Genomic DNA, 243,392 nt, shown 5'->3' with positions numbered 1-243,392 from the left:
GTTAAACAATCTGTCCTAAGTCTAAGATTAAGCAACAATATTTTCTAACTCCCATCCTTCCTATTGGCTGTGCCTCACTGTAATGAACCCAAATCAATAAAGATCAAGGGGAGGGGAGGGGGGATAGTTGAGGATAGGAAAGGTAGCAGAATACAACAGTCACTAATATGGCATTATGTAAAAATGTGGATGTATAACTGATGTGATTCTGCAATCTGTATTTGGGGTAAAAATGGGAGTTCATAACCCACTTGAATCTAATGTATGAATTATGATATGTCAAGAGATCTGTAATGTTTTGAACAACCAATAAATAATAAATAAATAAATAAAATAAAGATCAAGTATTGAATGCATTTGATAAAATTTTGTCTTGCTTCTAAAGATATATAATAACTTTCTGGTTTTGGAATCAAATGAAAGGAAACTCAGGCTACTAGTATCTTCTTTAGATTTTGTTCTTTCTCCTTAAAAAGAAAAGTAGCTTCAATATACAGCTGAATTGGATAAGAATGAGGTTTAAGCAACTAGAAATAAATATTCTCACACACACACTCTCCACACACACACACACCCAGGCCAATCATAAGTAGTTACTTCTGTGCAAATCTAGTTAACTAGGTTAAAGATATGCTATCTAGAAATATAATAGGGAAAATAAAAAGAAGAAAAGGGAAGGAAAAAAGGTATGAGGATGGGAGAGAAGGAGAAAAGATAACCCTTCTCAGCAGAATGCAGAACACTTTAGTTTAGAGGGTTTGGTGCAGCTGCTCTCATAAACCCATGAAGAATGGAGCCAATTGTCCATTAAAGATTTACCAGCCATTCCTAATCTTCATTGTGCAAAGAGTGCATTGGAGATTTCTCTGTATTATTGGTGAGGAGTACTCCTTGTTTCAAAGTCATTTATAGCCACTGAGGAATCTGAACTATAAGAAATGGACTGTTGGTTATATAACCAAAAATCTACATATGATTACTGGCTTTGTTATCTCAAAAGTTGTCCCAAAGCTCTTGAACAGACCTTGAATTTGGGCAAAAAAAAAATATTTTGAGAAAGTATCTAAAAAGTTAGATAAACAATCTCTTAAAAGGAGGTCAGCTCCCTAACATTTGGACACTATAAAGAATGTTTACTTGGGAATTGTAACCTTTTGGTCTTAACCCACTTTGCAAACTTTAAGAGGTTTACAAAGATGCAGCTAATCCTAAAACAATATTTTCATTCTTCTGGGATAACTAACAAAGTCTAGAAAACATCAGAAATACTCAGAAATGTCAAAATAGCACGTTTCAAAATAGTTCAACTATGAATGTGAATCACCATATAAAAAATCACCATATAAAAAATTACATTAACTACTTATCTGCATTGTGTGCCTGATATGCCAAGTACAGTACCTAATAACACAAAAGGATGAGGACAGAGCATCTAGTCTTGACAGGAATCCAGAAGCGGGTCTCATCTAACACTTCAAAGAAGAGTATCACTTAACCAAACAAGGTGGAGCACTTGGCAACTTCTTGGGTGATCATGCTATCGTAGGGTGTCCTTAGAGACCTGGAATTATTCTTGCAGAGTCTCTCAGAAGAGGTTTCATCCTCTTGTCCCCACTCTCATCCAGGAGTAGTTTGAAGGAGAGTGGAAAAGAGAAAAGAATGCTTGCATAATTTGGGGAATCCCAAAAAAAGAGAAAACATACACTCCACTTCTCTTCTGGAATTCTCGGAAACAGCATCTGATTCATTCAATCAGCCAATGGATAGATCTTCATAGAAACCCTGCTGTATGCCAGGTAGACCCTTACAGGGTTGAGTTTTTCTTCCTTACCACAACAACAAGGCAGCAATAGAGCCAAATGACTTCATGAGATGTCATGTAACAGAGGACCCAAGACCCAGTCTCCAGCACCTCCATGTTCAGGACACTGAGGCTATCTCTGAAAGAGGGGAGACTGAGAGTAAGAGCAAAGACAAAGAACAAGTGTCCCTGTATGGGCCTTGTGGTCACAGTGGAGAGCAGGGCAGTGGGAAGCAGCATGAGGACCAAAGGGAGAACTGTAAGCTCAGGAGAGACCAGGGCAGTCAGGTAAAGATCAAGGACAGATTCTCTCTTCTCTTCATTACTGCGGTGACATGTGAAAACCTCACAGCTTAGATTAACTCCAGGAAAAAGGAGAAAAACTATGACTTGATGGAACTTAGAACAGAAAGAAAACTCAGAATTGACTTAGACTGTGTTGTTTATAGCCATGGAATAAGAGTACCTCTGAATGTACATTTAGTTGAACTATATAAAATAAAGTTATATTTTGTACATAACCAAGATACTTGAAAATATCACAACCTGTATCCAAGCTGTGTGTTTTACAAGAATCTGAATGTACCTGAATGTAGCAGCCTCCAGAACAACCACCCATTATGATGTTTCCATTGTTGAAACTCTTTAGTCTTCAGCATCATTTTATAAACCATGTAAGAAAATCAGTTCCATGAATTTGTGTTGAGTCTCAATTTTTATTACAAATTGTGAAAAGAAGGAAGGAGAAAAGAAGAGATAAAGGAAAGGAGGAGGGAAGGAAGTTAAGAAGGGAGGGAGAGAGGGAAGAAGGGAGGGAAAACAGTGGGGGCTGCATGACCCAGTCTTGTGCCTTCAAGAAGTTGCTTTCTATTGATTACCTCGTACTTACCGTAACTGAAGTCATATCTGCAAAGGTCTCAGTTTGGATGTAGCATTTGTGAAGGAGGGAAGAAGGAAGGGAGGAGTGAATGGCAGGATTCACTTAAATCATGGCTTTATCCACCAAACTTGGCACTTGCTGACTTCTGGCAATTTCTGAAATTCAACAAATGTTCATTAGCTCTGAATATATTAAAAGAATAAGGCCATCCCCCCAAATGGTTTAAGTATTGGCTACTGTGTTATAATACATGTATTGTCAAGGTGACTATTTTGAATGAAAACACCCATTTGGATGCATTAGTATATTTGTGGGAAACAATAAACAACTCAAAAGACAGCCACATTACTTTGCAGTCATGTGTATTTAGGGCAGTGACAAACACCTCATCTCTAACTGAACAGTCGTTTCCCTGGGAGTCCCATGCTATCTATCACTGCCTCTGTCTCCTCAGTGCCTTATATTTCTCCACAGTTTGGAAAGAACCTTTTCCAAGGAGCCACAGCATTGGCCTGTCATGCAAGAAAAAAGGAGAGCTTAAGAGAGCCTGGGTCATGCAGCCCCCACTGTGTCTCCAGCAGGTATCTTTGCATTTTTACAAGCATTACTCTTAATCTCATTTTTCATTCCCATCTTACAACTTTATGCCTTTCTATTGATCTTAGTTCTGCTGCTTAGAGACACCAATGAGAAATGCTGAGAACATCCAATAAATAAAAAATATCCATCCACCCTGTACGTGATTCCTCTTTAGAAAATTGTGCAAGTAAAATAGTATTTCTGCTCCCTGTTAGTTCTTAAGACCAAAAGTCTATGCCCTGCATGTGGAATTAACTCCAGAGGATGGGTGGAGTGTATTCTAAATTTTAAATTTCAATCCTGATTCTGAGGCCCATTATTGTCCCAGAGAAGTTGCTTTCTATAATTATTATTTTATACATACTGCCATTGAAGTCACATCTGTAAAAATCTCAGCTTAGATTGTGGCATTTGTGATTTTTCCTGAATGAGAAATGCCTTTATTTGCATAACTTCTGTTTTTTAAAAGTTATTTTAATGAGAAAAAAAACCCTCTGCAGTTCTTGTTTTGCTGGCTTGAACTTAGCCACAGATTTTAATATATTGGTAAATATTTTATTCAGATGATCCTTTGTTTAAAAAATACACAAAGACAACCTGGGAGATGAATTTTTATCAAACAAGTGAACTAACTCAGGGATCAAAATTCTGCCTTTCATCTCTACTATGGAAAATTGGGGTAAGTACCACCAAGTAGCATGGAAAGAATTCTGACCCAGTCTTCATGGGACTGTGGGTTCTGGTATTTGATTCCTGAGCTACGTGGATTTAATTTGAATTCTCCAATTTTTCCCTCATTCTACTATCTGTGAAAATGAAGGAGCTAATACTTTATCTTCACTAAAACCAGTTTTAGTGAAGTTTCCTGAATGAGGTATAAAGATATATTTTCACAAGGATTTGTTTCCATTTCATGACAACTTTAGCTGTCTCTTTTCCCTCATTTCCAAGTTGCTAAAGAACAATTTTAATATATATTCTGACCATTGGTAGTAGAATACAGAGTAGATGCTGAGAGGTTGTACTGAGAAACTGTCTTCAACCCTTTCAAATTCAGATTGATTAAAAAAAAGACTAACTTGATATAAAGAAAAAGGAAATTTATTGGATCATACCATTGAAAAGTTTTATTATGGACTAAATTTTACCCACCCCCATGTATATAATATTCTCCCTTCTCCAGAGTTTTACTTTACATGGTTTCAGTTATCCACAGTCAATCATGTTCCAAAATAGTGAATAGAAAAATCACAGAAATAAACAATTCATAAATTTTAAATCAGGTGCTGTATGAGCAGTGTGATAAAATTTTGGACCATCCCACTGTGTCCTTACCAGGACAGGATTCATCCTTTTGTCCGAAGTGTCCTCACTCTATATGCTACCTGTCTGTCGGTCACTAGCCGTACAGATGGACAGTTGTAATGTCTCCATGATTATCTTTAAATGCCCTTTTTTACTTAAAAATGGCTCAAAGCACAAAAGTATTGAAGCTGGCAATTATGATATATGAAAAGAAATCAGAGTTCTTTCTTTAGGTGAAAAGGTAGAAGTTCTCAACTTGAGGAAACAAAAAGAAGTCATCTGCTAAGGTTACTAACAAAGTCTTCTGTCTGTAAAATGGTGAAGAAGGAAAAAAATATATGCTAGTTTTGTTGACTTACCTCCAACTGCAAAGAATAGTACATAATAAGTGCTTAATTAAGATTTCAAAAAGCATTAAATTGCAGGATTCAGTGCTATTCGTGGCTTCAGGGTTTCTGGAACCCTAGGGATAAGGAAAAACTACTCTATGTTGAATCCTTAACCCTCATTACCTAAAAACATGACTATTTTGGAGTTGGGGCATTTAGAAAGACAAAGTTCAAGGAGTCCTAATCCAGTCTGACTGATATCCCTAAGAAGAGCAAATTTGGCCACACAAAGAGACACTGGGGTCCTGCATGCATAGAGGAAGGAGAAAGCAAGAGGTTGGTTACCTGCAAGCCAAGGAAAGAGGTCTCAGAGGAAACCAATCCTTGCCAGCACCTAGATCTTGGACTTCCAGCCTCCAAAACTGTGAAAATATTAATTTCCATTGTTTAAGCCATCTAGTCTGTGGTATGTTGTTATCCTAGCAAACTCTTAGAAATTCTTTGCATAGCTGGCTACATAGTTCCAAAAACCATTAATGGTCCTAAAACATAAGTTTTAATTTCCCAGTACTATTGTCTCTTTCTGATTTGTAATGGTGATTTTGTTGTTTTTTTGTTTTGGTTTGATTTTGGTTTTGTGTCTGTTTCTGCTATTTAAGTGATTCTAAGTAAAGAAAAATTAAAATTTTAAATTACTAGCATGAATTTTACCATTCATCTCTGTGTCACGTACTGCCAGTTTTTAAATGCAAAAATAAAGAGCACTTGGGCTGGGTTGTGGCTCAGTGGTAGAGTGCTCACCTAGCATGCCTGAGGCACTGGGTTCAATCCTTAGCACCACACAAATATAAAAATAAAGATATTGTGTCCACCTAAAAATAAAAAATAAGAATAAACAAATAATAAGAGCACTTAACTCACATACAGAACACCAAAATCACACAATTCATATTTCATAACTTATACCCACATGTGTACATGTGTATTATTCTTCCCTGAGCAGTGGGAATCCTACAAAAACTAATTCAACTGTTTTTATTTCACTTCTTTTTTTTCCACATTTTTTTACTGCTGCATTTATTTTACTTCTTGATGTGTGCACACTCTACCAATGTTCTATCCTAGATTTTTTGATGAGTAAGAAAAGATTAAAAGGAACTGCAACTGTGGTTATCCTTTCTTTCTCCGTCCTTCTATATCATCATTTTTAGTGAAAATAGTTGACAAATGGGAAATAACAAAAGAAAGGATCTGAACATGTTCTTTAGTCATTTGTGTTTCCTAGAACATCATTACTTCCTGCATTAGAAGTAAATTCTAATTCAAAAGGAAAATTGGCTCTCCTATATCAGCACCCTGTTTACTCACTTGTAGACATAACAAGCTTACCTTGTACTCACTTCAAGTCTCACTAAATCTGGACACACTGTAGGACTCACTGGAGTTCTGTGTTTATGGTTCATCATGAACGCTATTTGCAAGAAATGTCAGGCATGCAGATTACACACTCTCCTCTGTTCAAATGCCTGCTCCATTTTCCTATTGGATTTCACTTCCAACCAGCAATAGCAGAATATTAAACCAAGGACAGGGTCCTTCTGCTCATTGGGCCTTGCACAACTACACAGTAGGTATGTCCCTGAAGTCAGTCCTGATGATGGAAATCTCATGAAAACATCAAAATCCAATGCCTCTTCTCTACATCTACTCTCCTCCATGTTTTACTCAAAATCAGACTCTTGTTTTATGATCAACAGATAGCTGCATAAAAGAAGCTAGGTACAACTTCTTTTCTCAGAAGTTCCAGTAATTGTCTCAGTACATGTCATTGATTCTAATGGGTCACATGCATGTTTCCAAAACAATCACTGCAGTCAAAGCAATATGATTCTTTAGTTACCCAGGACCCTATCCTACTGCCCATCCCTTATGAAGCTGGAGACAGAAACAACTCAATGAAACAAAACATGTGAGGATAAGGCTGGACTAGAGTCCTTAGCAGAGGAAAATTGGACTAGAGCTGCCACAAGTAGGGTAAATGGATGCCAAGGAACAAAAATAAAATAAATTTTGGAGACCATTACAGAGGACCTGATCTGAAATGTCAGGGTAGGAGACTTAGTATAACTAAGAAATTGTACTTAATTTTGAAGCTGGAAAAGTCCTAGAACTCATGTTGACTGTTATTCCATTCTAAGGTAGATCCACCAGGCAATGTGGGTGTAGGGTTACACCTTAAGCTCCTAGGGTAGGTATAAAATTGCTGCTCCAAGATATTCCACTTGAATGCTTCTTGGGGCATTTCTCCTGCAGTCTAGCTACCATCATCCCAAATTTACCATCAAATTTTCCTGTCGTACCCTCTAAATCATTTCTATTTCTAACGTTTTATATAGGAGTGGCTTCCAAACATTGCAGTACCCAGCACTGCAAGTGGTTTCTTTCTATTCTATTCAGATTTCCCAGGAGATTTCCCCTTTAACTGTGTAATTTTTAGGATACCATCTTGGCGTCAGGAATAATTATCAGAAGGAGGTTGAAGGGAGCATTACAGGTGTGAGAACTGAAAACGGGGGGGGGGGTGTCACATTTACATTATACAACATGTTGGTCCAGTTCTTCCTTGGACCTTTTATTATGAGATTTTTTTCCCTACTCAGCTCTCACCCAGGATGCTTCACAATTTCTCACAGGGAAGCCTTCCTCATTCCAGATGGAGCACATCATTGTTGTGTTAGTTCCCCGCCCTCCCCAACACACACACTTTCGAAAAAGTCACTCAAGAAGAACCCACTAGCACAGCTGTAGCATGTACCTACAATGAGACCCTAAATCATAAGGATTCTGCTTCCCAGGTCTCCCAAAATCACTCAAGCACCATCATCACCAGCTATTCTTGAAAGAGGTTGCTCAGTATCTTGACTGTTCTAGTTATTGTTACTCTGCTAGAACATTTTGGATTTTTTTTTTTTTTTGTATTCTGAAGCCCTCAGTTTTCTAATGCCACATTAGAGTTGCCTCATTCTGTGCTCCACTCTGCCACACCAATACCAAAGCAGAGTAGCCAAGAACTCTCAGGTCTTCTGGAGGTATTAGTGTAAACAGGAAAATAGAAAAACTGGACACTACTGTGTATTCAACTTTCTCTTAACCACCCACAGGTGGTTAAGAGCGGGCTGTGTCTAGCCCTCTCTAAGAATTCCTTCCCTGGACAAATAATACATAGAGTTTGCAGGGCTCTTGTGTTAATAGTCTCCTGGTAGGTGACCTCACTGGCTTGGTTTTGCCAAAATAAGAAAGGCATTCAGTTGTCTGGGGGTGACAGCAGCTTACACTCAAGCTTGGAACTCATAAGCAGTAATTAAGTGTGGTGATGAATTTGTCCAGGGTAAGATCTGAGCTTCAGATCTCATTCAGGATTGAGGAACTTCCAGGTTACAGATCACAGAAATGTCACTCTCCTTCTCACAGACACTTCTTTCATAGAATGTTGTTTTGGACCGAACTTAGTCCTCTTGAACATCGCGGAGTTCAGAAACATCTTTGGGAACTTAAATGTTATCTAGTTCAATCTCTTCCCTTTGGCATGTGGAGGATCTTTTCTTCCTTTTTTCTCTCTCTCTCTCTCTCTCTCTCTCTCTCTCTCTCTCTCTCTCTCTCTCTCTCTCCCCCTTCCCTCTCCCTCACCCTCTCCCTCTCTCTCTTCTTTCTTTTTTCTAGTTCAAAACTAGAACTAGAATCCAGATGATTCTTTTCTCTTCTTATGGAAAAATCCAAAGAACAAGCAAGAGTATAAAGATTACTGCCACTCTTATAACTTGGCATCTGACACATTTTTCCTGGATTATTAAAAATTTACCCTCATATAACCCAAACCACTTTTTATTCTGTACTCCCAAAAAAAAGAGATTAGAGAGAAACTGTCAAAATCCAGTGAACTTTGAATGGCATCTATTCACTGGGTCTATACAACAAAGCCAGAGTCTTGCCAATGCACATCTTATTTTCTATGGCAGGTATGATTTTCTCTCTCACTGCCACACTGTTTCACCCACAAGCTAGGATATAACTCTAGAAAGCTAATGAACTCACATCTCTTTAAATTTCATAGCTCTCTCTGATGTTGGCCTCACCTTCAATGTAGTTCTCTAGAGGTATAGAAGGACTTTCACAGAAGAGAAAACAATAAAGATTTAGGTCACTTTAATAATGGAGAAACTGAAGAAAAGTTAAGTGAGAGTCACACAAAGACACTCCAGGGACATGACTGGGATGCATGTGATCTTGTCCCCAGGCTACCAGACAGACCTATATATTATTCAAAGAATAATTTTGCTGGCCCTATGATCTCTATTATTGTTAGGTAGAGATTAGATACCCCTTGAGAGAAGAGTGTGTGTGTGTGTGTGTGTGTATTTGGCACGTGGCATTTAGCTCAAAGAAATATTTGGCTGATTATTTGTAACAAATAATAATGCTTCCTGAAAACTAACTTACTAATGTCATTAAATTCTCCTTCTTCATTTGTGTGACTAAATGAGGACCTGTGAGACTAGTCCCATAGGTCACCACCATGAGTGATTTAGTTATCAGCGTTTCTACTTAAGCTGCCTACCTGGATCTCAATTAGTGCTAATTATTATAGAGACTCCATTGCCCAAGTGAGAAAATGTCTCCCCTGATAAAGTCTATGCTACAGGAAAAGAAATTTTAAATTGGATGCTTTTAAATCAAGCATACAAATTTTAAGTGAACCTAATATCTGACCTACAAGGGGGATAAGTGGTATGACTCCACATGGTAGGAGGGTATCCCATGGAACCAAGTCATAAAGACCCATAGAGAGTTTGGCAGGAGTGTCCTCTCCACAAATCAACATTAGGAGCCTAAAGTCCACACAATTGCTAAAGAACAGCCCAGAAAGAAAGGAATGAATGCCCATCTCCTTTGGCCCCAGCTCTGCTACCTCTCCCCAGGAAGTTCCCAGCTTCCCTAGAACTCTACCTGGACTTCTGCTGTTACAAACATCTAGACAACAAGGGGACATGGAAAAGCATTCTGGGTAGAGGAAATTGAGCTTATTATTAGAACTAGAAAACTAATTTCAATGGCATTGTTTTTCTTCCCAGTGGGCAATATTATTTCCATTGGCAGTTATTGCTCTAAGGCAGAGTTTCTCGAATTCGACCCTGTTGACATTCAGACTAGAAAATTCTTTGTTGTAGATGGCTGCCCTGTGCATTATGGAATGTTTTGTGGCATTCCTGACCTCTACCAGGTAGATGCCATTAGCACCACCTACTTGTGATCACCAAAAATATTTCAAGACATTGCCAACTTCTCCCACAGGAGGCTGGAACAAACTGCACTTGGCTGAACACTACTCATCTGAGGGGGTCATAGAAAATAGATTCAAGAGAAAGCCCCAAATAAGCTCAGAATTTCTAATCTTTTGAGATCTCTGTACTCTTCCAGAATTTGATGGGAAAAAATTTTCACCTGGGATCTGCTAATGTAACTTCAATATCTATAGACAAATATTTACCTCAAAGATCCTCTGAAGCCAAAGAGTGAGTGCTGGAGGGCAGTGGTGGGGGGGCATTGGTTCTTTTACATAGATGCTAAAAAATTTCATACTGGCTTTCCAAATAACTAAAGGAAACACAAAACCTAAAACAAAATCTGAAAATGTAGAAGTTCAAATACAGACAAGTTTATAAGATAGAGATATCTTAAAATAATTGAGTCTATCTACAAAAATGGGCTGGCACAATTTAAGGGCTCACAAGCTCTACATTTTTTTTTCCTTCTACTCTGAGTGGCTCTATCCCAGTGCCTTGTATTCTAGTATCACCTGTGTCATCATCCTTCCCAAAAAAGCACTGAACTAAAAATGAGAGTAGACATATCTCACCTTTATCTAGTACTAAAACAGGCACCATTCTGAGCACTTTTGCTTATAATCATTTATTTAATTTTTACAACATCACTAAGGAATAAGTACTGTTATTATTTCCATTTTATAGATGAGGAAACACAGGCACTCAGAGATTAACTTTGCCCAAGCCACACAGCTAATAAGTGGCAAAGCCAAGAGTCAGACTTCCAAAGTCCATATTCTTGGTCCCTCTAATTTTCCAACCATGTGGTGATTCACAGGCCAAATGGACAATGAGTGGTCATTATCCAATGATGAAATAAAATGTTCATGCATTTCCCAACATGTGTGACTATAACAGTCAATACTACAGGCATTTAGCTGACTTTGTTTCCTCCACGCCTCCCTCTACCCTCAATTTTCCTGCCCTTTATCACTTTTCCTCCTGAATGAGGAAGGTAAAGCTTTGTTTCTTCATAGCATCCTGATTGATTTCCTCTATGAATCAAAATGACTCCCATATCATTGACCAATATTTCTCAAAGTTTGGTCCAAGAATCATCTGAGTATGAATCACCAGTAATATCTGTAAAAATATAGATTTTTTCCAACACAAAGAAATGATAAATATCTGAGGTGATAGTTACACCATTGCCCTGATCTAATCATTAAACCTTGTATACATGTATTGAAATGGCACAACATAGATATGTGCCAGTACTACATGTCAATTAAAAATAAAAATGTTTTTAAAAATATAGATATTTGGGTCCTATTTTTTGATCCACTGATTCAAAATATCTAGGAGGGAGACCCAAATTTCTATGCTTTAAATGAGCTTCTTGAGTGACTCCAGAACACACAAAAGTTTGAGTTCAGTTTAGACTTCTGTGATTGGTAACTCAGCTGTTTAGAACTAATTAGGTTTACAGTTCAATTCTCAGACAGAAGGGCCAACTTCACTTGGCAGTTTCACTCCTACCCTTCTCCTTATTTGTTCAGTTATCTTCCAAACTATGAACAGCGAGACAACATGGGGACATAGGGAGACAGTCTGGACAAATAAAGTCAGGCTTATTACCCAAATGGGAAAGTGAAGTTCAACTGCATCATTTTTATTCCCAATAGGAATTTTTTTCCCCACTGACATTATTAAAAGTGCTTGACTTACAATCAATATATAGGACTGGTTTCTAAAAATGGGAAACATCTGTGAGACCTTACCCCAGTTCTTGATAAATTCAAATCGATGCCTTAGGTCCACAGATCTTAAAAGGCAGCAGAGACTATAATTTGCTACATACAGTCTCTTGCATGGTTGCACTGTGGGCATTCTTTTTACAAAATATGGTCAATAAAAGCTTTCATATACCAATTTACAAAGAGTTATACCTTGGCCATGGGCTCCAATTACATGACTTCTTCATCCACCCTACCCCTGAACTACCAAACCTCCAGCAGTTAGAATCAACCAAGCCAATGCTAATATGAGCCTTTGAATCTTACTGATAGTCATTCTAAACAGACAGCATCTGACTTAACTTTTATTTAAGCTGCCAATGCCAGAAGTACTACTGGGTTTTTATTTATTTACTTACTTATGTAACAGAATATAGAGACATGGATCCTATTGTAAAGAATGCATAACCAAAAAGCGAAGTCAGCCTCTTCCTTTGAGAAATACTAATTAGTAGCCCGGTAGTTGGTGCTTAGGAGTGAGGAAGCACGCTCTCCCAGTAGATGAGCTCCAATACTGTTTTCCCAGCAGGAACTGTGTGCAGGGACTGCTCCTTAGTTACAAGCAAGTTTTATTGTTTTCCCTAAATGGAAATAAAATAGTCGAGTGGTAGAATGGAATTAGAGGAATGAGACTTCATTCAGGAGGCTGATCAGAACTATTCAGGAAGGGAAAACCCCAGTTTTCCATATTCTCTGAAGAACAAATGACAAAATCTACTGCACTGTGTCCTCTCAATTTGACTTCTGCCCTGAAATGTGATTGATGGCACAAAGGCTCTTTGCTTTGACTTTTCACGGTGCTCTGCTCTCATGCTTCTCATCAGTAAAGAAATTCACTTTATTTGCACTTCCTTTGTTTCTCTATAAATTCTAAGAATTAATTATCTAGAGTGCTATTCTTTTGAGAAGACTCCACTTTCCTAATCTTTGGGGCTTTCTTAAGTAAGGCATTTACTAGCTGTGTATAATTCTCCCTTTTGGACATTTGAAAAGTGGAGGCTGACATAGTTAAACAATTTTTACTAACACTTAGTAGATAATGAAATACATTATAAGTAATACTAAATCCTCCCATTTAACTAGATCAAAAATCTTTTGAAGGGACTGCCGTTGTAGCAAAGTGGTAGAGCACTTGCCTACCATGTGTGGGGCATTGGGTTTGATCCTCAGCACCACATTAAAAAAAAAAAAAAGGTATTGTGTCCATCTACAACTTTAAAAAAAAAAAATCTTTTGAAGATTGAAAATCCTTTCTAATTTTTGAGTTTCTCCCAAATTCTTAAAAAAAATGGCATTTTTTTTCTCTGTAACCACCAGGTCCTAGGCTTTTTCATATATAAAATAGCATATATATGCTTCTCAACAAATTTGAGGAAAGTTGTATTATCCCATTTTGCAGACAAGGGCCTGAGGTTCAGAGACACAAAGTATGCTTGTTCCATCATTACTTAATAGAAGTAAGGCTTAAATCTTAGTTTCCTGACTCTAAGTCTATAAGTCCAGTGTTCTGTCCTGTGTTGCAAAATTACCTTCTTAGGTATAACTGCTGAGAACAAATGAGTTGTCTAAATTCAGACCTTTTTTCATGCTAAAGAATGCCATATATTTTATATCCCATACTTCCATGAGACAATTTTCCACATATTTTACAAGGTTTCCCTTGTCATCTTCCCACATTCTCACCCTTCCCAATGCATACTTGTTTCATTCCAGTAATTCTAATAGCAATGTACTCAGACTTACTTCCTTCTTAGAGCACTTTAGAAAAACAGCGCTGGAGAGATTCATGAAAGTAAAGATGCAATGACACAGAGTGGCAGAACCCAAAGAATTCCTCCCACCAAACTCGGTCTCTTAAATCACCCATTTCTAATCCCTCCTGCTATTACCAGGGGCAGTGATGCTGCCACACGCACCCAGAACTCTTGTAGGATCTTTCCGAAGGTTCCCTGCAAATGCATTGTTTTTATAACTGCCAGTTAAGTGATACCTCAGCTGCATTTGAGGAAGAGTGGGGACATCCAGTGGCCATGTAGGTTGATAACAACTGAATTATCAATACAAAGATGTGTTAGGATTTTGATACAGACTTTTGTGTTGAAAAGGTCTTAAAAGGTTTCTGGATCCAATTTTGTAAATTATTGCAACAGTGATCCTTTGGTAGCCAACATATTTGTGTCCTGTTGTCCAGTGTATTTCCCCAAATAATTCTATTTGTAAACACCTCAGTCATGCATGGTCCACTGCTCAAAATGATGCACTGTATTAAAGCAAAGTACATAATAATTTTAACTTCCTCCCCACAAAAAAATCTAAACATAACTAAAAAATAGACTGTTGGCTCAATCTATTTACATAGGTAAACTTCTACACCAACATTTAAAAGGAGTCATCCTGATAGCAGTATAAAGAAAAACAAAGATATTGAAAAGCCAAGAAGTCTCAATGACTGGCTAGTGCAATTTGGATATGGAAATATTTGAGTAACGAAAGAACACACATGTTTTTAAGCCTCCCTTGAATGAAATTATTGAAAGTTGTTTGGTAGTGCTGTGAAATGAGATGAAATAGTATGCAAATGTTCTTCACCTAGAATGTACTTTGTTATGATTACAATTTTTCTTCCCATCACATGGAAAATTTTTAGGGCAGATAAATGTAAAGGACAACCTAAACAGATTAAAGGCGAGGGGACTCCAAAAATACAACCTTTGGAACACTCATTGGTGTATCTGCTCTCCAAGCCACTTAACCCAGGGGCAGCCACCTTCTAACAAGTGATAAATACATGCATCTGGCTTTGAAGCTTTCTCCCGAGGGGCCCATCCACTTGCTTTTCACAATCCTTTTTGCAGAACCTGTGGGCCCTTCTCCAACCTTCTTTAACCTTTCCACCAATCATCAAATCTTAACAGTAGTGTCCAATCCAGGACCTTGCTCCCAATGACTTGTTCTTAATCAGAAAGAAAATTGATGAGACTTTTGAAATTAAAGGGTAAAGGACAGATGCTGATTCAGTGTTACTGCTCCAGAGGAATTTTCCCCTAATAGATAACAACACCTTACCATGTAAAAATAACTTGCAATCTTGGAATTTCAGGCATAATGGCAGGTGTTCAAGCTGTTAGAGTTTTGCAAATCCCATCTCAGCTATAAATAAAACCAATCCCAATTCTTATCCATTAAATGTAATTAGAAGAAATAAAATCCCACATTCTGGCACCTACCTAAATCCCTAGATTTTTGCTTGAGAACAATATTTTGAGGTGCACATATCATATCCAACAGTGTTGTCATTACTCACCTTGAATAACACAAAGCTTGCACAGACAGCTCATCAGCTAACCATTCTTATGGAATATATTTCTTTTTGGAGGTCTGCCAACTCTGTTTTGCAGTAACAAATGTTTTATTTTCATGTTGCTTTGCAAAGACTGAGGATCACTCTGACTCTCCCACTCACTGACCATCTGACCTCATGTTAGTCAATGCACATTTTGTGCTTGACTTTCTCATTTGGAAACAAGCCAATTACACCATCTATAAGGGCCTACCATTATAAATAGTCTCTTATCTCTTTTCCTTGTTTGCAATTGATCTATCTGAACAGCATATGACTGTACAAAAGTCATCTAATAAATTGAGATCTTCTTTCTTTCCCCCGCCCCCCCAAAAAAACTCATGGAAGTTTCACTTGGGAAATTATATACCAACATTTAGGCTACATATTTGTAGCACAGAAATACCTCAAGGCACATACCCCATAAAGTCCCCAAGTACCATATCATACCTCCTATTTTCTGTGACATACAGAGAAGGGGAGTATGAGAACCAGGAATCCTGCATCCTCGCTTCCTACTAAACAATAACTATAGTTATTTCTGAAGAAAGTGGGAAAAGAAATGAGTGGTAATACTGTTCGTGCCATAGTTTTCAATAGTTTGCCATAATAAGCATTTGAAAATCTGTCTTCTTCCTTTTCTACCAATCCAGGATGGGAGGCAGATCAGCAATGAGGAATATCACAAGAATCTGCTTTCCCTTTCTTAAGAAGAGCCATTCCATTTCTTGCCTGAAGTTTAACTTGATTATGCATTCATTAAAGAGGAGTGATGGCGATGATTAAACAAAAACATCTTTAAAATGCAGAGTTCATTTCAGCCCATTTGGTTTTGTTACACACAAATTGGATTTGCATTGCATCCTGCACAGCAGGTACTCCACTTGAAATCAAAGACAGATGCTTTTATGGGATTAAAAAGAAAACCTAGGGGGAGGGGGAAAGGGCTAGAGATTGAGATATTTTGCATTTCGGTAATAATGGCTCCAAAATGAAATAGTGATCATATTGCTGCTTTATCCATATAAGTGTTTGGGCTATAATTAAAAGGAAACAAGAACCCCCATCATAATTTGAATAATTGTCAAAGAAGAACATTTAATTTGCAGGGGGAAAAATTATTTTTCCCATAAATGTCTAATAATACCTTAGCATATTTGAAATTTAATCATAAGTGGCTTAGAATTAAACCATTTGAATTATTACTGAAACATTTCAAGTGGTGACATTAAATGCTTTGTTTGAAATTAGCCATTAATTCAAAAGTCTTCTCTAGAGCTGCTGTGAGAATTTAACTCCTTGTCTGTAAACAGAAGTCCCTGGTTCTCACACTATATAATTAATCTTCATACCTCTAGAACATTCATTTGGCTGGCTATTTTCTCTGCTATCTTTGGTTAAATTACTCTGGACACTACAGTTTTATAATTAATATCATCATCTATTTTAAAATTTTTGCACCTTTGTTAACTTATTGTATGTCTGCTGGGAACACTGTCTAAATAAAACAAATGGGTGAGAAGTGACAGAGGCCAATTTTGACTCCCCTTTTCATTATTTTCAAGAAGTTTATACACTGAATATGGTTCTTCTCTTACAGGGTCTTGCAGTGTCTGAGAAGGTTATATTAACATTTCTCATCTATTTGATGATTGCGTCTAATGGTAGATGGTAACACTGGTGGCCCCAGTTATTGGCCTCCCAGTATCTATGCTCTTCACAACAAGAGCCTGCAGGGCATCCCCAAAAGAAGTGGGAATTTAGGCTTGACTTGTGACTTGCTTTGGTCAGTGGAGTTTGATGAAAAGGATGATGTGCAGATTTTAAGCCTAACCTCTGGAGGCCTTGTACATTCAACTCCTCTTGAATTTTTGACTGCAATGAGAACATGTCCAGGCTAGTCTGATGACAAATGAAGGTAGGTCGCCCAGTCACACCACAATATCCTACCTTCCCACAGAAGCAAGGCTGTCCAGCCAAGGTTCCATGACCATAACTCAGTCCAGAAGAACTGCTTGGCTGATCCCAACACACAACAAACCATTAATTCCGGAGGTGCTTTGTTACATGGAAATGTATAATAATATATACTTGGGCCGGATATTTTTAAGTAGTACATGATTTGGACTTTAAATGAATATGATTTCCAGAGCTCGGCACAGTGCTATGTCATAATATATATTCAGTAAATACATATTGATGTAGTTTATTGGGTAGATATTTATCTACCTATTTAAGACTATTATTCAATATTGCCTAATAATCTCCCAAAGAACATTACTGGGCCCTCAAACTTTAGTATAATTCTTAAAGAAAGAAAAAAAAAAGAACACTGTGTCCTACTCTTTTCTCACATCAAAAAGAATATCTCACATGAAAGGTGACCCAGGAACATGGATGAAGGACTTTTTGGAAAGAAAAGTCAACTCATCTTCAATTCTTTTAACTGGCCTGGAAAATTCAGGTGAAATTATACCCAGATACACCATTTCAAAATATGCATGGAAAATAATTCTACAATCAATATTCAATATCGCCTTCCAATGATTTCTAAGAAGAAGTGTTTCTCAACACACTGAAACATAAAAATGGGTGAAATTAGAGACTGTCTTGAACAACCCCTCACTCACACACAGAAATCTCTACCTCAATGCCTCTGAAAGGTAAAAATTATAATAAGTAGCTAACACTGAATATACTCTTACTAATTCTTAGGTTGCTCTAGATATCATCTATACATCAATTCTTCATAAAAAAAAAAAGACCTTGAGGTAAATACCAGTTCTAAAGGTTTGGGAAATTAACTCACAGAGTTTAAGCAGCATATCCAAAGTCATGTAGCAAGAAAATGGCAGAGAGAGAATTCAAACTCTCCAGAATCTAACCTAACTATGGTATGATTTCTCATGATTAACAATTAAAGCCATTTATTGAAGAAGTGAGCTACCCTTTGGTGAGGTGGGTTCTCTTCCTTCCTCAGAAATACTCCTGCAAAGGTGAGACATCTGAAAACCTATATGATTCAAGCCCAAAGATCTCACATTGTAATTTCTACCCAGTGGGTTTTTCTCCAGTCTTTAGAACTGCAAAGCAAAATTTTGTTCTGACTTAAATAGATAGAACTTCAAAACATTGACCTTTCCCTTTTCATCCATTCTTCATCTAACATGATCTTCTTGTTCTTCACTAACCTGAGGAGATTTCTACAGCCTCCTAGCTATTTATCTTACCATCCCAGTGCAGAAACTAGCCATCTTTTCAGTCGAAGCTAGCATCTGGTTTTTACTTGTGGCTAGCTGGTTGATTGATTAGATTATTTTAAATAAGAAAAAGTAAATCAGAAAACTTATATCAAACTTTGAATTACAAAAATGACAAATCTTTTTCAAGCTACCCTATATACACAGTTTTATATTTATTTTCTTCACCTCAGTGTGAGGACCCAGTGCATGCCTGGGAGGGCACATAAGTAAGCTTCATGACCAGATTCAAAGCATTTTTATATAAACCATTTCAGTAAATGGTGCAAATCCTCATATTTCCAGATGGGTTGTTTTTCACATTGGTTCAGAATCTTCCAGGTGTCCAGCATTGTTTCTCATGATGACCCTTCCCAGGTCTACATCCTCAAGTCATGATACTTATACTCTTATATGCATCTGACAGCCCCGGCCACAGTGAAGCTTTCTCCCAGATTCTTCATAAGGAGGCATCTGAAGGACCAGCAAGACTTTCTCTTACTAATATTGACCAATTTTCATTTGAGAAGCTTAAATGATTATTATTCTAGCCAAATTTCTGCTTCTTCATTTGTGTTTTTTTATTTTGTTTTTTTAACAACAACTTTGTCTACAAATTACTGTAGTACTTAATAATCATGTTTACATGCCCATACTTAATTCATTTATATTTCATTTCATGTCTTATATTTTATTCTTATATTTCATATACACAATTTTAGATACTGGTGATCTATCAAATTAGCCCAATATATTTTCAAGTTTGTATTTTTTTAAAGTTGGAATTTAAGAGTTTTTTGAATTTTAGGAAGTCTGACCAAAATTTAATTGCTGAGGCTACATACTTCCATATATCCTACCACTAAACTCAAAGTTTTCTGATGCCAAAAATAACAGTGCATAAAATGTACTGAACTTGTACTATGTGCAAGATACTTGACAAGGAATACATGCATATATATTCCTAGCAAATATTTTGGAAAGATTTTTACTTAGGTGGTAATTACATAATGCATTTGCTTTTCAAACCTCATCAAACTCTACACACGAATACATTTTATCATTTAAAATTAGACCACAGGGCTGGAGTTATAGCTCAGTGGTAAAGCACTTGCCTAGCATTTGTGAGGCACTGGGTTCAATTCTCAGCACCTCATATAAATAAATAAAATAAATGTCATTGACAACTAAAAAAACATTTTCTAAAATAAAATTAGACCTCAATATAGTTAACTGTTGCTGTGAAAACTTCATATGCACATGGACACACGTGCATAATATGTACATATATTGCATTTTAGTTGCTCCACGTCCTCCCCAGCTCTGGATATTGTCAGTTTTTTTTTTAATCTGAATTATTCTAATGAGTTTGAAATAGAATTTAATTTTTGTTAGAATTTGAATTTCCTGAATGACTAATGATGTTAAGAATCTTTTCATGTGTTTATCAACCTGTCTTCTTGTTTTTAAGTATCTGTTCAAATTTTTACTCACTTTGGGAGGTGGTTTGTCTTCTTATTCTTATTAAGTTGTAGGATTCATTAATCTAGTTGTAGGATTCAGGTTCTTTATTAGATATCACAAATACATTTCATCAGTGTATTACTTTATTTTTGTTTACTCAATGGTACTGTAAAAAGGCAGAAGGTTTTAATTTTGATGCAGTTTAATTTATCAACTATTTCTTTTATGTTCAGTACTTTTGTGTCCTAAAAACCTTTTTATACACCAACATTAAAAATTTTTCCCATCTTCTCTTCAGTTTTATAAGTTGTCTTTAGGTATATGATCCATCTCCAGCTTATTTTAATATATGTTGTATCATAGGGTTGAGATTAATATTTTTCCCATTCGACCAGGTCTTTCAATGCCATTTTTTAAAAGGACTATTCTTCTCCCATTGAGTAATCTTGCCACCTTTGTCAAAAATCAAAGGAGAATTTATGTCTGGGGGATGTCTCTTCCATTCCTCTACCTATATGTCTATCTTTATGGCAATATTACACTGTATTGATTACTATGACAGTATATGTATTGATTACCATGGTAGGTGAGGTGGTTTAAGTTTTCTATATGCATTTCTCTTTTTCAAAATTGTTTTTGTCTTTTCCAAATCCTTTGTGTCTCTCTTATAACTTTTAGAATCACCTTGTCATTTTCTATAAAAATCACACTTGCACTAAGATTTTCATTGACACTGGACTGTCTCCCTAAATCAAATTGTAAAGAGTACTTTTAACCATATCTAGTCTTCCAGTTTATGAATATGATATGTTTTCCACAGACTTCCTTAAGTCTTCCTTAATTTCTTTTATCAATGCTTGTTAGTTTTCAATATATAAGACTTATGTATGTCAATAAGCTTATGTTTTTGTCTGTATTTGAGAAATTATTAACTACATTTTTCAAATGAGAAAACAACAACATTAGAAAAGTTACATAATTCTTCCAAAGGCATGAAGTCCACCAATGATAGGACCAGGATATGAATCCTGAAGTGACTGAATCCAAAAACCATGTTTTTAAAATGATTCAAACCATCAATTCTTAGAGCAAAGATACAGAGAACTGAACCAAGTAGGAAGTTTTTACAAATGGCACATGCACATTGTCCTTCTAGATATTCTGATACCTTACGGGAGGGAGAATGAGTGACTCAGATAGTTCGAGAAATTTCCAAGTTATGTCTATTATGTCCTGCTGGTTGAGAATCAGTGGGTGGAAATTTTTTGTGGTCACAAACCTTAACAGCATGATCGATTTCAGCTGGCCACTCTTAGAAGCCCTTGCTTGCTACTCTCTAAAGAGACCAGACCAGGAGAGAAAGAGTTTAGAGTGCCAAAGAGCGTCAGACAGATCTTTAGCAGCATCCATGATACCCCTTATCATAGGAGCAGCTTTCATTCACACTTTGGTCTCAACTACGCTTCTATCCTACAAATCAGCTTAGAGTCTAATTGCTGAAGATGACACTTACGCAGATGAATTAAGAATATAAATCATGTTTTAAAGTCCAGCATATATTTAGCATTTTTTCATTCATTCATTCCACTCCAACTTACTTTGTTCTCCCTTCTGTCACCCCTTCCTTCAATAAACTGAATCAAATATTGAAGTCTTAAGAATGAAGAAACATTGATATATCAAGAACTATGTAATGTTTTGAACAGCCAACAATAAAAAATTAAAAAAATAAAAAAATAAAAAATAAAAAATACTTGAGAGCTCAAAAAAAAGAGTTAAATTACTATTTTCCAAGAATATGAAATATGTTAATCCATAATTTATTTGTTCTTAATAATTATAATATTAATTTTTATTTTAAAAATATGAAAACTAAAATTAAAGAATGTTGCATTGAATATAATGATTAAGTATGTTATTTAATGTTGATAATAAAAATTTGTTGCTATTAAAAAAAAAAGAATGAAGAAACAAACAAGAAGGGGGAAAAAATGAAGAAACATATTACAGATTGAAAGTGTCTCATGCTACATTTCTGGAGAAGAGGATCACAGTCCTGCAAAACAGGTCCACAAGGGGGCATGCTCAGATACGCCCCTGCCTGCATAGGCCTGCCATGCTGTGCTAGTTGTGCTAGTTTTCTGGATATGGAAATGAGACAGGCTCAGCAGTGAAAGCTCTCTGTGTGTAACAATCTGTATAAGAGTGGGAAGGAGAGCTAACAGCTCATGATAAAGATATTTGAATAGAAAGAAATTTTATTAGATATAACAATATTAACAATGGCTAAAATGTATTTATCCAGTCTACTTGGTACATACAGCTATTTGAGCTGTCTAGAATGAAAAGGGAGAATAAGACTGTATTTACTCCTTTTGAGTTTTCACTTCATAATGGAGGAAATATACATATGTAAAAACAATCCAAAGCATCCTATAAAAAAATACTGTTAGCTGCTGGGAACAATTTTTTCCCTTAGTCCATACTGCATGACTCCCCAGTATCCTGGCTTTTAGAGGATAAAGAGGTAGGCATCTCACATGGAACAGCAGTAGATCTGAATTCCCAGGAGCTGAGTCAATTGACTTAAAATATGGCCTTAGACAAGTCACCAGATGCATCTGAATATGTCCTTTTATTTGTAAAATGAAGTGAGAATAAGTGCTCTACAAGTTTTTCATGAGTTTTTACAGAGATAATGGATCTTGTTTGCTAAACTGTCAACACATAGTTGTTCGTGGTGGTGGCAGTATGATATAACCCATGTCATCAGCCCACTGCTTATGAATCCCACCTCATTTCAATTATTTCTGTCTTCACATATTTTTAGCAGCATCCATGATACCCTTTATCATAAAAACCATCCAATTCTTAACTCCCACTCATGGAAGTTCTAAATGTCAGAATGCCAGAACCAGAATTCAGATGCTTGAGTGGTGATTGCTGGGACTATTAATTGCCCACAGAGCAAGCTTTCCTTGCTGCAGTCAGATTTAGAATGCTGGACCCTCAGTAACAACCTCATGGGATCTGAGCTACCTCCAAGTCAGAGCACTTCCAGTCCCCCCAAGTAGGTTCATCTATGGAGAGTCTTCTGTCTTGGCTTTTGATTCTTATCGCTGAAGCAATTTCCTCCAAGGTAACTGGCATCCTGCCAAGACTAACATTCTTGATTTATCCGTTCTGGAACGAATATACTGCTGTGCTACTAAACAGTCCACTTCCCTCTAAAACATGCTACTATATTGTAGAATATTGGAATCTTATTTGTAATAATGACTAACAAGTAAGTAGTACTTTAGAAATCATTTTCACATTCACCCTTACAACCACCTCATAAAGCAAATATTATTTTATCCTTGAGATAAGGAAAATGAGACTGGAAAAAAGTTAAGTGAATTTTCTAGTATCATACTAGTATACCCAAGCTAATACTTAAAACCAGGGTTTCTGATATCAGGACCTATGATCTTATCATGCCCGAACTTCTATTTTGTGAAAGAATCCTTTATTTGACAATTTGATCAAAACATGAGTTTAAACATTCATTCAGGGGACAGACAGTGAGTATCTATATGCTACCAGAAACTTTGCCCTCAAAGATGTTCACAGACTAGCAAGAATACAGTCCTGTAAACACAGGAGCAATGTCATTTATCTTTTAATTTCCAACACTTGAGAGTATCTGGCACAGAACATATTTGTTGAGTGAATGAATGTTAAATGAATGAATATATTAAAATCAAAATTACCTTTTAAGGCAATGCTAAAGCAATGAGAAATTACTCTGGAAAATACAAGGTGTTGCATATATTTTATGCATTAAAACCATACTTGATTTTAGGTGAAATTTTAATTTCAATTATAAGGCCACAGTAAGTTGTTGAATAATCTTAATAATGTCCTTTCTTTATCCTATTTCACATTATCTCCTTCTAATCAACCTATCATCAATAGGAAGACTATTTTAAGTTCTTTCTTCAAAAGTTCTTTAATCCTCTAACCTGATCGAAATCACTTCAGCAAATTCACCAACACCCTGATTCTGTCATTGCCAAAATTCCCATATGGAAAGAGAAGAGCCTTCTTGGAAGACTTGGCACAAATCTCATTTTATTGCAATTATCCGCTGACTTCTCTTTTTCCCTCCTCAAATCAATGCCAATTGATAATTTACCTACTAAAAGTTTTCAAGACCTCAAAATACAACTCACAATTTCCTCTCTAAAAGATAAACCCCAAATAAAGTTCCTAATTATATTTATCATAATATTTAATGATGCTTTCACTGTTTGATTCTATTTCCTTAATACATGTCTTTCACTGAAGTCCTAAATCAACACATAAAATCCTAAGATGAATACTTGGTTTTGGAAAATACTCACAAGCTAATTTGACAGAACAGTTTTGAATTAGAAGATCCTCTGCTTTTGGTTGATACACAGGCTAATCCATTTCATTTTAAAAGGTCACTCTATTCAACCATTGCTGAATTGTTAGCTAAAAACTGTATTGTGAGGCTAAGAATTCCATGAAGCACTTTCAAATGAAAGTCATGGGCCTTCTACTGATTTTTTACATAACATGAAGTAGCTTCTTTTAGTTTAAGAAAACATCTAAAGATTACATAACATCACTCTTTTAATAACAGATGGTCATTGCCTCAAATTTATTTTTTTATGTATTAAATTTGCTTATCATTTTATGTGACATTTAGGTACACACATTTTGTTAGGATTTGGTCACCACCAATTCCTCAGAGAAGTAGCCATGTTTGGAAGCTTTATATCTGCCCCAAGCAGATATTAGAGTGTATGCTACGTATTAGCAGTGCTAGACAATTGAATTTGCCTCAAGTTTGAGGGGGACAAGACCAGAAACTGTATTTGATTCTCAAAACTAAGCTAAATAAGAGTAGGTGGCAGAGCTGGGGTTGTAGCTCAATGGTATTGTGCTTGCCCGGCATGTGTGAGGGTTTAATTTTCAACACCACATAAAAATAAATAAATAACGTAAAGGTATTATGTACACTTATAACTAAAAAATTTTTTAATTATGAAAGTGTCAAGCATATTTTTTAAAAAAGAGTAGGTGGCAAATGTCAATTGACACTTGGAACTAAATATTATATAAATAGGATAGGAAGTAACATACATTATTTAATTATGTACTATATATGCACAAAATTAAATATTTCTTTAAACAAATTCTAAAGCTCATCTTTTCAATTTATTACCTCTAAAAGTCTTATTTTTTCCAAAAAGTAATTCCAGGCTTTGATGTTCAGAAAGTTAATTTTAACAGTAAATACAATCAAAGAGGAAAAGTTTCACAAACAAGTTAAGCAAAATTTAGAGGAAGAATGTTCTGTCAAAAGAAATCCAACCACATTGGCAATAGCTCTGTGACAGTGGTTACTCCCGATAGCCTACTAGTAGTCAAAGGCAGAGTTGCTGGAAAATGACTGACACATTTCATCAAAGCCTCGACTCAGCTGCCTTAGCCAACTGTCGTGGGTAAATGACTTAATCTTTGCTAAACTTTCATGCAGGAAAAGCAGAATAGTTGAAATGTACCCACAGATAGACCTGAAACTCTAATGAGATCATTTGACATTCTGATTGATATGAAATCTACATTGTGTTTTGACTTGCCTGCCACCATTGATATGGTGTATTCCCAGTTTGAAAGGTTCAAAAGTGATAATTATTTTACAATATACCCTAACTATAACTGAGAATGTAGAAATGTGGAAATGAATGAGTTAATTGCGAGTTATTTGTTACAAGGTAAATTTTTAATCACTTTTTTGTACTTTTTTTTCCTTTAGGAAAGTAATTGGTTAAGAGGACAGAGGGACATAAATATTTTATGTGATCTCCTAAAAATAAGAGTTGTGTGGGTTCTTTCATGAATGTATATTTATATGCCTTCAGTTGAGAGAATTTATTCATGAATGTGGAAATGCAAGATAATACCACTTGCAACATCTGCCCAAATCAATTGTGGAGAAGCCACTGCCACCCTAAGACACCCATAACTGTCTTACTAGGCTTTCAGACGGGTTGTATTTTATGGTAAACCACACTTCCCAAAAGTGTCAGTGTGGCTGTGATTTTTTTCTGCTTAATGCCCATCTTTTCTACAAGCCCATATAGCCTTTGTGAACAGGAGTAGGAATCAGAATGAATTCAGGGAGCTTCCACTGTGTTGTGCTGGTAAGTCAAGTAAATCCTGTAATATTTGCATATGAGGTGGGCAGAGAGTCCAGCATGTGCATTCCTATGCATTGCTCCATTTCCACCACAGCTTGAAAAACAGAGACAGCTATTACCAGGAGAACTAATAGTGAAATGTTTGGCCTCTGTCATCAACAGCTTCTTCACCAGGGAAAATCAGCCTAAGCTTGTTGGTCACCAAGGTGCTGAGGCTCTTGATCAAAGGCGACAACTCCCAACCTGTACTCTGCCACTCATTGTTTTCCCTTTGTCCTCCCTTCCACCTCTTAAGAAGACATCAGTCCACCCAATCTGTTTATGATTCTTTACAATTAACTGTACACATTGGGTCATTAAATATCTCTCTCTCTCTCTCTCTCTCTCTCTCTCTCTCTCTCATAGTCTTAAGAAATGATTTTCTTTTAACTAGGAAATTTTATCTTGCAGCAATCAGAGCTCAAATACAGACACGTACAAGTTTCAGTCAAAATTCTTAATATGTAGCATTTGAATTACTTCTAAATTTGGCAAAATGCCTTACTTTCTCCAAATTCATAAGACAGATGAGACACAGAAGTGAGATAAATGATGGCATCCTGCTATTTCAAATGCCATATTGATATAGTCATTATTTGTGCCAATAAGGCTCACTGTCATCTAATTTTAATCTGTTTCTCTGTTAATTATGCTTAATATTTTTCTTTCCTCTCTTTTGATATCTCATGTTCTTCATTTTGTATAGCCTAAGTTTGTGAACTGACTCTTCCAAATAATCTACTGAGGACCTATAATGTGAAAAGCACTGTACTTTTTCTCTTGGCTGGAGTTTGGGCAGCATGAAGATATAAACCAGGTATACCTGGTACATAATATGGGCTCAATAAAATGTGTGAAGGAAGAAAAGGAAGAATAAAATACAGCAGCAGAAGAGGGAGGAAAGACAGAAGGAGTCTAATGATTTTGTTCCATGTAAGAAAATGTATATTCCTTCCCTCCTTTCTACTGCAATTTCTTCAAAGAAGATGTTATTAAATGATATTTACCTGTGTGTTTATTGTCTTTCTCCTTAGCTAAAATGAAAGGTAAAAATGTGTTCATCTTGCTTGTAACTGTAAAAAAAAAAAAGTGTTTTGCTTGGGAACCAGAACATGTCAAATGTTGAATTACAAAGAAGTGCGTGAGTGGATGGAGGAGGTGGGTGGATGGGTGGATGGATGGATGAAGAGTATATTCTCTAAACTCGAGGGTGAGAACACTTTTCCCCTGTTCACACTGACCCCACCAGCTTCCTCTTAGAATCCTTCCTCTCTGTAATGGGGAGGGCACCCATTCTCAGGGTCCCTTGCTTACCCAGTCACCAATAGCCACGTGAAAAGAAATTGGATGCTGAACTTGTCCCTATTCCGTAAGGAATTTCCCAGTAAAGTCCGGGCCAGAAGTGTTTGCTTTTGGTTGACCTTCCCCTGGTGCATTAGACACATGATTCATATTCTACCTTCTTAACCCTGCTTCTCCATTTGTCCTTCAAGTCAATGTAGGTCTTTCTTTTATATTTCATTCTTCTCCACTTTGTTCCCTGAAGTTCTCTTACACCTTCCTGACTCAATGATTCCTCAGCTACTTTTCTGCAGTCCTCTCTCTCTCTTATTTACTACTTTATTATATGCCCTCTATTTTCCATACACATTTGACTTGCCGCAAACAGTAATCTATTTCCTCTGGGAAAAGTTTTGTTGCCTCAGAGAGCACACTGCTAAAATAATGGAAGGTTCATACTTGATTATTTGTATTTAATTATAGTTCAGATACTCATGAAAAATTCTTTACTGCTCCTTGCAATTAGGTGTAGTGATTAGGAAACCTTGTATATCACTCTCCAGTTATCCTTTAAAAGCCCTTCTCTATTTGATGGTGGTGTAATTGGCTCTTAATTTTATATTGCATAGGTAGATTAAAAAGAGGCAGCTTACCCTTGAGAGATCTGGATGAGTAGGTTAAAATGGTAAATTTTATGTTATGTCTATCTTACTGCAATAAAACAAAAATAGTTTCAGGAAGAAAAAAAGCAGATAAAGGAAGACCATCCTACCTGTTACCCCAGATGACTCTGGGGGTCTTCTACCGACTAGTAAATAAACAGCTCAAAACCAAACTTGTGCTAATTGCTTTAGAAATGTTGCTGACTCTGTAAATTCATTAATTACTGCCCTACATGTAGTCCAATTGTGAAGAATCACTATTATTATTATTTATTTTTTCACTTAAATAAGATCCCATACCTTCCTGAAAACTGTCATTTTGTAAAAATGTTGCCGTAGGGCGGGCCCCTACTAAGAAATAGAAGATGTGCAATTCACACATCCATGTGAAATGCAAGTGTCTGTGAACTCTGACAGGCTATAATTACTGGCAGGCAGAGCTGACTGTCAGTTACTAGTATGATTGTAGTGGGGTAAAACGCTTCCCGCCTGAGATATCTTCTTCCTGGCCTCCAGCTGATACCTAAAATTCCCCTATTAGACAGTTATATGTTTGAGTCAAAGGTTCTCAAGAGGGTGAGAGGAAGGAGAGATGGAGGCCATGAATATGAGTATCTTATGTAATTTGGAAAACATAGTTAATACATTGTTTTATCAAACAAATTAATGGAATTAAACCTCTTATTTCTGGAAAATAAAGTGGAGAAGCACGAAAGATGCTTGAGTTTTGTACTGCTTAATAATCATAGTTGGGCTGGGGGTGTAGCTCAGTGGTGGAGCACTTGCCTAATGCATGTGAAGCACTGGGTTCAATTCTCAGCACTACATATAAAGAAATTAAATGAAGATCCAACATGGCGGCAGGCGCGGAGAGATCAAGTCTCTGACCTCTCCAGCTGTGCGGGCATAGGGAATCGTAAATTGTCTAAATGCTGTTTGCTCAGGATCACTAGGCAATGCTGAGCTGATGTGGATCTGGGGCGAACAGTCTGGGCCCCTCAGAACACACACACCGAGCCCGGATCGGCTGTATTCAAACTCTGGTTCGCCTGCTTCTGGTGACTCAGCACTAACGATCCCCCTGAAATAACTGGTCAGCCCGTCTGAACTTACAGAGGTAAAAGCCAACCGAGCCTTCATAGGCAGTGGCCACAGGATTGAAATAGGGCTTGGGAGAGACAGTCAGGACCCACCCATTGCATTGGTCACCCGGCAAAGGGAACGAACAGTCACCATTTGCACGGGATACCACCATGGCAGAGAACTGACGTCACCAGAACACGGCAGAGGAGATAACTTCATTGAAACCAGCACGACAGGTGTGTAATCCCCTAGCCATCTCTCTCCACACAGCGGGGGAAACCTTAAGGGCCCCTCCCAGCTCTCCTGTGAGCGCGATAGCCAGACCGAGGGAATCAGGAGTGGCGCGGGACTTGCGGCGCGGAACTCCCGGCTACCGATCCCACCAGTGCTGACAACTGAGGTCTCTTGCACCAGCTACCGGGGGCGTGGCTACCGGAGGGCAAGCAAATTCGCTGGGGGTTCTCAGCCCCAAGCTCTACAAACTCAGGGTCTGAGGGAGGCAAACAGGGAAAGTGTGCCCAGGCGTTCATGAAAACAGGGCTCCCAGGAGCAGCAGACCTGGTGTGTAGCCAGTATTGTGGTGAGCATCACAGGTGAGTGGGGCCTGGCTTGAGGAAACACAAGAGAAGGCCCTAGGCACTCAGGATTGGAGACCCGCCCAGTCTGGGACAAAAAGCTGCTGCACAGTGAATGGTTCCCACCTACTGAGAGGAGAAGCTTGGCCCAGTGGGCACATCTCCACCTACTGGAAGAGAAGTTAATCGAACTCTATGACTGCATTTATTATTATTTTTTTTTCTTTTTCTTTCATTTTCATTTTTTTGTTGGTGTTGTTGTTCTTTAACTTTTTTAAATGTTTTTAATTTTTTTTAATTTTTTTATTTTATTATTATTTTTTCAATTTTAATTTTCATTTTTTTATTATCATTATTATTTTTTAAAAATTTTTTTTCTTTCTTTCTTTATTTTCTATTTTTTTTCTTTTGTCTTTTCATTTCTTTTCAATTTTCTTATTCCCCCTTCCTTGAATTCTACCTGCCTACTCTCATATTCTTTAGTGACTTCTTCCTTTCCCTTCTAATATCTTTCCTCCCAAGCATCAAATAAATTTATAAGAGTAAACAGTAACTCAGCAGTCAAACAGAACAAGAAGTAACATGAGCACCATAAAAAAGCAAGGAAGAAAAGGAGTACAAACAATGAAGGACAGCCTAAATATTCAGGAGGATCTAGAGTCAGCAGAAAAATGGTCATATAAAGATCTCAAGGAATACCTTAGACAGATGGAATGGAACCTTAAAGAGGATACGAGACAGCAAATCCAAACAGTGAAAGAACACATTGAAAATGAATTACATAAACAGATAAAAGAAGAAGTTAAGCTTCTTTATCAGGAGATAGAGATTATAAAAAAAATCAAACAATAATTCTAGAAATGAAGGAAATGATAAACCAAATAAAAAACTCAATTGAGAGTATCACTAACAGAGTGGAGCAAGTAGAAGCCAGAACATCAGATAAAGAAGACAAAATATATCATCTTGAAAAGAGTCTAGCCAACTCAGAAAGGCTGGTAAAAAATCACGAGAAAAACATCCAAGGGATATGGGATAACATAAAAAAACCAAACTTACGAGTCATCGGGATAGAGGAAGGTACAGAGATTCAAACCAAGGGAATGAGTAACCTGCTGAATGAAATAATTACAGAAAACTTTCCAGAAATAAAAAAGGAAACGGATATACAAATTGTAGATGCATACAGGACACCGAGCACACAAAATCACAGTAGACCAACACTAAGACACATTGTTATGAAGATATCCAATATACAGAACAAAGAGAAAATATTAAAAGCTACAAAAGGAGGCAGATTACATTCAGGGGTAAACCAATAAGGTTAACAATGGATTTTTCATCACAGACGCTGAAAGCGAGAAGATCATGGAACAACGTATTTCAAACACTGAAAGACAATGGATGCCAACCAAGAATTCTGTATCCAGCAAAATTAAGCTTCAGGTACGACAACGAAATAAAAATCTTTCATGATAAACAAAAGCTAAAAGAATTTGCAGCCAGAAAACCAGCATTGCAAAGCATCTTGAGCAAAACACTACACAAGGAAGAAATGAAAAACAATAACCAAAACCATCAGTGGGAAGTGCCTCTGTAAAGACAGAGGGCGGGAGGGAAGCTAATCATGGAGAAACAAACTAAATTAAAAAAAAAGAAGAAGATAAATAATCAAACATGGCTGGAAGTACAAACAATATGTCAATAGTAACTCTAAACGTTAATGGCTTAAACTCTCCAATAAAGCCACATAGGCTGGTAACATGGATTAAAAAAACAAATCCAACAATATGCTGCCTCCAGCAGACACATCTGATTGGAAAAGACATACACAGGCTGAAGGTGAAAGGTTGGGAAAAAATATACCACGCACACGGTCCTCGTAAGCAAGCAGGGGTGGCCATCCTCATATTGAATAAAATCAACTTCAAGACTAAGTTAATCAAAAGGGATAAGGAAGGACATTATATACTGTTAAAAGGAACCATTCACCAACAAGACATAACAATTATCAATATTTATGCACCAAATAATGGTGCTGCGACGTTCATAAAACAAATTCTCCTCAAGTTCAAGAATCAAATAGACCACAACACAATAATTATGGGTGACTTCAACACACCTCTCTCACCATTGGACAGATCCTCCAAACAAAAGTTGAATAAAGAAACTATAGAACTCAATATCACAATCAATAACCGAGACTTAACTGACATATATAGAATATATCAAACATCATCAAGTGGATATACTTTTTTCTCAGCAGCACATGGATCCTTCTCAACAATAGACCATATATTAGGCCATAGGGCAACCCTCAGTAAATATCAAGGGGTGGAGATAATACCATGCATTTTATCTGATCATAATGGAATGAAACTGGAAATCAATGATAAAAGAAGGAAGGAAAAATCCTACATCACATGGAAAATGAACAATATGTTACTGAATGATCAATGGGTTACAGAAGACATAAAGGAGGAAATCAAAAAATTCTTAAAGATAAATGAAAATACAGACACAACATTTCAGAATCTATGGGACACAATGAAAGCAGTTTTAAGAGGGAAATTCATCGCCTGGAGGTCATTCCTCAAAAAAAGGAAAAACCAACAAATAAATGAGCTCACACTTCATCTCAAAGCCCTAGAAAAGGAAGAGCAAAACAACAGCAAATGTAGCAGAAGGCAAGAAATAATTAAAATCAGAGCGGAAATCAACGAAATTGAAACAAAAGAAACTATCGAAAAAATTAACAAAACTAAAAGTTGGTTCTTCAAAAAAATAAATAAGATCGACAGACCCTTAGCCATGCTAACGAAGAGAAGAAGAGAGAGAACTCAAATTACTAACATACGGGATGAAAAAGGCAATATCACAACAGATGCTACAGAAATACAGAAGACAATTAGAAATTATTTTGAAAACCTATATTCCAATAAACTAGAAGATAGTGAAGACATCGATAAATTTCTTAAGTCATATGATTTGCCCAGACTGAGTCAGGAGGATACTCACAACTTAAACAGACCTATATCAATGGATGAAATAGAAGAAGAAATCAAAAGACTACCAACCAAGAAAAGCCCAGGACCGGATGGGTATACAGCAGAGTTTTACAAAACCTTTAAAGAAGAATTAATACCAATACTTTTCAAGTTATTTCAGGAAATAGAAAAAGAGGGAGCTCTGCCAAATTCATTCTATGAGGCCAACATCACCCTGATTCCGAAACCAGACAAAGACACCTCAAAGAAAGAAAACTACAGACCAATATCTCTGATGAACCTAGATGCAAAAATCCTCAATAAAATTATGGCAAATCGGATACAAAGGCACATCAAAAACATTGTGCACCATGATCAAGTAGGATTCATCCCTGGGATGCAAGGATGGTTCAATATACGGAAATCAATAAATGTTATTCACCACATCAATAGACTTAAAGATAAGAACCATATGATCATCTCGATAGACGCAGAAAAAGCATTCGACAAAGTACAGCATCCCTTTATGTTCAAAACATTAGAAAAACTAGGGATAACAGGAACTTACCTCAACATAGTAAAAGCTATCTATGCTAAGCCTCAGGCTAGCATCATTCTGAATGGAGAAAAATTGAAGGCATTCCCTCTAAAATCTGGAACAAGACAGGGATGCCCTCTATCACCACTTCTATTCAATATAGTTCTCAAAACACTGGCCAGAGCAATTAGACAGACGAAAGAAATTAAAGGCATCAAAATAGGAAAAGAAGAACTTAAATTATCACTATTTGCAGTGACATGATTCTATATCTGGCAGACCCAAAAGGGTCTACAAAGAAACTATTAGAGCTAATAAATGAATTCAGCAAAGTGGCAGGATATAAAATCAACATGCATAAATCAAAGGCATTTCTGTATATCAGCGACAAAAGTTCTGAAACAGAAATGAGGACAACCACTCCATTCACAATATCCTCAAAAAAAATAAAATACTTGGGAATCAACCTAACAAAAGAGGTGAAAGATTTATGCAATGAAAACTACAGAACCCTAAAAAGAGAAGTAGAAGAAGATCTTAGAAGATGGAAAAATATACCCTGTTCATGGATAGGCAGAACTAACATCATCAAAATGGCGATATTACCAAAAGTTCTCTATAGGTTTAATGCAATGCCAATCAAAATCCCAACGGCATTTCTTGTAGAAATAGAGAAAGCAATCATGAAATTCATATGGAAAAATAAAAGACCCAGAATAGCAAAAGCAATTCTAAGCAGGAAGTGTGAATCAGGCGGTATAGCAATACCAGATTTCAAACTATATTACAGAGCAATAGTAACAAAAACAGCATGGTACTGGTACCAAAACAGGGGGGTGGACCAATGGTACAGAATAGAGGACACAGAGACTAATCCACAAAGCTACAACTATCTTATATTTGATAAAGGAGCTAAAAGCATGCAATGGAGGAAGGATAGCATGTTCAACAAATGGTGCTGGGAAAACTGGAAATCCATATGCAACAAAATGAAACTGAATCCCTTTCTCTCACCATGCACAAAATTTAATTCAAAATGGATCAAGGAGCTTGATATCAAATCAGAGACACGCCGTCTGATAGAAGAAAAAGTTGGCTACGATCTACATACTGTGGGGTCGGGCTCCAAATTCCTCAATAGGACACCCATAGCACAAAAGTTAATAACTAGAATCAACGAATGGGACTTACTCAAACTAAAAAGTTTTTTCTCAGCAAAAGAAACAATAAGAGAGGTAAATAGGGAGCCTACATCATGGGAACAAATCTTTACTCCTCACACTTCAGATAGAGCCCTAATATCCAGAGTATACAAAGAACTCAAAAAATTAGACAATAAGATAACAAATAACCCAATCAACAAATGGGCCAAGGACCTGAACAGACACTTCTCAGAGGAGGACATACAATCAATCAACAAGTACATGAAAAAATGCTCACCATCTCTAGCTGTCAGAGAAATGCAAATCAAAACCACCCTAAGATACCATCTCACTCCAGTAAGATTGGCAGCCATTATGAAGTCAAACAACAACAAGTGCTGGCGAGGATGTGGGGAAAAGGGTACTCTTGTACATTGCTGGTGGGACTGCAAACTGGTGCGGCCAATATGGAAAGCAGTATGGAGATTCCTGGGAAAGCTGGGAATGGAACCACCATTTGACCCAGCTATTGCCCTTCTGGGACTATTCCTTGAAGACCTTAAAAGAGCGTAGTACAGGGATACTGCCACATCAATGTTCATAGCAGCACAATTCACAATTGCTAGACTGTGGAACCAATCCAGATGCTCTTCAATAGATGAATGGATAAAAAAAATGTGGCATTTATACACCATGGAGTATTACGCAGCACTAAAAAATGACAAAATCATGGAATTTGCAGGGAAATGGATGGCACTAGAGCAGATTATGCTTAGTGAAGCTAGCCAATCCCTAAAAAGCAAATACCAAATGTCTTCTTTGATATAATGAGAGCAACTAAGAACAGAGCAGGGAGGAAGAGCAGGAAGAAAAGATTAACATTAAACAGAGACATGAGGTGGGAGGGAAAGGGAGAGAAAAGGGAAATTGCATGGTAATGGAGGGAGACCCTCATTGTTATACAAAATTACATATAAGAGGTTGTGAGGGGAATGGGAAAATAAACAAGGAGAGAAATGAATTATAGTAGATGGGGTAGAGAGAGAAGATGGGAGGGGAGGGGAGGGGGGATGGTAGAGGATAGGAAAGGTAGCAGAATACAACAGTTACTAATAGGGCATTATGTAAAAATGTGGATGTGTAACCGATGTGATTCTGCAATCTGTATTTGGGGTAAAATTGGGAGTTCATAACCAACTTGAATCTAATGTATGAAATATGATATGTCAAGAGCTTTGTAATGTTTTGAACAACCAATAAAAAAAATTGTAAAAGGATTATGTTGGAGCGGGCTTTTTTATATTGGAGAAATAATAAAAAGATCTTTGGTATACCCCCACCTTTGTATAAGATGGGGACAATAACAGCACTAATCCACTGAGCTGTGGCATGGCTTATATAAATTTTGCACACAAAATGCTTGAGAAATGCCTGAGATGTAGCAAGCATTTGGTAAAAGTCATGTTATTATCACTTAAGCCTGGAGCTTTGCTTTCCAATATGGCTGTAAATGGCTAATGAGTTCCTAAAATGTGGCTAGTCAGAACTGAAATGTTATATAGGTATAGTATGCACACTAGACTTTGAGACAATATAAAAATGTATATAAATAATAATTGACATATCACATTAATAAAAAAAAGAAATTAAATGAAGGTCTATCAACAACTAAAATAATAATAATAACAAACATAGCTTAGGGGAAATTTTGCTTTCTCCATGGTTTTTATAATAAAAGAAAATGCCTTAATGAGAATTAGTTTGTTTGCTTACTTTCTTCACCAGAATCAGTCTGGAAGACCTTTTTGATGATTTTTAACAGTGGCAGAGTAATCAGATTTTTTTCATGCCTGGAGCCCTCCAAACTTATCTTGGATCCCACTGGGTCCTTTAGTGGATTCCAGAGCATTGACCAACAGGTGTGCAAGTCGTACTGCCACTACAAGGTGGCCCTGAATTCTACTTCTGTTAACTGCTTCTCACCTCCTTTTTCTCCCCCCACCCATTCTTATCCAGATTAGATTACAATATTCATTATAAAAATCACTATCTAGTTCCACTTTTCACAGTCCTCTCTGCATACCTTGTGTTCACTAGTTGTATCAGATATTAAGTTTTTGTCTTTCAAATCCAAACACATCCTTCTACGTCCTGCTTTGAAATACTGGAGCTGTATTCCAGAGAAATTCCTCTAGGTCAGGTGTGCCCATAGAGAGGATTAGAGAATGACCACAAGGCTATAAGGGTAGGAAGAGACTTTCTTCTTTTGGTGTTGTACTTACAACTTTGCCCAAAGTGCCTTGGGATACAGGCATGTAGCCTCTCTCTGCAGTTGCCACCTTTGTGTGAAGTTCTCTTTTACCATCTAGAGTAGCTAGCCATCTTTCATCTAGGTACTGTTGTTTATGTTAAATGTTCCCTGTCCTAGTTACCAGCCTGGTTCCTATCTTTGAATGAGTCACCTGGTTAACCTAAATGTGGGTTAAGCCAACACTGTCTTCTCTCCACCTCTTCAAAGCTAACGAGGCTGGATAAAATTGTTCAGTTCTGCCTGCCTCACCCTAAACCCATTATCATGGATATCAAGCGGCAACACCACACTTATTTACCACATTCACTCCCCCTTCTTCTAGACCACAATTCCATATCTTCTCATCTCTCCTCAACCCTCCAACAACCCTCTCCTGGTCCTCACTCTGAACTGAACTGATCACCCTGCATCCTACACCACTGGTAAGTAGATGTCCTCAGAGGAGAATGCCCACTTGCTTCACTGTCGTGTCTGTCAACTCACTTGTTTAGACCCATTTATGCTTTCCTCACTGGAATGAATGAGCTGCAGCCTTCCCTATAAGATGAAGATCCTCACTAAGCACTAGATCTCACCTCTAGGGGACTTTCTAACAACTCTTCCCCTTATAGAACATAATTTCCTCTCTACTGGATTTTTTCCCATAAATATAAGGCTTGTTTTAATATCTCACAGTAGAGACCCTCTCCAGTTCCCATAGTCTCCCTCAAGTCACTACTCATTCCTATACTCCTCTTTCTATGCAAATTATTCTAAAAAGTGTTCATGTTAGGTCTTTACTTCTTCATCTTCCATCATCTCTTCAATTCACTCCAGTTTAATAAAACCACTAGATCAAGGGCACCTTGGTCTCAGCATTGCTGCTTGGTTGTCAGTTTCAAGTACAATCAACATAATCGGCCATTTCATCCTTCCTAAAACATTCTTCTCTTTATATTCAGAGAAACTATCTCTCTGCTTTCCCTTTACATCCCTGGGCACCCTTTTTCAATCTTTTTTGTTGGTCTCTCCTCATCTCCTTGACCTCTAAGCAATGAAGTGCAGTAAGCCTCAACTCTTCTAGATAGTTCAACCAGATGTATGGCTTTAAATATCAACTACACACAGAACTTGACATCTATAATAATATTCTTGAACTTTAAATTCATATATTTATCTCTTTTTATGACCTGTTTACTTTACTTAGATGTCTAATCAACCCAACACTTGATTTTTCCAATCCTACTTTTCTTACAATCTTGCCATCTTAGTACCTGTCTCTACTCAGGTGCACCAGCCAAAAATCTTAGAGTTATCTTCTCTCATGGCCAAATCTAATCCATCAGCAAATTCCTCTTCTTGGCTTTCAAAATATTTCAAACTCCAGCTCCTTCTCAATATTTTTACTACAAAGATCTGATCATCATCTTGATCATCACAGTAACCTCTTAGCAGGTCTCCCTAATTCTATCCTACCCCCCCACCCCAATACAACTCAGGAGGATTACAAGTTCAAGGCAAATTTCAGCAACTTAGTGAGATCCTGTCTCAAAAAAAAAAAAACTATAGGATATGTAGTTCAGTGGTAAAGTGCCCATGAGTTTAATCCCCAATATTTAAAAAAAGAAAAGAAAAAAGAAAAATTAAGAGTTTACAAAAGCTTTGCCAGGGAATACTATCTAAAATCTTAGACGTGGATGGTCTCCTACAAAGAAAGCATGACAAGAAGACCACTAAAAGTCTTAAGAAACTCAAATGTTTACTAATATTAGTGACAAAATAATGGTATTCATTGTGTCTGAAAATATCTTTATAGGAGCTTCACATTTACTTAGATCCAACTCTGGCTCTGAAACCTTGATTAATTCCCTCCACAGACAACCTCCCAGTAAGCTGATATCAGATTGTTAACTTTTATGCTAGCTACAAAACAAAAAAGAAAGTCATGTTACAAGAAACAATCAAGTTTCACAGATGTATTTCTTTGTAGGTCAGAATGCCATTTCCCAGAGGTGAACTTTCTCTTCTCCAAGAGGATGGAAAGAGAGGTGACTGTCCTCCAGTTGCTTTCATGAGGCATAGAGCACAAGGTCTTCCACTGAAAGCTCAGTGTGCTAATTCCTATTCCAACTGGATCTGTGTTTAGTCTTTGGAAGGAGTCTGCATGTTTGCTTAGTAAACCTACAGAATTATGGACCAGACTTTTTGTCTTTTGGCCATGCACCATTGTGTTACCAGCTTTCTGCCATTGTAACAAGATAACTGAGACAATAAACTTGTAAGAAAGAAAGGTTTATTTTGGCTTATTGTTTCAGAGGTTTCAGTTGATGGTTTATTGGTCCCTTGCTCTGGGCCTTCAGTGAAGCAGTACACCATGGAGGAAACATGTGGCAGAGGAGTCCTGTTCCTCATGGTGACCAGGAAGCAGAGAGGGAGACAAGAAGGAGTCAAGATCCCAATACCTCTGTCAGTGACATACCCCCAATAATCACACTTCCTTCTACTAGACCCCACCTCCTAAAGGTTCCTCCCAATAGTGCCACTGGCTAGAACCAAGCCTTAAACACATGGGCCTTTGGGCGATATTTCCAGTCCAAACTATGGCAACCCTCCACTGCCATGGTATCGGGGCCTCTCTTATTTTCTTTGTTCACCCACCCTTCTCCACTCTCCTACCATGGAACTCTGGAGTAGTTGGATACCACCTCCAGCTCCAGAAATGAGCATATGACTCAGAATTACATAAGAAGAAAATTTCATCCTTCTGGTCACAGTGATTCATTCACTATCACAGTGACAATTAATCCCCCAAACCATGCCTTAACAATTTAGGAGTGGTGTTCTACTTCCCTATAAGACATGAGCCTTAGAGAATGTGGGGCTATGGCTACAAGCTCCCTACTTGCCTCCAAAAAGAGCAGTGAATGAAACCAGTGAAGGTAGCAAAGTGAAGAGATGAAGACAGAATTGGTCCTGGTTGCATCATTTTAACTTCTAGAACAAGACCCAATGAAAGGTAGTTCTAGCTTGACATTTTGCAAGTTCCCAAATTCATGATTTTTTTTTTAATGCCAAAGCAATTAGAGTTGTATTTCTGTCATTTGCCAAAGAGCCTAACTAATACAGAGAAGATTGTCTGGGTTGAGATAGTCTTATGAAGAACATCCCAGAACACAAATGCCAATGAACTGTGGGAAGACAAAAACCCCTGCAACCTGTCCTCAGCTCCCTGTGTGTCATGGCTACCCAGGAACTCTGAATCTGGTTATGTTTCTTTGGGGAAAGTTGGTAGACAAATTTCATTTTATCGTTTTCAAAGGAAATTGGTACTTTTAAATCTTTTCCCATCTAGTAAAGGTAATGTTTGTCTAGGTCTCACAATCCCAAGAAGTACATAATCAGGGTTTCCCTGGAGATTGCTAGACACTTTGAATCAGTTTGTCCAGTTCAGTCCTGCTCCTTAGAATAAGTTTTAGCTACAAGTAATGCCACTGCCATTCCAAGTCCTATGTTTATTTAAGTAAACCTAATAAACTTGTCCCCAAGGTTTCTGTTCTTCTGCTTGGGGGTTTGACTAGTGTCATAAACCAATTTGTCAATGATCTGGGGCCAAAGTACTCTAATCTCAATATTTTCCTCCTTCAGCCTCTTCCCATTTCAGCAGAATCTTAATGAAATATGTTGATCAAATAAGCTTTTAAAATAATTCTTTTTACGCGGGTTAGTGAATAGCCGGGTCAGCTGAAATTGTACACAGCAAACTACTATAAGAGGTAACATTTTTTGTTGATTATTTGTTTTGGGTTTTTTTGGTTTTGTTTTCATTTTTTTGAAGGAAGTAGGAGCTGGCACTGCCTACATAAACCTTGTTCTTTTCATCCTCTGACAAGGATTCCCAAAGGAAGATCCTGTGGGACACTATCTGTCCCAGCATGAATATAAACAAAAGCCCTTTCTGCTTTTGAAGTTTATCACTTTTAAAATATTGCTATTATGATGATAAGCCCTTTTGAGATTGGCCTTTTTTTTTAAGGATATTCAGATAGCGTTCAAATGGGAAACAAAACAAAGTCACCTTTGAATTTCTTTTTTTGTGAAGTGTACTTCACTGAAAACTTAACATCTCATTACCATGGAGAGAAGAGACCAACCTGGTGGGCTGGCACTTAGCTCCAAAGTCTGGTATGTCTGGGCTGACTCCCATGAGCTTCCTGAAGCCATCTTCCAGACTTCAGCATGATGTGAGCCACAGTCCTGGGATACGTCCTGTGCTTCCTCATCCACTTCTCTCTAGAAAAAAAAAATAGATATTATAGCTCAGCCTGCAGAGAAAAAAATGTTCATTTTATCTCTTAACCCATGTGGCCAGTTTGGAACTAAAAGATAACACTTTTAGCTGGAGTGTGATGGTCAGTTTTAAGTGTGAATTTGACTGGATTAAGGAATACCTAGAGAACTGGTAAAGTCCTTTCTTATAGGTGTGTCCATGGGCATGTTTACAGAGGAGATTGGCAAGTGAGTTGGAGATTGAGTGGGGAAGATCTGCCCTCACTATGTCTGGGCACCATCGAATCGGGTATGGGCCAGTAAGAATAAAAAAAGGAAAGAAAAATTCTCTCACTCTTTCTCTCCCTCTCCCCCACCCCACCCATCTCTCTTGGAGCTAGGACATTATTGTCCTCCTGATCTGGACATCAGAACCCCAGGCTCTCTGACCTTGGCATTTCAGGACCCCCAGCAGCCCCTTGGCTTCTCAGGTCTTTAGCCTTGTACTGAGAATACCCCCATCAGTTTCCCTGGTTCTGAGACTTTGGGAATGGGACTAAGCCACATCCCAGAGTATCCAGCTTTCAGACGGACTATTGTGAGACTTTCCAGCCTGCATAACCACATGAGTCAATTACCCTGATTAATTCCCTCCCATCTATCCATCTATCTATCTATTTATCTGCCCATCTAGCCCTTGACATTTACTATTGGTTTACTCTCTGGAGAATCTTAATACATACAGTTGGTAGAGAAGGAATTTCATGTTGCTCTTGAAATATAAGTGAAATAATCCTAGATTTTTCCTAGAAAGAGAAATTCAGCAGAATCAAATAGTCTTTTTACTCAAGAAATAGTTGTTGGAGACTTTCAGTGATAGAGGTATTCTTAAGCTCTTGTCCTCAAGGAAGACCATATAGAATTTCATTATTAACTGAATATTATTTGCCATTATAAAGGCTATTTGGATCTTGATGTAAAAGAAATTGTTTTGTCCCATTCTGTATAGCTCAGATACATCTTTTCATGTAAGTTATGAATGCCAGTAGCAAAAGATCTGAATAGACAATTCACAGAAGAAAAATTGAACAAGCAAAAAAAAATTAAAAACCATATGAGAAAGATGTTCATCCTCATAACTAATTTAAAAATCCAACTTTAAATATCCGTGAAATATAACCTAATTTTGTCTTCACAGTAGAAAGTCTAAATCCTTCCTAATGCCTTTGGAGTTCTTCAGCATCACTTACAATTCTTTCTAAATCTTACTCCACTTTGGGTCCATGAGTTCAGCACACGGATGGAGCATCTTACCATTTCTTTTCGCAAGCCATGTGCCACAATGTAGAACATATCCTTTTCTTGGTATTCATGGATAAAATAGACTTACTCAAGGCTGAAGGTAACAAGAAGGTTGTGAGCTACTATTTCCCCAAGTCCTATTTCCTTAGAGACTGGTCCTCCCTGTCATAATACCTCTCTCTCTCTCAGACATATCTTCACCACCACCATCTCCCCCCCACCAGTCTCCCACCTGTGTCAAAACTCAACTCTGTTATTTGATGCTACAGTTTCTACCCTCTAAATGGCCCAAGGAATCCTGAGTCTCTGATATTTCCCCCTGAATAATACATCTCTATTCTGTGTTCCACCTCCAGAAAAACTGAACTGACAGAAACTGAAATTTCCTGTTCTGCTGTTGTATCAACTCCAAAAATCCCCAAAATAAAAATAGAATAGATATTTGTTTTCTCATTATTTTAAATTATCCTACCTCCTTAAAAAGCAAAGTCTGGTGCAATCATTTCTTTGTGTTAAGTAACATTTTTTTCTCCTTTATACTGTTAGCTAAGAGTTTCACAATAATAATAATAATGCTCATTGCCAGTAAGGGTAGAGTGAGACACTCACATTCACACATTGCTACCAGGAGTGAAAACTGGTAAGAATCTGTTGGAAAGAAATATAAAAGTAGCATTAAAATCAAGATATTTTAAAGTACCCACACTTTTGGGCCTAGTAATTCTACTTTTACAAATTTTAAAGTAGGAAACAAGTTATGAATTAAGTTTTTCATATGAGGATGTTCCTATTACAATAAGGAATTAAAAGACCAATGATAAGAGAAAAATAGAACAAATCGTGGTCTATTCACACAACTTGCAACCATTAGAAATTATTAAAAAAATTGTAAAGCATGCAAAAAATGTGTTGCTTTAAGCTCTCTCAAGTCATGATTAACTGATGATGAATTTATATCTGAATTTCCCAAAGTTCTAGCATAATGCCTGCCATGTAATAAATATACAGTAAATATGTGTGGAATGATGAATGTATGAATGATCTAAGAAGTGAAATTTTGGCTTTGAAGAATGAATTCCCTTATTTTTCCTGTAATATTTCATGGTTCTATATGATCTCTTCTCTTTCAGAGTATACAATTTAGATGATAAGACAAGATAAGCATGTATAGATAGCCTCTGTGAACAAAACAAGGCACTTAATAATGAATCACAGAGTGATGTTCATTGTATGGGGAAAGGAGAAACCTTAAATGTTCTGATAAGAACTCATAAACCCATCTCCACTGCTTGTATAAACAGACCCAAGGATTTTAGTTACTACAGGTCAGCAGTTATACAGTATAGTATTCATAATCAGAGGACAGCATGTCTTTCCAAAATGCCAATAAACATCTTCCACCCACATTCTCAGTCTCTCCAATAGTTTGAGGAAACTAACAGGTAAAATAATCCATGAAGAACTAGGACTTACACCTGCAAGTCTACACTTTTTGTTTTTTTGTTTGTTTGGTTGGTTTTTGTTGTTCAGCTGTTCATTTTGAAATCAAGTTTCACAGAAAGCAAAGTCTTTGTAAAATTTCCTGCTTAAATATCTTCAAAATAACACATTCAGTGAAGAAAAAAATTTCATTAGTGAAAGCTGCCCATTACAAGGTAGAGATGAACTAAAAGACAGATACTGTGTATCTATTTATGTACTATGGCCCATTGGAGGGTCATAAACCATAATGATACTTAATAATTTTGCACACACCCCCTAAGAAAAAATTTTTGCTCCCTTGGTGGCAATATTTCCCCTATTGAGAATGAATGGTCTGCACTATTCTGCACAGGAGAGGAGACAATTTGGAGTAAAATGTTCTTAAAGTAGGGTTATCTTTGTACATAAGATTCACAGCATATACAAAAGGCATCACTGTGTTCTCTTAAACATTTGATTCAAATTCTTCTCTAATTGTGCTTATTTCTTTGGATCTTTGGTGGTGGAGAGGAGAAATTAAAATATAAAATGAAACAAAACTTCGGTAACAGAAAAACAACAAATGATTAGAGATAAAATTCAACATTCAGTCTAGTCCTCCTGCCATTCCTTTGATAGATTGCTATTGGCAATTCTATACATGGTGGCTTGCATCTCTCTCTTGGCCCCCCTCCCCACTCTCTCTCAATCATTCATTCTGCATATAACATATACAGCCACATATCTATATCACTGAGAAAGGATCAATCATTTTTTCCCTATGCTGCTGAGACATACAATATTTATCACAGGTTATAGAAAAGAAGAAAAGAAAATCTAAGCGTATTCCCTTCAGCTGTATTTCTGTTGTGGAACCAGGAGAATCCCCGTCCTCCTCGGTTCTGCCTGGTTGTCAGCTCTGTCCTGCCCAATTGGTAGAGCAACAAGGCTAATACAGTTAGGTACCCACTGGCCATTGTGAAGAAAAACAGACCTGGTTATTGGTGATCTTTCTCACTGTATTAAACACAACTCCCATTAGGCAAACTCCCTTCCATTTCTTTAAACCTCTCCATACCTTGTAAATCAAATATTTATCAACTGAGAACCTCTTTCTAGCTGTCTGATGTTTCAGCTCTGACAAAGTTGGCCACTAGCCAGTGGTGAAGAAACCTGTGAAAGGAAATCAGCCACAAGAAAAAGAAAACTCTATTTCATTTTTATTTCACAGGAACAAACTGCCAACAAACCTTCTCCCCTTCCCACCTCTCCTTTTTTTTTTTTTTAACTTGCCCTTGTGAAAAGACTTGCATGAAGTGAGCAGGCCTGGTCACTGGTTTAATCAACAAATATTTACTGGACAGTCATTGGTTGGGTCCATATGTCTTCAGGCCCTTGCAATCCATATTAAAAGTTGTTGAACTGCTTTTAAGAGCCGTTGTGACTAATGTGCGCCTCAGAGTAGGATGTGCACAAAACACTGTGCTCTATAAAGGCGAACCGGGAGTAGCTGGACAAGCCTTGAGCTCAAGAAGAGCACATGGGGCTGTTTATGGAAACCTTGCTGAAGGGGACAAGCCTTGAACCCCGACTTCAAGCAGGAGAAGGAATCCATATGGTGAGTGGGTGGAGGGAGGTGACAAATCTACAGGAAGGCTCAGCTGGCATATTTCCAGGAACACTGATGACTCCAACAGAATTAAAAACTATGTAGATAGAACACATTTAAAACAAGTTAGAACTATTTTCATAACTGTTCTGTAACCAAATATGCAGACAATAGCCTAAAGTAACACTAATGATTAGCTGTAAAATATCTTCAGTCAAGAAAATGAAGTATTACACATAATGTTGCAGCTTCTGTAGTAACTGGCTTATTGGTTTCCATTAAAAAAAAAAGCAGAATCATATGGGGTAAAAATGGGAGCTCATAACCCACTTGAATCAAATTGTGAAATATGATATATCAAGAACTATGTAATGTTTTGAACAGCCAACAATAAAAAATTAAAAAAAATAAAATAAAAAAAAAGCAGTCAACACATAACACAAATTTGGTTACCCTGGACCAACTTCATCCTCTACTTTGTTCTAATCTCTGACACACAACAGAACAACAAATGAGAATTTTGAAACATACACACATCCAGGACCTACGGGTGGAGTTTTGGATTCAGTGGATCAGGTGGTAAATATAGGGCATCAATGTTTTTCCAAAATGCTACAGGTGACCCTAACTTGCGCTACAGTTACAAACAGCACAGTGTCCTATTGCAGCCAAGTCTTCAAAATAACTGGCATCAGCTTATTACATAAGCGTGTCTAGCTAGTGTTTAGAAAAATGGTTCTTTAGCCCACCATATGTTTTCCATTTTCAGAATCTATATTTCCATTGTGGAAATTTAAAAAAAAAAAAAGACTAGTGACCACTCCACTTCCAGATCCTACAGCTAAATAATTTTTGCATGATTGTATTCGCCCCTTCCACATAACAGAAACCAAGAAATCTATGTGGACTCAGGGTGCAAAACTACTTGCAAAAGCCTAATAGCATCAGGTGCAGTGGCACATCCTTGTAATCCCAGCAACTCAGGAAGCTAAGGCAAGAGAATCCTGAGTTCAAAACCAGCTTCAGCAAAAGTGAGGTGCTAAGCAACTCAGTGAGACCTTGTCTCTAAACAAAATACAAAATAGGGCTGGGGGTGTGGCTCAGTGGTCAAGCGCCCCTGAGTTCAATCCCCAGTAAACACCCCACTTCCCAGGGGGAAAAAAAAGCCTAATGGCAGTCACAAGATCAGGTATTGGGGCAAACAATGGTGCTGGTTTGTATTAGGGTTGTGTGTGTGTGTGTGCAAAACAAAACAAGAAAACAGAGAAGTTGAAGTTGTGTTCCCAGTCCTCATATGAAGGGTCTACACAGTATCAAGCATCTTGCTGGGCCACAGGGGACATAATGGAAAGCAACATAACACCAACCTCATCTTCATGAATTTCATAGTATAGCAGAAAAAGCAGAAAGTGAACAAGTAATAATGCAACACACTGTGACTGGTGTGGTTAGTTCTGGGAAGAAAATCAAAAAAAAGCACCGTGATAAGGAAAGGACAAAGATGCTTTCCAGAAAGGAAAGCAGAAGAGGTCTCTTTAAAGTCATGACATCTAACATTTAAGATTTCTGCTAAGACCTGAAAGGTAAGAGGTTGATGGCCATATAAAGAACAAGGAGAAAGACATTTCAAGCCTGGGAGAAAACTCACCTGGAAAGAACCTAATGATCCTAGGCCATCTGTGAGATATGAAATGAGGCTACATGGCTTCAAATTATACTTCCTGCTCTAAAATTCTACAAAGAACAAACCCAAGTAATAAGTGAGTAAGAAGGTAAATGAATAGCATTAAGCAGAGCATTTTATCCCAGTTTGATAGACATACTAAAGTCAAAGATGGAAAAATACTGTTTGTCTAATTCCAGTTCTACCCAATTAGTTTAATGACCCAGAAATAAGGTAACTCCACTCTTATATTAGTATAGCCTGCAACTTCTACTCAGAGTTCATCTATCTGGCATTTCTTAAAAACATCACTTTAAAGGGAAAAGCTTAATGGACAAAAATACATGAATAGGTAATGTAAAAAGAAGACAGGAATCAATTATTCTCATTAGTCAAGAACACAGAATAAGAACTAATGGCTTTTAAGCTGTATTCAGAAAAACTCGGGTTAAATAGAGCAGAACCTCACTAAGTCCCACTTCCGTCATTTCCAAGCCCTATAATTTCCAGAAAGAAAACTGGTAGTCACAGTCAGATTTAAATAAGCATTTTCTGGCACAAAGCAGGTGGGGAGCTCTTGTGAACTGGGTTCCAGTGCTCCTTGATATAGGCTGCAAGGATGTTGGCTATGCCAAGTTCCATAGAATAAAACAAGCCCAGCAAAAGAGTCCTTCATCAAAATTAATCAGCAAAATTCAAATGTGGTTATGGCAGTCTTCATCTTCTGTTCTTATAGAACTTTCCCTTTCAATTGAGCTCTTACTCTCAAAAAGCAATAAATCATCAGGGGAGGGGGTGGTCTCCACATAGCAGTATGAATTAAACATCAGACATCGAAGTATCCCCTTTCCACCAGGAAGAATAAGGGTTGTTTCATAACACTTTCTATTATATTTATTTTAAACTGATGCATGTATCACACAGAAATATGAAAATTGTCCTACAATAGGATCTTTTGTATATGCAAAATACAAAGAAAAGCACTACTTAAAAGCACTACTTAAACAAACAAAAAGCAAACAATGTCATTTCTGTTTTAACATTTAAGGTGCTGACCATTTGTCCTCTTGAGCTTAGAAAGCTGATGCCTGTCACTGGGCAGGAGTTATTCAACACTGAATTCATGAGTCTTAAACAGTCTACCACATATGGATGGACTGCAAACCCACCTCGTTACCTTAGCAATTTCTGGTCCAAGTCTGAAATGTACCTGTGTCAACGTGGAAGAACTGCTGTGTGATAGGCAGTGTCTTGTCAAAATAAATTTTAAAAAATGCCAAAGAAAGAGTCCAGCAATTTGCTGGATGAGAAAAGGAAGCGCATAGGATAACATAAAGTAGATAATGCCAAATAAATAGTGCTAGTAACACTGGCCAGCGTTCACTGAGCACTCACTCTATGTCGGGCATTTTGGGAAGACATTATAACTTCTTTCAATCGTCACAACAAACCTCAAGGGAGGCATTGTTACTATTACTGTTTTCAAAACCAGGAAACAGAGACTCACAAAGATTAAGTGACTTCTCCAATTTCAAACAGTGATGGAATTGGGATCTAACCCAGACAGTATCTCCAGGAAGCCCAGTATTTTAACTAATACACTATAGCGAATTATATATGTTATATATTATATAACAATGTAATCCAGTTTATTAATGTGTAAGATAATTTCTGTGATACTAGTTTATGATTATCTGCTTATTCCTAATTTATAAGCTTAAGATTCCCATATGTATAGGATTCCAGTTTCTTGCAAACTGAAAAAGGCCTTCCCCTTCTTTCAGGATGATCTGGCAGGAAGGTTTGTCGTCCTGAGGTAGAAGGCTCATTTGACACGAAGAGGAAAAAAAAAAAAAAAAACACCTGTTTTGATCAGCTTTTTTGCTGCTGTGACTAAAAAACTGACTAGAACAATTTTAGGGAAGAAAAGTTTATTTGAGAGCTCATGGTTTCAGAGGTCTTAGTCCATAGAAGACTAGCTCCATTCCTTGGGGCTTGAAGTGAGGCAGAGCATCATGGCAGAAGAGTGTGGCGGAGGGATGCAGCTCACATGATGATCAGGAAGCAGAGAGAAAGACTCCACTCACCAGATACAAAATATATACCCCATAGCCACACCCCCAGTGAACCACTTCCTCCAGCTACACCACACCTTCCTCCCGTTACCACTTAGGTTAAGGCTAAAACTCAATCATTTTTCTTCCAAACCTTCTTGCATTTTCTCACTCATGAGATGTGGGGGACACCACATCTAAACATAACACCACCTCTTTCAGTCCGAGAGATTATGAAAAGAAGATGGAAGACAGAGGTAGAAAAGGAAGACAGAGATCAGAATCCTTCATTATTATTTTCTTCCCCTTCCCTCTGCTCAGGCCAACATGGAAATAGAGTTGGATTCAGGAAAAGTTGCAGAAACCCACAGTCATAAGGAGAAGAGCCTAAAAGATGAGAGGTTTTCACTCTGCCTCCTATTAATGACTCTGGAGTGGGGTGGTTTTATGCATCATCTCTTATCTAGAAGAGGCTACAGTAATGTAATCTGACTGGCTTATCACCTTCCGCAGAGGAAGCCAGATTTAGTTCTCCTGAAAGCCCTCAGTTCCTGACAGCAGGACACAATTGAGAAATTTTAGTGGAATTTCCCACATGTTCCCAAAGGAACATTAGGCTATTCATTGAGAATTGACCAAGCAGAGAAGGAATGGACCATGGGTGAGGCAGCACAACAGCAGTGAACACTATTAGAACAAAGGACGAGGGCAAGTTGCACTTCAGCAATCAGCCCTAGGAACAACTTAGAACAACCGCCCCTCAGCAGAGACCAGCAGAAAGCAGTGACCCGTGGCCAGGTAAGCCATACCCTCCCTCATATACCTTGATGCCATCTTTAACAAAACATCGTCGCTCGTGGTTTGAATCATGTCCCCTCCCCACAAAATATGTTGAAATCCTAGTCCACAGTACCTCAGAATGTGACCTTAATCATAGACATAAGTAGTTAAGATGGCATCATGTTAGAGTGGGTTCCTTACCTATAGTGCCTGGTAGTCTCATAAGAAGAGGATTGCATGAAGACACTGGAGGAATGCACACTGTGACAAAGGCATATTTTAGAATTACGCAGCTGCAAACCAAGGACTGCCAAAGACTGCTAGCAAACCACCAAGTTCCTAGAAGCTAGGAAGAAGCAAGAAAGGACTCACTGGGCAAGGTGGCACATGCCTGTAATCCCAGCAACTCAGAAGGCTGAGGCAGGAGGATCTCGAGTTCAAAGCCCACCTCAGCAATGGCAAGGCGCCAAGCAACTCAATGAAACCCTATCTCTAAATAAAATACAAAATAGGGCTGGTGATGTGGCTCAGTGGTCAAGTAGCCCTGAGTTCAATCCCCAGTCCCCCTGCCCAAAAAAAGGAAGGACTCACTGGAAGTTTCAGATGGAGCAGGACCCTACCAGAAACTTAACCGCAGACTTGTAGCCTCCAATACTGAGACAATGAATTTCTCTGTTTTAAGCCACTCAGTCTGTGGTACATTGTTAAAGAGGCCTTTAAAAACAAAGACAGTGGGCATGGGGTTAGAATTCCAGAAGACTGAACATTTTACTGGAGTCATCCACACAGATTCCAATTAACATAAAGAGACTATGTACACATTATAGACAAAACTGCTTTTCCCCCTGCCACTATCCAGTAGGTAGAAGCTTGCAAAAGTCAGTTTATCTTGAAAAACTTAAAATATACATTTTCCTTTCACAACTAACTATAGTTTGAGTTTACTGGGGACCTCATATTGTTGTGGTCATTAAAATTATTGGGAGTTTGCCCATAAAGAAATAAGAAGAGGGGCACAGTGGAACATGCCTATAATTCCAGTTACTCAGATGAGTCAGGAGGATCACAAGTTCAAGGCCAGCTTGGGTCTTATCTGGTAAATCTGCATAGTGCCAGAGGAATCAGGAAGATTTCCTACCTAGCAAGTCAGGGTACCTGGGGAGGCTTGAAAGTACCATATGGGTGACAGAGTGGACTAGTTGCCTAGGTGTATTATAACAAAACACCACACCTAGATGGCTTAGACCAACAGAAACACATGTTCTCAGTTTAGAACAGAAGTCCAAAACCAAGGTGTTGGCAGAACCATGTTCCCTCTGAAGACTTGTGACCTTCTTTCCTGTGTCTTTTCTGTATCTTCTTTTCTCTCTCTCTCTGCATATAAATTTAAGGCCCACTCTAATCTAATACAACCTCATCTTAACTTGGTTACATTTTCAAAGTCCGTATTTCAAAACAAGATTGCATTCACAGGCATCAGGATTAGGAGTTTAACATATTTTTTGCCAGGAGAGACACAACTTAACCTACAATGTGGGATAATGGATGTACAGAGCATTTTAACTTGAGAGACAACATCAAGGATCACATGTTCCCCTTCACAGACCTCCCTTGACCAAGCCTTAGCACCATGCAAGCTCCTTAAATCAACCTCTGGAAGAAGGAGGTTAAGCCTTAAATTGACTGACATTTATTGTCAATAATATTGGGATAATGGTACCCCAAAATACAAACTGAGCCATAGCATAGTTATATATTTATAGTTATATAATTGTATGAGAAGGGCACACAAAGTATTTTGGAAGCACAACAAAGAGCAGAGATATCAGACTGAGGGGCCAGGAGATATTTAACAGAAGTAGTAACCTTGAGCTAACTCCTTGAAGAAGGGGGGAAATTAAATGATTCAACTCTGTGGATTTCACATCTGTAGATCCAACCAACTGCAGGTGAAAAATATTCAGAAAAGAAATATATCTGTACTGAACATCTATAGAGACATTTTTCTTATTATTATTTCCTAGATAATACAGTGTATCAACCCTTTACATAACATTTACATTGTATTACGTATTGTAAGTAATCTAGAGATGATTTAAAGTATACTGGAAAATGTGGGTAGGTTAGATGCAAAGACTACATACACCAATGTATATAAGGGAACCGGTATCTATTAGGGGCCTTAGAACCACTCCCTCTCAGATCCCAGAAAGAACTGTACATAGCAACAAGGGATAAGAAAGATACAAAGGACTTCCATTCAAGCAGAGAGAAAAACATGGGTTTTGGAAGAAGTAAGAAAGAGAGTCCAAGGCATAGAAATTCTTTTAGTATGACTTATGTAAGAGCAGTTGAAGGATGGTAGAAGGAGATTGGGCTAGTTGGTAGGCTCAAAGCAGATCTTGCATATTTCAGAGGATGGCTTCTGCAGCTAAGTGCAGGAGAGTGTGAGAAAGGCACTACTGAAGACACAGCAGTTAAGAGGTTGGTGAAATAAATCTCACTGAGTCACCGAAGACTTGAAGGAAGGCAACAGAGGACAAGCTGAAAATGAGACATATTTAACCAGAGGGAGAAAGCAAATGTCATCCCCAGGTTTCTCAGCTAGATGACAGAGAGCAACATCTTCCAAAAAAATTTGACCATAATCGACACTAAGGAATATTTTACATGAAGATCCTATGTACACACATGCACACCCCACACAGATACACACGCACACACCTACATGTAAGTGAGATTAAAGTTTCATTTAAAAAAAAATTCAGCCTTACTACGTGCAAGGCACTCTGATAATTTTCTATTCTACTTTTGTTTTTAAATAGTGGTCACAGCCCATTACATTGGTTTTACAACTCATTAATGGGTCACATTTTAGAAAGCACTTAGGAAAACACTTACTGAGGAGATGATGATGCTGTCCCAAGAGAATTAAATGCAGAAAGAGAAGTTGCAGGGAAAAAGGGACAATGAAGAATTGAGTTTTAAACACATTACTTCTCAATTGTGGTGTGACTAACACTTATCCAGCTGCTTTTCTTCGGGCTATTCTGTGACCAAAACATCAAGGTTCTTGCTGTGGTTTACGCTTGAGTGTGAAACCCAAAGTCTCACACATGGGAAGCTCTGTCCCCTGCATGGCAGTGTTGAAGTAATGGAAACTTTAAGAGGCCTCGTGGTAGGTACCTGGGTCATGGGGACACCTCTCTGGAAGGGATTAATGCTGGTCTCATAGAGTGAGTTCTCTGAAGAGCAGATTATTAGAAAGTGAGGCCACTGCTTGTGCTTAGCCTTTCTGCACATGGCCAGTTTCTTTTCTGCTTCTCCATGATGCTGTGTTGCCACCAGGAGACCTGACACGTGCTGTTTGAACCCATCAACAGCCATCAACACTGTAAGCCAAATTAACCTCTTTTAAAGCACCTAGCTTCCGGTACTTTGTTATAGGAACACAAACAGACAGTGGCAGTGCCCTCTTACTCCTAGAGCAACCTTTCTGAGGAGGTCTCTGAAGAGAGCCACGCTGGATTCAAGACAGGCCCCACCCTACTTCTCTTGAAGTACCACTTTGCTCTGTGACGCTGTTGCCCAGCAAGAGGAGAAATCATTTTCCCTGAACCTATATCTGTTTAAATAGTGTTTGACAGAAAGAAGACAACACATTTGCTGAACAAATTTAAAAATTAATAAATGAACTCAAGGAAGGCTATGTTCCCTCACATCTTGGATTTTTTTTTTTTTTTTAGTATAGAATCTTAAATTCCATACTAAAGTTTTTACGGGGTGGATGAAGCATGTACGGAAAAAGTCAAGTAAATATTAGTTATTTCTGGAGTATATTTCTACTGTTAGTTTCATAAATTTCTGTTAAATACAAAGGGGTACTCTGAATATTCTGCAGCTCAAACTTCACACACACAACTTTCCCCTCATTTTAAGCATGAAATTTCTACCTCTCACATTCTTCCACACACTGGTCCCCTGTACAAACAAATCTTTGTGTAATCTTGAACTCTGAAAGATTCCTTGTTTTGTGCTCACCCACCACTTATTGGACCATCTATTTCAAAGTTCAATTTGTGAAGATGTTTCTCAACATGGTTTAGACTGCCAGAGGTTTTCTTTTCAACCTCAGTTGGGTAACATGTATCCTGGTGGTAATTTTCTTTTTCTGACTGTCTTTTGCTATCAATGCCACAGAGCTTTGTATCTGGTCAACACCCCTACCCAAAATTTATTTCCCACTGCATGCACCCCTGTCCCTGGGAAAAAAATTTTTTTAATAATATATCACTATGTCTAGATAAACCAAATCTCAACCTTCCGCCCATATCTCTCTTTTGAGTTTAAGGACTATCTCTAATTCTATCTGTTAGGTACCTCTGCTAATGGCTATCTAATAGTCAATATGTCCAAACAGAATTCATTGCTCATGCCCCTCCTTCAACTCATTCCTTACCTGACCCATTCCATCTTTTGCCTTCTTGATTTTAGTTAACAGGGAGCAGGGGCCTTTTAAAGTTAGAGAGTCAAAGTGATTACTGCTTCAGATTATACTCTTGAACAGAAGCTCTTCATCTTCATACAAGAAGAGGAGATGTAGGAGATTTTAGTCTAGAGAGAGTGGGTCTTAGCAGATACTTTTAATAACAGACCAGGTAGAACAATATGCAAAAGCACCACATCATGCTTATTGGAAAAATTTCTTTGGACCAACAAATTCAGCTTGATCCCTCCTCATCTGTCCCTTATTTTTCCCCCTTGGCCTATGAATTCCAGCAGGCTAACAGAGTCAAGTTAAAGTCTGTCTCAGTTCTGGGAAAAAAAAAAAGAGTAAGATTTCACTGAACACTTCAAATCCCCATAGCCTGAACACAGGACTCTTTAAAATAGAGAGAGAGGAAGGAAGGAAGGAAGGAAGGAAGGAAGGAAGGAAGGAAGGAAGGAAGGAAGGAAGGAAGGAAGGAAGGAAGGAAGGAAGGAAGGATTTCATCAACTCAGAAAAAATCAGATCTATAATCCCAGTGTGTTCACCTAAAAAGCAGGTGCTCATTTTAAGTATCTGTGTTCTCCACAAAATACCTTCTAGGCAGCCACTCAAGGAAAGCTTTTGTGAGAATGTCACAGTCTGATTAGATAAGGCACATCTAGCCTGTTAATTGGTCTCTAGGCTTTATTCATCTATCTCTTATCACTAAACTTGCTGCTCCTCAGGAAACACAGAAAAACCCTCAACAGATGTGAGTAGCTTCATCAGGACTTTTGGCATACTGTCAGAGCCCAGGGGATCTGTAGAATACAAAAACTCTTGTTTCTGAGTATGGGCTTATGCATGATCTATTTAGTAAGGAAAAGAGCCTTTCTCTTTCCCCATCTAAAGATGCCACCTGGCTCAGGGAAATAGCAAGTAATTGTTAAGTTATTACTACTTGATCTGAAAACAGTAAGTTAATATCACATACCCAGCAGTCTTTGGAATGGGTAAAGAAAGTACCAGATAAACGGTTTAACTTTCTAACATGTAAAATGCCTGATGCTGTGGTTGACACATTATAGGTGTTTAATGAAGGTCTTGTTCTTTCCCTCGGTCTTTCCCCTTCTTTCTCTCATCCTGTCCTTTATTTTTTTCCATTTCTCCACTCCTACCTTCTCGGATGTGACTACAAGACATAGAATAGGCAGAAGAGCATCTTAGGAGCATGATTACTTTACGTTAGCTCAACAAGTGAGATGAAAAATCCCATTCAAGACACCATTACTTCCAACTTCTTTCAAAGGGGTATTGGAAAGCTAAAGGTATGGACATGGTTTTCTGGTTAAGTAGAGTTTAGTGCATACTGTAGGAGAAAATCGTTGTGGATCTCATGTTGGTGCCACTCTGAAAATCTGAACACTCCAAAATTTCTGTTTTTCCTTCCGTAGATGGTTAAGAGGAATGATGAAATGCTAAATGAAGACTGAGCAAAATTTGAAGGGAAAATGTATATGTCTCAGCCTTCCTTGGACAGGGCCCCTTGCCTGATCTCTAGAATCCCACCCTACACTCTTTCCTCTTCAGAAAATGACAACGACCCTTTCTTCATTCTTCTTGAAACTATTGGTGTTTGTCTTCTTACACTGTCTTGAGTCAGTATGAAGTTTTGGTGATTCAACAGGGTTATAATTGGTCTTTACCACCTTTGGGGCCTTAGGAATATGGGAAAACGGCTGTCTCCATTTTATGAACAGATAAAATAAAGTTCAGTAATACAAACTGTGGACTTTAGATAATAACAATGTATCCAAGTTAATACATCAATTGTAACAAATATCCCATTAATGCAAGATGTTAACAACAAGGGATGTCAGGTAGGAGGATATGGGAAATCTATTCTTTTGTTCAATTTTTCTGCCAACCTAAACTGCTCTAAATAATAAAACCTAGTCATTAATTAAAAAAAAGAAAAATAAGTTCACTACTTTTCCAAGATCATATGGCCCCAAAGTAAAAATAATGCAAGGCAGCCTTCCTATTGGCCTTCTTGAGCTGGCGACATGAGACAGGCTCTGGTAGGAAGTGTCTCTGTTGAACCACAGGGAATGAGCAAGACAATTCCAAGATGAATCTTCTTCTCTCTTGACATCTGGACCTTCCTACTAACATATGCAGCATTCTTACAGTGAACCTTAAAAATTAAATGAATACTCAAAGTAGGCTAGCCTTTGATTTGAGTTGGGTTCTTGGACTTGTTTCTCCAAAATGTCTTCTCAGCCTTTCCCTGAGGCTGCTCATGCTCAGACTCTACTACTTGAACACAGTAATAGACTAGATAAAATAATTTCAGCAGCTATTCAAAATGAAATAACTTACACATACCAATCACAATCATTTGGTGGTTGACCTCTAACAAACTCACAAATACTGATGCACAAATTTCTTTAATATGGGAGATTTTAAATTATTCAAAAATGATTACCAGTTGCTGAAATGCAGGTTGTTGCCATTTGCAACCTTGGAGCTAAGGGAACATGAGGAACCTCTATCCATACATAAATTGCATTCCCCACATGGCTTCCTACCTGGTGATAGCAGGCTGTCACTCACAGCATGTGAGTTATAAATTGAAAGAAGGAAGGAATAAAGAAAGAGGGAAGGAAGGAAAGAAAGAAAGAAGGAAAGAAAGAAGGAAGGAAGGAAGGAAGGAAGGAAGGCAAAGCAGGAAGGAGGGAGGGAGGTATTTTAAGTCTTTATCTAAATACTCAGTATTGAATAAGTCATTTTGAGAACTAGACAGCAGAGTCAAATCGCCTTTTTGAGTCTTGAAGTAAATTATCAGCCCAGTACAGACCCAGGCTAAGACAGATATAGCATTTGACTTCATGGGTGACTATAATTTCTAGATTTTTGAAAGAGTGATTCCTGCTTAGTACATTCCAAAAAGGACATGAAGTTTCTTAAAGGCCCTATATAAATCAATTCACAATCATACTGAGGTAGTTTGACTGTGACTCCAAAATGTCTGAGTTTCATTTTCTCCCTGTTAAAGATGAAACCACTGACATTCATTTTTTATGGACATTTCCAGCTAAAGACTTTTTTTGGTAAGTTAAAATTTGAAGAGCATGAAAGAGAAATTATTCTGATTTATGATGACTTCCAATCAGGACCAATTAAGAGAAAATGAACCAGGGAAATTGGAGTGGGGAAGGGAAATAAGACCCTGCAAAGTGAGAGTATTTAAAGGGAAGTTTTCTTTCACTTGGGATCCCCAGGGTAGAATCAAGCAATGGCAGCTGCCAGAGTAGGCCCCTGAGCCCAGGACTCACCCACATCCAGCTTCTTCACCTATGAACTTGCTCTAAGAACATACACTGCCCTTTACTGAAAGTTTATAGCCAACAGAAATGCTTGTCCTTTATTGCAGTATTCAAGTATAACTGTAAAGTGAATTCTAATATTAACATATGCTTCACTTATTGCTGACTTGATTCTCAGCTAAATACTTTCTGGTTTCAAATTGAAAATCCAAGGCCTCAAGATTCACACAATTTTTTTAAATATTTATGTCATTATTGTCCGCACATCTGTGTACATGAGGCCTCTGTATTAGGTTGGTGCTGTAGCCATGGGGTTTATGGAGCAAACACGCGCTCGTGTGCACACACACACACACACACATTAAAGGCTGCATGTACATTACATTTGTGCCTCAGTCCCTCAGGAGCAGAGCTGGCAAAACACAACTGCAAACATCCACCCTCATGAGGAACACTGGGAAGACCCAGAGAAACACTCTCCAGGGCTTGTCCTATATCCCCCATACAACTTCACTTCATTGTAAAAGTTTGTGGGCTGTGCTCCTCCTGAATGGGCACTACTTTAGAGTAGGAAGATCTTGGGCAGAGGCCTTTAAGAGATGAGACAAATTAATTAACTTGTCAAAACTTTCTTCAGAGATAACATGAACACAATAGATTATTGCAAAGCCAAGTATTGCTTCCCAGTGATGCTGCATGTTTTCTTTCTTTTCCTTGTGTTTCAATTTGTGGTTCCAGAGCTACTCACAAATTAGTACAATATATGCAACCATGGCATATGGTAGCCAAAGATAGGATAATTCTTTGTTGGGGGTAACCTTGCAATCTTAAACTACTCATACAACACATCTATGTACGTGTGTGTGTGTGTGTGTGTCTTAAACTCTCAAATTTTACATTTAGAGTAGGATAATTCTTTATTGGGGGGAGTTTTGTCATGTGTATTATAAGATATGAAGCAGCATCCATTAGATGCTAGTAGAACCTCTCCCCTCATTTTCCTTTTTCCTACCACTTTTGACAACCAAAAATATCTCTAGACATTACCAAAGTTCCCCCAGGAGGCAAAATTCCTACTGGTCCACTGGTTGAGAACCATTAAACTAGACAATTAGGCATAACATTCACAAAGCAGCTTATTATTTCTTTGCACTCCCAACCTGATGGGTATTGAACACTAGAACCTTCAGCAATTTTATCTTTATAAAAATATTTAACAAGATTTAATTCAATATTTTAAAATAAATTTAAAATGTCATCTCTATTTAAATAACATTTAAAATTTACATTCATTATAATTTGTATTTTGCCTTTTGATTTTGATAGATTATTTTTAATAGTTAGGAAAAAACAACTAGTTGCAAACACATATAAAAAGATTTACTTTTATTTTTTGCATTTACTACATCCCTCCATTAGCTAACAGATTCTTTTCACTTCATGATTTCCCTTCACTGGCGCCAAGGCTGAAGTTGTTCTCATTGAAGCTTACTGTCAGCACTACCCAGACTTCCCAGGTGGTTTCACTGAGGGTGGGGAGCTGGACTCTGGAAGGCAGGGATATGAATGCAGTCACTAATGGGCAGAAATGTATCTCAGCCAGCACCATGGCCCAGGTACCAGGAGATGTCCCTAGCAAGAATGCACCAACCTTTCTCTGTCTTCCTCCAGGGTCTGGGCAGAGAAAACAACCTCTGTACTACTTCTGGATACAACAGGCATCTTATCACTGAACAAATGATGCTATAGTCAGAAGTTAGAGGGGGAGCCATTTCAAGTCATTCATTTGTGCGCCATAAAACTAAACGCTTCTATGATCTCAACGGCCATCATGATAAAACTGCAAACTCAATGGTAGAGGAAAGGAGTGCATTATATTGTGCAAAAAAAAAGTTCACAATCTTACAACCAATTAAACTCATGGCAGTTGAATAGTCTAACAATACTCACCAATGCACCTTTGAAGTTACCACTTCAGTACAATTTGTTTACAATTACCATGGTTATAAACGACCTTCCAAATCAGTTCCTGGGGAAACCTGACAAAGTTTTCTGGCAAGCATATACTAACCCAGCAGGGCAATTTCCAGGCTGCCCCAGAACACCACAGGAAGTCAATTTCCAAGTTACGACAAGTATCTGATCTATATATGCCTTTTATGTGAAATGTAAGCCGTCCTGGCCACACCAGACCACCTAATCTAAGGCTATTTACTGTAACTCTTGTCTCCCCCCATTATCAATTCTTTTAAAAAGGCAATTATTGACTTTTGATAAATTTGGGGAAAATCTTCCATTCTAAAACTAATAAACAAACCAAAAAATAAAAATCTGTTTCTAAAGGCTTGATATTACACAGAACGTATTTTCATGATGTCTATAATCTTCCATCTACTTCCCCTAAGGCCCAATTCCTATACTGTTTTGTTTATTTACTTGTTTAACAGCTATTCATATTTAGTGAATAATTATTATTTCTTTTTTATTGATTTTATTTTTTAAATACATGACAGCGGAATGCATTACAATTCTTATTACACATATAGAGCACAGTTTTTCACATCTTTGTATATAAAGTACGTTCACGCCAATTATTTCTAAGAACTTCCTCAAGCACTTTGTTTCAAGTAATTTTTCCTGCTCAGGTCAACCCTATTAAATTATTCTCATTTTACAGATAAGGAAACTAAAACTTGAAGGTGCTAAATAATTTTCCCACAGAAATCCCAGAAAATACAAAGACCTAGTATTGAAATTCAGGTCTGTCTAAACAGAGATCCGATGTCTTCATGCACCTTAACAAGTATGTAATATTGTAGCTGTGTGATTTACTGCTTTAATTAAAGTACACACACATATACACACACATACAATTACTGTATTTTGGGTACACCATGGATTGAATAAATTTTGAAAACTAGTCAAAGTAACTTTTGGCCATCCTTTCATTTTTAAAGTAAAATATATTGGTTATTTCATTTCAAAGTTAATATCTATTCATTAGAAAATTTTGAGAATGTGCACAAGAGAAAAGGGAAAAAAACAACCAAAGATGAACATTTTCTAATATTTTCTTAACTAGAAATTACAACATTTTGGTAAGAAAACATTCTGTTGTAATATATATTTTGAAGAGCTGATTTAAAAATATTTTTGACATAAAGATTAGCAGATTTAGTGATCAATCAGACATAGGTACAAATTCTCTATCACTTAAAAAACTATTTGGCCTCTTGAACCCAAGATTGCTTCTGTGTAAAATAAGAATAATAATTATTACTATCCCCACTGAGATATTATAAAAATTGAACAAGAAAAAATATAGAGAGAGTGCTTAGCAAATTCTTTGTGCTCAAGAGAAGATGGTAGCAGTGGACATGGTATGTGTATAGACATTTATATTTATATCTATCTCTGTCTTTTAATCTCTATAGCAAACCAAAAACCTATGGCTGGCATTTACAGTTAAAGATTTTTTTTTGTAAACCCAGAACATGAGCTGGTGAGAACAATCCACTAATAGCCCCAAGACCAGAGAGGTGCCTATGTCTGTGCAGGAGAAAAGGGAGACAAAGCATCGTTCTATGAACTTTCTTCCAGAACAGGCCTCCCTTTCAGGAAAAGTCCCTGCCCTGAGGAGAAGCTACTGGAGTGGAATTGAGATCTATCAGCATATCCCAATAGAGACAAAGGAAAGAAAAGCTGGAATTCAGGTAAGAGTGGAGGTAGAGAACAGAACTAGGAAGGTTTGGGAAACAACAGAAGAGGGAATTCTCCAAAACTACTTCAAACCAGCTTCTGACATCTCAGAGAACTGACTTCACCTAAAAATGAGCAACAAGAAAGTACTGACGTCAAATGCTCTGCAAAGTTGTTAGAAGATAAAAGAGAAGAAAGAGCAGAGTAACTTCACTATAGATAATAAAGCATATCAGAAAGAGACAGATCAAAACTGTAACTTATTTCAAAACGAGCTAAAAGACATTATGAAAATGATACAAAATGTAAAAGAACAGCATACCTCAGAATTAGGAAAAACTCATAAACCAGGTGACAGAACACGGGAAAGAATTATAAATAAATGAAAAAGTCACTTTGGAAATGAAGAGTAAACTAGAAGGAACACAAAAGCAAATAAGCCCAGAATATGTCTTAAGAGGATACAAGGTGAAATTGAGGAGACTTTTTAAAATCAAAAAAGAAATAAGAAGTATTAAAGAGAAACTGACAAAGAAAATGTGCACTACATAATATAAAGAATCCCCGAGGAAGAAGAAAATATAGAAAAGAGCAAATTCTAAAAACAACAAAGCGAAGATACTTTCCTGAATTTAAAAAGGAACTGAAACCATATACTAAAATATATCTGCGAAAATCAATTCAAAATGTCCAGCACCAAGGCATATGCTAACAAAAATTTTTGGAACATGTCAGAAACAAAAAGCAAATGACTTACAAAGGGAAAAAATAGGTTACTATGAGACTTTACAGCAGCCCTGCTCTATGACAGAAGAAAATAGAGTAACCTAATTAATATACTCAAGGAAAGAAATGTCTAAAGGAAATATAAAGTTTTTTTTTATCCAGTAAAACTGACTTTTAGATACAAAGAGCATAAACAAACAGTTATCAACATGCAAGAACTCAAAGAACATTATTCCTATGTGCCCCTCCTAGGGAATATACTAAAAATGAGCTTCAGAGAAACAAAGTCACTAGAGAGATATAGACACAAGGACTGATGACAAGAGCTAAATATATACAACATGCAGTTATTATAGAATAGAGATCAAACAAGCATTAACAGGAGAAAGTATAATATTAGTGGCTATATGCTTAGAAAATGTATAGCAGCTATAAAAACAAATGGGAGAATGAGGGAAGTATATGCAAAAAATGTAGTTATTTTTCACTAATGAATTGCTGGTGGTGTTAGTGTTGTTTGAATATATAACATCGGAATTGGGTAAATAAGTAATTAGGTGGTGTTCTGATTCTATCACTATATCCTTGAGAACTAAGATTTTGGTATTCAAGAAAGGAAATACAGCCGCAACACAAAAGTTAAAAACCCTGCGTTCCCAAATTTAAATTAGAACTACCAGGATGATCTCATTAAGTAATTTTGTCTACCAAAGACACCTAGAAACAATGACCGTCTCCAGCATACAGATAGATGGCCGTATTGAAACATCTGGGGGGAGGTTCTTCCCTCCAAAACCACCCAGGGATTCTTGGAGAAGTGACTATGACCACATCTGAGGCAAGAAATATACAAGATGAGCCTGCAAAGCCCTGGTCATGCCAACTAAGGAAAAAGTGATCAAAGGTGGTGTTAAAAGACCCAGAAGCCAACTACAGGACAATCGGGTTTTCACTGAGATGTCTGAAAGGGTGGGATGGGAATTGACATCCCTTCATCTTGCAAAAGGAAGCATACAGGAGTTTGGTTGACTGACTGGATCCAGTTGCCAATTTGTAGGGAATGCAGAAGTCAGAAAAAAGTGTTAATGAACAATCCAGACCATGGGAAACTATGGGTCAAGTCCCTTAAGTTCTTCAACAGATAATCTGTAAGGAAAAGAAAAGGAAGGAGGAAAATTGGAAGACGAAAAGAAATGTAAAAGATTTAAAATAGGCAAGACAAAATTACAGCCAGTAGGGAATACACATTTTTTTTTATTTTACTATTTTTTTAGTTATACATGATAGTAGAGTCCATTTTGATACAATTGTACAAGCATGGAACATATCTTATTCTAATTAGGCCCCCAGTCTTGTGGCTGTACACCATGGTGGGATTCACTGTGGTGTATTCATATATGTACATAGGAAAGTTATGTCGGATTCATTCCCGTCTTTCCTTTTCCTATTCTCCTACTTCCTTCCCTTTATCATCCTTTGTCTAGTCCACTGAACTTCTATTCTTCCCTTCCTCCACTCTACTATCAGTTAGTGTGATAGTCTCCAGATCTATCCATTTACCGGCAAATGTCATAAAGTCATTCTTCATTGTGGCTGAGTAATACTCCATTGAGGATACACATTTTTTTTTATGAAACTGTGAAAAAATTCCAGAAAGTGGTTATTATAAGTCAGGATAGAGGTTGCTCTAAGGGAAGGAGTGTTGAGTTTGGGATAAAGTATCAGGAGGAGCTTCTGCAATACTGAAAAATTCTATTTCTAAATCCAGGTAGTGGTTACCACAAATGTTAGTTAATTAATCTACATGATTCTGTGTGATTGACTGGATCTGCATTTTATTTTACAATAAAATTATCAAATGACTAGATAGATGCTAAATAAATATTAACCATACTTAAAAATTAAATTGAAAATATTTTCCAATATCACAACATCATAATAAGCAGCCATGGTAGAAAACAGGGATTCAAAATTAAGACATTCTAAGAAAATTTCAGGAAATACCTCTATTTGGCATTCATCTTGAGGACTGACTATAGTTGAAGATACAGAATGAAAAAGTTTTGTTTTGATACTTTCCTGGGTCCAAACAGACAGTTACCTATCCTATCAGAAATACAACTGTTCAAAGAAGGAAAGAATAAACTGTAAGTTCTATGGGAAAAAAATATCAAAAGGAATAGACTTTGGAACACTGGGTAAAGAAAATCAAAACTCTAGCAAAGTATTTTGGTATTAAAAAGTATGGACATGTAGCACTCAGCAGACATTCAGTGTAAAGGAGATGCATCTCTGTGTTAGAAAACAAAGTTTTATTTTAACTCTTGTAACCCAATCCAGTCATTTCTGATTCTCTGATGATCATTTTTAAATTCTGGAGATACATGGTTGCCTAGCCTTGAGTTTAAACCAAAGCACTAAGCCCAAATCTCTCTGAGATATTTTAGCTTTAGAGTGTCTCCTCTCTGTTTATAAATAATAGGTACATGGAATGTCTTGCCAGACACCCTAACAAGCCGTTCTGAAACATACCTGCATGTGTGGCATTTTTTTCAGAGTGCCTATGAGAACTAAGACCTGTGAGCAAGTGGAAGAAGACGGATCCTGGGGACAGAAGAATGGAACTCTGATGCAGGCAAAATATAGATCTCAAACAATCCCACAGAAGGCACTGGAGCTGAGATAGTTATTTCAAGTAGTTCCACCATGAGGCAAAGAGCATGGGACTCACTTACACACACTCCACCCTGCCCTCACTAGCCAGTCACATGTTTGGCCTGCTCTAGGGGAAGCACACCTCAAGCTAAGGAATTCTCCCTGAGGGCAATTCCCGGAGCCCCAGTCAGCTGAAAACTGTCGACTTCTGGCATTAACAGACATCATGGAATGAGGAGGGACTGCTCAGCTTGCCAAAGCATCCACTACTGAGAGCAATTCAACCATTCCACTTTTCAGTCAATCTATGCAGCAAGCTTACTTAGTCTCTGCAAGCTTGCATTTCACCTTGCCACTTCAGAGTCTTTTGAGTTCATGTTCTGAAGAAGAATTTTGCTTCAAAGTTTCAAAGATGTCTAGGAGTTTGGCCTTTAAAAGGTTTTCTACATATATTGAAATTCAATTTGAGTGAAAGCTTGCAACAGATTGCTAGTATCACAACATTCTTGTTCACTCATTCCACCAGTATTTACTAAATGCTTTCTAGGTCTGAGCACTAGAACCAAAGCAGTGGAAACATGGTGTTGAACAGATAGAATCCCTTTCTGCCTAAAGTTTACTGTCTTCTCTTATCATTCAATGTTGTTCAATTCTGCATAATGACATTCTGCCCATGTTCAGAGTCATCCGTTCACCTCCATTCTGGTGATGAATGCCATAGGAGATAATTATGCCATACTTGAAAAATCTATAATATATCAGCATTTTTCTGTGACATTTCTTCTCTGTGCTATGTGGCTTCATTAACTTGATATCTATTTGAGATTTTCGCCTAAAGAATTTAGCAGGGACTTTAGATAGCAATTCAAGACACTGTTCAGGATACCTTTGTAGTGTTGTGAGTTTATATAACACCTCCTGTTATGTTTTGGATGTGAGGTGTCCCCCAAAATCTCATGTGAGCAATGCATAAAGTGAAATGACTGGGAAATGAGAGCCTTAACCTAATCAGTGAATTAATCCCATGATAGGGATTAACTGAGTGGTAACTGAAGGCAGGTAGGGTGTGGCTAGGGGAGGTAGGTCATTGGGGGTGTGTCTTTGGAGTATATATTTTGTATCTGATGAGTCTCTCTCTCTCTCTCTCTCTCTCTCTCTCTCTCTCTCTCTCTCTCTCTCTCTCTCCCTCCCTCCCTCCCTCCTTCTTGGAGGCCATGTCCTGACCTGCATTCCTCTACCACTCCTCTGCCCTGATGCCCTGCCTCACATTGAACCCTGAGGAATGGAGCTGGCTGGCTGTGGACTGAGACCACTGAAATCATGAGCCCCCAAGTAAGCCCCCCTTTCATCACTTTTCCTCCTCTAAAATTGTTCTTGTCAGGTCTTTTAGTCAGAGTTGCCAAAAAGCTGACTGAAACACCACCTGTTTTTGTAATCATTTTGTGTCGTTTATTATTTTACATCAATAAATGGTCATGTGTTGGGGTTTGATTCTCCATGGGTTTTTCACATTTCTGCCTTTAGAGCCTAAACATGGCACTTGAACAAAGGAACATACTCCTCTCTTTAAAATGTTGCTTATTATCATTATTGCCATTCTCTAGCTCTCTTGTCATGATTTGCATGCTGGGGCTCATAGGCTATTAGGAATTCCTTCAGAGTAGGGTCCCATATGATATATACAATTTTTGTTACCAGCCATAATGCAGTCCCTTGGACTTAGGAGAGACAATCAATTAAGCATGCTAAACAAGTGTGTTAAGATTAATTAAACTTGAGGACATGTGCTGCTATATGATATATGCATGAAATTAAAAAATTGCCCTCGTTAATATTAAAGTAGCTGTTTTGCATTTCTATCAGAATTGAGTAGAAGTGAGTTCAAAATTTCAAAATTAAATTTGACTGGCTTCAAATAATTTTCCTGTAGTAACATCTAGTAATAACGAAAATGAGACCTGATATAAATTGTTTTCACCTTTCATGAGAGCAATCTGATAATATCTACAAAATTTGTATACACTTGAACACAAACATTCACATTTAAGAATTTATCCCTCCAAAAATTTTTAATGTACATATAAATATGTAGCTAAAATCATATTTCAGTTTTTCTTTTTGATAATTTTTATTTGTTTTAATTAGTTATACATGATAATATAATACATTTATTCACTTTGATATACATAGATGGGTATAATTTCTCATTTTTATGAGTGTACATGTTGCAGAACCATATTGGTCATGAAGTCACATATATACATACAGTAATAATGTCTGTTTCATTCTACTATTTTTCTATCTCCTTTTCCCTCCCCTCCCCTTTCATCACTTCCCTTTACCTAATCTAAGGTAATACTATTCTTCCCTAGTGCACCCCACCTTATTGTGAATTATCATCAGCATATTAGAGAAAACATTCAGCCTTTGGTTTTGTAGGATTGGCTTATTTTGCTTAGCGTGATATTCTCCAACTCCAACCATTTACAGGCAAATGCCATAATTTCTCTCTTCGTTAAAGCTGAGTAATATTCCATTGAGTATTTATGCCATATTTTCTTTATCCACTTATCAATTGAGGGACACCTACGTTGGTTCCATAGTCCAGCTATGCAAATTGAGCTGCTATAAACATTGATGTGGCTGCGCCACTATAGTATGCTGATTTTAAGTCCTTTGGGTATAAACCAAGGAGTGAGATAGCTGGATCAAATTGTGGTTCCATTCCAAATTTTCTAAGGAATCTCCATACAGCTTTCCACAGTGGTTGCACCAATTTTCAGTCCCACCAGCAATGTATGAGTATACCTTTTTCACCACATCCTCACCAACATTTATTGTTGCCTATATTCTTGATGACTGCCATTCTGACAGGAGTGAGATCAAAACTACTCTAGTAGTTTTGATTTGCATTTCTCTAATTGCTAGAGACGTTGAATGCTTTTTCATAAATTAATTGGTCAATTGTATTTCTTCCTCTGTGAAGTGTCTGTTCAGTTCCTTAGCCCATTTATTGACTACGTTATTTGGTTTTTTGGTGTCAAGTTTTTTGTGTTCTTTACATATCCTAGAGATTAATGCTTTATCAGAGGTGCATGTGGTAAAGATTTTCTCCTAATCTGTAGGTTCTCTCCTCACATTATTAATTGTTTCCTTTGCTGAGAGGAAGCTTTTTAATTTTAATCCATCCCATTTATTGATTCTGGATTTTACTTCTTGCACTTTCAGAGTCTTATCAAGGAAGTCAGATCCTAGGTTGATATGGTAAAGATTTGGGCCTATTTTTTCTTCTGTTAAGTGCAGGATCTCTGTTCTAGTGTCTAAGCCTTTGATCCACTTTGAATTGATTTTTGTGCAGAATGAGAGATAGAGGTATAATTTCATTTTGCTACACATGGATTTCAAGCTTTGCCAGCACCATTTGTTGAATAAGCTATCTTTTCTCCAGTGAATATTTTTGGCATCTTTGTCCAGTATGAGATAATCATATTTATGTGGGTTTGTCTCTGTATATTCTATTCTGTACATTTGTCTACAAGTCTATTTTGGTGCCAATATCATGCCATTTTTGCTACTATAGCTCTGTAGTATAGTTTAGGTCTGGTATTGTGATGCCTCCTGCTTCACTTTTCTTGCTAAGGCTTGCTTTAGCTATTCTGGGTCTCTTATTTTTCCAAATAAATTTCATGATTGCTTTTTATATTTCTATGAAGAATGTTATTGGGATTTTAATAGGAATTGCATTAAATCTGTATAACGCTTTTGGTAGTATGGCCATTTTGACAATATTAATTCTGCCTACCCAGGAGCATGGGAGATCTTTCCATTTTCTGAGGTTCTCTTCAATTTCTAGAGACAAATGACCTCCTACCTAAACTGAATGAGGAGGTCAAACATGATTTAAACAGATCAATTTCAAGTAATGAAATAGAAAATGCCATCAAAAGCCTACCAGCCAAGAAAAGCCCAAGACCAGATGGATTCTCCGCTGAGTTCTATAAGACTTTCAAAGACAAATTAACACCAATACTCCTCAAAGTATTCTATGAAATAGAAAAGGAGGGAACCCTTCCAAACTTATATTCTATGAGGCTATGATACCTATGATACCAAAACCAGACAAAGATACATCAAGGAAAGAAAACTTCAGACCAATATCCCTGATGAAATAGATGCAAAAATTCTCAATAAAATTCTGTAAAATCACATACAAAAACATATTAAAGCTTTTCTGCCCGCTCCCCCTACCCCCAAGCGCCACCGTGCTCACTCCGAGCTCCAGGCTCCTGCTAAGCTAGCGCTGCTGCCGTCTCAGTCTAGTCGCCATCATGATTATCTACCTGGACCTCATCAGCTACAATGAGATGTTCTCCGACATTTACAAGATCTGGGAGATCACAAACAGGCTCTGCCTGGAGGTGGAGGGCAAGATGGTCAGTAGGACCTAGGACCGAGGGTAACATTGATGACTTGCTCATTGGTGAAAATGCCTCCGCTGAAGGACACGAGGGTGAAGGTACTGAAAGCACCGTAATCTCTGGTGTTGATATTGTCATGAACCATCACTTGCAGGAAATCAGCTTCACAAAAGAAGCATACAAGAAGTACATCAAAGATTACATGAAATCAATCAAAGGCAAACTTGAGGAACAGAGACCAGAGAGAGTAAAACCTTTTATGACAGGGGCTGCAGAACAAGTCAAGCATATCCTAGCTAATTTCAAAAATTACCAGTTCTTTATTGGTGAAAACATGAATCCAGATGGCATGGTTGCTCTCCTGGACTACCGTGAGGATGGTGTGACCCCATATATTATTTTCTTTAAGGATGGTTTAGAAATGGAGAAATGTTAACAAACTTGGCAGTTACTTTGGACCTATCATCTGTCATCATAACTGGCTGCTGCTTGTCATCCACACAACACCAGGACTTAAGACAAATGGAATTGATGTCATCTTGAGCACATTTATTTTGACCGTGATTTATTTGGAATGGAGGCATTGTTTTTTAAGAAAACATGTCATGTAGGTTGTCTAAAAATAAAGTGCATTTAAACTAAAAAAAAAACATATTAAAAAGATAGCGCACCACAATCAAGTGGGATTCACCCCAAGGATGTAGGGTTGGTTCAACATATGGAAATCAATAAATGTAATTCATCATATTAATAGACTTAAAAACAAGAATCATATGATCATCTCAATAGATGCAGAAAAAGCATTTGACAAAATTCAGCATCCCTACATGTTCAAAACACTAGAAAAACTAGGGATAGTAGGAACATACCTTAACATTGTAAAAGCTATTTATGCTAAACCCAAGACCAACAGAATTCTGAATGGAGAAAAAATGAAAACATTCCCTCTAAAAACTGGAACAAGACAAGGATATCCTCTTTCACATCATCCTTGAAATTTTAGTCAGAGCAATTAGACAAAAGAAAGAAATTAAAGGGATACAAATAGGAAAAGAAGAACTCAAACTATCACTATTTGCTGATGACATGATTCTATATCTAGAAAATCCAAAAACTTCCACCAGAAAACTTCTAGAACTCATAAATGAATTTAGCAAAATAGCAGGATATAAAATCAACACCCACAATCAAATGCATTCTTATACATCAGTGATGAATCCACTGAAAGAGAAATTGGGGAAACGAGTCCATTCACAATAGCCTCAAAAAAAAGTACCTGGGAATCAATCTAATGAAAGAGGTGAAAGACCTCCACAATGAAAACTACAGAACATGAAAGAAAGAAATTGAAGAGTTTTTCTTTTTATTTCTGTGATGCTTCTTGGAAACTGGGTGGCCAGTATTATATTTAGTCAGTGTACTTCCTTTAGCTTAGGGAACACATTCTACAGAGGAAAACTGCTTCCAGGATCCCTAAATTTTCATTTTAAAAACTCAAAAAGAAATGAAATTTGACCCTTTAACAAAGATTGGAAATTTGTATGGCTTTTAGAAGTTATCAATGCATAGATATTTTAGGACTACACCTACATTTTTAGCAACTGCATAAATGAATACCTAAAGATATAATTTTGACCTGTGTTTTAATTTCCCACCCTAATTTCATCTTGCATCTGACATTTGTTCTCTTTGATAAGCAAGAGAAGTTTTATCAGATTTTGGAAGAAGGCACAGACCAATGTTCTATGATACTACTTTATCAGAGCAAGTTGACAGAAAAGTGAAGGTTAAGGTCCCTCAGGGAGCTGCTGAGCACACATGGGGGAGAGATTCTGATGATGGAGGAGAAGTGAATAAGCTGGGACCCCTGCTTACTAGACAAGGCAGGTGCAGTTGTGATTGCTTCAGCTCTTCCACCTGCAGTCTAACTGTAGAGAAGGGGAGTAGCAAAATCTCCTAAGAGCTCCTGGAACAATCCTCCTTTTCCTGCTGGTGAATTACAGAGCTGTCTCTAAATATCTTTGAACTTAAGTTAGGCTAAACTGTGCATAAATCCCTATCTCCGTGGCCATTTAACTCCAGGCCCAGTTGTACCAAGGATCACACTGATATTTTGCACCCAGGCCCTATAGTTAGGCGTGGCCACCATGGGAGGAAGGGTAGTATATAGATTTGGAGACATCAGCAGCGTACAGATTAAAAGGGATACACAAGGAGACCATCTTTAATCTCATTTAATAATTGCAAAATGATCTAAATTTGAAAATTGCTTTCTGTTGCAGAGAAGTAAAATTCTCTAAAGGATTTATATTAGAGCAGTGCTAATTAACCCCCAGAGCTAGTTGAGAGTGTTGTTTCATGCTGTTCCTGAGAAAGAACCTCTCTGGGGGCACCAACATTTTCTTTCCAGTCTCTGAGATTCCAAAGTTCTCTGGAGGTGGCCTATGCAGTTACTCTCTGGTTGCCACCCCAGGACAAAGTCCATAGAAAATTTCTCTGTATTCCTCTCCAGCAGCTTAGCACATAGCTCTGAAATGAATAGAAAGCAAGTGGAGGCAGAACAAGATTCAGGGGAAACAGTTCAGGAATTTCACAACTTGATAAAACTAAAGAATTATATGGACTCTGAATGGATCAGTATACATGTATGCATAACTTCAATTTCCCTTTTTTCTTTATCCCACGGGATAAGGGGAGAAGTTTCAATAGTTACAGAAGGTACAAAATTTCAAAGCCATAGCCTTGGGGACAAGTACCTACATTTCCCTTGTGTTTCACAATATTGAAGTAGAGAAGGCTACATGTAACTGTAGAAATATTAAACTACCCTTTCACTGAGGGCCTTTTTTTGGGAAGGAAAAAGAAGACAAAAATCCATTAGCATAGCTGTTTGGGGAAAAGAGAAGATAATTTGATGGAGCCCCAGGAAGACAAAAGATCAATGTATGCAACCAATATTATTTACAAGTGAGGAAAAGAGGAAGTAACTGTGGAGTTAAGTTTAAAAAGGTGAATAGGTACCCAAAAGAGAAAGGGCACTAGAGACATAAAAATAGGAAGAAAAAAGGCCAAAAGGGTAAATGAGCAAGCATAGGTCAGGAAAAACAGAGCATGGATATTGGTGAATAGGAATAGTTAGATGAGAATGAGGCTGGAGAGAGGAAGCAGGGCCAGGCCATGCAATGCCTTTTTACCACACTGAAGACTTTTTTCTTAATGTCTTAGGTGGATTCAAGGAACCACCACAACCATGTACTGAGATATAACTAGAAGTCACATGTGCTGCCATCAAGCTAGAGCCAGCCATTTCCTTGCAAGGAAGTATATGAAACAGTCTTCACTGTCCCAAACCCAGCATGGAGCCCAGAGCTTCCAGTCTGAACAATGACATTTACTCCCTATGTGCACAGGTTGTCTAATCGCCTTAAAACTTCCTATTACGGTTTGGGTATGAGATGTCCCTCCAAACCTCCTGTGTTAATGCAGGAATATTCAGAAGTAAGAAAGATTAGATTGTGAGAGCTGTTAACTCAGTCAGTCCATCCAAGTTTAAATGGACTGACTGGGTGGTAACTGTAGGCAGGTGGGGCATGGCTAGAGGAGGTGGGTCACTACAGGCATGTACTGGAAGGGTGCATCTGCTCTGTGGCCCCTTTCCCCACTTCTGTCTCTATTTCCTGACCCTACCATGAGCTGAGCAGATTTTCTCCACTGGGTCCTTCCACCATGATGAGTTGCCTCCCCTTGGTCCCAGAGCAATGGAATCATCCATCTTGAGAGTGAGATCTCCGAAACTGTGAGCCCCAAATAAACTTTTACTCCTCTAAATTGTTCTTGTCGGGTATTTTGGTGAGAGTGATGCAAAAACTGACTAAAACTTGGAGTGTTTTTATTTTTTTGTTGCTGTTGTTTTTAATTTTAAACAGGACCTCACATACACTAGGTAGGTCAGTACTCTACCACTGAGTGACATCCCCAGCACTTTGCTTATTTCTAATTTGAGACAGGTCTCACTAAATTACTGAGGTTGGCCTCAAACTGTGGCCTTCCTACTTTGGTTTCCCATATAGTTGGAATTACAGGAATGCACCACTGTTCTTACCATGTTTGCATCCTCTAAAGTAGGAATATTTAGATCTATTTCAGAGGGTTGTTGTAACAATTAATGAATTGTTAATGTAGGTGAAAACACATAACCCAGTGCCCAGAATATACATACTCAGTGAAAATTATTTTCTTTTCTCCCTTCTTCTATATTTTTATATACGACCATAATCCTACTGGAATGAAATTCTATCCCTTCCACCTATTCAAATCTGACTTGATTTGTTTATTCATTTATTCATTAGTCCACTTAATCAGTGATGGTTACTAAGTGCATGTCACATACCAGGAAGTGTGATAGGGGTTGAAGATGAATATGGCAGTGCCTATCCTACTGGAAAGGAGAAATAAATAAATACACAAAGGCAATGTAAAAATAATATGAAATCTTCCTTGACTGCTCCAGTTGTAAGTGATTAATCATCTCTCTGATTCTTTATGCTACTTTCATCACTTATGGCAAAATTACCTTGAAATGTAGTTAACTTTTCAAGTGGCTATAATTCATCTCCCGAACCGAGTGTAAGTTCCATCAGGCTGGGTACCATCTCTCATCATTTTTGCATTCTCCTCAGTGTCTTGATCATGTGAATTCAACAAATACCTGTTAAGGATTGTGACAAGATGGAGAAGCAGGACCTTATTTACTCACACAGTTAAACAGGCAAAGTCCTATCATTAATACACCAGCAGTCTGCTTCCTCCCCGCACCCATTATGGCTTATTATGGAATTACTGCCAAAAGAAGCAAGGCGCACATTGTAACACATTGTAAATTTGCATCCATAAAGCTCATGTGTCCTTTCCCTTTCCCTACTCCTAAACTTCAACCTTTCTCAATTCTACAGTCTCACCTGTACCCAACTTATATTCTGCAGATGGGTGACCAGGCTTTTTTTTTTCCTTTTTACAGGAAAGTAAAAGCATTGGAGGAACATTTCTCAAACTGTCTTCTGAATGTCACGATACACGCATTTGTATGTCTATCTTGCTTCTTCCCCATCTTTTTTTTTTGAAGTGTGTAATTAATATAACTTCTATGGATCTGATTTTCTTCTCATTCAGATAAATCCTATTTTTTCACTTATTCTTCCCTATTCCAGGCCCAACAATCAGTATTTTAAACCCTTTTTTTTTAATCAGCTACTTCCTCAGAACAAATAAGTATGTTCAAGATTGTCTAAATAATTAAAGATAAAGAAAGATAATGAAGGAAGGGGAGGAAGAAGAAAAAAAAATCTGTTATTGATTCAGTCTCCTCCACTAACTACCTTTTCTTTGCTTTCTATGCATAATGCAGCTTAGGCCTTTATTTTGTGTGTGTGTGTATGTGTGTGTGTTTGTGTATGTGTGTGTGGTGCTGGGGATTGAACCATGGCCTTGTGCATACCAGGCAAGCACTCTTATAAATCCCCAGCCCTGCAGGTGGCCTTTCTAACCACTTTCTCTAAAATTAAAAAAATGACTACAGTTTCCATGCAAAAGTCTTAGAAAACATGTTTCACAGGCATTTTTTATGTCTGCATTTTTCTTCATCATAATTTTAAAGGTGATTTTTTTTCATCATAGAACTGAATCATCAATTACTTAATACCTTAAGTTGAACATTAAGGTTGTTTCCAATTTCTTTTAAATCATTTTTTTTAAAAATGCCACGTTGAGTACCTATATATGTACTCTTTCGTGCCTTTCTCTGATACTGTCTTTAATAACCAAAGCTATTCTTGACCAGAGACCCCATTGTGGATAGGCTTAATATATTCACAGCTAACCTGCTTTGGAAGAGTTCACTCAACATCTATACCTCTTTCCCTGACATTTACTCTTCAGCTCCCTGAAGACTGGCTTCCATTCTCAGGGTGCTACTGAATCGATTTGCAGTGTCCTCCAGTGTCAGGTTTCTAGATTGGTCTCACCAATTCTTCTAAAACATGTGGCACCATCAACAATTCCTTCTTACCCCCATAACACTTTCTCTGCTTTTTTTTCCTATCATATTACCATCCCCTAGATTCATCCTGGTCTTTGTAGGCCTCCACCTTCCAAATCAGTTTTTTCCACATTGCTTGTGCCTCTTGTTAAAGTTTTTAAGCTATCCTTAACCTATTTTTTCAGTGGATTTTTGTCTTTGGTAATCTCATCAATGACATATTAAACACTTCAAAACAAATAACTCCTCTATCTACCTCTAGTCTAAACATGATTTCCTTTGTCCAGGCCACTACATTCAAACACCAGTGGACATTGCCTTCAAACTCTTTATTTCCAAAACCAAATTCATGATCTTCTCCCAAAACTTGTTCCTTTCCCTGCATTTTATACCTCAGCTATGATGACTCTATGATAGTACCTTGTTGTCCAGGCTAGAAATCTTAGTGCCATCTCTACTTCTAGTTATCCATCAAGTCCTAACCCTTTTTTCCTTAGAGTTCTTCTTCCCTCTGAGCTGTGAATGTCATAACTTGCACGATGTTAATTATGTAGCACTTTATGTAGCACTTTATGCTTTGAACTATGATTGGCTTTTCATACTTTCATACTTTCTATTTCTTTCTATAACCTATGATCCTATGATCTTTTAGTCTATGTCATGTCCACACTGGGAACTGGATTTCTATTCCCAGACCATAACACAAAAATCCTATTTGATAAGATGAAAGAGATAAATTACTTATTTGTTTTCATATTATAAAAATTTGTTGAATTGAATAAATGATTGAATGAATGATGGCATCATGCTCCTTGGACAAATTCTGAAGTAGGAAGTATATCTTTGGTCTCCACCTTCCTTTTCCACATCCCTTCTATTACTCCTTCCTCCAAAGTATTCAGGTCTTTCGTGTGGGTCCTTCTCTCTTGTTACATGAAGAAATGACCTAATTAAACACTTTCACTGTGCGATCTGTAACAGCTTTCCTAAAAATATTTTTCTGTTGAGGAGCCAATGGGAGAGCATAATTTAATCAAAACAAATGAGTGCCAAGTAAAAGGCATTATGGGATTTATCAAAGGATTTTGCAGCCATCTCATGTTGCCTGTGTATAGCAGAGATAGAATCCCTACATGATATAACAATAACTAAACTTATTTTGGTTTGAAAAAAGACTAGGGTAAATTCCAACTCCGTCATCGACTATATGGAAACCATGGTCTTAGCTCATCCTCTTATTTGCCCTCTCAGTAACATGGACTGTGTGTGCTAATCAGTGGAAAGGTGGCCACTCCCTGAGAGGTAAAAACAAGGCTGCATTCCACTGGACTAAAATGGCCCTTCTGATTTGGGCATGTCAATAAGCCATATATCTCAACCTCAGAAATTCTCATGTCCTTTATTCAATAGTTAAAAAGGAGAGGAAAAAGTTTCAGACACACCAAATCTACACACAGTTTTTACATTAAGTCATTAAAATCCCTCTTCAAAGCTTTGCAGGTACTTAAGTGGATTTAAAAGAAAAGCGAAGGACGGTTTGTATTTCAAGAATTACATAATTCTCAGACAGCTTAGTGCATGTTTTTTCTTTTCAAATTCCCAGTGGCCCCTGGCTTTATGTGGAGAATAATGTGCTCACAGTAATGCTGGTAGGCACAGCAGTCTCCCATTTTTTCAGGCCGCAGGACTCCTCATTACACACAGCTGGGATAATGTTCTACATTGACACACTGGGCTCTCCCCAAATATCACTACATTCATGCAAGACATTGTTTCACTGGTGAAGAAAGAAGAAATTTCAGAGTGGGATCAAGGCAGCAAGAGACTGGTCTTTTGAAGTGCTGTGACTTCATTTTATAAACTGGATATCTCAATCCAAAGATATTTTATACTGTAGATGCTGTATTTTTCATCCACTTTTTTAAAGAATCTGTTGAAATGTATTTTCTTTTATTTCTGTGAAGACATTAGCATGAAAAATTGAAGTGTCCTGGCAAAGAGTAATGCTTCTTTTCCCTGGCATCTACACTTGCCACTGTGGCTTTGTAGAAAGAAGTACCTGGCCAATGACATCTTGAAGACCCTCTTTCTGTCAACCAGTGAGATATGGTTTGAAGAGGGCCCGTATGCAATCCTGCTTGATCTCCCCCTCTGCTTTTCTTCTCAAAACTATCTCCTCCAAACATAGTACTTTGCTTATTAATCTGAGTAACTAACCTTTGTTATCCATTTCATCCAAAGAATTTAGATTTTTTCACCAGTATTCTTAACACTGTATTTCATAGGATTCTCTGCTAGGGCCTCACAAATGACAGAGATGTCCACTTCTAGCCAAAAAAAAAAAAAAAAGAAACAAGATTTACCCCTGGCTAAAATACCTAAAACAAAACAAAATTTAAAAAACAGAAAAACAAAACAATATATATGGAAAAAATGGTTTTTAGGAATTTGAACATCAGAAAATTAATAGCAATGCCACTGAAATTCAGGAGAAAAAAAAATTAGGTGAGCCTAATGAATGCCCTATCTTATTAACTGGAGAGAATTCCCAGTCTGTAGAACAGGAAAGGAAAAGCTTAGAGATGTACTCCTATAGAGGAAGCCGAGCTGGAAGTCTGACTAGATCAAGGCAGTTGGAATTCTGAGTGTACCAGAAAGAAGGCTTCAGAGAAAGCTCTGTGGGGCTCTTCATTGGGTCTCCCTAGAATGTAAAGGAAACATATTCCATCATATAATTCTGCCCACAAATAACACAATGATGAAATTAGCAGTCAAGAACACTGAAAAAGGTTTTAAGTTATAGTGGTTTTTAAAATGAAGACAAATGGTATAAAATAGAAACCCTATATGTCAGAGATTTTTTTTCTGCAATCTACCGTAACAAAATTTTGAAAACTTTTAAAACTCAGAAAAGTTGAAGGAATAATATAAAATAATTCATGTATTTTTAAACCTAAATTTACGAAGATTTACCTAGATTGTATTGGTTTACACTTGCTTAATCTATGTCTTTCTTGACAGAGAGATGATACATGGCTGAATCATTAGAGAATAAATTACAGATTTTTGATATGACATCCATTTTTAAATACTTCACCATCCATATCTTAAGAATAAAGCCATTTTTCTATATAATCATAATATTATCTATCATACCTAAGAAAATTAACAATATATCTGTTATTTGAATATTCAATCCATATTCAATTTTCTTCAATTATGCCCCAAATGACTTTTATACACTTTTTTTCATACAATATTCAAACTCATTCAATTTAGGACATTAACCCTACTTCTTTTTTTCTTCATGACATTTTCTTTCTGGGAAATGCCAACCAACTTGTCTTTTAGTATCTTTCACACTTTGTATTTGTCCACCTCTTTATGGTGGTACTTTACTTTTGCCTCTGTCACCTGTATTTCCTCTCTAGGTGTTAGGTCCAGAGGTTTGGTGAATTTCAGTCAAATATTTGGAACAAGAATTACTTCATAGGACACTCTGTCTGTACATCTGATCGATAAACTTTCATACCCATTCTTTTCATAAAACTTATTCTCCATTCTCCATGAACATTTCCAGCAGTGGTCCAGCAAGGATTCAAGCAGGAACCCTTCAGTATGATTGAGAAGGTTGACAGGAAACGAGGAAGAAAAGCTTGTCCAATGTACACCACATCAGTTGGCCACAGCACCATTTTCATTGAGGTCCCAGTTCTCTGAACCTCTTTTTTTTTTTTGGTTGGCTGCTATGGTCTGAATGTTTGTGACTCTCAAATGTTATGTTCTAATCCTAAGCCCCAAGGGATGGTCCTGGAAAGTGATTTAGGTCATGAGAGTGAAGCCCTTAGGAATGGGATCAGTACCTTCATTAAAGAGATCCCAGAGAACCCCACACACACCTCTTCCGTGTATCGGGTCACAGTGAGAAGTCATCTGTCTTTGAGAAAGTGGTCCCTCATAAACATTGACCCCCAGGGCCTTGATCTTGAACTTCCCAGGCTCCAGGACTGAGAAATAAATTTCCTTTTTTGATAAAACACCCAACAGAAGGTGTTTGGCTACAACAGTCAGAACAGACTACGACAATGACAACAGAATTTTAATTTTATGTAAGAAGGACAGTATACTTATTATTATTATTATTATTGAGAAAGAGATATCCAAGTCTGTTTTTACAGTCACCATTTATTAAACACAAGCATCTCCTAGTGTATTTCATGTCTATTGGCATTAAAAAAAAACAGAAAAGAGAAGTGAAATGAAATTAGAGAATCAAATGAGAGTCAATAACTGTGTCAGAGAGGTGGCTTTCAAACTTTGTAGACTACAAATTATAACCAAGTGTACCCATGTATATATAAAAAGAAATAAACATCTCATAAAACCATACTTGTCTTTACTATGTGTGAAGAAACTCAGATATTTTATATCCTAGTCTGTGTCATTTAAAAAAAAAAAAGAAAAGAATCTGTGTTTTAAGCATAAAATTTTCATAACTTCCAAAGGTTCATTACCTGAAGCTAGGAGATAAAATGATTTGTCTAGCTAGGCTAAGAGTATAGCAAGGAAATGAGAAGGAAATAAAGTAATAGTAATAGCATTCCTCAGTAGAGAATTATCTGCTATGTTTTAATTATTCAAACTGGTTTTTTCTTTCAGCTATAGCATCCTGTAAAGATCTATTGTAATAAAAAGACTGGAGCAGGAATTAGCACTTAACTACTTCCAGCTGGATGACCTTGAATGTGTCCTTTACACTCTTCAGGGATTGCATTCTTTCACTGTGAGGTAGGTATAATGCCAACAAGTTCACAGAGTTGTTGAGAGAACAGTTAGAAGAGAAAAGAAATGGAAGAGCCCTGGAAAAAGACAAGTGTTTTGTGGTTCCAGGCAGTGAGCTCTGCAGTGTTGTACAATGGGCCCTACTTACTGCAAGAAATTGAGGTATACCTAAGTGAGCTTTCTCAATCAGTTCAGAGTGCACCATCACCCTGAAAAACCATCACTTCTTGGAGAAGAGTTGGTTGGACAGTGAGACACAGTAGGCAAAAGAGACCACAGTCTGTATCTAAATCTCCTTGAGTAGCATCATCCTCAGTTATAGAAATGGTGGAAATTGTACAAATGCCCATCTCAGTTTATATGAATTTCCTACCAAGAAAATAGTAACTGAAGACCAGTAAAACGGTTTGAGCCTGTGCTGGTTTCTTCAACTACGTGGGTGCGTCTCGCTTATCATTTGTTTTAATTATTCCTGATGTGTTGCCTATCACATCACAAGCTTCTTCAAAGGGAAGGAATAAGCAGTTGTCATAACAACAAAGCTCTTCATTACCCTGGGAACCTTCGACAGCTTTATTTAAAATGAAGGAGAAAAAAGAACCCTAACCAATTAGCTTTATCAGTCTGATTCATGTTCTTCTTAAACTGATAACAGTGTTTCCTGAAGAACTTACAATTTGATGGGGAATGTGTCATGAATATTTATGCTAACATAAAACTCGGAGAAAAATTGGCAAGCTAATTATCACTTGGAAGGTGTTTCTGGTCAAATTCCTGCCCGGTGATCCATTTGATTTTTTAAAATGACTTTTATTAAGCAAATCAAAGAATTAGTGGGACTATTGCCAACATCTATCTATCCATTGGTACAAGAATGGCAATGAGACTTATTTAGATTTAAACTTTAAAGCCAACACTTCACCCTTCTCCTTTGATTTTCCTCAACTTTTCATTTGGTTAAACCGGAAATGTTCTTGCCTGCCTTCCACCCTTCCTTCTCTATTCAGAGATACAGCGGAAGTCCCTAGACAGTTTTAATTCTGCCATTCTCTGAAGAATTTAAAAAGCAGCTGTTTTCTTCTGGCTGCAGGAGATAAGACTGAAAAGTAATTATTGTCTTGGTCCCAAATCCCACAGGTGTTTTCATTCCTGCCCTGTGACCACAGGAAAAATAAATAGTAAGCCTGAGAAGGTCTTGTTGGGGGCACTCTTCAAGTTCAGACTTGAAGCCAAATGTTTGAATATTTCCTGTGAGTGAAAAACTGTGCCCGAGTCAGCAAACTCTAAAGAGCTAGATATTAAATATTTTCAATTTTTCAGGATATAAGCTCTCTGTTGAAACTACTTGACTCTTAATTGTCGAGTGAAGCAGCCATAGACAAGATGCAAACCAGTGGGCTTGGTCAGATTTGGTCTAGCCATATGTATGACACAAGGCAGAATTCGGTTTAGGAAAGGATTCAGTAATCCATAGATACAGCCATAGTTTGCTGACTCCAAAGGGTTCCCAAGAAACTAAACATCTCCCGCCAAGGAAAAAGTGCACAAGTTGTTTAAATAAACAATAACCCTAGAAAAGCATGTTCACAAAGGGCTTTCAAATATATTATTTCATTTAATCATAGATAGGGATTATTCTGAGATGTAGGCATTCTCATTTTCTGATCTTATACATAAGAAAATAAGACTTGAGGTGCTCAGGTATGGGACAGACCCAAGATGGCTAGATTTGGGCTCCCTCCCTGAGACTTCTGGACCACTATGATTTAGTGTGTAGTCAAGGTCATAAATACCTTGATTCAGCATATACACTCAAAGTAATAAATATCTGCTTATGAGCATGAGCTCACTTATGTACCTTGTTGGCACCAGGTCTTCTTTGTTTGGTTTGCACATAGAAAAAAAGCCTATTGGAAAGACTCAGGCACCTGCTGCTGCCTTCAAATAAAGCATGTCTGCAATCCCAACTGTACCTCACTACTTTTTTCAGCTGCTCCAATTCCAAACATTTTTCCCATGGTATTAACCCCTGTAGGACATCAGGTAACTTCCTTGCTCTTCAAGGTCAAACAGCTGGTTTCTTGATTACAGTTTAAATACTCTTTCTACCACACACCCAGCTGGCATGTAAAGAATACATTATTTATACAGATCAAACAGAAAGGGATGAGTGATAATTTCTACAGGAGTAGGGAGTACTCAATAGAGTGGGAGGAAAATCCATCAACACTCTCCAGCCCTATTGAAACCTCCATGGTATTAACTCAAGCATCAGTCCAAGCTGTGAATAACCCAAAAACAAACATACAAAAAATTCTGTGTCCTGAATTCCAGGATCATTTTAGAAATAAACCATATTAAGGTCTAGTTCACCACCTTCTCAAACTAAAACCAACAAGGACTTCAATAACTGTTTGAGATCAAAAAAGAAAATTCACCCAGAAACAGTTCACACTGAGCCAAATTCAAGAGTAGCTACACATCAAGCTTGGAACACACAGAGTTGACACATAGGAAAGTCTTCAGTTACCAAAGATTGTGCAGGCAGCTATTACTTAATTATGACAACTCTACACAGTCAGGATATTGCATTAAGGAAACAAATGCACCATCTGTTAAGGAACATGATTTAACAGATTTTTTTTTCACTAGACTTTAGCCCTGTAAATATTAACTCTGTATATTCAACTCAGATGAAAATCTCCATGAAAAATATTGCTATTGAGACATCTGCAAGTGATATCCTCCATATCCCATTCCATCCAATTATACAAGCATTCACTGAGTGACTCTTAAGTATCAGGTATAGTAAAACAATCTCTGCCTCCAGATAGTTTATATTTTTACAGTACAAATAAAACACCTAGAACAATTGAGTATGATACAGGCAGAATCTGGCTTAGAAAATGTATTCAATAAGCCATAGATACAGAAAATCAGATGTCTGCTTATGTTTATTTATTTACTTGTTTATTTTGTTCCTCTCCAGGCCTCTTATATAAAGTGCACTAATCCCATTCATGAGGGCCCCACTCTCTGGACCTAATTGGGCCCTACTCTCCCAGCCTAATTACCTCTGAAGGCCCCACCTCCCAATTCCATAACCTTGAGGTTTAGCATTTCAATATAGGAACTCAGGGGAAGACAAAAACATTTGGGCCACAGCAAAGAGATGACAATTTTCAGAAAGAGTGAATTGACAGGAAAAAAGAAGACAGCTGTCCTGGCCCAGGAATTTGAATGTATTAGGAGAGCTGGGTAGAAAATTGAACTAGAGCCCAAAGGTTTAATTGGTTTGTAGTTTGCCATAGAGGTTAAAACTAGAAGTCCAAGGACAATATTGAGCCTAAAAACTTTATTTTCTTTTTTGGTTTACACAGTTTTTTTGTTTTGGTTTGTTTTGGTTTGGTATATTTAAATCATGGGCTGGGGATGTGGCTCCATGGTAGAACACTTGCCTAGTATGTGCAAAGCCCTGGATTCGACCCTCAGCACCTAAAAAAAAATTACAATAAATCAATTTCAATCAGTTGACAGTATCCAAAAGTTAGAAGATAAAAAATGAAAGTTACATATTTGACTTCTCTTAAAGAATTGGAAGAGCTAGCAACCAGAGGTGCCGTTACTGCACATCAATTCTTAGGGCTATATAGCGACTAACACATAAACAGAGGGTAAGGGCTCCCATTTATCTGGTCTCCTTCAGACCCACTGTACCCATTTTGTTACCTACGTGGCCTCCATAGGCTTTGAGTTTGCAATAATTCTCTCAAAAGAAACACATAAGACATCTTCTAAGATAAGTTAATTTGAAAATTTGAAACAATTTCAATATGATTAGAAAAGTACTTAAAATTATCTATACTGTTTGCTTCACAAATAAGTGACTGGCTGTTAGGTTTATAAAGCCATGAATTAATGAAATAGGAAACGCAGATCGAATCACTTACACTGTGGAGAAAATAATTGAGTTGCCTATAAGCTTTAAGTTGTGAATTTGAGTCAGTAAACAATAGCAGGCAATGGAAATTTTTTGTGTAGAGGAGTGATAAACTGGAGTTAATTTGGCTTTTTCAAAAGATGTTAATTCTGACTAAAATAAATTTCAAATTTATATGCTTTGTTTCAGCAAGTAAACAGGTTATTTTATGAACTATGTTGGAACTAAATGTACTGTGAAGTACATTTATGTTTTGATTTATAACTTGGTTGACCTCAATTTGAATCATTTGTCTTATAATTTTTTTCAGTGCTCTTCATGAATTTCAAAATACTTCCCATAAACTCAAGCATAAATATATGTGGAACCACAATCATTAAAATACTTTAGTTTTATAAGTTGTGTGTTCGCTATAACTTTTTTAATACCACTTATAGGCAATTATTTCCAAATGGAAAATAATTCATGCTGAATATATTCCAAAGTCCATTTTTAAATAGAAAGCAATCATTTTTGAGACATATATATTCTAAAATTCTTTACATTTTCTGTTGAATTTTTTGAAGATCACTGTAAAATGCCAAAATGTCAATTGATCACAATAAAGAATTTAAAGTTATTTCTTTCATTGCATTTATAAATGTATAGTCAGCCTTTTTGAGCAAATAGTGTCTCTAACAAGGACTATTTTTATCCTATACTTAAAACATTAATGTTTTCTTCATATATTCATTTAAAAATTTTAGTAATTTATGGCTTATAATAGTTATTATTTTTTAACATAAACAAGGTAACTTGAAGCACCTTCCTGATGATAATTAAGTTAGTTCAAACTCTCACTGTTTCTAAGGTGTCACTGAGTGGACACATTCCATCCTTTAGCCATTTAAAAACAATTTTTTCCATCTATTACCTTTCCTCTCCTGAAGTTGTCAGTCACCTCTCCCCTTACAATGTTAGCATAGTTATAAAATAAAATTTCAAGCTCTGCACTTGGGCGATTGGCCAAAACACAAGTCCAGCAACAACTACTAGTTATCTTTTAGCTAAGGTTGTTTTTTAATTCTATTACCATTATATTGCCTCTAGAACCATCTGTTTATAGAACTATGGTCTCCTTGGCTTATTACAAATGAGCTTGAATTTCAGTGTCTGATAACTGCATATAGTTTTATTTCCTGGTTAGGGACTGCCTGGTGACACATTTTTAAATTATTTCTGCAAGGCAAAGAATTGTACTTAAGCCAACAAAGACTTGTCCCTCACAATAGAGCTACAAAGAAAACTGTAATTATTTTGATAATCATTTGGTATCTGTGAGAGATATCCACGTATATGCACCTATTTAGGTGGTGGCTGTGCCATTCAGACCTCATAAATCAATCTGGCAGGTCCTTATAATCACTTGTGCTTTTCATGTCTGAATCTTCATTTCCATGTGTATTATTCCAAAAGTGTCTTCACTAAGGAGATAGATTCAGACTTGCCTATAGTTTGATTTCTAATGTGATTTCTTTGCTTAGTTTAAAGTCATGTTGCCTTTTTTATCCCTGCACCCACTATAGTTACATGCTCACGTTAATTTGCCACCAGTGATCACCCCAATCATTTTGGCTTTGCTACTTTCCAAGTTTCCCCTTTTTTAAAAGTATCTGTATTTCATATTATATTTTCCCCTCCTCCCTCAACCTGATTCCCTAAGTCTATTTTACTGGTCTCCCTTCTATTTGTTTTCTTAATTGGTAAATTATAATTATATATAAAAGTGGGGTTCATTATGATATATCCATACATACAAATTGCATAATTTCATTCCCCAGTACCTCCCCTGTACCACCTTCTTCCCTGCCCATCGCCTATGCTCACCCAATATGATTTGGTGATGATTTTCAAGTTCCTCTAATAAATAATTGAGTCAAATTCCAAATATGTTATTGATAATGAGTTCCCCTTGTATAGTCATTTGTATCTCTAACTTATTCTTGATTGAGGTAGTAAGTTCATCTAACAACTTGGAATTAGGTAATATTTACATTGCAATATATAAAGTAAAGTTATCTCTTTGTGAAAGAAAAAAAACCCTAAATTATTCACAGCAGAAGTTGATAGTGTGATATGCTAGGTTGGTAAGGAATTGTATATCGTCAACTTTCATGTCTCACAACAGGGTCTTGTGTTGTCATTCAACTATTATATTTAGGTTTTAATGCTTTGTCTACTAAGATTCTAAATGCTTGAGAATATGGAGAAAGAGAGACAGATAGAGACAGAGACTGTATGTGTTACACCTCTTGAGATTTCCACAGCTTTTAGCACTATACAATAAACATACTAGGGTCTTTAAAATATTCAAAGAAGGAGAAAGGGGAGGGGAAATGGGGAAATTGCAATAGGAATAAGATTCCTTAAGGAACACGAGATGGTAAAAGCAGAGATCCAGGGCTTTCTGATCACCTCACCAACTTATTATCACTGAAGTTCCTGAAGTGAAGAGGAAGATAGTGGGAATGGTAATTCACTTATATGCTGTTTATGCTTTTTGGAAGAAAAAACATCAGTATTGAAAATTCTCATCTTTCAGAGACTGAGAATAAAGATGAAATATAAAGTACGGTCAGATAACTGTCATAGGATATTTAGCACATTTTTGACAGTCAGTACACAGCAGGAACTCAATACATGCTTGCAGGATCTTTTATTAGCAATATCTTACTATGTGCATGAACTTGATCATATGCCAGTCACAGTGTAAAGGGCTTTATATGGATTGCCCATTTTGAAAAACATTAAATTTATATAAATGGGTAATTGATTCATTTTACATATATATTTACTTAATACATATGACTCACCTTCTCAAATTCTTGCTACAGTTCTATGTGATAAGTACTGGCCTAATCCTCATCTGTACCTTTATACAAAGAAGAAACTTAGGCTAAAAATGACAAATAACTTAACCCAAGGTTTTTCTAATAGCTATCTGAATGGCTAGGTAGAGTTCAAACCCGGGCACTCCAATCCCAAAGCCTACACTTAGGAACTACTGCAGAACTCCAGGGCCCCTGATGCTTACATAATATGCCTTATTAAGACAAAATAATGCTCTTCTGTATGCAGATTCTGACCAATGCTAGGCGCCATGGTGTTAACTCTAATAGTTGTGTCTTAAATATAACAATAACCAGAAGAAGGATGTAGCTTTGAGATTTCCTTAAGAGGTTTCTGGAAAATTGAATTCCACACACAGAATGAGAGCAATATTCATCATCTTCTCATCATTTGGGGGGTCCCTGGGACAAATTCTTGCTCTTTTCAACTACAAATGTCCATGGTTGTCCTTAGGCACCCCACTGAAGGATTTCCCCTGGGACTTTTCCCGTCCAACATGTAGATGCTTGTTCTCCTCATGGAGTTCCTCTTGCCAATGACTGTCTCTTTAGCAGACAGAATCACAGTGTGGATTTTAGAGACCATACTCATTAGTGACAAGAGTGGTTTCACATTTGGAAAACATATTTCCCAGCATCTCGTGGCATAATGTCCTCTGTCGGTCTACATGTTCTATTGGAAGCAATTTCAGATTGTTTCATAGACAGTACTCACTGGGCTCCAAATCTACTTTGGGATCCACCGTTCACATCCTCAGATCCTTTTCCTGTGTTCCTGAGGGCTTTACTACTGGCCTGTGTCCGTTTCTTTGTTCCTTTTCTAATCTCTTGAGATTTTTCAGTACATGGTCCTGAGCAAAAATCAAGCCTTCAGTAAGCCCTCATAGCAGGCTGAGGCACATCACACTGTCAATCTCTGATGTGAATAATTCAGGGACTCTGAAGTGATTCTGTTCCTTTCATTCACATTGAGATCATCTTTCATTAATCTCTTGGGCGTTACAAAAAACTTGAAGTACTCCCAAAGCTTTATTCTGAAATGGGAGTGAGAATATTTGTGATCTGAACTGTGTGGGTTTTTTTTTTTTAAACAACTTTTATGTGCTAGAGAAATGTCAGTGAATGAGATAAGCAAAGGCTTTGCTCTCAAGGAATTTATATTCCATGACTTTGTCATTAGTTAATATTTATCGACTACATTTGATATGGAAAACATATGTTAGGTGTTCGGGAACAGCCAGTAAATAAGATCCCTCTGTCCCAATTGAATTCAGAACCAATTTAGAGATAGAAAAGATAGACAGATGGAGATCAAACCAACAGCTTTATTACTGTTAAAGCTGATTGGAGAATGTGGCTTTAGATCTGCCTTTATCGCTGAATTTAAAATACTTTTTTCCTTGTTCACGGGTGTAGTTTGACAGCTGCAGGCCATCCCCCCTAGAAACAGACCCCTTACCACATGGCAGAGGGCTGACAAGAATGCACGAATCCTGTGGACATGTTCACTAGGAGAAAGAAACGTCTAGGAAGGGCCTGAACATGTCCAGCTTGTTCAGTTTCTTCTCTTGAACAAATCAAATAGGTGACAGGAGGGGTTAGGAATATTATTCTAGCAGAAATACCATCATATGGAAACCAAGACCAGGGTGATTATGCAAATAATAAATGAATCTCTGAAAACAAATATAGTTGAATCAGGGAAAACTTATTTGTCCTTGGAACACTAAAGATTTACTGCAACTTGTGAAAACTCTCTGGGAGTCATGGGTCTACAGGCTAATTAACAGGGATTTTGAGAGTTTGTAACTTGCAATGGTTTCCGGAAATGGTCATAATGCTAATGGGGATTTTCATTATGGAAGCAAAAATTATAGGTGAGGCAAAGATAGGGAGATCAGGAGTTGTAAGCTTTCCATTCACATATGAATTAAAATAAACAGCATTTTAAAATACAGTCTATTATAAAAGTGAAGAGTGATTATAGCAGTAATTGGGGAAAATATTTTTAATGAAACATTACATATAGAGACAAGTTGTTCGAATAAGTCTATCCTTGAAAATTCAGTATCACCTTCTTGCAGATTTGGATTTATTAAGCTATTTTCCAATATAATATGAGAGGAAACAAATGGTTTTCAATCATAACAACTAGAGTAATCACCAGTAAGACCTCAGTAAGGTTGGATGATGACTCTCTCCCTCTGGAGACTGCTGCAAACATAAGAGTCAGTTCTATTCCAAAGCTGTTGCTTGTTCCTAAGAGATCAGGTCACACTGTTGAGTCCCCCAATTTATTTGAATCTGTTATTTTATTTCAAGTGCTAATTGTCTCTCACAACAAACAGAGACTCCTCTCAGCTGCAATTATTGGCATTACAATAGATAATCAACAGGAAAGCCTGAATGCAGAGCAGGAAGAGTTGCCTTGGTTACAAACCTGAGATGCTGCGGTATTTCAGTTTTAGCCATGTTTCTAAATTTCCTAAAATCCCCCAAGAGCAAAGTGTTGCGTTCTTTTATTTTCTTCTCTGTGGCCCATCCAAGTTAGTTTAAACCAACAGAGAGATCTGGTCTTATATGGATAGTTTTGTGAGGTCTTTACAATAAATAAGCCTGCAAGAGAGAGCTTTCATTTAGAACACGTGTATGCACATGTTCATGGACTTTTAGAACAATGAGAATGAATCAGTTGTTGTTTTGTGCTAGAATAGCACATTATTATATTCGATTTACCTATAATCATAGGGTACAGCCATTACTCCATATTATACTCTCATCTCCCTTTTCTTAAAAGCAAATGGAAAAAACAGTCACCTTATGACCCATATATATTTCAGTCCCCAAAATGGTATTTTTTCCTTCTTGAGTGCAGATTGAGTAGGCTAATGGGGCAGGCCAAAAGGTACAGAGCGATGCTGGTAATGGTTTTTTGTCATTATTGTTGTTGCTTCTTCGTCTACTGAGTAAATTTGGGCTTTAAAAATTAAGATGATTATTCAGATAATGATTTATTAATATAAACAGTTTTGAAAGCAGATAAGAAAATCCATACTGTTCTTCACAGAACATCTTACTCCTTATCACGCTGAATTTGTGACCAATATGATCTCTTCCTTCAGTCATTAATATTGGTTACAGATTTGCTTGTTTTACTCCCCAGACTACTGACATTTTACCTAATTCAGTGAAGGTAATCAGAATTTTAAATAACTGTCATTAATTAAGGGCTTCATACATTAACAAACACTGTATTAGAACTTCTAACAAATATTGTATCATCTACGATGTAATAACTACAATGTACAACAATCTCATGATGCAAGCATTATTATCCCTCCGAACAGATAAGGAAACTAAGGTTTATAATATGATTTGAAGGGATTTTTTTAATCCAGATGTTTTTACGAACAATGTAGAGGGGAGTTTAAGAACCATAACATCTGAATTCAAATCCTAGCTCTGCCTCTTAGAGCTGTGTGATTATTGGCAAGTTACTTAATGTCTCTCTGTCATAATTTCTATCTATAAAATGAGAGAAGTAGGATTACAGATAACTACATGGATTGAAACAGGTAAAACACTTAAAACAATGCCAGACCATAATCCAATGTTAATTCTTTAAACACTTGGAATATTGAATAATTTCCCAAAGTAATTGTGTTTTTACAATTATATTGCTATAGTTATTTCTTGTATCTATAAGTTTGATGTGTATTATGACTTTTTTTATATTTACTCACAGTTTCAACTAGCTTTAGGTTTTCTTTGTTAACATTGTTATCTAGAGGCATCAAATAGCACAGTAAAAGTTAAAGCTCTGCAAACTAAGACAAAAATACCTTCCTATTCTATCCACCTTCAAAATTTCATTCACATGCCTGTCCAGTTCCATTAGAATCTATCTCTCTAGGATTTCTTCTGTATCAAAAACAAGTTTTCAAGTTTTCCCATTAATAATAAGTGTGTTGATTAAGCTTTCAGATGGAGATCCATCCCTCTTTACTAATATTAGGGTGAAGATTTTGAAGAAAAAAAAAAGTTCTTCTTGGTCTGTTAGGTAAGAGCAACAGAAAGTAGAATATTAATTATGTGGTAACTGTAGACAGATTAACTGTGTAGTAACTGCAGGCAGGTAGGGGGTGGTCACTGGGGTGTGACTTTGGGGTTTATATTTTGCTCCTGGTAAGTGAAATTCTCTCTGTATTTCCTTATTACCCAGTCCTGTGATGCTTTCCTCAGTCACACCCTTTTACTCTGATGTTCTGCCTCACCTTGGGCCCAGAGCAATGGAGTTAGCTGTCTATGCACTGAGACTTCTGAAACCCTGAGCCCCAAATAAGCTCTTCCTCTTCTAAAGTTGTTTTTAAAATCAGGTCTTTTGGTGACAGTGGTAAAAAAATTGACTAATATAATCTCTCAGTTCATGCCAGCTGTGCCCCTCAAATGTGCTTAAGGAGAAGTGAACAGAAGAAGGAAAAGTGAAGAAGGCAGGAGATGCCCTCTAAAGGCATTCCACTCTACTTCTAAGAGTTGGAAATTAATATAGCACCAAGAATACTGAATCTCTTTGGCTGCCTTTTGAAATGCAAGTATTAAGAATCATGGATACCCATATCTTATAAAAATAAATGCTAACCTTTATGGCTTCACCTTGGATGATTTATTCAGCCTTACATTACTATTTTGCACTGTGTATGCTCAGCACCATTCCTACCTCAAAACTCTGAGTCTTACAAGAGTATGATCTGTAACTTCTTCTCCCTCCCTTTCCACATACTGATATCTTGCTGGGAAACTTCTTCTGCTGCATTTGGCTTGTTAACTTGGACTTCCAGACTCACTTCCAACTCTCTCTGCTACAGAGAGCTTGCCTCCCTCCAGCTTGTTCTGGGGGGGGTCTATAGTAGCCCACTTTTACCATGGCCATGATTCTTGCCTCCTGATATTCACACTCTGAATAAACTATGGGAAACTGTCAAATGTGTGACTTTTGAGACTAGGCTATAAAAGGAAATTAGTCTACCTTGTTCTTTCTTTAACAATCTACTCTGGGGGAAACCACCTGCCATTTACCATCCCTTTGGAGAGGTCAATGAGGAGGCCTTTTGCCAACAACTAGCATCAACTTGCCTGCTGTGTAAGTGCATCTTAGAAGCAAATTGTCCAGCTCCAGTTAAGTCTTCAGATGACAGAAGTCCTGGTTGACATCCTAACTAGAAGATTATGAGAGATCCCAAGCCAGATCATTCAGCTGAGCGGTTCCCGATTTTCTAACTCACAGAAACTGTGAAAGACAACAAATATTGTTGCAAGCTTCTATGTTGTGGAGTAATTTGGTAGGTAACAATAGATACAGGGTCTATTCTACATTTTCCCTAGTACTCTATATTTCTTTCCATCAAAATTATTCCAATTGTCTACTTACTCATCTCCTCCACCAGCATGAGATAATCTTAAGATCAGAAACACAGCGATGAAACTTTGAGTTCACAGAGCTTCAGAGATCTGGACAAGGACTATTCCTAATGGTTGGACATGATATGCACTTCTTCACATGTGCCTGCCCAGTGTGCTGGAGCAAATAGAGACTGAAGTCCAGTTGTCACCAAATAAGCCTTGGTGAGGGATGCTGCCTCTGGAAAAGAAAGACCTTTTTTTTTTTACTTTGCACAAAGGCACTTTTATTCATTAAATCTTGTCAAAGGGCCACCTTTCTAATGCATTCATTGTGTCAGTCAGGGTTCATGCAGGAGGCAAAATCCACACATAATTTTTTTTTTTTTTTTGGTATTAGTTCTTCTTTGTTTTTTTTTATTTTATTTTATTTTTTATTTTTTATTTTTTATTGTGGGTTGTTCAAAACATTACAAATTTCTTGACATATCATATTCCACACTTTGATTCAAGTGGGTTATGAACTCCCACCTTCACCCCATACACAGCTTGCAGAATCACATCGGTTACACATCCATTGATTTACAAATTGCCATACTAGTGTCTGTTGTGCTCTGCTGCCTTTCCCATCCTCCACCCTCCCCCCTCCCCATCTCTCCCCTCCCCTCCCCTCCTCTCTCTCTACCTCCTCCACTGTATAACCCTGAGGGTCTCCTTCCATTACCATGCAATTTCCCTTCACTCTCCCTTTCCCTCCCACCTCTCATCCCTGTTAAATGTTAATCTTCTTCTCCTGCTCTTCATCCCTACTCTGTTCTTAGTTACTCTCCTTATATCAAAGAAGACATTTGGTATTTATTTTTTAAGGATTGGCTAGCTTCACTTAGCATAATCTGCTCTAATGCCATCCATTTCCCTGTAAATTCTATGATTTTGTCATTTTTTAATGCAGAGTAATACTCCATTGTGTATAGATGCCACATTTTTTTTATCCATTCGTCTATTGAAGGGCATCTAGGTTGGTTCCACAGTCTTGCTATTGTGAACTGTGCTGCTATGAACATCGATGTAGCAGTGTCCCTGTAGCATGCTCTTTTTAGGTCTTTAGGGAATAGACCAAGAAGGGGAATAACTGGGTCAAATGGTGGCTCCATTCCCAGCTTTCCAAGAAATCTCCATACTGCTTTCCAAATTGGCTGCACCAATCTGCAGTCCCACCAGCAATGTACAAGAAAATCCACACATAATTTGAATAGGGAAAATGTAGTAGAAAAAATAGCTACAAGGGGGAGATAGAGGTAGTCGAGGGTCACCCAGTAAGGGAGAGGGAACTCCAGACACACGATACAGAGACATAGGAGAGAGCCACTACCCATAGGACGGAGGCAAAGTATCCAAATAAGAAGTAAGTCTATAAAAAGATCCCTGCTACCGCGCTGAGGAGAAATGATTGGGTCATGAGAGCTTTAACCCAATCAATGAATTAATCCCCTGACAGAATTAATTGAGTGGTAACTGAAAACAGGTAGAGTTGGGCATGTTGGCACATGCCTATAATCCCAGCAGTTTGGGAGACCAAGACAGGAAGATCATGAGTTCAAAGCCAGCCTCAGCAATAACAAGGTGCTAAGCAACTCAGTGAGACTCTGTCTCTAAATAAACTATAAAATAGGGCTGTGGATATGGCTCACTGGCCAAGTGCCCCTGAGTTCAATCCCCAGTACCGCCCCCTCACACAAAAAAAAAAGACAGGTAGAGTGTGTCTGGAGGAGGTGAGGCACTGAGGCCATTCTTTTGGGTATATATTTTGTATGTGGTAAAGGCAGTCTCTCTCTGCTTCCTGATCATTATATGAGTGGCTTTTCTCTGCCACACCCTTCTGCCATGATGTTCTGCCTTACCTTGAGCACTGAAGAATAGAGCCAGCTATCTATGGACTGAGACCTCTGAAACTGTGAGCTCTCAAATAAACTTTTCCTCCTCTACAATTGTTCTGGTCAGATTTTTTAGTCACAGCAGTGAAAAACCTGACTATAACAAATCATTTGGATATATAGATATAGATATAGATAGATATATAGATATATAACAAAAACTCACTCAAACATGGTTAATAAAAAATAAATAAAGGGTTTCAGCAGAAGATCAGAGGGATTTCCCACAAAACTCAATTGTAAGAAGTCCATCAAATCTGTAGCTAAGAATGGGGAGGAAAGCACCAACAACAGAGTTTGCTTTTTCCTTCTCTCCAAGGTTAACATGGTTCCTCATGCCCACTGATCTCTACTAGGATTCTTGTTTCTGTCAGCCTGCTAGCCTCTTTTTCCTGCTCAGGTACCTCTGTGCTACCCCAAACCTAAGATAAGTCCAGAAGCTTTGATTAACAAAAAGAAACGATGGGCCCAGTGCAGCCTATATATGATCCACCCTTAGATCCAATGACCTATATAGCCTGAGAAGAAAAGTCAGAGTCATAAAACACAAATGTGGGTCTGTAATGACTCAGCGTAGGGCTGGTAAGTGTGTGGGAGTTTGGGGGGCCTGAAGGTTTTAAAGGAAAACTAATCAAATTTTCCTGTACATCAATACTACAGAGAAGTAAATGCTACACTACTTCCCAAGGAAACTTAAGTAGGATGCTTGGTCTCCCAGTCCTCAATTTCCTCATCTGTGAAATGGCGATAGTAAGTTTGTGTGTGACTGTGAGGATTATATGATATAATTCACATGTCATACTTAGAATGCAATGCATTTTATTTATTAATTGTTGTTATTATCTGAGGTCTACTCCTAATACCTGAAGGTTTAAGAATACCTGAAGAGATTCAAGGCCAGTCAGCACACTTGCATAGTTTACTAAAGATTCTGCATTTCCCATATGAAAAATCTAGGGTTCCATTAATTTGGGGGTAAAATTACTTTCAACTTTTAGAGAAATATCATCATTTTAGGTCACTCACATCTCTTCTGTACCCTTTAGGCATAAATTTAAAAAAAAAAATCATGTGTGTGGTGGAAGACCAGTGGAAAGTTTTGGATTCCAAGGAGGAATAAATATACAAGAAAACACAAGCCTTGGACAGTGTCCTGAGGACAGCTGGCAAACTACTGCAGTGGAACTGGCTGATCAATTAGTCCCAGCAACCAATTTCACTGGCTTTTCCATTTAATTGACTGGTTGCTTGACCACTGCAGAAATGCCCTTGAATGCAGGCATTATTGAACAAAACAAAGTGCCCCATTAAAATAGACGCAATGAAAGAAATGAGGCTCTGCTGGGAACTAGATTTAAATAAACTTCCCCAGCTTGAATGGCAAGAGGCTTTCTTTTCAAGTCTTCATTATTTGGAGTTGTTTTGTGATTTCAGGGAGAGATATAATTTTGTCACCATTCTCTACTGCTTGAAACAACGCTTTCCTCCTTTTTCTAAGCTTTTGTTAGGGTCTTTGACAATTCCTCTAATTCTAGTCATTGCCTAAATCTTTATTCTTTCTCTGAAATCTGATATTAAACACTGTTTTAAGAATTTAGATGATTTCCTACTTTGTCCTATAAAAGGAGAAACTGCTTCTTTTTCTCTTGCTAGATTAGTACTTCTACCCCTCCACCTCCCTGAATTAACTTATCATTCACTTCGTACTGCCTTCTCCTTGTCAAAAAAAAAAAGGGGGGGTAAAAAGCTATGTATTTTTTTTTTGTCCCTTCTCTCTGTACTGTCACTTCAGATTCACAGTTGCTAAGTATTCCAGGAGCCCACCAGAGGGACTTTCTCATGGTGTGATTTGCAAACTTTGAAATAACACCCACCAGCAGAAGCACCATATGCTCTGGAGTTACACAGTAAACTGACAGGAGCATTTCATTTGTCATCTGAAATTCAGAAAATGTCAGCAATTTTCATACCCAGTGATTGCCTAAATGCCTCTCTGGTTAGAAAGAAGTAACATTTACTCTAAATGCACATGAAAATATGAAACTTTATATTGTGATCCTAGAGGAATAAAAATAGCAAAGCCAGTATTAAGATCTACACAACTCAGTGAGCATATGGACAGACAGATCAAGTTTCTAAACTTACTTATACCCTGTGTGTGCATATCTAGGTGAAAGGTTTTATCCATAACGTTTATGGCATTTGGACTATTCACATTTTGTAACATTGATGATTCGAACGTACCTTTTATGATAAAATATAATACCAATGAATATTTTAATTCATTAAAGGCAAATATAACATAAAACACAAGCTGTTTCCTTTGTGATTAAATTTTATCCAGCTGCACTAGCTACAACAGAGCCAAGAGAGAGAACTACTTGGCAATTCCTCCTAATTAAAGGATGTTAATTACTCCTAAATACTATACACTTTCTGTGTTATAAAGGTTCATCTGAATCAATGTTATTGTGGTACTAAAAAAATTAATAATGATTTCAAATCTAATGAGTACAGCCAAACTACCCATTAGTTCATCCTTTAAAATGATTTCACAATGAAATCTCTCAACTAGTATTGCAGGAAGACTGGAATGTTCACAGCCCAGCACATTTTGCACATCTTTATGTATTAATCACAGTACCTGACGGTGTTTCTTCTTCAAAACCAAATGCTGATGACATGATAGAAGCAGAAGCAGAGACTGGGAGGAAGAAGAATCAATGCAAGACCCTCGGAGCTTTCCTTCACCAAGTTCATGTCTGGCAGCGAGCTTCCCTGCAGTAGAGGATGCTGAGCTCTCCACTGCTGGAATGACCTGTAGATCATGATCCACAGGACAGTGAAACTCGCTGTTACGGGCCCCAGCTGTTTTCTCATCTGATGCAATAGTCCTTCAAGGTAAATACTAATGTTTCTTTTAGCATATGAAGACTTTGAGGCTCAGAAATGAAAGTAGCCAAGTTTTCCCAATGAAGGGGCAGAGCTGTACTTGGACCCAGTCTGAGACCTCAGCTCACAGATTCCTTCCACTAACCATGCTCTCTGTCACATAAAGGGAATTGTATAAAAACCTCATTTTGCTTTATGACCCAGTGTTCTTCCTTTCCTATCACTTGTGTACAAGTCCTACGGTATTTATTTCAGTTCCGACTCAAGAAGTGGTTTGTTGCCTTAGTCTGTTTGTGCTGTGCTGAAGCTTGGATGTAGTTTGTTTCCCAAGGGTTCAGGTGCTGGAGGCTTGTTCTCCAGTGTTCTGATGCTGAGGTGGTAAAATGTGTAAAAGGTGGGATGTAGTAGGAGATGGTTAGGTCTTGAGGGCACCATCCTCAGAGAGATTAATGATGGTCCCACAGGGCAAGTTCTCAGGAAGAGGACTATTTTAAAACGAGTTTACCCTACACCCTTCAGCACACAATTGGTTCCCTTTCTGCTTCTCTATCATGTTGTGATGCAGCCACGAGGCCCGCACCAGAGTACAAATAGATGGAGCCACTTAATCTTGGACTTTCAATCTCATATATTCTCTTAAATCAACACAAAATGGACTAATACATAGGACTATAACAAAATACTTAAAACTAGATAATTTATACATAATGAAAATGTATTTCTCACAGTTCTAGAGGCTGGAAAGTCCAAGATCAAGGAACTGGCAGATTCAGCATCTGGTAAGGGCTGGTTTTCTCTCCTTTAGAGAAAACTGCTTTGTTGCTGCATGCTACCTGGAGGAGTCACTTTCTGCCTCTGAGCCTCAATTTCTTCACCTACAAAATGAATAACAGCTTCTGGTTCTCTTAAGATTGTGTTGGTTATCAAATGAAATAATGTATTGGCAAAGTATTTAGAAAAATATAAACTGCAATACAAGGCACGGTGCATTAGTCAAATGCTACATGGAGAATGACTACAAAGGAAGAAAATTTGAACTTTCTATAACTCACATTTTAATGCTTATTTTTAGATAACTAAAATCAATCAAAATTTAGACAGTTGCATAACTGAGTTACTGTACTAAATAGTTATGAGTGTGAACTTTGGGTTCAGATAGACAGACCTGGGTTCAAATCCAGACTTTTGCAATTTCCATTTATTGGACTTAAGTTACCAAATCCATTTCTGAAAAATGAAAATTAAAGTAACTAATTCCTTTGTAGCCAGGGTGGCTTCATGTACATGCAACCTGTGTGTAGGTCACACAAAGCTGTGTTCAGAGGGCCCTGCACTTGGCTGGATGCTCTGTTGTCACTTTCACAATAATTTTTTTTGAACTTGTATTTTGTAAGTAAAGCCCTGCTGGGAGCCATTAGCCAAGTAGGTATGACAATTTCCTTGCCAGCGTACCCCATGTGGCTTAGTGGAAGGACTCGTGGAAATAGGACATTTTGCAGTGACATTGCGTGTAGGTGACCTTGCTCAAGGACCAAGGCGGATCCGGGTTTAGGGTGTTCCCGGTTTAGGACTATCCGGGTTTAGCGTGGTTCCAGGTTTAAGATTATTCCTGCTGGGAATAGGGCGTATCCTGCTGCCTGAGTTCCCCTTGAGTTCTCAAGGGATTCAGACAGTATTTGGGGGGAGACAGAAGCCCAGTGGGGGTAGATTTGGGCAGAGAACGTGGATTTCCCCAGAACGTGTGTAGACGGCTGGTGTGAGTTTGGGAATAAAGAGTTGCTGTTTGAATCTACAAGCTGTGTGGTGGCTCGTGATTTTGTGCCCAGCCAGACTGCGGCAAAGCCCAATGAGAGCCTGGAGCATGCACTGAGCAGAAGCAATAGCACAGGTAGCGAGTCTGCCTCAGTCCATTGCCACTGCATTACTGCAGAGCACTAGAGATGCCTCATGCCCACACAATTCCAGTGGACCTGACACAGATGGAAGGTCAGAGAGATTGAAAGCAAACACTAGGTGCATTACATCTATGACTAGTAGATGAGGCAAGGACTGACAGCCCAAGAGGCCACTCTTTCCCTTTGAATCAGAACTATTCAAAATAGAGAAAGAAGAGAATTGCATTCCAAGAAATATGAACAACTAAGGAAGCCTGTTAGATCCTCTCCTACTTTTCTGCTTCTTATGCTGAAAATGATGGCATTGAAGGAAAGGCAAAGACAGGGCAACACTTGGTTTCACTTCTTTTCTATCCTTCTTTACTCATCAGTAATCCAAAAGTAGAGAGCATGAACAGAATGTTCACATCTCACTAAGTCAAATGAAAACACTGAAGTTAGCTTTGCATGGCATTTGGAAAATGATGGCTACTGGGGTTCTAATTGTTCCTGAAGTTTTGTGCCATTAAGAATTTAAAACAGAAGCCACAGAAAAAAGGTTAAGAATGCAGGTTCTGGAGTCATCTGCCTATTTCTAGGTTAAAGTCCACTTTCTTGTTGTATCATCCTGGACAAGTCACTGAACTATGCTGGGCCTCATAAAATCACCGTAAAGTCATTTTAGGATTGTTGAAGAGAACTGGTGAGTCTGTGTACCTAGACTAAGGTCAAGAGAACATGTAGATGTCCATCCAATTTTTATAACTATGAATTTTGCTACTAATTTTTGTTGCTGGAATACAGGGAGAAGACATTAATGATCTGGAGGAATCAAGGGAGGCTTTACAGAGGAGGGCTTTACAATCGGGCTGCCCCTTCTGAACTTCACATTCATAAGTGAAGCAATTGGAAAGGGTGGGTCGGGGGAGTCAGGCTTGAAGAGGCCTGCACCATTAACTGACCTTAATGACCAAGCCAAACTCATCAGAGCCAACTCCAAACTTTCAAACAACTTTTGTAGAACTATTTAGGCTAGTGTGTTATACTCTTTACATGTTGACTTATGCTCTTAGGAAGACCATAAGAAAAAATAAAACTCCTTAAAAACACATAGTTGTCAGAAACAATCCAAGATTCCCCCACTGGAAGACTGCATAAGAGAACCTCTTAGCAGAATAAGATTGCTCCTAATGGTGCAGGCGCACACTGGAATCAATCAGCTCTGTGCAGCAGCTCTTGTCTGTTCATTTTATATAGTTGCCCAGTTTGACAAGAAATCCAGAGAAGGGCTGAGAAGTGTTGTCAGCATAAAGATGGGAGAGAGGTGATGTACTAGGCTAATAAAAGGACTCACAAAGGTCCCTGAAGTCATAAATCCTTCTTGCAGCTTTTAAAATCTGTTTCCTTTGTAGGATTGTATGATGGAGCGTTGACAGAGCGCCCTTTCTATCCTCTCCCTGCACGTCGGAAACCCCAAGCTAAGTGCATGGAGGGAAGACAAAATGAGATATAACTTCCTGCCTGCACGTGTCTCCTCTTCCCTCCATGAGGTTAGGTTCCAGCCTTGCCAGTGGAGAAAAGGGCCTTGCTGCCTGGGCCTCCCAATTCCTCCTGCCTGGCCTGACCTGCCCTCAGCGCCAATTCTGATGATTCCCTCCTTCCCACATGGGCTTGGAGAACTACCAGCTTCTCTTATTCATTCCTGTGAATCCTGGCACTAATCTTTAGCATTTTTGTTAGGTGAGTTGCTTTTGTTTTTAAATGAAATTCTTCAGGTAAATCCAACCTGAGAAGCATTGCAAATGATGCACCGGACTTTTTGACTTAAGCCGACACATAAACACTATCCAGAGATTCCACAAGTATGTCATCTTCCAGCATGAGGGATGACCATAGCCAAACAGTCGGCTTGCCTGTTTCTGTTTGGGGTAATCTATTCTCCCATGCTTGGGAAATATAAATTCATTTTTATATTAACCCAGGCAAAATGCAATTAGGAAATTAAATTGAAAATGCCAATATAAAAGTGCACTATCCCCAAAATAATACTAATGTATATTTATTATTGTCGTTTTTATTTAACCATACATTACTGATAAATGAATATTTCAAAGTTTTTGGAGACATATCAAACATGAGCACTCTCCCCTAATAAAGATATATAAAACTAAACCAAAAACACTTTTAAAAACACCAAAATTAGTTTTCCTTCAACCATCTATGCTTATTCCTAGTCTACCATCAATATCCCCAAATGTTTGTGTGGTTCACTGTGTGTCATTTTCCCCTCTTGGGAGATGAGTCCCATTGGCATGGGATGCAGAATGAAGTCATCAGGAAGCACAGGCCAGCTGACCTGCAGGTAGTGAGATCAAATATGAACCTTGGCTGCAGTTGGAAGCAGCATTCCCTCGTCCACAGCAAGTGATTCAATGCAGCACCTAGAGCCATAGGGTACTCCAGCCTCATGGCTTTGTAGCCACTATTTTATACTTTATTTTCCTTATAGAATTCAAATCTTCATGCCATTCGCCAGGTTTGGTACTAAATGTTTGGGCTATTTTGAAAAATTATTATTGCTCTTAGAAGATGATCATCAGACACCAAGTCACTAGCCATAGCTCATGGAGATGATGTGTGCAGTAGGTGTGTCCTAATATGTCTAGGGTGGGACCAGTTAAGAACTCTAGGTGTCAGGCTCAGGCTGCACCAAGATTTTTACCTAAAGTAGCCTGTAGTACATTGGGCAGAAGAAAATATCAGGATTATGGTCAATAAAAGAAGTAAAAATTGTGGGGTTAATTGTTGTCTGAATCATGAGAAGTTAGCAAGACATTAAGTAATAGATTCAAAAAACAGAAAATATGGGCTGGGGATGTACCTCAGTGGTAGATTCTTTGTCTAGCATGCGTGAGACCCTAGGAACAATTCCCAGTGCCAATGAAAAACGAAGGTGGGGCAGGGGATCAGGAATGGATACCAAAACACAGGGAGATAGAGTAAGTATTAGTGTTCTACAGCCAAGAAGGGTGACATAGTTTACAACAAGGTATCGCATGTTTTATAAAAACTAGAAGAGTTTGAGATTTTCCAAAACAATGAAAACTGTTTAAGCAGATGAAATGCAAATTATGCTGATTCTATCATTTACATGTTATATACATGTAACAAATGATCACACTGTACCCCATAAATGTATGTGATTATTATGCGTCAATAAAAATTTTTAAACTGGGGATGAGAATCAATTGGGTGGAGCTCTAGAGTAAGAAGAAACCAAGAATAAGGAGCCTAAGACTTAAGGGAATAAAATTGTGAGAGAATATTTGAAGCATCTTTTTTATGTAACTACAGAATCCTGAAGATATTCACGTGTTCCTAAGGCTCTGAAGGCAATTCCAAAGCAGCAATTCCAAAAATGTTTTTATCAGTGACAAAGTGACATTGAAGTAGGTGTATAACATCCCCAGATGCCTCCTTTGAGGGAAAAAAAAAAGTACCTATTTGGGTATGTGGATTCTGACATGTTTGTTAAACATCAGACATATTACTTTTGAGTGACTCTTTAAATATGCAATATGTTCAGATACAGGAAAAGCAAACCTGGAACACCGGTGTGTTTTATTTCTTTGTTGCTAGAGGTCTTATGCCTGCCTTTGTTGTTTTTCCCTCAAAACACAGACTGTTCTTTTTTGAAAATATTTATGTGTGCATGAGAGGATAGATTTTGTGCATTGTTCTCTCAAACTTGCTTTTTGCATTACTGCATTCTCACACATCTTTTTCTGTGGGCAGAATGACTCTGGTTTTCTTTATAACCATCGTGAACAAATCCACAGGGACTCTGCATAGCACAGATCATGAACACTTTCTTGTTCTGAAAGATTTGGGGGGAGCTATATTAACTTCACATCAGCAGATGAAGCTGCTTGACTTTATTTGAAACTTTTATTGCCCTATAAGGAGAGGTAACTTGGTTTTTTGCTAGGTTGGAGTCTGGCGACACGTCCAGTGACTGTGATACGAGTGACAGTCTGAATCTCGCTGGTTTACTCTGAGATGTGGGCTAAGTTGCTTCACCTTCTGGAATTTCAGTTTCTTCTCCCAGTGCTTCCTACCCACTTCACAAAGATGTTGTGAATATTAACTTCAAAGGGCTTAGAGCACTCCTGAAGAAAGACATGCTCCAAATACAAGGCATTAAGTAATCTGAAAGGCTCCACTTCATGATTATCATATAAATTATCAAGAGGATTTTACCTAGAAAGTAGTTACTTCATGTTAAATCCAACTAAATAATGGAAGAAAAAAATGCATGGAAGAGATAGAAACTAACACAATGTCCTAAGGTGTAGGTACAATTATACTTCAACCGGGTGGGAATAAAGTAAATCAATAAGCAAACTGCACCAAGTAGTTTCCACAGTTGATGTGGATTTTAAATTGTAACATCCCTATGTGATCATGGACATCAAGTTCAGCACAAAAGACTAGAAATGAGGGCAAATTGCTCAACATCCTGAGTCATCAAAGAAATGCAAATAAAATCAAAATGAGACAACGACATACCCAGTCAAATGGACAAAACTAAAAGACTGATATTCCCATTCTCTTGGGGAAGAGATGAAGTAATAAGAACACAGAAAAACTGCTGGTGGGAACGTGAAGTAGCATATCTACCTTGGGAGCTTCTTTTGAAGCTTAACAGAGCCCACCCAATGACTCCACAATTCCATTTTCAGGTGCTTACCCAAGAAAAATTTAAAGTGTGTTTTTGAAAAGGCTTATACAGGAATTTAGCTAGCCACTTTAGTCATAAAAATCCTGGACTGGAAGTAATCCAAATACCCATCCCCAAGTGAATGGATAAACCTCTTGATATACAATGCAATACTATTCAACAATAAAAAGGAGCAAATTCTTGATACAGCAACCATATGGATACATCTCATAGACATTGTCTTAAATGAAAGAAACTCAAGATAATAAATAGGTCAAAAGAAAATTTTTAAATATATCTGTAATTGTCCAACCTAAAGATAACTGTTGCTGGTGAAACTTCAGAAAGTAATCTCCCAGAGTTTTTTCTACACTGAAATACACAGGTAAGTACATTTTTTACTGAACAGGGCAAGGCTCATCATGTTATACCATGCCCATGCCTTTCTTCTAAGGCACTGTATCTTCATCTTCTTGTTGAGGAAAGTAGCTCCAAGTCCTTCCTTGTAAGTAGGTCCCCATTCTCTACACCATGTAACTCTGCTTCCTTAAATGTGACTGATAGTGTTGGGTAAAGGAGCCAACCAGACAACCCAGTCAAAGGCATGGTTCAAATGAAGAAAACAAATATTAACTTGCATGATCAGATTTTCTCTAAAGAATTTAAATTAGAAAGATAAAAAGAGAGCAATGCAGTTGGGAAAAGAACAAGTATTGGAAGATACAGAGCTAAGACAGATGGCAAATACCAGGAAGGGCAGAAACTGAATTCTGCTAAGAGCACAAGAGGAATGACCAACACTGCTGCCATGATGGCTTGGAGAGGCTCCGTGAATCCCAGCAGAACCATAGTTCCTTGCTTTCCTGTGAAGCCTGATTGCATGGCTTTGGTTGCTATTCTAGTCTTACCAGTTAGTAATAATAAAGTCCCACATTAGCCTGATTTCTGCTCTCTATAACCAGAAGAATACACTGTGATAGATTGATATAATCATTTTATAATCATACAGCATGTTCTTATTATTATAAGCAATTTTCCTATATTGAACATATTATAAACTTCTTCCCACATCTTAAAAATCACCTTTATATCTTCATTCTTGAGGTTAGTAGAAGTTCATTTTACTCACACACCACTATTTTACCAATGCCCTATTATTGTATTATTGTTAGGGATTCTTGGGGAAATTCCAAGAGGGCTTAAAAATTCTGGTCAACTAAGCATTTTTTTTCTTCTTTGGGGAAAAAATCTAATATTGTTAAGAGTCACCATACTGTTAACACCTTGAGGAATCTAAACATTTGCACTATTGGAAATGAGTCACACCTGTGAATCTTTTGATTAGACCCTATTAGTTTATAAACCATGTTACTTTGTAATTTTCAATGTGTCTTCATAAGTTTTGTGAAAACCTCATTTTTTATATCCCAAATATGGTAATAGGAAGATATAATTGAGTTTTATTGTAGACAATTTTGTCTCAGGAAGGGTATTCCAGTCAAATCTGCAGACTTCTCCATCCCTGCAGCCTCCTGGGTCCTTGAGAAAACAATACCAACTCTAGAAATCTGAACCTTTTGGACTTTAAATACTTTCATCTTGATGCAAATAGCCAGTGATAGAGTGGGTAAGTTTGGAGTATTATTTGGGTGCTGAATTTGATAAAGAATAAAGGGCACATGGATCCTTTGACCAGCCTGTTTCTTGAAATGCTGAATTCTCCATCTTATTATAATTAAAAATATCAAGTCACAGCCTGTCCCAGGCAGTGGAATGAATTCCACAATGAACAAAACTTAAAACATGGGCATTAAAGTTGTTTTCTTGTTTTTAATTATTATAAACACTATTATCATAATATTTATATATGATATTTGTATCTTTAACATCTGTCCAGCAATTTCCTTAGGATAAGTCCTAAATGTGCAAATCTTTAAGTCAGAGTATGCACTTCCAGTGCCTTGGTCCATGTTGCCAAAAGACCCTTCTTAAAGGCTGTTTCAATTCCTACTCCTGCAGTGGAACAGAGTAACACTCACTTTCCACACCATTGCCAACACCAGACACAGCCAGTCTCTCTGACTTTTGAAGAATTAAGTATCAATATGAATTTTGTTGATTCTATGAAGCCCCAAATGTCTCCCCACTGTCTATGCTAGCCATCCTCAAACTTTTTAGTATCAGGACCTCATAATAAGAGCTTTTGTTCATGCTGATTATATTTGCTAATATTTAATAAATGATTTCTTTGAATTGTATATGTTAGCATACATTAAAATATTAGTGTTAAGACAACTAACTTTTTTTAGAGAGAGAAAGACGATTTTTTTTAATATTTTAGTTTTTAGTTTTTGGTGGACACAACATCTTTATTTATTTATTTATTTATTTTAATGTGGTGCTGAGGATTGAACCCAGCACCCCGCGCATGCCAGGCAAGCGTGCTACCACTTGAGCCACATCCCAAGCCCAACAAATAAGTTTTTTAATGAAAGATACCTATTGAAAGAAAAAAGAACTACTAGTGAGGCATGTGGCATTGCATTATACCTTTAGTAACAGGCTTAAAAGAAGACATTCTGTTATGAAAGAAGCTGAAAGGTCTTATCTACTTCTGCATTCAATCTCCTATAATTGTGTAGCTTCTGGGCCCCCCTCATATACTCATCAGAGCAAGAATAAATTAATAATAATAATATCTTGGTATTATTTGGATATAGTTTTGGCTTTATGAATCTCTTGGAAAGTTACTGTATCCCCTAGAGGTGTCTGGACTTTAGGAACAATAAAATCCAAGAGTGACATATAATTCTTACACATGTCATATATAAATTCCTTCATGATTCAACCCTAAATCTTCCTCGGTTTTCTTCTCTGGCATATTTCTTCTTAAAGCCATTCTGAATTCTGATTCCTTCTGAAATACATTATGAATTTTCAGTTCTACATGCTTTTACACATATTATTCTGTCTTCCAAAAATGCCTGTCCTATAGAGATTGGGGCTTTAGGGGTTACCCAATAAAAAAATAAAAATAAAAACAACCTCCAACTTCTTAATAAACGGAGGCAGAACAAAAGAAACACACAGGGAGAGAACCCTGTATCATTCTAATTGCCTAAGAGTTGATTCTGAAGAATGGAGCTTACTGTATGGCAACAATGGGCTTCTTAATATTCTACCCCTAGATCTGCAGGCAGCACTAGACGTCCCAGATACAGTCGCCTACCCCACAATTACATTTTGATAATGGAGAAAGGGCTCATTCCTAAGGGGAGGAACAAGGAAAGACTGGAGCCACATACAAATACCCAGTTCCTCATCCTTCTAATCCCATATCCCAAACAAGGTAAAAGCATTCCATCTTTCTGGACAGGGAGGACTGAGAGAAAAAAAGAAACCAGGAGTGGTACACTAAGGACTTCTCTTCATAGAAAACAGGGAAGGGGATAAAGTCTATCTTCCATTCAACAATCTCCCACAGCCCAGCCCACATTCTCCACCTGCAAAATCTCTACTCATTCTCAAGCATCACCTCCTGCGTGAAACTTCACTTAACTTCCTAATGTAGTCTCCCCTCTGCCACATGGCATTGTTTTACATAAAATAAATTTCAGTGATATTAAGATATTTTATACAGGGTTCCAAGGATAAAAATACAAATAAGATGCTATATCTACCTTCAAAAAATAGGGGAAAAGATATCTGATAGCATCTCTGATACAGTTCCGAGTTTTTATTCCTGACATTTTTTTTCTTTCAACAAATTTTGAAGCACCATGCACACAGACATCCTTATTTCACTGCAAAATAACTTACACGTGTCATTGCATCATTTGAAATCTGTCTGCATCATTTGACCCTCACAAATCTATCCAACTTTTACCCTCGCCCTGAAATCTTTACAAATTACCCTCATTTCCTATCTAGATCTAGCCAGACCAATGCTATCTAATTATCCTCTAAACCTAAAAATGTGTGTTTTATTCTTCTTATTTTCCTCTTAGCTTATTCTTGGGGTGGATGCCTTTGTGTGTTTCATATTTATAGCTATAATAACAGAAAACTGTAGTGTCACAGTTCATCGTTTAAGGATTTGGAAATAACATGGGCTGAATCCCAGAACTTAAGACCACTGGTAAATATAATAGAGCCTCATATAGCATGTTTAACCTAATGGAGGGCACTGTTTTGTCCCTAAGCGGCTCATTACAGAGGTTCCACTGCACTGCTATTTCCCCCTATCTCTACAGCAGCCCACAAACTGCATGAGAACATGGTCACTGGCTAGATGGCTAGATTAAATGACTTTGGGGTGTATTCTTACCCACCTGAAATTCTTGAAAGGTTAGCATGAAGGCATCATTTTCCCAGAGTGTCTAGCCCACAGTCTGTGATATTTATTAAAAGCACAGGCACTGGAGCCAGAGCAGTTAATTGGCCTCAAATCCTGGCTCTGTGTAGCCTTAAGACAAATTACTAATTTCTCCGTGACTTCATCTATCAACGCATCTGTAAAATGATGATAACAATCATACCTATTTCATAGGCTTGTTGTAAGATCAAACATTTAATATAGATTAGGCATATAGCACAGTGCCCACCACATACTAAATGTACAATAAATTATCAATTACTACCTACCTAATATGGGTACAAGGAATTCTGAATCCACCATAACTTGAGATACACATTTAGTAGGCACAAAAGAAACACTGGAGACTGTTCTTAGGTTTGAGTTTAACAGACCTTATCCAAACCTTTTTAACACAGAGTCATCAAAACAAAAGGTTTTTCAAATTATAAAGGCAGTTAGTCTTTTTTGAAAACTAATTCTCAGCATAAATATTGAGTCTACCAACTGAAATCCTATTATAAGGCAATGTTTACATAATTCTATTATATTATATCCAAAAATATTCATATGCACTTTTAAAGCTCAAATCAAGCATTCATACAACTATAATCTCTCTTCCTTTGTAAAACCTTGCTCCAGGTGTGCCAAATGTTTGAATCAGTCTACCAGATACAGTGACTGCAGTTTAAAAGACATAATATAATAACATATTAAGTAGTTCCATAGTTTGGAAAGTGAAACTGACTTTCAACCATGGAATGGCTTATACAGTAAGTAAATTTGGCACATTAGCTCTCAAGTCATTTTAAAAGCATTAAAACAGATTTCAAAGATTCAATTATTTTTTGCTGCCACTCAAAACACGAAATAAACATCATTTAAAAAAAGATATGTGCTTTTTTTGTCTATCAAAACAAACAGCTTAATGAATAAAAATTGTTTTCCCAAACCCTTTTTCATACATTTGCAACTTATCCAGCAAGTTTCAGCATCCGAAATTAGAAAAGTCAGTGGAAAATGTACCATTTCTGTATCACAGCCCTAAAGTTAAAATATATCAAAGTTGAGCTGGTTATTTTATGAAAAATTACTATTGGAACTTAGGTCCCTAGCAATGTTGTATATGCTCTATCTGTATTTTGGACTGTATGCTTAACTTATGGACTGGTCTCATTTTATAAACATCTGTATTTATCCAAATCAATACTTATCTTGTAAATAAACAAGTAAAACTGGAGCATTCGTTCACTGTAAGGTGCTGCACAGGATATTATAATGGGCTCAGAGCTGGTTACAAGGTTACCCTTCAGAATTCCCACTCAAGGGACAAACCAAACATAAGACTGCCCCTATGCAAGTTCCAGGTATAGTGTGCTATCGTGATGAAGGAAGAAAACTCTGGCCAATCAGATCTCTGACCTATACCATCCCTGTTTCACTTGTTTGCCACCAGCCCCCATATCCTTAGTCTGCAATCTCCTAGTTTAAAGTCTGGATCCCTATATCCATCCCAGAATTATGTCTTTGCTGATGCACTGAGAGCCTTTTACTGACAGATTTCTCTCCACTTGATTCTTTGAGTCCCAGACTTGCAAAGCTACAGGTTAGAGATCCCTCTACTAGCACTGCTTTGTAATGCTGACACTACATAGCATAAACCCCTCCCCACACTGCTTCCTCCTGTTTCTGTAACCTGCCTGCCATAGAAAGAGACTCAGAAAAAGACAAAATGCAATAATTTTATTGTAAGAATGATGCACAGAAGGATAGAAACCAGTTGTTACAGTAAGTAAAAAAAGTGAGAAATGGCTTCTGATTTGAACCTTCTTTTCTGATGTTGCTTAGTGACGAATGAGCTTAAAGGGTGCCCAGTAGGTAGAACTGGAACAGAAAGCACATGTTCATGCATATAAAAAGATTAGTCTTGTATTGCTCAAATAAGTCTATTTTTAAACGTCTGATTTTCCACCTTTTTTGTAGAGAATAACTGGAATTTTAGCACAGTTTCTACATGCCAGGCGCTTCTCAGAATCAGTTTTATTTATTATTCCCCTCCACATTCCAGTGGGGAAGATGAATTTTATCTGAGGGTGAGATACTGAATAGTAACAGATGCCTCAGGCATTGCAGCTTCAGCCCCAATTTCTTAGCACTTTCGGTCTTAGAGTTGCTGTTGCTTCTACTATTTCAAAGTGAATTAGAATTTATATTCATTCCAAACATAACAATTCTTCCTATTCAAATGTAACACTTAATACAAATTCTAACTCCTTAGCTTCAGACCAAGGCAACAGATCAAAGTAGGTGGCACAAACCAGGAAGATGAACCTAGATCTTCTACGAATATTCATGGGCTGGCACCAGACATTGCTCACGACCCAGTCTGGCATCAAAAAGGAGGAGGAGAAGTAAAGTTAAAAGAAAAATCATATAGCAAACTATATTTGCCAGAAGCATCCTGTTGTTGAGAAAGGGCCAAAGAAAAGAATGGCATAGTGAGTAGCCCTAAAACCTGTTGATCACTAGTGGCTAGGGAGAATGAAGGCCCAAATAAAAAATAAATACTCATTTCTGTGTCATAAGGAACTTAAGTGTCTGCAAATAACATAAATTTCCACTAAGCATGGGTATGACATATCTCCATACAACTTTTTGTCTGTAGCAGGCCCAGAAAAAAACTGACTTCATTAAGAAATGAGCACCTATACAAAACTACTGTGAAAAAATAAGAAATAGATGAGAAAAAAATGGGGAAAAAAAGATTACTCACCAGGAAAGACATTTCCATGGAATAGATAAAAATTTGAACCAAAGTTATTGCCATCAATTTAAAAACAAACAAAAACCTAAACAAAACTACCTTATCTATAAAGCAAGAGTTTATATCAAATATACAAGGGCTCAGGGAAGATACTGTAAGACAATAGGAAATGAAACATGATTTGATAGAGCCCAGGACATAAACATTATATTGGCAGCAACCAGACTGTGGGGAGAAATATGGAAATAACAAGGATGACAGGAATGGAAAAGAGTGCAAAATGAAGTAGAAAAAAATAATTCAAAAGAACTGGATAAAATAATAGCTAGAAAGGACAGATAAAAAAGACTTTGTATTTAACAACCAGCATCCTGAAGAAGAGGTTAAAAAATCCTAAGAAAACAGGAAAAAGATCAAAGGTATACTTCAAAGTAACTTTTCAGAAAAATAAGTCATGAATCTATAGACTTCAGGGGGCATGCTGAAACCCAGGAAAAATTGACACAAAACATTCAACTTTGATTCATGTTTTAGTAACGTTACTGGAATTAAGAGAAAAATCAGTTATGAAATGAGGCACAAAGTTGAATGCTACTCTTCACAGCAAAGTTCAAAACTCAAAGACAATGGGATGAAATCCTTAGGGAAATAAAGGGTGTGATCTAAGAACTGTACAAAGCTAAATAGTCATTAAAGTGTAGGGACAAGAAACATTTTGAACTTGGAAAAACTGAGGGAATATAGTCCCGAAACCCTTCTTGAAGAAACCACTAGAGGCCAAACTCTGAAAATCAAAGAGATAAATGGGGAGAACAGGTCCTGAGTATTGACTCCACCTAACTTTAGGACTAAAAATAAACAAGTGTGGGGTTGGGGTTGTGGCTCAGTGGTAGAGTGCTTGCCTAGCATGTGTGATGCCCTGGGTTTGATTCTCAGCACCATGTACAAAAAAAATAAATAAATAAAATTCATCAACAACAAATAAAAATATTTTTAAAAAGAATAAACAAGTGTGGATATTATGGTCACAGAACAGAATTTAAATGTTACAATCTCCAACATTACAGAAATAACACAGAAAAGGTTTGGAGACAAAAAGGACAAGGTGTGGCTGGGTAGGCTGAATTTCTCATCTAGTAGAACAGAGAACAGAAAGATTATTAAAGCTAATAAACCATATGGTACAGCTGTAAGTGTACTTCAAAATCTAAATGATATGTCATAAAAATTATATAACCATTGAGTCAGATGAGTTTAGGTGGAAGAGGAGGGAAAGAATTAGAAAAAAAAAACAGTCATTACTCTTGGTAGAAAGTCAACAAACAGCTATCTAAACAGAACTTTTAAGTATTTAGTGGAAAAGCCACTAAATATTGCTGGTAGAGCATAAAGCTCCATAATACTTCTCTGCATCTATTTGTATGAGACCAAGAGGTGAGGGGAGACTTTGCAGAGGTCATCTTTGGAGACTAACTGAAAATGAAAATACAGCTAAAGGGCAGAGTCCTTTCCTACCAAAAAGTGTCAGCCTTCTCTCCAGCTCCACTTTGTTATATTGTAGTTGACAACTGTCATGATTCCTTGACCATCCAGCATCTTTTGAATAATATATGCTCTACCCAAGGCAGACTTGGTTTGTTTTCTTAGCTGACTGCTAGGACAGAAGGACATGACCAAGGCCCTACACTCAGACATACTGCCCAGGAATTTGATACCCAACAGAGCAATGTGAAGAATCCTCCTATCACTGCTGTGATAAATCCAACTTTCAAGGGTGACAAAGGCTCCAGTAACAAATGAGTCTTCACTGCTAAGTTTTAAGAGTGGTTTGCGCATGTTCAGAGCTGGCTGCACCTACGTCCAACTATCTGGTCTTCCCTGGATATCCTATAAAATACTCAACAAGCTTTGAAAAGTAAGTATCTTTTCTGCTTATCCTAAAAAGAGTTATGCTGTCTACAACTAAGAACTGAGCTTAACTATGTATAATACTGGCAGAGTACATACTGAAAAGACAAAAGACAATTTCAAACATTTACAGTGTTGAAAATGCCAAGGAACTAATATTTTCATTAGCTCTAGAGATTGTCTACTCAGAACCTTCAGACTAAGAAGCCAAGTATTTCTGACATGTCTTTTCCTAGAACATCTGACCCATTCCAGATCAAAGTTAAACCATGAGCTCTGTTAAAATAGGTCTTGATTTCAAGTACATTATTATACTTGAATCACCAAAAGTTAAAGTGTTCCAAAGTGGTAAAATCAAATACACTTGAATCTTACTATGTTGGTTAGCTGAAATCCTTTGGAGATTTTATGGATGATCTAAATTTGTCTAAGGCATTTATTCTAGGCTCCAATGCTTGCTTTTAAGCTCAAAGTGAAATCAAATTCATTGCCTACTGTGAAAGTATTATTAAGGGGTAATGTCATTTCCTTTACTCCTTTTCCTATTCTTGGTTAGGAAAAGCAGCAAAATATGCATATTTATCCTGGAGTTTCATGGTAAAGAAGTACTACAGATGGTGGGTTTTACTGCTTAATGAATGCATTATTCTAGAAAGTAGAACTGAGTAAAAGGCTTTCGTGTCCAGTGGTCCAAAAAGTGTGCCTCTTGGACAGCATTGACACTATTAGGGCACTTGGAAATAGATTCTCCAGCCCCAGCCAAACTACTGATTAGAAATTCTTCAGGCGGGACCCAGAATGTTGTTTTATAAAGTTCTCCCTTAATTCTAATGTATATTGAAGTTTGAGGACCACTTTCTTTGACAGAAAAATCAAAACTACTGCAAACAAAGAATCAACTTTGGAGAAGCTAATAGCATGATATACCCTCTTAATAACGTATTTCAGAGCACTAAAGGAGTTTTTCCCTAAAACTAAACTTTGTGTGTGGCCTGACCTTATTTCTTCTACTAAGGAAATATGGGTCTCTTGCTAACTAAAATCCCAGGCATAACTTCCTGGGATGGTGGGTCAGATATTAAGTAATTTCCAACCTCCTGAGGCTAAATAATCCCAGTTTCTTTTATCTTTAATCACCTTTTAAAACTCAACATCCTTATGTACTTCCAGAATAAAATATACTTATTTTTAAATAAACTGAAAACATTCCCTGTGATTAATGCCACAAAACCTAGGTTTCCAATATTCTCTCCATATTTTATAATACAAGTTGTACTTCTTAAATAAAAAACAAATTTTCCGTCTGTCCTTTCTAGATCTTCTAATTCCTTCTTCTCATTGCTGGTTTTCTTTTTTTTTCCCCCCCTTAAAAAGTTTTAGTTCATTATAAGGTCACTGAGTATTTCACCATATATTGGATTGAACATTCTGATCCTCCTTTGCCCTATTAAATAAGAATTGACCAGATGGATATTCCTCTACTCTCTCTCCTGAGCAGGTTTTAGTTAATTAAAAATGATTATTTTTACTACATATTTCATATATCAGCCAGATGTTACCTGTGGTCATTTCTGGAAAGGATCACTTGGTGGTGGTTATAAAACACATATTTTCCTTTGGGAGACAAGACTCCTGAGCACCATCAGGAAAATAAATATAGAAATTGATTTCACCTCATACATTTTTCCTAGTGCCAAAAATAGGCAAAATATTTCATACTCTTTAAGGTAAGATCTATTCAAATTCTTCCTTCTTCTTTACATCTCTGCACTCTGACCCTGTTGTTTTCTCAAAAAAAAAAAAATTGTCCGGTTGATGCAAGAAAAATCAGTGTTAGCCTCCCTCTGCACTGTAAAAGTAAGCTGATTTTTCTAAAGAACCTGATTTGGTTTCTCTAAGGTATCTCTGTATAACACAGCAAAGTGTTCTGCTTGATAAGGACAGGGACTGTGCCATGCTACTGTATGGACACACTGATATATGTGACAGTTCTCACTTTTGCATAGGTCTCCTTCGAAGCTGTTTCACATGTGCACTAACTCATCTGATATTCTCATTTATGTTGAAATACTTCAGAATGAGAAAAGGAATATGTCATTTAAAAATTGTCCTGTGATTACACAAGTCATTTTTTCCCTGTGTATATACAAATGAGAATCCAAACGAGTCTCCCTTTTTTTCCCTAAACTAAAAACTCAACTTTAAAAAAAAATACAGAATGAGAGACCACCCCAAATTACAAAATTCTAATGGATGAAATCAACCACATTATAACTTGGGTGAGGGTGACACAATTGATCTTCTCATTCCTAGAGGCAAAAGTAGGTCTCAGACTGAATTTCACATGCTGACAAACAAAAGAATATATGGCATGTTATAAAAAAAACAAGAAACTTTCAATTGAAAAGATCTGGCTATGTCTTGTAAAATATTTCAGCCTGTGTTGGGGATATGGGTTCTAGCCTCAGCTCTGAACTTCTATAGGACCTGATCTAAATGACTTCTCGACTGAGTTTCTCTACCCATGTAAAAAAATGGCAGGGTTGAACTAGATATTCTCTACAGTCCATTTAAGGCCCCAAATTATGTGATTGATTTAAAAAATAACTTTAGGACCTAATATGTTTTATTGAACAATTCCAACAATGGGAAGGTTGCTTGCATTAACTTAGAATCTGTAAATACAGAACACAGCAATTCATTTTCTGATTGCATAAAGCATCTGCTACCAATGTTCTGAAGTACACAAATCTGCTTGTAGTAAATCACAGTCACCTCAAAAATGACCTCTTCCTCTTATGTTTTCATAGCAATCAACATTAAATATGGTGTTCCCATTAAAGTCATCTGTGCTACATCTGATTTCAAGAGCCAGGTAAGAAGGGGCAGACATTCCTGATGAAGAGCCCCACAGTCCTTGGAATAAATTGTCCCTCAAAATGTAACATTACTTACCATTACAGGCCACGCTCATCAGCCTCTAATAGGTTTGAGGGATTCACCAGTCTTAATTTCCTACGTGCATCTATAATTGTCCGCAGAGGTCAATTTCAGTGGATGCCTCATATAAATTAAAATTGAAGATAATGATGCCTGTTCACTTGATCAACTAAAATGACCAGCTGGGTTTAATGGGAGGAAAAGAGAAACCCCAGTGAAATTAGAACAGCTTCAAAGGTGATAGAATGTAATTATTTTTCTGTAATGTTTCTTCTCCAAAGGTGACTGGCCATTGCACTGGTGGGCACCTGGGCCAGCATATTATGAAGCTGGAGATGGCATTCAGAGCCACGGACCATGTCCAAAGGCACAAGTCAAGAGTCAGCATTCTGCTAAGGCACTGGAGGAAAGCAGGATTTCTTTTCCATTCTTATTTTAGTCATTTCCTTTCCAGTTAGAGAGGTGCTTTGAGGGACTTGCTTAATTGACTCCCAAGAGGCAAATTCTAATTTAGATTGGTACAAAATGTTTTCTCTTTCTAGCCATAAAATGTTTTCTTGGATTTGTTCTAATTATCCTTGGGGTGGTATAATTTTAGGTCTGATATCACGGCCCTAAACCCTTGATTTTACAGATGAAGAAGCAGAGGTGAAGAGATGTGAACAGACTGGATCAAGGTCCCAAAGCAAGACAGGCAGGGGTTGTGCTGGAACCTGGCAGATGAGAGGAGACCAAAGCTGACTCCCAGTCTAGGATTTTTGCTTAAGAGTAACTGGAACATTATTCAGAGAAGGAAAAAGACTTGATGAAAAATCACCATTTAAGGAACTTGGGTTCTATAATGTGGTAGAGATGCTAGCAAGCAACAAAGCTGGAAATGGAAGGAAGGGAAAGACAGAGGGTAATGCAGCCAGTGAAGCGTGAAGCAGATCACCACTCCCTGGAGCTGATGGTGGGCTCGGTTCCTGTGCATCCAGCTGTACAATGGTCACACATGGAGGTGACTGCACAGACTAGCAGCCCACATGCATACCTGGGCTCCATATCTTGACTCTGCTAACTCTTAGCAACTTTCAGCAGGTTGCTTAAGTTCTGATCTCAGTCCCTTATCTGCCTAAAAGGATAACATCAGTACTTACTACTGAAAGGATTAAAAAGTTTTACTGTACTTACCTTAGCATTATGATTAAATGAGGATTAAATAAATTGATAAAGGTAAAGAGCTTAGTACACAGTAGGTGCTATGTTAGCATTTGCCGCTTTCTGAACCTCATTCACTATACCAGAAAACCTTAAGAGTTACATTCATTCACAATATACTAAGGTGCTTTATCTGATACATATACTCAAGGAATCTATTAGAGAGATTCAGAAAGTCGTTGATGAAACCTCTTTATATGTTGAATGGATTAATTTTTCAATATGTAGTGCTGTAATTTAAACTGGTTTTAAAAAAAAGAAACAACTACAGGGACTTTTTATTTTTAAAAATTCAATGATATTCATAATTCCATAAAACAGTATCAGAAATTTCATTAGTAAAACAGTTAATAAAAGAGCACATCCATTGCAAAAACTGAATGCGGGTTTTTGTGGCGGGAAGTTAGTGCTGAATCAGTAGTCACTCCTGGAGTCTTTACAGCAGCAGCTCAGGGATGTTGCTTTTTTTTTCTTTTCTTTTTTCTGGAGCACATGTGGACAGTTTAACATTCCCCCCTTAGAATTTGATGTTGTCCAAGCTATCATTAACATTTTACTCAGAGTTTTTAGGGTAAAACCTTCACAAAATTAAGAGTGTAGATCATCTGGTAATTAAGACCATTTCAGACATGCCTGAAACAAGCACCACATGTGGATTAGTTTGTTTTTTCTTTTGTCCTCTAAGATCAGTGGGCATTTTAAGGGAAAAAAGTTAGTTAGCTATTTCCCTGTTTTTCAATTACATAATTTTAGCAATTTGGCAGGATAAAAATTTAAACATTGTTGCAAATAACTTTTCTGGGTCAGGTCGCCAATTTAAGACATTGGGAGATCATGATATGCCGCATATCTGCCAGTCACATGATGGTAAATCTGTGAGGAAAATCAGAGTTCAGTTCATTAGTAATCATTATATAATTATAACTACATAATAATTATACTATCACATAATGAATACATTTCAGCAGACTCTGCCCAACCTACTTCAGATGGAGGTCTGCTTGGAGGAAGGTAGAGGTTTGGGTATGATGAGGTAAATCAGATAAGTATTCATCTCTAGTCCTCAGTTTCTCAAAAGCTCTTGTCAATTCATTCCAAGGACAATGCATTACTGCTCACCTGTCTCTCAATGTCTGTAAGCAGGGAACTGGCACCTATGCGGAAGAGTTCTGGCTTCAGCCACTCATCCCCAAGCTCCTCCTTTATAAGAGAGAGCCAAGCAAGGGAGTCTTTGGCAGTGCGAATACCTCCTGCTGGCTTAAAGCCCACCTAAAAGGGAAGATGACTGTTGTTACTGGGTGGATTTAAAAGATGGTATTGGGTTTATAGAAATCTTGATATTCTCTCTCACTTTAGCTCTTTTCACTTCATTCAGAAAAAAACAAATAAACAACAACCAAAAAAAAAAAAAAAAAACACGCATCACTTACTCACACCCACTCACCTACAAAGAAATTTCCAAAATTATATCAGGAGGAATGCCCCAGCTTCTAAGGAGACACAAATAAGGGCTAATAATCCTCCTTAGCATTTCACTTCTTGGAAAGTCATAAACCTTAACCACCTAGATTGTAGCTGAGCTTGGAAGAGAAAAGAAAGGTGTCAATAAACAGGATAACCTACCACAAAAGCCCATTCATTCCATATTTTTTTAATTTTTTTCTTTTTAGACATACATGACAGTAGAGTGTATTTTTACATATTTTACATACATGGGGTAAAACCCATTACAATTTTGATCCCATTCCTGTGGTTGACATGATGTGGAGTTACACTGGTCATGTATTCATATATGAGCATAGGAAAGTTACGTCTGATTCATTCTACTGCCTTTCTATTCCCATCCTCCCTCCCTTCCCTTCATTCCCTTTTGTCTAATCCAGTGATTTCTATTCTTCTCCTCCCAACCCTCCCTTGTTACGGGTTAGCATCCACATATCAGAGAGAACATTTGGCTTTTGTTTTTTTGGGACTGACTTATTTCACTTAGCATGATATTCTCCAGTTCTATCCATTTATTGGCAAATGCCATAATTTCATTCTTATTTTGGCTGAATAATATTCCAGTGTGTATATATACCACATGTTCTTTATCCACTCATCTGTTGAAGGGCATCTAGGTTGGTTCCATAGCTTAGCTATTGTGAATTGAGCTGCTATAAACATTGATGTGGCTGCAGCACTGCAGTATGCTGATTTTAGGTCCTCTGGGTATAGATCACGAGTGGGACAGATGGGTCAAATGGTGGTTCCATTCCAAGTTTTCTAAGGACTCTCCATACTGCTTTAAAGAGTGGTTGCACCAATTTGCAGTCTTCACCAGCAATATATGAGTGAAGCTTTTCCCCTACATCCTCGCCAACATTTATTGTTATTTACCTGTATTCATGATAACTACCACTCTGACTGGAGTGAGATGAAATCTCAGAGTAGTTTTGATTTGCGTTTCTCTAATTGCTAGAGATGTTGAACATTTTTTTCATATATTTGTTGACAGATCATATTTCTTGTTCTGTGAAGTGTCTGTTCAGTTCCTTTGCCCATTTATTGATTGGGTTATTTGGGGGTTTGTTTTATTTTGTTTTGTTGTTGGTGGTGGTGTTAAGTTTTTTAGTTCATTGTCTATCCTGGAGATTAATGCTCTAAGGTGCAGGTAGCAAAGATTTTCTCCCATTCTGTATTCTCTCTGTTCATGTCCTTGTTTCCTTTGCTGTGAAGATGCTTTTTAATTTGATGCCATCCCATTTATTGATTCCTGATTGTGCCAAAGCACAAGACTCCTAAAGGAGTCTTATTAAGGAAGTCTGTTCCTGGGCTGATATGATGGAGAGTTGGGCCTACTTTTTCTTCTAGAAGGCACAGGGTCTCTGGTCTAATACCAAGGTCCTTGTCTACTTTGAGTTTTGTACAGAGTGAGATATATAGGGATTCAATTTTATGCAGATTTCTAATTTTTCCAAAACCATTTGTTGAAGAGGCTATCTTTTCTCCAATGTATGTTTATGGCACCTTTGTCTAGTATAACTGTGTTTATGTGGGTATGTCTCTGTGTCTTCTATTATGTTCCATTGGTCTTCAATTCTATTTTTGTGCCAATATCATGCCACTTTTGTCACTACAGCTCTAATTTAAGACATGGTATAGTGATGCTTCCTGTATTACTTTTCTTGCTAATGATGGATTTGGCTATTCTGGGCCTCTTATTTTTCCAAATGATTTTCATGACTGCTTTTTCTATTTTTATGAAGAAGGTCATCGGAATTTTAATGGGAATTGCATTAAATCTGCATAACGCATTTGGTAGTATAGCCATTTTGACAATGTTAATTCTGCCTATTCAATAACATGGGAGATCTTTCTACCGTCTAAGGTCTTCTTCAATTTCTTTCTTCAATGTGTTCTATAGTCTTCATTGTAGAAGTCTTTTACCCCTTTTGTTAGATTGATTCCCAAGTACTTTTTTTTTTTAGGCTATTGTGAATGGGATAGTTTTCCTGATTTCTCTTTCAGCTGATTTGTCATTGGTATATAGGAATGCATTGATTTATGGGTGTTAATTTAAACAAGACTTCACAAGGTTCAAAAGCAGATGTGTACTTAAAAAAAAAAAAAAAGGACAGAATCAGTGAGGCCACATGGTCACCCTAACCAAATAGGCAGATTCCAAGAAGAATTGACAGTTGTTTTAATCAACTTAATTGCAGGGACTTTTTCTCAGAAGTGTAGGTACTCAAAGTTCTATCATGCAGAAAGACCAATTACATAAGGACAAAAGAAAGGCAGTGTAGGGGATCTTCATATTTCATAAATTTTTAAGGACTGACTATAAAACAGCCCAATTCAACCTAAACTGTTGTTTATAAATAATGTTCCATATCCATTAGGAAAGGAAAAATATGCTCCACATACAGTAAGAGCCTCATCATCTTGGTTTACTTTGTCCAGGAGCTTGAACATCCAGCAGAGTAGAGAATCTACAGATGGAGTCAAACAATCAAACAATACCCCTGATAGCCTAGATATAAAATTCTTGCATTTTAACACTCAGAGGTATTCTTTGAAAGGCAGCACCAGCAGGAAACAATTGCTAACAGAATGCTAAAGAAGAGAGACAATAAACAAATGGTCCTATCATCAACCCAAGCAGGAAACATGGTGAACCTGAACTCCATCCCTGACTAGGAAATATCCCTCAACAGTCAAGTCCTGCCAATCCTACCTACTTAACTTCTAGTCATGCACACCTTCCTCTATCCACATGTCTACATTTCAGACTAGATCCTCATCAGTCCTCATATGGAATATCAGTCAGTCTCTTCCCTGGTTTCCCTACCTCTGCCATACAACCTCAAACAGCAGCATTTCTAACCAAATTTGCTGTTACTCCCCTGCCCAAGCCAGGACTTGGTAAGACAGAGGGGTGGGGGCTGCAGGATGAGGTTATTTGTTGAGGAAAGGAGAAAAAAAATCAATTAGCTGATATTAGCATACATGTTAATCACAGGGGTCTTTCTGTCAATTAGGCAGTATTTCATATAGATTTTCTATATAGTTCAATTTGTGTCAGCAAGTCTGTTTGGCAATGTTTCCAAAGGAAGGTTCTTATATAAGTTAATCTTTTTTTTTTTTTGAGGGAGAGAATATGGAAAACATAAATCTGTAATGAAATCAGTTATGAAATATTAAACCTCTGCTTCTCAGGAGTGACACTAATCATGGTCTGGAAGGCGGCTGATGACATTGTAAAACACCGCTTAAATCAATGAAGTAGAAACTTTACCATCTAAGGGCTGCTAGTGCAACTTGTCAGCAACCCAAAAGCTGTACCATGATTTGCAAACACATACACAGATCCTCCTTGTTTGAAGTCAAACATGATTAATGAGAATGGTTTGACTTGTACCTGTGTCCTTTTCTTAAAACCAGCTGGACTTAGTTTATTAAACTGAGGGGGAAATGCAATGCAATTAAGAGAGGATTGAAAAAGCAAAATATCCCCCGCTCTGAAACCTGGTCTAGAACACTGAGGACTTAAAAACTTTTTCTTTGAAATATTCTGCATGTTGGCTAAGAGCTTTTCTGGGAAGAAACGTGTTCATTTTTGCATTCCAAGATAGGTTAACATGGCACATGGTTAACTACTCAATAGCTGCTCACTGAGAGCAAAACAGAATTGGGTTCTAAATGGCATGTTTAAACCCTGACAATGGAGTTTATGAAATGCATATACCTGAAGAATACCCCAGAATATCCAGGGATGGTAGTCCAGGCATCAATATGCATAAAAAAATCTCACATTTGATTTTGTGTATGGTGGAGACGGGGCGGGGGGTTGCGCTGGGGATTGAACCTACAGGGCCTTGTGCATGCAAGGCAAGCACTCTACCAACTGAGCTATATCCCCAGCTCCTCACATTTGATTTTGATGTTCTTTGGCTGAAACTGAGAACTACTGGTCTAATGAGTAGTGGTAGTTTCTACTGAGGGACCAAAGACAGATTTTTCATTTTTATAGCTTTCTTTCTTTCTTTCTTTCTTTACACATGTTTTTCTTTAACTTATTTGCAGATAACTTTAACTTACTTTCTTTAACTTATCATTGCAGAAAGACTTTCAAGTAGAGGTTATTCAAATTGGAAGTGCTGTTATATGTAGGTCACAATAAATATTTCTTCTATTTGTACTTCAGATGTGAGGTTATTCTGAGGGAGAAAAGGGGGTTTATTTCCCCTTACAACCAGTATATTAAAAAAAAAAATCCAATTCCAAAATAAACTACAGTCACATATACAGTCATAGTATCCAGTTGGTGAAGGATTAAAGGTCTTTTGGGGGGTCCTACTTGGCAGAAATCAAGAGACTGTTTTTAAAAGATGCCCCTCAGGAAGGGAAAGTCACATTAAACACACACACACACTCACACACACACACATTCTCTCTCCATCTTTTTCTCCTATGATGTAAAAAATCCTTTGAGATAATATGCAGCTACACAAGTAATTTGAAGTGAAAGGAAAATCCAAATTCATTTTTAAAAAACACCTCATATACATTTTCCCTTTTAACTTCATATGTTTCAAAAAATATGTATTATTTTTCGAAAAGCTGACAAAAGCTAGCATATACCCTCCTCAGCTTAACAGTCTTCCAAAGAGCACATCCAACTGCCATAAAACGCAAAAATGGATATTTAATTCAAGAGCTATATAACGTCTAGCTACCTTTTCCCTGCTGTTTCACAGCATTTCATTATTTTGTTTAATAAGTTCATCTCCTCGAGAATTTTCTCGTCACCTCATATTATTAAAAGTAATAAGTTTTTCTGGACCGGGGGTTTCCCAACAGAAAAACCAATTTATGTGTGTCCTTCAATAATGACAGGAAAAGATTATTTCCCATTATATTGCATACTTTTCATATCACCACCACAGCTTATCATTCAATAAATGTTACTCTGCAATTCTTTCCATTCCTCAAGGAAGTTTAATTTCTGCATTAACCTGTTTTCACTGGCCAACGCCTTGCCAGAAAGCTCTGTGTTGCAGCAGAATTAGTTCGTTAAAGAACCCATTTAGGAATCTCTTGTCAGTGATAAAATTGTCTTCGGTTAATAAAAGGACACGCAGCAAGTTTACATCTTGATCACACATACTTACTCCCACACTCACACTCACTTTCGTTAATCGCACATTTTCCCTATAAATGTGTTCTTTCATAATGAAAGGTAAATTAAACATTTATCTTAATAAAGGTAACTCATTCACACCTTCTGCATAAAAAGACAGTTATCGTGGTAGCTGTAACGAGTATTATAAATAACATTATCTTTACTCTGAAGAAAGATTTGCTGGCAATAATATACCTTGTTTCCAGTTTTCCAGAAGAAATCTCTAATGGCCCGTAGCATTACTATAGCTACCGGGAAGGTGGCATTTACTGTTTCTTTTCCAGTAGAGGTCTTAATAAAATCTGATCCTAAAACAAAAGAAAAACTCCCATGTTAATTAAAAACTTATTTTTTATTTTAAGTCAGTGAAAGAAATGAATTGTGTAAATTTTTTCCCCTGAGGAACACAACTTTACTTTTCATTAATTAACTGAAAAACTATAACTAAAATCTACCTTTAAAATACTTTTGTATTTTTTTTTCCCTTCTTACCGTCAAATGAATTAATCTAGGTGCCAAATAAATTCTCAGGGACCTCTGGAACTCCTGCCTCCATATTTCCACACCACAATTAAAATTAGTATGGTCTGTTTAATGTATGAGATGAATAAAAACAATTTATGCCCTGTGTTTAAGATCACATATCATGACACTTTACCATAAAGCTGGGGTATTCACTTTCCCATGCTTGATAGAAAGTACACAGCACAGTTATGATAATAATCACCATGAGCTGATTCCTACTGCATTGTTCATTATTGAAAGCATGGTGTCTTCCAACCAGATTAGGATTTTCATGAATGACACCATGCTATTGCATACTTTGCAAATATTTTAACAACTTCCTTCTTTCAAATATATCTTAAATCTGTTTATGTAGTTTAACAGAATAGCACAAGGACAGAAGGAAATGATAACAATAGCTAAGATGCATTGAGTGCTGCATGCTATGCATTATAAATCTGGTACTTTACAATTATTAGCTCAGTCAATCCTTACTAAGTACTAATATCATCTCCATCTTTTTTTCTATTTTTTTAAAATGTTTAAATTGGTACATGACAACTATAAATAATAGTGGGATTCACTGTTATATATTCATACATGCACGCAATATAATTTGGTCAATTTCATTGTCCGGTACCTCCCTTCTATCTCACCTAGGAGCTCCATCTTTAAAGAGAAAATGAAGGCACAGGAAAGTGAAGTAACTCACATGAGGTCACATAGTAAGAATATGTGCACATGTAGAATTTTAGATACATACAATGTGTCTAAGAAACTTCCTCATTTATGAAGGTCACCCAAATAAAGAATCCATCTTTCATATGGATACCTATCCCTGAAATACTCAAAATGTGAGTGATGCGCAGGCACCACAGGACCACTATAGAAAGTAGGAAGAAGGGGACAGGGAAAGGTCAACAGACATTAAGTTATAGTCTAGAGAAATATGACCTGGTGTTCAACAGGGTGACTGTGGATCATGGAAGTATACTGTATATTAAACAAACAAACAAAGCTAATGGTTAGGTTTTTTAATGTTTTTACCACAAAGAAAAGATAAGTGTTTCAGGAGATAGACATGTTTATCTAGACTTGAACATTAACCAATGTATACATGTACTAAAAAAAAAAAATCACACAGTACTCCATAAATATGTATAATTTTATATGTAAATTTAAATCAACCAGACCAACTGATTCAGACTCTAACATAAAGAAGGTTCCCAGGTGATTCATGTACAAATTCACAGCCCTAGTCCACCAAATCTGTGAAACCACACTAAAACTAATATGAGAGTCTTTTTGAAGGTCCATGAAAGACAGAATCTATAGGAAAAAGTAGCCAAAACTTTCCCCTCTAGTTTCATTTGAACAAAATTACTTCCACAACAGTTCTGTGCACTAAAAGTCTCAGGCAGATACCCCTTTATAAAACATACTGTGAACAGGCACATGGAAAATACAAAACAAATAATTCAGGCTCTTTTCTTAAAATCATATTTTCAAGATACAGGTAGAGGAAAAACACAGATCACTCAGTGAGCTAGAAGTCACCTTGCAAATTCAATTTCCTTACCTTCTTCGTTTATAAAATAGGTCTAAAAAATTCCTACTTGCTTCAGAGTGTTATACAAGACTATCAAAAGATACAATCTGTATCAAAAAAACTGTCAAGTATTATACAAATATAAATGAAGCAAAGACCTGAGGTAGGTGTGCAATCTGTGTAGATACCAGGGAAACTCTTGACATATCAGAAGAGGTCACAGGAAGCCTTCTTTTCTTTGGGTCTGTAGGTTACTAGGAAGAATGGAGGCATGCCTACCATACAGACAGTCATTCAACAAATACTTGCTGAGTGCTTATTAAGTGTTGAACTCATTCTAAATGCTTGGAATAGACCAAAAAAAAAAACCCAAAAAAAAACAAAAAAAAACTGTCCTTGTGAAGAGATGTTCTAGAAGAGAAAGGCAATAAACAAATATAAATGTCAAACGGAAATAGTTGCTCTGTAGAAACGTAACACAATGTAATGAGTCTGAGTGATGAAGTTGAGGAGAGGCAGTTTTGTTTAAAGAGTCATCATGATAGCATCTCTGATCAATGGAACTCAAATAGATACTGAATGAAGGAAATCTAGGGAAAGAGCATTACAACCAGGGAAAAAGAAAGTGCAAAGGCCTTGCAGTAGTCACGTGTTACTAGGATAGTTACCTCATGAGTTCATCATATCTGTCCATTGATACATGAATGGGTGAGTGCCTAAAGCCTGGCCCTTAAAACATAAAAATAAGATGAGCAAAGGGAAGAGACTGAAGCCAGGCACAATGGTGCATACCTGTAACCTCAGCAGCTCAGAAGGCTGAGACAGGAGAATCAGAAGTTCAAAGCTAGCCTCAACAACTTAGCAAGGCCCTAAGCAACTTAGCGAGATCCTATGTCTAAATAAAAAAAATAAAATGGGCTGGGCTGGGGGTGTAGCTAAGTGGTTAAGCACCAAAAAAAAAAAAAAAAAAAAAAAAAAGAAAGAAAGAAAAACAAAAGAAAAGAAAAAGGAAGAGACTAAAGCCTCCATGTAAGCAGTTAAGGGAAACATCCCAAAAGAATTCACAATGAGACCCAAATGTATTTTCCTAATATTGACATCATCTTTTGATTTACTAGAAGCCATTGAAGTACAACACTGAATAGCATCAAAATACTAAGCATCCTAGAAGAGAAGTTTTTAAGATAAAAGACCAAGGCCATATTTGAAGGGCTATTAAAAAAGAGGGGTGGGACATGATCATTAAAAAATCACACTACCTGGCAGTTTTTCAAAAGAGCCAACTTCCTTTGGCAGGGTAAGTTTGGAAAAACTCTTCCTAATATATTGGAAGGGCCAGAGCATCTACTAAGGTAGCAACAGTTGCCCAGAATGGCAACAGTGGCTTCAAGTGTTTATTTGTCTGCTCCATTTTCTTGACTGTATTGTATGCAGGTCTGGTTCATATGCTACAACCTTCCTATACACTTCTATGTCCCAGAGGGTGGCACACAGGAGGAACTCTAGATGGATGGACGGATGGCCAGCCACAGGGACCAATAAAAAGGAAACTACAATATTTTCTAACTTTAAATGATTAATGAGGAAGGAAAAACAATTTTGTGTTTCATTCCAGTCCCAGTAATAAAACTGGGCAGGGGGCTCAGAATAAAATATTATTTATTTATTTTTAAGTTTAGAACCCACTTAGGATTACAGAAAAATTACAGAGGTAATACAGAGTTTACCCCACATGCAGTTTCCCCTCTTACTACCTTCTTACATTAGTGTGGTAGATTTATTACAATTAAGGAATTATTATTACTCAAAGCCCATACTTTAAATTTCTTTTGTTTTACTCACTATTCCATCCCATCCAGAATACTACATTTTTTTTTTTTTTTATTTCTCTATAGATTCCTCTTGACTACGATAATTCCTTAGATTTTCCTGATTCTGAAGATTTGGTCAGTTTTGAAAGTACTGGTCAGGTATTCTGTATAATGTCTCTTGACTGATGGTTGGTGTTTTTCTCATGACTGGAGTGGGGTTGATTTTTCTTCTTAAGCTTATTTTTTTTTTCTCTTAAGCTTATTGATATGGTGGATTAAACTATGTTGAACCAGAATTGCATACCTGGAGTAGATCACATTTAGTCATATTGTATAATTCTTTTTCATACATTGTCAGTCTCATTTTGCTAACATTTTGTAGATTGTATGTATATTTATAAAAGATATTATTCAATAACTTTTTGTTCTTGTAGTGTCTTTTTTCAGGTTTTGGTGTTAGAGTAATAATGGTCTCATAAAATAGGTGTTCTCTCTTTTATTTTCTGAAAGAGATTGCGAAGAGGTATTATTTCTTAAATTTTAGCTGTATTCATCAGTTAAACTATATAGGTGCTTTCTTTGGGAAGCTTATAATTACTGCTCTTTAATAAGGTTAAATTATTAATAATATGAAACCACTTTATATTTATTAGCTAAACATTTTATAAAACATTTACATAAATAATGATGTTCACATGACTTATATAAACAACTTATATAATTCATATAAACATTCACATAAAATACTTTATGTAAATATAAAATTAATAAATTTAAATAATTTCTTTAATAGATATAGGCCAACAAGACTATTTGTCCTTGTGAGTTTTGGTTGCTTATGTCTTTCAAGGAATTAATGCATTTCATCCACATTATCCAATTTGTGAGTATAATGTTTTTCATATAATCCTTTTTATCCTTTAAATGTTCATGGGAACAGTAGTGATAACCCCTCTTTCTTTTCAGGTATGGGTAATTTGTATTTTATCTCTTTTATTCTTGATCAGCCTAGCTAGAGAGTCACCAAACTTATTAAGTTTTCAAAGCAGCAGCATTTAGGTTTGTTTTTTTTGTTTTGTTTTGTTTTATTTTTTCCTTTTATTGTTTTTGCTTTTCATTTCATTAAGTAGTGTTCTAACTTCTATTTTTTTCTTCCATTTGCTTTAGGCTTAATTGCTCTTCTTTCTCTACTTAATGTAAAATAATGTAAAAGCTTACATTATTCATTTAAAACAATTTTCCTTTTCTAATATATGCATCCAATAAGTTTTCCTCCGAGCAACTGCTTTTGAGTCATCCCATAAATAATGATAATTCTCACTATTATTTAGTTCAAATTTTTAAAAAATTTCAAGCTTCTTCTTTGACCCATTTGTTATTTAGAATTATGTTGTTTAATTTCCAAACACTTAGGTATTTTTCACCTATCTTTTGGCTATTGGTTTCTAAGTCCATTCCTTGTGCTCTCAGAAAACACTTATATGATTTGTATTCTTTAAGTTTGTCAGGGTATGGTCTATGGGCGTGAATATGGCCTACCATAATTAATGTCCCATGTCAACTTGAATACGTATTCTGCTGATGTTAGATGGAGCTTTCTCTGAGTGTCAATTTGATCATGTTGAAGGACTTTCCCAAAATACTGGACACTAAACCAGTGGTCCTGGAAGCTCAGAGAATGTCAAGTAGGATATATGTGCCTATATATATATATAGGCACATATATCCTACTTTTTGCTCTTCAGATCAAACATATCCTTGCTGTTATTCTGCCTGCTTGAGTTACCATTTACTGAAACAAGGGTTTTGAAGTCTCCAGCTATGATAGACTTATCTATACTTTTTTTTCAGTTGCATTGAATTTTGCCTCATATATTTTGATGCTCTTGCTAGGCACAGACAGACTTACGATTGTTCTGTTTTCTTGAAGAAATGACTTCTTTCTCAGCATGTAATATCATTTTTATAATATTTGATATATATCATATATATAATATTTGATATATATATTTTATAATATTTGATAATGTACCTTTTCTAAAGTCTTCTTTGTCTGAAACTAATATAAGTTGGCTTGGTATATCTTTCTCCAACCCTTTACTTTTAATCTTCTACATTTAAGGTGAATTTCTTATGGACACCATATAGTAGCAGCTTGCTTTTTTTACTATCTCTTAATTAGCATATTTAGCCATTAATATCTACAGTGTCTTTAACTTTTGCATTTTTTCTTGAATTTTATACCTATTTTTTCTGCCTTCTCTGGCTTTAAGCATTTTATATGATTCCATTTCATCTACCCTCATCATATCAATTATACTTATTCAGTAAATTTTTTAGTGATTGCCCTAGAGTTTTCAACTTATATTTCTAACTAATGTAGGTTCACCTTCAAATAATACCATACTATCATATGGGTACTGCAGACATCTTTTAACAAAATATTCCTAATTTCATTCTCTTATATCTCATAATACTGATGTCATTCATTTCAGTTACTTATATGATAAATCACTCAATAGTTATATTATTACTATAAATAGTTATCTTTAAAGTCAATTAAGAAAAATTAATTTTAATCTTCATTTTTTTCTTCCCTGATATTCTTCTTTCCTTTTTTAATGGACCAGACTTTCTGATTTATATTGTTTTCTTCCTCCCTGAAGAACTTCTTCTAACATTTCTTACAGAAAGGTCTAGTAGTGAAGTCCCTTTGCTTTTGTTTGAGCTCAATTTTGAATGATAATTTCACTGGGTATAGAACTATAGGTTGTTATATTTTTGCTTTAAACACTGGTAGTGGGCTGGGGTTGTGGCTCAGTGGTAGAGCGCTTACCTAGCATGTGTGGGGTTCTCAGTTCGTTCCCCAGAACCACATTAAAAAATAAAATAAAGGTATTGTGTCCAACTACAACTAAAAAATAAATATTAAAAAAATTGCATTCCACTCCTTGCTGACATGGTTTCTGATGAGAAGACTGTTAGAATTATTTTCTTTTTCTTCTATAAGTGTTTTCTTTCTGTAGCTTTTTTTACCCCAAGATTTTCTATTTGTCTTTGATTTTTTTTTCAATTTAAGTATGATATTTCTAGATGCAGGTTGGTGTAGGGGTGTGTGTGTAGAGAGAGAGAGAGAAAGTTAGAATATATAGGCATATATATCCTACTTGACATTCTCTGAGCTTCCAGGACCACTGGTTTAGTGTCCAGTATTTTGGGAAAGTTCTTAACTATTATTACTTCCAGTATATTGTTGCTCTGTTTATTCTTTCTTCGTATTCCAATTATATATAACTTTTTAATTTATCCCAAAGATTTTGGATGTTTTGTTTTCTGCTCACCCCACCACCATCATTTTTTTTTTTTTTTGGCTTACATTTTAGTTTAGGAAGTTTCTATTGACTTATCTTCATGAGCATTGATTCTCAGCTGTATTCTGTCTACTAATGGGCCCATTAAAGAAATTCTTCATTTTTGTTCCAATATTTTTAACTTCTAGAATTTCCTTTTGATTCTTTCTTAGCATTTCCATCTCTGATTATATTACCTGTATTTTTTCATGTTGTCTATTTTTCCAGTAAACCCATTACTAATAGTCATAGTTATTTTAGATTCTTTATCATATAATTTCAACATCTATGTTATATCTGAATCTGTTCTGATGCTTATCTTGTCTTGTTGAAAGCCACATATGATGTATTGGGTAAGAGGAACAAAACAGGCCTCTCTGTGAGATTTTATGTTAATCTAGCTAGGAGTTGGGCTATGTTTAATTTTGCTGTAACTATAGATGCCACAGTCCTCAAATTCCCATACTAGCCTTGTTTTTGCCTCCCCTGTTTGCTTTGGGCTTCCCTAAATATCCTCCTCAGTGATAGTGTATCAGCTCTAACAGGTGTAATTTGCCATTATTACACTGGGGCCATGTTGGTGTGGTGATAATAAAGAGGAAGGGGAAGTATTACTAAATCACATAAGAGATGGGCCTATATCCCTGTGCTGTGATTTCACACACTTTTTAAAACTTCTCCCCCTACATTGGTGGGACAAGAGGACTACAAGGGATAAGGATCCCTAGTGGGCAAAGACTCTGGTAAAGTCTTTTTTTTAAATTTTTTTAGACTGGCTTCTTTTTTTTTAATTCTAATTTGCTATACACAATGGCAGAATACAATTCATTTCATATTACACATACAGAGCACAATTTTTCAAGTCACTTTACACAAAGAATTTTCATACCATTTGTGTCTTCATACGTGTACTTAGGGTAATGATGTCTCATTCCACCATCATTCCAACCCCCTTGCCCCCTCCCTCTCCTTTGCCCTATCCAAAGTTCCTCCATTCCTCTCATGCTCCCTTCCATCACTATTATGAGTCAGCATCCTCATATCAAAGAAAACATTCCACCTTTGGTTTTTTGGGATTGGCTTGCTTCACTTAGCATTATATTCTCCAACTCCATCCATTTACCTGAAAATGCCATGATTTTATTCTCTTTTAATGCTGAGTAATGTTCCATTGTGTATATATATCAAAGTTTTCTTGTCCATTCATCTACTGAAGGGCATCTGGGCTGGTTCCACAGTTTAGCTATTGTAAATTGTACTGCTATAAACATTGACATGACTGTGTCTCTGTAATATGCTGTTTTTAAGTCCTTTGGGTATAAGCCAAGGAGTGGGATAGCTGGGTCAAATGGTGGTTCCATTCCAAGTTTTCCAAGGAATCTCCATACTGCTTCCAGATTAGCTGCACCAATTTGCAGTCCCACCAGCAATTTATGAGTGTGCCTTTTTCCCCACATCCTCACCAACACTTATTGTTGTTTGTATTCTTGATAGGTGCCATTCTGACTGGAGTGAGATGAAATCTTAGAGTAGTTTTGATTTGCATTTCTCTAATTGTTAGAGATGTTGACCATTTTTTCATATGTTTGTTGATTGATTGTATATCCTCTTCTAAGTAGTGTCTGTTCAGTTCCTTGACCCATTTATTGATTGGGTCATTTGGTTTTTTAGTGTTAAGGTTTCTGAGTGCTTTAATTAGTGCTCTATCTGATGTGCTTGTGGTAAAGATTTGCTCCCATTCTGTAGGGTCTCTATTCACCTCACTGGTTGTTTCTTTTGCTGAGAAGAAGCTTTTTAGTTCGAATCCATCCCATTTATTGATTCTTGGTTTATATATTCTTGCACTATAGTAATCTTATTAAGGAAGTTGGGGCCTAATCTGGTATGATGGAGATTTGGGCCTACTTTTTCTTCCATTAGGTGCAAGGTCTCTGGTTTAATTCCTAGATCCTTGATCCACTTTGAGTTAAATTTTGTGCATGGTAAGAGTTAGAGGTTTAATTTCATTTTGTTACATGTAGACTTCCAGTTTTCCCAGCACCATTTGTTGGAGAGGCTATCTTTTCTCCAATGTACATTTTTGGTGCCTTTGTCTAATATAAGATAACTGTGTAGTTATATAGATTAGTCTCTGTGTCCTCTATTCTGTACCATTAGTGTATAAGTCTATTTTGGTGCCAATACCATGCTGTTTTTGTTACTACTGCTCTGTAGTATAGTTTAGGGTCTGAAGAGTAATTCCACCAATGACATTCCTCATAGAAGTAGAAAGGTAATCATGAAATTCATCTGGAAAAATAAGTGACCCAAAGTAGCGAAAGCAATCCTTGGCAAGAAGAGTGAATCTGGTAAAGTCTTTGCCCTGGAAAGTGGGCTTTGTTATGTGGAACACTCTGGTCATATCTCATAATAATTATCTTCCCCTTTCTCCTAACCCTAACCCTTTCTCCTTCCATAGCCAAGAAAGGACCTTACTTAACTCTTCACTCTGAAAACTTGGTAGAATACCCAGAGGTAAAACCCACAACAGTGTAAGGGCCACAGTTAGTCTCCAAAAACTGTCAAAATTGCCATTTCAGCTTTCCTACTAGTTTTTGGCTCTAGCAGCTTCCATTCCAGTTAAGCAGATTTACATTGTGACTCTCAGGATTCATGTGCCTCCACTGACGGAAAAACTGGTAGTTTACCTTGCAAACTTAATTCTTTGTAGCTTCTGAGAAAAGTGATTGATTTTCAGTTAATTTAGCTGTTTCTCCCTCTGAGAACAGGAGTAGAACTTCCAAGTTCTTCACACATCAAAGTTGGAATTAGAGGTCATTAAATACCAAGCCAAGCCTTAATCATCCAGAGATCAGATATGGGTTGAAATAAGAATACACATGGTGTGTATGGTATTTTGGACATACACCAAGTATGATCAGTAAGACTAGAAAGGTTCAAAGAGATCTACATAAGCCAGAATAATACAAGAAGACTTCTGGAACAGGTAAGATTTGCCATAGACCTTGAAGAAAAGATAAATGTTAAAAATCAGAGGGGCACATGGAAGAATCTCTCCCTTAGAAAAATCCCAAAGTACAAAAGAATAAGGAATATCCAAACAATAAAGAATGTATACCCCTAAGGAATCTGTGTTGGGGGAGGCAGTATATGAATGCACGTTCCAGAATATGTTACTATAAATGTCCCTTATGTAAAACATCATATAGAAGACTCTGAACCTGCAAACATAAATTGGGCTCTATTCTTTAGGCAATATGAGGTCTTATAACGTAAAACCCATATTTTGGAATGTTAACTTTACTGACTATATTGGATACATTGAGGAAAGACAATAAAGTCACACATAATTCAGGTATACACTCACTGGCTATTTCTTTAAATCCAGAAAAAAAAAATCTAAGTTTAGAAAGTACACTGGTACTTTACCACTGTCAAAAGAACAATGGATTTTCCAATGAGACCTAGTAGGCATGTTCTTTTGTTTCACTTCTCATTTTAATATTGCTGCCCTTGCCCCTCTGCTAAAATAAAATTACCTTAGAGAAATAAATGTTATCTTCTGAATTACCACTACCACAGAGCACTGAAGACCCTCCTCAGAGCTCATGCAAATTCAACATTAGCCAAGCCTACCTGTGCTCAGCTTGGGGGAAAACTTTATGAGAAAATACCTCACAATTAAAATATGCTATCCATTCAAATGTTTTTTCATCATGCTCACAATCAACAAAATGACTAAACTAGGAGACGAGAATCCTTAAAAAAAAAAAAAACACTAAATAGACTAGAATTCAACTGTGATTAGTTGAAATAAAATTAATAATAAAGTTATACTATTATATTAAATTGTACTTTTTATTTTCCTTATTTGAAATCTTTAGCTTAATACTGTTTTTTTGTGGTCTAAAGCTACTCAAAGCTTTTCTATGGCCTATAATTACAAGTCTCCATGGTACAGTTTCATTAAAAACTTTCATTAAACAACAGCTGCCCTTGTATATGGTCTTCTAATCAATTTGGTCAAACAGAATGACTTCTAATCAGCTGTTGATAAAAATAGAAGATGAAATTTTAATTCTAATAGATTAACCACAAACTCAAGACAGTCTTCAAAATCCATCTAGCTCTATTCTCCAGTGGATTTAATGACTATTCAGCAACTCATTACTAAATAGAACAAGATGAACATTTTCCAGTTCATTAAAGAAATGTACTATGTATTTTTGCATTGTCCTCATGATTCGTTACAGGGAGTCTTAATTACAAGATAATGGATAATGGTTATTAAATGCAGACTGCAGTAATGAAGCTCTATTCATTTGCGAACCTCAGAGACTGCAAAGAGAGGAAAATAAAATTACTAGCTTCAAAAGATTAACGGATCAAATTATTATTCAATTTTGAAAATCTCATTCAGACTTCATAGAAACAAGAAGAGATTAAAAACTAGTATTAAGACCAAAGTAGTACATTTAAAAAAATAATATCTTAAGGCTATTACTGCATAATAAGCTTCAGATGTGATTATTAGAAAAACATATAGCTAACAATGGGAAAACATACATTTTTATTTCCTGAACAAATCTTATTTATGACATAGGAAGTTACTAGTAAGATCTTAAAAAGAGTCTTGGTGAACATGGAAGATATGTGCTACTATGCTACAAAAGAACAGCACAATGGAAGGTATTATTAACATTTTATACTTTACTAATGAAAAATAGGATTTAAAATCAACTGCTGCTTGAGAAAGCTTGTCATTAGTGGAATTCATGCCAACCCTATAATAAGAGCTTCTGGGCACATTATTCATTAGCCCCATGTTTTCTAGCACTCCCTAAGAAATTACCGATCAAAGTTAGCAAGAGAGTTTTGTATGGTAATTCTGACACTAATTTATACTTGCAATCTGCAATGAGATACTTTTTAGAGAAATAAACAACGCATACAAGAATATGAAGCCTCAAATTAAAACATAGCCTTCAAGTATGTATTCTTTTGCTCAACATAGGTTTGAACATAATTTGGGGTAGGATATAAAATCCAGTTTCATGACTGAAGAATTGACCAGAGTAAAGCAGGAAGCCAAAAGTTCCTATGGGGTACCAATAGGTTACCATACTCAATCTGTAGACAATTACTCCACAAAGGTCCACTTACCTGGTCCAGAGATAACAGCTACCCATGTGAGAAAAGGGAAAATATTTTCTAAGAGAAAGAAGAAAGGTATAAGAAGGAAAGAAAAATAAAAACCAACTGTTCTCTCCAGTTCTTTCCTTCAATCTGAATAGTGAGCTAAGGAAATACTTCTCTGTGGGTCCAGTCCATCATGTGAGCAGGGAAACACAGCATCATAATTAAGCAGTAAGGCATATTCAAGGAGATGGCAATCAAAAAGCAATTGCAATTTCAGGGTGAGAAAATATCTCCAATACCCTAAGGGTAAGATTAGCTCATGATAACCACATTCCTTGCAGTTCCCTTCCCCTCAGTAAAAGTAAAGAGGTGACCATTTCAAAGAATGCAAACTAGTATGATTCAACTGGACTACAAGATTTATAATCCTTGGTAATTGATAGTAATGTTGCTGGAAGAATATTCTAAACAATAATGCTAACCATTCAAAGACATGTGGTGAACTCTTGATATACAAATAAGAGTCACTGAGTTATGTCACATATGCCAGAAGTTTTCTTTCACTTTTAAATTTTAGGTTATTGTGTCTGGTACTTAGAAGCTGCCAGAGAATGGTTTGATTGGTCTAAGTTTCCCTCTGAACCAATGGGATCCTGAATAATTCATTGCATTACCTTGGTGTGGGAATGACAGACGGTCCTTAGAGTACAGAGGATAAAGATGTTTAGACCCTCATCCCTCTTCCTTTGATTTTGCATCTCAAAACAAAGTGAAATAAAATGAATAATAAAATTTAAAAAGCAAAAATGAAAATAAAATTTAGGTGACTGAACATGAATTTCAGAACTGTAGTAATTCCAGAAATGAGCTACTGATCAAATACAAATACCTTCAATTTTATAATGCATCTAAACATAATTTGTAAACTCTAAGGGTTTTTTTTTCTTTAAATTTGGAAAAAATATATTAATTCATGTGTTTATAAGGTTACTTGGTCAGCATTTTGGATCAACAATCTAACTGGGAAATATGAAGATATTTCCAAACTTCAGCTTTGTACATTCTATAATTTTTAATACGTATTAGTTCTTCAGAAAATATTCGTAAAAATCTGTAAACGGTCAATTGTTCAAATATGGACTCTAAAAAAAGTTGCTATCTTCCCCACTGTCCTCTTCTGAGTACATTGTCAAAGGAGAATTAGGGGTAAGTGTGCCCTAGAAGATTTATAATAAAAACAAAGGGCCCTAGAACTAGATAGATGGCTGCAGGACTTTGTGAATACACTAAAACCCCTTGAAGTGAACACTTTAAAGGGTGAACTTTATTGTACGTGAATTATGTCTCAATAAAAAAAAACAGAAACAAAAAAAGAGGGAGTGAGTTCACAAGGGAGAAAGAAGACAAAGAAAAATTATCTAGTAAAATAAACTTTAAGTAAAATTATCCATTATCTGACAACGGCAAGCACACATAATCACCTGTATCTTTACCCTTTTCCTGAACTTCAAGGTTCTTTCTAGTCTCCTCGGTAAGTAGTTTCCTCTTAGCTCCCATACTTGACATCCATAATCCAGGCCTCCTCTGATCATCCAAATGTAGCCCATCATTTATTTAAACAGATGTGGCTATCCACAAATGATGTTTTACTCAGTAGGTAAGTTTAGCCGAATGAATAGCATTCATATTCAAGCACTAAACTACTAAAGAATTATTTTTAAAGAAAAATACTTCAACAAACTTATATTTACTGTTCCTGACAAAAACTTTAACAGAGCAGTGTCAACATTAGGAACTTCCTGCTGGCCACTTTGGGTAAAGGGCTTTTCAGGAGTGGTACAGTGATGTCAGCTGGGAGTCCCTGGCTCATCTCTGTCATTGAAGGGCTACACTGTCTCATACAGTGGCCACACACCATTCAGGGCTACTAAGCACGTGAAATGTGGTTGAGTCCAAGCTGAGGTGTGTTCTAAGTGTGAAATATGCACAGGACTTTGAATATTTAGTACAAAAAAATACATTGTAAAATATCACAGTAATTTTTAAATCAATTACACTCTGAAATGACAGATTGTGGATTTATTAGGTTAAATAAAATATATTACTATAATTACTATTTCATCTGTTTCTTTTTAAGTGATTAATGTAACTACTAAAAAAATGAAACTGCATGTCTCTATTAGACAGCACTGGTCTAGGGCTTCAGTGAGACAGCTAAACATGTAATCAATCTGCATAGGCTAATGATCTGACACCGTCTTAGGCCAATATTCTTTAAAAGTTGATTTAAAACATACTGAGGGAAAAAATAGACATAAAATAGAATAAGAAGATCCCAGTTGACAATCCCTGGCTATTCTCTCTTGTCCAAACAATTCGGCTCTGCCCCAAAATTTGAATACTTCACTTAGCAAACCAAAGCTCTGAACAACTCGATCCACCCTGCAAAGAAAGCAAAATTATCTGTTCAGGGAACAGGTGAGCATGTCCCTAGAATGCCACTGTCTAATCCCAATTCACAAATAGTAGATGAATTCTAGTAAATACATTTTCTCTGCTTTGAACATTTTCAGTGCCTATTATAGATTAGCACCCTAGAAAAGTGCTAGTTGGCTGGCCCCTTAATCCTGTTCTGAAAAAGGTCTTCTTTGGTTTTCAGACCCACAGGGGTAACTCTAAAATTACACTTAAAGACTCAGGAGCAGGTATAACATGTGCTCACATCTCTGTGCCCACTCTTTCCCAATCCTTCAAAGTACATTTTAATACTTACTGAGCACCTAATATGTGCTTGTATTCTTCTAGAAACTGGAGACACAGAAATAGGAACACATGAGGCTGTTCTTTATGGAATTGTGCCCCATGAGGAGACATTAACTCAGTTATATAAATTATGTGTTTTCTCTTGGACTGACCACTTAAATTAGGAAAAAATCTTTATCCATCTCTACCACATTGCTCCCTGTTTTTCAGAGAGCTGGTGGCATTGGCTGAAAAGGAAAAAAAAATAATAATAAAATAAGATTCATGGCAATTAGATTAGTCCCCTAGGATCAAAAGAAAATGCCAAAAAGCCAGAAATACCCAGAGGCATTGTTATTATACAGGTATAATATTCTGGATAAAACATTAAAGTGTTTCAGACTCACTATAAAGCAAAATCTATCTATAAATCAAATTATTGATACCAAATACCTCAAAATCAAAAGCTTTTCCTTTTGGCCAGATCCTATAGCTGAACTAATTTATGGAGGGATTTATTACCTTGTTAGGCAAATGTCTTCTATTGATATGCTAGTCTTAAAGTCACCTCATCTTAAAAATGACACAACCCTATATAACACATTCTTTTTTCCTTCATTTTTGTGATGAGGGAAGAAGGAAATAGAACCTCAATACAAGGTAAAATATGATTTGGTATCACTATACTTTGGCAAAGAAGAGTAAAATGAAGAAATATTTTAACAAAATAACAAGCAAGATATGCTTTAAACAACTGAATTTCATTTTGATTGTGCTTTCTATTGTCAGTAGCAAGTTTGGAACATATAGCATATATTAACATTAAAAGTCAGGTATGCTTGTGTGCAATCTATTAACTTGAGAGAAAATTACTCAAATTGAAGAAATAGCTGCTTAAAATGGATTTAGAAATATATTTTACTGAACAAAGCAAGCTAGAAAATTAGGCTACTTTATCAGGATTAGAAAGTGCTCTGAATTTTAAGCACAAAGCTTTTAAAAACAATGCAGAACATATTTGAGATTATCATACCTCAATGTCATCATAAATCTTTTTTCCTCAACAACCAATGATAACCATGTAGAGTTACTTTTTACTGTGACCTGTCCTTTCATAAAAGGAGCTGTGTTAATTTTTCTGCAGGGAGTTTTATCTCGAGGCGATTGTTCTGCTGTACCTGGAGAACTCCTGTTTCCCATTAGCAGACCTACAGATGGGTGGACCTTGAAAGGCTCTGAGTGGAAAGCATTCATCACAAGGGGCTCTCCGGTTGGCCATCTGGGCTCCTGCAGCTCCCACTTACCAACCACTTACAGAGACAATACTGCCTCATACTTTCTGTTCACAAACAATTTATGTTAAAATTCTCTCCCTATTTTTCAACTAGTCACATCTTCATTTTTATCTTTCTTCATTTTCACTCAGTTACCACCAAGAGACCTTGATTCCTCAACAAAAGAGGTATGTGCTGGCTAAGGAGAGAGCTTCTTCCTGTATCTAATCCTCTGGGGATTAGATACAGGAAGAAAAAAGCCACCAACTCTTGCCAGGTCATGTTATGTATCACTGGAATGAAATCAGTCACAAACCCCTGAAGATACATGAGACAAGTTGAAAGAGGGAGAAAGAAGGCAAGGAGAAAAAGGGGTAAGGACCAGGCAGGAAGAGAGGCCCTGACCTGGTGCTTCGGCACTCATGGGTTAATACTGAACAGGCCACAAGCTGGAGCTACTTTACAGGTTGACTAGAACTAATCAAGGATCTCCCTGCATGGCACCTGCTTTCCCCACCCCCACCCCCAAGGCACTGTCTTTCCCATGAATATATAGGCTCATTCTTATATTTCCCTCCTAGCAGAAGGGCCATCAGTTTCTTTTCTAAAACTTAAATAGAAATGATACATGACCATACAGTAATCACATATATTTCAGGCAAATAACTTAAACCACATACTTAACATAGAGGTTTTTATCTGTCTCTCACAGAACTTTCTATTACAAAACTAATAGGTTTGATTAAAAGGCCATGTATTTTTAGGCAACTTGCTCACAGCAGAAAACAGAGTATAGTTTCTTAACATGTACACTGTCAAGGTTTTTAATCGACCTTCCTTTGGAATCTGCATTTTAACTTTCTGATGCATTTTTAATGTTTTGAATACTCCCTGTGTAACTGCTCTGAGTATGACATTTATTCCTTGCCTTGAAGTACATGTTAGAGTCCTCTATGTCATAAGATGTAATTTCTCCATGCACTTCAGGAGTTATTAAATGTCAAAATCCGAAGTGAACGCATGGATAACTAAAAATATAAAACTTGGTGAAGAAAAAAATTCAGCTGTTAAGTTTATCACCAAAATGGGAAATGAGATTCATAGAGATAACCTATAAAGTGAAGAGGCATTTGGAAAACCGGGAGAGACAGCTGACAGTACCAGCATATACCAGAGGCCCACTGATCTGTGCTTCTATCACAAATATCTTAAGTTTACTCTTGAGAAGAAGGCTTTCTGGCCCAGCTTTTTATCCTAAATACATGGAAACTAAAAATTACAAAAATGTTTAAATATGAGGATCTGAAAAATTAAGAGTAAGATGGACAGATGAGATTGACTGTGGCTTTTTCTTCACAAAGCTCTAGCTACTTAAAGAATAGGAACTAGGATTTCCCCCTACCCAGGATTTGAACTTAATATAAGTTCTACTATTCTATTCAGCTGCTCATGAAAGCATCTTAGACTCTAGCTGTTCTGATGATGGCCATGACATGACACAATAGGTTAGTAGCAGCATGAGTAGTAGTGGTAGCCATAGAGTAAATCTCTTCTCTTTCTGAGATCACTCCATGCTTGGCTCCACCTACACACTTCACATATCTGCTCTCACTTCATCTTCGTCTTCACAGAACCTCAAAAGGCAGGTACTCTCACTGTCCCCACTGAAGGCAACAAACAAGAAGAGGAAGAAATGAAGACACCAAGGCTTTTAGACATTAGGTAGCTCCTGTGAGACAACAACACATTGGTTTTATCAACAGAATTTGAATCCAGGTTTATTTAACTCACAAAGCCAAGGCTTTTAGTTGCTATGTATTCCATCTCCTAAACCAGCCTATTTATTGTTTTTGCAGAAATACCTTGTACCCTGCATCCTCTCTCTCCCTGTCAAAATCTTATCTGGCCCAATTCTACTCTTCTGGTTTTTTTGTTTTGTTTTTGTTTTTTATATGTATAAAATGGCATTGCCATTGCTTTCTTCCCACAAAATACAAATAGATTAAAAAAAAAAAAAAACACCAAAAGATCAAAAAGGGACCAATCCAAACGCCATGAGGAATCAAAGGTAGTAGCTGCCTACATTTCCAGACTTCTTGTTATACATGGGGAGAAAAAAAATTCCTTATTTAGTTAATTTTGATATTTAATAACTCCTGAAGTGCATGGAGAAATTACATCTATGACACAGAGGACTCTCATGTACTTCAAGGCAAGGAATAAATGCCTACTCAGAGCAATTATACAGGGAGTATTCAAAACATTGTCAGGTTCGGTGCTATTTGCAGCTACACTCAAACCTAACTGACACACAGTCCCTGAACTGTTTACTTTAGCTTTGCTGACCTAGAAATTCAGTGCTACACTACATCTGTTCATTTCCAGTGATATTGCCCCCACAGTTAGCCATGCCCTAACTCCCCATTCCATCTACATGGGTAAATCAGACAGGAGTTGGATCCAGCTGCATGAAATGTAGAAGGAAAAAGCAGGAGAAAGTGGACTTGAGAAAACTGTTAAGACTTATTAGGAATAGCTGCAAGTTAGAAGCCATGGAGCAGCAGATTTCTTACTGGAGAACCACCATCTGAAGAGACCAGAGATCCGCGTGAACAAGTTATTGAGGAAACAGGGACAAAGGAACTATGTTATCAAAGAAAGAAGAACATAAGGAGCTGTAGCAGTAGCAGCAAATGGAGGAAGAAACTTCGTACTAGTCTAATTAGAAAAGCTAATTAGAAAGGATACGGGCCTGAGTGAGCTGAGCAATTTCTCTTTATGGCTGCCCCTGAACCCCCCAACCCCAGTAACTAGAGTCTCTGAAGGCTGTGGCTGCCTGGGTCAAGATATTGGTAGCCAACACAGTGTCCTGTTGATAGTATAAACCTAACAAACACATACGAAATATAAATGAATTCAGTACTAGGCAAGCTGTAATAAAGAATAGTATCTATAACGGATATTACTGTTTTTAATGATTTTACACATGCAACTGCCTATTATAAAAATTATTTTTATTTAATTATTCTTTTTAATACTTATACAGCACTTAGCAAGTGCCAGGCACTGTTTTAAGAGTTTTATAAATAACATGATATATCTTTTTTTTATTAGTTGTTCAAAACATTACAAAGCTCTTGACATATCATATTTCATACATTTGATTTAAGCGGATTATGAACTCCCATTTTCACCCCGTATACATATTGCAGATTCACATCGGTTACACATCCACTTTTTTACATACTGCCATACTAGTGTATGTTGTATTCTGCTGCCTTTCCTATCCTCTACTATCCCCCCTCCCGTCCCCTCCCCTCCCCTCCCATCTTCTCTCTCTACCCCATCTACTGTAATTCATTTCTCTCTCGTTTTATTTCCCCTTTCCCCTCACTTCCTCTTATATGTAATTTTGTATAACAATGAGGGTCTCCTTCCTTTACCATGCAATTTCCCTTCTCTCTCCCTTTCCCTCCCACCTCTCGTCCCTGTTTAATGGTGATCTTCTTCTCATGCTCTTCCTCCCTGCTCTGTTCTTAGTTGCTCTCCTTATATCAAAGATGACATTTGGCATTTGTTTTTTAGGGATTGGCTAGCTTCACTTAGCATAATCTGCTCTAGTGCCATCCATTTCCCTGCAAATGCCATGATTTTGTCATTTTTTTAGTGCTGAGTAGTACTCCATTGTGTATAAATGCCACGTTTTTTTTTTATCCATTCATCTATTGAAGGGCATCTAGGTTGGTTCCACAGTCTAGCTATTGTGAATTGTGCTGCAATGAACATCGTTGTAGCAGTATCCCTATAGTACGCTCTTTTAAGGTCTTAAGGGAATAGTCCAAGAAGGGGAATAGCTGGGTCAAATGGTGGTTCCATTCCCAGCTTTCCAAGGAATCTCCATACTGCTTTCCAAATTGGCCGCACCAATTTGCAGTCCCACCAGCAGTGTACAAGTGTACCCTTTTCCCCACATCCTCGCCAGCACTTGTTGTTTGATTTCATAATGGCTGCCAATCTTACTGGAGTGAGATGGTATCTTAGGGTGGTTTTGATTTGCATTTCTCTGACTACTAGAGATGGTGAGCATTTTTTCATGTACTTGTTGATTGATTGTATGTCCTCCTCTGAGAAGTGGTCTGTTCAGGTCCTTGGCCCATTTGTTGATTGGGTTATTTGTTATCTTATTTAATTTTTTGAGTTCTTTGTATACTCTGGATATTAGGGCTCTATCTGAAGTGTGAGGAGTAAAAAATTGTTCCCAGGATGTAGGCTCCCTATTTACCTCTCTTATTGTTTCTCTTGCTGAGAAAAAACTTTTTAGTTTAAGTAAGTCCCATTTGTTGATTCTTGTTATTAACTCTTGTGCTATGGGTATCCTATTAAGGAATTTGGAGCCCGACCCCTCAATATGTAGATCGGAGCCAACTTTTTCTTCTATCAGACGCAGAGTCTCTGATTTGATATCAAGCTCCTTGATCCATTTTGAGTTAACTTTTGTGCATGGCGAGAGAAGAGGATTCAGTTTCATTTTGTTGCATATAGATTTCCAGTTTTCCCAGCAACATTTGTTGAAGATGCTATCCTTCCTCCATTGCATGCTTTTAGCCCCTTTATCAAATATAAGATAGTTGTAACTTTGTGGATTGGTCTCTGTGTCCTCTATTCTGTACCACTGGTCCACCCGCCTGTTTTGGTACCAGTACCATGCTTTTTTGTTACTATTGCTCTGTAGTATAGTTTGAAATCTGGTATCACTATACCGCCTGATTCACACTTCCTGCTTAGAGTTGCTCTTGCTATTCTGGGTCTTTTATTTTTCCATATGAATTTCATGATTGCTTTCTCTATTTCTACAAGAAATGCCGTTGGGATTTTGATTGGCATTGCATTAAACCTATAGAGAACTTTTGGTAATATTGCCATTTTGATGATGTTAGTTCTGCCTATCCATGAACAGGGTATATTTTTCCATCTTCTAAGATCTTCTTCTATTTCTCTCTTTAGGGTTCTGTAGTTTTCACTGTATAAATCTTTCACCTCTTTTGTTAGGTTGATTCCCAAGTATTTTTTTTTGAGGATATTGTGAATGGGGTGTTTTTCCTCATTTCCATTTCAGAAGTTATATACAGCACTTAGCAAGTGCCAGGCACTGTTTTAAGAGTTTTATAAATAACCTGATAGATCTTGAAAAATAAAGTAGTTACATACACTTCAGGATCTGGCTGAAATCATCTTGCTGAGAAAGTGTGACGTACCACTGGAATATGACATATTTTAAAGCTAAAGTACCCAAGAAGGAATCTCCAGAACTCCTTGATGGCATACAGGCTTATATACTTTCTGGCTCCCACAACTTTTCCTTGACCTCTTGGTCCTGTCTGAGACATTTGTAAAAACTACTATGTTAGTAATGATAAATAAGCCTCTCTCCCTGACAAGACATGCTCTATGTTGAATGGGGCAGAAAGATGGGCTAAGAAATGTGGACAAAGTGTTGGACAGGATGGGGACAGTCTCGAGGCCCCATCAGAATGCCAAGACAGGCATGGAATCCACAGCACACGGATGAGGAAGGAAGGACAGATTTCTGACTTCAGATGGCGGAGCTGGAGAAGCAGAGTGTGGATGGACAAAGGCCAGTGTGGTTCCAGCACACTCTAAATTAGGCCTGCTAATGGGTAAAGTTCTGATTTTGTTTTCTCAATTTTAGTCCTACTTTCAGTCAGTTTAATTGAACAAATTTGTTTTAAATTTCTTCTGCTGTCTTTTATCTCAGCTACTTATTTAAAGCATAAATACAAAATATCTTCATTTACAACAGTTTTCAGCCTGAAGAAAAATTTTCTCCCTCTCTCCCTTTTATTTTTTTTCATTTTTTCTTTCTTTTTTTTTCTTTTTTCTTTTTTGGTGTGTGTGCACACACAAAGTTTGTGGTTCTGGCTGCAAATTTCCTGACTTCTTTTTGTTGAGAGGAAGCAACTGTAACCTAGCCTCAACTCTTACTGGATTTTTTTTTTAATTGACTATTTTCACAAAGTCCACATCTAGTTCTCTTCATCCATCAACTAATTTTCCACAGGTAATGTGGCAAATTTGCTGAACATATTACCTCCTCCAAATAGTTTTAAATTTTAACAGGCTTAAACTAAAGCATGAGGATCTAATAGTGGAATTTCAGACATTAGCCACAGGAATGAGGAGGGAGTAGTATTTTAAAAGATTGTAAAGGAGGTTTTCTAAAATTGTCCACTTATGCTTGCATGCTTATGCTCCTTTAGTTATATGTTCATTATAATCTTTTTTGCTTAAAAATTTAAACTTCCACAGAGCATAATCTTCTGTGTCTACAGGACCTGCCAGAACCTAGTAAGTATTCACTTGCTCTGTTGTTTCGTTCAATACTAATACATGAGAAAACTCTGTCAAACTTAAAATAAGTTTGATGTGATAGGCTTAAACTAAAGTATACAGATATCCTTTTTGCAAGCTTGCAAGTTCTTTTTTTTTAACATGTATGTGCACAATGGCTTATAGGGGTATAACTTAGGGGAACAGTGTTCCCCTAAGTTTAAGTTAATGACTATGAGACCCCTTTGTCAAGGTTTTCACTGAAATATTGTTTAAAAAAAAAGAATAGTCAGAAATCACAGTTTTAACTGAAAATAGTACCAAAATACAAAATCTTTCTTCACTTGGTTGGAGGCAAGTTAGTCTTCAGAGTAACCTTTTCAATTCTGACACTATTTGTCCTGTGCTACAGATCATCCCAGGGCATGTGCTGTTGAGCTCACTGGGATGACTAGCTAATGAAAATGTGTTTGAAGTACACTTCATGAAAAGAAGGAAACCTAAATCTTTTAAACTTCTAAACTCTCTTTTAGCAAAATTCAATTTGAACTCTATAGGGCAAGAAACCAAATCCTCAGCTGCTGTTTCTTCTTTATCTAGTTATTCACAGATTCTAATTTTTAAAGTAGGTTCATGAATCCCATTAAATTACCAAAAATTCTTTAACCCCCTGCACTAAGAAACACACATACACAGATGATTTTTATAAATCAGTGGTTCCTAACCTTGATTTTAGATACTCCCAAGATATCTCTTAACTATCTTAATTTACAGAATTTTATTTAGTTCTTAAAAAAATGAATAAACATAATCCACCTTAATTTTTGAAATAAGAACATGAACAAAGAAGGAAAGGCCCACTGAGTCACTTGTCTTTGTACGAAAGATGCATGTGCAAACACCTTATTTTTAAGAAGAGAGTATATCACTTCATAAAATGAGTATTGATAAAAATTTAGAAAGGTGGCAAGTCTCCTTTTTAAATTTTTTTTTAGTTATACATGAGTACAATATCTTTATTTTGTTTTATTTATCTTTTTATGTGGTGCTGAGGATCGAACCCAGTGCCTCACATGCATAAGGAAAGCGCTCTGCCACTGAGCCACAACCCCAGCCCACAAGTCTCTTTTTATATCAGAAAATACTAGAGGGAGTTCCCCTTTTCCTCATCAACTTTCTTTCTTTTTTTTTTTTTTATGGCATTCACAAAAATTGAGAGTTGCAGCATTTACAAGTAACCTTTTATTAAAGATTTCAAGAAACGCAATTCTAGATTTATAAATTAAAATAAATACTAGATTGGGTAGGGAGCCAAATTTAGACAGTGATAAAAGCTTCCATTATTCTGTTTTGTTTTCTACAGAGGTTTCCTTTGCCTTATGCAGAGACTCGGGGGGAATTATATGTGCTGTTTATTTTTTTATCTATTTGTATTTTGAATACTTGGTTTTAGACTCAGATTCAAATGATCTGCATATATTAAACTGCTAGTTGACTACTCAGATAAACCAATTACATTTCCCTACCTTTAATTATTAAATTGAAACGGTTTAATAATGCATTTCTCCAACCAAGAAATGAATTGTATTCCAAAAGTTTGTAAATTCATGGTTGGCTGGAAATCAAAATGTATTTCTCCAGATTTCTCAAAGTAGGAAATCCCAGGTTGGGCCAGAAGAGCATATTTTACCCTTAGTGAACCTAATGTATAATCCTACTAGCCTTCCTAAGCACTCTGCATAACAATTTTTTCTTAGGACACAGAAAGGCCAGTGCACATCTGACTAACCATCTCTACAATCCATCAAACCACTATCATCTACCAGGTTGAGAATGGGTTGCTGCAATCATTAAATATTGGTACCAAGGATTAAAAATTTGGATAAGGAATGTTAAGCCCCAGGAATGAGGAGGGAGTAGTATTTTAAAAGATTGTAAAGGAAGTTTTCTAAAATTGTCCACTTTTGTAAAATTGTACAAAAGCTGGGACTTCTTGGGTACAAATAACTAGAAACACTTCTCACTGTGAGTCAGGTCTTGTTACTCTTGCTTTCTGGTATTTCCCCAACAACCACACTCACCTGCTTTTCGTTCATCAGCCCCATAGTCTACTTCCAGTTCCACAGCCGCTTTAAGGTTGTTTTTGATTGGTGTGAAGCCCACAATAATAGCGACTTACAATTTTGAAGTTTCTTTCATTCCTAAGATAAGCCTCTTCCCTTAAGTATTGGAGCAAAAGGTTCTGCCTAAATTCCTGATTTACTCTCCTCATTTTGAACTCGTTTGTTCTGTATGAATGGTATCCAACCCAAATTAGGGCAAAGTCCTAAACGTCAGCCATGTATGAAGGTGACCTTATTTGAAAATAGAGTCACTGTTAGGTGTGGTGGCACACGTTTATAATTTCAGCAGCTTGGGAGGCTAAGGCAGGAGGATCGCAAGTTCAAAGCCAGACTCAGCAACTTATTGAGGCCTTAAGAAACTTATCAAGACCCGATCTCAAAAAAGAAAAAAAAGGGTCTGGGGGGTATGGCTCAATATTAAATTGTCCCTGGGTAAAATCCCCAGTACCAAAATAAAAAAATAAAATTTTAAAAATTAAAAAAAAAAAGTTGGTGGAGTTCAGAATCCCACATGTCTAGAGTTACTAAAACACTGATCACTCTTAAAAATCATAAAACATGTCACATAAGGCCATCAGATGAGGGCTTCACAAGCAGTCACATAAGACTATGTCTCTCCCTGTTACAGAACAGGAATGGAATCCCTTTCTGGTGTTGGTCAGAGTTATACTTTTCTAATTACCTGTCTTGAATTAAAAAACTGAACTTTCCCTGCTCCAGTCTTGAAGGAGCCTAATAAAAACAGTTTGTGGAAAGGGGTTGGGTTAAAGAAAAAGTAAATTCAATTATAAGGAAGCACTTCACTTCATGGGAGTCTGGATTTTAAAAAGCAAGGCAGGATGAAGCAGAATCAGCCATGCCTGGGTATGTGCTCATAGAGAAGAAATGAAATGAGAAATACAATTCAAAAATAATTCCAGAAGGAAAATATATTTAATAAGCACACAATTTAGGAAATATCAACTGTAAGAAAAATACCTCAAAGCAGTTTTGAGGATTTTTACTTTATATTTTTGAAAGCATTATAATAGTGAGTACTGAAAAGTAAGAATGAAAAGAGAGGCAAAAGAACATCTTCTTTAGAATTTTCTAAATTACCTAATACACAATCCTAGTAAAAACCTCAACAGTTGATGGATGCAACTATAGGTACCACTGCAAACTCTGAGATAACTTATATGCTTTTCTTTTATTAAAAAATAAACAGGCTTATTTTAATTATTCACTAGAATGTTAATATCAAACCAGTGTGATAGCAGCTAACACTCTACAAACAGCCTTTTGCTGGCTTTGTATGACATGGGTGATCAAAATTCTTTCCAATTTCATTGACTATTCAGTGCCTCCTCTGTTGTCCCTGCCCAATTTAGCAGCTTCTTAACATAGGAAACTTACTTTCGATGCCCCAGTTGGTGATAAATTTTTTACAAAAAGCATACTAGTACACTTATTCTTGGGTCACCAGCAAGTAAAACATCATCCTGATAATTCAAGTAAAAGCATGAATTCCTTTTTCCTCCTAAATCACTGAAATGACTCTACTAGTTCTTCATTTTTATTTACATGCTTTGTCTTGCTAATGCTTTCTAAACAGAAAAATTGCCTCTTTTTCACCTTCATAGCCTTAATCAGATTTCCTTAAAAATGTTATTTTTTCCTTGTTACAAGAAATAAAAGAAGAGAGAAATGGAGAGACTGTGCTGCACTCTGCAATAAACCAGGAATAGAATGAACAGGTGAACATCTTATAAAGGGAAGCAGAGGCTCTGATTCTTGGGCTGGTGGGCGGGGTGTGGGGACTTTGCTTCTCTTAAATTCCCTATCCTGAGAAATGGTACCATTATGAGCTTGCGGCCTATTAGTTCCCCTGCTCAGCATGAGGTCATTCTCAAGTACTTTTTCCCTATTCTTTTTTTTTGGGGGGGGGTCCCCCAGATTGAACCTAGGGGTGCTCCACTACTCAGCTACATGCTCAGCCCTTTTGGAGACAGGTCTTACTAAATTTCACAGGTTGGCCTCAAACTTGCAATTCTCCTGCCTCACCCTGCCTCAGCCTCCTCAGTAGCCAGGATTACAGGCATTACCGTCATCTTGCCTGGCCCAGGTAGTATTAGCTCTGTAGCTGTGCTCCCTAGCATGTCCCACAGCCACCCACACATCTCCCTCCCACTGTACTGCCTCATTCAGCTCTCTTCCTGGCCAGCCAGATGGTTATCCCACAAGTTCCTCATGGGTTTCCCATTTCTAGCTGACACTCTGCCCAAAGATGAAAATCTAATCTTTGTTTCACTACTGCAAAGTGTCTGGAGAAAGGGTGACATAGCAATCTTTCTTCCTTGTTATGATGAAGATAGGAGGTGTCCCCCAAAAGCTCATGTATAAGATAATGCAAGAAATTTCAGAGGTGAAATGATAGGGCTATGAGCCTTAACCTGATCAGTGCTTCACTTCACTGATAGGGATTAACGAGGTGCTAACTATAGGCTGATAAGGTATGACTGAAGGAGGGGGTCATTGGAGGCAGGCCTTTGGGGTTTATATTTTGTCCTTGTGAGTGGACAAGTGACCCTGCTTCTTGGTGTGATGTCTTGAGCTGCTTTCTCCACCACACCCTTCCACCATGATGTTTGCCTCATCTTAGGCCCAATGCAATGGAGTGTGCCATCTATGGATTGAGAACTCTGAAACTGTAAGCCCCCAAACAAACTTTTCCTCCTCCGATTGTTCTTGTCAGGTTCTTTGGTCATAGCAGTGAAAAAGCTGACTAAATCACTGGTGTCTGACATGCAGCAGATATCCCATAAACAGTAATGAATGAATGAAGGAATACATGGATGGAGCAAATACTCATTTCAGTCTATTTATTGCTCCTTCCTCAGGCTGAAAAGTTTTCATACTCCCAAACAAGAAAACGCATTCCTTAAGAGGGCACTATGCTCCAAATTACTTCATCCCCCATCCTCTTAGGCCACTTCTGCATTTATTCTCCCAACAAGAGCAGTTTTCTCATCATGACATGTTCTTACACAATGCTGTGAAAAAGAACCAGTGATTTCTCCCAAAAGTTTTCTTTACATCTACACCTAGCATCTCTCTCATAAATCATTTGCTTCATGAATTCTTCTAATGTTCCTCCAGAGACAGTTACCTGTGTTTCTGTAGTGCTTGGAAAAGGTGTTCTTACAGTTCCTCTATTCACAACAGGGCAAATCATATAATCTGTTCTTTATATCCTCACAAGACTAAGTGATAATGTCACTTTTTAAATTTCAGGGGCTATGTTGTACTTATTTTTCTCTCTCATAATCCTTCTCCAATGCCTAGAATAACGTCCGATAAAGACAATATATTCATTAAATACTTGATGGATGAGCCTATTGAAGGGAAATAAATATTCCTAGAATTTGGATGGCAGAAGTCCTATCCTTTTCTTCTTAACTAGCCTTCTTTCCTCTCTCCCACTCTTCAATCTTCATGTCAGCCCTTCATCCCTCATTTCCTTCCACTCACCAATAAAACTTAGAATTGGGCAGTCTGAAGAGAGAAGGAGAAACCTTGGTGCTCTTTTAATGGCACTGAAGGATAATGTTCTTAGAGACCTAAATTAAAAATATAAATTCATGGACTGTGTGGAGTGGCACACATCTGTAATCCCAGTGGCTCAGGAAACTGAGGCAAGAGGATTGTGAGTTTAAAGCCAGCCTCAGTAAAAAGTAAGGCACCAAGCAACTCAGTGACACCCTCTCTCTAAATAAAACACAAAATAGGACTGGGGATGTGGCTCAGTTGCCAAGTGCCCCTGAGTTCAATCCCCGGTACTCCCCCCACCCCCCAAAAAATGTGTGTGTGTGTGTGTGTGTATATAAAAATTCATGTGCTTACAAAAGTACTGTTAATTGTGTTGGCTAAGACCTATAGAACAATTGATGCCCACCTGGCCTAGAGACCAAATTTTCATGTGTGTTCTTGTTTTTCCAGGAATACAGGTGCAGCACACTGAACAAGAAACTTGTAAAATAACTACTAGAATAATTGGCTTGCTAATTGTGGACTGCTTATGCTTAAGGATTCCCTCAGAATTTGAAGCAATTTTTCTAAATAATTTCTAAATTATAAATAGCATAAATAGAAAGACTTCTATTTTCTAAGACTTCTATTTCCAGCTTTAAGCTGGATTCTACAGCAGAGGTTCTCATTCCTGCCCACACAACAGAAGTACCTGGAGAATTTTACAAAGTATTGTTTAGGAAATACTAATTCCCTGGGATCCATGCAAGACCATTTAAAACCAGAATTTCTGGTGGCTGAATCTTGGATCTTTCCAACAGCTCATTTAAGAAATCCTTGAGAAAATTCTAATGTGCAGTCCAGATAGAGAACCTTATTCTAGATTGTGCTTTTGACTTCAGTTATTTGTTTTAGTTTATGTGTTTATTTTAGTTCCTTATAAATTTAATCTTTCTGGATTTTGGTTTTCTCATCTATAAAATGATGATTTGAAGTTAATGAACTTTTTAAATACTTCATAACCCTTATAATTTTCCAGGCATTTTACCTTTTACAAGTTAACTTTTGAGTGTTTATTTGGTCTATTTTTTCTCCACATTTTTATCAGTACACTATAACTGTACATAATGATAGGATTTGTTGTTACATATTCATACGTGCACACAATATAACTTGGCCAGCATCACTCCCAGCACTTCCCCCTTCCCTCTCTGCCTCCCACACTGTGATCCCTTTCCTCTACTGATCTCCCTTTGATTTTTATGAGATCTGCCCCCACCTTTCTTTTCCTTTGTCCTCTCTAGTTTCCACATATGAGAGAAAATATACAGCCCTTGACCTCATGAGTTGACTTATTTCTCTTAACATAATGGTCTCTAGGTCCATCCATTTTCCTGCAAATAATATAATTTCATTTTGTTTACATCCAAATAAAACTCCATTGTGTATATATACCATATTTTCTTATCCATTCATCTGGTGGTGGACACCTAGGCTGATTCCATAGTTTGGCTATTGTGAACTGTGCTGCTCTAAACATCGGTACCTGCTATAATATGATGGCTTTTACTATTTAAAATAAATATCAAGGACTAATACAGCTGAATCATATGGTGGTTCCATGCCTAGTCTTTTGAGGGATGTCCTTACTCATTTCCATAGCGATTGTGCTACTTTACTATCCCATATTTGATCCACTTCTTTTGGCAAATAATGGGAAACACAGATGAATTTGTAAAGACCTTTTAGTGACTTAACAAAGTTGCAGGCTAAATTCCAATTTGAAAAGTATATTTCCCACATACTTAACCAGTTCCTAGGAAGAAAAAAATTACACATACAATCACTGAATATTATGGATTTTTTAGAGCAATGTTAAAATTTAAAAAGGAAAGGAAAAAGTTCCAAGCTATATTTCACTCCCTCGGATATGCGGTTTCATCATTCCAACAATGGCTTTTTTGTATATGCTTCCATTAAAGTCATGACTACAGAAGAAGCTGATGATTTCAATAACGCCCCCTCACTTCCTAAGTCTTTTCACTGAATAGCTTGCTGAGCAATTTAACACACAGGACCCTTCATTTCTTTATTCTAACAATGGCAATATAACCTTTGTCTTGTTTCAACCAATTTTTCCTTCAGTTAATATATCTTTCCAAATTTAAAAAAATATATTTTTTCATTTATTTGGTTTATAAAGTAAACCTAGAAAACTGCAAATATTTTTTTAAAAGAAAATAAAGAAATATTCACCCATGCAGAAGAAAAGAGAACACAAGAGAATTGCTTGCTCCATTTTATAATATTATGGTACATTGTGTAGTCTTGTGTCAGTATTTATTATCAGTCATTTACTTTATGATAGAGAATAACTTTTGATTACTGATGCTTGTAGTATTACTCACTCTGTCTTGGGCTGTTTGAAGATCTGTATTTTTATTACAAAGTTCAATAAAAATAAAGTGAAAAACCCATAGGTCCCAAAACTGATTCCTGGCTTGTGCTGTATGTCACTCCTTTCCAATCTAAAAAGTATTTCCTTCCACCGTTAGTCTCTGTCTCTTGCTCATAAGCAAATTTATCTCCTAATGCCTCATTCTTTATTTTAGCCATTAATCTCCCATTGAGAACCTTACCAAATGCTTTTTGCAGATAAAAATATTTAATATCTACTAGATTTCCCCAATCCACAAACCCATACAACATTGCTTAGAGGGAAAAATCAATCTTTTGTACCTGAATTCAAGTTTGCTGGTTTGACTCAAAATATTTTTTTTCTCTAACTTCTTTAGGTCGTTATAGAAAATAATAGAACTAGAAAGCAAGAAACCTATTTCTTCCAGCTATGGGTTGAATAGTGACCCACAAAGTATGTCAAAATCCCAACCTCCAATACTTCAGAAAGTGACTTATTTTAAAATAGGGTCACTGCAGATACAATCAGTTAAGATGAGGTCACACTGAGTAAGATTGGCCATTATATTATTAGTATCCTTAGAAGAAGAAAAGAGAAGGAGGCCATGCAATGAGGGAGAAACTGGAGAAATGCATCTACAGGCCAAGGGATGTCAAGTATTGCCAGAAAACACCAGAAGATAAAGAGATAAGGAAGGATCCTCCTTTACAACACTCTGTGTGGGTAGGGCCCTGACCATACTTGACTTTGGGTGGCTCCCCTCCAGAAACATGAAAATGAACTTCCCTTTTTCTAAGACACCCAGTTTGTGGTATCTTGATAGAGCATCCCCAGATATCTAATATACTTCCCTTCCCATTACACACATACTTTGGGGTCCAGATTACTGAACTGTGATCTATGCTAAAATTTTACACACAGAGCTCACGTGTGTGTGTGTGTGTGTGTACACAAATGCTTTTCTCTTCTACAACAGAGGCTCACATTGACTCTGAAACCAAAGGTGTTTGTAGTGGTTGCTGTGTATCGTGTGTCTGACAGTAGTTCCATCCTGTTGTCATCTAGCCAGTGCTTATAACACATCTTATCTCTTGATGGGCCCCATTCAATTTCTGGATGAATTGGACTTTCACAATTCTTTCTCATAACAATTAGGCCTAAGTCTATCTTTCCTTAACTTCTAAAAGCTGGTCCCAGTGCTATCTCCTTGGGGTAATAGAGAAAAGACTTCCCTGAAAGAGGAAGATTTGTAAGTATTTGAACATAATACCATAACCGTGAGTTTTCTTTTCCTACTTCCTTGTCAATGGCTCTTCATTGGAAGGTTTCTATTTCCCTCATCCTATACTATGATTTCCCTCTAAATGTACTCCTGTGTCATTTCCACTATCCCAGACTCTTCATCAGACCCACTCTTCCTTTAGTTTCACACTGCCAAGAGCTCTAACCATCTTTCCTGCACCTCATCAGGTGGAAATGAAAAAGGACCACTTGCACTGTCCCTCCCTAGCTGTACTCTCAGGACCCTGTGAAGGGAATCTGAAAATAAAGATGAACTTCAGTACAGAATTCAAGTGGCAATTTAGGCAGGACTCTGCTAATTTTCTAGGTGCATCATTACAGGGCCATCAATGGAGTAAGGTAAATACAAAAAATAAAAAAAAAAATTGAGTGATCCTTGCCCTCTGAGCCCCCTTTCTTTTTATTTCAATAGTATTTACTGTAGACTTATCAGCTGTAGGGCCTGGGCTGGGCTTACTTTCATTTTTTCTTTTCATGTTGACTTCATATCCACCACCCACTAAGCTTTTTCTCCAAATACTGTGCCTCTCTCTTGTCTCACGTCTTTTGTCTCAAGTAGAAGAGTATAGGGCAACACAGAATCTCATTCAGGGATTCTAGAAACAAGTCTGCATTCCAAAGGTTCAACAGAGTTTACAGGTAATTTCCTTGTGCAGCAAGCAGGACTGTGAGATAGTAAACCATGAGTCCTTCAGGACTCTGCTACTTACACTCCATTTGTGGTCTTGGTCTAGTCGCCTAACTTCTGTGCTTCAGGTTTTCATCTACTCAAAGATGATAAGATACCTCTTCAACCTCCTTCTTGGATTATTATGAAAAGAATGTATAAAGTACCAACTTCACTTGGTTTAATTTATTCATTCACTCATTCATTTAACAAATTGTGTGTACTAATTATCTGCTTGATGTAATATACTGAGATCTATTCAAGGATTCTAATTTCCCAGCATTTTAAGTTTGTGAATAGATCTGCAACTACATGGCACAGTTAGGAAAGAATGAGTAACTAGAACTTAAGTGTTAGAAATTATAGACATATAAATAATAGAACCTCAGACACACAAGCAGGGTCCAATCATTGTATTATATCCAGAATTTCACTTAAAGAAGAAAATTCCTTCATATTTCTTTTAATAGGAAAATATAGCCTTATTAAAAATTGATTTTTATATGTTGTTTACAAATAACATCTGTCACTGCCCATGTACATATAGCTGGCACCTAACTCTATCAATAAGCACTTCCTGGGTCTTACATGTGCTAGCCTTGGTGCCTGTGAATTCCTCTAGGAAAGTTAGGCCCAGAAGAGGCGGTGATGTGATCCTGGAATAAGTTGGGTTATATTTTTAAAGTTGCATACAGTAAAATTTTACACAAACAAGTATGCACCACACAAAAAAGTAAGCTTATGAGCTTTTGCTCTTCTCTCCCCGCACTCCAGCTACCAAGAAGCAAAGAAAACACTTTATGTTTAAATGTATGTCATATACTTAACCTTTCCATTAAAGTGATAATGCCCACACCAAAATGCACCATCAGTAGATGCTGTACTGCTGGGAGGCCAGAAAATTGATAACTTCTTTCCTTTCCACAGCTCTTTATTTTGCATTCAACAAAGGAAAGCAAAGGGACAAGTGGGGGTAAAATTTTTGCTTGGGGGCCTGATTTAAATTTCCTCCATGGATGAGATGGCAAGTTAATTAGTTTTCACCCTATAAATGGTTTAATTTCCAGGACTAGTTTAAGGAACTGTAAATAAAGTCATACTTTAAATCCTTTAACGCCTTATCTAATATACATCTCTATTCTTAAAATTTCTCCAAAGATGAACTTTCAATTATGGCACATCTTTTCACAAATTAAATACCTTTTTAAATCAAAGGCAAGATCTTATTAAAAAAAAAAAAAAACAGGCTGGAACACCACAGGGGTCTAGATATGCCATCTGGATCAATATTCCTTGAGTACACAAAGCTTTACAGCCTAAGACAAAGAACTCAGTGTGACTTGTGTCAAACTTTAGAAAAATAAATCTACAGTGTCATTTACTATTTGGTTCACATTTACATTTTAAAACCTCAGTTATTAATTTGCTACTAATCACTATACATTTTTCGTGTTTCTGTTTCCCACAGTGGTAGCAAGTTTCTCACTATTTCCCCCCTTATTTTATCATTTAATGAGTTTCCTTACATTTTCTCCTATTTCTCTGTTTCATCTCATTGTTTTTGCATTACTTTGATCTTATTGGATTGAATTTCGAATATTCCCTCCCCTGGTTCCTATTTTTGTCATTTTAATTTCTCATACATTGCAAAATTCTAGCCAAGTTCAAAACTCATTTTGCATTCCTTCAAGGTCTGCTTTTTTCAAGCCCCATATTTTTGTGTTAGTACTCTTTCCACAGATCTTCATCAGCAATTCAAACCTGATGACATTATGATTGCATCTTTAGTGCTTTTCTACTCCAACCTTATTTATCATGCCTGTATTATTTCCAAAGATAAGGTCTAGAATAACTTCAGAGCAGGGCTTGTTAGCTGTTGCGTATGTGTGAACAGTCCACCGCTACTGAAAGATAAACCCACTTTTCTTCTTTCTGGCATTATTCTTAATGTGTGCATTTGCTAGGCGGAAATTCCTAAGCAGTAGATTGGCCTGCTTTAGACTTCTCTTTTCTGTAAGCATGTTTCCCTATCTTACTTCCTATCATCTTGTTTTTGGATTGCTTCATGGGGAAAAAAAAAATAGGCTTTGGTTTTGCTCACCTGATTATATTCCCTTCAAACTGTTTACTCCTACCTTACCTCCTCTTCCTTTACTTGAATTTCTCTCACCATTATTTCCACTAAAGTAAATAGAAGCTCCATTTTCCTTTAACCCAAAAGTCAAAGCAAAAAGTTCTTCCCAGATCTTCCTTGCCTCTAAAGCTATTTCCTCAGAATTCTTACACACATTTAATATTGTCATGCCACTGCCTTGCATTGACAAAAATGCCTTGGAAATATAATCTCATTGTCAGAAGTATAAATTATCCATTTTTTTTTGGTCCAATTAAAAAAAAGTTTATTCTCTAAAATAACATGTTCAAACCTTACAAGACTGTGGCATATCTGGAAAGATGCATTTAGATTTTCAAATTTCACTTTTCCTTATCTCTTTTTCCTCTCTCATTCATTCATTTGTATATTTGAAAATATTTTCCTAGGTTCTACTAGATGCCAGACATGATAGTAACCACAGAGGAATAAAGGTAAGTCCTTGGCCTCAGGGAAGTTCATAGTTTTGCAAACAATCTAACCAGGTAAAACAACTGATGGCCATATTACCTGGGAAATGCTATTGGTATTTACAAGGGTCCTAGAAGTATAACAGCACTGTCAGTTAATTAATTCTGCCTCTAGATAATCAAGGGAGATTTGAGAGAATATGGTAGTTTTATTAAATATTTAAAAATGGTAAGGAAAGGGAATAAATTATAGACAAAAGAAATGATATAACAAAGACAGATATACCTGGAAATTTCCAATTATCAACAATGACCATGTCCTACAGGAACAAGAAGATTCTTTTAGCTGATTTTATTTTGTCATATAAGAGTTCCTACCTCATAAGGTAATTATGGAGATTAACTATAAATACACACAAAGCCCTTAAAAGGGTCTCTGTTACATAATTAACATTCAAGAAATTTTTGATATTACTCTTGTATTATAGATTATATCACATATTTTTCATCCATTGAAAATATTTTCATTTCTTGTCGGGTTCTTGACTTGGTTATAGATATCATTTAACTGTATATCAAGCAAATAAAGCTACTTTATTTTGCTAAGTGTCTAAAGAGCTGATGTGGCTTTATAGCTTCCAGAGTGCAAAAATTAGGAGTGATGCTGGGCACAGTGGTGCACACTTGTAATACCAGTGGCTCAGAAGGCTGAGGCAGGAGGATCAGGAGTTCAAAGTCAACCTCAGCAACTTAGTGAGGCCCTAAGCAATTCAGTGAGACTCATTCTCTGCTGATGTTACTGAACACCACAGATTGGATAAATCAAAGACAAGAAAAGTTAATTTGCCTCATAATTCTAGAGACTGGGAAATCCAAAAACCAGTTGTTGCCGAGTGGTAAGAGTCTCCATACTGCATTATAATATGGCAGAAGGGTAAGCAAGAATACAAGAAGCAGAGAGAGAGGGAAAGAGGAAGCCAAATGTATAACAAACCCACTCTCGCAATAACCAACCCACTCCTGCTATAATATCATTAATCCATTCATGAAGGTAGATCTAAGTAAGCACCTCTTAAAAATACCATCTCTTGATACTATTTTACTGGTGGTTGTTTCAATATGAGTTTTAGAGGGGATATTCAAACCATAGGATTGACCAAAAATGAAAATGCCTCAACTAAATAAGTTTTTACTTAAAATGATGTGTAACACCAGACTAACATAATTATATATCTCTACCCACTCTCTCCAGAATTTTTTTTGCAATAATCAAAATGGCTACCAAAATTACAAAATATATTATCACGAATGAAAACCACATCTTTTTCTCCTTTTGAGACTCTGATTTTAAGTTAACGGAAAAACAAAAAGTGATGTAAAATTCCAGACATTAAGAAAGTTTCCATACTGCTCAAGGGAACCATACAACAACAAGACATAACAATCATAAATATATATGCCCCAAACAATGGTGCAGCTATGTTCATCAAACAAACTCTTCTAAAGTTCCAGAGTCTAATAGACCTCAATACAATAATCATGGGAGACTTCAACACACCTCTATCACCACTGGACAGATCTTCCAAACAAAAGTTGAATAAGGAAACTATAGAACTCAATAACACAATTAATAACCTAGACTTAATTGACATATATAGAATATACCACCCAACATCAAGCAGTTACACTTTTTTCTCAGCAGCACATGGATCCTTCTCAAAAATAGATCATATATTATGTCACAGGGAAACTCTTAGACAATATAAAGGAGTAGAGATAATACCATGCATCTTATCTGATCACAATGGAATGAAACTGAAAATCAACAATAAAAGAAGGAAGGAAAAATCATGCATCACTTGGAAAATGAACAATAGGTTACTGAATGATCAATGGGTTATAGAAGACATCAAGGAGGAAATTAAAAAATTCTTAGAGATAAATGAAAACACAGACACAATATATCGGAATCTATGGGACACATTGAAAGCAGTTCTAAGAGGAAAATTCATTGCTTGGAGTTCATTCCTTAAAAAAAGAAAAAACCAACAAATAAATGATCTCATACTTCATCTCAAAATCCTAGAAAAAGAAGAGCAAAAGAAGTAGAAGGCAAGAAATAATTAAAATCAGAGCTGAAATTAATGAAATCAAAACAAAAGAAACAATTGAAAAAATTGACAGAACTAAAAGTTGGTTCTTTGAAAAAAGAAATAAAATCGACAGACCCTTAGCCATGCTAACGAAGAGAAGAAGAGAGAGAACTCAAATTACTAGCATACGGGATGAAAAAGGCAATATCACAACAGACACTTCAGAAATACAGAAGATAATCAGAAATTATTTTGAATCCTTATACTCCAATAAAATAGAAGATAGTGAAGGCATCCATAAATTTCTTAAGTCATATGATCTGCCCAGATTGAGTCAGGAGGATATAGACAACCTAAACAGACCAATATCAATTGAGGAAATAGAAGAAACCATCAAAAGACTACCAACTAAGAAAAGCCCAGGACCGGATGGGTATACAGCAGAGTTTTACAAAACCTTTAAAGAGGAACTAATACCAATACTTTTCAAGCTATTTCAGGAAATAGAAAAAGAGGGAGAACTTCCAAATTCATTCTACGAGGCCAACATCACCCTGATTCCTAAACCAGACAAAGACACCTCAAAGAAAGAAAACTACAGACCAATATCTCCAATGAACATAGATGAAAAAATCCTCAATAAAATTCTGGCGAATCAGATACAAAAACATATCAAAAAAATTGTGCACCATGATCAAGTAGGATTCATCCCTGGGATGCAAGGATGGTTCAATATACGGAAATCAATAAATGTTATTCACCACATCAATAGACTTAAAGATAAGACCCATATGATCATCTCCATAGATGCGGAAAAAGCATTCGACAAAGTACAGCATCCCTTTATGTTCAAAACATTAGAAAACTAGGGATAACAGGAACTTACCTCAACATTGTAAAAGCTATCTATGCTAAGCCTCAGGCTAGCATCATTCTGAATGGAGAAAAATTGAAGGCATTCCCTCTAAAATCTGGAACAAGACAGGGATGCCCTCTCTCACCACTTCTGTTCAACATAGTTCTCGAAACACTGGCCAGAGCAATTAGACAGACGAAAGAAATTAAAGGCATAAAAATAGGAAAAGAAGAACTTAAATTATCACTATTTGCAGTGACATGATTCTATACCTAGCAGACCCAAAAGGGTCTACAAAGAAACTATTAGAGCTAATAAATGAATTCAGCAAAGTGGCAGGATATGAAATCAACACGCATAAATCAAAGGCATTCCTGTATATCAGCGACAAATCCTCTGAAATGGAAATGAGGAAAAACACTCCATTCACAATATCCTCAAAAAAAAATAAAATACTTGGGAATCAACCTAACAAAAGAGGTGAAAGACTTATACAATGAAAACTACAGAACCCTAAAGAGAGAAACAGAAGAAGATCTTAGAAGATGGAAAAATGTACCCTGTTCATGGATAGGCAGAACTAACATCATCAAAATGGCGATATTACCAAAAGTTCTTTATAGGTTTAATGCAATGCCAATCAAAATCCCAATGGCATTTCTTGTAGAAATAGAGAAAGCAATCATGAAATTCATATGGAAAAATAAAAGACCCAGAATAGCAAAATCAATGCTAAGCAGGAAGTGTGAATCAGGCGGTATAGCGATACCAGACTTCAAACTATACTACAGAGCAATAGTAACAAAAACAGCATGGTACTGGTACCAAAACAGGCGGGTGGACCAATGGTACAGAATAGAGGACACAGAAACCAATCCACAAAACTACAACTATCTTATATTTGATAAAGGGGCTAAAAACATGCAATGGAGGAAGGATAGCATCTTCAACAAATGGTGCTGGGAAAGCTGGAGATCCATATGCAACAAAATGAAACTGAGTCCCTTTCTCTCGCCATGCACAAAAGTTAACTCAGAATGGATCAAGGAGCTTGATATTAAATCAGAGACTCGGTGTCTGATAGAAGAAAAAGTTGGCTACGATCTACATACTGTGGGGTCGGGCTCCAAATTCCTCAACAGGACACCTATAGCACAAGAGTTAATAACTAGAATCAACAAATGCGACTTATTCAAACTAAAAAGTTTTTTCTCAGCAAAAGAAACAATAAGAGAGGTAAATAGGGAGCCTACATCATGGGAACAAATTTTTACTCCTCACACTTCAGATAGAGCCCTAATATCCAGAGTATACAAAGAACTCAAAAAATTAGACAATAAGACAACAAATAACCCAATCAACAAATGGGCCAAGGACCTGAATAGACACTTCTCAGAGGAGGACATACAATCAATCAACAAGTACATGAAAAAATGCTCACCATCTCTAGCAGTCAGAGAAATGCAAATCAAAACCACCCTAAGATACCATCTCACTCCAGTAAGATTGGCAGCCATTATGAAATTAAACAACAACAAGTGCTGGCGAGGATGTGGGGAAAAGGGTATACTTGTACATTGCTGGTGGGACTGCAAATTGGTGCAGCCAATTTGGAAAGCAGTATGGAGATTTCTTGGAAAGCTGGGAATGGAACCACCATTTGATCCAGCTATTCCCCTTCTCGGTCTATTCCCTAAAGACCTAAAAAGAGCATGCTACAGGGACACTGCTACATCGATGTTCATAGCAGCACAATTCACAATAGCAAGACTGTGGAACCAACCTAGATGCCCTTCAATAGACGAATGGATAAAAAAAAATGTGGCATTTATACACAATAGAGTATTACTCCGCATTCAGAAATGACAAAAACATAGAATTTGCAGGGAAATGGATGGCATTAGAGCAGATTATGCTAAGTGAAGCTAGCCAATCCCTAACAAACAATTGCCAAATGTCTTCTTTGACATAAGGAGAGTAACTAAGAACAGAGTAGGGACGAAGAGCATGAGAAGAAGATTAACATTAAACAGGGATGAGAGGTGGGAGGGATAGGGAGAGAGAAGGGAAATTGCATGGAAATGGAAGGAGACCTTCAGGGTTATACAAAATTACATACAAGAGGAAGTGAGGGGAAAGGGAAAAATAATACAAGGGGGAGAAATGCATGACAGTAGAGGGGGTAGAGAGAGAAGAGGGGAGGGGAGGGGAGGGGGGATAGTAGAGGATAGGAAAGGCAGCAGAATACAACAGACACTAGTATGGCAATATGTAAATCAATGGATGTGTAACTGATGTGATTCTGCAATCTGTATATGGGGTAAAAATGGGAGTTCATAACCCACTTGAATCAAAGTGTGAAATATGATATATCAAGAACTATGTAATGTTTTGAACAACCAACAAAAAAAATTTAAAAAAAAAAACTTTAAAAAAAATTAAATTAAATTAAAAAAAAAAAGTTTCCAGTCTTGCCCTCTAGGTATACCTAGATATACCTAGAGGTATATTTATAAAACTGAATGAAATATTTGCAGGTACTAGCAAATCAGTACATCAAGATATGGTCCATGAGAAAATTTACATGTACAAAGAAGCAAAAAAGAAATTCAAATCATCTATTATAAATCTGCTCAGATTTATAGGAAAACATGATCTCAATGAGTGAAAAAATGGGGGCTCTCAGTAGAAAATGAAAAATTTTAAAAATCAAACGAAAAAAAAGCTAAAACCATACAGTATAAATTTCATTGTGTGGCCTTAAAGCACACTTCAGATACAAAATAAGATGAAGAAAGATTTGTAAAAAGGAGAGGGATTAAAACAAACAAGATTTTAATAACTTATGGGACAATATCAAGCAGTCTAGCACAATATATTTGGGGTCCTAGAAGAAAGACAGAATGAGCTAGAAAATATATTTGAAAAAATAGTTTTGGTAATGTCTTAAATTGTTGGAAAACATTAACGAACAAATCCAATAAACTCAGCAAACTCCAAGCAGCGTAAATACTAAGAAAACCATATTTAGGCACATCATGCTGACATTAGTTAAAAAATAAAGACAAGGAGAAAATATTGTTTGACCATAGTCAGTGTAAGGTGTGACATTTATATAGAGAATATAGTAACATATTTAAAGGTCAAAATAAGAATAAACCTTAACCCAGATTTCTATAACCAGCATACTATCTTTGAAATATAGCAGTGAAATAAAGACATCTCCATGAAGATGAACAAAAACTAAAAGATTTCATTACCAAAAACTTGCACTGCAAATTTCCCAGGCTGAATTATATGACAGGGAAACGTTAGGTTGGGAACAGGGGGATTTGCTGGGGATTGAACCCAGGGCTTAATGCATACTCAGCTATCACTCTATCCCCGAGTCACATCCCGAGTTCTGCAAGATGGAAACTGACATTTACAAGAGAAAACAATGATGGAAGTAATATATGCATAGAAAATATGAAACAATAACTTAGTTCAGTTTCGTCTTCCTTTAATTTCCTTAAACTGGAGATCCAAAATGGCGGCGGGCACGGAGAGATCAAGTCTCTGACCTCTTCAGATGCGCGGGCATAGGGAGTCTTAAACCGTCTAAATGCTGTTTGCTCAGGATCACTAGGCAATGCTGAGCTGACGTGGATCTGGGGCGAACAGTCTGGGCCTCTCAGAACACACACCGAGCCGGGATCGGCTGAATTCAAGCTCCCGTTCGCCTGCTTCTCGCAGACAAAATGCTGTGACTCAGCACTAAACGATCCCGCTGAAACAACTGGTCGGCCCTTCTGCACCTACGGAGGTAAATGCCAATCGAGCCTTCATAGGCAGTGGCCACAGGATTGAAATGGGGCTTGGGACAGCCAGTCAGGACCCACCCGTTGCATTGGTCACCCGGCAAAGGGAAGGAACTGTCGCCATTTGCATGGGATACCACCATGGCAGAGAACTGACATCACCAGAATTCGGTGGAGGAGATAACTTCATTGAAACCACTGGCGACAGGTGTGTAATCCCCTAGCCTTCCCTCTCCACACAGCGGGGAAACTTTAAGGGCCCCTCCCAGCTCTCCAGTGAGCGCGAGAGCCAGACCGAGGGAATCAGGAGTGGCGCGGGACCGCGGGGCAGAACTCCTGGCTACCGCTCCCACCAGTGCTGACAACTGAGGTCTCTTGCACCAGCTACCGGGGGCGTTGCTACCGGAGGGCAAGCAAAATTCGCTTAGGGTTCTCAGCCCCAAGCTCTACAAACTTAGGGTCTGAGGGACTGGCAAACAGGGAGAGTGTTCCCAGGCATTCATGAAAACAGGGCTCCCGGGAGCAGCAGACCTGGTGTGTAGCCAGTATTGTGGTGAGCGTCACCAGTGAGTGGGGCCTGGCTTGAGGAAAGTGGGGAAGTGACTAGACAAAAGAGAAGGCCCTAGGTACTCAGGATTGGAGACCCGCCCAGTCTGGGAGGAGGAGTTCCTGCACAGTGACTGGTTCCCACGTATTGAGAGGAGAAGCTTGGCCCGGTGGGCACAGCTCCTCCTACTGGAAGAGAAGTTAATCTAACTCTAAGACTGCATTTATTAATTTTTTTTTATTTTGGTTTTTTTTTCATTTTCATTTTTTTGTTGTTGTTTTTTAAAATTTTTTTTAATTTAAATTTTTATTTTTTATTATTTTTTTTTAATTTTTTTTCTTTTTTTATTTTCTATTTTTTTTCTTTAGTCTTTTCGTTTCTTTTCAATTTTCTTATTCCCCCTTCCTTGAATTCTACCTGCTTACTCGCATTCTCTTTAGTGACTTCTTCCCTTCCCTTCTAATACCTTTCCTCCCAAGCATCAAATAAATTTATAGTAGTAAACAATAACTCAGCAGTCAAACAGAACAAGAAGTAACATGAGCAGCATGAAAAAGCAAGGAAGAAAAGGAGTACAAACAATGCAGGACAGCCTAAATATTCAGGAGGACCTAGAGTCATCAGAAAAATGGTCAAATAAAGAACTCAAGGAATACCTTACACAGATGGAATGGAACCTTAAAGAGGATATGAGACAGCAAATTCAAACAGTGAAAGAACACATTGAAAATGAATTACATAAACAGATAAAAGAAGAAGTTAAGCATCTTTATCAGGAGATAGAGATTATGAAAAAAATCAAACAATAATTCTAGAAATGAAGGAAACTATAAACCAAATTAAAAACTCAAATGAGAGTATCACTAACAGAGTGGAGCAAGTAGAAGCCAGAACGTCAGATAATGAAGACAAAATATATCATCTTGAAAAGAATCTAGCCAACTCAGAAAGGCTGGTAAAAAATCACGAGAAAAACATCCAAGAGAGATGGGATAACATAAAAAAACCAAACTTACGAGTCATTGGGATAGAGGAAGGTATAGAGATTCAAACCAAGGGAATGAGTAACCTGCTGAATGAAATAATTACAGAAAACTTTCCAGAAATAAAAAAGGAAACAGATATACAAATTGTAGATGCATACAGGACACCGAGCATACAAAATCACAGTAGACCAACGCCAAGACACATTGTTATGAAGATATCCAATATACAGAACAAAGAGAAAATATTAAAAGCTACAATAGAAAGGAGGCAGATTACATTCAGGGGTAAACCAATAAAGTTAACAACGGATTTTTCATCACAGACGCTGAAAGCGAGAAGATCCTGGAACAACGTATTTCAAACACTGAAAGACAATGGATGCCAACCAAGAATTCTGTATCAAGCAAAATTAAGCTTCAGGTACGACAACGAAATAAAAATCTTTCATGATAAACAAAAGCTAAAAGAATTTGCAGCCAGAAAACCAGCATTGCAAAGCATCTTGAGCAAAACACTACACGAGGAAGAAATGAAAAACAATAACCAAAACTATAAGTGGGAAGTGCCTCAGTAAAGACAGAGGGCAGGGGAAAGCTAATCATGGAGAAACAAACTAAATTAAAAAAAAAAAGAATAAATAATCAAACATGGCTGGAAGTACAAACCATATATCAATAGTAACTCTAAACGTTAATGGCTTAAACTCTCCAATAAAGCGACATAGGCTGGTAACATGGATTAAAAAAACAAATCCAACAATATGCTGCCTCCAGCAGACACATCTGATTGGAAAAGACATACACAGGCTGAAGGTGAAAGGTTGGGAAAAAATATACCACGCACACGGTCCTCATAAGCAAGCAGGGGTGGCCATCCTCATATCGAATAAAATCAACTTCAAGACTAAGTTAATCAAAAGGGATAAGGAAGGACATTATATACTGTTAAAAGGAACCATTCACCAACAAGACATAACAATTATCAATATGTATGCACCAAATAATGGTGCTGCAACGTTCATAAAACAAATTCTCCTCAAGTTCAAGAATCAAATAGACCACAACACAATAATTATGGGTGACTTCAACACACCTCTCTCACCATTGGACAGATCCTCCAAACAAAAGTTGAATAAAGAAACTATAGAACTCAATATCACAATCAATAACCTAGACTTAACTGACATATATAGAATATATCAGCCATCATCAAGTGGATATACTTTTTTCTCAGCAGCACATGGATCCTTCTCAAAAATAGACCATATATTATGCCATAGGACAACCCTCAGTAAATATAAAAGGGTGGAGATAATACCATGCATTTTATCTGATCATAATGGAATGAAACTGGAAATCAATGATAAAAGAAGGAAGGAAAAATCCTACATCACATGGAAAATGAACAATATGTTACTGAATGATCAATGGGTTACAGAAGACATAAAGGAGGAAATCAAAAAAATTCTTAGAGATAAATGAAAATACACACACAACATATCGGAATCTATGGGACACAATGAAAGCAGTTTTAAGAGGGAAATTCATCGCCTGGAGGTCATTCCTCAAAAAAAGAAAAAAAACCAACAAATAAATGAGGTCACACTTCATCTCAAAGCCCTAGAAAAGGAAGAGCAAAACAACAGCAAATGTAGCAGAAAGCAAGAAATAATTAAAATCAGAGCGGAAATCAACGAAATTGAAACAAAAGAAACTATTGAAAAAATTAACAAAACTAAAAGTTGGTTCTTCGAAAAAATAAATAAGATCGACAGACCCTTAGCCATGCTAACGAAGAGAAGAAGAGAGAGAACTCAAATTACTAACATATGGGATGAAAAAGGCAATATCACAACAGATGCTACAGAAATACAGAAGACAATTAGAAATTATTTTGAAAACCTATATTCCAATAAACTAGAAGATAGTGAAGACATCGATAAATTTCTTAAGTCATATGATTTGCCCAGACTGAGTCAGGAGGAACACACAATTTGAACAGACCAATATCAATGGATGAAATAGAAGAAGCAATCAAAAGACTACCAACCAAGAAAAGCCCAGGACCGGATGGGTATACAGCAGAGTTTTACAAAACCGTTAAAGAAGAATTAATACCAATACTTTTCAAGTTATTTCAGGAACTAGAAAAAGAGGGAGCTCTGCCAAATTCATTCTATGAGGCCAACATCACCTTGATTCCGAAACCAGACAAAGACACCTCAAAGAAAGAAAACTACAGACCAATATCTCCAATGAACCTAGATGAAAAAATCCTCAATAAAATTCTGGCGAATCGGATACAAAAACACATCAAAAAAATTGTGCACCATGATCAAGTAGGATTCATCTCTGGGATGCAAGGATGGTTCAATATACGGAAATCAATAAATGTTATTCACCACATCAATAGACTTAAAGATAAGACCCATATGATCATCTCGATAGACGCAGAAAAAGCATTCGACAAAGTACAGCATCCCTTTATTTTCAAAACATTAGAAAACTAGGGATAACAGGAACTTGCCTCAACATTGTAAAAGCTATCTATGCTAAGCCTCAGGCTAGCATCATTCTGAATGGAGAAAAATTGAAGGCATTCCCTCTAAAATCTGGAACAAGACAGGGATGCCCTCTATCACCACTTCTATTCAATATAGTTCTCGAAACACTGGCCAGAGCAATTATACAGACGAAAGAAATTAAAGGCATCAAAATAGGAAAAGAAGAACTTAAATTATCACTATTTGCGGATGATATGATAATATATCTAACAGACCCAAAAGGGTCTACAAAGAAACTGCTAGAGTTTTATATCCTGCAAAGTGGCAGGATATAAAATCAACACGCATAAATCAAAGGTATTCCTGTATATCAGCAACAAAACTTCTGAAACGGAAATGAGGAAAAACACTCCATTCACAATATCCTCAAAAAAAATAAAATACTTGGGAATCAACCTAACAAAAAAGGTAAAAGATTTATACAATGAAAACTACAGAACCCTAAAGAGAGAAGTAGAAGAAGATCTTAGAAGATGGAAAAACATACCCTGTTCATGGATAGGCAGAACTAACATCATCAAAATGGCGATATTACCAAAAGTTCTTTATAGGTTTAATGCAATGCCAATCAAAATCCCAACGGCATTTCTTGTAGAAATAGAGAAAGCAATCATGAAATTCATATGGAAAAATAAAAGACCCAGAATAGCAAAAACAATGCTAAGCAGGAAGTGTGAATCGGGCGGTATAGTGATACCAGATTTCAAACTATATTACAGAGCAATAGTAAATCCATATGCAACCAAATGAAACTGAATCCCCTCCTCTCGCCATGCACAAAAGTTAACTCAAAATGGATCAAGGAGCTTGATATCAAATCAGAGACTCTGCGTCTGATAGAAGAAAAAGTTGGCTACGATCTATATATTGTGGGGTCGGGCTCCAAATTCCTTAATAGACACCCATAGCACAAGAGGTAATAACAAGAATCAACAAATGGGACTTATTCAAACTAAAAAGTTTTTCTCAGCAAGAGAAACAATAAGAGAGGTAAATAGGGAGCCTACATCATGGGAACAAATTTTTACTCCTCACACTTCAGATAGAGCCCTAATATCCAGAGTATACAAAGAACTCAAAAAATTAAATAAGATAACAAATAACCCAATCAACAAATGGGCCAAGGACCTGAACAGACACTTCTCAGAGGAGGACATACAATCAATCAACAAGTACATGAAAAAATGCTCACCATCTCTAGTAGTCAGAGAAATGCAAATCAAAACCACCCTAAGATACCATCTCACTCCAGTAAGATTGGCAGCCATTATGAAATCAAACAACAAGTGCTGGCGAGGATGTGGGGAAAAGGGTACACTTGTACACTGCTGGTGGGACTGCAAATTGGTGCGGCCAATTTGGAAAGCAGTATGGAGATTCCTTGGAAAGCTGGGAATGGAACCACCATTTGACCCAGCTATTCCCCTTCTTGGACTATTCCCTTAAGACCTTAAAAGAGCGTACTGTATGGATACTGCTACAACGATGTTCATAGCAGCACAATTCACAATAGCTAGACTGTGGAATCAACCTAGATGCCCTTCAATAGATGAATGGATAAAAAAAAAAAAAAAAAACGTGGCATTTATACACAATGGAGTACTACTCAGCACTAAAAAAATGACAAAATCATGGCATTTGCAGGGAAATGGATGGCACTAGAGCAGATTATGCTAAGTGAAGCTAGCCAATCCCTAAAAAACAAATGCCAATGTCATCTTTGATATAAGGAGAGCAACTAAGAACAGAGCAGAGAGGAAGAGCATGAGAAGAAGATCACCATTAAACACGGACGAGAGGTGGGAGGGAAAGGGAGAGAAAAGGGAAATTGCATGGAAATGGAAGGAGACCCTCATTGTTATACAAAATTACATAGAAGAGGTTGTGAGGGGAATGGGAAAATAAACAAGGAAAGAAATGAATTACAGTAGATGGGGTAGAGAGAGAAGATGGGAGGGGAGGGGAGGCGGGATAGTAGAGGATAGGAAAGGTAGCAGAATACAACAGTTAGTAATATGGCATTATGTAAAAATGTGGATGTGTAACCTATGTGATTCTGCAATCTGTATTTGGGGTAATAATGGGAGTTCATAACCCACTTGAATCTAATGTATGAAATATGATATGTCAAGAGCTTTGTAATGTTTTGAACAACCAATAAAAAAAATACCACAAAAAAAAATTTCCTTAAAAAAATGTAGCTTAAAATTGCCTCATTATAATGTGGGGTTTATAATACATGTGTAAGAAAATAAAAATAATTCAAAGGACCAGTGAAGATGGATACAAATGAAACTACAATAAAGTTCTTATATTTATGATGTAAGTGTACAGTAAAACAATGTTAATTCTAAGCAGACTAGGCTAAATTAAGAATGTAAATTCTAATTGCTAGAGCAACCATTTTAAAGATATAAAGAGACTGTAAATAAGAATAAAACAGAAGAAATAAAACTGGACAAGATGAACAAAAAGGAGATAGAAAATAAATTGCAAGATGACAGACAATCCTACCACATCAATAATTATATAGAATGTAAATGGACAAAACTCTTTGATTATAAAAGTACAGATTATCACAATAAATTTTTAAAAAGCTATCCATAAGAAATGTACTTTTAAAATTAATTTTAACTGATACATAAAAGCATAAAAGTACAATACATGTATACACTGTATAATATTTAAATCTGGTTAAACATATCTAACATGAAAATTTTCAAACTTCTTGTAGCTCTTTGAAATGTATAGTACATTGCTGTTCATAGTTACTCTACTATGTAACAGAACAACAGAACTTCTTGTTCCTAGTTAACTATAACTTAGCAGCTATTGAATAACCCTTTCCTACCTGTCCCTGGCCTCTAGAACCATCATTCCTCTCTCAATGTCTACGAGATCAACACTTTTAAATCCAACATGAGTGAGATTATGTGGTTCTTCTTGTCTTTCTGTGCCTGGCCAATTTCACTTAACATAATTATCTCCAGATCCATCCATGTTGTCAAAAATGATAAGATTTCCTTCTTTTAAGAGATATATACTTAAAATATATAACTATAGATGGGTTGAAAATAAAAGGATGGGGGAAAAAAGGTATGCAAATGGTAAATACAAGAAAACTGGTGTGGCTGGATTAATATTAGACAACATGGACATTTAAACAAGGACTAGTAACAGAAATAAAGACAGACATCTCATAATAAATTTGATGATTCAAAAGGTAAACATAACAACCCTAAAAGTATATATACCTAATAACAGAGCTCCAAAATACACAAAGGAAAAAATGACATTCTAAAGGAACATGAATATGGAGACATATCCACAATCATATATGAGATTTTAAATAACCTCTTGGTAATAAATAGAATCAATAGACCAAAAACAAAACAAAAAAGATCTGAAAAAGCTATCAACCAACTTGATCTGACATTTGCACCAACATCTGCGAATACCAATTCTTTTAAGTGAATTGAACCATTTACCTAAAGATACCTAAAATAAACTATAAAATCAAAACCTCATTAATTTTAAAAAAACAAAAGGACTTACAATAGATACTCTAAAAAATTTTCAAACGATAAAATAACAATAAAACACCCAGAAAAGTACTAAATGTTTGGAAATTATACATCTCAATCAAAATAACATTCCACTCTATATGACAAGAGTAGTCACAAAGGGAATTAGAAAATACCTTAACATCAAAAAAACAAGGCTGTTTCTTAAGAAGGATTAATAAAATTGGAAAACTCCTTATAAGACTTGAAAGACAGAAGAGGAAGAAAGTAAAGAAAAAGAAGGGGAGGAGGAGAACAAAAGCAACAGGAAAGAAAACAAAAATAATCCATATCATGAATGAAGAATGAGATATAACTACAGATCCTACAGACACCAGACTGAGGGGAAAAATATTCAACTTTTTACCAATAATTTTAGAAATTCAGTGTATTTGTTCGGTTTAATACTTCTAAGTAAACTCCTTAGTATCTCAGCTATTATCTTGAGCAAGAGGAGCAAACAGACGCACTAAAAGAATACATGCATATTATATGATTATATAATATCCTAAAATTGCAAAAGCTGACACATGGTGATAAAATCAGATAAGGGAGTGCACCCAGAACAGCAGGAGAGAAGTATGGAAATGACTATAAAGAGATGTGTAAGTGGGCTTGGGCTGTAGCTCAGTGGCAGAGTGATTGCCTAGCATGTGTGAGGCACTGAGTTCTATTCTCAGCACCCATAAAAATAAAGAAATAAAATAAAGGCATTCTGTCCATCAACAACTATAATTAAATAAATAGATAGATAGATAGATAGATGGATGGATGGATGTGTAAGTATTTCTGGGATGATATAAATATTCTACTTCTTGACTGGAGTAATGGCTACACATGTATACAAATTGTCAAAAATCCCCACACTATATATTTATCATCTGAATTAAAGAGAATGCAAATTTACTGAAATAAAATTGATTTTTAAAAACAAATCAGTGAAAGAAAAAAATAGTAGAAAACAATGTAAATTTAGTTAGTCTTAATAGAGAGGATTATTTGGTGAGTTACATATAAAGTTAAAATAATATAAAAATTTTTAAATTTAGAAAGGTCTTTAAAAAATATTTAAAACTCTATTATATATCTCAACAGGATAAAACATGGACCAGGAAATGAGCTAGATGCTTTCATACATTATACCTCACAAAGACTGTATCTTTCATTCATGCTAAGCACTAGCATGATGGGTTTGGGAAACAGTTATGAAAGTGAAAAAAAAACAATAAATCTGGAGCAGGAGGACCTGGGTCAAATAAGAACTATAGAAGATGTATTAGCTTTGTGACCTTAAGTTACTTTTATCTCAAGTTTCTTCATCAACTCCAAGGCTGATGTGAAGATTAAGAAATATTATTTAGGGCTGGGGTCATGGCTCAGTGGTAGAGCACTTGCCTAGCATGTGTGAGGCACTGGGTTCAACTCTCAGCACCACATATAAATAAATAAAGGTCCATTGAAAACTAAATAAATAAATAAATATATATATATATATATATTATTATTATTATTATTATTATTATTATTATTTAAAAGTATCTGGTAGGACTGGAGTGTAGCTCAGTGCTAGAGTGCTTGCCTCACATGCACAAAGCCCTGGGTTCACCTGGTACCACAGAAACAAGAAGAGGAAGGAGAAAGACTTGAATATGAATACTGGTCATTACTCATAGTACATTAACAACAGACACTGGTTGAATGAAAAAAATTGAAGCGGATAAACAACATGGACAGCAAAATAAGCAGAAAGGGAGGAAGTGAGAGGGAGAGGGAGGGAGTGGGGGAGAGGGAGAGAGAGGGTGGGAAGGGAGAGTTTCTAATCAAATTTTCCCTATGGTTAGAAGGATACAGAGTGGAACAAAGGCTTCCAAAGCATGATGACCTAATACCATGTTCCTACTGTAAGTAGTATGTTCAGTGGGTAGAATAGACTTAGGCTCACCTCTCAAAATGAATAAACTATACGAGGGTAACAGATGCTTCAAGAGTGGCTCAGATGTGACCTGTTGAGTATATCAGTCTCATGTATACACCAATAGTGAAGGCACCACAAAATGGGTAGTGCAAATGGATGGCTACTGTTGCTCATTTCTAAACTTTTGCTTTGTTGCCTGAGCTAACAATCCCTTGTGCTGGCACAGAGCATGAAAGGGAAACTATAAGTCTACCTAAGATTCTAAGGGATTTTTCCCAGGTTCCAAAGAATTGCAGCAGCCTTTCACTATGGACCGCTGAAATATGAACGCCACTAAACAACCCACTGTTCAGTGTTCTGTTCTTTCTTACTCTTAGATTTTCAGAAATTTGCTCTAAATGGAATAGTAAGAACAGATATTTTCTGGTCCAGTAGCAGTGATGAGGGCAATAGCACCATTAATGCCTAGCAGGCTGGTTTTCATTAGTGTTCCAGAGATGATCTACCAGGTCTAACAAAACTTTCAAGAAATACAGAGTATAAAATTCAAAAGGGTAACTACAGTGTATGGCCCACATTTTTTTTTAAAGAGAGAGAGAGAGAGAGAGGGAGGGAGGGAGGGGGAGAGAGAGAAAGAGAGAGAGAGAATTTTTAATATTTATTTTTTAGTTTTCGGCAGACACAACATCTTTGTTTGTATGTGGTGCTAAGGATTGAACCCGGGCTGCATGCATGCCAGGCGAGCGCACTACCACTTGAGCCACATCCCCAGCCCTGGCCCACATTTAAGACCAGGGAAGCCAGGTATCTTCATCTAAATGTGAGCCCCTAGTAGGGTTGGCCCCGAGAATTTAGCCTTTAATCACAGTGCAGTATGATAAGCTAACATTAAGAAGTTTAAAGAGATATGGGGGCACACAGGAGAAAATGGGCCAAGTGGTAGAGGAAGAAGTGGTTTCAGGAAAATATTCCTGAAAAGGGTGATGCCTGTGAATACAAAGACACCAAGGAGTTATTCAAGTCATTTTAGGCAGGTGCACAGCACATACAAAGATACAAAAGCTTGGATGATATCAGCCACAGGACTATATATCATTCCATATTACTGGAGCCTGTGGGGTAAAAGAAAAAGAAGATGGTAGAGGGCTGGGGATATAGCACCATTAGTAGAGTGCTTGCCTTGCATACACAAGACCTTGGGTTCAATCCCCGGCACCACAAAAAAAAAAAGGTGATGATGATGGTAGAGACACGGGAAGGGTCTTAGGAAGGACTTTTTGGAAGTCTTAGGAGGGATGATTAAGGAATTGAAGAATTTATACTTTATCTAGAAGAAAAAGAGAAGCAACCAAAAGATTTTTAAGCAAGCAGCACCATAATCAAATTAACACTTTTAAAAGTTAGTTTTGCAACAATGTGGAGGACAGATACAGTAAAGAAAAGAACTCTCAAGACTGAAGGTAAGAAAAATCTCAAGCACAACTCTGAGGTTTCAAGATTGCATGTCTAAATGGATAGATCTGCTATTTGTAAAAATAAAGAATAAGTCAATCTACATTTGAAAGTATGAAAAACAATACCACACTAATTTTTTTTTAATTGACACAAAAGCAGAAGCTGCCTTAAATAGTATGGGTACACATCTCTGAGAAAAATCCAAAGCTTAAATAAGTCAGAGAAATAAGTCCTGTCTAACATATGTTGATGAATGAATAATCAAATAACACAAAAGGCAATTCACTAACAAGAGAGCCATCTACTGCCTTATAAGAATAGTGCAACAATGAAACGCCACAGGAAATGTGGAAGAAAGCCAAGAGTTTTTGACTAGTTTGCACTGTACATGTATTCATAAAATATCTCACACCTCCCACAAAAAAAAAAAAAAATTAAGTGGTTAGAACTTTTAATAATAGACAAACGCTTTCATTTATTTATTCTTCCTAAATAACATCAATCTAATACAAAACATCATTTAAATATAAAACACTTACCTGCCATCATTGCTATCATACTGGCTTTATAGACATTAGTGAGAGAGCCGAGTTCTCCTGTTGCTAAGATAGTTTTGAGATGAGCCTCCCCACAGGCCTTGCGAAACTGACGGATCTCATCATACAGAGCTGGGGAAGAAAATAATTGAGGCAGTTACAAAGCAGGCAAGTGATAACATAACTTGGCAGCCGTTTAGAGCTGGTAGAACCCATTTCAGATTTAGGAAACATAAAACATTTGTCACTTTCTAAAAATCACCCCAATTTAATATTGCCTAGAGCATTCTGTTGCAGTTCACATCGTGTTACAAGGAATGCTTAGTTTGCCACTAGGAAACCATTTCTCAGCCCTGGCCCCAGGTCCAGAGTCATGGAGCTTTTTAAATATTGTTATAATGCCATGCAGATTATAAATAATTTCCACCTCTTCCATATGATAGTTGACTTATCAGAAAAAAAAATTTAACATACATAAAGTTGTACACCAAACTGCAAACTAAAAATAAAACAAAACACAAGAATCCGTAGGTCTCTATTAATTCTTTCATTCACATATAATAGGTTCTTTTGTTGGAGTACAAAGCAGACCTTTCCTAAGAGTCCTGCTAATAATAACAAAGATAGAACCTTTTGATCCACTATCTACAAGGGTTTATATCTATATATCTGACTAAAAAGTGTTGAGCCTGATCACGTATTACTAGATGTATATGCATAAGGCTATCCACAGAGGCATTCGATGATGCAGCCTTGAATCTATTTGTCTACAGCCACACCACATCTGGCTTTCTAGAGCTCCATACAGTACCCAGAAAGCATCTTGATTTTTAAAAATTATACACACACACACACACTCCAAAAAACTATGTATATAACAAGACTGAATTAAAACAATTCATATTCAAAGTAACAGAATTTTAGTAAACAAATAAGATGTAATGAGTATTAAATTTTTGAAGAATTATTTTACAGGCTTTTGTCAATGACATCAGTGGATCTGGGCTTTTACCCTATACATCAGTGAGCCACCTTCATTTATAGAACTTAAGACTAATGTCACACTGTCAAGACTAAGATGGGCTTTTTCTTTCCCATGTGTATGTGTATGTCATACATAGAAAGCAGTTTTGTAAGCACATGGACTAAACTGAGCAAGAGAAAAACATTTCACAATAAGGGTTAGGATTAGCATTTTTAATGCCATGATGAGAATTCTATAATTTAGAGATTTACCCTAATACACATAAAAGATTACACTTTAGCTTCAAATCAGCAAATTCAGTCAAAACCATAAAAGTTAAAATAAAATAAACAAAACTTGCCTTCCCAATCCTAGAAAGCCTGAACTTAATTTGAAGCTTGAAAGTGAAAACTCAATTTAAAAAAAAAAAAAAAAGATATTTTGTTCAAGGAAATATTTTATACAAGGAGATATCTTATACAAGATGCTTGGTAAATTTAGAGATTTGTTACCACCAAGAGATGGTAACCATTCAGTCCTTTTCTGAAAATATTCAATCCTTAATAATGAGTAGTTTCAAGTCCTAGAGATGATCTGAGTTGCCACATAGCCTGCCTGACCCTGTCAGTTTTCATCCTAACCCATGAGAAAGTTGTGTGATCCACACATCCAGTATGACAACTTGTGCAGGAATGTTATAAACAGTAACGGCCTATGCAGCAATAACAATTTACATTCTTTTAACTCAGAAAATGAATCTTGGATGGAATGGCATTTCTTGAGCCACTGACTCTAAAAAGAGAAAATTGTTTTCTAAGAACAACTGACAAGGCAATCTCCTGATCTAAAAATTCAAGAGTGCTAATCCATAGTAGACTTGTGATTTAATGGTTTTCTTTCAAAATAAAGTATTAACATTAAAAGTAGGCTTTAGAGTCAAATAAATGTGCACTTAAAACCCAGCTCCACCATTTCTTGTAGGACCTCAAGCAAGTTACTTCTCAGCCTCAGTTTCATCCTTACAGTATCAATAATAATATGTAGTTTAAAGGGTTACTATGAAAATGAAAAAAAAGAAGATATATGTAAAGTACTTCATTGTCTGACATACTATAAGCAATCAAAACTTTAATCACTAAAAGTTCAGAATTCTAATAAAATTAGTTTCCATTAAGTGGTGTGTGATAAAAGTCATATCTTATTTCGTGGCCTGATCCAACTCATTGTACCAAACAGAAATTGTTGTATGGATTAGTACTTACAAATCAGTGAGTCATCAGATAAGGCTTGAAAATATTTTATTACAGCATTGGCTAAAGTGAACTCTGGCCTGAATAACAAATTCTTAAAACACTGATAATAATCATATTTATGAACAAAACTATCATCCTTTTTCTAAAGAGTACTATCAATGAATTTCTTTACCTACTATTAATATTAGACAGAAAATCTAGATGTATTTATGATTTGTCCAGTTATTAGTCATTTGGAAGTTAGGCTATTTTATCTCTGACCCAGAGTGAACCAAAAAGTGGTCACTTAGAGCTTAACTGGATTTAACAAATAGACAATCAGTGCCCTCTCATTCTTTAGCTGCCAATTTCCCGGTGATTTTTCTCAAATTGTTTTAGTGACCTATTTCACCCACATAACAAGATCAAGTTTCCCTCAGAAAATATCTTTTTTTTTAAGATTCAACATTTGGAAAGTTATCATTTCCTTCTGTTACCATCCTGCCCAGACTATATGGGAACAATTAAATCAAAACATCTACAAATCTGGCCTTTCTTAAATGTGATATTGTCTCCCTTGAGTGACTGCTTCTACCAGGGCCTTTGAATCTTACTAAACGATGCAAAGATGAAACAAGAGTTAGATTTCCTTTTTTATTACAGCATCAGCCTAGCAGCAGACCCATGGGTCCTGTGGCCCAGTGGCTGGCCACTAGCCAGCTCTCTGGAACAGTGCTGGCCATAGCAACAGCACTATCAGTGGTACTACGGACAAACTTCCTATGGTACAGTTGAGCTACATTCTCTGCCAACTGGTCTTCCATGGTCCTTTTTTTCAATGCCTAGTTCTCCAGGCTTCTTGCTTATTCAGTGAGCCACTCCAGGACTTCCTAATAAATCTCTCTTCATCTTAACTTAATCAGAACTGGATCCAGTCATTTTCAACCTGTAATTCTAGTATGACAAATATTTACTGAGGAAAGATGGTATAATGGACCATAGTGTACATTTTATACCCCAGCTCTACCACCAATTTGTTGTTTGATTTGAGCAAGTTACTTAACTCTTAGGCTTTGTTCTAGGTTCTTCATCTATAAAATAGGGATAATCAAAATCTGTACCCTCATAGAGGTATTATGAGCACCAAAGAAGTTAAAACAGATAAAGAGGGAAGGAAAATCTCTAGTGTCACCTAGAGTTAATAGTAATCTAGGAAAGTCAGCTACTTGTGTTCCTATTGCTGGTAGTGAGTGTTACTGTTACAGGAACTACTGACCTTATTAAGTTTGAATAGCAAGGAACTTAGAAAAGCAGAGACCACCACCTAGGCTTCTTTAAGAATATAAAATGCAACCTCTTTGCAACACTAGAAAAGCAATCTGGAAGAAGGTTACATAGATTGAAAAGTTCCAAAGTCATTCAGAAACATAAAATAATAAAGAAAAAAGGTTGCATAGATTGAAAAGTTCCAAATTCATTCAGAAACATAAAATAATTTTGCATAATTCAATTACTAACAACAATTTATAAATTGTTCTGTGAGCCTCTGGATAAAAACAAGACCGGCACATCATGTTGCAATAGAGTTCACAGGTTTGAATCAGAATTTTCCAGTACTTTACTTGGCTGCTAATTAGATGTGTTCCTTGGGAAAGTTACTAAACTTCTCCAAGCTTCATTTTTCTCCTCAAGATTACACAAGGGGCTGGGGATGCGGCTCAACGGTAAAGTGCTCGCCTAGCACGTGGAAGGCCCTGGGTTCGATCTTCAGCACCACCACATAAAAAATAAATAAATAAAATAAAAAGGTTTAAAAATTTTTTAAAAGTAAAGTTAAACCTTTAAAAAAAAAAAGATTAAACAAAACAGCCCTACCTTTATAGCTCAAACACTTCTAAAATTCTAGGAATAAATGTAATTATTCAAATGATTATGAAGGTGATCAATAAATTATGCTTCCCACAGGTCCACCTTTATAATAAGTACATGTAAAATAAAGAGAAACATTGATTTACTCTAAATACTTAGGCTGCATACCTAATACCAAACAGCCTCTAGTTACTGACTTAAAGACAATTCTGACAATTGTGGCAGCTCTCAGCTGGAGGGAGGCAGAGGGGTAGAGTACTCTCAGCTACTCACTGCTATAAAGGTTGAGGGAATGACATATCACTGGGGCCTAGGGAAACTCTTTGCTCATATGCTGCTCGATCAGGGGTTGGGGTAGGGCGAGAATAAGGTGTAGTCCACTGTGTCAGAAAAAGTCAAGGACATCCTAACCAGTGAGGATTGGGAATTCTGGGATTAGGGAGAACTTGCTGAACACCACCACCCGTGCTGGGTCAGGGAGAGAGCCTGCAGGGTCTAGACATTGTCATATATAAGACAATTGATCAAATAGAAAAATATTGACCAAATAGATGAATACATTGAGGTAAGAAAAGTAAAATTTCTCACTGGCAATAAAGAAGGGCATAAATACAGAAAAGGGAAAGGGAAGACTAATCCTTGTGATATTGGATTGTAATAGAGGTTGTCAGTAATGAAGTCATAGGTACTAATATAAATCCATAGGGAGAGAGACTGATAGATGAAAGAAGGATAGATGGATGAATGGATAAATAAACAGCTATAGATGTATATATGTTTACATGTGTGTATGTGTGTGTGTGTTTTGCATGTGGATTTCCTAGATCTATCCTCTAAGAGAGTCTAGAAATAAGAACATCTCAATAACTTAGCATCCAGATCCTGGTTTTTAAATACACTCTTCAATAAAAGGAAAAAGAGCTCCTTGGAGAAATGGCCAACTCCAAGACTGTTGTTTTAGTCAGCTTTTTCACAGCTCTGACTAAAGGACCCAACCAGCACAATTGTAGAGAAAGAATTATTTGAGAGCTCATGAATTCAGAGGTCTTAGTTCATAGAAGGCTGTCTCTATTCCTCAGGACTCGAGGTGAGGCTGAGCATCATGGTGGAAGAGTATGGCAGAGGGAAACAGCTTAGATGATGATCAGAAAGCAGAGGGAGACTCCGCTCTCCAGATACAAAATATATACCCCATAGCTATGACCCCAATGAACCACTTTCTCCAGCCACACTGCACCTGCCTCCAGTTACCACTCAGTTAATCCCAGCAGGGATTAATTCACTGATTAGGTTAAGGATATAACCCAATAATTTCTCCTCCAAACCTTCTTGCATTGTCTCACACATGGGCTTTTGGGGGACACCACATCTAAACCATAATAGAGGTACAAAAAGTCAAAGATAAGCCTGAAACATCTTTTACAATAAAGCAAGAAGGTTCTCAAAGAATGATGGAAACATCAAAAGCACACAGGAGCCAGTTTGAAGCAGCTCCTACTGGCCATATCAGGGACAATCTGAGTATCAAAATAAGTAACAATCATATAAGAATTATAACCAATTAAGTAAAATAGAAATATATGAATCCTTACAAATGGAAGGGAGAGAAGGAAGAAAAGAGGGAGTCAGGAAGACAGGAAGGACGGGAGGCAGGAAGGAAGAAGGAAAAAATGAAGAGAGACAAGGAAATGCCAACTAAGTATAGATGAAATAATGAAATTAGCAAATCACCATATGGTAACTATCAAAGTAATAACTGAAGAATTATCAATGGATGATAAAATAGTGAATAAAAGCTAGGTGAGTAACAAGATATTAACATAGTCTCAAAATATCTCCATTTATAATGTGTATTAACTACTTATTAAAATGCAAAATACTTATTAATTTTACATTTAAAAACTTGGCAAAAATCATCCTAGCCAAATAAAAAAGTAAAATTGTTAAGAACTGGAAAAATTAACATTTTGTGACTCCTGAAATAATGTACTGAGAAGAACAGAGCAAAACTTCTGTGTGATTCCTGTCAAAAATGAATAATTTGAAGCTAATAATGAGAAAAACCCAAAACAAATCCAAACTGAGATATATTTTACAAAATAACAGGCCTTTAATCTTCAATGACAAGGAAAGACGGAGAACTGTTTCAGACTGAAGAATAAAGAGACATTTAACAACTGATCCTAGACCTAATAAAGAACACCACAGGAACAATCTGCAAAATCTGAGCAAAGACTTTGTACTTAATGGTGTGCTGTGGCTTGGTACAAGTTCTTTTTAGGAAATACAAGTATTTTAAGGGTAAGGGTCAACAGGTCTGAAACTTAATTTTAAACAGTTCGAAAAAAACTGTGTGTATATGTGTATGCAAATAAAGAGAATAAGCAAAGGACAGAAATGGTAAATGAGGTTGATTTCTACAATAAAGGACTGCATAAAGAGCAAACTGGAGTCTCCCGTAAGTTTAAAATTACTCAAAAATAAAAATTAAAAATACATGTTTGAAGCCGGGGGCAGTGGCACACACATGTAATCCCAGGAGGCTGAGATTAGGAGGATTGCAGGCTCAAAGCCAGCCTCAGCTACAGCGAGGTGCTAAGCAACTCAGCGATACCCTGTCTCTAAAGTAAAAAAAAAAAAAAAAAAAAAATAGGGCTGGGGATGTGGCTCAGTGGTGAGTGTCCCAGTACCCCACCCCACACCAAAATATACATGTTTGACATGTTTATTATAATTTGTTTAGCATCTAAGCATTTTTTTAAATGGAAAGGCTATTGAGACTATCAACCACTCTACAGTTCTTAAAGTTTCAAAGAACGTGATTATATGTGGGAGATATTATTTTGTAACCTGTTTTTTTTTTCATTCAATATATCATAGGTACTTTCCATATTTATAAATATAGGTCTATAGCACAATTTTTATCAGTTATACAATCTGCTATCACATTGACATAAAAATTAATTCAAGCATTTTCCTATTATTAAATACTTCAGATTCCAGATTTTTGCTATGATAAATAATACTTCAAGAAAGTCCTTTCAGTTAAGCCTTTGCATATATCATGGCCCTATTCCATAGAGTCTTTATTACTATTTTCTGCTCACATACTCATGTAATATATGTTCGTTGTTAAAAATTCAAACATTATAAAACTGAAAATTCTCCATTAAAAAAAAAGAAAAGAAAAGAAAGAACAATTCTTGCCACATACCAGAAAAATATTAATTTGGAATATAAAAGATGGCTGACAAATGAAAATGGAATTCAAATACTCAACTGTAAATTAGTCAGAATAATGCAAAACTTAACAAAACATGTACACCAGAGAATTGGCTGGCATAGTGATGTTATATTAAAAACCTGATAATAAATGTTTTGACTTATAATGAGGTTTTCAGGAGTAGTGAAAAGTGGGTGTCCTAGAAATCCAGGATATATTACATTGCAGATGCTTAATCAATATCATGGCAAAACTTGCAGAGGCCTCGTCTCCTGCCTGTCCCCCGACATCCCTCCTACTACTGTCACACTGATGAGAAGTGGATGTCATAACATGACCTCTGTTCAGCATTCCCAGTTGAAAAACAAGTAAGGCTGCCTTGGTGGAGCGTTTGCTGACAGGTGTCAAGGAAACTCGGCCTCACTGGGAAAGGCCTGTGTGCATCAGAGTATAGATCCAAGCAGTGGATAGGAGCAAAGGAGGTCATATTGCATCTGTTTTGTTTCTTCAATTTAACTTTTAACTGATAAATAAAAACATAACAATTATACATATTAATGCTGTACCATGTGTTGTTTTGATACATTTTCAATACATTATACATTGAGAAGCTTTTAAATCAGGGTAAATGTATTTACTCAAACATTTGTCATTTCTTTATAGTGAAACATTTAAAAAGATGTACACACACACACACACACACACACAGAGTTATAATCATCCTACTATGCAGTGAACACCAGAACTTTTTGCTGCTATCTAACTTAGCACCCACTGATAACCTTTCCCTCAGCTTCCACAATAGTTTAGCAACTGGCTCTAGCTTCTGCAACACTGCCCCCAGCTGCCAACAGGACCTATAGCATTTTACTTCCCTCTAAAATTACCGGGTTTCTCTCCAGGTTCCATCTAAAAGGAAAGTCTATTCTTAATCTTGAAGTAGCTGAGAATACGTTAAGTTTTTTGGAAAAACACTACTCCAGATGTAGACAACCTAGTAACCATAGTAAATAAAGTCTGCATGTGTAGAATGGCATATTATGCAAGAATCTGTATACTTAGAAACCATGTATCCATCTAAAAGCCAGAAAGCGGAATTCTTTTTATATTTCATGCTATTCAAAAGCAGTTAAAAAAATAATTGCTAATGAACATATCTAAGCAATTATTTTTGAGTACCAGAAAGATGTTCAACACTGCACAAAAATAGCCTTAAAATAACTCTTAAGATAATTATATGTACAGTAAAACACTTAATATAAAATTGTACAGCCACCTTTAGTACTAAAAAAGTCACAAAATATTCAAGAACACAGCTTCATCCATCAAAGCAACTAATTAAACTTGTAAGATGAAAATAGATGGGCTAAAATACCAGGTAGTAAAAAAACCTACAAGAAATAAAACACACACACTTTTATCAATAGTATTTGAAGTTTTGAAGAATCATAGCATAAAAACAAAAACCATAAAAGCACAGAGCTGCCATGAGTATCTACAGAATTTCTCTGTTATAAACAACCCTCAATACCAAGAAACCACAGATTATAGATTATGTGATTCCTCCCTAAAAAGTATATTAGATTTAGAAATGCTTTTCTGATGAAATAATATAATTAACAGCTCTATAAAAGAAAGAAAATAATTTCTTTTCAGAGATGTTCTATCATTCTTCTTGTGTAAAAATAAGCAAATAAGAAAAATAGATTATTGATCAGATTCAACATTTTTAGGATCCACTTCAAGTAAGAAAATGAAAGACATCATAGCCTTGGCCATGAAATTTCATTCTCTCACCCTGAAACTCTTGAGAGCTATGAGGTTTATACTCCACAAATCAAGTTTAAGAGAACAACTCAGGGAAGAGCAACTGAAAGAGATGAAAAGCACAGGAGGCTGTGGGTACAGGAGACAGACAATACTTTCAATTGCTACGCTAATTGTACTTTGGGGGAAAATATCACAGATGGTCTCATAGAAATTATTAACAAAGATGGGAAATATAAATACTTAAATAGATTCTCTCTAAAAGAGATTTTTAACAGAATTCACTAATTTTGGATGTATACATCTATACACAGATGGTCTTAAACAGGTCTGCTGGTGCTCCAGTGTGGAATGGGTATGCCAAATCGAGGTTAGGTCCTGAGCTCAAAGAACAAGATTCCTGAGTAAGGTCTGAATTAATAGCATTTCCATGTTATTGGTAAATATATTAGGTACATATATGCAGCACAGAAAGGTCATTTTAAAAAGTGGAAAACCACCTCTATGTATTTACACACTATAGAATGTAGGTAATTTTCAAAACCTACTCAATAAGGTTTATGTGATGACAAATCTTTCTGGCAAATGCTCTCTTCAAAGAACGTTTGAGAAATGTAACATAGATGCCAACTTCAACATTACCATAAAGACACATGGTATTACACATACCAGTCATAGGAATAACACTCACTGAAATTAACATTCAATGAAACTGAGTAACACTCAATGAAAATGCCACAACTCACAGTCTGCACAGTCTAGCCTGTTCCTCGCTCACATCCAACTCTTAATTCTGATTTTGCAGATGCACCCAGCAGTGGAGAGATTCTGTGAGAGGAAGAGCTGGGTAAAGTACTCAGAAAATGTTTGTCTAATGATTCTGAGAACCATCAATACACCCCACAGTGTATCCAGTTAAAATCACCGTCCAAATTATATGTGTACATGTCTACCTTCAGATGGAGAGAAGTGAGAGAAGTACTGTCAGAAAAGGAAGCATGTGATAGCAAACTTAATATGACCCACCAGGAAAAAGCTGAATTGCAAATGACCAGACTAAAAGGACCAGAACAATATCAACTAAAAAGGTCTATATACCGAAAAACACAGCAGTCTGGACTGTCAGCTTTGTGGCAAATCACCTCAAGGATTTCAGTAGCTCCTGAAAGCATCATTATAATCCCAGATAATATGAAAATTACTGACAAACTAATTCTAAATAATCAGAAAACTTTAAACTTTATTGAATAGAAATCATTAACAAAGTAGGGAGGGGCTGGGGATGTGGATCAAGCAGTAGCATGCTCACCTGGCATGCACCCGGCGCTGGGTTCGATCCTCAGTACCACATACAAATAAAGATGTTGTGTCTGCTGAAAACTAAAAAATAAATATTAAAAAATTCTCTCTCTCTCTCTCTCAAAAAAAAGTAGGGTAATATAAATACTTTAATAGATTTCTCTCTAAAAGAGATTCTTAACAGGATTCACTAATTTTGAATGTGTACATTTATAGCAACAATGGATGAAAAGCAACATGGTTTAGTGAAAAAATGGAATATGAGTTCGAAGTCAGACGGACCCAGATTCTAGTGCTCAGAGGTCTGTCAGCCTTTGTTATAGGGAACATAACTCAAATCAGCTTTCTAAGAGAGTGTGCAGAGTCTAAGAAGAGGTTGTGCTGGGACAGAACATTGCAGGGATGATAGAGGAGGTGGAGGAGCTTTCAACCCAGTGAGAAACATAAAGGAGAATCTCAGGATATAAAGTCACAAAGCCATGATGGTGTTTCCAGAAGGAAGAGAGAGTCCACTGTTGCAAACTGCTGAATAAAGCTAAGTCAACAACCAAGGAGAATTCACTGGGCACAGTTAAATGAAAGGTCATTATTATCTTGATTAGAAGTTTTCAAAACAAAGAAATAGGACTCTTTCAACAATTTCAGTCCTAAAGATTAGGCTGTAGCTCAGTGGTAGAGTGCTTACGTAACAGGCACAGGCCCTGGGTTTGAGCCCAGCACCACAAAAAGAGAAAAGAAAAAAGATTTTCAGTTATAAAGACGAAAAAAAGAAAGTCAAGTTTAGCTGAGGACAAAGGGGATGTTGGCATGTGAGGGTTTTTGTTTGTTTGTTTTGTTTTTTTAAATGTGTAAGAAAACCTTAAGTGTGCTTAAATGTTTGAGAGAATGAGCTAGAATAGAAAGGTTAAATATACAGAAAAGAAATGATGTACAATACATGGAGTAGGGCCTCTGCAGAAGGACACAAGAGCCACAGCACTGTGAAAGTACTGTTTTAGGAGGAAAGAGGAAAAAAGGAAGCAAAGGAAAGCAAACCAGAAGCAAGAGCCCTAAGAAGATGCTGTTTGAAGATGTCTGTGGCCTCGGAGAAGCAGCGGGGAGGTCATATGCTAACAATGAAGAAGCTGCAAGGTCATAGAAGAGCAAAGTAGAGATGTTGAATGGTTGCCAAGCAGAATGCAAAAAGAGGAATACAAGTCCCTCTCCAGTCTCCTCTCTCAGCTCACATCCTCCACTGGAATGGGCCTAACCATGAGAAATGGTCAGGATGCACTCTGAATGGCTAGATCTAAAAAGTGGATTCTTTTTATTGCACTTTACAAAGTATCCTACAAATCTCAGTGCACCTAGATTTGAAAATGTAATAGATAAGCATTTCCATCAGCACATTCCAAAACATTAACTCTAGGAAACATGTGATATTAAAACATGGCAGTAAAAAATATACTATGTAATTAAGTTGAGAATCAAAATTAAAACAAAATACAGAAGTAAAAAAAGTCCTAAGTCACTGCAGGTTTCTATTTAGAAATAAATTTCTAGTATTAAATGTTTCTTTTCAATTTGTTTTGGGTCAAGAGGTTATTAGCACTATAAGAAAAAGTTAATAGAAAAGTATGGTCTAGGACACAGATGTGTTATTATATTTTGTGTGAATGTCTATTATTGGGAAATTATCAGTTCTTTAAAAACAACCACCCTAGTTCGTTAAGGAATAGCCAATTACATCAAAATCCATCTCCTATTGTATTTTTATATTCCAATTAGTAGTATTTGAGAGAGAACAGCACTAGTTATAATATAAGCTGTACATCTATATCTATACCTGCTGAAGAAAAAGACATAAAGGACAAAGAGGTTTTTATCCAACTAATTCATGTAGTTTATTTCCAGATTTGTTTTAAATATTTTTTTTTAATATTTATTTTTTAGTATTTGGCGGACACAACATCTTTGTTTGTATGTGGTGTTGAGGATCGAACCCGGGCCGCACGCATGCCAGGCGAGCGCGCTACCGCTTGAGCCACATCCCCAGCCCCCAGATTTGTTTTAAATATTACGTGTACTCACTTTTTCCTCTTACTTAAGCCTTAAATCTTAACTGAAATCTGTGACTAAAAGCAGATAAGCAGAATTAATACATAAGGACAGAAATATCTACTTAAAATTAATCTTTTCAGGATAATTACAATTGCCCAAAACACACATGAACAATAATAAGCAAAGCAACATGAATTAAAAGAGTGAAAAGTTATTTGTGAACTGTGGAAAATTTAAAGCTGGCGAGGGTTAAAATTGTTGACAAGTATAGATGGGGGGAGAGGTAGGAAATGGAAATATATGGGATTGCTGCTAATAGTCCAAGCTAAAAACCCCATCTCCCAGCTTCAACTGCAGCCAATCATTGCGGCCACTTAACTCAGTTTCAAGCCAAGAGGATACAATAAGCAAGAGTTGTATAAGACTTTTGGAAGGAACAAGACTTCTTTCCTGCCATCTAAGAAGAGTATGTAAATAACTTCAGAGACTATCTAAGACAATGAAGTGTCCTTGGTAAGACAGCAGATATCAGGTGTTTGGGAAACAGAAGATGAAAGTAGCCTGGGTCTCCAAGAAATTTGTGTGGCTGCCACAACACCCTGGAACTACCTCCCCTCTGAACTTCATATAAGAGAATAAATACTTGAGCAATTAAACTTCTACCTAAATCTTTGCTGCATCCTAATCAAAAGCAATTCATAATTGATAAAAGATGAAATTAGGCTTAACAGATAGATAAAGAGTTTGAAGATAAATACTGTAGTCCCCCTTGGGTTAGTCAGCTTTTTCACTGCTGTGACTAAAGGATCTGACCAGCACAACTGTAGGGGAGGAAAAGTTTATTTGAGGACTCACGGTTTCAGAGGTCTTAGTCCAGAAGAAGGCTAGCTCCATTCCTCAGGGCTCGAGGTGGGGAAGAAGATAGTGGTAGAATAGTGTGGCAAAGGGAAACATCGTGATCATGAAACAGAGATCCAGCTCCATATACAAAATATAGCCACACCCCCAATTAATCACTTCCTCCAGCCACACTCCACCTGCCTCTAGTTAACAATCCCATCAGGGATTAATTCACTGATTGGGTTAAGACTCTCACCATCCAATCATTTCTCCTCTGAACCTTGTTGCATTGTCTCACATGTGAGCTTTTGGAGGAATACCTCACATCCAAACTGTAATAGAGCTGTAAGACAACTCTAATCAGTTGTCTTATTTTCTTCAGTTTCTATTACCTGGAGTCAACTGTGGTACAAAAATACTAAAAGGAGAAGTAGAGAAAAAACAATTCTTAAGTTATAAATTGTACCCCATTCTGAGTAGGGTAATAAAATCTTATGCTGTCCCACGCTGTCCTGCCTGGAATGTGGATCATCCTTTTTTCCAGCATATTCATACTATATATGCCACCTTCTCCTAGTCACTCAGCAGCCATTTCAGTCATCATTTCAGTCAACTCTTGCTATACTGAAGTACTTGTGTTCAGAAAGCCTTTAGCCCTAATACTATATTGCAATGCCTACATCTCATCTCATCTCATAGGTGTCTTTTCATCTCAAATCACCACAAAAAGAAGGGTGAATACAGCACAATGAGATATTTTAAGAGAAAGACAACATTCACACAATTTTTATTGCAGTATATTGTTATAATTGTGTTATTTCATTATTACTGCTATTAATCTCTTACTGTTCCTAATTTATAAATTAAAGGTAATCATAGTTGTGTATGTAGAGGAAAAAATATCATATGTATAGGGCTCAGTACCATCTGTGATTTCGGGCATCCACTGCAGGTCTTGGAAGATATCCCCCATGAATAAAGGAGGCCTACTACAGAGCTGGAGAGAAAAAGTCACAAGAAGATATCCAAGAAATGCTGGCAAGTTCAATAAGTAGGTTAAGAAGATAAACATTATAGGTATCATTTAAACTTTTTTAAAGGGTTGGGGTAGCATGTGTGTTCATATAAAGAGAAAAAGGTCTTGAAAGTCACACTGCAGTACTGTCAGGATGATTTCCAGGGAGTGAGAGTATGGACAACTTCCATGTCCTTTACTACAATGTGGAATTTCTGTTCATTACAGTGAGTGGGTAGAACTTCCATAATTAGAACAAAACTTAGCTTTTACCTTACATATACACATCTAAACAAAAAATCTCTTCCTCACTTTTGTGTATGTGTGCAGTACTGGAGATTAAAACCAGTGGTGCTCTGAGTTACATTACTAGTCCTTTTAATTTTTTAAAAGGAGAGACAGGTCTTGCTAAGTTGCCAAGGCTGGCCTTGAACTTGCAACACCTGTCTCAGCCTCTCCTTAAGTCCCTGAGATAACAGGAATGTGCCACCATACCTGGCCTCATTCTGGCTTTAATTTGTGGTTTCATTAAAAGATTTTGGTTAAATTACTTGTTATGATGACTTTTTCAGGGAGAACTGTACTTTAGTTACTGATGTCTCCTTTTAGTATACAAATATATTTAAGATAGTTAAAATCTATTTGATTCTTTAATGTCTAATTATAAAAATAGTATCTTGTTACTAAAATGGACAATGTCTTATTGCAATCTGAGAGTGAATCCTTAAAGATAAAGATGAAAATATATTCATTCCATGTGTATGAAGAATGAAATTATGGCATTTGCCAGGAAATGGAAAGAACTGGAGACTATCATGCTAAGTGAAATACGCTAATCCCAAAAAACCAAAGGCCTAATGTTCTCTCTCATATGCAGATGCTAACACACAATAAAGGGCAGGGGAGGGAAGAACAGAAGTACTTTGGATTAGACACAGGCAAATGAAGGGAAGTGGGGGGATGGGAATAGGAAAGACAGTACAATGAATTGGACATAACTTTCCTATGTTCATATATGAATATACCACCAGTGTAACTCCACACCATGTATAAAACCACAAGAATGAGAAGCTATGCTCTATGTATGTATAATGTATCAAAATATACTCTACTGTCATGTATAACTAAAAAGAACAAATAAAAAGTTTTTAAAAAACAGAATATTAGGAGTAAAGACAGATTTAGTACACTTATTCATAATCCCACATCCTCAAAGTCCACAAAGATTAGGATAAAAAATGAGATTTCCACCAACATATTAAAATAAATTTTCATAAAAAAACCTGCCTGAAGTGATTCATGTATTGAGCAGCAAAACAGTACAGAATAGTAGTAACTACTCTTTCTATAAGAAAAACATATTAGTAAAATAAAAAAATTTTAAGTGCATTAATCTACTATGTGAAAATAACTATTAATCTAATTATAATATTCCAAACGAATATAAAAAGTTCATGCAGATTGGCATCTACCTAGATTTATAAATGATATAAGGACAAGCAATCTTAGCCATGTTTTCTCCTAAATTTACCCTCAATCTAGAGACTTGTAACTAAGAACAATGATCTACAAAACATGCTGTCTTACCAGATCCCCACCTTGTTTTTTTCCAAAGGGAAGAAAACTAGGACACCCCCTGCACTTTATCCTTCTTTTTTTTTTTTTTTTGGTACTATGGTTTGAACCCAGGAGTGGTTTACCACTGAGCCACAATCCCAGCCCTTTTTTTTTTTTTTTAATTCTGAGACAGGGTCTCACTAAGTTACTTAGGGCCTCACTAAGTTGCTGTGGTGGACCTCAAACTTTCAATCCTCCTGTCTCAGCCTCCCAAGTTACTGGGGTTACAGGCATGCACCACCACACTGGTTTAGGACTTCTTTTAGGCAAGAACACATACCTACCTTCCCACTGGCCTGTTAGCACCAAACTCCTGTCAATTACCACATCGATTTCTGAAGCTCCATCTTCCACAGCTAATCGGATCTCTTCTAATCGTGTCTTTAAATGAGTCTGCCCAGCTGGAAAGCCAGTGGCCACTAATAGTAATTAAAAAGAAAGGAAGGAAAAAAGAGAGGGAAGAAAAACAAATTTCAGTTGGTAAGAGGCTCAACAAAAAGTTTCATGTCCCCCCAAAAAATAATCAGCATTAAGAAAACAAAGTATAAATGACACTTAAGAACATCCTATATTATACATAAGGATGAAGAAATAACATTATTTCATGTTGTATTGGTGTCAGGACAAATATTAACATCATATTCTCTAGCAGACCTAAAATTAAGCTGTTGCAGAGATGCGTATGAGGGTGCACACTAAGTAACAAGCAACTGAGAGTGAATCCTTAAAGATAAATCCCAGCAACCCAGGCTGAGGCAGAAGGAACAAAAGTTCAAGGTCAGCCTAGCAACTTCGCAAGAAGACCCTCTCAAAGTAAAGGGCTGGTCCAGAGGTCATGGTGGATACCTGTAAGCCCAGTGGCTCAGGAGGCTGAGACAGGAGGATCGAGAGTTCAAAGCCAGCCTTAGCACTAAGCAACTCAGTGAGACCTTATATTAAAAAATGGGGATGTGGCTCAGTGGCTGAGTGCCCTTGAGTTCAATCCTAGTACCCCCACCAAAAAAAAGTAAAAGAGCTGGGACCGTGGCTATGACCCAGTGGGAAAACCCCCGAGTTTAACATTAGTACAAAAGGAAAGAAAGAAGAGAGAAGGAAAACATGTTATCACAGTGATCATCATAACATAGTAGGTGTAGCCTTGTTTTAACCAACACTAGTTAATTCTGGATCCTACTCTGGATCAAGTTGTCTATCTCTATTTACTCTTGATTTACTCACTTACAAATGAACATCTTTAGCTGTAATAACCAGATTGTAACACAGGTTCCTCCCACTGAAAAGAAAAAGAGGCAGGGAGGGAAGGAGGAAATAGCCAAATGAGAAAAAAGGGAAAAGGGATACAGGAGAGAAAAATACCTAACCAGTCCACAGAATTGGGGCAGGACAGAGCTGGCAAGAGGAGGGTCAAGAACGAGTAAGAGGAAAATAAAAATACATCTATACTTTTGAAAAGTTTTTAACCTTTTTTATATGCTCATCATTTACTCCGTCCCTGTTTATAAAGATGACCTATTGTCTTCCCTTGGTGTTATTAAATTCCTTGGGTCAGCTACCTTACAGGGAAGCACATCTCCCCGTTGAATAAAGGAAAAAATTGGACTGAGGTTGATGAAAAAATAAGGTCAATAAAGGTATAGCTTCCAAATACTTTGGGAATCCTCATAAACACGTTGTACATAAATACAGTACACTGTGTTTCGTTTGATGCTTTTCTCCTAAAATAAATTAATGATCTTATAGACTGCTAGGTTTTTGGTTTTTGGTACCAGAAACTGAACCCAGGGGTGCTTTACCATTGAGCTACATCCCCAGGCCTTTTTATTTTTTATTCTGAGAGGAGGACTCCCTAAGTTGCTAAGGGTCTTGCTAAATTGCTGAGACTAGCCTCTAACTTGCAGTTTATAGACTGCTTTTTTAAAGTATCAGGATATTTTTCTGATGTCTTTTAAAACTAGAATCTAATTTTATATCTGCCTATCCATCCATCCCATGCAGTCAACTGTACAGACACACAGACACAGACACACATACACACACACTAAACTGAAGCTTTTAAGAATTTCCTCTTCCTGGTACCTGCTTAATCCTGCTAAGTCTACCTTAAATCAGTTAATTCCTGCATGTGCCCTCTTTTCTGTATCCTCTGGGTTTCGGAAGGTTCTCATCCTCTCCCACATTGACTGTGGTGAGTCTCTCTAACTTCATTTTGGCCCTTTCTAGCTTACCCCTACCACAGCTAACTCACTACACCATGAAGCTAATCATGCCACTCCTCTGCTTAAAACTTTTCATGGCCATTCCATCATCAGAGTGTAGCCACAACAAGCCCAGTTTATAAGCCCAGTGCCGTCTGACTCTGAATTGCCCCTACCGCTTCCACTCCCACAGCACCTTCTTTGTCCTACTTTTGGACCCAACATTGCAAACCCCTTTCAGTCCTCTGATGACGCTTTTGTGACTTTATAAATATGAGTTCTCTAAGAGTCATTCTTTACCTTATCAACACTGTTGTCTCCTCTGCACCCTTTGAGACCCAATGCAATTACATCACTGTAATGATGCATACAGCTGAGTGTCACTGACATTCACAAAATAAATAATTCACTTCTCAGAGTTACAACAGTACCTTCTACATGTTTACTTCTATATTTTCCATATATATATAACAGAATACATACACATACATTTGTGTTTATAAAATTGTATTGCACATTATGATTTTTTTTGACCTGACCACAATTTAGTTTTCTTAAGCGTGGTGATGTAGGTCCTTATTTGTAGACCTTAATGTCTGCTCTTTAATAAATAACTAAAAATACTAAAATCATGAATCAATATAACTAATTATATATATGAAATTAATTTAAATTAATATAAATTAAGATAATATATAATACTCCATGGCATCAACATTTTACAAGTGGAAACATGTTGAAAAATAACAACAAAAGCCACAATAAATCTTACCTGATGCCACAGGGATATCACAGCCTGCAGCCTTCAGTGCTTTTACAGCATCACATACCCGAGCAGGATAAACACAAATGGCAGCTGTAGTAATGCCTTTGAAGAAAGAAATCATAGCAGCCTTCTTTATATGAAGTTCAACTCACACAATATGCTAATATATTTATACTACAACATTGGCAGAAAACAAAATGAGAAAAAAAACTATACTCCAATGATGCTGCAACAAACTTAAAAGATTTTTACTTTCTGCAGTCCCTTCTAGTTCTTGAAAACATGGATCATGTTCTGATTATAGTCATAGAAATAATTTTGATACACTGTTCTTTAAGGTTAACATAACATCATTTTTTAAATTCTTAAACAGTAGACTTGTTCATCATGACTCAGTTAAAATATTTTATTTTGTGTAGATAAAAAATGCAGGTTTGCACAGCATTGAAACAGGAGAGTTAATGGAAAAAAGTATAAGTGAAATAAATATACAGAATGGAACAGCAAAATGACATTTAACTAAATTCACTCCTTCTTTTGCAAGAAATAATAAAATCTAAACCTGGAGACTTCATTTTAAGGTATAAGCTCTGAAATTTTAAAAATAAATAATTAAAATGACCAAATAGCCACTATTAAAACAACCAGTGTCTATACCTCAAAGATGTTCCTTTTAAGTGCTATTAATAAGATGGAGTCTGGTGGGGTTGTTTGCTTTGTTTTGTTTTGGTACTGAGAACTGAACCTTCTGCATGCTAACCATGAGCTCTACCAAGAGCTCTCCCAGCCCCAGTGAGGTAGAATTTTTATTGTCAACTCAAAAGAAATATAATAAATACTTTTTAAAAACTACAGAGATATTTAGGTCTATAAATTATCTGCACATTATCTGTGATATCTGCATTGGGCTATCTCTCTAGCACTGAGGCATGCCAAAGCCATAAAGGATATCCCACAAAGAGGAAAGCTGGCTCCTAAAACCAGCCCAGCAGGTAATAAGACATAGTGTCTTGGAAATGCCTTAGATCCTTCCAGGTCTTAGTTTCTTCACTTAGAAAATAAGGGGACTAACTCTCAAGTCTCCTCCATTACTAAAATGTTAAAATTCTAAACTAACGGCAACTGCAGAAAGGTCTTTCTCTCATGTACACTAAAGAAGTGAGAATGACTTTTTTTGAAAGATCTAACCTAAAATACGAGCATGCAATATTTCCCATTTGCATTTTATTCTCAAAAGTATTTCACTGACTCACAGAAAATACTTTTATGTATGAGATGTCATTATTAAATAATGAGACTGACTTTTTCATATGTGGTTAGGGAATCAGAATTAGTATTTTAGAGTCACTAGATAGAAAATTTCCGAACTTAAGAATAGAGAAAAAATATAAGAAAACTCTCAACCAGAAATTTCAATCTGTGGACAGAAAGAAGTGACCTAAAAACAGGATTCATATTGTCTTCTTGCCATTTTTAAAAGAACATTTCAATTATTTTCCCATACATATGATCAGAGCTCCCATCATGGATTTCACAACTACCATCTTGTTAGCAGGTGAATCTTAAGACCTCTTAGATCTCATAATTGAGAGGTAAACAAGCAGGTAAACATCAGATATATTATATACAACATTACCTTTATCATGCATATTCAAAGCTTTTAAGAGATCTTCCCGGATTGGATATTTGGCTTTATAACAGAGCCTTTGAATGTTGGAAAATGTATCATCACCTGAAAGTGTAGTAAGATCTATAAAGGTAACAGCTTTCAGGAGCCAAGCAGCCTAGTAGAAAGAAAAGGCAAAGCAAATTAAAATTAATCTCCAATTTGTACTCATTAGACAAACACAGATACTAATACCTGATGTCTACACTATTCTAAAGCATATGATGATACAAGTGTAAACGAGATTTACTGACAAGATGAACATTACTCAGAATAAAATGAAAACGAAGAAGAAGAACCTTAATATTTTTTCTCCTATTGATATCCCAAACAGAAACCCCCAGTAGACAAAGTCTCCACACTTCGGAATTTTCCATCTCATCCACAAGGAATCTGCGATGGCTACCCTGATGTAGGAGAACTCAGGAAGAAGGTTTCTATTTCAATTTTCCTTTCCACTCTAGGAAAAGAAAATTGTTTTTTAAAATCTGTAAGTTCCATGTTGTTTTTTTCCAATTTAATCCAATTCCTTTTTAAAAACAATATTCCTGTTTCACAATTCATTCTGATGAACTTCCTCTTATGTTTTCAATCAGAATATTTCCAAAGGAGCAAAATGTGGAATATTACTCTAAAGGAGTATTCCAAGTCCCTTGTGAAATGAACTCTGAATTCCTTTTAGAACTGCATTGCACGTCTTTGGTTGGTAAACACTGAAGAATATGCTGACCATAAGTACTCTGCAAAACATCACCTTTGGAATTTTGAAAAGTGATTTATGAAAAGTAATAGTAAGATAAGCATGATGGTCAAAGAAGGTCAACTCTTACCCCTCAGGGCCTCAACAGTGGACACACCAGGTTTAGACATTATGGTTTTAAAATTAAACCAGAAGACAACCAAAGAAGGCACATCTAAGAAACTGAATAAATTCGTTGAGAAAATATGCCATTTAATTCACTCATGAATAAAGATGCCTCAAATTCATTTGCGGTTTTGCCACTCAAGAGTGATAAGATTTTTAACTTGTTTGGATAAATGTGTTATCTTTCTCCAACCCATCATCATCATATATGAATTATTAAAATAAGTCTTGGACAGCTGCAATCTTTTAAGTTTAGATGCATCTTGAGCGAAATTCAATATTGTAGCCTTGAGGGAAGAGACCATGCATTGTGAAACACAGGGACAGAATGCTCAAGAAGAACCTTACTTGCCACTCCTTTTTCACGGTTCTTCGAGCCTGAATTTGTTGTGCCCGCCTCAGAACTGCTGGCTGATTCACCTGTACTTTGGAAATCCAGCTAAGGTCTAAAGGGGAGAGAACAACACTTTTGAAACTGAAAAGTTTTATTAATATAGTCACCTATAGACACAGGGCTCTGGAAAGGATACATTCACCATTTGATGTAAACACTCTTTAAAAACTTCTGCTTTTTTCCTTACAACAACAAATATATAACCTTGTTGAAGGAAGCTCAGCCATCACAAGGCATACTTCACATAAAATCAAGTACATATGGAATTAGAGGAACTAGTATTGATTTACTGCATAGATTATAATGACCATGGTGGAGGGGGTGGGATTGTGTTCCCCGTCGTACATGCCTCACTCTGACAGCAAAAACTTATTTGTAAGTGTCTAGTCCAAGGGAGCAAACAAGATTAATAAATACTTAAGTGAATTAATGTTGGGGCTTAAAGCAATGCTTGGTTATACCCCCTTCCTGACAAGATTAATTTCTACTAGATACCAATATGATACATCCCATCAAAGGAGAATTTTTCAAAATGTATCAGAGATAACAACAATGACATAACAGAAGTTTAAAAAGGGAAATAAAAAACTACTAAAAGTTCCAGAAGATATCTGTGTTGCTTCTGTTCTCAAGTAATTTCTCCTACTTTGATCTGTTCTCTTTGCTTCCAAATGACTCATGTTTTAGCCCTGGGGAAGACATGGCTCTCTCAGGCAAAGCTAACATTTAATTGTGCCTCTACCACAGAACTTGTATTTCATTCACCAAGGACCCATGGTGAAACTGTTTCTTGTACTTACTGTATTGTGAGTCATTACCTTATTTGCCTTTGAGAGTCTAACAACAGTGTCATGCATTGTATTTCAATGTCTTCCACTGATATTCATAACAGGTAGCCCCACAGTAAATTAGGCATGTTTCTGTTTACCTTCTGTAACTAACATCATCTCTATATCCCTGTAGGAATTCCATGTTTTTTAAGAATGATCCCAGAAGAAAATTCTTCTACTATGGAAAAGGTTATTCATTAGGAAACACATCTTAATTACACAGCTCTATAACATGACAAAGAAAACTGCCAGTTGCATACTGTACTATGCAACAACACAAATAACAATAAAGTATTTGCATCTACCACAAAAGCTGGGTACAGTGGTGCATGCCTGTTATCCCAGCAATTCGGGTGGCTGAGACAGGAACATTGTAATTTCAAGGCCAGCCTCAGCAATTTAGCAAGGCCCTAAGCAACTTAGTGAGATTATGTTTTAAAATGAAAAACAAAAAGGGCCAGGGATATAACTCAATGGTATATCACCCCTGAGTTTATTTTTTAAAAAAACAACAAAAAAAAAACCCTTTACCATAAAGATTAGATCACCAGAAAACCAATATTTATAAAAGACTTCTCCCATTTCCATTTGCCTCTTCTTAAGTATCAATATTAATCATGCAAAAATTCTCAAAGATTAATGATATTCCACTTAAATATTACACAGAAGGAATAGTTTGTGTGCTTTCCTTTTTTTCCTAATTAAATTATTTTGTTAGCTGAAATCATTTAATAAAACAGATTTTTAACATTTCAATCCATCTGCTTCTGCTTCTCAAAGATACTGTACGTCTTCCTGCTTGTTTCTTGAGCCAACTTCAGAGAGAAAGCAAAAGCTAGGGTCAGGCCAACTTCTGCCTCTTCTTTCCCACCAAAGACTGAGCTGGCTCTAGGCAGAGTCCAAGGGAATAAGACCGGACAGTCACACTGGGCTCATCCCAATTTATCTAAGGCCTAGAAGAACCTCCCTCTTCTCAAACACAGGGGAGGATCTCTTTTATTTATTTTTTAACACTAACAATGGTGATTAGGTTCTAGATAAAGATCATTCCAGGCAGAGAGTAACAGTGAAGCAAAGTTATGTGACCTACAAGACTCACTGCCAAGTAACTACTGACAGTGGTCAAAAGAGGGAAGTGGATCACTCCTAGGCAGCTGGACTGGCTGTCCTTAATGAGTCCTGAGACACTTCCTCAAAGTTCTTCCCCTCCTCTTCCCTACTCCCCACACCCTACTAAGGCCCCCAGTGGAAGCTCTTCTGTAGGCAATAAGTCTCAGGCAAACCCAGGACACGTGCTCATCTGGCTTGCTCCTCGTGGTCTGTTCTGCATCTGCCAGTATTGCTAAATGGCACGCAGTTTCCTGACACAACAAGTCATATTCCATCTCTGAACCCTGTGTTCAGTTTGTTCCTTTTAACCAGACTGCCCTTCCTTACCTTGCAGGCAGATTAACTCCTACTCATGCACTGAGATTTAGTTCAAAAGTCACCTGCTCTGAGAGTCTTCCCTAAACCGCACAGGTTCAATATTCCTTTGCTGCTTTGTACTTCCACGCAAATTTACAGTCTGTTTTTAGCCCAATGCCATCACTTGAAATGGTACTGATGTAAAAAAATTGTTTACATCCCCAAAAGATTTTTAAAACTCCAAGAGAATACATGACATGTGAATAGCATGGCATAAGTTGAGTGGTTCCCAAAAATCATTTTTTTTGGGCGGGGGAAGAAGCACCTGTGGTACTGGGGATTGAACCCAGTACTCTACCACAGAGCTATACCCCAGCCATTTTTATTTTTTTTTTATTGTTTTTATTTTTTTGAGACAGGGTCTCATTAATTTGTCGCAGCTGGCCTCAAACTTGCAATCCCTTGACCTGAGATTCCAGAAATTTTCTTAATTCTGGGCAATGTCTTTCTCAATTGATCCTGATTGGAAAGGAGTTTTGGACCTCCGTAAGAGAAAGATGGGACAAAAGTATGAAGAGGTTGCTTGGGATCATTTGCTTTAAAACAGATTTTTTGTTACAATTCCCACCTAAAGTTATAGCCCACAAGGCCTCCGCTCACATTTCTCAGACACCACCTGCCAGAGGTCTTTGCAAACCATCTACTGGGGAATGTAATAAGATCACTTCCTTCACAGTATCAGCTTTGACTGCTAAAAATATCATTAGTGGTTATAAAATTATTCAACTTCATATTAAATCTAGCCACAGAATTTGCCTCTGTGACCTCCCATGGCAATGAATTATATAAGTGACTATCTCATTTTATTAGCACTTAATTTGCTACTCTTTAATTTCATCAAATAACCCTTGTTCTCATCTTAGGGGGTCTAGGGAAAAGAAAGGACTGATTGGCCTTTGTTATGTCCTTCATAATTTTTAATATTTCATTCGAGTACCCTTTAGCATCTCCTTTCCAAGAGAAGTGATTCTAACGCACACAATTTCATCAGAACCACAGAATCTTCTTTCAGAGCCAAGAGGGGTTTCAAGTACACCTGCCTTTGGAAAGAACAGACATGAAACCATAATTGGAAGTCAATAAATACTCTTAAAACTTTCTGATAAAAAAAACTCCCACTGTTTCCCTTAGTGTGTCATTTTGTTGACTTTCAGGCCCTTCTGTCAGCTGTAAACTTGTTCTCAAATACTTGTTTCACAATTTGATCTTTTTTTTTTCCTGTTCAAGACTCAGTAGAAACAAAGATAATTTTCCCAGCAAATCTACTTCCTAGCCTTGTCATCTCTTCCATTTGTGTTTCTTCAGATGTGATTGTGTTCTTCAAAATATTCCTAAAACACACAACATCAAAAGGAGATACATTTTGTATTTTGATTTTAACTCTGTTCCTTATATACAAAAATAAATTATGATAATTTATTAGACTTTTCTCCCAAAATGCATTGAGCAAATAAGGGAGATTAATTTTTCTACTTTCTCTTCTGTATTTTTATATCCAACTGTACTACCCAAATCTTTTTCCCAGTGTTGTCTCTAAGCAGTCACTTCCAGGTATACACAGGTATATATTTTATTACCAGAATATAATACTCAGTACCCTTCTTAATTGTATTCATTTGTCTATTATTTCTAAATTGTATTTGTTTTCAATTCAAATTTGCATCCTCCCAGGAAACCGTTATACCCTCCTATATATACAAATGCCTAGCACAAAACTAGTTGATCAATAAATTCTGTGCCCCTTCCATCATGGTAAACTTATTTTTTTATATCAAATATTGAAACTAAAGAAAAAAAATCACTCGATTATGTCTAATCTTTCACCAGTAGGCTGACCAAAAAAAAAAAAAAAACCTAAATGTCACTGCATGTTTAATCCAATCAGGCTCATTAGATGTTCAATTTATACAGTAAATGAACAGACAGACTTGCCCAGTTTCTAACCCATAAAGGCAGAGAACTAAAACTGTCCTGAGAGCCCCATTCCTACCAGCAGGTGGGGTGTACAAACAATCTTCTTCTCAAAATCCAGCATCGAATAAACACTGGATAAGTGTTCTAGGACATCTATACACCTGCAGAGCATTCGCCAGCTCTCCTCACATTCTACTGATTAAGCCAGTTTGTGGAATCCAAACAGGTATCTATCTGTCTGTTCTAGAAACAAAGACACTGGCAACCTGACAGTACATACTGCCATAGCCCAGACGGCATTGCTATAATGCCACTTACCCCTAATCTCTAATTCCCATCTCACAGACTTTCACCTCTCCATTCTTTAGGGCATCAATCCAAGTCCAGGTTAATAATGAATTCAGCACCAAGCCAAAGACCAACTTGATCTCCCAATATGTCACCTCAGTACCAATGTTCTCTGTTTTCTGCTTATACTTTTCTTCCATATAGCTTTCATTTCCAGTGTGTCTTGCATCTACAAGCAAATGGATTATAACACTTCATCATGTAACACTCCTTCATCACATTGGAAGATAGTTCAGGTTCACATTACCAGATATCCCCATTTTTGTACCCTGAATTACAGTAGAATCACATCATGATTACATGGTTTTACCACCTTCCTTTATCCTTCAAGTATCCTTGAGATATTAGCCAATTATCCTTGAGATATTAGTCAATTCCAACTATTGATGCTCTTTAGTAATCAATTTCCCATTTCTGCAAATTATACTTCTCAACTCATCGACTACTGCCAGTAGGTTAATCTTGTCCCTAAAAGAACCTAGTCACTTATTCTGGCATCTAAATTTTTTCTATTTAGCACAATCTTTAGGCTGAACCCAAGGTCTCAATTATTCCCAGGATGCTCAGGATAGTCCCCTGAGTTTCCAGCAGCAGTTGGTGGATAGTCATGGAGCTAGACAGCCAGAGCTCCTTAGCAAAATGAAGCAGATTAAATCCAAATGCCCATGTGCAAGTCCAACAACCTCTCCATTCAGCATTCTAGGATGCAAACAACGTGCTAAATGATGTGAGAAAAGTTACAGCTCCCCCCATGAAAAACCTTAAGGAGAAAACTGGGGAGAAAAGCCACAGACCTGGGAGTTGGAAAAATCAAAATAAAAAACAACATATAAGGGCAAAAATCAATGCTTAGAACCAGCAATTCCCAAATGGTTCCACAGGCTTTATTAGTTAGGAATCTTTCAGTTGAAAATAATGAAAACTGACTTGGGTGATTGGAACAAAAATGGAAGGATATTAAGGGCTCATAAATTGAGACAAGATTGGAAGACCAAGCTCAGAAAACAGATGGGAACCAAAGACAACAATGGAGAGCCAAAAACTAGAAGCACAATGCCAGCATTTAACAGGAATGGTCTGGCCAAGATGCCACAGCAGCTGCCACCTGACACCATCACTGCCATCTTCCTTCACTCACTCAGGGCCTCAAGTTCTGTACGAACAAATCTGATGCCTGAACCTAGGGAGTGTGCTATGCATGACTGTAGGGTCAGGAAGGAAGAAGAACTTCTCCTTCCTCTGTCATGTCTCCAACTAACTCTGCAGACAAGAGGTTTTCCCAGCAATGATGGATTGGGATTTGGTTACTGAAGAACCAAAAAAACGTAAGTTTCTGTTACAAAGATCAATAAAACTTCCACCTTAAAAAAAAAAAAAAAAAAAAAAAAGACTTGAAATTTCTTTAATCCACATTTCTCAAACTTTTCTGACTGAAAATAAACTTTTATCCATACTGGCTAGATAATAAGTCAGGTTCAGAAGAAAGACAGGTCACAGATGTAGACTTGTGCAGTTGGATATGAAAACCCTTCGTGGATAAATAAGAGATCTGAGACTGATCTTAAAGCCCTCGATCTCTGGAGACATTTCTGATTGTCACAGCTGGCAGTCTGAAGGGTCCTGGTTAATGGGTAGAGACCAAGGATGCTGCTAAACATTACGATGCATAATTCACTCTTCCTCAACAAAGAATTACCTCTTCCAAAAGTCAATAGTGCCAAGGTTGAAAAATCCCAACTGAAGTATGGTAGGATTCAGGAGAAACAAAGAGGAAGTGCTCCAGATTTGTAGAATATGGGGGTTTCAGGAGCAAGAGCAGACTGGATGGCTTATTTGTACAGCAGCCTAAGAAATCTCAACCTGTGCTATTGCATCACTGGCCACTGGCCACATGTGCCTGTATGAGCTTCTAAAGTATAAACAATTCAAACTAAGATGTGTTTAAAATGTAAAACACATAGATTTCTAAAATTTAGTACCCCCAATGAATGTAAAATATAAGAGCATAATATTTCTTATTGAGCAAAAAAAACAAACACACTTAACTCTGGCTAGTCAGCAGTGTGCACAACCGGTAAGAGGCAGACTACAGGAGGTACCAGTCAGACAGCTTCACTGTAGCCCAGGCAACAATAATGTCTCCAATGACACGAACACTACACCTGAGTGAGACCCTGCTATAGCCCACCCACAGCCCTGCTTTCCCCCATAGATAGAGAGCCTGCGGCGCCAAGGGTATGGACTTTCCCTGGACCACATTCTCCTTCCAGTTCATATTCAAGGTACACAGGACTCCAGCATTCTTAGACCTAATGACTCCAAGCTTGCTTACAGAGACTACAGGGACTTTGCCCAAAGTCAACAGCTTAAATTTAAGACACAAGAAAGAAAAGGGAGAGAAAGCCTCCTGAGAAGTTAGATAAATGCAATCCTAACTATGAATTTCATTTATTCATTTAACTAATATAAAAAAGTATCCACATTGGTGCTGGGCATGGCTGCAGGCTCTAGGGATTGAGTGATGAATGAAAAAACAAAAACCTTACTCTCATAGAGCTTCTTCTAATAAAAGATTATAAACATCTACTGAATACATCATATACTATATATGGGCTACAGTGAAAAGTTACATAAGAGAATGGAGAATGCAGGGATGGTGAGGACAGGAAAAATCTGATAAAACCTTGAGCAAAGGTCCAACTGAAATGGAAAGTGAGGAATAATATTGTCTAGGAAACCAGTTTTCTATGCAGAGAGAAGTACAAAGTCCTTAAGGTCATATCTGAAGCAAAGTAGGGACACAGGTGTAGATGGAGGGCCTGAGCAAGGCCAGGTGAGGGGAGTGGTTCAGATACAGTCTAAGAGGAAGGCATGGATCAAATCATATGTGGTGTTTTCTACAAAATGAGGGTCATAACCCAGGAACATGTCATGAAATCAACTCTTCTAGTTGCAACCAGTATATTACAAGAAGAAACAAAGGAAAATAGAAAATATCAGGATGTGCTGCATGTGATACAGGTAAATCATCTACCATTATATGTGAGGAAGCAGGTACTCTGGGGCAATATAAAACACACCACATACTGTGAGGCATGGCCAACAGAGTTTGAAAGGCCCTTGGGAAGGACTTTTTCAGCATGGAAAGATCACTGGATGTAGACAGGAAGAACTGTGAGTAGAGCACTGAAATGATCTAATTTATACTTCAAAAAAAAATCCCTCTGGCTGCTGTGGAAAGGCTAACCAAGAGGCTCAGACAGGATAGAGAACAGACTGACCTGCAGCATTCCCTGTAGCAGTGGAGACAGGACAAAATCCTACCTGCCCGCTGCCTACAGCATTTCTCATCTTTAAAATCTATACCCAAACAAATAAGAAATACTCAATCTGGTGCTATTATTCCCATCTGGAGTATAAATAATCAAAGAAAAATATATATTCCCAAAGTGGCTATGATGTACACAAAGAACAAAATTCAAGGAAGAGCTTCCTCTACTTACCACCCCTAACTACCCTCAGATAAGTCTCTATATGGAAGAGTTCACAGGTTAGACTGTCACAGCTAATCTCTCTGCCTGCCTGCTTACTTCCATGCTCCAGGAGAAAACTGGAGTGAAATTCAACAACTCTTCCCAGTACAGTCCATCTGCTGAGCTTTTGGTCCTCACAAGGGAAATGACATCCTCCTGGTTCACCCAAAATTTGCCCAGTTCATGTCCCTATCCCATCTGGCTTAGCATTTGTCTTGTGTATTCCATTTTTTCACATAAAGTCAACCAGGATGGATTTGGTAGACTCCACACTCTTCAGTAATAACAGCATATGAGAGGCCAGTACAGAGTTCTCACTTCACCAAATGGTCCATTCTGAAAGGAGACCAAAACGTGATTCTCTTCCCCACCTCCCTGAAAACAAAACCAACATTCTCAGTTTAAAGAGCATTCACTGGGCTGGGGATGTGGCTCAAGCGGTAGCGCGCTCGCCTGGCATGCGTGCGGCCCGGGTTCGATCCTCAGCACCACATACAAACAAGGATGTTGTGTCTGCCAAAAACTAAAAAATAAATATTAAAATTCTTTCTATAAATAAATAAATAAAGAAAGAACATTCACTGATAACTAGGGATACTCAAAATATTTGCAGCTAGAGACAGCGAAGACTCTCCAGTCTTGGAGGATGCTAGGAGTATTCAACACTGCTAGGTCTCTGCAGCCATTTGATACACCACACAGTTGTGCCTTGGCCTGAGCCCAAGCATGCAAGAGACACAGGTAAACAATGCCACATGTCAGTAGGGTCTAATATTACCACTGAAATTAGAAATATTTGACTCTTTGAGGAGTAAAAATCATTTTGTCAATGATTAGCACTGAATATATAATTATTTGATTTTGCAGTGATAACATGGATACAAATTTTGTTAGGGTAGTACCATGATAAAAACAATATTCTTATTAAGAAATTTATGAAGAAGAAATGGACTTGAATACCATTGTGATAGACAATTTGTAATTTAACCAAGAGGCTCAGACAGGATAGGGAACAGACTGACCTGCAACACTCCCTGTAGCAGTGGAGACAGGACAAAATCCTACCTGCCCGCTGCCTACAGCATTTCTCATCTTTAAAATCTGTACCCAAACAAATAAGAAAGATGGGATAGGGACATGAACTGGGCAAATTTTGGGTGAACTAGGAGGGTGTCATTTCCCTTATGAGGACCAAAAGCTCAGCAGATGGACTGTACTGGGAAGAGTTGTTGAATTTCACTCCAGTTCTCTCCTGGAGCATGGAAGTAAGCAGGCAGGCAGAGAGATTAGCCGTGACAGTCTAACCTGTGAACTCTTCCATATAGAGACTTACCTGAGGGTAGTTAATAAACTTCCACAGTCTAACAAAGTACAAGCTATAGTGGTCAAACTTTAAATACTTTATATACATAGAATAAATAAAACACCTAACTTTCTTGAGAAAGCTGATATTGAATTAAAATACAGTAGTGCCCCTTATCCCTAGGGGATATTCTACGACCCCCACAGTGGATGCCTGAAACCATGAACAATAAGAATTCCTGTATATACATGTTCTTTTCTACGATAGAGTTTAATATATAAATTACTCAAAGAGATTGTCAAAAATAACAATAAAATGGAACAATTATAACAATACACTCTAATAAAAGTTATATGAATATGTTACATTCTTTTGAGTCAAGACAAATAGTAATACTTTGGGACTACTGTTGACTGCAGTTAATAGAAATTAAAGAAAGGAAACAATGAATTAAAGAGACCACTGTAATTACTTCTTCATGGCAAGAACTCCATTTGCTGGTCAGAAACGTTTGATCTTTGAAGAGGAAGAAATATTTAGTCAGTGAATCTAAGCTGGTCTACATAGGTCCTAATCTACCTTTTAAAGACCTTTGAATGTTGGCTTTGCATTTTTTCAAAATCAAAAAAACATTTTTTTAAGGCAGACAAGGGGTTATTTTATTCCATTTTTCTTCCCATACATCAAAATGTAATTATTTAGCACTCCACCAGTACAAATGTGTTAATCAAATTACACTGAAATTCACAGATATGTAAAAACTATATAATGAATATTAAAATACTGTATACATATTATAACTTAATTATATTTATTTTTAAAATTACAGTAAAACTGGGACATATCATAGTATTAAATGCCCATGTCTGTAAATTCAACTCAATTTTTTGACAAAGCTAATAGTTTCAGCTTTTCTAAATATCTTTAATTTGATGTTCATCAACTGTTTTTCTAAACTTTCCTCCAAAGATTTTTGCTAGCATTGAAAATATTTTCTTGTCATAATAAAACTGCAGTCAACCAAGGACAGACTGCTCTACAGTGTAAACGGCAGCTTTTTATTTGTACTCCTTTGTTTTTTCTTTTTGCTATTGTTTAAATATGTTTGAATCTCTAAAAATAGCAGTATTTTTTTATTCTGTTGGCCTTTTCCTTTAAACTTTTAGGGGAAGCATTATCAAAGATTTTTTAGAAACTAAGTAAATTACTTCTCCCAGGTTCCTAGTATGAAGCACTTTATTAAGTATTTCAAGGAACTACTAACCTGCCAGGTTGGAACTATACAGTTTTTCTCAGCATCCACAAATCAAAGCTGCTCAAGAAATGTATATCTTGTCTTGAATCAAGGAGTCAAAGAAAGGAAGTTGAAAAATCAATAGGCAAAACATCATGTAGCACACCATATACATATAATATGCAGCTTTTATATGATAATAAACAAATAAATAAGAGAATGAGGGCAAGACCACCAAAAAAAAAAAAAAAAGCCTAAAAAAGAGGCACTTAAAATATCCAATAGTTGGGGCTGGGGATGTGGCTCAAGCGGTAGCGCGCTCGCCTGGCATGCGTGCAGCCCGGGTTCGATCCTCAGCACCACATACAAACAAAGATGTTGTGTCTGCCGAAAACTAAAAAAAATAAATATTAAAATTCTCTCTCTCTCTCTCTCTTTAAAAAAAAAAAAATATCCAATAGTTTCCCACCTCTTCATTGTTACTTTGTTAGAGTTCTGAGTAAACTTACCTAAAACAGCACTCATTGTGACACATCCCTACCCACCGGCCATCTATCAAGACCTAGTACTGAATTGCCACAGGTAGAGATTCACAGGACCATGTGAGGCCCCAGCACCAGGTACACAGTGCTGACATGCAACAAAGATGTTCTAGGTTGGAGTACTATGATGTGGGTCATCCGTGGAGCTGGAAGACATAGCAATCATTCGTGGAACACTGACTCTGACCAGGTACTATATTGGCTATCCAGCCACACTGTATCCTGAAATAGGTGATTTGGCACTGTTGGTCCTCTTTGATAACTTAACCACAGAGTTAGAAGGCCATCACTGACTAGGAGAAAAGAACCAGCCAACAGGTTTGAGGGTCATCCTTTAATTGATCTGGGCAATACTGCTAAAGTTATAGTGCAGAGCAAGGCAGGAGTTTGGGTTCTCTCTCTAATTCTTACTACTATGACAAGCCTAGGCTGGCCAGAGAAGGTTCAACAAGCTGACCTGCTCTAACAGACAAAGAGAAATTAACTAGCAGTCAAGAAGAGGAAAGACACTTCAAACACTGAGTATAATCTGTGTGTGAAGACCAATTCAGAAACAATTATAGCCTGCTTCCAGAACAATAATCATGGCAGAAAGTTGTGTTTGGGAGTAAAGATGGGGTTTCACAGATAAGTAGTATCAAGTCAGAATCCTGAAGTTCAGACAGAGGACTCTATACTTGAATTATTAGGGGAAGGGGGAGGAAGTAGCCACTAAGCAATCAATTTGACCAGATTAATGTATAAGGCAGGATGAAAAGAGGGAGAAACTATTGTAACATTTCTGCCAATTTTGTATCATGAACATACACTTACTTGAAAATCTGGGAAGAAAAATTGTAAAGATTAACTGAAAATGGTTAAAAGAATAAGGTAAACAGGTGGAAAAAATAAGCCCAAATAGAAGTCTTTTGTCTGTGATATTAAATTATAATGTTAAATGAAGGTATAAATAAAATAGGAATATTCTGAAAGGATATTTAGAACCAGGCTAACTTAAAATAATTATATATATTCTTGAGGGTGGGACACAGAGACTAACCCACAAAATTACAATTATCTCATATTAGCTAAAGGTGCCAAAAATATGCACTGGAGAGAAGATAACATCTTCAACAAATGGTGCTGGGAAAACTGGAAATCCATATGCAACAAAATGAAATTAAACCCCTATCTCTCACCATGCACAAAACTTAACTCAAAATGGATCAAGGACCTAGGAATTAAACCAGAGACTCTGTGTCTAACAGAAGAAAAAGTAGGCCCTAATCTTCATCATGTGGGATTAGGCCCCAACTTCCTTAATAAGACTCCTATAGCGCAAAGATTAAAACCAAGAATCAATAAATGGGATGGAATCAAACTAAAAAGTTTCTTCTCAGCAAAAGAAACAATCTGTGAGGTGAATAGAGAGCCCACATCCTGGGAGCAAATTTTTACCCCTCACATATCAGATAGAGCACTAATCTCTAGAGTATATAAAGAACTCAAAAACCTAAGCACCAAAAAAAAAAAAAAAAAAAATACAAATAATCCAATCAACAAATGGGGCAAGGACCTGAAGAGACACAGAAGATGATGTACAATCAATCAACAAACACATGAAAATATGTTCATCATCACTAGCAATTAGGGAAATACAAATCAAAACCACTCTTAAGTTTTCATCTCACTCCAGGCAGAATGGCAGCTATTAAAGAAGAAAAACAACAGTAAGTGTTGGTGAGGATGTGGGGAAAAGGCACACTCATACATTGTTGGTGGGACTGCAAATTGGTGTAGCCAATATGGAAAGCAATATGGAGATTCCTTGGAAATCTGGGAATGGAACAACCATTTGACCTAGCTATCCTTCTCCCCGGACTATACCCAAAGGACTTAAAAACAGCAGACTACAGGGACACAGCCACATCAATGTTTATAGCAGCACAATTTATAATAGCTAAACTGTGGAGCCAACCTAGATGCCCCTCAGTGGATGAATGGATAAAAAAAATGTGGCATATATACACAATGGAATTTTACTCAGCAATATGAGAATAAAATCATGACATTTGCAGGTATATGGATAACGTTAGAGAAAATAATGCTAAGTGAAGTTAGGCAATCCCAAAAAAACAAATGCCAAAATATTTGCTCCGATATAAGGAGGCTGACTCATAATGGAGTAGGGAGGGAAGCAGTATGGGAGGAATAGATGAATTCTAGATAGGGCAGAGGGGTAGGAGGGAAAGGGACGGTACAAGGGATTAGCAAGGATGGTGGAATGTGACAGACATCATTATCAAAAGTACATGTATGAAGACATGAACTGGGTGTCAACATACTTTATATACAACCAGAGATGTGAAAAATTGTGGTATATATGTGTAATAAAAATTGTACTCATTTCCATTTCAGAGGATTTGTCGCTGATATACAGGAATGCCTTTGATTTATGCGTGTTGATTTTATATCCTGCCACTTTGCTGAATTCATTTATTAGCTCTAATAGTTTCTTTGTAGAGCCTTTTGGGTCTGCTAGGTATAGAATCATGTCACCTGCAAATAGTGATAATTTAAGTTCTTCTTTTCCTATTTTGATGCCTTTAATTTCTTTCGTCTGTCTAATTGCTCTGGCCAGTGTTTCGAGAACTATGTTGAACAGAAGTGGTGAGAGAGGGCATCCCTGTCTTGTTCCAGATTTTAGAGGGAATCCTCTGAAATGGAAATGAGGACAACCACTCCATTCACAATATCTTCAAAAAAAAATAAAATACTTGGGAATCAACCTAACAAAAGAGGTGAAAGACTTATACAATGAAAACCACAGAACCCTAAAGAGAGAAACAGAAGAAGATCTTAGAAGATGGAAAAATATACCCTGTTCATGGATAGGCAGAACTAACATCATCAAAATGGCGATATTACCAAAAGTTCTCTATAGGTTTAATGCAATGCCAATCAAAATCCCAACGGCATTTCTTGTAGAAATAGAGAAAGCAATCATGAAATTCATATGGAAAAATAAAAGACCCAGAATAGCAAAATCAATGCTAAGCAGGAAGTGTGAATCAGGCGGTATAGCGATACCAGACTTCAAACTATACTACAGAGCAATAGTAACAAAAACAGCATGGTACTGGTACCAAAACAGGCAGGTGGACCAATGGTACAGAATAGAGGACACAGAAACCAATCCACAAAACTACAACTACCTTATATTTGATAAAGGGGCTAAAAGCATGCAATGGAGGAAGGATAGCATCTTCAACAAATGGTGCTGGGAAAACTGGAAATCCATATGCAACAAAATGAAACTGAATCCCTTTCTCTCGCCATGCACAAAAGTTAATTCAAAACGGATCAAGGAGCTTGATATCAAATCAGAGACACGCCGTCTGATAGAAGAAAAAGTTGGCTACGATCTACATACTGTGGGGTCGGGCTCCAAATTCCTCAATAGGACACCCATAGCACAAAAGTTAATAACTAGAATCAACGAATGGGACTTACTCAAACTAAAAAGTTTTTTCTCAGCAAAAGAAACAATAAGAGAGGTAAATAGAGAGCCTACATCCTGGGAACAAATCTTTACTCCTCACACTTCAGATAGAGCCCTAATATCCAGAGTATACAAAGAACTCAAAAAATTAGACAATAAGAGAACAAACAACCCAATCAACAAATGGGCCAAGGACCTGAACAGACACTTCTCAGAGGAGGACATACAATCAATCAACAAGTACATGAAAAAATGCTCACCATCTCTAGCTGTCAGAGAAATGCAAATCAAAACCACCCTAAGATACCATCTCACTCCAGTTAGATTGGCAGCCATTATGAAGTCAAACAACAAGTGCTGGCGAGGATGTGGGGAAAAGGGTACACTTGTACATTGCTGGTGGGACTGCAAATTGGTGCAGCCAATTTGGAAAGCAGTATGGAGATTTCTTGGAAAGCTGGGAATGGAGCCACCATTTGACCCAGCTATTCCCCTTCTCGGTCTATTCCCTAAAGACCTAAAAAGAGCATGCTACAGGGACACTGCTACATCGATGTTCATAGCAGCACAATTCACAATAGCAAGACTGTGGAACCAACCTAGATGCCCTTCAATAGATGAATGGATAAAAAAAAATGTGGCATTTATACACAATGGAGTATTACTCTGCATTAAAAAATGACAAAATCATAGAATTTACAGGGAAATGGATGGCATTAGAGCAGATTATGCTAAGTGAAGCTAGCCAATCCCTAAAAAACAAATGCCAAATGCCTTCTTTGATATAAGGAGAGTAACTAAGAACAGAGTAGGGTCGAAGAGCATGAGAAGAAGATTAACATTAAACAGGGATGAGAGGTGGGAGGGAAAGGGAGAGAGAAGGGAAATTGCATGGAAATGGAAGGAGACCCTCAGAGTTATACAAAAGTACATAGAAGAGGAAGTGAGGGGAAAGGGAAAAATAATACAAGGGGGACAAATGAATATCAGTAGAGGGGGCAGAGAGAGGGGAGGGGAGGGGAGGGGGGATAGTAGAGGATAGGAAAGGCGGCAGAACACAACAGACACTAGTATGGCAATATGTAAATCAATGGATGTGTAACTGATGTGATTCTGCAATCTGTATATGGGGTAAAAATGGGAGCTCATAACCCACTTGAATCAAAGTGTGAAATATGATATATCAAGAACTATGTAATGTTTTGAACAGCCAACAATAAAAAATTAAAAAAAAAAGTAGGGTTGGATATAAAAATAAATAAATAAATAAATAAATTCATTTCAGGGAAAAGTTATTATATTTACTATGAATTTAATATAATACCTGCTCTCTCCCAGGAACAATTCCTTTTAAATGTTACCTATAAGGTAAGATATAGTAAATTATGAATAACATTTTATAAGGTTGTTAACTTTCATTTCCTAAAATTTGTTAAGTTCATATTATCCTAATACCTAACCTTTTCACTTTTTAAATGACCTGAGAATTGCAATTTTTTCTATTAAAATTTATATATTTGAATTTTAAAGCCAATTTTTAGTTTAAAAAAATGAGTTTATTTTAGTAAAAAAAAAAAAAAAATTCTACTATTCTCAAGAAATCACATATGAGGCCCAGCTGGACAGCACATACCCACAATCCCAGCAATCCAGAAAACAGGTTGAGGCAGAAGGTTCACTTGATTACAAGTTCAAGGCCAGCCTAGGCCACATAGCAAGAAAGACCCTGTCTCAAAAATAAAAATAAAAAGGGCTAGAGATCCGGCTCCATGGTAGAGCCCTTCTGAGTTCAACCCCTAGTACCTCAAAGGGAGAATGGAAGGAACGAAAGAAAGGAGAAAGAAAAAAAGAGTCCTGTAGGAGCCCCTGCCTCTAATAATTTAAAAGTCATAATATGGCACTAACAAGACTTACTAAATGAACACCTATACTATGGTCTGGCTATGGACTAATTTTCAAAGATGTTGATCATAAAAAATATCAGGAAAAAAAAACAGAATTTGGGATTGAAAAATTCCTACAGTAGAAAATGATGGACAGCAACTCAATGTAAAGGTATTGAATACAGGTCTAATTTCAATTCCTACAGTATCCCAGCATACAATGGGGCTTTAACTGTCCCAGACCCTTTGAATTTCTCCCTCAAGACCCATATTACATTCCAATCTGCAAATACCTTTGTTCACAAGCGGTTACTCTTTAGCTTACAGGTCAGAATTCTCCAAGATTGCGGGTAAAGAGAAGGAGAAGAAATTCTCATCGTGGCTTACTGCCTTCTAGGTACCATGCCAGTTGTTCCACACCTAACACTTCATTTAATATTTACAATTACTCCATGACCTAGCTTTCATTAATCATATTTTTAAAATATGAAAACTCAAAACTCGTACTTAGAAGAAATAGGATTTGAATCCCAGGTATTAACTTGAAAGTCCAATTTCCTTTCAAAAAAAAAAAGAGCTACGTTTAAACAAATGAATAACCATGCCACCATATAGATTTATTTGCAGAAAATTTTAATCGAGGTATCCTACAACTACATAACGTAATTCTCAAACTGGGATAAGAGAACATCCTTTGAAACTAAAGTGAGCTAATTTTGAAAGAAAAAGAGAAAAAACGTATTGTAGCTATTGTACATATTATACTTGCCTATATCATCGTCTCACTAACCTTTGATTTGAGGAAAAAAATTAAATGCTCTCTAGATCCCTCCTTACCAGTCTCATGCTCTCCAGCAACACCTTTACTATGCTTAAATATATATTTAAGCACACACATAGGCAGAAGGAGCCTGAGATGCAGGTGTACCCCTTAAACAGCAGGCATCTAACATGTGCTAAAATTCTCTAACTGTAAGCAGACAGGGCTTGAGTTGACATTGTCTCCAAAAACAAACAGACCCCCGCTACATTATGGAGCTCAGTGACTGCCAACACTGTCTGGGAATATCTGTTCTGAACTGAATGAGAGTGGAAATCGCCACCTGCTGGGTGCTGATTCAAAACATTGCTTTCCCACAGCACCTGATCTCCTGCAATTTCTCCTCAGGAAGTTCTTTTGTGGCACAGGTTTTGACAAGGTGGCTGGTTTTCCCATTGCTTTCAGATGTTCTGTGACAAGTTATCAAAAACATTTAAGCACCATCCTTCTTCCAAAGAGAAGTCATTAGATGTGCCCACTCAGAAGTTAGTCTGAGTTAGTTCTACAATAACTCTGTGGCATTCTCCCTTGTGTTGCACCACAGGGACACAAATATGCCACTGTTGCTCCAATGACCCAAGTGAACCCAAGCAGAGGCAGAAGTCATATGACCAGGGTAGCTCTCTAAAGAAGCTGGATCTTGTCCAATTTTCACAGAGAAGCCTGTTCCTGTCTTCAGGGCAGAATTTAACAGCTACAGAACCAGAAAGCTGAGAAAGGTACTTAAGGTCAGCTGTACAAAGAAACAGTGGACACAAATCAAAATGGCAAGATTACAGGGATAGCAAGTAGGCTCCCCACAATCAAATATTCCCTTTGGTTAAATAGTTTAAATAGTTAAAAGTATCATTCCCCTCTTAAAGTTTTCTTTTCCAAGAAAAGTAGCTCTTTATACCATCAGTTTTTCCTACCTTAGGAGGAAGTAAATTTTCTATTCTCCAGCATTTAATAGACAGTATTTAATAGAGAAAAGCACCCTGGAAGTTAACTCCTAGGGGTGGGGACAGCATACAGCAAGAAGCTGGTGACACAGAGACAGAATTCCCCCTACTTCCTAAGGGCTCTCCCTAACATCAGCTGACACTCAACTATTCAGGTGTTAAGGATCCACATCCCTAGCCATTTCCTGTTCTTCTAACTCTACACCCATATCATGTATACCACACAAACCAAAAGGTAAATATATAAACACTTGAATTTTAAACACTTTGTATATAAACACTTTGTATTTTTGTTTCTTATTTTTAAATGTAAGGATGCTGGGGGTGTAGCTCAGTGATACAGGACTTGCCTAGCATGTGTGAGGCCCTGGGTTCAATCTGCAGAACTGCAATTTTAAAAAAAGACAAGAGAAATTGGAAAAAGTTTCAAAAAAGTGGAAGAATGTAAGCTTGACTTCCAAGGTCAGAGATAATCTCCAACAGCAGAGAAGATAATGTCCGTCAGCATTCCAAACAGAGCAACAGCCCCAAAGAATAAAACCAAAGACCAAGCCAGCCTAACAAAAGTACCTGAGTATACATATGTGGAGGAGAGACAGAGGTGGTAACAGGAATGGGGTCAAAATGCCAGGATCTTCAGAGAGTGAGCAAAGTATGTGGGCTTGATTCATCAGGTAGTTATAGGGCCATTTTAAGTTCCTAGAAAAGCAGCATGAGACTGGTAAACAGGGATCTGAAGAGGATTTTTTTTTTCTGCAAATCACAAGGTACCAAGACAATGATGAAAGTCATATATAATATGTAACAGTAGCTATTCAATACATCCTTTTTCCTTTCTTGAAATTGAACTTTAAAGTCAAATCCTCATGCTTCTACTTATGATTTGTGACTTTTTATTCTTTAAAAATGTGACAAATAGCCAGGCAAGCTGGCACAGGCCTGTAACCCTAGCAGCTTGGGAGGCTGGGGAGGAGGATTGCAAGTTCAAAGTCACCTCAGAAACTGAGCAAGACCTTCTTAAAATACAAAATAAAAATGAGCTGGGGATGTGGCTCAGTAGTTAAGCACCCCTAGGCTCAATTCCTGGTACCAAAAAACAAGTGATAAATAAAGCTAAAGAATTTAACCTTTATTTATTTTGTTTTTTATTGGTGCTGAGGATCAACCCAGTGCTTTACCCATGCTAGGCAAGCATTCTACCACTGGGCTACAATTCCAGCCCAGCAATTGTGAATATTAAATGAGATTTGGAACAAGTGGCACGGTACCTAGAAGGCAGGGAGCCACAATAAGACCAAAATAAGTAGGTACCATAGAAGAAGTTAAGGTACCTTAGGAGACCAATGGTGGAAAATCTAGCAGAGAACAAGTAGACCTACAAGAAAAAGGTGAAATAATGAAAGTAACTATTTCAAGAAGACAATATAAAAGCAATTGGAATTATGAATAAGGCTACCATCTATTTATTGCTCAAGAATTATTTAACTCTGTTTCTCATATAATATTCACACTATATTCTTCCAGGTTGAGACTAGGTCCATTCTATAGATTGAGGAAAATATAGCTCAGAGACTAAATTAAGAATTCAAGATCACACAGTACCTGTCAGAGTTATAACAGAAACACAAGTATCTATGATTCCAAGACCCAAGTTATTTCTAGAATGCTGTATATATGTTCTTGAGAGTAAAAAAATATACTACACAATCTGATTACTTGACTCACAATTTTACCAGAACTTATCAAACATTTCCAGTCTTGAGAATTCCCACCTGGTTAACTTAATTTATATACTTGCTGACATTATTTGGCTATTCCCACCAACTAATTCATTTCCTTTGGCTAAAAACAGACTATAATAATAAGTAAAAATACATATTTTTACTAAATAAGAAGATAAATAAAAATTTGTTCTATTTGAAAACAACAATAAATTAATATTTAACAAAATAGGATTTTTCCAGGATGGATAATAAAACCCAGATATAGAAAAACTAGCTATGATGCCACCATTATGATTTACGTGTGTGACAGAATAAGCCTTCCTAGAAATAGGAGGAAGAGGTGCATCAACGACATATTTTGATGGAAGAAACATTAAGATTTTAATCAATACTCTGCCAGGCAGATGAACAAATACAAAATAAAGGCTCTACTCACATAAAGATTTATGATACATTCATGAAACAAGAGAAGGAAAACATAGCAAAGTGTTCAGTCACATTCAATCAATAAAAAATGGGGGTAGGAAATAAACTGACCACTGGAACTTTGAGTCTTGAAATCCGGAGGACTGTGCTGGCCAGAGAAGGAAGAAAAAGAACTGAACTCCAAGACCAGGTAACACCCCTGATCTACAATTCTACTGGATGACCATTCTAAGTAATATGAAGACTCAAAGAAATTCAGAAACTAGAGGGATTCTCGAGATCATCTGTCCGGTTTTTGTTTTGAGGACACTGATTTACAGCAGTTTTAGATTTATAGCAAAACTAAGCAGAGGTACAGAATTTCTACATATGCCTTGTCCCCACACACGAACTGCCATTATCAACATCTGTCATCATAGTAGAACTGATGAACTTGTTATGTGTCTGTCTGACAAATTTGGAAAATACAAGCCAGCGGACTGAGGTCTTCTGTGTAATGTCAATGGCCAGGTACCACCAAAAACTAGGACTCCTGTACCTGGGTACCAGTCCTGCATTGGTCCTAATCCTGTATCTCTCCCAGTTAAACCACAATGCATTCAAACTTTCTGGCATTCCTTCCACAAGATGTCTAATTTCAACTTGATTTGTGAAAGTAACTATTGTCAAGAAATAAAATGATTTAACTTTAGGACATATAAAGAACTCTACTTTGAGATGTTCTTGAGCATTATCAGCAACAAAGCCTATTTTCTGAACTTCACATGCTACTCACATGACCCACAAGTTCACTATATTATGTAATTACTAGCATAACACTACACACAGTCAACCACAGTATTCATCTTCAGACTAAAATTATTATTTTTTTCTTCCTGGAGGCAGAAATATGGAGGTGTTTTCCCTGGTAAAACTCCTATTATATGCCTAAGACATGAATCATGCCTTTTTGTTTAGTGTATCCACATTGTATATGCTACTTGCCCTTTAGTCATTTTGTAGCAGTCTTAGTTATCAGATCAACTGTTGCTGTACTGAATGCTTGTGTTCAAGTAACCCATACTTTACTTTAAAGTAGCCTCAAAACACAGGAATAGTGATGTTGGCAATTCAGAAATGCCAAAGACAAGCAATAAAGTGCTTCCTTTAACTATCATCTCACATCACCATAAGAGTAAGTATAATACAATATTTAGAGAGAAAGACTGCTTTCATATAACATTATGGCATATTGTTATAATTGCTCTATTTGTTATTCTTAATTTCCTTCTGAGCCTAATTTTTAAATTAAACTTTATTATAGGTATGTATTTAGGTACTGGAAAAAAGGTTTCAGACATGACACTTGGGGTCAGACATCCCATAGATAAGGGAGGACTACTGTACTTTTAAACGAGTATCCAAGAGTTACAAAGTTAACTAGTCAATCATTTCAAACAGGGAAACTGCATATCCTGTTGGTGGGAAAGTTTGCTTTCCTTAAAAAGAGCTACCTCTCCAAAAATATTTTAAAATTTGGTGAGAGAAAAAAGCATCTCAAGGTTTCCCCAACTCCTGTAGCTCTTATATGCTTGATGAAGACACAGAGGGGGGCTGGGGATGTGGCTCAAGCGGTAGCACGCTCGCCTGGCATGCGTGCAGCCCGGGTTTGATCCTCAGCACCACATACAAACAAAGATGTTGTGTCCGCCGAAAACTAAAAAATAAATGTTAAAAAATTCTCTCTTTTTCTTTAAAAAAAAAAAAAGACACAGAGGGTAGTAGTTGTTCTCTATATATGTGTTCAATGAGTAAGTTTGAGGTTATATAATACAGGTAAGGTAACTGTATCCAAAATGTTTGATACAAAAAGTGTTTCAGATTTTGAATTTTAGGGATTTTCAAATATGTGCATATACACACATACATAATGAGATATTTGGGGGATGGGATCCATGTCTATGTATAAAATTCATTCATGTTTCTATAGTTTGGGGGTTTTTTATTGTTTGGGGGTTTGTTTGTTTATAGTACTAGGGAGTGAATCTAGGGCTTTACACATGCTAGGCAAATGTTCTACCACTCAGCTACATCCCAGTCCTTATTCATGTTTCATATATGCAGAGTGTGAGGGTAATTTTATGCAATATTTTTTAGTGCACCTCAGTGTAGACTACAAGTAATCACATGAAGTCGGTTATGGAATTTTCCACTTCTGGCATCATGTCAGTACTCAGAAAGTTCTGAATTTTGGAATATTTTGAATTTTGGATTTTTGGATTAGGGATGCTAAACTGGTAATGACTGCTTAAAGACAAGTCCAAAATTTTTTTGAAGGTAAGGAGAGGGTCAGGGAAACTAAACTTTGTAGAGATACAAAACTAAAATAAATGGGTTTCTTCCTTGGAAAATTAACAGAAGCACTGAAGTTTCTCCATACATACTGAAAGAAATAATCTCCCTCAAAACTGCAATACACACAGTACAACTGAGCTCCTTCATCCATTGCAGTGAGGATCATTACGACTTCTTTCCCTCCCCAGAGTCTACAACACAAACTTAATTCACAAAATTCAGAGAAAATAAAAATATTTTCCCTCCCAGAAAACTAATTACTTTTTGCTGGTAAACAATCTCATATCTACAGCTAATTGGAGATCCTTAAATACTCCCATGTCAATTTCCAAAATGATCATCAAGAACACCGTATTTCCATCAGTCATTGGCATCTTTGAATAAAGCATTCTTCTTGTTGGATACTCTGCACCTCTCAATAGGTACTTACATAACCGCCTCACCTCCTGATCCTTCTGATATGTTTTCATGTCCGTTTTATCAAAATTTTCTCACTTACTTCAATCAGAAAATAAAAGATTAACTTCTCCCCATATTTGCTTACAGAAATTTTGCTTACTAAATAGAAAAATGATATACATAGATATAAAGATAAGAATGACAGAATTTGTCAAAATGATATAAAGAGTCTCTGAATCTCTAATTAATCTATGACTACAGCTTACATCAGAATTCTGAATCTGCAGTGTTCATGACAGAGTTGTAGAATGCAGGTTCCTGGCCTTCTCCCCACAATGTAAACAATTAAAGCTATTTGGGGGCTCAGGAATCTTCATGTTTAACAGGACTCTCAGATGATTCTGATATAGAAACACAGAAGGATGGTAGAGAAGGAGATAATGCAACAGATTAAAGTCAATCAGAGAGAGCCTGAGTTTCAAATTCAGTATTGTCTCCAGTCATGTGATCATAGATTTAACTTCCCTAGGCTTCAGTTTACTCCTCTGTTAACAGAAGGATGTAGGACTGATAATTAAGATGCCTTTCTGCTACAAAATTCTGTAATATTTTTTAAGGTAGCATTATAAATGTGACACTCTTAAATTTTCTTACAAAATAGCATTTGAAATGTTTATAAGAAGCAATATTTACTAAAGGATTTCTACATTAGAATTTAGAGGTCTTGCAGTGCATGGCGGCCTGTGCCTGTAATCCCAACAACTTGGGAAGCTAAGGCAGGAGGATCTCAAGTTCAAGGGCAGCTTCAGCAATTTATCAAGGTCCTAAGCAACCCAGTGAGATTATGTTTCTCAAAATAAAGAATAAGAGACAGGGATGTCAGTCAGTGGTTAAGCACCCCTAGGTTCAGTCCCTGGTACCAAGAAAAAAATAACAGTAATTTAGGAGTCTCTGTACCTTAAGCATGCCAGATACCTAGTTCAAAGTCAAATTGTACATACTTGTGCGCGCACACACACACACACACCCCCCTATCTATCTTGAATGTTAGGGCAGGTGTCCACAAAGTGTTCAGCTGAAAAGCTTATCAGAATCAGGGATAAGAGCAGTTAATTAGGATATTTTTCCAGATTTTAAAGACAACAATTTGACATCATTAACCACATTCTAAAAGAACCTGGCACCAGCCAAGTGGCACCTTTTTAGGAAGTAATTACCAGCAGCTACTTTTATCTCAGGCATTGCTTTGGGGGAGAAAGGCCTAACTATACAGAGAGCTAGAAGTTGCAACCCGAATGTCTCAACATTTTAAAAAATCTGTACAGTTTGCTGGAGCTGAGATTAAACATTTATCCTTCTCTTGCAACCACTTTGGTTTCCAGGGAACTGACTGTTACAGCTCAGGCAGGCTGAGGAGCGGTACATCCGTAGACACACAACACACAGCAAAGTTGACTGAAAATTTTCAAAGTGTCTTTTTATGCCTTTAACTCAAAGATGAACACATTTCAAGGTGACCAAATCCTCAAGTGACAGAGAGTGTTTTAAAAGGGCCAGAACTCTCCACTTAAACAATTTCTAGTGACATGTTTAAATCACATCCTCAAGGGCTCTGTCTGCTGTCTCATTTACTAGTCTTTCTTTCCTGGCAGAGGCATCCCATTTTAAATGAGTGCTTGAAGTTTGTCTTCCTTCCTAATAATTAAAATCCACAGAGCTCAGCTGCTTTTAAAAAATGTTTTTTAACTTAGCAGGCACCATGAAGGACTTTTAATTATTTAATTATACAACAAATTCAAATTATTTCTTTATAATTTTTCTATTTATCAAAGCAATATCAGAATAACAAAAGATAGCTTACAATCAAAAGGTAAAATACTTCAAAGTAGAATGAAAGTAAGCTTTCATAAAAGGATGTACCATTTAAAATGTAAAAATGTACACAGTCACTATGTTGACTCTATATGTATTTCATATATAGAAGGATTTTTCTTCACTAAAATATTCTTAGCCACTATAATATAATGAAAAGATTACATCAAAAATCTGAAAATTGGGTTTCCTATATTTAATGAAACATGCCAGGCTGCTTTTGCTTAGTGTCCTTGTACAAGCTATTCCCTGTCAGAAATATCCCTTCCAAAAAAAAACACCTCCCCTGGACTGTCAGTGACTTCATCTTTATCTTTCCTACCATGTTTCTATTGTCAGCTTTATCATAGTGTATATAATGATTTACAAGAATGAGCTCAGGGAGAGCAGAAACCAGGTTAGTCTCTCCTTGGTATCCATTACCAAGTGCCAGAACACTAGGCACTCCACATAGAAAGTTCCTATGTGTATAAAAGTAAAATTTTTCATTTTATTCTGGCCCCTTTCTCCCTTCTTTCCTAAGCAAATACTCTAAACCAGTGGGATAAAAATGAGGGAGGTGAAAAGACAGGCATTTGAGCCAGGTTGCAATGGGGGCACCCCATATCCAGAGTGGGTTTATAGGAACCCAAACAGGGAAGAGGACGCCTGCACATGGGGCAGCTCAGAGTCTACTCATAAGGAGAGATTCTGCATGAAGGGGCTGCCAGATAAGGAAAGCAAAGCCTAGGCAGGCCCTTGAGGTTATCCACATGGAAAGGTAGCCTGGCACAGAGGGCCACAGACAATGACTAGGGTAAGTGGGATGGATATCCACGCGGACAGAGGCCTGCTGCAAGGGGGTGGAGGGCAAGCAAGATGGGGAGAGCTGGCCAACTCAGGTGCCAGAGTCTGAGACAGTTAAGAAAAACTTGACTAGGGGTAGAAGAAGTGTGGCCCTGCGTGAGGAGAGTTTCAAATATGAAAAGGGAGAACGATGGAATAAATCCTATAGTGTTGGACCAGAACTAGACATATCTCTTAGTGAACTCTTGGCTTTCCTGATATAGAGAGATACTGATAGAATAATAATAGGTAGATACAGAAGTAAATTTATGTTGCTGAACACGTGCACACACATCACACATGTACATACACATACATTTTTCAATTCTGCTAACTGAGGGGCTTAGGAACAGGGACATCCCAGTTACTGCAGCATATCTAGTATTCAGAACTTAGCTTCTTAATATCATTATCCACTGAAAAAATGTTCCTTGGCGAACAGGCTCCAGTATGGGAACAGAAAATTTAAGATATGCTCGAAACACCCTTGAGACAGAAATGAAGAAAAGTAGCAGTTGGAGGGAGGGGCAGCTACAGAAGAACAGAGGTACTTTATAATTAGACAGAGGGGAGTGAAAGGAGAGGTGGGTGTATGGGAAAAGGAATGATAGTAGGATGAATCAAACATTATTATCCTATGTGCACATATGATTACACAACCAGTGTGATTGTACATCATGTACAACTAGAAAAAAGAGAAATTACACTCCCTCAATGTATAATATGTCAAAATGCATTCTACTGTCATATATAATAATAAGAATAATTTTTTTTTTAAAAAAGAGGGGGTTGGGGATATAACTCAGTTTGTAGAGTGCTTGCCTCACATGCACAAGGCCCTGGGTTCAAGCCCCAGCACCACTAAAAACAAAAAAAGAAGAAATGTAGCAATTGGACATGATAGCACACAACTATAATCCCAACTACTCTGGAGGCTAAGGCAGAAGGATCACAAGTTCAAGGCCAGTTTGAGCAACTTAGTGAGATCCTGTCTCAAAACAAAAATAAAATTAAAAGGGCCAGTGATGTAGCTCAGTGGTTTCAATCCCCAGTACTAACAAAAAAAATTTTTTTGTTGTTTCAATTAAATTATTAAAGAAAGAGAAAGTGGGACATAGTGGTATATGTCTGTAATCCCAGCAACTTGGGAGGCTGAGACAGGAGGATCACAAGCTTAAAGCCAACCCTAGCAAATTCAGCAAAGTCCTAAGCAACTTCATGAGATTTTGTCTCAAAATTTTAAAAATGAGCTGGGATGTGAGTCAGTGATTAAGTACTCCTAAGTTCAATTCCTGATACCAAAAAAAAAGGAAGAGAAGTCAGCTAAAAGGAGCTACTACTATCAAAATCTGAAAAGACTTGAGTATTAAAGTAAATAATAATAGTTAACAATTACAATTAATTGGGAAGATAAGAAACCTCAAATACATAATAACATAAATAAGTAACTGGGCTGGATTTGTAGCTCAGTTGGTAGAGCACTTGCCTAGCATATGTGAGGCACTGGGTTCAGTCCTCAGCACCACATTAAAAAAATAAAATAAAATGAAAGTATTGTGTCAATCTACTATAAAAAATACTTCTTAAAAAACTGTAATTGAATAAATAACTATTAATTAAAGTTGGCAGAGGAAAAAGATACCTAACTAGTTTCAAAGTACCTACCATAAAATACATATTAATTACAAAGGCTAAAACTTAACTTTACAGTGGAGTAGCATGGCAGATACCATCTTATTCAAGTGATCAAAATATCACCAATTATGAGACCAATCAAAATCATGTGCTACCACCAAGATGCTATGAGAAAACAGCATAATTTCTGTGGTATTCCTGGGAAAGATGCATAACTTACATCTAACCACAAAAAAATATTAGCTTATAAGCAGGAAATACTAAAGTATCCAGGGTTGGTGGAACCCAATGTCAATCACGCATTTTCCTCAAATGGTTCAGAGGGAAAAATTCTTTGTATGGTATATGAAACTCTGCGAAACGTTTGAGATTGTTTCAAAGTTAAAAAAAATATTATTATGGCTTATAATCACTACTCCATGAGAGAAAAATAAATCCATCAAGATAAATATCACAATCACATAAAAATAAGGACATTTTTCTCATTAGGAATCATGTACTTCGACTCTGTCAAAGTGATAATATTGGCATTGGTATCTTACTACTGTCTAATCTGCTTACTCCAAGTGTAGCCAGTTGTCCAGTTTTGGATCTTTCAGAAAGATCAAGTTCAGAATTGCACATTGCCTTTAGTTGGCCTGTTTGTACAAAGTTGATGTTATTTTATTTGGACCTTTATTCCTTATTTTGTTCACTTATATGCGGTGCTGAGAATTGAACCCAGAGCCTCATACATGCTAGGCAAGCGTTCTACCACTGAGCCACAACCCCAGCCCCCCCAACTCTTTTTATTTTTTATTTTATGACAGGGTCTTGCTAAATTGATTAGAGACTCACTAAATTGCCGAGGCTAGCTTTGAACTTAGAATCCTCCTGCCTTAGCCTCTTGAATCACTTGGATTACAGATGTGCACCACCACATCCACGAATATATATTGTAAGTATTAAGAAGAAAAAACGTTGGCATAAACAATGCTGCAGTCTGGCTGGGCACAATTCAGGAGCCACTTGTCAAAAGAAACTAACTTTATTTTTAGAACACACACACCAAACCACACAGCTCCTCAGGAAAACCTTCAGAGCCCAACTGCCACCACCAGCTTCCCACAGGCATCTCAACCTCCCCCCCTCCTCCTCCTGATCTTGAGGCCGATTAGATGGGTCGTGTGGGCGGAGCCAAAAAAGTCCCCCAATGAGTAGCTCCATGGTCTGAAAGGGCGGGGAAACAGCCCAATGAGCATCACCGCAGAGGAGCCAATCAGTTGGCAGCTAGAAGTTGCTGGGCCTCTGTGAGCCAATCATCAGCTGGCAGCTGGAAGTTTGCTGGCAGCTGGAAGTTTGCTGGGGCCCCTTCTGGCTGTGGCTCAAAAACAAATTAATCGATTGCATTATTTAAAAAAAAAAAAAAACTCAAGTTAACTGCACTTGAGAAATTCCTTGTAGAAATCTAAAAATTTTCAATTCTACTTGACCACATGAATGAAGAGTTAAAGTTTTCACACATTTAGTAAAGAATATGCTACCTTATTCTTTTAATTTTAAGTAGAGATTGGTTTTTTTAACTCAAGCTTTTTTTGTTTGTTTGTTTGTTTTTTGGTATCAAGGGATTGAAGCCAGGAGTCTTTAACCACTGAGCCACATCCCCAGCCCTTTTGTGATTTTATTTAGAGATAGGGTCTCACTGAGTTGTTTAGTCTCCTGGAGTTGCTGAGACAGGCTCAGAACTTGTGATCCTCCTGCCTCAACCTCCCAAGCTGCTGGGATTATAGGCATGCACCACCACACCCAGCTAAAGATAAACTTTAATGTTCTCTATCTCAATAATTATGATAATGAATATTCTGGAAAGATGATATTAGTCATTTCTCACTTGAAATTCACAGATTTCTTAAACTGTTTACATTTTGTGTACAACTGAAGAGATATTCCACTTTCCTCAGAAAACTATTAAGAAAACATTTGAAAAGAAGCAACACTAGGTTCATCTTTTAAAAGCCTCTTGACACACCTTTAAGACAAAAGTGGTCACAAAACTGAATTTTAACAACATTCAGAAAGAGGAAGAAGGTTCAGTACTTTACTGAACCTGTCCCCATGTTGGGGCAACCAGGTGGATACCCAAGGTCCCCAAGCAGGAAGTAGTTCTAAATTTATTCCTTCATTCAAGGATATTTCTGAGGGTCATCTGTGTTACAGAAACTATTTTAACCAAGTGCCTGGGATACATAAGCAAACAAAAGGAAGATCACCGCCCCTGTGATACCTACATTTTAGGCAAAATTAAGAGAAGTCTAGGAAAAGAGAGAAGATATCCATTAATTTTAATAGACCACAGAGGGTGTAATAGGAATAGGAGGGCCACAGAGACATGATAGAGTGGTTCTCAAAATTGAACTTAGAATCACTCAGATGACTTGGTAAATCTCAGAATGCTGGGCTCTACCTTCTAACATCAAGATTAGAGGGTCTATTCCCCATTTGGAAAACCTCTTTTTATGTCCAAATGCCATGCTAAAAATGTTTTCATTGCAGGGTTTTTATCATGAGGGTCAGATTTCATGTCAAATCTTTCTTTTTTTTAAGTCCATGAACTAGAAGTATATATAGTACACTGAAATAAACATTACAATAATTAGATCACGAATAATTCTAGTCTTTCTTGTGCTAACCGTATTTTCTAAAATTTTTACAATAAACATCAATTTCTTTTTATAAGAAAGTTAATTCATCTAAAAAATTAGTTGCAGTGTTAATTAAAAGCACTTTCAATTTCAAAACACTATAAAACTCATCAATCAATATGATGCATAAATTAATACTGAATGATTTTCCCCTAGTAAATAAATAATTCAAATAGCTTACTTTAGTATTTGAGGCCAAATCTCTCTAAATTAAAGGTAAATACCAGTTAAGGAAAAACACCTTTGCAATATATCTGATTTTAATGAAGAAACTAATAAAAACAAAGCTATGATCATTTAAAAAGGGGCATGAAAATCACATTTATTCTAAACAGCAATTGTTTTTGTCTATACTATTATTCTTCAACAAATAAATGAAAGTGATTCTAATTTTTGCAAACTAAAAAACTAACAATAGTATAATTGTATTACTTGAAAGAAAAACCTTAAAACTTTAAGTTTCGGGGAAATTATGGCATATCCTCATTGTGACCTAGTCACATAGCCAGTATCCTTGGAAATACCAAAGTAAGACACAAAAACACTACAACTCTAGCCCCCATCCATCTTTCAAGATCTTCCAATCTAGCAAATACTCATTTGTTGTTAAAGTTTACATTCCAGAGATAGAACTTCAAGTTTAAAACATAATCTTCTGGAGAGGAGTGACTAAAACAGAATGCATTTCATGAAGAAATTAACTGTCTATAAAAGCAGATTTAGACTCTAACACTCAACAAAAATTCCACTCTTAAAGTTACAATTGTTTAATAATAATCATTTTTAAAGTACCTGTTTGAATTTTCGAAAAATAAGTCCTGAAAACAGAACTTTCTTACACACTATTATTTATTTAGCTCTTACTATGCACCCACAATGTACTCCTTTACATGTATCTTCTTATTTAATCTCCAAATCATGAGGTAAATACCTTTGTAATAACTATTTTACAGATAAAGAAACTTGGAATGCTGTAAAAAAAATCATATAGCTAATAAGTTAAAGATTCAGAATATTAAAGCTAGCCAAGTTATATATTCAAACCACTAACCTTATGTGAATTACAAATTTTTCGTTTAGGAAATATGAAATAAGCTTTCTAACCAGTAATAGCTGAACTAATACCAATAAGAGGAAAGATGGAAACTGGAGGTGTATCTCAGTGGTAGAATGCTTGCCTAGTACATGCTAGGCAGGGCCTTGGGTTTGGACCAGCAAAACAATAAGTGAAAAATGGTAAAAGAATACAGGCACTTTTACAATTTTGATAAACAGCTAAGATCATACACAATTTACGATGCTATATATTTTGCACAGAGCCATGACTACTTTTCCAACCAGCATGGCACCTGGGGGAGAAAGGCCATTTTAGAGATAGTTATGTTAAAAATTATTTTTAGGAATCCAGCATTAAATCGCATACGTATTGAATTAAAAGGGGGAAAGCAAGGTTTTTGTCTGGTTTTATTTGGGGTTTTGCTGTTGTTTGCAACCAGAGAGTTAAGAGGTGAATGGCTAGGGCGAAAGATGCAAACCAATCCTTCCCCACTCCTCCCGCTCACAGGAACCAGGCGAGGGCGCCCAGGCCACAGAGCTCAGCGGGGCTCCGCCTCTGCCTAGGGTCGCCGCCGCCGGCGCCACCGCTTCCCGGCCGCCGGGAACCTCTGCGGACGCTCGGCCGGCGCGGGCCCCGCGCGAAACACCGCGGAACGGGAAGCGGGGAAAAGGAAGGAGGCGACCCGGGGGCCCTTACCGAGCTCGGTGCCCCGAGTGTGAGCAGCCATGACGCTGGCCGCCACCGCGCTCCCGCCTCACTTCGCGTTCAGCCCTTCCGCCTTCGGCCCGTCTCGCGCCGCCTAGCCCCGCCCCCGCCGCTCCCGCCGCTCCCGCGACTCCAGCCTCGGCAGCACTGTCTGGCCTCTGCCCTTCCCTGCCCCGAGTTCCTGCCTTCCCTGGTGCCCTGCTACCCCGCCCGGGTACGCGCCCCCCGGCACTGCCCCGGCATTGCTCCCAAAACAGGTTTAAAATGCTAAACTGGACTCGTTGGGGTAGACCTGTAAATTCCAGGAAATCGGGAGGCTGGGGCAGGAGAATCACAAGTTCGAGGTCAGCTTCTGTAATTTAGCAAGCCCGGGTCTCCAAATAAAAAGGGCTGGAGTTGTGGCCCAGTGGTAGAGCACCCCCGGGGAACCTAGAGTAACCGAAGAAAAATAAATTAGCTGAAGTTGCCCAACTGCGCTGAAATATATGTGTATAAAGGAACTTTTAACTAAGATTACATGACAATAGGGAAGAGGAAACCCCTACCCCACACACACACATAGCCCTCAAATTCTGGCCAAGCCCCTGAGCTCTAATCTGAAATGGCATCAGTGATCCTTTAGATACACGTGAGAGCAACCAAGGAGCAATCCAGAGCACCAAAGCACACTGTGACTTCTGAAATCCGTGAAAGAACAGCTATGTGGCCTGAAAAACCAAGGGCCTAAGACTGAGACCTGGTTCTCAGCCTAGCTCCAATGATAATTAAATATGTGATAGGGCACAGATCAAGCACACTGCTGACCTTCCTTTTCCTCATCTGTAAGAGATAATCTTGACAAATTTTTTGGTCTCTAAACTTCTTCAATCTCTAAAATTCTATGATTCTGTGATACTAAGGTTGTCTGGTGGCACTCAACAACTTCATCTTAAGTTACTAGCCAATTTATCTGCCCTCATAATCAGAGGCATCGAGTTCTATGGAAAGAGGAGGAAAAAAAAAAAAAAACTCTCATTTATGGCCTGTTTACCATGAGGCAGTTATTTTTCTAGATCCTTTTAGATGTATGAAAGCATTTGAGTTTCAAGAAAATCCTGCCAGTTCTATATTATATTGCCACACTTAACAGACAGCAAGTTCTGTAGAGAAAGGCATGCTAGTACAGTGGAAAAATGGTGGACTCCAAAAAGGCCCAAACTTATTAAAATGCCATGTATTCTACTTAATGATTAGAAGATTCTAGGAGTACTTATCTGCAAAATGGAGATGATCAAAAGTATTTGATTTGCAAAACTATACACCTGTAAAGCACCAAGTACATAGCATGGCACATAGTAAGTGTGCAATAAATGGAAGCCATTAATATTAGCTATAATGGAGCTAAAAGGAAAATAATCCTGCTTTTACTCCCTTACATTGAGCTGCCTTTCAGATTTATTCACATACGGCAACTGCTGAATATTTTGGATTCATATATGTAATAGCTTTTACCTTTATTTTTATTTAATCCTGGGAGAAAAGCAGACCCTGAAAAGCCTGGAGCTAGGCTAGAAATTACAACCAGACCATTGTTCCCTAGATGAACATAATAAGCACTTTTACAAAATACCAACATCAGCCAAGGCCATTGTGACCAACATGAATCAAAAACAAGGCAACTTGTGATCCTATCTGAACACGGAAAAACTGTGAATATTGTACAATCCACAAAAAATGACCAAATAGTTCTTATCCCAGCTAATACAGATGATTGCCACTTATTTTCCCATGAGTTTAGCCTCACCCCGTTCTTCCTATGTTTTGGATAAATATTAAACCCTTCATACAATTATCACCATTTTTTGCCAAATCCAATCCATGAGAAAGTCTGCCTCCCTTAACCTTCCTCAAACCTCCCACACATACCCAAATCCTGTTTGTAACACCATCTTACAGAGACCCCTAATGGTTCTCTATGGTGAACAAGTCACACTTTGTCAATCCACAGGTATATTCCTGGTGGATTTTAGCTCTTGAGACCACTAACACTCCTAAAAGAATCAAAAACAAGAAATGGAATTCCATTATCAGGGGTAGATACAACTCCAAGCCAGATTCCAAGCCATTTGTTATGAGTCCGTGTATAACATAAATTTATTATTTAAACTGTGATATCCTAGCTTAACAGGGGGGAAAAAAAAACCCTAAACTAAAGTCAGTAAAGCCACCTGAAATTATATTTTGGGAGGGTTTCAAGATGGCGGATTAGAAATGGTTGCTTTCCTGGCTACTGTGTGGCCTGAAACCAAGAAAGCAGACAGGCAGATTCTCAGCAAGGTGGGTGAACAAAAAAATGAGGGACTTTTTTGGAATTTAATACTGGACATTCAAAGCAGATTGGGGACTCGGGAGGTTGGATATAATAAGAAGAAATCCCCAGTGGCATAGCCAATGCCACAGCCAGAGACACCAGCCAGAGCAGTCCCTTAGTGAGCAAAGTGGAGGGATAAGGGAACTAAAAGGAACACATATTTTTAGGAGGCCTTAGGCATGGCTGGGTACAGAGAGTTTAGAGATCAAAGACACGGCCTGACTAAACTGAAACGTGTGCTGCACAATATCTTTATGTTGGAAAGAAGGCAAATCTCTCCTGGTTGCATGTGGAGGTGCAGGGATAGTTCACTGAGGGAGCTAAGTACTAGCAAACCCTAGTCTGGCCAGAAATACAGAGCTGGCAAACCCACATTGTGTGACATAGAGTGTGTTTAAGTGACCAGGAGAAAATCGAACATGGAGAGAGGTTTACATAGGGGACTACCTGGTCATGGAAACCCACACAGCTCCACCCCTCCCCCTCCAATCTGGCTGTTTACAGGCCCAGCTGGGAGAGGCACTAGTCTCTTGAATTGCAGGTCTCTCAAATTCCTGGCTGGGAATTCAAAAGGGTGAAGGTGGGATAGATTGAGTTTGGAGGCTGAACCCAAGACCAGGAAACATAGGGTCACAGGAGACATAGTGGACTAAGAAGTGGCTCCTCTACCACATAAGTGGAACCCAGGGAAGATCCCTGGGATGCAGTCTTGCAATGTGGACCCACAATCTCTAGGCCCTGGAGGTGCTGATTTAAATCTCCTGAACAACTGGCATTCAGCAAAAAGCCTGGGATTATATTTCTCACACTAGCAACTCCACCCTGAGCGTGGAGCAAGTATCATGCTCCAGATGACCCTACCTAACACTGCTGAGAAGGGAAGCTGAGAATCTTTTGAACTCCAATAGAAATAATTCTTTAAAATTTTTTTTCTTTTTTTTTTCTTTCTTTAAATTTTCATTGAGATTTTTTTCTTTTCTCCTATTTTCTTTTCTCTGTTTAATTGTGACCTTAATGGTTCATGGACATTTATACATATTCACTTTTTTTTTCTCATTTCTAGAATTTTTCAAGCCAGTTATTTTTCAAGATCAGTTTTTTGAGGACTAAGATGTTTGCTTAGTGTATTTCAATTTCTTTAATTACTTTTTTTTTAAGTTTTACTTTATAAATTTTTTCTTTCACTTATGTTTCCCTTTATTCTCTTTCTCTGTTTTCTTCTGCTAATAGCCAATCTTGATTGTTCTCTTTTTCACCCTTCCTTTAATTTTTTTACTTATATCTTCTCTACTCTTCCTTCATATTCATCACATCCTACGTATCACTTCTGTTCTCTCCCTGCTCACCATTCAAAATTGTAAACCCTTTTGCAAACATATTGTGTTTTATTGTAGGCAATAACTGATCATATCATTTCTGTTAATTATGACAATTAACATTGCAGATGTCTATTATGGTTTGGATGTGAGGTGCCCCCAAAAGCTCACTTGTGAGACAATGCAAGAGGTTCACGGGAAAAATGATTGGGTTGTGAGAGTCTTAACACAATCAGTGTTAAATCCCCTAATAGGTAAATAGAAAATAAAAGTGAAAACAGCAAAGGGAAATACTACACTAGAAGAACAGCCAATCAAAGGAGAAACTAATACAAATTTAAAACCAGAAATAAATCAAAATGACAGGGAATAAAAATCATATCTCAATAATAACACTGAATGTAAATGGCCTAATCTGATCAATCAAAAGACATAAACTGGCAGACTGAATTTAAAAACAAGACCCAACAACATGCTGTCTCCAACAGACTCACCTCATAGGCAAAGACATCCACAGAATGAAGGTAAAAGAATGAGAAAAAACATATCATTCACATGGATCTCATAAACAAGTAGAGGTTTCTATCCTCATATCAGATAAAGTGGACTTCAAGTCAAAGTTAATCAGAATGAACAAAGAAGGATGTTTCATAGTGCTTATGAAATTACACATCGGCAAGACATAACAATTGTAAATACTTATGCCCCCAAGCAATGGATCTTCTGTGTACATTGGATAAGCCCTTCTCAATTTCAAGAATCAAATAGACCACAACACAATATTACTGGGTGACTTTAAAACACCTCTCTCACCACTGGATAGATCCTCCAAAAAACTAAATAAAGAAGGTATGGAACTAGAAAATAAAATTAATAGTTTAACAATCATATATAAAATATTTCATCCATCAATAACTGAATACACTTTCTTCTCAGCATACCTTAGACCACAAAGCAACTCTTAGCAAATACAAAAAAAAAATAGAGAAAATATCTTGCATTCCATCAGATCATAATGGAATGAAATTATAAATCAACAATAAAATGAAAAATAGAAGCTACTCTAACACCTGGAGATTAAATTATACACTATTGCATGACCAATGGATAGCAAAAGAGATCAGGGATGAAATTTTAAAAAATACTCAGAGGCAAATGAGAATAGAAATACAACATATCAAAACCTCTGGGGCACTAAGAGGGCAGTTTGTTCTAATAGGGAAGCTCATTGCATTGAGTTCATTCATTAAAAATTAGAAAGTTACCAAATAAATAATTTAACATTACATCTCAAAGCCCTAGAAAAAGAAAAAGAAATCAACACCAAAAGCAGTAGAAGATAGGAAATAATTAAAATCAACACTGAAAACAATGAAATTTAAACAAACAAAAATAAATTAATGAAATCAATGAAACATAAGTTGGTTCTTTGAAAAAAAATAAAATTGATAAACCCTTTGCCAAGCTAACAAAGAAAAAGCGAAAACTCAAATTATTAAAATTGTGATGAAATGGACACTACTGAACTACAGATAATAATCAGAAAACTATTTTGAAAATTTATACTCTTATAAAATAGAAAATCTTGATGCCATTGACAAATTTCTATAGACTTATGACATACCCAAATTGAATCAGAAGGACATAGAAAGAAATGTTTTTGGGGGGAGTACTAGGGACAAACTCAGGGGCAATAATAGATCACTGAGCCACATCCCCAGCCCTATTTTGTATTTTCTTTAGAGACAGGGTCTCACTGAGTTACTTAGCACCTTGCTTTTGCTGAGGCTGGCTTTAAACTCGCCATCCTCCTGTCTCTGCCTCCTGAGCTGCTGGGATTACAGGTGTGCACCACTGTGCCTGGCAGAAAATTTAAACAGATCAATTTCAAGCAATGAAATTGAAGATGCCATGAAAAGCCTACCAACAAAGAAAAGTCCAGGACCAGAGGGATTTTCAGCTGAGTTCTACAAGACCTTCAAAGAAAAATTAATACCAATCCTCCTCAAATTATGCCATAAAATAGAAAAGGGGGAACCTTCCAAACTCATTCCATGAAGCTGGTATCACCCTGATACCATAACCAGACAAAGACACATCAAGGAAAGAAAACTTCAAACCAATATCCCTGATGAACATAGACACAAAAATGCTTAATAAAATGCTGGCAAATAGCATACAAAAAGACATTGAAAAGATAGCGCACCACAATCAAGTATGGGGTTCATACCAGGGATGCAAATTTGGTTCAACATATGGAAACCAACAAATGTAATTCCTCACATCAATAGACTTAAAGACAAGAATTACATAATTATATCAATAGATGCAGAAAAAGCATTTGATATAATACAGCATCCATTCATGTTCAAAACCCTAGAAAAACTAGGGGTAGTAGGAATATACCTCAAAATTGTAAAAGCTATACATGTTAAACCCAAGGCTGACACAATCAAACTGGAGAAAAATTGAAAGCATTCCCTCTAAAAACTGGAAGAATACAAGGATGTCCTCTTTCAGTACTTCTATTCAACAGCCTTTGAAACTCTAACCAGAGCAATTAGAAGAAAGAAATTAAAGTAATACAAATAGGAAAAGAAGAACTCAAACTATCCATATTTACCAACAACACGATTCTATATTTAGAAGACCCAAAAACCTTCATAAAAAAACTTTTAGAACTCATAAATGAATTTATCAAAATAGCAGAATATAAAATTAATACCCCATAAATCAATTGTGGTCCTGTACATCAGTGATGAATCAAGTGAAAGAGAAATTAGGAAAACTAACTCATTCACAGTAGCCTAAAAAAAATTTTTTTTTGGAGTGCTCGCTTCAGCAGTACATATACTAAAATTGAACGACCCTTCACCTACTAGAAGTAAGTAGGCCCAACTCTTCATCATATTGGCTTAGGAACAAAATTCTTCAACAAGACTCTAAAAGTGCAAGAAATAAAATCATGAATCAATAAATTGGATGGTATCAAACTCAAAAGCTTCTTCACCGCAAAGGAAACAATCAAGAAAGTGAAAAGATAGCTTACAGAACGGGAGAAAATCTTTGCCACCTGCTCCTCAGATAGAGTGTTAATCTCTAAGATATATAAAGAACTCAAAAATCTCAACACCAAAAAACAAATAACCCAATTAATAAATGGGCAAAGGACCTAGATACTTCACAAAAGAAGAAACATGATCAGTCAACAGATATATGGAAAAATGTTCAATATCACTAGCAATTAGAAAAATGCAAATTAAAACTACACTGAAATTTCATCTCACTCCATTCAGAATGGCAATTAGCAAGAATACAAGTAATAATAAATGTTAGCAAGGACATGAGGAAAAAGGCACACTCATACATTGCTCTATCCAGAGCAATTAGAAGAAAGAAATTAAAGGAATACAAATAGCAGGACTGCAAATTGGTGCAATCATTATAGAAATCAGTATGGAGATTCCTCAGAAAACCTTGGAATGTTACCACAATTTTACCCAGTTAACTCACTCCTTGGTGTATACCCAAAGGTACAGTGACTCAGTCACACCAAATTTATAGCAGCTCAATTCACAATAGCTAAGCTATGGAACCAACCTAGGTGCCTTTCAACAGATGAATGGATAAAGAAAATGTGGTATATATACAACGTGGAATATTACTCAACCATAAAGAATAATGAAATTATGGCATTTACTGGTAAATGGATATAACTGGAGACTATCATGTTAAGTAAAATAAGCAATCCCCAAACACCAAAGGCTAAATGTTCTCTCTAATATGTGGATGCTAACACACAGTAAGGCTTGGGGGTAAGAATAGAAGTTCATTGGGTTAGACAAAGAGGAATGAAGAGAAGGGAGGGGGGATGGGAGTAGGAAAGACAGTAGAATGTATCAAACGTATCTTTCCTATGTTCATATAGGAATACATGACCAGTGTAACTCCATATTATATATAACCACAAGAATGGGAAGTTATAATCCATATATGAATAATGTGTTAAAAATATACTCTATTGTCTATATCTAAAAGAAACATATAAAAAGCTAGCATTTTGTCAATAAATTTAATAAGAATTTCTTTTCTTTTTTGATACTAGAGATTGAAGCACCCAGGAGAGCTTTACCACTGAGCTATACTCCTGGCCCTTTTTTATCCTTTGTTTGAGACAGGTTGGCCTCAAACTTTCAATTTCTCTGCCTCAACTTCCAGAATTGCTTGGATTACGAGCATATACCAATGCACTGGTTCTGATGAGAATTTCTGAAGGACATTTTTGAAATTGATCTGTAGACACTGCCAATCTGGGATTAATCTCTATGGTTTTAAGAGTATGTTAACTCGACAAAATTAAGAATGGGTAGACTGTAAAAAGGCTTTTTAAAAATATATTATTGGAGAATCATTCTCAAATTTCATTTTGTAAAGACCCCATTTAAATATTGCCTCCTGCAGGGTGTGGTGGTGCATGGCTATAATCTCAGTGACTCAGGTTGAGGCAAGAGAATTGCAAATTCGAGAAGCAGCTTCAGCAACTCAATAAAGTTTTAAAAGCAACTCAACTCAAAATAAATAAAAACGGCTGGGGAGTAGCTCAGTGGTAAAGTGCCCCTGGGTTCAATCCCCAGTACCTAAACAAATAAATAAATAAATACTTTCTGAAACTTCCCAAGTATATCTAAGGCAAAGCCTCTCAAAGAAAGTCTACAGACTGCTACACTGGAATTGCCAAAAACTTTACTCTATTTTTTTTCTTTCTCAACATTTTTTTCTATTGGCACATTGTAGCTGTATGTAATGATGGGTTTTGTTGAACCATTTTTCTGAAGAAGATTCTAGGCTTCATTGTAGTCCTACTGACAGAATCTTTAGATACTGCAATCAGTATTTTTAACAAGTTTATTCAATGATGATTATGTGAACAAATTCTAAAGAGACACCAACCTAGGGAATAAGAGATGAATTGTGTATGACAATTTGGATCCACAATCCTAACTGGTTCTTAAAAAGTAAAATTATCTTTAAAGTATTAAGTACTTTTTAACCACATAAATTTTGCATGCTGTTCCTGTTTGTTTTATTATAAATGTTAAGTTGCCAAATTGTCTTCCTACCCCCACTCTTCTTTTCAATAAAAATTGAAGCTCTCAGTGCATGCCTGTAATTCCAGCAGCTTGAGCAGCTGAGGCAGGAAGATTGCACAGCCCCAGCAACTTAGGAAGACCTTGTCTCAAAATGAAAAAAATAAATAAAAAGGGCCAGGGATATGATTAAACACCCCTGGGTTTACCCCAGCCCCATACCAAAAGCAAAACAAAAAAACTTAAAGCTCTAGGAATGTGTAATATATTTTATCTTGAAGCTTCTAAGAATCTACTTGGCTTGGGAGTTAGAAGTAATTCACATTTTAAGCTCAGAAGGAAGTGAACTTATTTGTGCTTTATTTGTTATATGCTTAGAGTCTAGAAGAGAACTTGGTAATGTACTAAGCTATGAATATTTGCTAGATGAATGAATGCATGTACGTTGCTGTATGTGCTACTTATAGTAACAATTGTTATATCCAGTTCACTTTCATTTGATAGATTCCCTATCCTACGGTTTACAAGAGCAGTAGTTGGTAGATTCCTTGGATAACTAACCACGTAAGGCAGTGGATTGTCAGCCAGTATTTCTAGGGCTGATGGAGAAAATTGTAAAAGCAGGGAGGAGTAGGGAAGGGCATGAATATTAGAGTCAAAATATTTCAAAACTGGAGGGAGACTATAGAACATCTAATTTCATGGTAAAATTAGAAAAATAAGAGTTATATCGGCCTTTTACAAAGCTAAATTGATTCAATTTAAAGAACAGTTCTTCATTCTAAGATTTTTGTTAACCACCAACTTGGATTTTAAAATGTCCTTTCTTTATGAAGACTGAGATAATAACTTTTTTTTCTTTTTTAATAGCCTCACTTGGGAAGATATGAAGCAGACCATTCGATCTTGTCCCTCTTCTTATTAATCTATTAGCCATGAAATCCTAAAGTTTGGGAATCACTAATAGAATATATAATACTAGCTAATATTAGGTGCTTCCTGTGAGTTAACTTTATGTAATTTGATACTTCAAAAAATTTATATTTCCCTAAAAAAAAAATCTGTGTGAGAATAATTATGTTCCTGTACAGATAAAGAAACTGAGACACAGGGAATAGTTTATAAGTCTAGAGATAGTTTAAAACCCAGGCAATATAACCCTATAGATGATATGCTTACTGTTCCCTATTATCTCTTTGAATCCAAACTTTTTTTTTTTTTTGAGAGAGAGAGAATTTTTAGTATTTATTTATTTATTTATTTATTTGAGAGAGAGAGAGAGAGAGAGAGAGAGAGAGAGAGAGAGAGAGAGAATTTTAATATTTATTTTTTAGTTTTCGGCAGACACAACATCTTTGTTTGTATGTGGTGCTGAGGATTGAACCCGGGCCGCACGCATGCCAGGCGAGCACGCATGCCAGGCGAGCGCGCTACCACTTGAGCCACATCCCCAGCCCCAAATTTTTAGTATTTATTTTTTAGTTTTTGGTGGACACAATATCTTTGTTTGTATGTGGTGCTGAGGATCCAACCTGGGCCGCCCGCATGCACGCCAGACGAGCACGCTACCGCTTGAGCCACATCCCCAGCCCCTGAATCCAAACTTCTTAAACAAGCTGTTTATCATCACTGAAATTTGGGTTTGCCATAAAATGGGAAATCTACAAACCTACCTCATTGGCTTATTGGGAGATATTGAAGAGTAAGAAATATCTTAACATTCAAATATACTTAATATTATTTCCATACTCATCATTAAGCTAAAATCAGTTATTTTCCACTTGACCAACTTCCTTTACCTCATTAAAATGATTATGCATATTACATATTATTAACAATTAGCTATAATTTAGATGCAATCTTAGGCCTTATTTCTACAAGTAAATTTGTCAGATGCCTCATTTGTTTCTCTGGGAACTTGACTGGTCTTAAAGTCACATGGGTAATTTAAGATTTCTATAGACAGCAAAGAAAGCTAAATCTCCTTCTGAGAATGTTCTTGTTCTAACAATTCTTGTTCAGATATCCCCCTGTGTAAAAGACCAACATGCACAGTAATTTATATAGTAACCAGGTAGAAATCAATTCTTGTTTTAAAATATTAATCACTCATGTATAAAATAAGGTTCCTGCTTGAGAAATACTTTCCCTTGGTCTATGCAATGGTTTGAAGGTGTCCACTCCAAAATTCACGTTGCCAGTGTGATAGCATTAAAAGGTTGATCCTTTTAAGGTTTCCCTCATGGGAAAACCAATCCTGTAGGCACCTTGTTCTTGGAATTTGCAGCCTCCAGTCACAGGTATTTTGTTACAGCAGGACAAAGACTGAATTTTCAATGCCTCTCCAAACTTGGTCTCAAAGAAGAAATGCAGTTATATTATTACTTCATTGAGTTTGAAATGCTACCAAAAATATAAACCTATAAATTATTATACATTATGGTACATCAGGGTTTTGTTTTTTGTTTTGTGTATCAGAGATTGAACTCAGGGGCACTTAACTATTGAGCCACATCGTCAGCCCTTTTTTTGTATTTTTTATTTAGAAACAGGGTCTTGCTGAGAGCTTTGCTAAATTGCTGCAGCTGGCTTTGAACTCATGATTCTCTTGCCTCAGCTTCCCGCACCACTGGGATTATAGGTATGTGCCACCATGCCCACCATTTTGGTACATCTTTACTAAGCTATTACAAAGTATAAGGGGCTGGGGGCATAGCTCAGTGGTAGAGCACTTGCCTAGCAAGTACAAGGATCTGGGTTCTATCACAAGCAAAACAAACAAAAAATAGGGATGAAGGTGTTGCTAAGTGATGAGAGTGATTGCCTGTCATGTGCAAGGACCAGCAGTAAATCCCAGCACCACCAAAAAGTGTTGAACTTTGTTTACTGACATGCAAAATATGCTCAAGAGAACTAACCTCATTCAATTCTTGTAGAAATCCCTAAAAGAAACCTGTAGATGTCATTAAAATTGAGAATGTACATTACTAAATTAGGCAGGAAGTTGGGATACACATGACTTCCTGTATATTAGGACCTAGAGTGGGCTACAGAGAAAGAATGGAATTAGAGGCAGAGTGAGTAGGGATAGAAGAGATTGCATCATCCAAGGCTCCCTTCTGTGGTGTGACAGCCTCATACCAGTCAAAGCTATGTATCGGTTCACTGGAGAGGCAGTTGACTCCAGCAGAAATGCTTGTCTGCTGCATATGGGATAACTGGAAAATAGTCTTCCTGGTCTAATACAATTTAGTGTTAATGTAGTAACTTGGTTTAACCTACATTATCAGTCACCTTTCTAGGCAAACGGAATAGTACTGAAGATGAAAAATATACAAGATTCTTTAATAAAGTTTAAAACTATGACTAAAATAGGAAGTGATGAGAAGAGATATATATATAAGGGTTTTAGAGCTGAATTTAGGCAAAAGTAGACCAAATGGCAGAAATAGTGAAAATGAATTAAAACAGACATGAGTCCAACATGGCTAGAGCAGTTCAATCAAGAAAAAAAATGAAAAGATCACAGAAGGCAGGAGCCAGATAATAATATAAATTTGTTGTAATGGGACGCTGCTGTGGATTTAAACAAGGCAGTCTCTTCAGGTCCTAAATGAATGACCCTATTGTGTAGATAGATAGGATAAGAGCCAGGTAAGGAGCAAGAGGGAGCAGCATGGAAGACAATGCAAAGGGTTCAAGTGAGAAAGGTAGCTTGTCCTCTAGTGGCA

At 36.9% G+C, this 243,392-nt stretch overlaps 1 protein-coding gene, 1 long non-coding RNA gene and 1 pseudogene across 2 annotated transcripts; 1 reads left to right on the top strand and 2 right to left on the bottom strand.

Moving 5' to 3' along the window:
• Positions 1 to 69,206: 69,206 nt before the first annotated feature.
• LOC124087353 (translationally-controlled tumor protein-like) lies at positions 69,207 to 69,940 on the top strand (annotated as a pseudogene).
• Positions 69,941 to 90,358: 20,418 nt separating this feature from the next.
• LOC131423886 (uncharacterized) lies at positions 90,359 to 97,858 on the bottom strand. The gene is made up of 3 exons (XR_009225997.1): positions 96,916 to 97,858; positions 92,369 to 92,578; positions 90,359 to 92,227 (listed from the first exon to the last, which is right to left on the bottom strand). It is a non-coding gene; the product is annotated as an uncharacterized LOC131423886 (long non-coding RNA).
• A 19,331-nt stretch (positions 97,859 to 117,189) lies between these two features.
• On the bottom strand, positions 117,190 to 231,008 carry Dera (deoxyribose-phosphate aldolase). The gene is made up of 9 exons (XM_046435912.2): positions 230,900 to 231,008; positions 198,909 to 199,006; positions 197,666 to 197,813; positions 196,036 to 196,131; positions 193,353 to 193,487; positions 177,206 to 177,334; positions 123,786 to 123,898; positions 118,043 to 118,192; positions 117,190 to 117,796 (listed from the first exon to the last, which is right to left on the bottom strand). Exons 1-9 carry the CDS (start codon positions 230,928 to 230,930, stop codon positions 117,740 to 117,742), a joined length of 957 nt encoding a protein of 318 aa, XP_046291868.1. The 5' UTR covers positions 230,931 to 231,008; the 3' UTR covers positions 117,190 to 117,739.
• Between the last annotated feature and the right edge of the window lie 12,384 nt (positions 231,009 to 243,392).

This window comes from Marmota monax, unplaced genomic scaffold (assembly GCF_021218885.2).
Source record: "Marmota monax isolate L192 unplaced genomic scaffold, Marmota_monax_Labrador192_F-V1.1 WCK01_AAM20220418_F8-fsc00012, whole genome shotgun sequence".
NCBI lineage: Eukaryota > Metazoa > Chordata > Mammalia > Rodentia > Sciuridae > Marmota > Marmota monax.
Note: the sequence above shows the minus strand (reverse complement) of the source record. Positions and strands in the feature narration are given on the sequence as shown.

Bases quoted from the DNA above. Each gene is read 5' to 3' on its own strand.
- Dera (XM_046435912.2), bottom strand. From the start codon at position 230,930: ATGGCTGCTCACACTCGGGGCACCGAGCTCG. The intron at 196,132-197,665 runs GTAATGTTGTAT...CTTTCTTCAAAG, and splicing joins TTTGAATATGCATGATAAAG to GCATTACTACAGCTGCCATT. The intron at 117,797-118,042 runs GTGAGCAGTAAT...TTTTCCTCACAG, and splicing joins TTACAGACATTGAGAGACAG to ATTTACCATCATGTGACTGG.